Source organism: Carassius auratus, chromosome 3, assembly GCF_003368295.1.
Source record: "Carassius auratus strain Wakin chromosome 3, ASM336829v1, whole genome shotgun sequence".
Taxonomy (NCBI): Eukaryota; Metazoa; Chordata; class Actinopteri; order Cypriniformes; family Cyprinidae; genus Carassius; species Carassius auratus.
In genome coordinates this window covers 23,168,555-23,456,912 of record NC_039245.1, presented here as the reverse complement: position 1 = coordinate 23,456,912, position 288,358 = coordinate 23,168,555, and the positions used below count along the sequence as shown (strand labels likewise).

The 288,358-nt window shown below is 38.4% G+C and overlaps 2 protein-coding genes across 3 annotated transcripts; one reads left to right on the top strand and one right to left on the bottom strand.

Annotated features, from left to right (window-relative positions):
* Positions 1 to 50: 50 nt before the first annotated feature.
* ppap2d (phosphatidic acid phosphatase type 2D) lies at positions 51 to 17,294 on the top strand. Its single transcript, XM_026215345.1, has 6 exons — positions 51 to 2,209; positions 11,048 to 11,205; positions 12,277 to 12,572; positions 14,980 to 15,037; positions 16,657 to 16,833; positions 16,939 to 17,294. Exons 1-6 carry the CDS (start codon positions 2,032 to 2,034, stop codon positions 17,038 to 17,040), a joined length of 969 nt encoding a protein of 322 aa, XP_026071130.1. The 5' UTR covers positions 51 to 2,031; the 3' UTR covers positions 17,041 to 17,294.
* Positions 17,295 to 62,934: 45,640 nt separating this feature from the next.
* adgrl1a (adhesion G protein-coupled receptor L1a) lies at positions 62,935 to 212,010 on the bottom strand. Of its 2 annotated transcripts, XM_026215329.1 has the most exons (26): positions 211,084 to 212,010; positions 154,450 to 154,616; positions 131,267 to 131,480; positions 127,148 to 127,257; positions 117,331 to 117,345; positions 105,644 to 105,851; positions 105,058 to 105,322; positions 104,564 to 104,891; positions 102,494 to 102,796; positions 97,253 to 97,356; positions 96,393 to 96,578; positions 94,954 to 94,992; positions 93,874 to 94,054; positions 92,834 to 92,956; positions 91,924 to 92,129; positions 90,689 to 90,862; positions 90,248 to 90,457; positions 85,312 to 85,532; positions 81,487 to 81,553; positions 80,731 to 80,822; positions 80,484 to 80,652; positions 78,965 to 79,120; positions 78,782 to 78,878; positions 71,222 to 71,344; positions 69,373 to 69,390; positions 62,935 to 69,063 (listed from the first exon to the last, which is right to left on the bottom strand). In XM_026215329.1, the coding sequence occupies exons 2-26, from the start codon at positions 154,517 to 154,519 to the stop codon at positions 68,168 to 68,170; spliced, it is 4,575 nt and encodes a 1,524-aa protein (XP_026071114.1). In that variant the 5' UTR covers positions 154,520 to 154,616; positions 211,084 to 212,010; the 3' UTR covers positions 62,935 to 68,167. The 2 variants fall into 2 exon arrangements, with proteins under 2 accessions (XP_026071114.1, XP_026071121.1); XM_026215336.1 differs by lacking the exon at positions 117,331 to 117,345.
* Positions 212,011 to 288,358: the final 76,348 nt, after the last annotated feature.

Genomic DNA, 288,358 nt, shown 5'->3' with positions numbered 1-288,358 from the left:
TAAAGGTTCTGTGACATCATAAGAACTTATAAAGGCTCTGTGACATCATAGGATCATAAAAAGTTTCTGTGACATCATGGAAACATAAAAAGTTTTATGGTAGGGATGCACAACTCAGTTTCTTGAGGGCCACAGCCCTGCAGAGTTTTATTCCACCCCTACTTCAACACACATACCCTGGGATTTTCAAATAAGCCAGAAGGACTTGATGAGCTGGATCAGGTGCGTTTAATAAGAGTTAAAGCTAGGGTTGAATTCATCAGGGCTGTGGCCATCCAAGAAGTGAGTTTAGCATCTCTGTCTATGGCAACATTGGAAACTTAAAAAGGTTTCGTGGCATCATAGGAACCTAAAGAGATTCTGTGACATCGTGCGTGTGCCATTCCTGTCTTCCTCTACAGGCCTTTGCCTTTGTTCTTGGTGTGATTTGACTTTAGTGCAAGCTGATCGGGGTAGACATAACAGACCACCAGCCAACAACAGAAAGAGTAATGTCTCCCCTTGAGCTATCTCTCTCTTCAGATCAGCTCTGCCGTCTACCCAAACAGAGGCTCTTCCAGACAATATCTTAAATTAGATGTTTAGTGGATGATGGTCCTGTGATCTAAAACACAGCCTGTGCCAGAGGGTATATCATCTGTACGGCTCTGTCTCATCTGTGTGTGTTTGTCAGACTCTAACTCATGCACACCTGACCATATTTTTCCACAAAGGCTCTTTTCATCTGATTAAAAAGTCACCGAAAACAAAAGGTTCACAAAGACTGAGATTAAACAAGATTAGGCGGGTAATGACATCCCACCTCTCACTCACTTCCCATGATAAAGAGAACATGTTTTGCTTCTAGTTCCCAGAAAAAAACGTCCAGTGTTTTTTAATGCTGTGTATATGTCAGCCATATTTTTGCTTGTAGATTTGTCAGTTCACGCGGAAAAGAGACTGAGACGACCTGCTTGGGTTTCCACTGCTCTTTGTTTGTTTAGTGCGAGGTCATCTGGGGTCGCTTGCGTGTATGTGAACATCCGCGGTGCAGTCGGTTTAGTCTATGGTTGAGTGGACTTGATATCTGTGTGGTTGAATATTAACACTGAGGTTGCTGTGGTTTTTCAGAGCTGTTTGTGTATCTGCATGCTAGTGCATGCGTGTTTTATAAGCGGACCCCCGGTGTTGTGGTGATTTTAATATTGAAGTTTGTCAGCGGGGTGTTTTCTGTATCATTTGTTGAGGCATTTGTATAATGCATGTATGGCTGGCTCATGGTGATGAGGTGTTTGTGTGGAGTTTTGGGGGGAATAAATGTATGTTGTCGTAATGAGGTGTTTCTGTAGATGTGTATGTGTGTTTGTTGTTATGAAGAGGGGGGGCCCTGTTTACAAATTAGGTCTCAGCTGAGCTCCGTTCACCGACCTCACATTCCAGAACTAATCGCCTCCATCTGGCAAACTCTTGCTCTCTCTCTCTCATCTCTCACACTCACTATTCTTCTCCTCATTTCTCCATCCCCTCAAACACCGAGGTCTTTTTAGGCTGTTTAGCTAATTGTTAGTGTTCGCTAAGGCAAGCATCACTAACTTTTGCTCATATTTGGGTGTTTTTTTCAACTATGGACACTTTCAGCAAGAGTGAGTTGAACACAGAACGTCCTAGTGCCCACATACAACACACTAACAACTACCCAGAACACTAGCAACCTTATAACAATTCACAAAAACCTTCTCAAATGACTGTAGCAACAACAAAAAAAGTTGACGGAAAGTGTATAGCATTTTCTTGTTTACTATCAGTTACCGACACAAACAAGCTACAGGGAAAAACGAAATATGCCCCAGCTGTTTATTTTGCGCAATTCTTTCCTCTGTTTCTCTGCTGTTGTTCCTTCTCTTGTTGCCTCTCATTTGATTGTTTTTCTTTCACGGTGAGCTCATTCTGGGCTGTGGTTCTCAGAAGTGTAAATTAGAACCAGATCCTTTCTTTCTGAGCGAGGCACTGATTGAATATAATGTTCTGTTCCCTCGCTCTTGTGACTGAAATATGGCCCAGGCCGTGAGCACATTGTGCAATACCACGCAGCTGTTCGTGCTGTTTTTCTTTTCTGGTCTGCTTTCTCACGATCTCTATCCATCTTGTCCGTATTCTCTCCTCCGTCCAGGTGTTGGAGTTTGCTCGCAGCTGCTTGACAGATTACGTGCGGCCAACAAGTGGTTTGGAGGTTTGTTGTGAAGTTCTGTAGCTGTGGTTCAAGTGACCACACAGTACTCATTTGGACTCATGTATGCCGCTTGTATACTGTGTGTAGCGTGTTTGCTCTGGGCTTGGGTAAAGCTGGGTTGCGGCGTGTTTCTCGGTAAGGACTGAATCGCGGCTGTGTTTGTCTACGGGATGCCAGGATTTCTGGGCCATTGCTTTTTGGAAGTGATCTGCTAATGGACTTGTGTTTATACTGTATGCTAACTCCACCGGCATGCTGGCGCTTTAATGGAACAAAATGTAGAATGTACCTCAATCAATAGCATTGACTGGGTCTAGGTTATAAACGCAGAGTAAAGAGACTGGTGGAAATGGGCTATTGCATTACCGTGCGGATCCATTAGCGATGTCCTTTAGATAAGCGAGTCTGCTAAGGTGGGTCACTGATCCTGACATCGTCCCTCAGCGTTAATGGAAGTGTTTCACTGCATTTTACACAGTAGTCCAGAACAGCATAGATTTTTTTTGTACACACCAGCCCCTCTGGCCTTGTTCCTTTAATGAATTGGCTAGACGTGTCACTAATACAGGAAACTTTAATGACATCAGACACCTGATACGTGTTCAGTGACATTATCTCATTTAGCCTTGGCAATTCTGCCTGCAAAACTACTTATTTTGAGCTGTAATCGACAAGCTGTTGCTTTTATTAAAAAAGTGGTACAAAACAATTAAAACATGCAATGACTTGATTGCACTTCTTTTTATGGAACATTTTGGAATTAAAATATTGTAAAAATTTCATACAAAGGTTCATACAAGCAAAATCATTTTTTCCCCCCAGGACTTGCATACAATACCTATTATTCTTAGTTTACTATTTCTCACTTTTTCACCCAAAAAATACAATTCTGTCATCATTTACTCACCCTCCTTGGTCTGAGTTTCTTTCAGCTTCTGAACACAAAAGAAGATATTTTGAAAGATGCTGGTAACCAAACATTTGATGGTATCCTTTGACTTCAGTAGTATTTTTACATACTATGAAAGTCAATGGCTACCGTCAGCTGTTAAGTTATAAACATTCTTTAAACTATATTTTGTGTTCAGCAGAAGAAAGAAACTCATTTTTGAGGGTTAGTAAATGATGACAAAAAATGTTTTTTGGGTGAACTATCCCTTTAAGTTCATGCTTCATAGAATATAAACAGAATATAACATGAGAAAAGAATGCCAAGAACAGAATATAAAACAGGACAGAATGTATGTAAGTTAAATGTTTATATAATATGTATAAATTCCTCTTATATAAATAAATAAATACAACGTGTACATTGCCACTCTGTACTAATGTGATTAATTCTACACACACACATAATTGCTCTTAAAATAATAAACTTCTACTACTTAAGCTGAATTATCTACTTTTCAGAAAGTATTGTGTGATTAATTATTCCTCCAGAGACTGTTATTAATTGGTTGCACTGCCAGTGGCACATTACTGCGATAAATTAACAGAATTCAGTGTCCATTCCTAGTTGCTGGATTATTAAAAACTGTGCATACAATTATTCATTTATGCATTTTATCTTGTTTCATAAACTAACTGATCATGAATGTTTTTTACATACACTAACTGCACAGTAAAGCATTAAACTCGCCTGACTATGACTGGAGCATAAGCCCTGAATCATAGACCTATGATATGCTGGATTTGAATCATTCGTGTTGTGTGACTGTAATTCCAATGGGGCTGTCACATTAACTATTGTTCTGTGAATTCTTGTTTTTCAGAATTTTAATTTCAATAGTAATTTATGAAACCTGGAATTTTGCATGAGAACAACATTTTTTATTTTGCTGATTTCGCAAACAGGCCCAAGTATGTCAAGTGAATCTGCCACGTTGACCAACAGAAAGCTGCTTGGTTGTTTTTCAAATAGCCCCTTCCAGTTTACCATGCTTGCACACTGTGTGCAAGGAATAGCTTATTTATAAAGAACATGTTTTTTCTTGTTTCTCATAGATGCAAATAGCATACACAAATTCATTTTCAATTTCAAGGATTTGTATGCACTTTTTTATACAGAATTGCTTATTTTTAATACTTGAAAAATCAAAGTCATGCCAAATAAAAGTCATGTGGTGCAACCAACGAAATCATCAGAAAGTGTACCCTGCAAGTGTAAAAGTTGAGTCTTTTCAAATTTTAATTAATTAATTAATTAATTTTTTTGACAAGGCAAAGATTAGTTTAGGTTGTAAAACGTCATGTGGTTTGACGAAACGAATGATAATTATGAATCAATTATTCATAATTTATTCATAAAATTTGTTAAAAAAATAAAATTACCTTGAATTATGTATTTAAAAATAATTATATATTTCCTGTATGTTTTTAACTTGGTGATTAAGATGTGGACACTCACATGTATTCATCAAATTCAAGGTATGATGAAGACCTGATGGTTACACCTCATGACATAAGGAAGTGTTTATTAAACTAGATTTTAAAAAAAAATCTTCACATACAGCTTCATTTTCATCTTTCTGACTGACCCCAAATAAAGTGATAACCTGAAAAGTGTAAACTAAAAGTGTGCCAGTCTTTTTAGGGGGTCTTTTAAGGCCTGATTTTCAGCCCTTGACCTGTCTGCATGAGGTGCGTACATGTTTTCCAGTTTAGCATGACTGATCTAGCGAATCATTAGCTCAGCTGACAGCAGCTAGCCGCTGGCTAACATGCTGTCTTGGTGATAAGGAGCTTCCTTTGCGGGTGTGAGTTAATGGACATCTGTGTACATGGCCTTTGAGGTTGCCGTGTGTTAAGTGTGCTCAACTGAGGCTGAGTTTAAGGTGCAGTTTCTCCACTGATTTCCCAACCCACCCCAAGTGTGAGTGTGTACCAATAAGAGGATTAGCACACCTGGGAGATTATTTCTAACCTCTCCTCATTCCTCAGCACATGCAAACCAGGAAAGCATGAAGTTGTTCAGAGGTACAGTTACCATGCCCGCCAAGCAGACAGTTGCCGGCCAACTTTCGGAAAGTTGAATTGGCCAGTAGAATGTCTCGCAAAATAAAATTTAGAAGCAAGAAAATGTACAAAGATATTTATGAGATAGAGTTTCAACATTGTCAGCCTAGCCCATTTAAAGTACAGCGGCAGATTCTGGTGTAGGTGATATAATGCCTAATGGCACGGTCGTCCCCAGACACGCGGTCCACTACTCAATCGTGCATTCACAGCAGTTTCACAGGATTGCACCAGCTCTTAGCTCAGATCGCCCGCTCATCGGCTCTTCATCTAGGAGACAAATATAGTGGGGGATGAATGCTCAGTGCAGTACCATTCTTATTTAGGATTTCAATGTGACACACTCTGATCGGATAGCATTACACATCTTTATAACACAACAATTATTATTATTTTAATCAATTATTTTCTTTATATATATATATATATATATATATATATATATATATAAGCAGTTTTTGAAGACACAACAAATGGCTGTCAAACTACTGCATGCAGTTTTTTGTTCAATAATCTTTTAAAGAGGCTTGTTTTTATTATTTTTAAATTGATTATTATATATTATTTTTATTAAATGAATAAATCAAAAATGAGTTTCATTTTATTGAGTTTAATACAGCAGGCAGTAATTTGCAATAAACCCCAGGCTTTTTTCCACCACTGACTTACCTCAAGAATGGCCTGTAACCAGTAACTGTTTAAAGAATAAATTTGAAGTTGAAACGTCTATAAAATATTCTGCCTTATAGAATATGTAGGTACACTAGACCTCCGTTTAAAAGCCTGCTGAACAGGAGCTTTGTAACCAGCTCTTCATGTCTGTGTCCTGCATGGTGACCAGAGCTAATGATAGATTTCTCTATTACACACAAACACACGTGGCCAGCCCAGTGAGGGTCCTGAAGGGAAACAGTGTACAGGCCTGTCCAAAGCATGGATGAAATGTCAAGCATGCACTACAGTGAGACCGAGCCAAAGCTGGATTAGGGTCAGAGCAGGGTGTGCTGACATCAGAGCCATGCACAGACCTTTTGAGGGGTATGTGCTAAAACTGAAAACCCCCCCCCCCCCCCCCCCATGACAAATTAAATAACAAAATAATAGTATCACAATTGTAGATTTATTCACTTTTAATAACAACCATAATAATAATAATATAGACAATATATAGATCTATAGGTATATACTATACACTATTACAAAGACAAATGGCTTTTAAAGACTACTTAATTTCTAAATCTCAAAGGTTAAAAGTCAGGTCTAATAGAATTTGCCTGGAAAAAGGACATGTTATCATAGCTCCGCATTATTCAGTGGAAATAATATCTTGCCTTCTAGATGTAAAGGTTTATACAAATGGGCCTCCTGGGTAGTTGTCATAAATTGGTCACAGACTCAGAGATTTACTTTAAATTTCAATAAGCTGATTTACTCACTAAACACTCCCACAGATCATGTTCTTATTTTGACGTAACAAAGTGATTAGATCTAACTGTGCGAGTTGTTTATGCATTTTTTTTTCATTATTAGTCTTCCCATTAGTGCCATTATATTGTTCATTCAGAAAAGAGGCGGGATTTATCGCATGAACCAATCACAGCCGAACATAACAAGTCAGATCCAATCATATTGTGATGAAGGCATTGCCTCTTCTCATGTGATTTTTCCCCATTCATTATCAATAACCCCCAACCAAACCCACCACAATCTGTTAAAGGTGGGAAAAGTGATTTCTGGTAGCCAAAGTTGATATTTCAAATCACCAAAACAAAAAACGGCCCTACCCCAAAAGCGTCTGGCCCTTATTTTTGGGATCTATTATTAGCAAACAGTGCATATTAGCAGAGTAAACATGAATTAACCATGCGACCATGTAATATGATTAAATGTTAATAAATTAAGTGTATCAGCATTCATAAATTAAAGAAGAAATTTCATAGAAATATATTTTACCTAGGTGATGAGGATGACTCATTTGCTTTGTGTCAAACTCAAATGCAGTTACAGGGTTTTTGACTGACAAAAGTGCGCAAATGTGCATTTTGTCCATCATTAAAACGGCAGCATGACATTATGTTTTCATTTAATAAATAACAAGGTTTGTTTTAACTATATATTGGCACTCAGTTTTTCCTGTTGTAAAATACATTTGGCCAAAATCTAATTTTATGAAAGATGAATTGCTATGCACTGGCTATTTATGTGTAGCTATGACTGGATTGCAAATGTTAGCCATCTCTTTCTGGTCAAACATGTCTCAGACCTCAAATACATCAAATACGAGCCTTTATAGATATAGTGTTTCCTCGTAAAGAAAACGATTTAAACAACAAGATATCTATTTACCTTTTTTTTTTTTTTTTTTTTACCAAGTATTCATTCAGCTGCTGTGGAACTTTTGTTCATTCAGTGACGATAGGAGGATAGGAGGAGTTGTGAGGTTTTACTGACAGGTAGAGTGGGTCCAACTAAATTTAGTCACAAGTTCTTTTTAATACCTTTCATTGGCTAAATACTTCTAAAACAGACAGACAGATTTAAAGGGTGACCAATAGCATTGATTTATTGAGGAAAACAAAAAAAATACCACCACCAAAAAAACGGCCACTTCGGAGTGTAAGCAAAAAGGGCATGTGATCTGCACTGGATGAACCCTACGTGTGCACGTGCCTGGCTGACATGTAACTCATTGCTATCTCATCAACAGCATGTCTTCTTCACCTCTACATATTCAGCAGTGCAGGATGTTGCGTCTCACCTTATCTTTGTTTGGCCTCCAGTTATTCTGAGAAAAGCAGCTGTCAGCAATGTACACAGTACAAATTTAGTCCTAACTTCTGATTATGCATATCAGTGTTTTAAGGGGTAGTGTTCATAAGCATTCATCCTGATACGCTCCTATACGAATCCTATTCCCACTTGATACGAAATCAAGCGCAAGGTTGGGGGTTCGATTCCCCGGGAACACATGATAGGTAAAAATAGATAGCTGCTACATTCATAAATGTAATTTTATTTAATTTAAATGTAAAATTTAATTGTTCAAAAATATGTAGGAACAAATTACACATTCACATGCAAACTTCACATACCTTGGGTGGCCTTAATATCATGTTAGGATTAAATTTTATACATAGATATTTCATCTTTAAAATATTTCATCAGCAGCAGTGAAACAGTAAGATAAATACATTTCTTGCTAATACTGTAACGTTTCTTTTTTTCTGCATAATAATGCAGATATGCTATGTACAACTGACTAATATGAACTTACTGTATAATTTGCAGTGTTTGAAGTGGTTTTGAGGATGGCACACTTGGGATTTTTATAAGTCTTTACTTTTGTTACAGGAGTACCGAAAGGCTGTAAAGAAAGATAGAAAGCCCTTATTTGGAGATGGGCATGTTTAATGCAAATTAATTACATTGAGAAATAAAAAAGTTATTTTATTTTTTTTAAACTCAGAATTAATTATCATCAGAACAAGATGTATGTACGTATTGTGAACTTTGGTAAGAGGTTCTCCAGTCCGCACAAATACACAATTATTAGTGAATGTTTCTGGATGAATTATCTTGATCAGTCTACATGAACCCGCTGGAACATTTCAGCCATCGGTGACCTACTTTGCACTTTTTTTCCACTCTGGATCTGTTTTGGTCCCCCTGCAGTGTGTGAGCTTGTGCATGTGCCCTAGAAGCCGAGCGATCATGTACACTGAGAGATTCCCTGGCAGAGGCTGTGTTTGTGGCTGGGTTTGTTCCAGCTGGGTGAGGGAGTGGGGGGTTAATGATTAGTCTCATGCTCTGTGTGGATCAAGGGCATGGGACCGTATGGGCCCAGGGCCTGGGGAAAACAAGAGAAAGAGAGTGAGGGTGCACAAACCAAGAACTCAACAGCTGAATCACTCATCACTTCTATATTCATACTCAACTCCCGGTACAGATCTATATTTACACATCAGTACTGTGTACACCATATTTATTTCCAGTAATAATGAGCCTGTACTTCTCCATCCATCAAAGGTGCTGTTAGTGATTGTTTGACACATGTTCCTACTTCCTGGCAGATATCGTTGAAAAGAGGTCCTGAAAAATGGCACCTGCCTGTGTGAGAACATTAGGTTCTGTAAACAGCCAAAAAAACATGCCATTTTTTTTTTTTTTTTTGCATTAGAAAACTAGTCTTTGAGTCTTTATTTTTAATAATTGATTAAAATAATTATATATATATATATATATACACATTTTCTTTTAGACCTTTGCCGTCCTTGAACACGTACAGTTAACCTTTAAAAATGCAGGTGAATAATGTCATCTTGAATTAATCTTATAATAAAAAAATATATACATTATAATATAATGATACCTAAACTCACTTTTTAAGGGTGCATCTTCTCTCTTTCTTTGTTTAGTTAAGGTAGATTTAAACATGGCAATTAGATTGGTTTGAGATCACCTGAATGAGGAGGTCATGGCCAAAGTGAAAATAATCTCACTTGTTGTGAGAAAGCAATCCGACCCAATGGACTAAAGAATCCATTCGTAATTCATAATAGGTAATGCATTATGTGATGCTGTGGGTAAGTGCCTTACTTATCAAAATCAAAGAGCACCTGTTCATCTTAAAATGGCATTGCTCTTCTATGAAACAGGTGCATCATCCCAATGAAGGCTTGATTGAACCAATGCTTATATGCAATAATGAATGTGTGTGTTTGTGTGTGTGTGTAACAAGGAGCTAACTTGTCAACCCACGTTGATGGATAACCATAAAAAGTGGAATCCCAGAATGTAAACAGGTGCACTCTAACCAGTTTTACTCACATGTGACTCGAACATTTTAGTACTAAGGAGAAGATGCAACAAACAACAAACAAAGCAATAAATAAATAAATGTAAAATAATAATAATAATAAAAATACAGATCTATAGGTCCATAAAAAACTGCAGTAAACAAAACACTAATAATTGACATCTACTGTACAGCTTATCGGTCATAACATGAAACTAATTATCAGAATTGTAATTGTTAATAATAAACTAAACAATGTGTAGGAGCACATGCACTTACTGCCAAGCCAACTGATTTTGTTTTGGAAATTACCTACTTGATTACTGATTTATACCTTGAGATTTCATCCAACCATTTGGAGCAACCATTTGGTTTAGTTATCTGGAAAACATGTCTGTGACCTACTGTTACAATGTTAATCTGTAAATAAGTCATTGTTTAACAAGGAAATAGAATAAGTCCTACACACTGCTACTAATTCCATAAGTATTCTGCAAGCTACAGTAGACTTATTCTATTATTTATTATCTATGCTATAGTCTAGTCTGCGTCCAACACATCTGCCTGCAACCATCCAGGTGTGTAATAGATTTGTTTGCGTTTTCCTGAAAGAGAAAATCTCCTACGCACTCCAAGTGAACCATGTTACCGCATTCTCAACTCACAAGAAACTTTCCATCTTCCTTTTCATAGTCTCTGACCTCAATCCTTTATTGTTTAGGGTATTTTCTTCTCCATATGCCTCATCTATCCGTGCTGTCATTCTCTTTCAACCTCCACCCCCTCCTTCACTTTTTCTGCCAGAGGTATGCATGGAATGTCAGATCCTTAGGCTGGATCTTGATTCCCATCAGGAAGACAGTGACATTCTCAATATCTCAGCCACACTTGTGATTATAATTGCACATAAAAGAGCATTATAGATGTACCTCTGTCTGATCTTTTGGTGCCAGAGAAATTCTGACAGAAGAACATTCCTCCAGGTAGTTTCGATAGAAACATTAACCCGTCTGTCTCTCTCCTGACAGCCTCCATTCCATTCTTTGTCTGTGAGCTCAAAGCGGTGGCTGCATACAAGAGGGGCTTCTTCTGTGGGGACACCAGCATCACTTACCCATACATAGAAAGTGAGGCCATTCCTAACAGTATGCTTATAGCCGGGGGCATCATGATCACAGGACTTACGGTGAGAACACACACAAATAGCGAAATATCACTTGTTAAAAGGGTTTAAAGAGATAGCTCACCCAACAGTGTAAACTCTTTGCTTAATTTACTCAACCTCATGTCAGACTTTTACATACAAAAGATTTTTAAGAACTGTAATCAGTCTTTTCATTGAAAAGTCTTTTAAGCATCAAAATGGGTGCAAATGCAACATTACAATATGCTAAAAGTGGTCAATGCACCTCATTCCTTCAGAAGACTTCAGAATATAACATATAAGAAATCATTGTGTCAAGAATAAACCAAATTTTAAGGGATCACCAGTAAGCTGTTAACCATTGTTGGAGCCAATAGCCTTATGGTCAGAGCTTCAACATGTAGGCCCAATTGCACTTCAGGAGACCCAAGATTGAATCCCAGTTCATGGTTCTTTACCAATCAAATGTAAAAACTGTAGCTCTCCATACCACCAGGTGGCAATAGTCTGTATTCGTCATTCAAAAAGTACTAGGACTGCGGATAACATCACAAATGAGATGGACAACTTGGTGGACCATGGCCTTGTGTCAGTGTTCTGAACTCAAGAACCAGTCCAATTTGTGAATGAATCATTTACATTGTTTTTGTCTATTTCATCAACTGATCAATCAGAGTTGAATTAGAAATATAAATGTGTGTGAACTAAGTCTATGGTGTAAAGCTTTCAAGCTATCTTTCCTTTGTAATTGCATGATGAAAAGAGTGACCAGTACATTTAAATTGACCTTTGATGCTTACTGAAAGGAAGAAAGTAGTATGGATTTCAAACAACATGAGAGTGAGTGGTAACTGATGACAGATTTTTTATTTTTTAGTGACCTAGCCTTTTACGAGACTTCCTGTCCACAGTAGTATTATCCCACGGTTCTCCTGTTAATGAAGGCTATTGATTTACTCTTTTCATCTTCTTTTCGAATGGACAAGAGTTTATCTCTGTGTAAGAGAAAATGTGTGTGAAGTGCTGTGAATTATTCGAGGCTTCATTAGCTTTGTAATATTTAATTTGATGTTGTGTAGCTGTAACCTTAGCGGTGTTCCCTCTCTGTCTCAGATTGCTGTTGGAGAGTGCTGCCGGGTACGATTCATAGGTGTGCACTCACGGGCATTTGTGCGCAACCTCTATGTGTCCTGTCTGTACAAGGAGCTGGGCAGCTTCCTGTTTGGCTGCTGTGTGGGGCAATCCTTGACCAACATGGCGAAGCTAAGTGTGGGCCGACTCCGTCCCCACTTCCTGACGGTGTGCAATGTGACCTATGCTTCACTCAACTGTGTACCTGGAACCTACATCTCAGACGTTGTCTGCAAGAATGAGACTTCGTTAGATGAAAAGATAGTGGAAGAGGCCAGGTAAGTGGAGTACAAGGGGTTTTATGGGTGGCAGAGAGACGAGATGAGCTCTTTTCCAAAACCTAGACTGTGTACAAAATAAGTCGTGGCCTAGTGGTCAGAGAGTTTGAGTCCTAACCCTAAGGTTGTGGGTTTGAATCTTGGGCTGGCAATACCATGACTAAGGTGCCCTTGAGCAAGGCACTGAACCCCCAACTTCCTCCTGGGTGCCACAACAAAAATGGCTGCCCACTGTTCTGGGTGTGTGTTCACTGCTGTGTGTGTACACTTTGGATGGTTTAAATGCAGAGCACAAATTCTGAGTATGGGACACCATACTTGGCTGTATGTCACGTCACTTTTACTTCTTCACTGATCGTTAAAAAAGTATGTTCTATTTCAAAGATCTCCAGCCCTGCTCCTGTGGAGCTACCTTTCTGCAGATTTCCAACCATGCTCCAACACACCATACTGTAATTTTCATGTAACCCTGAACACCATGATTAGCTGATTCAGGTGTGTTTGAGTAGGGTTGGAACTGCTCTCTACAAGACGGTAACTCTCCAGGAGCAGGGTTTGAGACCCCATATAGCAGGGGCAGCCAATGTAGTCCTGTAGAGCCACAGTCCTGCATCAATGTAGGTGCAAGGTAGGTGGCTCTCTTGGACTGATGCTAACCACCATGGTTTGAGCTGGTTTGATGGGATAGTTAACTAAAAAATGAAAATTATAAATTGATAAATTACTCACCCTCAAGGCGTCCTAGGTTTATATGTCTTTATTCTTTCAGATTAATCCAATCAAAGTTATATTAAAAACTGTCTTTGATCTTCCAAGCTGTTTAATTGCAGTCAGCAGGTGCTGCAGTGCGTCAGTCCAAAAAAAGGGAAATGAAGCACATCCATTCATAATAAAAAGTTCCTCACACAGCTTTGGGGGGTGAACAAAGGCCTCCTGTAATAAATAAAAAAAGATATATAAATAATTATTATTACTTTAATCTAGCTTGTGCTTACAGTTGTACATGGAAGCAGTTCCAGTCAGGTGACGTATGAGGTCAGCGTTGCGCATGAGCCGCTCAGAAGTGATGAACGTGGAAGCGAAGCAGAGAGATCAAAACAAAACAATGAATTAGAAGTATAAATTGTAAAGTAAGGAATATTTGCTTCCTTTGATCCTGTAAACAAACGTTGGTGTTCACAAGACTCACCGGCACATGCGCAATGCTGACCTCATACGTCGTCAGCCCGGAACTGCTTCCGTATACAGCTGTTGGCACAAGCTAGATTAAAGTGATTATTACATTTTGAATATAGATATTTTATCAAACAAAAATCCATCAGTTCGCTACAGGATGCCTTTGTTCACCACCCCCGAAGCCGTGTGAGGCAATTTTTATTATGAATGTATGCACTTTATGTAACTTATTTTGGACTGATATACTGCAGCAACCACTGACTGTCATTACAGCTTAGAAGATCAAAGTAAAATATAACTAATATAACTATAATATAACTCTGACTGGATTCATCCAAAAGAATGAAGTCATATACACCTAGGATGCCTTGAGTAAATAATAATTGGACTAATTTACATTTTTGGGTGAACTAATCCTTAAGATGGTTCTGAGCTGGTTATGAGCTGCTTCATCTTAGGACCAGCACATGAACAGGTCATAACCAGCTCAGGACCAACTTAAACCAACTCAAACCAGCTGCCATGCTTCAAAACTTACCTAACCAGCATATGCGGGGTTTTTTTTTACAACAGGGATATAGTATAAATGTTTATAATATGAAGATAATTTGGATGTAGTATATCTGTTATGTTATCATTATCAAGTGAACTACCAGCGTCAGTTGTGTCGCTTCACTGCAATACACAACTCCACTCACATTGCCTCATTAACTGTCAGATCAGATGAGCACTTCAGACTCTTGTTGGAAGTAGTAAGTCAACCGGATATTATTTGTCTACTATGAATACTACATAGACTAATTGAGCTGTCTTGCTGTATACTACCTACATAGCAGCATTCTAACCAAATTGGATCCTCACAAATGACTTATTTGTAACATTTTATATGCATGAAACAAATAGTACTCCACACTTAGGGCACTTTAGAATGGAACACAGAATTGGGTATTTAGAACAGCCCTATCTAGTGGTACTGCCTAGGTAGGATGCTCACTAGATTTTGGAACAGAGTTATAGTGTATGATTAGCTAAGTTTACACCATGTTTATTTATTTTTTGTTTGTTTTATGGAAATATAAAGGAATTTCTTAGAATAACATGCATGCTTGTGACTGCTTAATATAACATCATGAAAACAATGTTACGACCCATAAAGCAGTTCAACAGTTTAATGATTTGCAATTTTATGACATTTGGTTGGTAATGTTTCCCTTCTGCACTTTTCAAACAGAAAGTCCTTCTTCTCGGGCCATTCATCTTTCGCCATGTACACCATGCTTTACCTGGCAGTGAGTATCACCATGTGTGGCCATATTTACCACATGCACACTCAAACACCCAAACTTAAACACATGTCAGGGTTGCCCCGAACACCTGTGCTTGCTCTGTGATGCCACTGAGGAGCTTTTTCTGTTGTCAGCTTTCAATTCCCATCCCTGCCATGTGGGAAAAGTGCCAGAAAATTCCTACTGACAAGAAACTCTCTCAAACTTCAACTCACACAAATGCACACAAATACACTCATACTGAAAGAAGAAGGCTTTGAGAATGCACAAAAAAAAACCTCCCAAAAGGCATCTTGCTTCAAGCAGAAAAGAAAGACTTGAGTAAAAGAGGGAATGTTCTCTAGAGGCCTGATGAATAGATGAGCGGAGAGAGGGAGAGCGAGTGAAAGCTAGCTGAAGACAGAGGAGGCCTTGTTTAGTTGTGGGTTGGGTCCGGGAGGAGGGAGTTGGGGGTGGGGGGGCTAGGGCTTTGGCCTGCTCAGAGATAGACAGGCTTCTTTCAGTTAAACCCATCTCTCACTCACTGTTATGGCCTGGGGAGGGGGGACAAAAAGGGGAAAAATGACAAAATGCTTGCAAACGATCATACAGCATGAAATTCAGTAGCATTCACATTTCTCTTTCACTCAACTGCCCCACAAACCTTATCAGAATTTACTCAGCCTTGTGTGCCAATCACATTTAGAATGGAGGAAAGAATATTCTCTGCTGTGTAAAAACAAGCTATTTTCTACCATTCATCTGATTCAATTCACAGACCTCTGGCTGCTCGAAGAGCGGGAGAGCTCTTGAACTCTCATTAGAGAGTGAGAGAGAGAGAACATGAACAGAGTGAGGGAAAAGCCTGTATAAAAGCAGTGACAGGCGCTTTGTCCTCTCTGCCTGTTTTTTCTTTCCTTCCCGGCCAATGGTTGCACTGTTCAGGCTCGGCCCTGCCTTGCATGCCTGACCTGCAGCCACATGATTTGGCTCTAAGCGCCAATGCTTCAGGCTTTACTGAAGGAAGCCAAACACCTGTAATGGGGCTGACGGAAGGGTTACCAGGGCCCTTAAATACTGGAATGTTTCATGGTCCCTCGTGTGACATCAATGTCCATAAAGTTCATGCAAAGCCAATACCCGCCTACCCTAATACATCTCCCTAATATTTGTTGTGTAGCTAAGCTAGCTTGGCAGGGTGGTATCATTAACACGTCAACAGCATCCTAAATGAAATGTAGCCTCAAAAGTGATGATTTGGAACACTGTGTAATAAAACTGTGTAAGGTCTCTCAAGTAAGCTAATTTAAAGGTAAAGATCGCTAACATGCATTTAGAAAATAGATTGATTAAATGTATATTTGATGCAGACTTTGTTCTTAGGCTATTTATGATAACAGAATAACACTATTGGCATCTTTGAAGTAAAATAAGCACATTATTTAGTCTTTTTTTGAGAATGCTTTATCAGATTAAGCTAACTTCCGAGTGATTTTTCAGGACATGTGTCATCAAAAGTTTAGCTAAGTCAGACACACACACACACACACACTCACTCACTCAGCAAGCTTTATTTATCAGTCTGTTCACTCTTTTATCAGCTCATATGTTAATCATTCTTCAAACTTCCTGTCCTTGTGCAGTTCTACCTGCAGGCGAGGTTGTCATGGCGAGGGGCACGGCTCCTGCGACCGTTGCTGCAGTTCATGTTGGTGATGTTAGCAGTGTACACAGGATTCTCTCGCATTTCTGACTACCACCATCACCCCACTGATGTCCTGACCGGCTTCTTGCAGGGAGGACTGACCGCATACTGGGTGGTAAGAATCACGTTGCCACATGTTCTTGATTACCGTTATTATTAAGTCGGGTGTGTAAGGTGCTTTTTGTCTGCTCACTTTAACATTTTCTTTGTGTGGTTTCAGGCCTTTTATATCTCGTCCATGTTTAAGACATCTTGTCCAGGCATGTCTCCAACAACCTTGTCTCTGGAGAGTCCCCTGTCCAGTCAGCAGACAGTCTGCTAACAAAGATATCTAAGAGACGCGAGAGAGTGAAAATGGGAGTGATCGAGAACTGGAATGGGACAAAGAACGTTAAAACATGCTCATGTCTTGACAGAGAACCATTTCCTGCGCACTCTGAGAGAAGAACAGCAATATAATAATATAAATATATATATTAGTGGTGGGCATAGATTATTTTTTTAAATCTAGATTAATCTCACTGTGATCTTGAAATTAATCTAGATTAATCTAGATTAAAATGGCTCATTCGAATTCTGCCGACGGCATTCAGAATTTGTGATACCCAAATAAAATTGACAAACAGTAAGTCTTTGAGAAGGGGTTTAGCAAGCATTAGAAAAGGGGCTCATCTCCTGTTTCCAAAATGCATCACAAAGTGCTTGAAAAAGCTGTAAACTAATTCCAGATTGCACAAGGTGCAAACAACCTTACGCCTGTTTCACACCAATGTTTAAGTTTTTTTTTCGAGTTTGTAGGTGTCAAGGTACAGAAACCAAATAATTAAATGTAAAATAGCACTGGATAGTCTTCAATGTAAAAATGAAATATACAATCAAACCTACATTTATTCAGACACCTTCAACATGTCTCACATTATTTGCTATATATATCAAAAGTTATATCTGGTGTCTGCATAATTTCGCATTAATTCGAGCATAATTTCCAAGGTGGATATTTTTATATATTTTGTATGTATTTGTAGGCACAAGAGCAAAAATAAGCAAATTCGGTGTTCAAGTGTTTTGAGACGCCTTTCTCTGCGTTAGCCCTGAACACCAGAACACCACGAGTACTGAATTTGGCTCTTTCACATCTTTTTGTTTGTTCAAACTGCGATTTGTATATGTTCGTCCAGGTGCAGGAGGGACTTCGAGGAGAAATTCGCAGAAGAGAGCTCGGTTCAGTGTCGCTGTCCGTGATACGCGGATCTCCCTCGCAGTGCGCGAGTAACCAGCTACTCTGTTCAGCTTTTCCGCGTCTTGTGTTTGAATGCTTTAATGTTTAAATCAGCAAGCGGTAAGGCGTAAAAACATGTGAAAAAGATAAGCTTTGGTGACGATGTGCAGCACCGGCCCAGTCCAGTCAGTTCTATAAATTATCAAGGTGAAAGTCATCATAGCTTGCTTAGTATAGACCCAGCTCGCAACTGAACTTTGAGAATAGATTAACGGCAATATTTTTTTTATCGCCTGATAAGAGTCTCGCGTTAACGCAGCATGTTAACGCCGATAACGGCCCACCACTAATATATATACACACACACACACGTCTAACACTTCAACCAACCCGTCCACAAAGTATCAACCCTCCATAGATAAATGATATTTTTATATAAAAAAGTTGATCCTTTATATTTTTTAAATATGTTATAGTTGAAGCTGCTAATAATTGTTGTTTTATAATTTGTCACATGTAGTCCAGGCTCAGAGATTTACACGTCACAGTGTTAAAGTGATTTGACTTCATATGGAACTCAACATGTCAAGCTTTTCGGCTCATGTTGACTGTTGGAGGCCCAGTCTAATGAATTTCTGTTGGACAAAAAACGGACCAATCGCAACAACGCTTCGGCCTCAGACCACACCCCCTTGTGTTTGCTATTGGACCTGGCTAAACCACTGTTCTGGTGTGCTGTTGCACAATAATAGCGGTCCTGATTGTAGACACCCTCTGTTTATAAAAGCATAGATTTGATGCTAATTCTATTAAGCTTGTATTGTATTAAGATGGGTTAAACTCCATGTTTGTACTAACCACTTTCGCTGCATGAGTGAGACTGAAAGGAGGTTTGAGCAAACAAACTCCTCGACCACCCCCCCTCCCCTCCGCATAATGAGGGCTTGAATCTTGCCCTAAACGCTCAGTGGACCGGGGGTCTATACCTGTGTATCCTTTAATACTCATAGCACTTGAATTACACTATGGATTCGTCTAATTACTACAGATAATATTATATATTTTGTCTTCTTTAATCAGTGTTTTACTTTCTTCCTGCGGTCAGTGCCATTTGTGTTCGTCTTAGTGTTTTTTCCCAAAATTATAATTATTCAGAATGAATGTAAATAAAATCATTTTATGAAAAGATACAGATTATCAGAAGTATTATAGCATCGTTTCTTGTTTTACATGTTTATATATGTTTTTTATCGTTTGTGTTGATCAGGTACGCAGAGTTATTGTTGTTAATTGTTAAAGAGACTAGTGACTGAGCCACAGATTGTCAGAAAGCTATTTTCTACTTATCTAGTTTCATTTAATTTGTTGGTTTCCCCTGTGAAAAGCCTGTATGGCTGAAATAACCACTGTATTAATAAACCAAACCAATAAAATGAATGTTCAAACTTTGTGTCTTTCTATCTCTTCTATAATGACAGGACAAAGCCAACATCCGCCTACACGCATTAATACACATAACCCTTATGAGTAAAGCTGCTGTTAAAAAGGTCATTAACACATCTGTGACTGTGCATCAGTTGGATTTTAAATTAACCCAGTAAACTGCTATGTTGCTCGGTAACTGTAGCAGCCTAAAGAACAATATTACATATTCACCAATAAACTATATTAGCTGGCAGCAGAATTATTATTAATTAATTCATTTGTGTAAATGTTGAATTGAATCTTGGTGACTTTTAACATGATGCTGTGTCCGTCATTGTACTGAGCACTTCTCAGCCACTCGAGTTCTGTAGTCTTGCATGAGTGCAGCATAAATACGTTCCCCAACATTTTCTAGCATTTGATTTGAATGTTCTTTGAACTGTGATGCTAATTACATCCATGGAAAAAAAATGACTCAAAGCAAGTTTACCACAAATTCATAGACATGTATAGATAGATGACTAATTTGATAGCTCCAAGCATGTAGACGTGTCCGCCATCTTGCAACAGTCAACTAGATGTCATTCACCATGATAATCAATGAATATTCGAAGATGCCACAATCCCGCACAGATTTAAATTCCTGAAGAAACGGGATAACCTTTCACAGGTGACAATGCAAGAGAGGTGTGGAACCAGATACGTAAGGATTGTGGCATCTTCAGATATTCATTGATTATTATGGTGACTGGCGTAAAGTTGATCCTTTCAATATGGTGGACAGCTTATGTACAGTGACCCATATAAACAGTCACCGATGAGGCGTCTACATGTACACATCTATGTACGATTTAGCCGGCAATAAGTTTCATGGTAAATACAGCACTTACACTTGACAAGAGTTGCCCGGCTCACAGTTCTCCACCATCTTTATGTGACCGCAAAGGTAGCAGACATAGACAAACATAAGTTTGCTGCTCAATTCTTAGAGCCAAATTACAAAAAGAAAAAAAGTAAATAAAATTGCAATTAAAAAAAAAATACTATATAAAAGATTGTTAAATTGATCAAAAGTGACAGTATATACAATTGTAACAAAATATTTCAGTTTAAAATAAGTGCTGTTATTTTGAACTTTCTATTTATCAAAAATTCCTGGAAGAAATTGACCAGTTTCTACAAAAACATTAAGTAGCAAATCAGCATATTAGAATGATTTCTGAAAGGTCATGTGACACTGAAGACTGGAGGAATTATGCTGAAAATTCAGTTTGCACCATTTTTTATTTTAAATTAAATTAAATTATTTAAAAAATAGTAAGCTGTAAATTGTAATAACATTTAACAATATTTCTGTTTGTATTATATTTTTGATCAAATAAATACAGCTTTGGTCATTATCAAAAACATCTTATCAAAAATCTTCTGAAATCTTTTTCTCTAGAATACACGGCTATATCTGAATGCCTCTCAATGGAGGAAAAAAGATTTAAGCTGCCAGATAGTGTAGCTACTACAAGCAGGGGCTTGTAGCTAACTGCTAATGCTAAAGCCAAATCTGGACCCCTTGTGTACCACAAAATAATGCAAGACAAGCAATAAAAGGCTGCCCTTATCAAACGTTTATTTTACTAAGTATACTTAAGTAAAGTTCAAGTATATTTTTAAGTATACTTTATGCAGCAAGTATACAAATATCAGTATTCTAGTAGTATACGTTTAACTGTACTGTTTTCAGTACAATACTTTCTAGTATATAAAAAGTATACTTTTAAGTATACTATAAGTATAAAAGTAGCAAACTTTGAGTACACAACTAGTTTACCTCTGTAGTTTGTACTGCAATTATACTAAAAGTAAACATATGTATACTGATAGTTTACTAATTTAATACTTTGTAAATTTTTAAGTATAGTCTCAGTAAACTACTAGTTTAGTAGTTTTAAACTGCAAGAATACTCATAAGTCGTTAAGTGAACTCTATAGCATACTTTAAGTACTACTATGTCCCTATTTAGGTTTGAATTTGTATATATTTTGTTGTATGAATATCTGAACATGCAAAACATCCAAAGAAAGAAGAGGGTATCTAATGGTAAACAAAAACATTTTATTCTAGCTTCATGCTTTTTTTAACTCTTTAATGTGGGTAAGTTTCATAAAACTAAAAATATAAGAAATAACATTTTGAATATAAAGCTGAAAAAAAAAGACTATGAATTGGATTCAGAATGATAAGCTTGACTGTATTTATTACCTCTTCATCGGTCGACATTTTATTCCATAATGTTACAGTTTTGACACTGTTTCATGTCAGATGATCGTGTAAGATTACATGTGTAAGTATCTGTTCTTTCTTTTTTCTTCTTCACTTGTGTTTTTTTTTTTTTATTATTCTGTGCAGATGTATACTAGTTCCCTCTACCGTATAATAATGAAAACACAGATTCCAGGAGCACAAGTATAGCTCAAATATATTTCACATTTTTGTAAGTATAAGTCAAGTATAAACTAAAAGCATACTTTCCTATTTTTTAGATTAAAAGAAGTATACTAATAGCACACTTGTATAAACTTCTTTTTCGTAAGGGTGACTAATCTGGAAACACTGGCCTCTGAACACTACCCACATCTGTTCTAAAATCTTAAAATCATGCACTCTCAGTCTTTCATGACTCATTGCTTTATCAGACAAAAGTTTAAGCCTTAAACTTTATCTCAATATGTTATAGTGCAGAAATAATGAATCATTTATGTCAACACAAAGAGCAGCTCTTTGAGGAAATTAGTTTAACAATAGACATCCAATTCATCTAGTTCTCTCTCAGCCCCTCATTTCCCTCCCTCTCTCTCTCTTTCTCTCTTTTTGGGTGCACTGGAGTGCATTGGCTGTTTCTGGGGTAATGCTACCATTGTGAATCCTTGCCAGATAGAAGCTGGCAAAGTACTAGAAGAAGAGGAGGAGGCTTTACTTTTCCTTCTCTTTTTTCTTCTCCAGTGTACTTCCAGGCGCAGTGAGCAGAATAAAAGGCAGCCAAGATCAGAGCGGGCAAAGAAAAGATAAAGCAATTGAGATCGAGAGAGAGAGAGAGAGAGAGAGTGTGAGAGAGGGAGCGAGCAGCAGTAAAGGCATGAGTGGAGGTGCGGAATGAGGGGGGCGGGGACTCTGCTGTTGAGGGAGGTGTCGGGGCTCGGGGTGTGGGACGCTGGGGTGGGAAGGAATGTGACTGTGGTTTGGGGGCTGTTTTGTTTCACAATGTTGTTAACAGAGAACATATTTCCAACCTGACGTGTAGTATGCACGATCCATAACGTATGGCCATGCGCTTTTACATAATGTGCTTGGCTCAGCTTACCACTATGACTTTTCCAACGGCCTTCACTCTGCCCCACAATCCTGCAGCCTGGAATCAACAGCGATAAACAGGGAAAGAGACAGAGTCCCAGCTACTTTTAAGACAACATGACACGGCATTCACAAAACACTGAAAGCAGGCATGATAATTTAGAATATCCACATAATACCAAATAATAAATGTTTAAATATTTGTTGATAACATTAAGATTATTTCATTTAAGAAAAGTTTCTTTGTAATCTTTATTCAGAATATAACTGAAACAACTTTTCTTTTCATAAATTGTCCATTCAAAGTCCAATCAATTCTCAGCAGATAAAATCAGGAAGCATCCTACATGTTTCTCACTGAATATCCTGTTTTGCTCAGAAATACTTCAGATTACAGGCATAAAATCGATTCGGAACTGTATTTCATGACATTAACTTCTGTAATATGATGTATAAAAGTATTTCGCTGGAAATTATTTAGGAAAAGATGTGGTTATATTCACAAGGAGTCTGACTGAATGGTGGAAAGTAGGCTGTAATATTAGTGGATAATATTTTTTTTTTTCCTTGCACATGTAGGCGTTTGTTCTGTCAGCAGAAAAGTGTCATTTCAGAGGTGAAGAAAGTTATTACATTCAGTAAAAGAATGTGAAAACTTTTTTCATAACGTCTTGAATTGTGCAAAATAAAACCAGTGACATTTATTCATAAAGATTGTAAATATTGCAAAATTGATGTTGAATATAATTTTTTTTTTTAAAGGTGCACTTAGAGTCTGAGTCAACAGTACAGAGTGCAGAGTTATGCTATGGATCAGCATGTGTGCGATCCATCAGACCAAACAGAATGATTATGAATGGAAAACTAAAATGTCCAAGCAAGCAGTGCCTGCTGGAGATATAAAATGAACATGATGGCCACAGCCACCACAGCAAAAAAGCTGTCTGTCCAGGAAACTGCTGTACCGTCCACAACAGGCCAATAGAATGCAACAGGCAGCCTCCCTGCACCAGTCACCATTTTTATTAAGTCCAAGAACCTCCATTTTTGAAGTGTGTAGTATGATTAATATAAATGAATCAATAAAAAGCAATACAAGCTCTGCTGGGACATGGCAGTACTTAATAAACAAAAATGTCATACAACCATACCAACAGGTGTCAGTATGAAACCCAAGACCCATGGGAAATATGTAGGTCGGTGAAATATTAAACACTTCATTCAGGAAGTGTGGAAAAACCTAGTTTTTAAATAATTAAACACTGCACATCCAAGTTGGTATTGTGGCTTTACTTGTGGTCACCATATCATTAACCTTTAACCAGAATTAAGTTCACATGGTTTTTGACAAGCAAGTGTATTGGCGATGACTAGATGGCAAAAGCTAGGCTAGGACATTCTTCTCTGCTCCTAAAGTTGGTGGCAACCGGCTTCAAATTTCATGACAACTTTAAGGCATTCTGTCATTTCATTCACTCGAGTCATTGCACTCTCTCTCTTTTTCCCCAGCAGTAGCATTTGGCTAGCCTCTGAAAAATCCAATCTGTCTGACTGGATCCTAATAGCAGCCTGTGAAATACTTTAGACCTTTCACCCCTCATTATGAAAGAAAATAAAGAATACCCAATTTGCCTTTTTGACCAACACATGGTTCAAAGGATTTGGATTGATAAGAAATTATGGGAACAAACATTCAAAAATAGCTGCCCTTATAAATAAAAGTGATGTCTAGAGATAAGAATCAAGTGTGACGGAGGATGTCTCTTGCATGTTTTCTCCCACGTAGGTTTGCCTCACTCCAGTCTGGACAGACTTGAACGCTTCATACCTGAGACAGCAATCGGATGTAGGACATACCTTCCTGGATTTGATTAGAGGCCTATCGCCTCCTTATCAAGAATTCTTGCAAACAAAAGGCCAGCAACGTTGCACCGGCATCGCTGCAGTTCCCCCACAGAAACACTAAAACTACCTCATAAATCCAAAGGCACAAAAGCTTTGCTATATAATGATTGTCATTTTTTATTTACGCTCTCAATGCAACTTATGCCGGTGGCGTTAATCTGCTCTGGGAAAAGGCTAAACCTCAGCACCGGCAAAATGAGCTGGATGAAAGCGTTGTATGGTATCACCGCTGTTCTCGCCACGCTTGATGGCTCTCGGCTTCAGCCCGGTGTGATGCCAGCTCTATTCCTAATAGAATTAGCTTGGATTAATTGGCTGTTTATATTCAGGAGTTCCAGTCTTGTTCCCTTCCTTGATATGGAGTGCATTGCTCCATTTATCCCAGTAATGAAAGTGGAGAATGCAGTGGCAGCAGTCATTACCGCTCCCCAACCAGAACAATGTGTTCTGACTGCAGCCTGTGAAAGACATTAACTAGGCCGTCTGAGAAAACTGATGACTAAATATCTCAGTCTCTGAGACTGCACCGGGGTCATTGGCACTGCAACAAGTGAAAAAACAACCCAAGCTAGTTCCAAAATAGCCCGATGCCCCTGAGGGTGGAAGTGAGGGTTGAAGATGGGAATCTGATGTGCTGTGCAGATCTCCTGTGTCTGTGTTCCCCTAAGACACGTACATCACCTGCACACCTGTCTGGCTGGAGCCTGCCAAGTCACACCCGAGAAGACAGACCCACTGAGGCATACTTACACACACCAGATTTCAACACACCTTTACATCACACATGCATATTTGCACAACAAAAGGTGGATCACTTGCTGTTTCATCATTCGGAGCATCCAGTTAGAACTATTCAAGCTATCAAGAATATTTTTTTGTAAATCCAATGTACTGTACAAAATTATTTTATATTATCTCCCCTAAAACCTCCATAATCCATTTGGAATTTTATGCATTATAACTTTCCAATTTTTTTTTCTTAATGCTCACTAAGACTGCATTTGATTAAGAAACAGTAAATACATAAATATTGTTAATTATTATTACTCACACCATTTAATTTAAGAATTTAAGAAGTTTTTCATTTTTAATCCAGCCATGACCTTACAAAAGTTTTTTTTAAATGTTGGTAAACGTTTTGAGGAAATTTTAGGGAACGAGAATCTGCTGATAGTGATGACACCTCTTAACGAACGTCCATTAACCTTTATTAATATTATTAATATTTCGAATTAGTGTTTATTATTATTTGTTATATATATATATATTTTTTAAGTTTTAGTAATTGTGCATTTTTGTTGCGTGTTCAGTTTTAGAAGTTTAAAGGGGGGGGGGGTATTTTTTTCAATTAACATCTATTTATTATGAAAACCCAGGAGTGAAATGTGACCCAGTTTGAGAAAAGTGGTCAAACTGACAGTGTTATAGTTCACTTCAGTCCCTCCTACTCATTCATCCCCTTACCTCTTTTTCAAACATTTTAAAAGCCATCCAGCATGTAAAAAAAAAAAAAAAATTCATGCATTAAGATTTATGCAAAAGTTTTGAATTAAACACCCAACAGCTGCTTCTTCATGACTAGTGAGCTTGTGCTGTTTTTATACTAATGTCCACAACAGTCATGAGGAGGGCTATATGATCTGTGATGGCGCCACACAAGGCATTAGTTTATTTTAGTGTGTCCATGTTAAACATTGTGCTCTAGGGCGGCATTCCACCTTAGAAACAAAGTCAAGGTTACCTGGGTTAACTATGTTACATCAACCTTTGGAACCACACACAGTCACACACACACACACACACACACACACGCACACACACCCACACCCACACACACACACACACAGAGAGACAGAGAGAGAGAGAGAGAGAGAGAGAGAGAAAGAGAGAGAGAGAGACCACACCTGTGCAGATAAGACTGACAGGAAAGAATTTCAAAGGAAACAACATGCTTGTCCGTCTTTAACTTAGTCACTTAAAGCTAAATGAATAAAACACCTTATCTGTGAGACAGACAAGGCCTTGTACTGAAAAAGATAGCAGGTTATGTGTTTGTATAGTGTCTGAGAGCTAAATAACAATACCTTTGCAAGTCTGTTGTGTTGCTATGTATGTTTGGGCTGGTGTACATTAATAGTTCATCCGACTGCAACATTTAAATAAAATGGAGCACATAAAAGGATCATATGATGTTGCTAAAAATAACATTATTTTGTTTATTTGGTGAAATGAAATGTGTTTATGCAGTTTAACTAAAAAAAAAAACACATTGTTTTTCAAATACTCTACTTGTTTCTTCTCTATGCCCCGCATTTCTAAAACACGTCGATTTTTACAAAGCCCATCATTCTGAAAAGTAAGGTGTATGCTGATTGGCCAGCTATCCATTGTGTTGTGATTGGCCAAATACCTCAAGCGTGTGAAGTAAATGTTATGCCCCTTTCTATACTGTGATGCACGTCCCGCACCGCAGAGACAAAAACATTAAAACCCATTATAAACAAGGTATTTATTGCATCCAGTGGTGACACAATTATGAATTATAATGACAATTCCAGTGGTTCTCAATTCCAGTCCTCATGCCCCCCAGTTCTGCATATTTTGCATGTCTCTCTTTATTAACACACCTAATTCAGATTATCAGCTTGTTAGAAGTGAGCTCCATGCATGAACTGTGCTCCGATTGACATGGTCCCTACACAGTGTTCATTGCTCCCTACTCCCTGAGCAGGGGAAAACTGTTGAAGTTTACCTCACTTCGAAACATTCATTTATGCATTTGCGCTTGCGTCATATTCACATCATATACCTCTGTAGTTAAATACAATTTAAATTCACATCTCACACACTTAAATGCACTTTATATGGAACATATACGCTTGCTTCGAACTGGAATCATGGTGGAATATCCTGTGATGTCCACTTCCGCAGGGCACTTACTTTTGAGAAGAACTGTGCAGCGCAGGATGGCGCAAGGACTGAAATTTATAACTGCTGACTTATACTGTCTTTTTAGGTGTTGCATTGCGCTGAGTTAACATAAAACCATGTCTGCATTTGTGATCAGCGGTATGACAAACAACAAGTGCTACACTACACTGCTCAAAATTCATGTTTGAATCATCAGTGGCAAATCCGTTAAATATGTAACCGTACTTACAGGCTGTGAGTCAGAAAAGCTGCCATTGTAGTCTTCTCTCCCAGGATCAGGAAACAGTCATCCATAAATTGCGGAGCACACATCTGAATATTTGGGATGAACTGTTCTGGAACAGTGTTGTAAATACAACTTAAACTTGATTTCTAGTTGTGTCCTCTTTTGGAAGACCAAACAAAGTAGTTTTTCTTTCTCAACGAAAAACACACAGCGTCTCCACAACATGGTGGCGGTGACAACAGCAAGAATAAAAGTTACACCCTCTTTCTTTGCATGAACAAAGAACATGAACCTGCGGAATAAGCAAATCTTCCCACATCATGACGTAGACATGTAGGTGTGTGTTAGAATGAGCTGTTTTAGGGGGGCGTGGTTGACTCTTAACTTTTATATAAATATCTCTTTGGATTTGAGACTTTAGTCTTTGCAACTTTACAGATCTTCTTTATGCACCAAGAGCTTGTAACATTCTAAAGAGAAAGGATAAAATTAAATAGCATCGTATGACACCTTTAGCAAATGGTGCACTGCAAAATCAAACACTGTGAGTAGAGTTGCATATAAAAGCAGACGAGAGGCCAGAGGGACATATCGATGTTCAAACAAGACACAACACAAAATAACAGCACTGTTTCTGTCCAGACTGAAAGTAAAACATCGCATGAAGCAACTGAATCAGGGTCTTTCCAAACTTCTAATGCAACAAAATGAAACTAGTGAATAAAACCCCAAAATCTGGATACTTAAAATAGATAAAAAATCAAGTCAAGTCAAGTCATCTTTATTTATATAGCGCTTTATACAACACGTGTCAAAGCAGCTTTACAGTGTTAAACAGGTAAAACGTGTGCTGATAATGCAAGAGGACAATAGAAAATCTCATCTTTTCCAGTAGTGTCTGTGCAATGAAGTCAATAATTTTGCCAGAAATTATGTCCCTCACTAAGCAAGCCAAATAATATAATTGTATATAAGGGTCAAAAATGAAGAAAGTTTACAACAGCTTTATTTTTTTCTCTGTACATTAGAATGTCTCCTGTTTATTTTTATTTATCTATTTATTTAATATAAAATGTAACACCCACTAAAATGTCATTAATTGTAAAAACATTTTATATACCAAAAAATCATTGTCATGCATGTATAGAACCAGAATCCTCAGATGACATTAGAAGACTACAGTATTTTCTGGACTATAAGTCACACTTTTTTTCATAGTTTGGTTGGTCCTGCGACTTATAGTCATGTGCGACTTATTTATCAAAATTAATTTGACATGAACCAAGAGAAATGAACCAAGAGAAAACATTACCGTCTACAGCCGCGAGAGGGCGCTCTATGCTGCTCACTGCTCCTGTAGTCTACATTGAAAACACAGAGCACCCTCTCGCGGCTGGAGACGGTAATGTTTGTTCTTGGTTCTAAATAAATGTGACTTATAGTCCAGTGTGACTTATATATGTTTTTTTCCTCGTCATGATGTATTTTTGGACTGATGCGACTTATACTCAGGTGCGACTTATAGTCCGAAAAATACGGTATTTAATTCATTGTTATTTTACATCTTTAACAATCTTTACCTCTATTCTTCAAACCACTTTATTTTACCCATTTTTCAGCAAGTCATTTTAATCATTTCAAATATAATAACATTTATTATGATATTTTTTCTTTTGTCTATTTTTAATAAGTACAGATCAGAATAAGTATTTAGTTTTATTTCTAGATTAATATATCTGTTACTCTGAATGACGATGGGACATTATTTAACCCATATTTGACTTCAGCATCAGTCCAGAGGCATTTACTTATAAATTGAGGAACGGATATCTTCTCGTCCCATTATTAAAGGCGGCTCAGAAGACATGCTGTGCTGCTGTTGTTCATTGGGGGTATTGTCGTGTTACACTAACGTCTATGTGAGAATAGCATGGAGTTTGTCTGTAGCAAGTATTTCTATGACATGTGGCTTAAAGATTGCAACTTTTCTCCACAAACAGCTGGAGCGACATTGGCTGAACTCCAGTCATTACAGCTGTTATCATCGGCCCGACAGCTCAGAAGATAGTTACTCTGTAAATTCGGTTGTGTTTTGCGTCATTAATTGAATAAAGAAAAGGTTTTAAAGTTTATGCGAGCACTTACATGCAACAGAAATCTTTTAGAGGCAGCTGTAAATGGTCGTCTTGGAAAGGTATTACACTGCTGTTCAGCTTGGCCTCTCTGAGGGAAAGCACATATTGATTTTAAATATTGATTTGTCTTGCAGAGCCAGGATTTAAACTATTGGCATATAGTCTGGCATATACTGTAGATTATTCTAGCCAAGGGCTGTGCAATAACACAGAAAAAAGCCACAGTTCACCTTTTTAAACCAATGCATTGTGTGATTATATCTGAAATCAGTCATACTACAATACACCAACATGCAACATAGTGGTACCTCAATCAAATAATAGCACAGCAGTCTACATGAAAAGTTTAGAAAATGAGTAAACAGTGTAGTAATGTAAGTAGTAGCCAAACTGTAGTCCAACAAGCGTTTTAAGGACAAAAACCTGAGGAATACAACATCTGAACAATATTTGAGGTGTGATAACTGTACTATAAGCTGAATAATTGACTCCAGTCTGTTGAATTATTAGAAAATAATGCACACCCGAGGTGTAACGGGTGTGTAATATTTTCTAATAATTCGACTGCCCGTTATCAATTATCCCTTACATAATGCAGATGACGATATTTGTGATATTTGTGAGGGTTACATACGTAACCAAGACATTCCCTTTCAGTCGGTCACGTTCGACGTTACGTCACAAGAGGGGACTTGCTGAGGGCGAGGTGGATTGAGCCTCCTTGCTCCTCTCAGGAACCTGATGATCAGATCGTGCCTTCCAAGAGACTTACCTTCAACAGGGTCATGGTGAGCCGAAATGGCAGCCACATAGACCTTGAGGGTGGAAGGAGACAGCCTTCGTTCCAACCCCTCCTGAAGAAAGGAAAGCACTGACCCAATCGGGCATTTCCAGGGGTCCTCACGCCGTGAAGAACACCAAGTGACGAAGAGGTTCCACTTCAAAGCATAGGCATGTCTGGTGGACATGGCTCTAGCTGAAGTGATGGTAGCTACCACCTGTGGTGGCAAGGTACCTAAACCTTCCGTGACCCGTCCAGAACCCACACATGTAGGTTCCACAGATCAGGACGTGGGTGCCAGAGGGTGCCCTGTCTCTGAGAAAGAAGGTCCTTCCTCAAAAGAATTGGCCAGGAAGGGGCTGTCGCGAGGAGTACAAGTTCGGGGAACCAGGTCCGGCCGGGCCAAAAAGGCGCAACCATGAGGACCTGCTCCTCGTCCTCCCTGATCTTGCACAACGTCTGTGCAAGAAGGCTCACTGGGGGAAACGCATAATTGTGCAGGCCCAGCGGCCAGCTGTGTGCCAGGGCGTCCGTGCCGAGGGTGCCCTCGGTCAGGGAGTAAAACAACTGGCAGTGGGAATTTTCTGGAGAGGCAAACAGGTCTACCTGAGCGTCTCCGAAGTGTTCCCAAATCAGCTGAACCGACTGGGGGTGGAGTCTCCATTCCCCGGGGCGAGACTGCTGTCGTGAGAGCACGTCAGCTGCACGATTGAGCCTGCCCAGAATGTGAATGGCACAAAGCGACCTCAGATGCTTGTGACTCCACAGGAGGAGATGGCGAGCAAGTTGCGACATGCGGCGGGAGCGTAGACCACCTTGATGGTTGATGTACGCTACGGTCACAGTGTTGTCCGTACGGACCAGAACGTGCTTGTCCTTCAGCAGGGCCCTGAAGTGGTGCAGAGCAAGACGTACTGCTAGCAACTCGAGGCAACTGACATGCCACTGAAGTCGGGGTCCTGTCCAGGAGCCTGACGCAGCATGCCCATTGCACATGGCACCCCAGCCCGTGGCAGAGGCATCTGTTGACACAACAACATGTCTGGACACCGGTTCTAGGGGCACGCCGGCCCGTAGAAATGAGGGGTCCAACCACGGGGTGAAGTATCGGCGGCAGGCCGGAGTGATGGTCACTCGGAGCGTGCCCTGTTGCCATGCCCATCTCGGGACTCGGTCGTGAAGCCAGTGCTGAAGCGGTCTCATATGGAGAAGCCGGAGCGGTATGACTGCCGCCGCGGACGCCATTTGCCCCAGGAGCCTCTGAAACAGTTTCAGTGGAACAGCTCTCTTGCCCTCGAATTGTCTCAGGCAATTCAGCAGTGACTGCGCGCGCTCGTTCGTAAGCTGCGCAAACATGGCGACCGAGTCTATTCCATACCAAGAAAAGAGATCCTCTGCACAGGGGAGAGTTTGCTCTTTTCCCAGTTGACCTGAAGACCCAGTCGGGCGAGGTGTCTGAGCACCAGATCCCTGTGCACGCACAACCGCTCTCGAGAGTGAGCTAGGATCAGCCAGTCGTCGAGGTGGTTGAGGATATGGACACCTTGTTCCCTGAGAGGAGCCAGGGCTCCCTCCGCGACCTTCGCGGGGAGACAGGGCCAACCCGAATGGGAGAACCTTGTACTGATATGCCTGCCCCTCGAAAGCAACCGAAGAAACGGTCTTTGTCGAGGAAGAATGGAGACATGAAAGTACGCGTCCTTCAGGTCGATCGCTGCAAACCAATCCATCGGACGAATGCATTCGAAAATGCGCTTGGGCATTAGCATCCTGAACGGGAGTCTGTGCAGAGCTCGGTTCAAGGCACGCAGTTCCAGGATTGGCCGTAACCCACCTGTCTTCTTGGGTACTATGAAGTAAGGGCTGTAAAGGGCCAGTGGCGGAACAAAAAGAAAACGAGAACAAAGGATTCTCCCCCGCCCCCCCTCCGGGGGAAGGAGTGGTCCTGCTACCATCTCCTGATGAGCTGACGTCTCCAACTCCGGGTCGTCCATCTCAGGAACGCCGCTTGGCCTGGCGTTTGGCAGGTTTAGGGGCAGAGACTGGTTGCGCCGCCCTTCTGCGGCCATCTCCTCGCTGCGGCCGGGGTGAAGGCTGCTGCTGTGGCCGAGCGGGAGTGGAGGAGGCCGCAGGGGGGCGCCCTCGGCGACGAGCAGGCTGAGGCGGTTGCGCCGGCGGCAGGTTGGAAGCAGCAGAGGGCCGCCGGGGCAGGATGTGTCTGATGGCCTCAGACTGCTTCTGGGCGGCAGAGAACTGCTGGGCAAAGCTCTCTACCGCGTCGCCGAAGAGGCCATCCTGGGAGACCGGGGAGTTGAGGAGCTGAGCCCGATCAGACTCCCTCATGTCTGCCAAGTTCAGCCATAGGTGGCGCTCCTGGACCACCAAAGTGGACATCACCTGAACCAAGGAGCGCGCAGTGACCTTCGTTTCCCGGAGAGCGAGGTCAGTTGCAGTGCGTGCCTCCTGCAAAACCCCTGGGTCAGCACTGCCCTTGTGCAGCAGCCAGAGCAGCTTGGCCTGATAGACCTGCAGTGAGGCCATGGCATGCAGGGCAGAAGCGGCCTGGCCCGCAGCTCTGTAAGCCTTGGCCACAAGCGTGGATGAGAACTTACAGGCTTTGGAGGGCAGCTTGTGACCACCACGCCAAGCGGAGGCGCTCTGTGGACACAGTTGAATCGCAACAGAACGCTCCACCGGGGGAATCCCAGCATACCCCTTGGCCGCCCCGCCATTGAGGGCAGTGAAGGCGGAGGAAGAACCAGAACGGTTTCGGGCAGTTAAAGGTGCCTTCCATGAACTAGTTACTTCCTGGTGCACTTCCGGGAAGAAAGGAACCAGAGGGGGGTGCTGGCGATCCGCATGAGCAGCCCCCAGGAACCAATCATCCAGCCTCGAGCGCTCGGGACAGGACGGAGGATTCCACTCAAGCCCGATGCATGCTCTCCGCTGCCCGGGAAATGAGCCATCCACGAACGCAGTCTCAGCATGCTGGAAGCCCAGACACGTGACACAGCGATCGTGACGAGGAGCGATATATCCACCGCACCCAGAAACGAAAGCTTTCCGAAGCGAAAGCTTGAATGCGAGTTGCTCGCATTGCTCCTTATATACCCGCTCTGCGGGGCGGAGCTCGCGATGCAAATTCCGCAGACCAAGGTACTTTGTGTACCATTGGCTCGTTTTGTACCACTCGAAGGTGATTGGGCTCTCGGGCGAGATCCCCATTCGTAACATTGAACGTGACCGACTGAAAGGGAACTAAGATATACATACATTTTATGCATTAAAAATAATTTACTATTTAAATCATTAACAATGTGTTGATTAACTAAGTATTGCAACATATAAATGAATCAAATATAACATAAACATAATCATAGTACTGAGACTGCTCTCCTTAGAGTTACAAATGATCTGCTCTTATCATCTGATCGTGGGTGTATCTCTCTATTAGTTTTATTGGATCTTAGTGATGCATTTGACACAATTGACCACAGCATTCTTTTGCATAGACTTGAACACTTTGTTGGCATCAGTGGAAGTGCATTAGCATGGTTTAAATCGTACTTATATGACCGCCATCAGTTCTTAGCAGTGAATGAAGATGTATCATATCGATCACAAATGCAGTATGGAGTACCTCAAGGCTCAGTACTAGGGCCGCTACTCTTCACGCTTTATATGTTACCCTTGGGAGATATCATCAGGAAACATGGTGTTAGCTTTCACTGTTATGCTGATGATACTCAGCTCTCTATTTCCTCGCAGCCCGGTGAAACACACCAATTTGAAAAACTAATGGAATGCATAGTCGAAATAAAAAATTGGATGACGAGTAATTTCTTACTGCTAAATTCAGAAAAAAACAGAGGTGTTAATTATAGGGCCTGTAATAACCTAGGACACTGTCTAAGACTTGATGGTTGCTCTGTCAATTCTTCGTCATCAGTTAGGAACCTAGGTGTGCTACTTGATCACAATCTTTCCTTAGAAAGCCACATTTCTAGCATTTGTAAAACTGCATTTTTCCATCTCAAAAATATATCTAAATTATGGCCTATGCTCTCAATGTCAAATGCAGAAATGTTAATCCATGCATTTATGACTTCAAGGTTAGACTATTGTAATGCTTTATTGGGTGGTTGTTCTGCACACTTAGTAAACAAACTACAGCTAGTCCAAAATGCAGCAGCAAGAGTTCTTACTAGAACCAGGAAGTATTACCATATTAGCCCGGTCCTGTCCACACTGCACTGGCTCCCTATCAAACATTGTATAGATTTTAAAATATTGCTTATTACCTATAAAGCCCTGAATGGTTTAGCACCTCAGTATTTGAATGAGCTCCTTTTACATTATACTCCTCTACGTCCGCTACGTTCTCAAAACTCAGGCAATTTGATAATACCTAGAATATCAAAATCAACTGCGGGCGGCAGATGCTTTTCCTATTTGGCGCCTAAACTCTGGAATAACCTACCTAACATTGTTCGGGAGGCAGACACACTCTTGCAGTTTAAATCTAGATTAAAGACCCATCTCTTTAACCTGGCATACACATAACATACTAATATGCTTTTAATATCCAAATCCGTTAAAGGATTTTTAGGCTGCATTAATTAGGTAAACCAGAACCGGAAACACTTCACATAACACCGTACTTGCTAAATAATTAGAAGAATGGCATCCACGCTAATATTTGTCTGTTTCTCTCTTGTTCCGAGGTCACCGTGGCCACCAGATCCAGTCTGTGTCCAGATCAGAGGGTCACTGCAGTCGCCCGGATCCAGTACGTATCCAGACCAGATGGTGGATCAGCACCTAGAAAGGACCTCTACTACCCAGAAAGACAGCGGAGACCAGGACAACTAGAGCCCCAGATACAGATCCCCTGTAAAGAACTTGTCTCAGAGGACCACCAGGACAAGACCACAAGAACCAGATAATTCTTCTGCACAATCTGACTTTGCTGCAGCCTGGAATTGAACTACTGGTTTCGTCTGGTCAGATGAATGTTGTTCAGTGCTTTGACGCAATGTATTTTGTTTAAAGCACTATATAAATAAAGGTGATTGATTGATAACGTTTTATGCTTAAAAGTCATTATTAAAATTATTAAAATTATAAAAAAAAAAAAAACACTATGCAGCAGACTCATAAAAACCTGTGCACCCTGACTCAGAAATTGAGTAAATCCAGCCAATCAGATGAGGGCTTGCACTTTTGGTCATTTTCATAAGCGTTTTGTGTTTGTCAATGTGTCGTTTCAGACTGAACGCCCATCAGGCACTGCGCTGGGACAATACTGCCCCCTGTAATTATATTTATCGTGGTTCTGTGTTTAACTAAGAAGACAGATGGATCTTTTGGAATGACAGGCTTGTTTTTCACAGGTGCGTGAAGGGAGCACAGAAGCACTCACTAAGCAGGCCTGCCCGGACACGACCCAGGATTGTGTTCCCTGCATGTGTTCACCTGCACACTTCCTGAAAATACCAGAGAATTCTCCCAAGCCACAACTATTAGAGGGATGTGAGGACGGTTAGCTAAACAAAAAGCTCTGTTTATACAGTGACATGAAGTGATCCAGTACAGATCAGCTGGGGAAAGGCAAACTCCAGATAAACAAGGGGGCGTTGAAAAGGAGGGAGAGCTGTCAGGCCTGGAGAGAAGAGGATAGTGTGATAAATCATTCCTTTCATTCACAGTTTCACTTTCTCTCTCACTCTTACTGGATAGACATTCAACATTACTCAAGATTTAATGTCACTGTCATCGCTTAATTAAATATTCCAAATTTAACTTTGAAATGAATACATTCTAGGTCATTTTCTGTCATAACAAATTGGTGTAAAGATAAAAAAGAACTATTTTGTGCTGCATTGAAGGATAATAATGTTAATAGTTGTTTTGTTGAGGTTCATTACAGTGATTAATGTTCCCATTGACTGCAAACCTGGACTTTATTTACTTTTAATGAGTAACTTTCTCCCTGCCAGTAATAGCATAAGAGAATATTGTTACACTAAGTTACATGGAGAAAATAATCTAAACTTAATTATTTAAGTATTATTTTATTTTGCAATCTGTACTATATGTTAAAATACTGTAGTAAATAATGATGTATAATCTTTTGTGGAAAGGAGATGTTTTTGTGGTGAGTAGAGTAAAAAACAATAGAAACAATTTTCACTTAGAAATTGCCTGTAAATAATTAATTGTTACTTGCAGTTTCTTGCAAAGGTTTAAATATTATATTTTGAACTAAAAAAACTGAAGTCGTATTTTCTTGTAAAATATAATCCTATGCAAACTTAAGTTTCAACATAAAACAGAAACTGTGGAAATTAAACTATAATAATCTATAAATGCATTCATGTGCCAATCACATCTTAATACAACGGATACGGTTGAATTAAATTTATAGTTTTAATGTTGCAATTTTTAGCTACCATGTAAAATCCAGAAATTAATTAGGAAATATACCAATGTATTTTTTTTCTTTCCTCAATTCAAATGTTTCAAACAAAGCAAGTTTTATTGGAATAAAAAAAAAAAAAAAAAAACTGAACATATGTAAGACAACTGTCAGTTTCTCTTTGAGGACTGGTGAACAACATGTTTTTTTCTGCATGCAAGAGGTAGCACAAATCAAAACTTTTTTTTTTGGTCTGTTTCAAAAGCTGATGAAGCTCTGTCTCAGAGGAACACCACAGAAATAACACACGCTTCCTCTGAGTTCAGTGCGGACTGGACGTACTTCACACCAGCAGTAAACCAAAAAGACAGGGCTGAACTTGTGCTGTTCTTCTGTGTGCGTTAACTCGATGATGACGTGTATAAACAACTTGAGTATGAATCATTTGTGCACAAAAAAGCAAATGGGCTGTTCATACTTTCTTGAGATGACACGTCCGTGTTTACTTTCCCTCATTTTCCCCTGACGAACACCCACCCAAACACGTCGGTTTATCAACATCTTCTGGAAAGCTGCTAAGTCGTTCTCTTGAGTTCATGAGGGATCTCAAGACTATGCTGCATCACATGGTTGCTTCCATCAAAATGGCAATATCCTGTATCACATCTGCTCTTTCTTAAAACTGAGAGGCCCTTTGGGATGAATGCCTAGAAAGTATTAGATTTAGAAACATCAGTAAATGAGAAGATGGGAGTTGGGGGGCATTTAATCTAATTCTTTATTATAAAGTTTCACAGAGATCTCAGGTTGCAGAATGTGAGTGTCAGTATGGGAGGCCTGCGAGGTACTGACTGTTAAAGGGACAGTTCGCCCTATAAATAAGCAGAAAGAGAACATTCACACAGAATGTTTTTTGCATTTAAAAGCACGAGACAAAGGGTAGTGGAATGGGGGGAAAGCAGGGTAAAGACATATGCTTTTTAAAATTTAAACTTTTGTATTGGGTGCAATGCTTTCAGAATTATGGGATGTGTGAGACACTGCATGTTTACATAGAAAAACAATGGAAATGCTGCGCAGTGTAATGTAATAACATGGTTATCATGGTTTAATGGTGACTGAGTGTTGCACAACACTGACTGAAATTTAGTGATGTCAACACACACGCACACACACACACAACATGTGCACTTCTCCATATAAGGGCTAACAATTAGTGTTACGTCTATCTTGCTGATAGCTGTTCAGTTTCAGGCAGTCATTCAGATGCTTCTGTAAATTTGAGTATTCATTGGACTGTCAAATGCGAGGAAACGCAACACCATTGTGGAAAGCCAAACATTGGCACTGATGCACTGCAATATGGCAAAGTTTGTGGGAAGTTTGTTAGTTTTCTGTGTTAGATTTTTCTTTTTTTATATTTATATACAAAAAATGTTTACTGCTAGAAAGCTGGTAAAAAAAGTAAAAATTGCATTCTCATATTCTTCACATGTACACACAGAAGGTAACTGAGCAGTAACTGAACCCCCCTCCAGATCCCCCCCCCCCACACTAATATACGATGACATGCACCAGTCACTTTGTGCAGCATTGGTCTGCTCACTACCTCATTCTCCATGGAACTGATGTCATTCCACTACCTCATCAGTCAGTTAAATAAGTTAAATAAGTTTGTTTTTGCACTAAATAATCTTTTATCTGCACTGTTGTTCACTTCATTGATTTGCACTCTATCTGCCTTTTGCCTCGCACTGCTTTATTTAACTTCATTTTTTTTATTTTATTACATGTCTTTTTTTAACATTCCCTTATTGTATAGTTGTATCTACATTTAATATTTTGATCTAGATTTTTAGGCTTTAATGTTAATGTTATCTGTGTGCACCGGGGGTCTGAGAGTAAGGCAATTTCGATTCTCTGTATGTATGTACTGTACATGTGAAAGAATTGACAATAAAGCAGACTTGAACTTGAACTTGAACTAATGACATTAACACTGATGGTCAGATTTTAAAAGGAAATATACTGTACATTAGTAAACATTAAAAATCACATTTTCTATTTTTTCTAGCTATGCGACTTTACATTAATTAATGATCTGTTAAGCATTATATAATGTTTGTTTCTTACTTATTAATGTAAGTTATTATAAAGTATCACCCATAACTATAATGATAACTAAAATATTAAACAGTCGTGATGGTGATTTGTCGTCAAACTGTAACCGATTAACCAAACTAAAGTGAGCTTGGCATTCCCCAGGTTGGGAACCACTAAAGATAATCATAATCTGAATAAAGATAATCTGAAGACAGTTTGCCCATCTGCCACAATTTCATATTCAGGTGTGTCAATCACATGACCTAATGGAATAGTCTTTAGTCAGGGAAGCGCATATTTAATTTTTGACCAGAATGAAAACAAGGCTGTGAGTTTTGACATTTCCTGAGGGTGAGTAAATGATGCAATTTTAATTTTTGCAAAAAAAAAAAAAAAATCAATTCAATTCAATTCAATGTTTCTACAATATTTAGTAGTAGCTTATAAGTGGTGACTGTCAGTTTGTGTGCATATGACAGGATTTTTCTGAAAAAATTAATGCAAGAGGTAATCAGCCAGACGATGAACATTATTAACAGCAATTATTATATGATGCAATCACACTTGTACAATATTTGTTAGTTCTGCTTGTTGTTTCAGGGTTGGCATCATCTGAGGTCCTCTGAGGGTCAGCATCATCTCTTCTCAGGTGTTCTGGATCCAGACTGGAGCTTGTGTATATTACCACGGGATGTAAACCCTGTGGCAAAACAGAGAAATAAATAGAGACATAATTTGCATAGCTGCTGTTCCAACAAACTAAAATTAATTAGTTTAACCCAAGCTAAAGAATAGGAATGCGCATTTGATCAGATGCAACTGCAGTCACAATTTAAGAGATGCATTTTTCGAATGCTTGGCGAAAGAGATGCATTTTTAATCTAGATTTAAACAGAGAGAGTGTGTCTGAACCCCGAATATTATCAAGAAGGCTATTCCAGAGTTTGGGAGCCAAATGTGAAAAAGCTCTATCTCCTTTAGTGGACTTTGCTATCCTAGGAACTACCAAATGTCGAGGGTTTTGAGACCTTAGGGAGCATGATGGATTGCAGCGTAGTATAAGGCTAGTTAGGTACGCAGGAGCTAAACCATTTAGGGCCTTATAGGTAAGTAATGATAATTTGTAACTGATACGGAACTTAATAGGTAGCCAGTGCAGAGACTGTAAAATTGGGGTAATATGATTATATTTTCTTGACCTGGTAAGGACTCTAGCTGCTGCATTTTGGACTACCTGTAGCTTGTTTATTGAAGATGCAGGACAACCACCTAGAAGTGCATTACAATAGTCCAGTCTAGAGGTCATGAATGCATGAAGTAGCTATTCTGCATCAGAAACAGGTAAAATGTTTCGTAGCTTGGCAAGACGTTTCTAAGGTTTCTAAGACGGCAGAATGCAGTTTTTTTAACATGGGAAATAGGGTTGCTGTCTAAAATAACACTCAGATTTTTGACTGTAGAGGAAGTAACAGTAAATCCGTCTAGTTGCAAATTGTAATCTACAAGATTCTGGGTACTGTTTTTGGTCCAATAATTAATATCTCTGTCTTATCAAAATTTAATAGGATAAAATTATTGGTCATCCAATCTTTTACATTTTTAACACACTCTGTTAGCTTAGATAATTTAGAAGTTTCATCTGGCCTCGTTGAGATATATAGCTGAGAATCATCAGCATAACAGTGGAAAATAATCCCATATTTTTTAATAATATTACCAAGGGGCAACATGTATATTGAAAATAGAAGGGGACCTAGGACGGATCCTTGTGGCACTCCATATTTTACTGGTGATAAATAAGATGACTCCCCATTTAAATAAACAAAATGGTGGCGATCAGACAGGTAGGATCTAAACCATCTTAGAGCCTGCCCTTGAATACCTGTATAGTTTTGTAATCTATCTATGAGTATTTCATGATCTATGGTGTCGAACGCAGCACTAATATTCTTATATGGAAATATTCTTCAAATCATGTTATTTCTCTTGAGAAGATTTTGCAATTGCTTTACTTTGGCAGTCCCCATTATGTAGTTTTTAATAAAGCCACAGTCATTTCAGTGTGTGACAGGATTCAATGTGTCTAAGTGCATAATATGATGTGTGCGTGTGTGTTTTCTGAGACTGGGGTTTTTGTGTTGTTATTGGACTGTTGTTCTCTTGGTTCTGGTTAGCTCTGAAGTTCGTGTGTGGGTATCGTTTTTCACATGTTCCACCCGAACCCTAGAGACAAGGACGCCCTTCTTCTTCTATAAGCGTTTTCCAACCATGGACCCTGGAACAGACAGAATAAAAGGAATTATGTTTCCCCCGTCCTTGAATGCTGGGAGTCTTCTTTGATTCTGCCAAGACAATAGCCTTTCACTTTCAGTTACACTTTGTAGTACAATTCAGTTCTCAAAATCTCATGAAAGTAAAGAACAAACAGGAATCAGTCTCCCTGGAGAGGACAGCTGTGTCTGAAACATTACCCCACTTAAAAAAAAATAGAAAAAAAATAGCCTTCATCTGTTGAGTTTTGGATGCTGGTTTTCACGATGAGACGGTGGTGTAAAGGATTAGTTCACATGCAAATGAAAACCCACTTTTACTTCTTCATATGAAATGAGAAATTCTGAAGAAAATTCATGCTGCTTTTTCTGTACAATGAAACTGTTTAATGATAAGATGCTGGCAAGCTCTGAAAAGGACAAAAATACCCATGAAAGTCTAAAAATGTATTTGCTATATCCTATGTGTTCTTATATGATACAGACTAAAAAAAATATTGTTTTAAACACAGATGTAACACAATTTTGTGAGGTTTGTGCTAAATAATAGGAAAGAAACAGGCAATGGGCAAGGAAAATATATATTCTATAAAAATATATAATATTCTCTTAATTTATTCTCTTATTACATCAAGCCAATCAGATTTGAAGGTACATTTTTTTGAAGGTACATACTCAAAAAAAAAAAAAAATTGAGTATGAATGGCACATGAATCCTCGTTGGTTTTCTCTTCCTGTGTAAGTGGGCGGTTAGAAAATACCAGAAAGGGGACCAGACCCTTTGCTGACTGTCAGACTTTATCCTGTGCCAGCCTAAACACTGGCAGACAGAGACATCTGTTCTCTATTCTAGCAATGTCAGTCCAAACAGATATACACCAGCATCCATCTTCCACAGCATCATTACTTTGTTCTCAAGGCATAATGGCGAATTCTCAAAGACAGGAATCTATTGCACATTCCTTTTTACTCCTGTAAATTATTAATACATTTAACAATTTATGCATTGTAAGCTATTGAGTCCAGCAGAGCAACAGTGGGATACATTTATATCAGAAGCAAAACTGCATGAGATATTAAACGATTCTGATTTGAATTTCACTAAAAAGAAGAGACTGCACAGCAATGCAGAGACCTGAAAGGAGCAGAGATACAGTAGCACAATGCTCAATTATTCCTGAAAGCCGTTTAATCAATTCAAAGTTACTGTTTTGAATCTAATTACTGTATGTACATAATTTTGCTACCCATGTAAATGTATAGTTTGAAGGATGTTCAGATACGTTCACTGCAAAACAACACAAATACTGCCGGTGCAGCGGAGGCTGGTTTTCACAGACCCCAGGCACGGGCAGATGTGTTTACTAACCTGTGTTCAGATGAGCATCAGGAGGGGTGTGTGTTTATACTACAGCCTGCGTCACTCCTGTACTGCTGTGTTTATGGCGTCTCTCTCATGGTGTTTCTTGCTCTCTGTCTGACTCAAGGACAGGAAGTGCATACCACAGTCCAGTCATTCAATATATTTATGGAAAATACATCTTATATCCACACACAACACACACTTCCTGTTCAATCCATCCCATCTCCATCTGAATATACACTCATCCTTTTATCTCTAACAATACCATAAGAATTGTTACTCTTTCAGCACCTTTAAAATGCATGCAGACAGCTGTATCCTGTGTGCCAGTCGAAGTTGTACACCTCTTAACCTAAGCCTTTTACCATTGGGCTGATGCTTTCCCATGGGATTTAAAGTTGTCTTCTTACATGGGTCGAAGAAGGATATATGCATTACATTCAAAAATAAAAATAAAACCATGACAAAAACATATTTTTTTACTAAATGTTGTTCATTTGTTTTTAACAGTCACCTCTTTTAGACCGTTAGACAATAAATTATTTGTAAACACTGGTTTAACCGAGATGAGGTGTTGCTAGCAGGCAAGTTAATATTTGCTAAGCTTTGTACAGTATATTGGCTAATTTGATAAATTTGACTAATTGGCTTTAGATATTCTAAGCTAGCAGGTAAATGGGCTTGTGATGTGCTATGTAAGTAGGTTATTGGAATGCTAAGCTTGCAGTTTAACCCTTATGAAAAAATAACCACAGTTTTATTTTAGTAAATGTGTAGTAACAATGTTTTTTTTTTTTTTTTTTTTTTTGCTATATTAATTATTATTTGTATAACCACAGTTTTACAACAAATACCATGGTTAAACGATTTGTAGCAAAACCATGATTAGTTTGTGGTTACCATGGTTTAACTATAGTAACCATGCATGAAGTTAAACAATGGTTAATTTTCACAAGGGAATTGGCAATTGCTATGCAAATCTTGTTGGCTTACAATTATTGTGATATTTCCAACTTCTGAATCCAATTGGAAAACAACATTAACCGTTGGAATCTCACACCTGCCATGTTTGTAACGTTTTATTTTATATATATATATATATATATATATATATATATATGTATATATATATATATATATATATATATATATATATATATATATATATATATAATTCTGAATGGTATTTACCTCCAAAGTGCATTGGGTTGTGGACAATATTAGCCGTTAGAATATTTCCATCAGTAGTAGACCATTTGGGTACCTTTGCGGGTATACTCATTTCAACGTATACGATTTGGGATTCCCCGATTCAAATTTAGAATACTATTTTGGGCAGATAGTATGCGAATCACAAGGGCTTGTGTGTGTGTGTGTATGTGTGTGAGTCAAAGAGAGAGAAAGACACAGACTCCTTTCAGCAGAGACCTCCATTCCTGCTACCGATCAGACAAACTTCATCTGATGGGCTGACAGACGCTTGCTCCACGCATCGGCTCCCAAAAACAACAATGTGCTATCAGCACTCATATACACACCGACATAAACACACACACACACACACACACACACACACGGTAGCCACATGTGCCATACAAAAACACTCATCTCAGCTCATTTGATAGAAGTCTAGACAAGTAGAAATAGCTGTGTGTGATTTCACAATCCTTCTTATCACTGCCGTTCAGCATGTGGGCACTGTGTCTAGCAATGTGTGCTTTGACGCCAACATTCATCAATTACTCACACACAATGTCCGTCCAAACGCAGCGCTGTGAAGTTCTGATTACGATGCACAAGTGCTAACAGATAAGTGAGCGGATGGCATGAAGAGTCTGATGGGCGTCTGGCACCGCTCACATCTTTCCCCTGAGGCCTCGGCTGCTGTGATGCAGCTCAAAGTCTCGTGACTAAGAAGTCTCCTTTTCCCACAGGAGTGAATCAACCACTTCCTCTGTGATCAAGCACATCACAATCCTGCTTATGACATCATGACAAGGTTCATTTAAGATATTGCTGTGAGTGATTTTGTTAACGCAGAATGACTCCCTAACAAAACATGCTTGCTACTGTCATTTGTACACTCGTCTGTGAAATGTGCTCAGAATGCTCATGTTATATTACATTGGCCAAAATAAAGAGAATATGGGCTCATGTAAAAACAATATAAGTTCTTGAGAACGTATTATGAGTTCTGATTGATCGTGTGAAACTGAAGACTGGAGTAATACTTTTTTTTTTAGGTTTGCATCATATGAATAAATTACATTTTAAAATCTATTCAAATAGAAAACTGTTATATTAAACTGCAATTATATTTCACAATAATACTGTTTTCCTATATTTTTTATCAAATTAATGCTGACCCCAAAGGTCTGAATAATGTATTTTCCCTCATGTCTTTTCAAATCTGTATTGCTTTCTTCAGTGCAAAACAATAGGGAATTATTATTTCTATGCACTTTTCCATATACCAAAAGTGACATTATCCAATGTCAGTGAAAGATTACTTACAGTTCATTTAAGACTTGTTTAAAACAAACAAGATCTATTATAATATTTTGAACAGTGAAGTGATAATGAAGTGGTGCAATGTCAGCTCTGAAACTGTGATCATCTGTGAGTAAATAAAAATGACAAATGATATGTGATTCTGATTAAACATAACTTGTTTTTTCACACACAAATGTCTTTTTTCATTAAGCAGTCAACTAATTTAATATTTTACAAAACACCTCAAGTGATAATTAGAAAGCAGGGCTTACTTTAGATTAATTGTACATGCTCACAATTGACAATTTGTTTTTTTTTCTTTTATTTTATTGGCTGTATCTGTTAGGGTTGCTGGGAGAAAAAGGGATCCAAGAGCAGATTCGCAGTTTGCCAAATTTATTGAACAAAAACAGGCAATAGTCCAAAACAAAGGCAATAATCCAAAACAAACGCTGACAATCAGCAACCAGGTAAGGAATCCAAAACTGGACTGTGTACGGGAACTGGGTACACCAAAAAGACAAAAAACAAGATTAAATAAACAAACAGGGCATGACAACTAGGCACAACTTGAGCACAATAGTTTTAAGGGCAGTAGTGAAACGGATGGTAGCCAAGACACACTGACAGAGAAGCACAGAAAGAGAGAAGCATAAGTATAGAAGAAAAAGACATCACACAACAGAAGGCCTGATGATCAAACCAGTGTCCTGACAGTATCATAAAAGCCTATAGAATAGTCTGCATAGCATGTATATTTTTCATTATAACTGGTACACAGATGACATTCGACTTTTGTCAAATAAATCGGTAACTGTGTTTTACTTAAGAGAAGGGGTGTTCATAGGCCAAACATGATGTGGAGTTAAAATGGTTAAGTTTATTAATACAAATAACTGAAATATAAGATTCTTCCGCCAAAATAGCACAGTTCTTTGGCTTTGCCAAGCAATGCTATTTTACAGCAGCTTGGAACGTTACTTAGACTTATACGTTAACAGAACTTAGATTTATAAATGTGGATTACACTGCTCAGCACAAAGTATGAAATACCATATCACAAAATGCAAAGCACTAAACTTCACCTTAGATTTCCAGAACTTAAAAAAATATTAGTAATGAGAATTTTAACATCTCATTCTCAGTTTATGATTTTATTGGATTGCCATTTTTAAACTAGAACTGATTTATAAGAGGTTAACCAGACATGACACAGTTTTAACATGGAGCAAAATGAACTCACGTGACAACAACTGTTGTTTCACATATCAAATAGGCAGTATACTTTGGTATGCACTAAGCAGTACACTGGTAATCCATTCACATCAGTTGTTTTTTCCCCTCCTCCCTCCACACCCTCACAGTCCCCTTTGTAGATTTCTAGATGGTCCCCTGTGGCCATCTAGTGGTCTTCAAATTAACTGCAAATCTTGTCATATTCATTTAATAACTGACTGTTTCACTTACTCACTCAATGCAAGTTCCAATAACTTGTACAGTACCCTTCAAAGGGAACTTTACAGGGTTTTCGACCAACTTGAGTGAGATTCCCCATCACAGAAAGTGAACATGTAGGCTGTTGGCATACACCAGATACAGTAGGTGAGCATTAATATTCATGACTATTATATACTGTAATAGTTAAGACACATGCATACTGCCAATTATACAATGTATATGGTTTGTTGCAAATGAATGTTGTAAATGAACTAATATCATCAACTGCTAGACATATCCCTCTGAACATTACAGTATATCACAATATTATTGTTTTACTGTATTTTTATGCAGCTTTGGTGAGCTTTCAAAAGCATGAAAAATCTTGCCAGCCCCAAACTTCTGAATAGTGTACATGCCTTAATCTCGTTCCAAAGCTGCATGACTTTATTCAGTCAAACACAACAGAACTAATTGACAACTTTTACTCATATCCAGTGCTACGTGCGAAGGAAGCCTGTGAATGCTTCAAGCTCTGTACAGTTATTACTCACTATGTGCCTTTGATTTGTTTGCCACTGAGACTCAAGATTTGTTTCACCACTCTTGCGTATTATTTGTATAATACATAGTATTATTCTTGAAAGAAATGGTGTAGAACATGTCATGATGAAAAATGCTGCTACACCCATCCAGAATGAACAGACGTGGTGAAGGTGAGCACAGTGCTCTAACACAAACCTTCCCAAGGCCAAAGACTCACTCAATGTCACACAACATTAGGACTGACATGCTGCGATTCTAATGTCCCTTGTAGAAAATTTATGAAAAGGACCGGTGTCAGTCTGGCCATGCAGAAAACATTAGCGGAATAGTTCACCCAGACATTTTTATGAAAATGTACTTTCTAATGTACATCAGTTTGTTTCTGCATTGGAACATTTGGAGAAATTGAGCATTACATCACTTGCTCACCAATGGATCCTCTGCAGTGAATGGGTGCCATCAGAATAAGAGCTCAAGCATGACTCAAATCCATCTATTAATATCATGCGAAGTGAAAAGCTCGGGAATTATAAGAAACAAATCCACTGAGACATTGTAACTTCAAACTGTTGCTTCTGGCTATAATGCCAGTCCTCTATCCATAATATTGCTTTCTTTGGTGGAAATTGTTGAATCTTGTCTGAATCAGGAAAGAAATATGCACAGATCAAGCGTCATTTACAAGCAAAAACTGTTACTTTCACTGGAGGAAACATTATTATAGACTCATTCTTTGATAATAATCTTGATGTATGTATTTCTAACAAACATGCAGCTTTTCACTTCACAAGATTTTAATTTATGTACTAGAGTCATGTGAGTTACTTGTAGATTATTGTAATGTTATTATCATCTGTTCAGTCTCTCATTCTGACGGCACCCATTCGCTGCAGAGGATCCATTTGCTAGCAAGTAATGTAATGCTAATATTTTCCAAATTTGTTTGGAAGAAGAAAAAGCTAATATACATCTTGGATGACTTTGGAACGAGTAAACTTTTAGCAATGTTTTTATATTTTTGCAAAATAAACTTGTCTGCATTCACTGCACCTAAAAACAGTCGGACACATGCAGAAACATGATGACCATCATCACATTATATAAATAATCTTTCTTCTCCCTCCTAATTGAGTGACTAATATCGGTGAATAGGTTTATATAACAAGCCCACATATTGTGAAAATGCAGTTTTCTCCTCCTCGCTCTGGCTCTGGCATGGATTAGTTTTATATTGCTCTATCCCATCAGTCTTTCTTAGTCTAATCTACAGCTTGACTCATGTACTGGACCACCAACAGCTCGCAATGGACACGGATGAGTACTGCTATAACAGATATCATGAAACGGAGCCATGCATTTAATGATTCTCATCATTTTGAACATCTTGCCTTAGTTTTATATGCACAGCATGTCTTGTGGTAAAAAAAGGAATACTTCCATCAGAATTCAGCGTGAGTCTGTACTTAAAATAGCATTTATATATTTACTACTTAAAAATGTTGCCCGTTTCTTAAAATAAAGATGTTAGTTAGATTCATGCTTAGGCTGTTTTTTTTTTTTTTTTCTGAGAAATTTATCATTACATCACTTGCTCACCAATGTATCCTCTACAGTGAATGGGTGCCATCAGAATAAGAGTCCAAAAATAACATCACACAAAATTATTATTATATAAGGTCTTTTTGTTTTTGGATTAACTACTACTCTAAAAATATATATACTTTTTTTTTTCTGCAAACAATGATTCAGATACGTACAAACCAAACAAATTTTTAGAGTCATTCCAAATGTTTGTTGAAAACGGTATGAAAGTTTTGAATGCTAAGAGGACATCATCATTAAGAGCTTGGCACAGAAAACTAGAACTATTTATACAAGAAGTTTCTTCATCCTGTTCTGCTGTATTTATTAATATGCTGACCAATTTGTGCCAAGATGTTCCTTCTTTGCAAGAGAAAGCACAGCGATATGTAAAAAGAAAAACTTAACAACTGTGTGTTCAGGGTCATACAGTATCTTGAGAAAAACTACTTTAGGCTAGGATGGTTTTCCTCTGATTAAAGCTAGAAGATGCTTCAGTACTGCTAGTCTTTTTAGTAGATGGTTTAATTTGAATCAAACACATCACTTCATCAGAGAGGGTCAGACTATTTTTCTTAAACTGTGAGTTTTCTTTCCTTTCCTGTGTTGGCATAATACTTTAGAGTTATATTTTAATGCTTTATAGTTTTTTTTTTCTTCTTTTTAGCTTTTATACATATATTTAATCAAGTGGAATTAGTGGGCGGGACATTTCAGGACTATAGAGTATTTAATTGGATAAACATTTGCAAAGTGCAAGGTGAGTCACCATTTTAAAACCAAAATGTGTCCGTGGTTAGAAGTACCGTTAAAGCTCGAACACAGTGACTAAGTCAGTGATCAAGAACTCTTGATTTCATTGTGTGCGTGATTTTAAAGCTTTGAGTTGTGGTGTGTTGCAGTGACAGATGTGAGCAGATGTGGGCAGTGTGGTGCCGGAGCAGGGCTCTTGATGCTCCATCACATTCAGCACAAATGCTTGCAAGTGCTCTGTACATTCACTGAAATCTGCCCGGGTCTGTGGATGAAGATACTGAAACATTGTCTGCTGGTAAGCTCTGTGTTAACACTGCAGCACAAATCAAACAGACAACAGCATGTGTGCTGGGCAGTGAATGAGTAATGAATGGGAGACATCAGTTTGCGGGATAAGCGTATGTATTTAGTGTATGTGTGTGTGTGTGTGTGTGTGTGCGTGTGTTAAAGTAATAGAAGTAATGATAGAGATAGTATCTCTAAAACTAATACATACAGTATATCCAAGTCAAAATCACATTTTGCATAGAAATGAAGGCTGTTAAGCATGTGTTTTGTTTGTCATGTGAGGAACAAATGCCTGAGAAGAATATATACAGAACCACAGATGTGAAGTTGCCACAAGGATATGTAAGACAGTGTGTGTGTTACAGTAACAGGAGAGAAGTGTGGGGTGAATGGTTGGTCAGAGCCTCTCAGTGGGAGTACCATGATCAGGACAGTGAAGAAGAGAACACGACTGAAGACAGACACATGTTCTGTACACACAAAAGCCCTTTAGAGCTATCTGTATGGCCCCTTTCACACTGCCATTCCGGCAAATACAGGGGTAAAGTGTTCCGGCAATTGTTCCCGGGTCGCTAGATTTTGCACTTTCACACTGCCAGTGATGACCCGGGATATGTGCGTGCTTTCACACACAACCCTTGAAGATCCCGTTACGTCATGTGACATCAGCGCGTGACGTGTAATGTACGCTAGGCACGTTATACTTTAACTGAAGCAAGCAAACGATCTCGGCGTCAGCGCGGAAAGTGAGTAACCAACTGATCTCTGCTTCATTACAGTTTGCACATATGTTTTCGTTGCGAACGTAGATCTTCCTTCAAAACAGCCGGTAAAAGAGTCACGCGATAACGCGCGTCATCACTTCGATACGGAATTAGATCTGCCTTTTGTTCACACAGCGCTCGTCCCAGGTCGAACCCCGCAATGTTACTAGGTCCCCGACCTGGGTTCAATTCGGTAATCAATCCCGGGACGTGGTTGCTTCCACACAGAAGGCGACCCGGCAATGTTCCGGAAATATTGCAGGTCCGACATGCAGTGTGAAAGGGGCTTATCTCTAACTCAGTAGGAAAACAATTACATGATAATTACATTTCCTCAATAACTGTAAGGCTTAAATGCTTGTTTTCTCTAGCAATATTATGTTGGTTTCAACCATCTACTTTAATTGATAAATTATATTTGTTACTTGGATGCATCTAAATGTCAGTATTATCAGTTTTTCTGCTGTAGCTGTTGGGAATAAAAAAAGAGAGAAAAAAAAAGTGTTACATTAAGGTAAGACTCAAGAGTCAACTATGTAACTAATGCAGATTATAACTAAAAGGTTGAATTCATAGGCAAGGAATTCATGTTTGAAAATAACGTAGCTATAAACACCTACCCTAAACCCAATCAGTATTGTTAACAAAAGCAATTGTGAGATAAAAAAGCTTGCTTCTATCAGAGTTTCATGGAACTCGTACCCGAGCTCATTGCAAGTGCAGTGCTACCAGGTGAGCTACCGAGGACGTTTACTACATGACAAAAGCCACAGCCGGTTATTCGATGCAGGTGTCAAAATATATTAGTTTACAAACCATGCACTATGGTAAATGTGTTCTGAAGTCATAACATAGTAGGCTATAGTGGACAAAAATGTTCTGTCACTGTAATCATAATTTGTTGCAATGGGAACTTGTTTTACTTCCACTAGTGTTCATTCCAGCTGGAAACTGAAATGAATTGAATACAAGTTTAAGTTTTTGGAGATTTGAAAAAATCTAGTTAGAGGCATGTTTTACCTATGAGCCTAAGATTTTTTTCCCCTCTGTGTTTATGTGATGTGATTCCCTGTCAAGGGAACTTCGAACTGCGTCCTCTGAAGGGACACTATGGGGAACACCTCGTCGTGACCCGTGTCTGAAGCATACTTTGAAAAACGCCAATGTGTTGGCCGGCGACAGCCTCTGACGTCGCTACCGGCGCGACTATAAATACGCGCCCGTAGGACCCGTCACTTATCTTCTTCGTCTTCATTGACTGTTTTGTTTGAAGCGTGCATCTGAGAAACGACCAGAATGGTAAGAGCGATCTATTATGGTTATCATGGCATCCACTAGCAAGGCGTTTAAACAGTGTGTGCATCCATGTCAGCGTTATTTGACACCTGATGACACACACAGTCTTTGCGTCTCTTGTTTGGGCAAAGAGCACGCGCGCGATGTCCTTGAGGGGGCAATCTGCGCGCACTGCGAGCGTTTTTTCTGTGGAAAAGCTCCGCTCTCGTTTGTCATCTGGATCTCGCGGCTCAGGACCCGCCGTTGCCGAGGCACGGAGGAGAATGAGCTCGTGGGGATCGCAGGTGGATCTCGCTGAGGAGTTTAGAGAGGGACTTTCCTCTCACACTCTCCGGCGGCAAACGAGAGCGAACTTCGAGAGGAAGATGCGTTGTCATTAACCCTTTCTGACACTGAAGTTAGTGCTCTGCTGGGTTCTAACCAGAAAGAGCAGGAGATATTTGAGAGTGGTGAAGAAGCTGAGGCTGAGCCGCTCATTTCTCCTGCTCTGCGTAAGGGGAGCTGTTAGAGGTTATGGATCGCGCCGCGGCAAAAAAAAAAAAATATATATATATATTTTTTTTAAATAAAAATAAAAATAAATAAACTTGCCATGGAAGTGTGCCAGAAAGGTAACGTCGCGAGGTAGACTCGATGAGTGTTATTTTTCTGACCATAGCCCGCAGCCCAGGTGAGCCTTCCATTCTTGCCTGACTTACATGCAGAAGTTGAAAAGGAATGGAAGAGGCCGTTTTCTCTTGCATCCATCGGTTTCAGCATACGAGTTATGCTGATATCGATGGCATGCACGAGGACGGCTATGAGAGGATGCCCCCTGTAGAAGAGATGCTGGCTTGCTGTCTCTCAGTGGGGGAACATCCTCTCTAAAATCTCCCTCTTTGCCATCTAAGCCCTTCCAGGATACATCCCGCTTAAATGGTAAATCATACGCAGTAGCAGAGCCCGAACAACAAAGGGGTCCTGGCCCATCTCGATCTGAGGATCGAAGACGGGCGCAGAAGGCTAGTGTCGCGGCTCGTGCTCCTCCCCCGCCTGAGGGCAGGGGCAAGAGGAATCGCGGGTCACGAAGAGGTAAGCAGGGTCTGAAGGATGTGATTCAGACGGGGCAGCATTCTCGTCTGGATCAGAGCGATACCTAGGAGTTTGTCACTTCCTTTTGGATGTTTTTAAATTCTGTTTCATTTCTCCCCTGCCTAATTCCCCTGTAGCCACCAGCGCTCCACCTGATCGTGGTTAGGTGGAAAGTTTCTCACATAACAGTCTCCTATCCTGGACCTATTATGTTTTTGGTTGGTCCTTTTTTCATAGTGACCTCCTTACTGACGGTCCGGACCAAAAGGGGACGCCCCGTAAAGCGGGACTCCAGTACAGGAGGGTGGGTGAGTATGTAACCCTTTCTGCTTATGGGTGTTATGTTGCTGGTGGTTATGTCTTCTAACAGACTCTGTGAGTTTCCTTTTACAGTGCTCAGTTCCAGCCTTGTGCTCTGGCCACGATCACACGCTTTCGGCAGGCGGCCGTGCCGCGTGGGTTCGCCCCCCCAGGGCGCGACACCCACCGCGGAGCGAGTTCCACGTGCGGGAAGCAAGCGCTCTGCGGTTGCTCGTCCCACACCCCTCCCGAGGAGCCTGGCTGATCGTCAGAACTGGCATAGCACTGCAGGGAATATCATGGATATCCGGCCAGGTCACCCTGAGGGGCCGCCTGGCCGCTTGGCGCATCCGGGGAGGTGGTAGTTACGGAGTCCTTCTGTATGTACTGCCTCAGGTGATGCTCCCCTCGCTTGAGGGTTGGAGCTCGCCTCTCCCGTGCGATCCAGCGCCTCTGCGATGCTTAGGAACCTTTCTGTACACACGCTAAGCCTGTGTACTGTCTCAAAACCACATGGTGGTCAGTGTGCACGTGAACACTTTGCGCACTGTCTCAAATCCACGTAAGTGGTAAGTGTGCACGCAAGGCTCTGCGCACTTTCTAAAATCCTGTACGGTAAGGGTTACGCGCCCCGCTTCGTTCCCTTTCTTAAGATGATTAGCCCCGAGGTTTCTTGGGCTTCATTCAACCAGTGTGTATTTGTTATACACCCCAAGCATCGCTTCCCTCAACATGAGGGGCTGTGTGGACTCCCGCATATTGTGGTCTTTTCAGATAGTAGGCTTCACCAGGCCTCTCTGATGGTGAGCTCCCACATACTGTGGTTGTCAGGTAGTAGGCCTCACCAGGCCTCCCTGGAGATTTAGCTCCCACATGCTGTGCGTTTCCACTAAAAAAAAAAAAAAAAAAACAAGCTCCCACGGTTTGTGGTTGTCAGGTAGTAGGCCTCACCAGGCCTCCCTGGGGTCGAGTTCCATATTAACTTCCACTGAGGTGGTTATCAGGTAACCGGTAGTAGGCCTCTCTAGGCCTCTCTGTTGGTGAACTCCCACATATTGTGGTTATCAGATAGTAGGCTTCACAGGTCTCTCTGAAGGTGAGCTCCCACATACAGTGGTTGTCAGGTAACTTTTTTCTGTACACACGCTAAGCCTGTGTACTTTCTCAAAACCACATGGTGGTCAGTGTGCACGTGAACACTTTGCGCACTGTCTCAAATCCACGTAAGTGGTAAGTGTGCACGCAAGGCTCTGCGCACTTTCTAAAATCCTGTACGGTAAGGGTTACGCGCTCCGCTTCGTTCCCTTTCTTAAGATGATTAGCCCCGGGGTTCCTTGGGCTTCATCCAACCAGTGTGTATTTGTTATACACCTCAAGCACCGCCCCTTAACATGGGGGGGCTGTGTGGGCAATTCTCGCGGTAGTTTAGCAGCGCTCCCCTTTTCTAAAAGGGTCGCCTATGAGCATGCTGCTCGGAGCTCGGAGTCCTCCTCTCATGGGAGACTGAATTCTCGTTTTTTCATCAGAGCGCTCCAGTACTACATACTGTTTTGAGACGCACTGTGAGAGCAGACATCCTGCTGAGGCAGGGGCTGAGGCTCGGGGAATGGCGCCTTCGCACCAAGGTGTTGAAGTAGAGTTAGAGAGATTGGCCAGACCTGGGTGGATCGGTTTTGCGGCTCAAGAGAGCGTCGCACTATCCCCTCTGGCTTCCTCTGACTCATCCAGCTCCATTGGGGCTGGACGCCATGGTACAGGCGTGGCCGAGGCTTCATCTGTATGTTCCGTCCTCCAATTGCTCTGCTCCCGGGCCATTCCATCTACGAGCTGCTCTTATCAGAGTGCCACGAGAGCCCCTCCTTTGTGACAGGCAAGACTTGGTAATAAACAGTGCTAAGTTCTTAGCCGTATCCCTTTAAAGGAATCTTTCGTGATTCCAAGCCTTCAGCTCTACCCCGGGCCGAGGCCCTTCAGGTAAGTTGGGTATGTAGCTTAGGCCTTTGGCCATAAGGGATAATGTCATGGACAGCCGTCGAACCGTCCCAGGGGCGACTCCCGGTGAAATGGTAGAGTTGGTACTTAGTGTTTGCCATGATTCTGGCCTGCACTCCCCTCAGCATGGCGGCGTGGGTATACTGTTCCCCATAGTGTCCCTTCAGAGGACGCAGTTCGAAGTTCCCTTGACAGGGAACGTCTCAGGTTACGAATGTAACCATGGTTCCCTGAGAGGGAACGAGACACTGCGTCCTCTAGCTCCCTGCCATGCTTCGGACGCAAGCTTCACGAAGAAGATAAGTGACGGGTCCTACGGGCGCGTATTTATAGTCGCGCCGGTAGCGACGTCAGAGGCTGTCGCCGGCCAACACATTGGCGTTTTTCAAAGTATGCTTCAGACACGGGTCACGACGAGGTGTTCCCCATAGTGTCCCTTCAGAGGACGCAGTGTCTCGTTCCCTCTCAGGGAACCATGGTTACATTCGTAACCTGAGACGTTTTTCATGATTTATTATCTATTGGACAAAACAGTGTTTTGACAGCTTTTCCATTTTTGCCTGTTAATGAATTTTCTGTCATAATTGTTTTACAGTGTACAGTGTTAACCATTGCTCAAAGACACAAATTATACTATTTTAGTGTTTTCGCAGTTTTTTTTGTGGTATGCCCCACAGCTCTCCGTTCATCAAAACCAAACCTTAAAAAAATAATTCACATTATACTTAATTATTCATCATTCATACATACATATATTCTGCACTAAGGGTCATCCATAGGAACTGAATATGTTAATGCTGTAACCACAAAAAAACATTTTAAATATTCACAGCCCTAGTTTGCAGCCCTAGTCTGTTTTTCGGACCATTTTTCTCAGGAAAACTGCACAAATCAATTTTGAAGGTTGTTTTGTCTGAACCGCTCTGTTTGGGTCATGCCTCAGCATTCAGTGTTCTTCAAATGCTTGAACCATTCGGCCGGTGATTTACTGCTGTGTTTGGGCTGATGTTATTCTAAATGACCCACATTTGGTGTAAGCCTACATGCATCCTGACATTCTCCTGTGAAACTCTCAGGTGTAATCCGGATTTTGCTGTCCCCTCGGTGATTGTGAGACCTGTAAATGGTAAAGCCACTACACCATGGACCAACTGCATACCGAAAATAATTACAAACCAGCATTGTGTTTCAACGCTAATGCACAACGGAAAACGTTCACAGGAAATAATTTAGTATGACATGAATGTGGGTGTCAGTGGTGAAGCACAACATGTCTATGCTTTTTATCATCTTTCTCCAAATCTCTATTTTGAAAATAAATAAATAAAATAGCAGCGTGATGTACCACGAGAATTAGATGAATACCTGCCATTCAGTCGCATTAATTTGCACACACAGTTACCGCTTCTGAAATTACTTTCAGGCCTGCAAAATCAGATTGTGGGCACAATTTAATCTATTTGCATTGCCACTGCTCTCCATTCTGCACGTGTATAAAGATACAGCCCAAATTACATATTCATTAACTCTCAAAAACTGACAATACGCACTATTTTGCACATCTAACTTAATATATACAGATCTATAGTAAATCAGGGCTTTGGTTGTAAGGCCTCTTTTTGCTCAATGTAACAGAGAAGATAAAATGACAAGACTCAGTACAGACTGGCCTCAGGACAGAACCATGAAAAAATAATGACACAACCCAAAATACTCTAAAACACAGCCTCAGATAAACTCTGACATGCTCGCTAAAACATGACGCGAAAGGCCTCATAAATGGACGTCCCCGTGTGCAGCTTTTTATCTGCAAATCGAGCCTCTCAGACAAAAGACAGCAGTGCCAAAGTGAAACCCATTAGTTTCATTAATTTACTGCACTCTCTGCTCACCTCGTGCCTCTTCATATTGTGCTACATAACAGGATCTGCAATTGCACAGTGAAGAGGAATGTTCTTTCATTCCCTGATTTTAAATATCTCCTATTTTTCTCTATCAATCCACAAAATACGTCCAAGCTTTCTTCCACAACACTTTTATACCCTCACAAATATTGGATCCTTTCGTCCAGACAAGCTGATCTAGTACATGGAACAGACCTATTTGGTGCAAATCCAAGATGGGTAGATGTGGTGGCCAGCTCCTTATGTACCTCGAGTGGGTGCTGGATGCATGCAAAAGCACTTTTCTATTTATGCATTCTCTCTTTTCGCATGAATTCAGGGTTTTCATGGAAAGGACAAAATAATTGCAATGCCTCATATCCACAGTTCAGAGGAGCATTTAAGAGTTAATAGAGGCTGCTTAGTCGGTTCATTCTCGCCTTCTGTAGGAATGCCAAGGAGGTTAAATGTATTGATTCTGTGAAATAGGACGACCCGCTGGCACTCATATGAACAAATCAACTACAGGCTTTAGCTGTTCAAGAGTTATATTTTTATATATTATTTCCACGATGCTCCTAGCAATATATATATAGTTCAATTTAAAATCCTTTAAATTGAACAGTAGTCAGAACAAAACAAGAATGAAAAATAAGTAGCTATAAAAGTATATATTAAATTATTAAATTCAAAACAATTTAGGCTATAGTGGCATTTATTACAAAGAGCATACAGACAGCAGGCTAAATTTAATTTATTTAAAGCGAAACTGGGAACCCCTCATTTGACAAGAATCCATTTTTGCCATTTTACATTTGGTTGCTAAACTATTGTTCATTATGTAAACAAGGCTATATACTTACACACTAGACGACCTTTTAAACTGAGCAGTGTAACTTTTATGTTTGGTTGACTGCATTTAAGATTGATGACTAATGCTGAAATGTCAAGTTAGCAACACTAGAACTGATATGTTGTGTGTGTGTGTGCATGTGTTGTGCTTGCACCAGTTGGATGTAATAAAATAAAGATATACAGAAGACAAATTAAATGCATTAAGAGTGTCACAAAAATGAGCATGTCGCAGTTTTTCTCTTTTGTTATTCTGTCAATTATTTAAGACAAATAGGCAAAATTTTCTATATATTACCATTTATTTAATTCATTTAAATATTTCATTTCAGTTGTTCTGTGTATTTTGTGAATGCTTGGTCTATTGTCTGCTTGTGCATATAAAGCACTCAAAAAAAAAAAAAAAAAAAAAAAAACAGCATTCTAATATTAGTAGTTATTGATTGACTATTTTGACTAATGATTGGCTAATGATTGATGAGCTTTGTTTGTTAGTCAGGAAAATAAACTAAATGAACAAAATACTGTCATTACAATTCTCCGCAGGTTTATTATGCCGCACCCAAGTTCAGGCTAACTTTTGCATATAAATGATGGTACGCCCAATTTTCTGTCCTACATTTGTATCATAAATGAGGTCCACTCTATTTTGATGGCACCCATTTGCAGCAGAAGATCATATGGTGACCATGTAATGCACTGCAATGCTAAATTTCTTCAATTCCCATGAAGAAACACATCTTAAACACATCTACAACTTGTATGGTCTGAGGGTAAATACAGATGCATCTCAATGAATTACAATGTTATGGAAAAGTTCATTTATTTCATTAATTCGACTCAAATTGTAAAACTCATGTATTAAATAAATACAGTGCATACAGACTAAAATAGTTTAAGTCTCTGGTTCTTTTAATTGAGATGATTTTGGCTCACATTTAACAAAAACATCTCAACATCTCAACAAATTAGAATACGGTGACATGCCAATCAGCTAATCAACTCAAAACACCTGCAAAGGTCTCTTGAGCCTTCAAAATGGTTTCTCCTTTTAGTTCTCTAGGCTATACAAACATGGGGAAGACTGCTGATCTTACAGTTGTCCAATCATTGACACCCTTCACAAGGAGGGTAAGCCACAAATATTAATTGCCAAAGAAGCTGGCTGTTCACAGAGTGCTGTATCCAATCATGTTAACAGAACATTGAGTCAAAGGAAAAAGTGTGGAAGAAAAAGATGCATAACCAACCGAGAGAACAGCAGCCTTATGAGGATTGTCAAGCAAAATCAATTCAAGAATTTGAGTGGACGTCACAGGGAGTGGACTGAGGCTGGGGTCAAGGCATATAGACATGTCAAGGAATTTGGCTACAGTTGTTGTATTCCTATTGTTAAGCCACTCCTGAACCTCAGACAATGACAGAGGCATCTTACTTGGGCTAAGGAGAAGAAGAACTGGACTGTTGCCCAGTGGTCCAAAGTTTTATATTTTATTAGGAAACCAAGGTCCTAGAGTCTGAAGGAAGACTCGAGAAGCTCATAGCCCAATAGTCCAGTGTTTAGTTTCCACAGTCTGTGATGATTTGGGGTGCAATGTCATCATCTGGTGTTGGTCCATTGTGTTTTTTTTTGTTGTTTTAAACCAAAGTCACTGCACCCATTTATCAATACATTTTGGAGCTCTTCATGCTTCCTTCTGCTGACCAGCTTTTTGAAGATGCTGATTTCATTTTCCAACAGGATGTGGCACCTGCTCACACTGCCAAAAGCACCAAAAATTGGTTAAATGAGCATGGTGTTGGTGTGCTTGACTGGCCAGCAAAATCTCCAGACCTGAATCCCATAAAGAATCTATGGGGTATTGTCAAGAGGAAAATGAGAAACAAGAGACCATAAAATGCAGATTAGCTGAAGGCCACTGTCAAAGAAACCTGGGCTTCCATACCACCTCAGCAGTGCCACAAACTGACCAGCTCTATGCCATGCTGAGCTGAGGCTGTAATTAAAGCAAAAGCAGCCCCTACCAATTATTGAGTATATATATAATAAATGAAAATACTTTCCAGAAGACCAACAATTCATTGAACATTTTTGCATAAGTAGTATAAAAGTAGTTTGCACAACCATAAAATAACTAAATAAAATAAATTCAGAAGAGATAATACACACCTGAATATTAACCACAGACAGGAAATGACCAATGTTCGGTTTTAATAATTTTTTATTAATATGTGCTGATACAGGGTCATACTGACCTGCAATGATGCAAAGGCTTACATAAAACCATCTCCTTTGGCCCAAACAGCTGTCAAAGTAATGATGGTGAGAAATAAAACACAAATCACTCATTAATCACATTAACTCTCCTGTTACACGGGACCCAAGCATCATAATTGAAAAAAAAGTTGTTAAATTAAAACAAGAAAAAAAAGAAAGATGCATAACGTCAATGACAGAATCATTACCCTGGCCTTTGATGACTACTTCTTTCTCCCATGTTTGATTCTCATCATATACAATGTCTAATACTGCGCAATCACACAACAGTGTCCTGTTTATGATAGTCCAACTCAAGCAGGCCTCATACATTCTAGGATGATTTTGTCCCTGCCCACTTTCTCATAGCCCAACAAACCCTGACAGGAAATGAACACAACGCTGAACTAAATCACTGGCTGTTTCTTTAAGAAACATTCTTGTATGATAAGGTGGAGATTCTTCTAGAAGACTGGTTTTCACCCACTCATCTGCCGAATTCTGGCCCACGCTGCCCCACGTGGTCAAACATAGGTAATATGCAAACGTACAGTCAAAGGCATGCATTAAAGAATCTATATATCGAACCAAAGCTTGCTTCAGATTGGTCAATCTTAAACATGTAAAACTGCCCTTCACTTCCTCATGTCTGTCAGAGTACAGATTACAAAACCCTACACAGCTCAGTCACGACTCAGATGTTATTGTTTTGTGATCAGTGTAGGAACACTGTTTTGGGAGTTTTTATTACCCAGAGCTCTGTGTTCTGGTGTAAACCCTGCCTGACCGAGCCAATGTTAAAGACTGACGGACATCTGGTTAACAGTTAATGACATGAACCTCCCCACTGGGCTCATGTCACAGCTAACATATTCTCGAAACTGTGGTACAGGTGCTGTTTCTAGCACAAAAACTCTCCAAGAGACCAAATAATACTACATTATTAGTGTGTAGATGTCGGTTTAACAGCTCTGTGCCTGTTCCCACTCAGTTTATGACATTTACCCTTTTCCACCGACAGGGTGCTGGTGTCCATTCTGACCCAATCCACACATTTCCTTTGAAAAAAATAAAAAATGAGGTTCTAGGCTCTACAACCGCCCCTTAAATCTCAAACCAAGAAATGCTAATGTAATTTTTGTCTCACTTAACAGCCTATAATAATTGTAATTTCCCTGTCAATCAGAAATGAAATGATATAAATGAAGCCGATAATTTCAGCTTTGTTGTACTATGAATACTCTTGTACTCAGATTATTTTAAGTTAAACTAAAGTATTTAGCATAAGAAATGTTTATTCTGAACTAATTATTATACATTTGTATCTTTAATCATATTGCTTTTGCTGTTATTTTCTACAATAAGCACGCAAGCCGGTGCTTTACAGTAATTTTACCACAGTTAAAGGAGTTTTAGGCATTTTGCTTCTTGTAGTGTGCAGTCTATTGTGGTTTATTGCTTTAATTTAGAAATGTGGTATGTGTGAAATAATGAAATATATGTATATATATATATATATATATATATATATATTCTGTTATAAATGTTGTTATTAATAATTAATAGATTTCACATATTTAAAATGACTTCATTTACATCATAGCCAGCTCATGATAAAGATGCTGAATTTATGAATGGCAAAATTTGCTCTCAAAATTACTAAATGTGTGGTCACATTAACAAAATTTCCACCAATTTCCTGCATATCTATGATTGTAAATGTGACTGCACCTTAAAAGATGTAGAAGCACTATTTGTTCAAAGACAGGTTACAGTATAGTAACAGGTACATTATCATTCAGCTCTCAAGTCAGTGGAAATGAAGGCCAGTTGTAAAAGACATTCACTCATCGTTTTAACACATGCACCATTTCAATGAAAAAAAAAAAAGGGTGTAAGCAAGCTCTGTCAGGATGGTCCCTCGTCCTGTGGTTGTGGTAGGGTTAAAATGCTTCCATGTTACAGGAAGGTGTTGATCGCTCAGTGACTGAGGGATATCAATATAACATGTCATTTAACTCCAGCATTTCTCTTTGCCTGTCAGACACATTGTGACCGAGCAGGTGGGGTGCTTTGCCCAAGGCTGATGCTTCATGTTGTTTTGACAGCAATGAATCTCTCTCTCTGTCGTTATTACATCTATCATACTATCTGGACATCAATTCAACATGTGGCTCTAAAAGCAAAGCTCCTGTGCTACAGAGGGGGAAGGATCGTGATCAGAGGTCATGACTCTGGCTCTCTGGTGCCAAGCCCCAGCTGAGGATTGGGTTGACAGCAAGCTGACAGACTGTCAGATCACAGGAGTGCAGGCCGGTGTGATGGCACCTATGTGGAGAGGGACAGGAGACGGTTGTCACAGGCCTGCACTTATGGAAAACTCAAGATTTCTGCAGATTTAGAACATGTCTCAATCACAAAGTTGAAGACATCTCGAGTCCCTTGAGTTCCATTATTAAAGACCCCATGACACATACATAACAATTTTGACTCCTAAACATTAAACTTTTTGAATATGTTAACATTTAAAATGTACTTTCTTTTTAAAACAACCAAATATACTGACGACTCATCTTGCATATGTGGGCATATTCACATTTTTGTCAAATCAAAGAGCAGGGAGCCCAACCATGTTCCAGGAGATCTACCTTCCTGCAGTTTCAACATCAACCCAAAGCCAACACCTAACTAAGAATTTGAGGGGCACTTGATAATTACAGAAAGGTGTGTTAGAGTGAGAATGGAAATGAAATCTACAGGTAGGTAGATCTCTAGGAGCAGGATTGGGCACCCCTAGTCTAGAATCTGAATGTTCTTCCTCCTAATTCCAACAAATAAAGAAGTAAAACAAATGCACAACTTTTGAGATGCAAGTTAAATGATCAGACTAAATGAATAAAAAATATATAGATGCGTTTATTACCAATGTTTTGGCCAAACAGACTTCCTCCTATTTCCACTTGTCAACTAATCATGGTTGATGACTAATGTAAACTAAAGGATATTGTTTATATAAAAATAAAAATGGAGGATATATATAGACTGAACTTCCCATGTAAAAGGAAATTCGAAATACCACAGCAAACCGTATTCATCAAGTGATTCCAGGGTTTCTTTTCATATTTTGGAAAATTGTGTTCAGCTACAAATAAAAGTGTATCACTCCGAGCTCAACTGAACACATTTTATTGTTTTTAAACTCATTCCGCATAAACATTGGGAAAAAGGCAGCAGATTCCATCTGGCCCAAGTCATCAACTGACTACTCATGGACTGTTTGCCTCTTCATTTGAATGTGAAGACAAGTAAACGAGGCTAATATGGAGAGCGGATCGGGGTGAATACTTTCATATCTAAAGAACAGTAAATACAAGTACTCTCAGAGAGTGAGAGTGGGGAAAAACAAAGGGAGAAACCCAGAGAGCAGGAGCATGGTGGGTTGACTCCGCTAGATTATAGCTCTTAGCATTATTATGATAATCAGGGGTTGTATGGGTATTTTGGAGGTGGTAGCAGTCCCTCGGAGCAGGCTTTAGTCTAGCAGTTTACTACAGCGCATAATCACTGTCATTATCACCATATTCAACACTGTACGATATTATCCATTCAGTCAGATGTAAACAAAGCTTTTGACTAACATAACAAATCTTCCCACATTAACGCTCAGCTAGGAAAGCCATTCAAGAACATTTTGGTGAGATAAGCGGGAAAGGAGAGAGTTTTGTGGGAAGGCGAATGTGGAAGAAGGGTAGATGGGAAATAAAAAAAAATGAGCAAGGGCAGAAAATAGAGAGATGCACAAAACATGACGCACATCAGACGTCTCCAGGGATGGAGAGAGACAAGTAAACAGCCTCTCCCATGGGCCATTGCAGCAGGGTATAAGGGGGTAAAACAGCAGTGATGTGGTGCCAGGTGGGCAGAGGGCCATGAGTCTCCTAAGCTCTAAGAGCCAGTTCACAATGGTGTGTGACAATACATTCAAATGGTCAAACCTGCTGACCAGTTGAAGCTGGTCCTACTCATCAACATGGAAAATATTTGCAAGAAAATCAAGTAAAAAAAAATAAAGTTCAGGGCATTGCTATAAATAAAAGCAGATCATACATGCTTTGGGTAAATATAGGACCGGATGTACTAACCACCTGCTGGGCAGCACACCGGAAAACATACTGACCCTGTGTCAATCAGTACAATTTACCATACATGGATTGCACACACGTCCCCTTAGAAGACTTACAGGAGTGAGAAATAGAGAGAGAGTGCAGATGGTGCTTGGATTGAATGATAGCACATTGATTCACGATGCACAATGTTCTCCACATTTGACAGTAGGTGCAGAAGACCTGTGTACTGTAGTTTTGACTTCACCTCTTCCTCTGTCATTAAACATGGATACTCACTCCTGCTCTCTCTCTTTCTTACTATGGCTATGTTTGGAGTGGCATACTAGCTTATTACTGCGTAGTATTCAGTGTATTTTCTTTTCATCTTCAACTTCATCATGTTGGATCATTCAGTGAATGATATCCAATAAACATTGGAAACAGAAGTAATTTTTGGCAAATAAAACATCTTTACTTTTGGCAGTCCAATCCGATTAAAAAAAATAAATTACAGACAATATTTTAAGTTCATCCATCACATTGGAAATAAAAGGTAAAGTGAACTGCTTTGAATTACGGGATAAAATAATCTATACTGGCTGTATTCTGTTTCTACTGTTAATATTTCTTATTATGGCAGAAATAATAAGAGTACTATGCCATTCTGAATTCAGCCTCATTTACCATTCATTCTGGTGAAATGTATTAGGCAATTCGACAGAAAATCTGCATACTGTGCAAACAACACATAGTATATACTGAAGCTATGGTAAGCGTAGTATGCTAGTATGCTCTTCGAAATATAGCACACTCTCGTCACCCTCATATGCTCTGTATACAGAATGAGAACCACATTGAATAAAAGAATATGTGCATAAATAATCAAAACAGATGAATAAATATTAATAAATAAAACATCAGACATGAAAGACTTGACGATTAAGCAGACTTCAGAGGGACAGAGCACTCATGAATACCTCTCTTTTGTTCAATAGGCTATGCAACTCTTTTGCATATAGGGATTCTAAACCACAGAGGCCGTGTCTCCTTGGTCAGATGTTCCTGTCACTCAATGAATGGTAATTCAGTTTTGTTTTTGTTTTAAACCTCAGTTTCCATTGTAAATAACTGGCAAAAAACAACATTAAAAATACCTTTAACAAAGTCTTTTAGATGGAAGCTTATACTGAGCTCTTAGATAGATATAGATTTACTCTGCTTCCTGTTCTTCTAATGCGGGTCCATCAAACCCAGTAAAAATAGCCTCTGAGATCCATACTCACACACATACGTACTCTGGTTCGCAAGCTTCCAAAAGTTCATGTTCAGACATACGCATACAAATTGTAAATCAACTGTCACACCAGGTTCAGAAACAACAGCTGATATTGGTATGTAAAAACAGTCGAATACAATCTAGGGTTTGTGACTGAATCTTTTCTGAATGTGCCCCCCAAGTTTTTTTTGTTTGTTTGTTTGTTTTTTTCACCTAAATATATTCTATTCATCTAGTCATCTGATATCTATTACAACTTCCAGATAAAATATAACCAACACTACATTATGGCTGCTGTCAATCAACCCACAATGCACCAGTGCGCCACTGAGGCACAGTGTTTTCCCCTTTCATTCACGTCAAGCACTTCCTGTCTGGGAATGTTGAAGGTCAAACATTACCAACAATAGCTATGTTTCCATCACCCTTCTTTAATGCACATTTTGGATTATCGCATAAAGAAACACTGGCTGGAAAGATGTGCAGTAATTATAAAAAATGAGCTAAAAAAAAAAAAAAAAAAAATATGCGCACAACTGAGTAAGATTAACTTTTTATCCGATAAGAAAAAATGTGCATAAACTGATGTTAACGCATTTACACAATAAATTCCACCATGCGTATTGAAAAAGTCATGTGAAACAGGATAATTATACTAACCAGAGGACTGATCTTGTTCACAGCATCGTTGTTTTGGTCGTTCTGAAATGCCTGAAAGTCTGTCATCAAAGTATTTCTGTATAATTACGGTCTTACATGAATGCTTTCCCAAACAGCAGGCATCCACCTCTAAAAACAATGACCGCATTTATTGTGTTACATCTACTCTCACTCATAAGCTAAATAATTACATATGAAATTATTATATTCAGTGGCTTCTCCTAGTTTTCTTAGAGATATTTAGTGCCAGTTTATCAGGAAGTGATGATTTTGTTCTCTTTGACTTGTTGGATGGAAACAGTGCTTTATTCCGAATGTTTAATGCGATATTCCAGTTTTGAACATAAGGTAAATTCGCATATTTAGATGGAAACATAGCTAATGTAATGGGCTATATTACATAAAAATTGTGCCAGGATTGATCTAGTTTGTATGTAAAATCCTTCTCTTTCTGTCTCTCTCTCGCTGTCTCTTGGCAGACAATTATATTTCCTGGCACTGCGGTGCTCCAGGGCTGGACTGAACGAGGGCCGGAGAGAGCGAAAGAAAGAGAGAGGGAGAGACTGGCATGGTGTTTAGGTCACAAACTTCAAAACATCTTTATTTTCGATTTCTGTTGCAGTACAAGAACGTTTTTTTTTTCATAATATTTGATACTTTTTTGTTGCTTTTGTTCTTCTATGTACAGGAGACGAGTAGATTAAGACTTGCTTTCGCTTTTGTGTGGTTCTTATGTACAGAGGTCGGACTCGAAGAATGGCTGGAGCAGTAGCAAAAAAATTATTCTAGCCACAATAACACAGGTGATACAGCAACCTCCACCTACAACATCCATCAGTGATTCGGAGAGCAGTTTCAGTCCTTAATCCACCCTCCATCTGTGGATCTGAGATGAAACCCTATAGAGTTTTATTCATGAGCGGTCCCATGGACAAGGCTCAAATGACCCAGCTGATGATGGGTTGTGTCCTAATGTCCGCCCCTTTCCCAGTCTCTGTGGTTGTTCTATACAGAAGAGTCAGTTTAGAGACAGAAATAAAGGCAACTCCACTGAGGCAGCTTCCCACTACCTGTGTCTGAACAATAGTCCTAGTTTTCCTTTTTCATGAGCATATGTCACACTCTTAATGTTCAGTAACAAGCACTTCTGTGAGTGTGTGTGTGTGTGTGTGTGTGCGTAGATTCCAGTTTGTGTCCTGGCTCAAAAAACAGTTATTTTTGGCAACACTGAAGAGCTTTCAGAGAGATTTTTGTCACTTGTAGTACAATGGCATACCCCCATTTCCTCATGTAACAGCTCTCATCAAATAATGATGGAGAAAGACAGAGAAAGGAAAGTGAAGGTAAGGAGTTACGCAAATGCAACATTTTAAAGATAAGACTTGAAATAAAACACAGAAATAGAAGCCCAGTGTGATGTTTGACAATATTTTTGGAGCAGATAGAGCTGATGGCAGAGACGTCCACTGAGAGAAGGCAGATAGTTTCTCTATGTGTGTGTGTGTGTGTGAGGAGGGAGGAGAAAATGATGCTGATGAGAGGGCAGAGTGGTAACACAGCACTTCAGAGAGCCTGCTGCCATGGAGACAAACCTCTCTGATGCTCTCCCTGTTTAGGCTTTCCTTACCTCTTACTTCAAAACTAATGAAAGAGCAAAAAGGCAACCAGACATAAGGAGGGCGTCAGAAACAGGAGAGGAGTCCAACATCGCCATCGGCACTTTGCATCAGACCCTGTGGTGCTTTTCCTCCTCCACCTCTTCCTTGTAGTCACAGGCTTGTGACCAACTGCATCTGTCCATCTCCCTCACTATGAGGGGGCTCAGGGGCGGGGTGGGCTTCAGTGCTCGGTCTCCTAGGTGGAGCCTGGTAGAAGGTCTGCATGGGGGCTCCGCGGGAGCCTATGGCTGGCCGACCTGAGCTGTAGTACAGCTCCTCCGGAGGCTGGGCCGAACGTGGAACCACCTCTAGTGGCTCTGGGCTGCTGTCGGGGTAGGGTGAATCTCGCAGGTTGGTGATGCTGGTGTAGAGGGACTCAGGCGCAGGCGAATCGGGGGCTCCGTTGTGGCCCTGACCTGCTGCACTTTGGCCGCTGTGACCACTGTGGCCCAAACTCTCAGTCAGGTCGGCTGTGTAGCTTTCAGACTCCTCTGGGTCGCTCTGGTAGAGCACCGACTGGGCACGCTGCAGAAGCAGGGGCTCCTCCAGAGCCTTGTACAGCAGTTCCACGTCTTGCGGCGTGCGCTGACGTGCTTCTCTCGAACGAAAGTCTTCATTATCCTCTATGCCTATTGCCGGCTCTGCCCCACCTCTGCCCCGCCCCATTCCCATTTGACCGTGCCCTCTGACCAGGCTACCACACGTTCTGTCACTGCCCCCAGCCCCTCCACTGCCTCTGAGATTATTGTGCACAAGTTCAGATATGATCATCTTCTCGAACGCCGCTGCGTCCGAGAGGTTTCTCCGTATGTCACCGAGAGTTTCTGAACTACGGGGATTGAGTAGGGGAGGGGGGCTATCTCCACCTCCACCTCCCAGGAAGTCACAGCTGCCCCCAGGAGCTCCTGAACCCCCGACACTACGCAGAGAATAGCTGTTGTTGAAGTTCCCATTCAGAGGAAGCGTCTCCATGCCTCCATGATCTCGGTTCTTAGACAGTGTGCTCTCTGTTGAGAAAGCAAATGAGAGGTGGTAAGCAAATGAAAAAGGTGGAGGGAGAAGTGTGCACTTCATTACCTATTTTAATCAAGATGGGGATTCACAGTAACAGAATCCGGGATTAAATCAATAATAGTGAACACACTTTCCATCACAAGATTAATAGGTTTATGGACAGAGGCAATTTATTACAAGTGATGTAAATTGTGCACATAGAAGCAAGGCTTCACTGCATATGTGAAGAGGTTATCATTCTGCAAAATTAGTCTATAAAACACTGAAAATAGCCATAAGCCTGAAAGTGAAAAGAGTCTTACTTGGGTCACGGAAAGTTCCTGTGGATCCATGGTGAGGCCATGTGAGGGCAAAGTGAGAAAAAAGAAAGACAACAAAAGTGATCAATGATATGTTTCTACGTTGGGCTTTATATTAAACTGCCTTCTTTTTCTTGAATGTTAGCATAAACAAATGTCACACTTAGGAACTCTATTGTTGAAATACTGTATTGTTAAAAAACTGTAAAGACACAACAATGGAGAGCAATCGTCTCATTCACAATAACATACTGACTTAAAAATGTAGTAAGCTATTCTATCAGCTATAATCAAAAAGTAGTTAATTACAATGAATTACTTAAAGTGACAATTCTACCATCATTAATTCACCCTCATGTTGTTTCAAACTTGTCTGTCTATATTTAAAACAAAAAGATTGGGGCAGTGTCTGATTCTGTGGACTGAGGATCAGTATCTAACTCTTTTAGTCTTGGGAGTTGGGATCTTAGGAACAGCCCCTCATTTATTTGTTTGGGGAGTATGAAAATGGAGCTTTATTGTTTGGTTTTGGCACGATCCTTATTCGGAAAGATGTTATTCACACTTTAACCTCATAAAGCCAAGACCATGTTTATTTCACACGTTTGCGTGTACTGAACACAGGAGACGCATGGGGCGGCATAGACCAAGGCATGCGGGGGTTTAAATATTAATGCCCGGTATGATTTTAATCAATGCTCCTTTGTGCAGAGAGAGAGAGAGAGAGTAATTAGACATTCTAATGAGGCCCTCCTCCTACTTCCTCTCCATAAGCATTCTAAAAATGTCCTCAGCCGAGCAGTGTGGCGCACCGTCAGCCTGACACATTACACAGAGAGGGAACGTTTAAAATATTCAACAGAGACGCTGTCTTAAATTTCAACCCACTGACATGGGAACCACAGCTAACTTTCTCTCCCGCTGCCTTTCAATCGGCACACGAAGGAGAATGGTACGGCGAGAGAGTGAAGCCTGGGCCGTATGTGTGTGCGGCACGGACACAGCCATGCCGATACTCTGTGTCAAATCTCCAGGGAACGCTCTCATTTCTCGCCCCACTGTCAGTCACTCAACTTCAGCCCTAACTTTAATCGATGCTCTGGTCTATCTTTCCAGCAGGAGGGATTAAAAGGCTGGCCAGATGGTCAGTCCCTATCCGCCCCTCTGAATCACACTGACAGACCGACAGGGTGTAAACTCACACGCAGAGGGAGACGAACAGACCTACACACACACAGCATATGCACTAGAGTGCACTGATCACAGCACAGGAATACCATCGGTGACACCCACACACACTGTGGCAACTGCATATACAATAATACAGAGGATTTTTCTATTGCACAGAGGACATTCATAGCTAAAAAGTTAAATTAAGAAGTTACGTTTCTGAACTCAAATGTGTATGTATGTACAGTATGACTTTGTGTGTGTGTTATTAAATGGATCAAAAGTGAGAGTAAAGACATTTTCAGTATGTTAATAAAGGTTTCAATTTCAAAGAAATGCTGTTGTTTCGAACTTTATATTCTTCAAAGAATCCTGAAAAAATATATCACAGTTTCCACAAAAAAATATTAAGCAGCACAGTGGTTTTCAACATTGCTAATAATAAGAAATGTTTATTGAGCAGCAAATCAGCATATCAGAATCTTTGTTTCTCCTAAGAAATTTTAAGAAAAACATTCAAGGCAAGTTAGTGTGTGCAACATAAAGGGAACTACGAAATAGCTAACTTTGATCAATAAAATACTATTTTAAGTAACATTTTGGCAAATAAATAATTAAGATACTAAAGTGAAATCATTTGTGATTTTCTTTGCAATACGAACTGAAGTTGACCCACACTTACCAGTCGAGTTGAAGACTCCAGGTGAGGGTGGGGTAAACGTCTCAGCCAGCAGCGTGTTATAAGGAGAGGTTCCTGTACGGGTTTGCAGCACGGGGTTCGTCAGAAGATGGTTCCCCATTGTAGCTAAAGCAAAAGAAGAAAATTCTTCACATCATAAAAGTCATAACATTTTTATAAAATCCTACTTTATAAACGTTATTTAAGCATCAAGGCACTGAAGGCCATGTTACAGGTATGCTGTGAATATACACACTGCTATGAGGTCATGTAAAAAACAAAAAACAAAAACAAACTTTTTTGTATTCTATCTGTTTTCTTTTCATTTATTATACAATAAACAGGAGCAAAAAAGACCTCTAACACTAGCTTGCTCAATTCTTTTTCTATTCTGTTTACTTTTTATTTAATATTTCATTTAAAAGCCCTTGCTTTGTGTACTGCATTAAACTAACTGAGACTTGTTATAACACTATATCATTGCTCTTTTGTTGATTTTGATTGCTTCCATTGTCCACATTTGTAATTCGCTTTGGATAAAACCGTCATTTTAATGGGTAAATGTAAATGTAATGTTATGCCAATGGAGACTTCTGGCAAATGTTTACATTTGTAGCAAATTTTTATTAATAGATATGTATATTTGTTCACACTTTAGTTTTAGGACCAATTCTAACTATTGCCTATAACTATGACTCAGTAAACTCCTAATTTGCTGCTTATTAATAGTTATAGTAAGGTAGTTGTTAAGTTTATGTATGGAGTAAAGGATCGAAAATACGGTCAGGCACTTGCAAAGGGGGGTGCTTTGGGGGATTAAGCCCCTGCTGGTTTTCCAATATTGCCAAAAGTGCCCCTTTCTCAAAATGCATTTGAATTATAATAATATGACAATGTGTACAACAGTAACACATTTCTCAAAACTCCCAGTGACAGTTATGTTCAGGAGAGGGGTTAGGGCGTGGAACCTATGCTTGTTTTCTAAAAATCATAATGTAAGTTTTTCACAAACCTTTTGTTCAGAAAAGTGGCATACTTCTGCTAGTCACTGACATGTACATTAAGATAAATAGTCTGGTGTATAGGGGTATAAAAAGCTAATTCACATCAAACCTGTTAATGACCATGAGCATTCAGGAAGCAGGAACTATCCGTTTTAAAGGAATAATACATAATACGATAATAGAATGGCTATTTGCACTTTACTTGAAAAAAAAAATTAATTCCCCAATGTCGCTGTGTGATGCCGTAATGGTGTTTATATGCAGTGAAGCCGAAATGTATTTGAAGAGTAGTCGTGGGGTGTAATTCTATGCCTCACTGTCAGACGGAGTCATTGGGAGGGAAATGGTAATATTTGCTATTATGCAGTTTCAAAGAGCAGCCACTGAAATGTGGGTTCATTCCATAGTGAAATGTGAACACTTGCAGTAGACAAATGTGACTCAGACAAATGGAACATTCAGTATGGCCCATAATGCAGGCACAGAGCTGCAGCCTGGGGCTTTCAGAGAGAAATGCCATGAAATTAAAAAGAGGCCAGTATGACATCGAGTGGACTGAGGCAAAGTGCAACCTTGCGCTCTCGCCCCATCATCTATCAGAGAGGACCGCCTCAAGAATTAATTTTAGATGTGCGCTTGCTCACACTCGCCATTTTTACACACATACTACATACACACATTTCTTACCTCTTGCAGGAATGTTCCAGGTTTAATAAAAGTAAAGCTGTGCGATCAGCATTTGTGGCATAAGTTGATTCACACAGAAAATAATTCCAGCTCATTCCTCATTAAAGTCAGACACAATGTAGTAAACACACTGTTAAGCATACCAACAAGACTTAAACATGAAACTAGTGTGACCTGTTCCATCTGTCAACACAGCTGAAGCCCCACAGTACCGTTTAAGCTAGGTAAAAGATGAACTAAACATGATATGACTTGAGAAAACCTGTTCAATTTTAATATGCAATTTTCCAGCACTATTTTACATGCCGCAAACTCCACCCACAGACATTATGTCAATAGCACATAACCAAATGTTCATCATCCATCCGTTCAGATCAATGCCATTAATAGTTTCTAAAAGAGTCATAATTGCGTTCTGTATTAATCAACATTATGCCACAAATGCTGTCAATAGAGATTAATTTGTACCGAACCTTTGAACATTCCTTTAATTCCTGTAAATATCTCACTGGTGTGTGTTGTGTAAAATGTGAGGGGGAATCTAAGCCAGCGGGGGAGAGGTGGAGGTATGGCAGCGGCTCTTGGAAGCACAGAAAAGACTTCACATGGTGGAAAAGTGGGAAATGAGAGTAATAGGATATGAATCTGATAAAGACAGTCGTGTCCACATGCACAGGCCCTTTCATTACCCTCCATCTCTACTTCTGGCTGCCATTCACTCTTGTAACATCCCCAAATCTTCTCCCGCAGCACAAAACCCTGCCGTTTCCTCTCCACAGAATCAATTCTTCTTTTTTTGCAGCTATATGGTTTAGATCTGCCTTTCTGTATCGTACTTTCTCTCTCTCTCGCCTTGATTAAAGTCCCCGGAAAGCAACAATCGGCGCACTGCAGTGAGGATGCTACTGTCATTCTCCTCAATTAAAGTAATTACCCCCTGTTCATTTCGCCGGCTAATCACTTCATTAAAAACAAAATGGATAGAATTAGCATAAAGAGTGGCGGTTGATTTAGCTGCGGTTTCTCTGTCGTCGTCACACCGTCGTCAAACACTGATCCCTGGGATGATCTGAATGGTGGTGACGCCACACTCAGGATTTGGTGATGGAAACAGTCTGCCTCTCGCATTTTCTCTCTATTAACTGTCAATCTCTCTATCACTAAGTCTCCTTTTACAGTTCAGTGTTTAAGTGCTGAACGTAAATGTCAGATCATGAAAAATCTAACATCTGAGATTTCACTGTATTCTGAACTGAATATATATATTTCTCACAGCGAATGTCATGGCAGATGCCCAAATCCACATAAATGGAAAAATAATACTGTTTTCCATGGAGGAATGTAGTTTTAAAGAGTTTTTTTTAGGTGAGAATGTACAGAATGTGTTAAAGGGGGGGTGAAATGCTATTTCATGCATACTGAGTTTTTTACACTGTTAAAGAGTTGGATTCCCATGCTAAACATGGACAAAGTTTCAAAAATTAAGTTTTACGTTTGAAGGAGTATTTCTGTTCCAAAAATACTCCTTCCGGTTTGTCACAAGTTTCGGAAAGTTTTTTCGAGTATGGCTCTGTGTGACGTTAGATGGAGTGGAATTTCCTTATATGGGTGCTAAGGGCACTTCTGCCGGAAGAGCACGTGCTCCCGTATAGCAGAGCACTGAGAGCACAACAGACGTTCACTGATCAGAGCGAGAGCGTCGCAAAATGTCACAAAAGGAGTGTGTTTTTGGTTGCCAGGGCAAGACAACCCTGCACAGATTACCAAAGAAAAAGATTAACATGATATTGAGTGACAACGAGCATTTCACCCCCCCTTTAATAAATAATTGTATTGAGAATGTGAGAACTTTTTTAGACTTCAAATATGCAGTTGGTTAATAGGATAATGTCTATTTGAAAATTAGCTTTGACACTTTCAGATATTTGAGCTTCAGGGCATCAGTGTCCTTTCTGCGCTCATGAACCCGCCAAGAGCAGCCTCACCTCAGCCAGATCGGCTGGAATTTGCCGCTGGCTCTGATATCTCTATAATCGTTAAACATGAGATATAATTTGTTTTGGGTAATTCTAACAGGCAGTCTTTGGTTTTATTAATCTATTATTTGTTCCAGAGCAAATAAGTTTTGGCTGAGGGCAAAATTTCATCACATTATATTTTATGTAGCTTTAAAGTGTTAGTTCATCCAAAAATGAAAATTATTTCATTAATGACTCCCCCTGAATAAATTCGTAATTTTCTTTTTCTTTTTGGACCAAAATGTATTTTCAATGCTTCAACAACTTCTTACTGACCCTCTGATGTCACATGGACTACTTTAATAATCTTTTTATTACCTTTCTGGACATGGACAGTAGACCGTACACACATTTTCAATGGAGGGACAGAAAGCTTTTGGACTAAATCTAAGATATCTTAAACTGTGTGCTGAAGACGAACAGAGATCTTGAGGGTTTGGAACGACATGAGGGTCATTAATGACATAATTTTCATTTTTGTATGAACTAACCCTTTAATGCTGTATTTCAGAGAGCTGACTTTGCACTTTTGACTGAACTGTGTAGCAACTTTTATGATGGCTGTTGTTGTTGTTTATTATTCGATAAATACTATTTTATAATCATAGTAGTATTTAGTATAGGGAAACTGTGTGTGTTCGTGATGCTGATTTTTGTGACATTGTTCAACCATTAGATGACGACAAGAGACTGTTTTACGAGTCAACCGTAAAGCATTTATTTTGAAAGAGACTGAAACGGAAGTTCTTTTTACTTTCAACAACAATTTGTTAGACGCAGTTAACAAATGCATTGAGCAGCACTATCATCAGAAATCACCCTTAACAGATGAAAGGACGGTACGACAAAGATAACCCTTTCCTCAGCAGACATTCAGACTAATGTTTTATTGTGAATATGAGATTGAGCTGAAGAATGAATGCTGTATCAGATGCAGGTAATCACCAGTGTTAGAAAGTAGCTAGCTACAAGTAGCGGCGCTACTAGCTAACTACATTTTCCAGCAAGTAGTGATGTAGCGCAACCAAACGCTACATTCTGTTTTGCGTTCTGACGAGTCACAAGCCTGTAAATGCACTGAGGCAGCGCATGCAGTGACTTCTTCTGACTAGATCACAAACTAAATTTGATCATTACCACCATCTGTTGTGCTATCACAAATCGTGCGGCTTTACAGTCTGTTCCACGACAAGAGTTTGTCTGATGATATTGCAAAGGATATACAGGAATGGACATTTCACATTAATCAAATGTAATTTATGTGAAACAAAGATTAAAATGCCTACAGCTGAATCACAGCCGTGCCGATATACATCCATATCTCACGTCTGTGATATTGCTCATAAATATATATATATATATATATATATATATATATATATATATATATATATATATATATATATATTAGGGGTGTAACGGTTCACAAAATTCACGGTTCGGTTCGATACGATACACTGATGTCACGGTTCGGTTCGGTTCGGTTCGATACGTTTTAGATACAGCAAAATGTAAAAACATCTCAACTTTTCAGAATGCCGCAAGCGCACCGCGGGTCATGTGACAAGAACTAACCAATCAGCTTCATCCTTTCCCGTAACAACGTTGAGAGCTCAGCCAAGATGAAGGATCAGCTGATCATAGTTGTATATGGATTGCAATTTTGAAATAAATTTAGTAGCAGCGCTACTGCAAGCGATTTTTAGAGCTGCAAATCCATTTATCCTTCGCTGAAATTTCCGCGTCTCATGGAGAGAGCACGTCATTGTTGCTTAGCAAAGACAGACGCCTCAGGAGCGCTTCTGCCCGAGCGCTTTGGAAAGGAGGAGAAAGACGCGCTTAGCGTTTTCCATGCGTTTTTAGGCACGATATGTGAACGGCCCCTAAGGCGCTCGCTCTCTCAGCACGCGCTGAAGGCTCGTTGCAAAATGTCGAATGCCTTTAACAGACCAGAAATATAAGATCCTAAAATAACCAACAGGTCTGGTGTTTGGGTTGGATTCCCTGTAAGCTATAGTTTCTAAATGCTGCAGGGATAGTTTGCTGCGTGCATGTTTCTCCTTTTTTTCGTCTTTTCCCAGATAGTACTGACGCATATATCCCAGATATTCCCGCTGGTGTTTTTTTTTTTTTTTTTTTTTATTCCCGCTGGTGTACCCTGTCATGTTGCAGATGCGACATACCGTTGTTTTTTTATCCACCACTCTCTTGCCATCACCATTATAGCTTAAAGGGAATCCAAAGTGCACCCAAACACCAGACCTGTTGGTTATTGGAGGATCTTCTCATTTCTAGTCTGTTAAACGCATTGGCTATTTTGCAACGAGCCTTCAGCGCGTACTGAGTGAGCGAGCGCCAGCTGAGTAGCCTAACATCCCTTACGAAAATTAACCATGGTTTTACTACAAATGAAACCAAAAAACCATGGTTACTGTAGTTAAACCATGGTAACCACAAACTAACCATGGTTTTGCTATATTAACCATAGTTTAACAATGGTATTTGTAGTAAATCTGTGGTTTTACAAATGGCAGTCAATACGCCAAAAAACCATGGGTTACTACAGTTTTACTATAATAAAACCATGGTTATTTTTCGTAAGGGATAAACATATAAGATGGTGTTTTTTTCTTCTTCGGGAGTGTCAGGGGCGTTGCCTGTTACGTTGTTTGGGTTATTGGGCTACCTTGTTGAACGCATATCATTATATTTCTCTCTCTCTCTTTTTTTTTTTTTCAAATATAATTAATTACTCCAACGAACCGTTCGGTATACATAATGCGTACCGCGTACCGAACCGAAAGCGTCGTACCGAACGGTTCAATACGAATACGCGTATCGTTACACCCCTAATATATATATATATAGACGGTTCAATCATATTATCATTAATAGAAGAAAGTGCAGAATGCAATTTGGCGGAATAAGTCCCACGCTATAAATAAAAGTGCCAATCGCCAATTGGTAAAATCACAGAAGCTTTGATTCCCATAAAGACATTATTGTCCTGAGGCCTGATATTGCATATGCACATTGGCTGGACTGAACTGAAAATATATGATTTTTAATACTATTTAAGTGTAAGAAACTACATTTATGGGACCTTTCATATCAGATTTTACTGATAACGCTACATTATGTAGTTTAAATGTGAATTTTTACCAGCAGTTTTTAAGAATTTGGCATTTTGAGTAGATAGGACTTTAAAATTTGAATCATTACCACCATCTGTTGTGCTATCACAAATCGTGCGGCTTTACAGTCTGTTCCACGACAAGAGTTTGTCTGATGATATTGCAAAGGATATACAGGAATGGACATTTCACATTAATCAAATGTAATTTATGTGAAACAAAGATTAAAATGCCTACAGCTGAATCACAGCCGTGTCGATATACAGACATATCTCACGTCTGTGATATTGCTCATAAATATATAAATATATATATATATATATATATATATATATATATATATATATATATATATATATATATATATATATATATATATATATATATATATAGAGGGTTCACTCATATTATCATTAATAGAAGAAAGTGCAGAATGCAATTTGGCGGAATAAGTCCCATGCTATAAATAAAAGTGCCAATCGCCAATTGGTAAAATCACAGAAGCTTTGGTTCCCATAAAGACATTATTGTCCTGAGGCCTGATATTGCATATGCACATTGGCTGGACTGAACTGAAAATATATGATTTTTAATACTATTTAAGTGTAAGAAACTGTCATTGTCACTGTCATCAAAAAATGTCCATTTAAGCACAGACACATATATACAGATGGGCTCTGGTGCATGATGGGAAATTTTAAGGCAGAAGGTGGGTCTCACCACGGTTGAGAGTTGGAGTGCTGTTGATGTCTCCTGCCATGAAGGATGACTCTGTCTGTTTTCGCACTGTGTCGTTCCACATACGACGAATTCGACTCTGAAACAGATGAGCGGGGTAAGTTGGTATGTGGAATATAACAGCAGTTTATAAATAGCAATGCTGTCAGTGTGCATGCATGTCACCTGTCTGTGTACCGCTGCATGACGTGCCTGGCTGCCGGTGTAGTAGCGGTTATTGGCACGAAGGGCAGAATTCTTCAGCGATCCATGAGAGCTCGTAGTGGAGGTGCGACTGCAGCAGTAAGAATGACGCAGGCACTTGCTGTACTCCTTATGCACCTAAACACAAAAACACATTTACACTTAAGCAATTACTGTAGGTAAAACAACTAATCTACATGAAAACATTATGTAATGTTTCAGACACATAACTGCATATCAACTGCAATCAAATAAAATTGCATTGTAGTTTATATGTATAGTAAATGCAATTAGCTTAATTTTAAAATGCTTTCAACCCACTTAGTAGGACTTAAGTACATCTTTATATGTAATTTTAAAATGACATTATCTTTGAAATATGAAATGAACTGCTGAATTTACAGACAAGCTTTGGATCTTTACATATAATACAAACTTTGTCATGTATTTATAAATACATGTTTACAATGATGAAGTTGCAATTTTTAATATTTGAATGCAATTTTAAGTTCATTTAAAAATATATTAACTTTGTATGTCATATAAATTATAATCAAGTACTTTATACATGCTTTAGTTTGTTAGCCAACACATCAAAATAAGTGTATTTCTTTAAAGCATGGGAAAATATTACAAATAAAAAAACATTTTCAATGTACTTTAATGCAAAATGTTTCATTTGAAATTATTAAAGCATTTTTTTAAAGTGTACTCAAGTATACTTACAAACACATTCGTGAAAGTGTCTCTCTTTAAGTACACTTAAGTGCCTTAAGTTCCCGAATACATAATAGTAAAAATTCCTGTCCTGCATTTATTGTCTGATTCGATAAGTGATATCGGTCACAATAAGGTCACAATAGGAAAATAAAATTTGGTTGCAATTTCTGATTCATTTCTTTTCCAGTATTATTAGTTGTGTTTTGTATAAATGTATTTGTTTAATGCCATCACCATAAACATGGTCTCTTACTGTGTCAGATAAAAAAAAAAAAAAGCTCTAATTGAAAAAAATAATGATTTCATTAGATTATACATTTTTGAAACACATTATACATTTAATAATGTATTACTTTGTTGTAAAGTCTCAGTGCATTTAACTACTTTTTGTTAATAGCTCAGATAGCCTGACTGCTGTTTAACTACCTTATACAGTAAGTAGCTTGGAAAGCTAGAGTTTCAAAACTACTTCCTCAACACAGGGCTCAACCAATGTCATGTGTTTGGGGCGGGGCTTTATTTAGACAAACAATGGAAGATGGAGTGCTTGAAAACCTGTTCGAAAACAATCATAAAAAACTAATCATATAAAACTAATAATATCATGGTACAGATGAATCCTAACCCAAAGCTATTCCTAAAAGATTATTTTTAACTTTTCTTAACTTGTGATGACAACCATCTTTGTCTTTTTTCCATATTTAGGTGACTTCTTAAGGAAATTTTGCAGCAAATGTTTCCCCAAAGTATTATCTGGGTATTAAACATTAATGGCACTGACCTTTTTCTGTAGAGCGCAGTGAAAGATGAATATGAACATGCCCTGGAAGGCATTAAAGGTAGTAAAAAGATATGCCATGATGACGGTGTTCTCATTGATGAAGAGGAGGCCGAAGGCCCAGGTCAGACCCAAGAGGAAGAGCAGTGCGATAGCCCCCAGAGCCCAGGACCTGAAGGAGAACATGCACACGTTCACAATAAATATACAATAAAAACAATGCATATTTTTGGCGGTGGAAGACTCTCACTTAATGTTATCCAGACGACTGGAGTCGGGTTTGAGGGCGGAAGAATTACGGATCATCTTGTGGAGTGTTATCATGAGGAACACCAGGTTTAACTAAAGGTCAAAGGTAAGAGAACAGAAAAATGGAACTTAAAGACTCCACGAAAACAAAACTTTTCCCCTTCATTCTGACACAAATGAAAGCCAATTGGCTATTTAAAAACGATAAGCCTTTTAGAAAATATCTACACAGGAAAAAGAATTAAAACACAGCTTTCTTCCTAAAAATGAGCCTCATTCATACAACATAAGCAGAATTTCCGTGTAAATAGTTAGAAGTAGAAATTGTTCTAGCTTAAATTACTGCAATAAAACTCAGCCATTTACATGTGAATGGTGATATGAACATTTATACAAAAATGCACTTGGTTCTTGTTGGATGAGAGATCCAATGCAAGGAAGAGAAAAACTTACAGAAAAACAAAAAACTTTTGTTTTTCTCACAAACTAATAAAAACAAAAACAGTGCTAAGGCATTAGTAAAATATGTTATAATTACAAAACTGTCAGCAAGTTCCCATATCTAAACCTAATCTAAGATCCACACTCATATAAAGCTTATAACAGCTAAAACATAGTCGTCAGCAGCAACAGATCCATAGGTGAACAAAAGTGCTTTGTTTGATATGACTAGCGCAGCACTTTTCAGGGAGGAAAAAAAAGAACAAATTCTGTGAGCAAAGCAGAGAGAGCACTGAATGTTTGGAGAGAACAATACCATGATTATGAAGGACACAGGGCCAATAAAACTCCAGATGAAGTAGTTATCCACCCTCAACCAGCACCTACACACAAAACACACATGCGATAACTTCATCAGTAACATTTTACTATTCAAAGAATGATCACTTCATTACAGGCAAAACTGCATATGCATTTTATGAAGTAGCACAGTGTTGATCATCGATTTCTTTTAAATAATTGAGATATCTTAAAATATTATTACTATAGAGATGACAATGCATTTTTTGGCATAAAAACAAGCTAATAAAAGAGCAATAAAAGTCTAGTTGAAGGTTAAGCTCAGTTTTTTAATCATTAGCACACTGAGTCAGCATCTAATTTTCTGCACTGTAGTCAACATTCAAAAGTCTGCAGCTGTGCTATTTTTCCACAGTCGCACACACATAAACACAGACCAACACACGCTTGCATGGACACAAACACGAGGAGCAACACACACTCACACATGCAGTAATCAGCTTAGTTAAAGGTGCTGTAAGCGATTCTCTTTCAAGCACACGTGTCATTGTCTCACTATAGGATTGGCTGGATGACATGACATTCCGTCAGGAAGTGGCTCCCTCCCCTAGGTATAAAAAGGAGCGACGCAACGTCATCATGACATTCAAAAAACTCTTCTCGCAATCCATCCCCAGCTCATTGTTAGGGTCATTAAGTACTGCAACTATGACTGTAGCAATGCAGACTACCCTAGTTAGGGAGGGAGATCTGCAGCTTTGTTGGCCTCAGCTCTAATAGTCATTCCTTTAGCGAGACTATTTATGAGAGAGTTTCAACGCTGGGTAGCCTCTCTGAGACTGGACCCATGATGGCACTCCCGGAGGAGAGTGAGAGTGAAAACAGCTGTAGTCTTGGCACTGCGTCATTGGCGTCAGCCGTGCTTTCTGGTGTAAGGTGTACCTGTGTTTGTTATCCAGGCCAGGAAGGTCAAAACAACGGATGCATCGTTGTCCAGCTGGGGGGCCATTTCACAAGGTCAGGGCAGTGAATGGGAGATGGGGTCACCATCTGAGCCACTGTCACATAAACTATTTGGAAATGCTGTCCTGTCTTTCTAAAGTTGAATCATTTTCTTCCTTTTCTGAAAGGACCTCATGTTCTCGTGAGAATGGACAACACTACAGTTGTGGCTTACATAAACAGACAGTGAGATCTCAGATCACTTCCCTTACACATTTTGGCATGCAAACTGATTTTGTGAAACGATGCTTGTCTTTTATCCCTGATGGCAATGCACATACAGGGCATCATGAGCCGGGGTGCAGATCTGCTGTCCAGGGAAAATCCATGGTGCCATGGTCCCTGCCCCTTCACAAAGATCTGCTGTCACAGGCAAGGGGGGATATTTTTCATCCTCATACAGATGGCCGGCACTGTGGGCCTAGCCGGTGAGTGGCTAAATATTAATGTGGCTGGTCTGCCACACAGTGTCCTCAGAACTATACAGAATTCTAGGACCGTGTCCACTCAGTCACTCTATGAATGTAAATGGGGTGTGTTTAAGCGTTGGTGCACGGCTCGACACATAATCACCTTTCAGTGTCCGGTGGCAGTTATTCTATATTTTCTGCAGGATTTGATAGATCAGGGTTAAGCAATTTCAACCATAAAGGTGTTTCTGGCCGTGATATCTGCCTTGTCATGTAGGTTTTGATAACAAAACTTTTGGGCAGCACCCTTTGGTATGCAGGCTTATGAAGGGTGCGCATCGTGTTTTACCAGTTTCAAAACTGATTTATTTTTCATGGGATCTGGTTCTCATGCTTAATGCACTTTCTGTGACTCCATTTGAGCCACTGGACAAGACTTAAAATTATTGTTGTTTAAGATGGCTTTTGAAACCTTATCCTGCTTTTATGCTCAAGGTGGTCAATTCTATAATACCTCTTGAGTTAAAGGGTTAGTTCAGTGTGCTTATTTTGAATTTAACGCAATGTCATGTCTCCCAGCCAATCGGTGCTGGTGTACTGGAATTGGGCTTCTTAAGAACCGGTGTTACGCCAGTAACCTATCATTTGGTTAACTTCCGTTAAATTAGACCATGCCTTCTAAAAAAAAAAAAAAATTCCACAGCCAACCCAATGTTAGCATACAGAAAGAGTACAAATTAGGATTCCCACACTTTTGACCAATGAATTTATATACCTTTTAACCATAACTTTTGTTGTTGTTGTTTATTACAATTCAATAATTAATAGTATTATTTTAGGCATTTTAAAACAAAAGATAGATAGATAGATAGATAGATAGATAGATAGATAGATAGATAGATAGATAGATAGATAGATAGATAGATAGATAGATAGATAGATAGACAGACAGACACCTTTAAATAAATAAACAAATATAATATTTTAAAAGTAAAAGTCATTACAGGAATTTCCATAACTTTTTAAGATTTTATTTATTAGATTATAAACTTCCTAAAATTGACAGGTTTTCCATGACCATGGAAACCTTACATAAGATTATTTTTCCAATATAATGTTAAAAATAGTGTGTGATGCAGCTTTAAAATGTGTTCATGTAAAGTGAATTATGACAGCAGGACCTGTCATATAAATTAGTGCTATTCCAAAAAAAAAAAAAAAAGGCTTTTGCATCATCCTTAAAGGGGGGGTGAAATGCTATTTCATGCATACTGAGTTTTTTACACTGTTAAAGAGTTGGATTCCCATGCTAAACATGGACAAAGTTTCAAAAATTAAGTTGTACGTTTGAAGGAGTATTTCTGTTCCAAAAATACTCCTTCCGGTTAGTCACAAGTTTCGGAAAGTTTTTTTCGAGTATGGCTCTGTGTGACGTTAGATGGAGCGGAATTTCCTTATATGGGTCCTGAGGACACTTCTGCCGGAAGAGCGCGCGCTCCCGTATAGCAGAGCAGAGAGAGGCTGTGCACAGACAATCACTCATCAGATTCAGAGCGAGAGCTTCGCGAAATGTCACAAAAGGAGCGTGTTTTTGGTTGACAGGACAAGACAACCTTGCACAGATTACCAAAGAAAAAACAGCATTAAGGGACCAGTGAGTGGAGTTTATTTTTACAGAGCACCAACGGAGTTGTGCAAGTGTTTGTGTTTGTTCCCTGCATTTCTAAAATGCTTGTTTTACAAACAAAGCCCAGTTTGACGACGGATTTGCGTATCGTTTATTTCTTAAGGATGATGCAATCCCAACGAAAAAGGATCACGATCGTGTGTTGGAACCGCAGGCGGTGAGTAAAACTGCTTAAAATATCTCTGCCTCCTTGTTAGTGCGTCCGCCTCCCATCGGAGACCCGGGTTCGAGCCCCGCTCGGAGCGAGTCGTTGCTGCTGCTGCTCTCGTTCAGTTTCAGCCTTCACAGCTGTCACAGCTTCCAAACGCTCTCAACGCAAAAGCCTACTGGCGCTCGTGATTCTTTAGCTCCGCCCACACGTCACGCCTCCAGGCGCTCGTGTTTTTCCGGGAAAAATCGGTACAGACTATCTTTCTCTTATGAATATAATAAAACTAAATACTTTTTGGAGTTATGAAGGACGCAGTACTACTCTATAGGTACTCAAGATTAACAGGATATTGAGTGAAAACGAGCATTTCACCCCCCCCCCCCTTTAACTGAGTTCATTTATTATTCACATGATGACCTTCGTTAGGCCAGGATAAAATGACAGCGACCAATCTCCAACTGAACTCCAAAATACATAATACCAGTATACGTTTCCTAGTGAAAGATAATACTGCACTATATGGAATTTAAACTTGTTTAAAGAGGGGATCAGAAATCAGCAGCCATTGCAAGTAGACCGCTTCACACGTACGCTTTCTTTGTCCCGTAGCTGCGGTAATCAATGGCTGCTGAGATGCCCACCACCAGGGCGGGAAAGCAGTAGCCACATAGGTAGTAGTACTTCTTTCGGGAATATTCGCTCTCAAAGACCTCCACCAGCATCAGGTACAACTGGATTCCCTCTAGACACATCCAGGAGAACGCAGCCAGGAAAAAGAAATGCAGCAGGCCCGCAAAAATTGGGCATGCAATCTATTCGGACAAAAAGATGAAAGAGGGGTTAGTGAGAAACGTATTAGAAAAAGTAAATTACATTTACTCACCTTCATGATTTTTTTTTTTTTCAAAACAGTATGACTTTTTTTCAACTGTGGAACATAAAACAACATATTTGGAAGAATGTAACTAAACATGTTGGGTGACCATTGACACCGTTTGCACAAAAAACTTAAAAAGTCAATGGTATGCTAAACTGTCTGGTTACCAACATTCTTCAAAATATGTTCAGTCATAATTTATTTTTTGGGCTTGGGGTGGACAACCCCATTAGGTCTGGTCCACTTTGCACTTTATTTTGGTCCAGAAGCACTTACTTAGACAGGAAGAGACCCTCTGACTGACATGTGAATTACAGATTGTTTTTATGTTAGTATAAAACTCTGTCCTCTAACACTTTAAAAAAACTAAATAAATGCATGATGATAACCACATATGAAAGCGTTTTATTTTACTGGGCTGCAGTGTGAAGGAAAATAAAATGTATCTGGCACATAAAAGGACTTCCTGCTGAAGTATCTTCCAATCGACTGGCTGAATGAATGCACAGCAAATCAGTACGCATATCACATAATATTATTAATATTCATGACTCAAGTCATGCTTGGCACAGTTTGTGCACTGAGCCTGACGGGGGAAGTAAATTAAGTTTAGCTGTTAAGTTTTAGGCTGAATAAAGACATTTTTATGACTTGTATATATTTTATAGTGACTGATGTTTCTGGAAAGTTTGGTTTTCAAGCTTTCAAATCATATCTTGTGTAAGTATCCATGGCAACTTGGCAACTATACTTGCAAAGAGAGGCTGATGAGATCCATAATGCAGCCCCCACACTTTACATATTGTTTCTAGGCCCCAGCAAAGCGGAAGATACAGATCTGTTTGTGGATTTATCATTTACTTGTTAAGTGCCTCATTAAAAGTCTTGTAAAATTATTTTGATTTCCAGCATTTGAACACAGCCTGAACTCAGGACGATGCATTAAATCAGCCAATCAGATGACAGAACTGCTTTCAGCGGGAAACTTTTGGTGTCAATTGACTGATGTGAAAGGCATCACAATTTGAATCATCGAGAAACGAATATGTCACAATATCCTAATCATTTTAAAACGTGTCCATGCTAATTTACATTTCGGAAGAGAGCTGTATGATATATTGATTACGCATTTAATCAGCTGCTCTTGAATCTGATAACACAGAAGAGCTGTCACTTAATAGTATAATTTTCGCTCTGAACTCAACTTAAAATCATTCACAGTGTTTAATGTTTTAATCGGTTGTTCTTCTCTTCAGAAGGGTTGTTTCACTAGGGTTTTCATGTTTGGTTGACTGACTAAAACAAACCTCATCAACATCAACTATCAAAAGATATGCTTCCAGTTGTCAATGTAAAACTTAAGTTAATGCTCAAAGAGCACCACAATGGGTAGTACTGTTTTAGTTGGCCAACCAAAAAAAAAAAAAAAGAAGAAGATGAATCCATCCCTAGCAGACTATTTTGTCAGTACTAATTTGGCCACAATTTGTCGAGACAAATTTTGAAAATCCTAAAATTCCTTTGATCCTAAGCCAAAATATGGAGTCTTAGATCACTAGTTTGACATATTCACCGACAACCGATTAAATCCTAATCTAATTTAAAACTAATCTAATTAATGTTGCTTGGTTCAAAATCAAAATTACATGCCAAAGAATCAACAGAAAAAGGAGCAGCTGGTTAAATGCGCAGAATCAACAAATAATAATTAATAAAAGTTGCACAATGTTGCCTGGAGACATTTTTTGTAGAAAGTCAGAGTGGACATGTTTTCACAAGCTCCAAAAATGTTATATTATGTGAATAACATGCTATAAAGGTAATGTTTGTTTCCTTTTCAAGAAAACCCTCGAACGGCATCCTCTAGGGGTCACTATGGGGGAGTGCTTCATCGTGACCCGTGTCTGAAGCATACATTGAAAAACACCAACAACATGTTGGCCGGCGACAGCCAATGACATCATTACCGGTGCAACTATTATTAATAGGCAACGGGAGAACACGTCATCCTCTTCTTCATCTTCACTGACTGTTCTGTTTGAAACATACATTACCCGAGTTTGTATACAGCGTTTGCACGAGTGTATTCACCTCTTGCGGGAATAGCGATGCATTCTTGGCAACAGTTTCACTTGCACTTCATTTCTGTGGTAATCTAGAGGTTGTGCAGAGCGTGTTTAGCTTCAGCGGGAGCTGAATGCATGCTGCTCGTTGTGTCGCAGTGAGAACATGGAAAGGATCTGACGGGAAATTTCTCCCTGTCAGTAATTTCCTTTTGTTTATATAGGAAATGTGTCTTTCTGCAGTTTTTTGACAGATGGTTTATATCATATCCTTCTCAGATAATCACATTATGCTGCACTCCGGCTTGAAAAAATAAATAAATCCTGCATCCACAGATTCCTGCATACTAGTTATGCCAACATCGAGGAGTTGCATGAGAATGGTGGAGGCATCTTCTCTTAAGATGTAAGGCTTGTTTGTATACATCTCGCCTTTTCAATCTTTTCGATATCTCTATCGGACAGTGGTTGAGAAGTTCAGGGAGATGAAGGTGTGCTCAGTGGCCTATGAATCCTTCATTCCACGAAGGTCCAGGTCTGAGCCGTACAAACACAGGGGTCCTGGCCCATCTGGATCTTAGGATCAGAAATTGGGACAGAAGGCTAGTGTCATGGCTCGCGCCCTTCCCCACATGCGGGTAGGGGTAGGAGGAATCACGGGTCAAAGGGAGGTAGGCAAGGTAAGAGAGATATGATCCAGACAAGGCGTCAGCGCTTTTAGAGTGATACTTGAGTATCTACTCATTTCCTTCAGGGGGTTATAACATCTGTCTTATCTTCCTCTTCCTTATTCCCTTGTAACCACCATCTCTCCACCTTACCATGGTTAAGTAGAAACTTCCTGCATTAGTTTCCTATTGTAGTGATATTAGCTTTTGGCAACTTAGGGAGGCAAAATAGTGTAGTGATGGGTACTCACATCACCAATGACGTTATGATGTTTGGATCAAATGTTACATAAAGGGATAGTTCACTCAAAAATGAAAATTATGTCATTAATGACTCACCCTCATGTCGTTCCAAACCTGTAAGACCTCCATTCATCTTCGGAACACAGTTTAAGATATTTTAGATTTAGTCTGAGAGCTTTCTGTCCCTCCATTGAAAACATATGTATGGTATACTGTCCATGTCCAGAAAGGTCATAAAAACATCATCAAAGTAGTCCATGTGACATCAGAGGGTCAGTTTGAAGCATCGAAAATACATTTTGCTCCAAAAATAGCAAAAACTATGACTTTATTCAGCATTGTCTTCTCTTCCAGGTCTGTTGTGAGTGCGTTCAAAACACTGCAGTTTAGTGATATCCGGTTCACGAATGAATCACTCGAAGTAACTGGATCTTCTTGAACCAGTTCACCAAATCGAACTGAATCGTTTGAATAGATTTGCGTCTCTAATAAGCATTAATCCACAAATTAATTAAGCTGTTAACTTTTCTAATGTGACTGACACTCCCGTAAGGGATGTCACGGATAGCCATCTAACGTCCCAGGGGCAACTCCCATGGAAATGGTAGAGATGCTACTAAGTGCTCACCATGGTTCTGACCTGCACTCCCCTTGACACAGTGGCATGGGTATACCGTTCCCCACAGCGACCCCTAGAGGACGCAGTTTGAAATTCCCTTGAAAGGGAACATCTCAGGTTAAATATGGAAGCATGGTTCCCTGAGTAGGGAACAAGACACTGCATCCTCTAGCTTTCTGCCATGCTTCAGACGCAAGCTTCAGATGAAGAAGTGGATGACGTGTTCTCCCGGCGCCTATTTATACTATAGTCATACCGGTAGTGACGAGATGGGCTATTGCCAGCCAGTGTGTTTTTATGTTTTTGAAAGAAGTCTCTTATGCTCATGAAGGCTGCATTTATTTGATAAAATAAAGTTAAAGTAGTAATATTGTAAACTATAATTACAAATTAAATTAACTTTTCTACTTCTAATATACTTTCAAATGTAATTTATAATAAAATTTTCAGTATCATTACTTCAGTTTTCAGTGTCGCATGAACCTTCAGAAATCATTCTTATATGCTAATTTGATACTCAATAAACATTTATTTTCATTAGCAATGTTAAAAACAACTGTGCTCCTTTTTCAGGATTCTTTGCTGAATAAAGCAAAAAAAAAAAAAAAACAGCAGTCTTTAAATGATAGTCTTTACTGTCACTTTTATAAATTTTTAATGGATCCTTGGTGAATAAAAGTATTCATTTTTCAAAAAAAAAAAAAAAAAAAACTTACTGACCCCAAACTTTTAAACCGTAGTGTATTTATTCTCTCTTTTATATCAGAGAGCAAGAACATGGTGAATGAAACCCTAGTGAAGTATGCCAGAATGTGATAGTCTGCTGCATCTTCCACAACTGAGCACTCAGAACAAGCACTCATCTGAACTGTGCCATGCAAATTAATGCAAATGACCTGCACTTAATGCATTTTGCATTTAATTCCTTCAGTTAATCGGATGCTTAAACAATGTAGAAAGCATGTTCTATCAGTGGGTGCACATAAACACTACAATCAGTGGGTGAAATTAATTCTCAGTTGATTTTCCCCTTAATATAGATCATGAATCTGCTCACGTGGTACTGTGTCTTGTCAATGCCGATGAGGAAGAGGAGCTCGGCGATGAAGAGGTTGATGCAGAGGTTCTTGTGGATAGTGTTGCGGTCGGTCTGCAGGCCTCGCAGGAAGCAGAAGGTAGAGATGCAGATGGCAAGACACACCAGTGAAATGACGATACCCACCCATGTGATCACAAAGAGGATCAGCTCGTGCATCCTGCCTGGATACTGAGAGAGACCGAGAGATGGATAAGTAAAATGGTATAAACGGATAGGTTGCCTGATGGAGAGTGACTTATGTAAAGTAAATGTCAAGCGTAAATTGCTGTGTGTTTGTTTGTGTATTTTGTGTGCAGTGTGCTAGCGGAAAAGTTGTTCATGTGCATGAGAGCTATATTCACATTTGTTTGTGAGCAGGTGATGAATGTAAAGAATGAATATGTGCAGGCGTTCACTTACGTCAGGTTCGTGATGTACCATGAGCACGGCAAAGTTGGTTAGATGGCTACAGGAACAAGTTGTGTGTGTGCTGTTGGTTTCCATCAGCCTGCAGCCTTGAGATGACCACTGGCCCGTCATTGAACGCTCAGAATAGTTCCAGAATGAACAGTTTGGGCTGAAATGATTCTCAAGCTGCAAAGAGAAAGCAATAGAGAGACTGAAAAATATCGGTTTCATTTAGGACTCATGTGCGATCCCTTCATGGCCAGGGGCCATCTAGCACTTACTGTACAAACTGATTTTCATTGTATGTCTGAAATAGCAGTTTCTGCACTTTAAAGGCAGCACAATTAGACTAAATTATAAACAATATATCTCTCATTGATTCCTGAGTACTGAGACGTGCTACAGAACTGACAAAAGGAATTATGTTTGGATTCATCTGTTCAACATGTTCAAAAGAATTCATGTTCATGGAGCACAAGCGATTTTCCTGCTGCTTTCATTTGCTCACAAATGTGGGTTGTTCGGTCACAGCAAATATCTGAAAAAAGGATAGTCTACCAAGAGGCCTACAGCAACTCTGAAGCAGTTACAGGAATTAATGAATTAATGAGTGGTCATTGTCTGCATGTGACAACAATATCATAAATTCTCCACAGACGTGGCTTGTATTGGAGAGTTGCAAGAAAAAAGTAACTTCTTAAAAAAGGCCACATGCAGTCATAAATGAGCTTTGCCAAAACACACCTTGAAGATTTTCTATTTGAATATACTTTTAAATGTAATTTATTGAGTGATGTAAAGCTGAACTTTCAGCATCCTTACTCCAGTCTTCAGTGTCACATGATCATTCAGAAATCATTATAATATGATGATTTGCTGCTCAATAAACTTTTTATATTAACCACTGTGTTGAAAACAGTTGTTTTGATTCTCGGATGAATAGAAAGTTCAGAAGAACAGCATTTACTTGAATTGTAAGACACTGTTTTACTATATTTAACTTAACTATATTTAACATGAAGTACTGAGTTCTGAGGACAGATGATTTAAGGGGAAGTGGGGGATAATAAAAAAATCATATTGCAAAAAATGATCATTTATACATGATTTTAAACCAAATTTGTTCATGTTTCCTGAAGCTAACCCCATGTGTGAAAGGTAATGTTTCCTTGCTTATTTTCTAAATGTAATGTAATGAAATTATAATGTAACTTCTTGCTTGTGTGTGCATGGGAAAATTTAAGTACCTGTAAATGTCTAAGTGTGAACACCACAGGCTCCGTCAGAAACACTCTACTGGACTCTTTATTGATTGACGCGGCGATGACGTGTGAATTCACTGACAGGCCCCGCCCACCAGGCCCCGCCTCCATTTCCATCTTCACGGATGCATTTTCAGTGGACAGGAATGAACCCAGATTCTTATAGAGCACAAAGACCACTTTTACCTGACCTGTACAGAGAAACACAACAGAAGAAAGAGGGAGAGAGCTATTGAGTGGCAAAAGGATCTGAATAACAACTAAGAGGAAAAAAGGGAGCGGTAGAGTGAGTTGAGTGAAGGTTAAAATGATTTGGACTGGGAGGGGTTGAGTGAGTGATCGGGGGATGAAGGAATTTTAATATTGAGGGCAACGGAACATTCATCCCTTCAGCACTCACTCAATCCGTTTCTTCTGTATGAATATTTCATGTGCGTTTGTTTCAATCATACTAATCTCACTTCCCCCGCCCAACCTGCCTCTGATGAGAAGCAGCGCACGACGATGCGGCTTCAAAAAGAGGCTAAATGCGGGAGTGGTGGAAAAAGCGAAGAGTAGGAGAGCTGATGGCGGGATAAGATGGCTAAGAGATGGAGGGGGCAGGAAGGAGAGAAGCAGGAGAAAAGAAAAGAGTGCCGAGATTGCTCTGTCAGCCTGAAAATGATAGTAATCTAGTCGCCTCTCGGGCTGTTTGATTAAGAGTGCCGTTAAGAAACCATCAGGGAAGAAATGGTCTCAGCGCTTTTGTTAATCTGATTAGGTTTATTATTATCAACCAATAACCGGGTAAACCGAAGTGGAAATTTTGCTAAGCTTCAGTGAAATTGCACAGGGCCAAGTAGTGGATTGTGAAGGTTGGGACAGGAAGAGAGCGAGCGAGTGAGCTGTGACTGACCGTTTCGGCTGTATTGTTTGAAGGTGGAAGCCGAGAGCTGGATACTGCTGTCACTGGGACCGTTCTGCGGGAACGACAAATCCTGAGACTCTGTCTCCGTGTTCAACACACGTACCTCTAGGTCTGAAGGCACACAAAAACACACTTTAAAAAGTCTGAACTGTAATAACACAGCAAAAAGAATATAAATTATGCAATACAGTTTTTAGCTAGACTGTTCCATGTGAAGCAGCACCACCTGTTTTTCAACATTGAAAATTATGAGAAATGTTACTTGAGCAGCAAATCACTGGAGTATTGATTCTGAAAATTCAGACTGGTGATCAAAAATAGAAAAATAATTATTTAAAGTAGTTGTTGTAATAGTAATAAAATCACAATTTTGTCATTTTATCAAATAAATGCAGACTTGAGCATAAGACTTTTCAAAAACATGAAAAAAAGATCTTTTTGACCCCAAACTTTTGAAAAGTGGTGTATATTTATTTAAAAATCAGAGTTTTTTTGTTTGTTTTTTTTTTTTATGGCATTGCTGTGAAAACCTTCTTTGGTACTTGGGACATCAGATAACTATTATCATCAATTTTTTTACATTTAGTTTTGGTGTGACTGCCAGCTCAGAAAAGCTAAAAAGAAAACAAGCAGCCAGTTTGTTATGGGCTGTCTGAGTCTGTAACTGTGTCGCCCAGCGAGCTATTTCAATTTGCAGACGGTTTCTACATAAATAGCTGGCTATTTGAATAAGACCACCTCCAATATATATACAGAGTCAAAGACAGCATTTCACGTGTCTCGTGGAAGTGAGGGGTGAGTGAGGAGTGGGGTGAGCAGTAGCTTATCATTATTATTTAAAGAGACATGCTCTTCACGGCTCGTGTTGTTTTACACGACCACTGAGGAATTGCAACCAAAGTATGTTAGAGAAATTTCATGAGGACCCTAAAGTATCTGGGCATCCGGAAAATGGGCATCAGATGTCCCTTATACTGTACTGTCATGAACCATCAATCATTTTTAGTTTCTCCTCAACACAAACTCACCGACATTTGCAGCATGGTCTGAGAAGTGATTATTGTACATGTTATTGGCCAACAGGAAGGCTCCTTTCTCCATGACGTCCAGTAGCATGGTGGCTGTGTGCGCCTGCTCCGTGCTGTTCATGTCCTGCCACGACTCTAAAGCCTCAGCACGCAAAAGATTATCCACAGTCTGCACAACCGCCTGCACACACATACATACATGTACACTTCATTATAATTACACTCGACATCAAAGATGATAAAATATGACTCTCTGTGAATGTTCCATCTGTGAATCTTACGTAATGGCTGAATTTGATTTCTACTAAGGAGCAACATCTTATAGGCCATTATAAATGACAAGAGCGCTAAAAGAAAGCCTTGGGCAAGATGTAAGGTATCATTATTGCTAGAAGTCTCCTTCCCTCTCTCTCTCTCTCTCTCTTACACACACACACACACACACACACACACACACACACACAACAAACCAGCTGCAGTTAAAAATCCTCTGAGGTAGGCATATGCAATAAAAAAATATGGATGGCACTTTCTAAGACGCCTGTATATTTTATGCATTATGAATGCAGTCATAATGCCACACTGTAATGCATTATATCTTTTAATTAAAAGTAACCACCAATATAATATATTATAATACTTCATGGCACTATGTTAAAAGACCTCATAAAACCAAAACGAGAGTTTAATTTTAATAGATATTTTACAATGCAATTTATTCCTGTTACACTATATATTTTATCTAATCTTTTTTTATTTTTATCAAAAGAATGATAAATAATACAACCTATAAACAATTAGAAAGCACCAAATCATGGTCTGTTGATTTTAATGTATAAAACAGAAGTATTACTCAATACTACAGTACATATTATATTTGAATTGAATCTTTGAATATTATATTTGAATTGAATCTTTATAAGGCATCTTATATACAGGCTTCCCAGAAAGTAAATAAAAAAAAAAAAGTCTGGGATAGGAATCAAGAATAGGTATGTGTGTGCAGTAACACGGAGGATAAGAAGAGATACAAGAGTTGAAGTGTGTCTGTGAACTCATAAAGATAACACTGTACAATACCTGAACATAAGCCCGGCAGGTCCTCTCTCTCTTCTGCCACTACAAGACACAATGAAACAGCTTTCATGCAGTAGAGTCTTGCAGATTCAATCCGACATTTAGTCAATTTCGAATGCAACTTACAAAATAGGGCTACTTTACTTCTACTACTACTACTAATGCATCTACTACAATTAATTTGTATGCTTAAAACATTCTCGCAGAAATCATCCAGCTCTTTTTCATCTATCAAAAATTCTTGATCATCGCTATATATATCTTGTGGCATAGATTCAACAAGGTGTTGGAAACATTTCTCAGAGGTTGAGAGGTTGGTCGAGTATTGGGTTGAGATCTGGTGACTGTGGAGGGGATTTGAGTAAACTGATCTCATTGTCATGTTCAAGAAACCGAAGATGTTTTGAGCTTTGTGACATGGTGCATTATCCTGCTGGAAGTAGCCATCAGAGGATGGGTACACTGTAGTCATAAAGAGATGGACATGATCAGCAACAATGCTCAGGTAGACTGTGGGGTCTAAACGATGCTCAATTGGTTCAAAGTGTGGCAAGAAAATATCCCCCACACCATTACACCACCACCAGCCTGAACCGTTGAGACAAGGCAGGATGGATCCATGCTTTCATTGTTTTTACGCCAAATTCTGACCCTGGCATCTGAATGTAGCTGCAGAAATCGAGACTCATCAGACCAGGCAACATTTTACAATCTTCTATTGTCCAATTTTGGTGAGTCTGTGTGAATTGTATCCTCCCTTTCCTATTCTTAGCTGACAGGAGCAGCACCCAGAGTGGTCTTCTGCTGCTGTAGCCCATCTGCTTCAGGGTTCGATGTGTTGTGTGTTCAGAGATGGCTTTCTACATACCTTGGTTGTAACGAGTGGTTATTTGAGTAACTGTTGCCTTTCTATCATCTCTAACAAGTCTGCCTATTCTCCTCTGAACTCTGACATCAACAATGCATTTTTGTCCACACAACTGCTGCTCACTGGAAATTTTCTCTTTTTCGGACCGTTCTCTCTAAACCAAAGAGATGGTTGTGCGTGAAAATCCCAGTAGATCAGCAGTTTTTGAAACACTCAGACCAGCCCGTCTGGAACCAACAACCATTCCACATTCAAAGTCACTTTAATCTCTTTTCTTCTCATTCTGATGCTCGGTTTGAACTTCAGCAAGTTGTCTTCACACATCTAGATGCCTAAATACATTGAGTTGCTGCCATGTGATTGGCTGATTATCAAATTATCAAAGCTACTAACACATTAAAAGGGTCGTGGGGATTGTTACCACTCAGAAAAACAGGTATATGCAGACCCTGCATTCATGTGATTCATGTCAAGGCTGTGAGCTTAGAGGGTATTTCTGTGCACACTGATGTGGCAGCAAACAAAACATGAAGGGTTTGTTTAAAAGGCAAATGTGTGTGTGTGCATGTGTCACCTTATTGTAGTTCCTGGCTGCCGATTCCTTATTCCCAGGTCTGAGTGCTTGCAGCTGTGCATCTAATATATCCAATAGCTGCTCGATGAGTCTGACAGAGGAACTGACATCACCAGCATGAATGTGACCCTGCGTGTGGTTCACCAGCTCCGCGGCGATGTTTGCAGCATTCTCTCCGCTTTTTATCTACACAGTGAATACACACACACACACACATACACAGTCTGGTCTCTAAAGCTCAATCCCCTGCCGTGCGCTGTGGGGTGTGAGCTGGGGGTTTCTGGGTTTAAGCTGCTAGACGCACAGACAAAATCCTTAATGACACTCTAAATCAAGCTATTACAAAAAAAAAAAAAAAAAAAACTAAAGCATGAAACATGATAAAATTACTAATTTGATTTGGAAGCAGACACATATTCCATTGTGTTTAAGGTATGCTATGGTATAACCACTCTTTGTGGTGTTCAAAAAACATGGTGTTATAATAGCATGTCAAAAACAACAACAACAAAATCTCAATACCATTGTACTCTGTAACTGAACATTTTAATTTAATGTGAATCTTTAGATTTTGTTTTAACCTTTGAATCAGGCCATTTATTTACTTAGGCCTTTTACATTTGACAGTTATCTTATGTTCTGTAAAGACAATAGTGAAAACACATTTATGTGAAATTTGCATAATGTGTATGGACCTAATAAAGAAAACACAGTTAGCGGCAGTTTCCTAAAAAGTGCAGAATGACACTGCGTGTGGTAATGTGAGCTGAGGCCGGATTGATAATAGCTGAGGTAGCAGACAGAGCAGGACAGGGAACGGGGGTCAGAGCAAGTTAAAAGCAACTTTTTAGTGGCCTCACCTTCTGGGCCACCTGGTTGACCCAAGGCGAGGTGCAGTTACTTAGATCAGGGCCGCGAGGATTCCACAGCACAGGAGAGGACAGACACTGAAAGGATGCGATGCCTGAAAACAGAAGACAAGGTTTAAGGAGGGAGAGAAAGAGAGAGAGAGAAAGACAGAAACCTTGGGTTTTAAAGTCTTTTATATTACACACACACACACACACACACACACACACACTACCAGTCAGGATAAAAACTACAAGCTTACGCTCAGAATTATCATTGGGTCTGTAAATAAAAAATGAAAAGTTTATTTATGTTACACTACTGGGTTGATAAACAAACATGAACATGATGATGAAAATAGGCAGTCTTTAATAAAGAAGCTAAATCCATACAGAGGAAAGGCTTTCAACACATGTTTCATCGAGAAGAGCCGACAACAATGAACAGAAAGAGACCAACTTAAATACACCGGCAGAGAATGCTAATTAATGACACACACCTGGAAAAAAATGACAACTAACTCAATAAAAGGAAATGGTTCAAAAGGAAAACAAAGTCCAAACTGAATGATACGCTGATAGATCACCCCCAATCCTGGAGGGCACAACCTTGCACCATATAGAGACGGATGAGGTGGCAAGGAGGATGAGGAGATGGCGAAAGGGATGGCAAAGGGTCAAATTTGTGACAGAGAGATGCAAGAGGAGGATTGGAAGCAGGATGACAAACAAAATCCAGGGAAGTACAGGTGGAGGAGATGACTAGAGAGGAGCCTTGAGCAGTATTGAGTCACCCCCAATCCTGCATAATGTGTATGGACCTAATAAAGAAAACACAGTTAGCGGTAGGTGAAGATCCAGTAGGTGAAGATCCATTCCACAGACAGGACTGCGCTCCATGGCTGCACTGCTGGGGGGAGGAGCCAAGATGTGATGGGAACACATACTACCTTGGGGATGAACAGAGGCGATGACAGCTATGGAGGTGGAGTGATGCCGAGGATCCAGGCACCTGAGATGTAGGTAAGGATACCGAGGCTAGAGAGCAAGCTGGTGCGACCGAGGTAGGAGGCGGAGCCTGAGGGAGTCCACAGCAGAGGTGTGGTAAAGCCCGACCCAGGTGGAGCCGACTGACTGAGGGACCTCAGCAAGGCCAAATGGCTGATGGTTCATGTCGGAATTGAGGGTGGGAAGAATGCCTGGATGCCTGGATGGAGAGAGACGAGGTGGAGCAGAGCCATCCGAGGCCAGAGGCGGAGGCAGGGACTCCTCTGGTGCAGGATGCGAAGTGTCCCGGCAGGCCAGAGATGGAGCTCCACCTCTGAAAGGAGGTGACATAGAGGGACTGACGGGGGATGAAGATGACTGAACAGCATAGTGGCTAAGGACTGAGGAGACTGAAGAAACTGACAAAATTCAAGCAAAGATAAAAAAGTCTCTTAAAGCAGCTTGGAGAAGAGGCGGGAGAGGGAGGCTGAGTGGGTCGGAACAGCAAGTCGGACAGATGGGTGGTGGGAAAGTGAGCGGGACTTGCATTCAGTCCAGCGTGCAGGAATGTGGACCATCCCGGAAAGTGGTCTGATTGGTGAGACCGAAGAATTCCTCAAGATGGTCCTCAAGGGAGCGGTTTACCTGCTCAAGGCAGAGCAGCAAAGTGACTAAATCAAACAAAAAACACTGACAAACTGAAAAATACACCATGTAAATCTCCTTGCTCAATTCACTTTATAAGTCGAGTATTCAGTCACACTGCTGTGTTCATAAACTCACAAGAATGTTCACATGAAGTTAGGCAGTCTTTAATAAATCCATAAAAGGAAAGTCCAAACAAAAGGAAGCCTTGCAACACATATAACATCGACAAGACCCGATAACAGTGAACAGAAAGAGATACACCAGCAGACAAGGCTAATTAACAACACATCTGGACAGAATGACACAACTGACTCAATGAACAGAAATGGTGCAAATGGTGAAAATTTAAATGGGTCTACATATATCGTTTTTTAATTCCATCAATCAATCTATGATTTTGGCAAAAATGGGTTTAAGTGGCAAGTTAAGGAAAAACAGTGAACAAATGTCCAGACTATCCCAGGATGCACCTTATTAAGGTGGCTGAGAATAACTTATGCTGTAATTAAGGCAAAGTGAGGCGACACTAAGGAAGCACATATTAAGACTGTCCTGATTAATTTCTCCTTTTTCTGTAGGCACTACATAATTTTCATGCCTCCATTTCGGTATTTAATAGTTTTCATGTTTTTTATAAAAAAATAATAAAGAAAGAGTTGACAAAACGTTTGACTGATAAAGTATAAAAAGTCAGAATCACTTAATTCTTCATTAAAATAATACAACAAAATAAAATTAAAAGTTTTATAATGTAAAGAAAAAAGGCAAATATATACTAAGCACATATATATAACACACACACACACACACACACACACACACACACACACAGACAGACAGACAGACAGATAGATAGATAGATATAGATATAACATCTCATATAAATATTGCATTATGTAATGATTTTATCTATAATATGAATAGTAAATATCCAAAAATATTCTACATTTTGCTGTTCAATATGCTCAATCGTTTTTTTTTTTTTTTTTTATTCTGTGGAGGCACTGTCTCACATCCTTGGAGAAAAGAAAATACTGATATATACATATAAACATGAGTACACAAACAAATTCATAGCAAATATACTACAAACCAACAGACTGATTTTATTCTCAACTCAGTGCTAGACGATAAGAAAGAAAGAACAGGGCTGCTCATCTCTTTTCTGTGAAAGCTTCCGCGAAGCACACTTTTTTCACGGAAGCACACTTTTTTCACAAAGCAAACTCATACTGTGGAAATGAGTTTGCTGACACATGAACGCCATCGCACACTCTTGCACACACTTGTAAGTTCACACACCTGGCCATCCCATCAGCGCCTCTGAAGGCTGACAAAACACCTCAAGGGAGTTTCTGCCACTCCTAATTTTCAGTTAAGTTGGACTGTTTAGTTAGCCGAGTTCACACAGAACAGCATGCTGGGCTAAAAAAAAAAATGTCACGCCTTATCAGCAACCACAACACAAATAGCTCCAAAGAAGAAAGGGAGAAAGAGCAAAAGAGAGAAAGGAAAAGCTATAGAGGAGTAAAGCAGTACTACAGTGAGATCAGAGCCACTTGGAGATTTCCTTCCCTCACATTCGCTCTCGCTCTCTCAGCTGCTGTCTGCTTTTCTCTCCTCTGCACTCCTTTATCCACAATAGATTGGCTTTGAAGGATCTGCCAGGATTCACCAATTAAAGCCGCTGCTAATTTAACTTCATTTCAGCAAAGGAAAAAGGTGACAGGAGAAAGACAGTGGTTTGTCTGTGGCTGGGAGAGAGAGATGTTAACAGAGGAAGGAAACGTTTTTCTACCATGAAAAGAAAGAGATATTTGATGCAGCGATTGGATGGGGGGGGGGTTGTTGGGGGGTTGTCATCTGTAAACTGTCTAGCGGCAAATTTCTTGCAGGGCTAACCCATGTTTAGTCTGAAGATCACTTCTTCATTTGCAAAGCACTGCCTTTTAACTATGACTCACAAGAGGACTTGCCAGCCGGGGAGAACATGGAGATGAGAAGGAAAAGGAAACGTGTACACATAAAGGAACCCAGTAACATATACAAAACTGGCAAACCAAACACAACAGGCAATTCTATGAAAAGCTGTCTCAACAAACATTGTGTGACCTTTATGTCAAAAACATCACACACCATGTAAAGTTGTGATTCCCTCTGCCACTACATCATGTTGTAATCAAGCGAAACAGACTAAAATGGCAAGCAGCACTGACCATTTATTTTATAATGTTTACAGCCCGGTAGATATCGGTGCAGCTTTCAGATGACAGAATTTTTGTATCAAATTTACAGCAAAAATAGCTATAATGTGATATATACTGTTACCATAATATAAAATGAGTAATACCATGAGGATTTTAATCATATTACCCATCCCTTGAGTCAAGTGATAAATTGTTTAACTGCTACAGCAGTCAGAGTTCTTTTTATACTTGCAAGTTGTGATTTTGATTTCTTAAAGGGGGGGTGAAATGCTCGTTTTCACTCAATATCCTGTTAATCTTGAGTACCTATAGAGTAGTACTGCATCCTTCATAACTCCAAAAAGTCTTTATTTTTATTATATTTATAAGAGAAAGATAGTCTGTACCTATTTTTCCCGGAAAAACACGAGCGCCTAGAGGCGTGACGTGTGGGCGGAGCTAAAGAATCACAAGCACCAGTAGGCTTTTGAGTTGAGAGCGTTTGGAAGCTGTGACACAGATCCAGAGGCTGAAATTTAACAAGAGCAGCATCAGCAAAGGCGGTATGCTATGTGGTATGTACTGAAACTGTATATATTTGCTTAGCGGTTTTGGAAAATGACTAAGTTCCACTTTATGTCGTCTTTTTTTTTTTTTTTTTTTTTAAGCTGTACATGTGGAAAGTGCAGTTTGATGACAACATCGCATGTTGTTTACTTGATGTGCTTACGCGCTGATAGCTAAGTTAACAACACAGAGATATTTGAAGCAGTTTTACTCACCGCATGCGGTTCCAACACACAATCGTGACCCTTTTCCGTTGGGACTGCATTATCCTTAAGAAATAAACGATGTGCAATCCGAAATATAGGGAACAAACAAAAACACTTGCACAACTCCGTTGATGCTCTGTAAAAATAAACTCCATCCACTGGTCCCTTAATGCTGTTTCTCTTTTGGTAATCTGTGCAGGGTTGTCTTGCCCTGGCAACCAAAAACACACTTCTTTTGTGACTTTTCGCAACGCTCTCGCTCTGATCAGGCTGTGCTCAGCCTCTCAGTGCTCTGCTATACGGGAGCGCGCGCTCTTCCGGCAGAAGAGCGCGCACTTAGGACCCATATAAGGAAATTCTGCTCCATCTAACGTCACACAGAGCCATACTCGAAAAAAACTTTCCGAAACTTGTGACAAACCGGAAGAGGTTTTTTTGGAACAGAAATACTCCTTCAAACGTACAACTTAATTTTTGAAACTTTGTCCATGTTTAGCATGGGAATCCAACTCTTTAACAGTGTAAAAAACTCAGTATGCATGAAATAGCATTTCACCCCCCCTTTAAGTCAAAATCATTACTTCAAAAATGTCTATAATAATAATCATAATTATAATAATAATCTTTTATTAAACATTCACCCCATTATCGTCACTCACCCAGTGATCCTTTAGGGCATGGTCTCTCTACAGTCTCTCCCCTCTGGGTGGCAGGCCATTGCACCGCTCGGGCTACTCTGGCTTCACACACTTGGAGCTCAGGGCCCTGTGGTGAGACTTGCAGAGGTCTGCGAGTCACCGGCACAGTGGCAGTTATAGGTCGCAGATCTGGTGCCTTGTTGATGGCCCCTATCGGGTGAGCAGTTGCGGGCAGAGGTCGCATGGTTGAGGGGATGGAGCTGGAAGTGACAGGTCTTGCTGCTGTGGTTGTGCTGCTGCTCACCTGATTGGTGACGAGTGGACCTGTGAGCAAGAGAGAAGGACATACAGGAATCCAAAGAAAATTGAGACCAAGGCTAAAAAAAGTGTAAGTGGCAGAGAAGCAGATTCAGAACACCTACAGAGTCAACAAGAATGTTGGTGGATGTTTGACGAAGAAGAAAAAAGAAGACTGGAAAATAGTAGAAAGGAAAACTCAAACGTTTCATGTGTCTTGCAATAGGAATATGATAAAGTTGGTAAGAAGATAACTAAAGCAGCAGTAGCATTTGCTAGTTTTTAACCTGTTAACCAGACCCCCCATTATGGTACTCACAGCTGAAAGTGCCCTACCTAATTTAAAATTGCAACAGTTCCTCAGTGTGTTACACACATAATTTTGGTATCTTTGGAAAGAAGACCCTTTGGGCTTAAATTTGTATCAACAAGTGTTAATAATGTTCAACAATTTTAAAAGTTACAGACACTGAAGTGCCTTGAAAAAATTGTACCACATCGAATTTTTTTTTTATTTGATATAAAAATACATGAATTCAGTCCTGGAGCAATCTAGAAAAGTAATGGGTTGAAAGTCACATGTCTCATTTTTTATTTCAAATCTGAAGAAGATACCATGAAAATTTTTATTTCTGCAACCATTTTTCTTATACTATGTCTAGTCCCCCCATCACCCCCCCCCCCCCCCAAAATATACCAACTGTATTGAAGAGTTCTACAAACTATTTTAGTAATTAAACATACTACTGCATAGTTTTATAAACGTAGAGATCATATAAGTGATTAATTTAAGCACTAAAAAAATAAAATTAAAAAAATCTGAGTAATAAAAATAAATATGAAAAATAAAAAAGATTTAACAATGTATGCCAATTACAGTACATCCTGAGATTGCTAGAAATGCAGCCATCAAAAGCCGTCACGAGAGAGCACCAGAATTCAAATAAACAATCTTCTGCCTATTTTTAACTTTTTTATAATGGATCATCTCATTCTGTTTGTGACACTGTATGCTACAAAACCATGCTGTTTTTTACTTTTAGTGCGAGTTATTCCATGATGGACAAAAACAATGCTGTTCCCGAAGAACTGAAATGTAAACAAAGGACTTATCATCCATATTACAATGTTATTTCTTCGTTGGACTAAACGTGCTTCATGAAATGTCGTTCAGTAGACCCTTACCTTTCTAACTAAACCAGGATTTACAGCTGTAGATGTGTTTATGACTCGCTATTACGATGAATCTGGTATGTACTGCATTTTCATTCTTCATGTTTTGATGTGTACTGCTTACACAAATGTAGCAAATACATTCTTTATAAGCTTCCCATTGAAAAACAGTGATCTGTCATTGATGCTTGAAGGTTTAGATATTTTTAATGATACATAGTTTGTCAAGATTAATTTTGTTCCATTTAATTTAATCTATTCGTAAACATTGACACATGCAAACAAAGAGAGTTCAGTGCGCCCACGTCCAGGTGCGGGTTAACAGGTTAATGCATGACTATATGTTCAAACAGTCCCCCTGAGAACTAGATAGAGTGAAATGCAGGAGGAGAAAGAGAGAAAGACAAACAGATAATGTTCATAGCAGGAAGATGAGAATGAATAATTGATTAGAAATCTTTTTCTGATCTGACAAAACACTAATGACCACTGCTAATTAAACCATAAAGACAATGTATTGAAGACACAGAGGGGAACACTAACAGAACGCTGACACTTAACAGATCAAACTGTCTGTTAGCCTCTGCCTCCCACTGATTTCGCTCTTTTTCTGTCACTTACCAGCAGTTGGATCCGGTGGGCCAAACTCTAGAGGGTAGCGCAGCACATTGTAGTTATTCCAGATATAAAGTTGATTGTCTCGTGGGTTGTAATCCACAGAGGACACATACTGGTAGGGGTTGGGGAAGGGGATGTGGACAGGCTCTTCCCGTGCTTGGTTGGTGTTGTACGCATACAGCACCAGATCCCCACCTGCTTCGCTATCGTCGTCTTGATAAACAGAGCGGACAGCGTATAGAACACCACACGCCATGAAAGCATTGGACGCCAGTCGCTTATCAAAGCTAGTCTCCCAGGTTCCTTCGAACCGCAGGGTGTAGGGGTTAACCTAAAATATAGCAAGAGAAAAGGGATTAGACTTTGTTTGTGTTCAAATGATACAACACAATATAACAAAGTCCTTGAAAATGGAGCTCCTTAAAATGTAATGGAAATCCGATCCGATATTAGCTGAAATCCAATAGCTTTAAATTGCACTGTTCAGTGACACTGACCTGGCTGACCACCAGTCGTCCGTTGTTGGCCTCGGTAGCATAGATGACCCATAAACCATTTTCATCCACTGCAAGGTCAATATCAGACTTGCCACCCCAGCGGTATGGTGAGGTGTCATGATAGTTGGCATTATTGACTATGGCTTCTCCACTCTTTATACGTGTGCGCAAGTCGTATTTAACAATGTTGCGTGTGCGTTCCTTGTTGTAAAAAACGGCACCATCATAAACGACAAAGCCTGTTCCATCCACACGATTTGGCAGCCTGTGGAAGAATAGTGATACTTCAGATGACCTGCCATAAATGTAACTCTCCGCTATATTTTAGACAGATTATGACCTGAAACTAAATCAGGATTCTACACTCTTATATACATGCAAAGGCACGATACCTAGATGATACCTCAGTATGCTAATTAGAACTTTTTTTAATTTAACATCTAGAAGAAACTCAAGAACCCTACCTAAGAACTCAAGAATCATATACAAAAATATGTTAAATCTAAGTTTTGAAAAATTATTTATTTTGTAGATTGTACACAGGGATGTTTACTGATTCTAGACCCGAGCTGTGGTTCTCACTCACTTGTAAGTAGTCGTGGCTCGATTCTGCTTGAAGTCTTCCCATGAAGCATACTCGTACAGCATATCCGTGCGGTACGGAGTCCAGGGCATGACGTAAAGACGGTCACCAGACTGCAGGGGATCCTTACACCATGCCCCCGACTGATGCTCCGCCTCCTGCAGCAAACTTGCTGCCTGCACACTTAATAGAGTCCCAGGACATACAAAGACTGGAGATATAGGGGACAGAAAGAAAGAGAAAGGGAGAGAGAAAGAGAAATAGAGGGAGAGATGAAATAACAAGGAGGGGACAGTAAGAATGCACAGAATGATGGTGTGATATGATTAAAAAGAGGAGAATTTGAAGGGATGATAATATAAAAGAGAATGAGGCAGCAAGAAAGAGGAAGAGAAAGGGAGAGAGAAATGGGAGAGAGGACATGAGATAAATGACCATTCTTCTAATGAAAGAGTGTTAATGTTCATTAGTCAAGTATCTGCACACTGGACTAGAGGCTGCTGAGGGGAGATGACAAAATCCTGGCTGCTGGTGCCCATATATTGCTGAGAATCATTTTTTTAAACCCTGCCCCACTTCAATTTCACTGCTGGAAAATCCCCAGAATCTGATGCTAGCTGATTTAACATTGTTTCTAAATTGAATTATTATTTATGGTCATTAACTGGTCTGAGCTGGCCTAGACGGTTTGACTAGACTTGACTAGACTTCTAGCTGGTGTACCTGGTTTCCAGCATATTGGTCAAGTTGGTTTAGAGCTGGTAGACCACTTTTGAATCGCAGCAAGCCAGTTACCCCTAATCCACATACCAGCAGAGAAACAAGGTTTTGATGCTAACTGATTTCAAATTGTTCAAGCTGGATCAAGTTGGTCAAAACAGGTCAGGGTTTTCTTGAATCAACGGCCATGTCCCAAATGGTACCTCCTTTGAGTATACACATGAACATATGGGCTGTTTGGTAATAGTCCACTGGGAAGTCCACACAAGTGAATGCAGGCTCTGCAAATGTATGCATCGAGGGCACCTAGCTACCACAAAGGGAGCACTCATGATGACATTTTTTTATTTAAAATGAACAATGGGATACCCTGTTATTTCTAGGAAACTCATGAGGACCATAATACAACAAGTCCACATTAACTGTGCCATTTGAGACAGGGTCTCTATGAAGTTGGTATATTTTTCCACCAAAAAAATCCCTGCTGTAATATGTCAATATGTGTTTTGTATGTTTAATGTTGAATAATGACGGATGTTATGATGCCAGTCATGTACGAAAACAACTGCAGTGCCCAACTTTTATCTGCTAGGTGTACTTGATCAAGAGACACACTCATGCACACACAATCTCGATCTCTGTACTCTGAAGGAGGTCGTTCACCTGGGATTGGTGTGAATTAGCTGGCTGATGCAGTTTCTCGCTCCCAAACTGAGAAGGCATGGGGACCTGAAAGAATCTATATACTGCCGGGGGGTATAGGAAAATAGAGCTGAAGGTGTCCATGAAAAGAGAAAGCAGACATCATCAGCACTATGCCGTAACAGGAGACAGCTGTGAGCATGTGTGGATGGTGAGAACATCTCATGGGGAAAAATAAGCTAGTGGGGTTTTTCCTGCCATGGGCTACGCCAATACTTACTGCTGCTTCATACACACACATATACGCCAAAATGAGTGAAGCTAAACTGAAAGGCTTTTTATATTTAGTAAATTATACACCAGCACAGAGAAACACACATCCATGAACACCATATTAGTGATAATTGTTATAAATTGGTTGATAGCTATAGAAATCCCTTCAAGTTAAGATAAAGGAGTTACGAATCTATCAAGTGCTAGATCAGTGCTTTCCAACCCTGTTCCCAAAGATGGACCGATAGCACACATTTTGGATGTCTCCCTAATCCATTTGTGAGTCTCTAAAGAGCCGATAGAGTGTGTTTGTTCTGAAAATGTGTACTGTTGGTGTGTCTCCAGGAAGAGGTTGTGAAACACTGGTTTAGATACAGTAGCTAGTCAAGATTTGGTTATTAATTAGCTGGATTGCCAGTCGGAAGGCCTGTTTTAGCTTTGGTAGACCACATTGGTCAAGATGATAAACGACCTGCAATCTTAGGTGGGCAAGCTGGTTTTTGTAGCATTGTTACTAGTTTCATCTGACTTTCACACATGTGCTGGTGATACCAAGAGCCTAGCTCAAACATTTTGGTCAATCAAATTTACCACAAACAAAATGTTCATCCAGCTTCACTAGCAAAGTTCTGCTGCTAAACAGTATTACTGTGCTTGTCCTGTCACCAGCACAAACTAGCATAACCCAGCTTACTTTGGGCCTTTAGGCAGCAAAGTTGCTTAAATTACACCGTTTTTCTACAGGCTTGTTTATGAGAGACAGTCTGACAATTTCTTAACAAGTACAGAAGCAATCCATTTGCATACTCATTTAGACTAATTATATCATTTGTCACTGAAAAATGGCAGAAGAATAAACAAATCTCCCATCATCCGATGACAAACACCATCTCTGAACTAAAGAATATTAATAGACTCATCTAAGAACAGCAAGGCAGTGCAACTCACTGTATTGACCTGTTCTATATGGGTGACCCATAAAACAAAGAACCAGCACCCTGAGTTTTAATAGAAATTGGGACAGATGCAACACACCACCAGACGCACACACTTTCCCCAAACAGCCATACGTGCGTTCACTGAACGAATAGGCTAGGACGGGACTTTCCTATTGAGCGCAAGTAATGTTTGAGCCTCGCACCCTGGGCTGAAATCTCCATTCCATGTCACAGGATTAAAGCTTTATTTATACAGTATTAATACAAGGGGCTGTTTTCTAGGTTACACTTAGAAAATCTCCCAGAAGCCCGTCCAAGTATCTGATCAACTACAATATAAGCAGCTCACCTACAAACACACACACACACACACACACAAATGCTGCACTGACCCCAGCTGCTTCGCTGTCAATGCTCAAGCGATTTCTGTCCGCAAACAGCTCAGCGTGGCCTGATTTAAGATAAAGACTATGGCTTTCTATTTCTTGATGAAACTAGGAATGTAAAGAAGGGCTTATTGCAGTGAATATGATAATTACAGAGGCTAGGAATGAGTATATGGGACATTTCAGTCCACAGAAACACACTCCCACACACACAGTGTAACCTGGGAGAATTCATTAAACCTGACCTGTGCTCTCTGGAAGATGAGTTCCCTACTGTGTATTGGGCTCTGGCTTTCTAAAACAAGAATTTTTATAACACAGTCCTACCAAACCATTGGAGAAATGGCCAACATACAGTGTACAATTATCCTTGTCAATCTACACCAGGCTGAGGTCATTTAACCACTCTCACCTCAATATCTTGTGGTGTTCACTGCAAAAACAATGTCCTGGTAAGTCACACTTACCCATGACTGAAACCAACTCCCTACTGTTTATAAACCATGAGTAAGAAGTGAATTAGCACCTCCACCTCTTTGAAACACTAAACAAACCCAACTTAGCTGGGCTTCTGTCTGCTTCCATTCATACGGCTAAGTAGTGCTCAACACTCAAATATTTACACATACGCACGACTTTCATTTGAATTATACTTGTTTTCATTTGCTATTACTGTTCCCTTTGACTATCCTCAGGATAGAAGCATCACAAAAAACATCTCTCATGTCTCACCTGTGCCTCATAGAAAGCAAATTGATTGTTTAGGGTTTCAAATTTCACTTGAACAAAAGACCTCAGAAATGTCACAATATCAAAAAATAAATAAAATAAAAAATAAATTGTTATCCACATCCTTTTTTAGCTTTATACTGATACTGTTTATGAACAATAATCTCACTTAAGTCTGTTTGTTTCTCCTAAGGAATTCTAGGAGAAACATCTAAATGAAATCGGTTCATAACTGAAACAGAATTGGACAGTTAAATATCCAAATAAAAAAAAAACTGAAACTTCTGTCATCATTTATTCACCCTCATATAATTGCAAAAAAAAAAAAAAAAAAAAATACAAATCCAAAATATCTTCTTTAATTTTACACATTAAAGTCATACAGTTTTGGAACTACCCCTATCCCAGTTTCTGTTTTGGGTAAACTAACCCTAACTCCTTAGCTATATGAAAAAGCGACCTATTAGAGATACAGCTTTCCTCTATCTGCCAGATCAGACAGAACACTCGGGTACAAACTCAGTATCAACTAAAATATTTCTCAATACTGCCATTTGCAATTTTAGTAGAAATATTTAAGACAAGTTGATATACAACTTACAGTTAAGTATCCTGAGGCATGAAAACAAAAACAACAATCTCTGAGTAAAAGTTCATTCATTGCTCAATCAGCAATTAAAAATCAGATATATGATCCCAACAAAAACTAAATAAAAATAAGTGTTTCACATTAATGTCACTGTCTCAATAGTTCTTCCTGAAACAAAGAAGAAACATCTGAGGCAATGCTACTGTCACATTACTCTGAGCGGGATGACCAGTCTCTTATAAATGAATTATTCACTCATAAATAATTATCCACAATCTTTATAGACAATACTTGAGACTTGAAAAAAGAAAAGAGGGTAAATAGTAGCTTTGACCAAGGCAGAATCTACTGTGTGTAGTCATGAGTGTGTATGTTTGTGTGAGAGTCAGGGCTCCTCCAGGCCGTCCCGCCGTGGCGTCTAACTGTCTGGCCTTACTGCTGAGAACATGCCGCTTAATTGAATCCTACACCTGTTACTGGCAGGTACAAGTGCTGCCAACAGGGGGCAGAGCTCTGTGTGGCACTGGGCATCCTCTTCAAAGCTGGATCGGTCATTGTGTGCTTATTTACGTCAGCGAGTGTGTTAAGCATGTGAATGAGCGTCAGTGTGTTTTTAAGAGAGAGAGACAGATGTAGACAGAAAGGAAGGTGTAAAATACTGCAGTTTTGTGCGTCTGAATGCGAGCGAGAAAGAGAAAGACAGGGAAAGGTTATAGGGAAGTGTTGCTGTGTGCTTGGAAGCAGAGAGAGGGATGAAAAAGGTTATTCCTGTGAAATGAGAATAAGGATTGAGTTAATCTGATAAAGACTAGAAGGGCTCCCAGTTTGTGTCCTGGACAGTAAGGGGTTAGCAGCAAGACACAAACATGTGCTATGTCTGTTCCATGTACACATTCTACAAGCAAACACACACAGATACACGCTAAAACACACACGCCTCAATAATATCCACATCCTTCAAAAACACACACTGTATTCAAATTCACAGGCTTACTGTACAAAAAGCCTACTTACAGTATATGTCAACACTCATTAATCACATATTCCGGCAAACAAATGTTGCTACTCCTATCGTAACAAGGACTTTCCATAGGTGATGTGATTTTTAAACTGAGCTAATGATATTTTCTATCCCCTAACCCTCATAGAAAACATTTAGCATTTTTATTTTGCATAAAATATAGTTTATTATGTGTATTTAGCTATCTGAATCGTTAGGACAGTTGGGATGTCCTCGTAATGTAGGCTTAGTGAATAGATGTACATCATGAGGACATTGTTGATCCACTTCAAACCAGTCCAGTGCTAAACAGTTGCTAGGTGTTTGCAGTGGCTGCTGGCACTTTACTACATGTTATTCTGGGTGGTTTCTTACTGGCTTAGTTCAACTAAAATGAATATTCTGTCATCATTCACTCGTTCTTATGCTGTTCCAAACCTGTATGACTGACTTTCTTTTGTGGAACACAAATAAGGATATTTTGAAAAATGTCACAGTGTCTTTATGGGCATTCAATGAAAGTCAATGAGGTCCTTTTTTCAAGCATATTCCTTTGTGTTCTGCAGTAGAAAGAAAATTGTGCAGGTTTAGAACAACATATGAGTGGGAGTAAATGATGACAGCGAATGGTTAGGCTTTTCTGGTCCCTACAAATAGCTTGGGTTCTTATCTAGTGTATGTGACAATTTTGCCTGATTTAATGCCCCTTTTTTATTATATATATATATTTTTACATTTATTTATATTTTTTTGTGCCAATTTTACATATCTAGTAAAAATTATTAAGTAACAAAAATATACATCTTAATTTTTTATTTTTAAAATATTTATTTAAATAAAAGCACATGTCTGTTTAGCAAGACTGTTTAGTGTGTGTATATATATATATATATATATATATATATACACACACACACACACACACAAACACAATTTATTTTGGACATTTAAAAAAAAAAAAGAAAAAAAAAAAAAAAAAGGAAATAAAATAGGTTTAATGGTATTCCAAAAAATAAATAAATAAATAAAACCCTGTCATAATTTATTCACTTTATTCACTCTACACTGTGACATTCTAATTTCTGTGGAACATTAAAGAAGAGGCTCCTGTTTTTTGTACATTAAATGGAAGTCAGTGGTGTCCTGAAGTGTTTGGTTATTAACTTATCTTTTTTGTGTACAACAGAAGAAAGTCATACAGGTTTGGAACAACTTGAGTGAGAGTAGAATGATGACAGAATCTCTTTTTTAGGGTGAACTATTCCTTTAAATGGTTGTTCAAATCACTACCTCTAAGTATTGCTTTAGCAAGCAGCACTAATAAAAACAGCCACAGACACGAGCCTGATTGCATTTGATTATGTGTGAATATGTGAGTTTGAAAATACCTTGAGTTGCATTAGGACTCACTATGCCATGCTAGTCAGCGTCATAGTGACTGTACACCTAAGAGATGTTTGCTCACACTGAAAAGGATAATGACGATGTATGGATGCATTTTTCGTTTCTGTGCTCTCTCTTGATCATGTTCTGTCCCCTGGGCCTGCTCTCCCAGCCACTCTGTCTGTCCAGAACAGTCTATCTGTGACTGAATTACATCACATTATACTCTCATTGAAATTCGTGACCACCTGCACACGATTCGGCTCTTTAGCTTTAACGATACAAACACACACACACACAAACACACACACACACACAGGCTCCTATCTCTCTGCCCAGGTCATGTGACAATGCGTGTGCATGAACTATACTTGATATGTTGCCCTTAGAAGGATAGCTCATCCAAAAATTACAGTTCTGTCATCATTTATTCACATTCATGTCAAAACAGTGTTGTTGTCTTTCACAAATAAATAAATCTGAAACAAAACAAAACCAAATATAGGTTACATGGAAAAACAAAACAAAATGTAATTAAATAAACTTATTAGAAATGTTGCATGAAAATTAAACAAATAAGTTTGGTTGCATTTTTAAAATGGATTAAATTGTCAGCTAAATGCAATAAATAAATAAAATAAAGCTAATTCAAAATATTAATAATTATTATAATAGTGTAATTACATTGACAATTACATTTGTTATAAAAGTTTGTTGCAGTATTAAACTTAATACAATTGAATAAAAATAAAGCTAAAAACAAGTATCACAAAGCTAATAAATTTGACAGCACAAAACAATTACTAAATCAGACTAAAATTAAAATGAACATTGAAAATATAAAAAAATAAAGCTAATTCAAAATATTAATTCAAACTATAATAGCAAACAAATTATGGTCTTGACAATTAAACAAATATGTTTAAGTTAAATAGAAATAAAAAAGGAATAAAACTAACAAAAGCACATAAAAATGATTAAAACAAACAAATGAAAACTGAAAATATATGTAAAAAACTATTTCAAAATATTAATAAAATAATAGTATATAAATACTACTAAAATAAAATTAATCAAAACTGATCAAAACCTCTTAAAAAAGGAAGCTGTGTAGCAGAATGTCCAAGCTGCCCCCCCCCCCCCATACAATAAAAGTGAATGGGGACCACTGGAAAGCCATGCTCACCATTCAGTTTCATTAGAAGAAGAGAAACTTGGACATTCTGCTAGATAACTCCTCTTTTTTGTTTTTTAGCTGAACTATCCCTTTAACACTTGCCCAGAGATGAAAAACAGTGTGTATATGTGTGTGTCTCAAACAAGGACAAACCCTGAGCACAACAGCATCAAGGCACTTACCGAGATTCCATAATCAGACAGTTAATCGATCCTTAAACCAACAAGTGGTAATAAACAAAGACTGCGTAGGTGAGTGGTCGGGACAATGTTGTTAATGAAAATAACTGTAAACTGTTAATGAAATAGATAGAGGATAGTGGAAATAATTAGCATCAGAGAGAGAGAGAGAGAGGACAGATAAAGCAGGGGAAGAGGGGAAGGGAGGGGGCCGGCTATCCGCTATGGCATGATTGCAGGTAAAAACACTCTGAAATGTAGGGCAGAACTCTCTCGACATTTGCCAACAGCACCATGGGGAGGAAACAAAATGGAGGACCGACATCGAAGATGTGTAAACTGATGTCAGTGTCAGATTCACACTGAGGTGCAGGTCTCAGAACAGGTTTAGTACTCATTCCCACAAAAACAGAGACAGAACAGGGACACACACACACACACACACAGACACGTGTGTTTCTGAATGGTGCAGTCAGGAAATTCACGTAAGAGTATGGGAACCAAATGACAGATTTGCTCTGTTCCAATCTCTAGGCAAGCTGCCTATCAAGACTACATTTTACGAAGCGGTTTTTGTCATGTACACTTCAAAAGAAATATCCATTGCAATGAGCTCTACGAAAATTGTCAGAGACGGTGGGTGGAATCGAAAGAAATGTCAATTGTGTCAGGGTCCTGATCATTGTGTCAGGGTTTATTATGTGGTATTGATCAGCTTACTGCACATCATTTAGCTTATTATGCAGTTACTTACCAAATACATCAATTAAGGGATGTTAAGTATTGACTGCGAAGTGCTACGAGAAACAAAAGGGAAATAGTTAGCACTAAATAGTTAGTAATAGTTAATCTAGTACAAAATGCAGCTGCTAGACTAAGTATGAGTCAGTAGCTCCTTTTTTATCACCATTTCACTGGTAACCCATCAAATTTAGAATTGACTTTTAAGTTCTTCTATTTGTGTATAAAGCCTTTAACAATTTGGCCCCTCAGTACCTGACAGACCTGCTTCATCCTTACACCCCTTCTAGAACATTGAGATCTTGTGATCTGGGTCTACTCATGGTGCCTAGATGTAGACTTAAAAAACGTGGTGATCATGCTTTTGCGACTGCAGGTCTGAAACTCTGGAATAGTCTAGCTCTTTATATCAGATTAGCCCCCTCTATTTCTGCTTTTAAGTCTGCTCTAAAGACATATTTCTTCTCTCTAGCCATCAATACCCCTTGATCTCTGGTCCAACAGTTGTTTTGTTAGTGTTGTTTTTTAAATTTGATAGTCTGTTTTTATCCATCTTATTTGAGTTTTTTATTTTATCCTGTGCAGAACTTTGGTCAACCTTGGTTGTTTTTTAATGAGCTCTTTCCTTAGGAGACTATTATTATTATCAGCAATATTTGACTTTAGAATGTCACAATGGACCAAGTATTTGGAGTTGAAAGTAAAAGTATTTTTTTAGAACTGAAAACACCAATAATAATTAAACATGCATTAACGCAGTTCTTATCATCATCATTATTATTTTGAAAGTCCATTGCTCACTGGCACTGAACACCCATACAGACAAACCATGGGTCACAGGAGGGGTGGGATATTGATCCGCACTGGTTTGGGATGGGCTTCATCATGAGTTGAGAGCATTGGGGAGGACCTGACACCGTGTCTACACTGAATGGGCTTTTTGCTCTTTTGTTCATATAGCAGTACTTTTAAAATGAAAGTGTGCAATACAGAACTTCTGAATTAATTATTGAATTTTGCACATAACAATGTGATTAATCACAATTAAAAATTGTAATCTTTGCCCAGCATTAAATAATAATAATAATCTTACTGATCCCAAACTTTTGAACATTAATGTATTCACATTTCTGGCCAATAAAATCTTATTTAAAATGAGTATATCCCCTCCTTCTGAAACCATCTTCCATGGACTTAACTGTTCATATCTGTGATGTAACGTCGAGGCCATTGGCTTTTAAAAAAACGATGAGCCCTTCAATATGCCCTGCCCTCACTTCCTGTTTCAAAATTGCACTTTTAAGCCATTTTATGGCGTCTTGAAGGCCTAGTATGACCACATTCTCATTGCAGTCTCTGTCTATGTAGAGAACAATTCAAATCTGTCACTTAGCCCCGGCTGATAGTCGCCAATGTAGACAGTATCAACGAGAGGGTTTACTAGGGTTTGGAACAGATTGTTCAAATCTTATAGCCAGCTGTAGTTGATATGAGGCTGAATTATGCCTGGTTCAAGCTCAGTTCAAGTCTTGCAAAAGTTTGAAACTGAATACTCAAGAGACTGGGAAGAGAACCAAGTACACCTGAATCTCTGTGATTGGCTGGCTGAGCTGATTCAGGCTGCGAGCTGATTGGCACCACAGAGAGAGGCCATGTGAGTGGAGCCCGCTCTGTCTAACAAGGCAGCCATCTTACAGAGACGCCAACTGCCACCGAACCCTTCCCTTTGGACACGTGCAAACACACCATGGGGAGGGAGTGACTGCTAGAGATGCCACTGAGAAGCATCCAAAAGCAGACAACAAAACAGAAGGGATTAAAAAGAAGAATGATGCCACTGGCAGAAGACAAATTAGAGAAGAGGGGCCAGAGGAAGTGTGTGGAGGGGGGAATCTGAGGTAGGCAACCTGCAGCTGCTTTTGATGAACACATGAGAATTTGGAAGAGGACAGGAATAGATGAAAATGAGAGAGAATGTGACATGGCAAAAACAAGAAAGCTTGTAAAGAGTCACAGTGAAGCACCTGGAAATGGGAGAGAGCATTTGGCAGGGGGTCAGGCAGTTACCAGCTCTACAAATCGTTACTCTAATCCAAAATAACATACAAAGAAAACACAGGGGTTAACCTGAAGGAAGGAAGACAAACAAAAAAAGGGTCTGCAAAAAAATAAGGTTTCAAACAGTATGGAGGAGTCGCTTTGGATCTGGAAGGACAGATACAAAATTAATCGCAAACAATAGAGAAATGAATAAATTATGGTTCATGATAGAGGGTGGAATTGCACAGATGGGTGCACGTGTCAGGGGAGGATATGGGTTTTGGTGGGAGAAATTACTTCCTGTCCAGCAGAAAAGCAGAGCGGAGGAGCGCTCGATGTAAAGTGCGAGTGCGTGCGAGAGAGAAAGAATAGAGCGTGTGCACGCGTGCATGTGCCACATTTAGTTGCGAGCGTGTTTCCCTTGGGGTAGAAGTGATCAGATTAAAGGATGGTTATTAATTTCTCAAATAGACTTAATTGGAACTTTTAGCAGGACAGCTGGTGGAGATCTGCTGTTTTTCCTCAAGTGAGAGTTGTGTGAGTGTGTGCATGTTCGATATGCATGCATGAGGTCTTCTGAGCACAGGGATTAGTGCGTGGATGCAGGACCGTATGTATGATGACGCTTGTCTGTGTTATCTGAAACAAGAACCAAATCTGGAAGGAGTTTCGGTAATAAGCCAGAGAAAGCAAGTGAGAAAACGTGAGAGAAAGAGAAAGAGAGAAGGAGGGATATAAACATCAAACATGAGCACTACACAAGGTGCTGGGTTAGGAGAGGGGGATGAGGGAAGGAAAGGAAACGGAAGAGGAAGTGGGGGAGGAAGAGGAGGAGGAGGAGGAGGAGGGCGGGCAGGGCGAGCTGTGGTTTTTATGTTCATTGTGGTCTTTACCTTTTTGGTCCACTTCTATTCAAGCATCGGAAAAAAGAGAGAGAAGACAGAGAGAGAGCAAAAGAAAGAGCGAAAGAGAGAGAGAGAGTGAAGATAATGAAAGAAAAAACAGGTGCAGGAAAAAAGAGAAAATTGAGATTAAATAAAAGGCTATCCTTTGTCAAATCATGTCATTCTGTCAGTGTGATGTAGGCTCTTTACAGAGAAGATGACTCGAGTGAGTAATGAGAGGGGAGAATGGCCTCAACTGCTTTCACAAAGTTTCACAAAACCCCTTCCAGTCTTCCTGTCACATGACACACATACACTTCCCCCAATCACACACACTCCGCCCCCTCTCCCCTCCGACCGTCTGTCATTCCATTATCCATGCTTCTGCATCTTTGGGCTGCTGTGAGAGAAAGAGCATGATGTATGTTCGAAACGGCATAGCACGCATACCAGTTTTGCAGCGTGTATACTGTGCGCAGTATGCCAATTTGAACCTGAAATACATGCATGGCCTGGCACATTTGCTGAAGATGTGTGCAACAGAGGGCACTGTGTGGAATAATGTATTCCATAATGCAATACACTGTACATGACTTTCTATGTTTAGGACCCAAATGTGCAAGTATGTGGATGTTAATGATTCCAGTATGCAAGTTCTGTTTCGTTTGACGTGTTGAGAAATGTGTCAGGTTGCAATTCATAATGCAACGCAAGTTCTTAGCACTGCCACAAGGCTGTATTACAACGAACATTTTTAGGCCCCAAATTGTACAATAAAGAAGAATGTGAATGCAAATGCTTCTAGTATGTATCTTATTTGTCACGCATTGCGAAATGTGGCAGGCCGCAATTCACAATGAAAACCAACGCAACTTGTTAGCATTACATGGGGATTGCATTGAACGGATATGCAAATTCTTCAAGTACGCAAGTTGTAATTCATACATTGATACATTGCGATACATTGGCCACAATTCGCAAACACACTGCAAGTTCTTAGCATCGCCACAACGTTGTTTTAGCTGACAATTTTAGGCCCAAATTGTACAATACACAAATATGTGAATGCAAATGTTTCAAATACGCAAGCACTATTTAAATTGTCACACATTGCGAAATGTGCCAGGTTGCAATTTATAATAAAAAGCAAGATCTTAGTATTTCCACAAGGTTGGCAAATATTTTTAGGCCCAAAATGTACAATACACAATTATGTGAATGCAAAATCTTTTTTTACTACACAAAATTTATTTAATGTGCAATGCTTTATGAAATGTGTCAGGCCACAATTTGTGGTGTACAAGGTTGTCAAGGCAAATATTTGTATACCGATATGTACAATGCACAAGTATGTGAATGTAAAACCTTTTAGTATGTAAATAAATGAATAAATAAATAAATAAATTGGCCTATGCAGTATATGCTGTGTGGTAAGTGCGCTAGTATGCCATTTCAAAAATATTCCCAAGTGTGCTGGAGTCTTCTGCAGCTGTGAGGAGGAAAAAAGGGTTAAAAAAGAGACAGATTGATGCAGTGATGGATATGAGAGAGAGAGAGAGAGAGAGAAGAGAGGTGATGGAAAGGCTGATTTCTCTCTGAACCTAAAGGGGCTGGTTCCGGCTCGGCTGGGATCGATGAGCAAGTTATTCTTTCTCTCTCACAGAGCTTGACCACTTATCGTTTCTACACACAGAATCCATCGAGATCCAGCTGCCAGTCACTGATTACGATATGTGGGACCGTGTGGCTTAGCTGAGGTACATTTTTGAAAACCAGAAACTCTCTGAGAGGAGGAGACAGGCCATAGTAAGAAAGAGTTGGAAAGAGAGGTAGGCAGAACCGAGGAATATTTTGTTTCCACTGTCTGTCAAGTTTGCGGTGGTCAGTCTGGTTTTGGGAACATGGTTAAGGCTGCTCCATGCTGCAGCTTATTCTAACCAGGAACCGCCCTAATGTTAGCAAATTTTCACAAAAGGTCCACTGTTTATTGTCAATAGTGTTGCGCTGTACTAATCACAGCTCACACAAAAATCACTTTTAAACCAAACGGCTTTTGTTCTTCAATGCAGCTAATCTGCATGGCCAATTTGAACCTTTTGCAAAATCTGCTTGGGGAAATTTTCCACCCTCATACAAAATTTCAGATTAAACAGCTGGATTTCTCTCAAATGTGACCACATTATCATACAGGAATTATTTGCATGCCACTGAATGCTTTCTCTCTCTCTCTGTCTGGGTTTAGTTTACTGTGTACAGTATGTGTATGTAAGAGAACAGCTTTGGCGAGTATGACAGTGAGGCAGCCAGCGTGTGACAGTGAGTGACAGCTTCTCGTTGATCTGGATGTGCTAGTAGTGTTAGCCTGTACCCATGGCGGACACAAATAAGCACTCAGGCAACAGTTAACGTGCTAGCGACATGTCTCTGCCTGTTGCCGGCAACACGAAAGCAGCATGTGAAGCTCAGCGCTTCTCTGCCCTGAGACCCAACTGTGTCTCCTAAAAGATAAACTGCAGTATCTTAAGAGGGAGATCTCCAGGGAGAGAGGGATGGAGAGATCAGCGGAGAAAAGAAAGGGAACGAGATGCTCGATTCTGAGCCTGTGCGGGTTTAAGGTTCTGAAGTTGAGGTCTTTGAAGTGGTCTCACACATACAGACACACTTACACAGTCAGTGTAAAGTCAGCGGGCAGCCGTCACTGTCTAACTCACACCATTTGAGAACTAAAGAGCAGGGGGACTAAGGATGGGAATCGGAAAGAATTTAGGTTACTTCAAAATTCCGCTTAATGATTCTGGTTCCGTATCAGTTCCATTACTGTATTCCACCTTTTAGTACTTTTGTGGAAACCCAACTAAACACCAGCTTGGTCAGGGCTAGGAGAGCACAATAAACCAGCTAAGACCAGCAAACCAACTTACACTACCAATCAAAATGTAAAATGGAATAAAATCTATTTAAAAAGAAAACAGTTGTTTTAAATTGTAATAGTATTTCACTATAGCACTGCTCTCACTGTACCTTTCTGCAGCTTTGTTGAGAGATATCTTCCAAATTTAAACATTTGAATGGCAGTGTAGGCTGGTTTAAGCAGGTATTTAAGTAGGGAAATCAGGTTGTGAATGGTTTATCTACTGTACATACAGTACACAGTACACATAATACAGTGACTGTTCTCATTTTACTTGAGTGTTTTGAGTGAATGACTCTAATGGTACATAACCAGCTAGGACAACAAACTGGAAAGAATTGTTGTCTATGGATTTTTTTTTTTTTTTTTTTTTTACTGCATTTACTCTAATTGCATTAAATTTAAACTGTGAAATCAAAACTGCATCCTTTTTTTTTTTTGTGGTGTTGTAGATTCAGTCACATAAAATATACTGACAGTGTACTTTAGCATAGTGTTTAGTCTGCATCAGCAGAACAAAACAGGGGAAAGTAAATGTCATGAAATTGATTTGATTCTAGTATTTTTCCTGTGAAACTCCAACAGAAATTTCTTCACCCTACGGGGGACATGATAACACAAATGCAAAGTGTTTCATTTTATTAAAAAACTAGCCGACAGAAACATCCCTCTATGTGTGTGATTTCATCGCTTGTTTAACAGGGTGATGCAATCTGATGAGAATATTATGCGCCGGTCTTTGCATGAAGGAACAAGCTCTCTTTCTGTACAGATGCCTCAACAATGGTGATTCATATGAGACTTCAATGAGGGACCATGGCATACTGTATGTGTGACCTGGATTTGAGTCACAACAATAGTGTTTTTCCCCTTGAGCCAGAGAGAAATACAGTGAGGAAGACAGAAACACAAAGACAGGACGATAGAATGATAGACAGAACGATAGCTGTTTAGACAGATAGACAATAGAAAGGTAGAATAATTGCTACAATGAAGGAAAGAATGACAGAACAAGTGATAGCTAGAACAACAGAATAAACAATAGACAGAACAAACAAATGAATGATAGATAGATGAAAAATTAAATCAAAGTAGGCAAAGCTTTTTGTTCACAGAAGCTGCATTGGGCGAATTTTAACGCAACGCTTCAGTTAGCGGCTATACATTCGCAGGATTCATGTAATATAATTTGTAACTGTCAATGTAAGGTGACAAGAAACGATATTAACAAAGCTGTTTTCGTCATATATTAGGCATATGATTAATAATGAATGGTCACATATTGTGAATTTATTAAACTTCATTGCATAGCTTTCCCGGTAGCCTTCAATAAAGGAGCTGGTTTAATAAAATGATTCATAAAATGAATAAATATCAGCCAATTATTTGTGCACTTTGTTTACTGACGGAGATGAAAACGAAAATACTATCAGTCAAAGCAGAGAGCTGGTATTGACAATTAATATACTACCCACTCACATAGTTTTAATTTGTTTTCCATATATTTGGCCTTCAATTATTTCCTTTTAAAATGCAAACAAAAGGGCTCTCAGAATGGCTGAAAAATGAAAGAAGAATTGTATACTTTAGTAGCCTAATATTAATAGTATTAAAGTTACATTCAAATGTAAAATAATTTTTATAATTTCAGTTACGGGTCTCCTATGGCTACAAGAGGGCGCATTGAATTTTTAATACAGTTTTTGCATTTGAATGTGGGTTTTTATTTTAAATAAGACGAATATTCAGAATTCAAATTGTAATTTGACAGCCCTAGAACACATGCAGCTCAGTAAAAAAATAAAAATAAAAATGCACTCTGTAATTTTTAAACCCTGGCTACGGCAGGAACATTTCTTCAAAAAGCTGTTATGGAAATGTGAGGAGAAAGAGAAAGATAAAGTGTTAGTTGACTCATTCATGTTTCCTCTTCCACCTGTGGAGAAAAAAAAAAGACAGACATCCACACAATCACACAAACATAAACACTCTCGCGTTACAAACACGTCAAGAGCTTGTGCATGCAGATTCAGATAGATTCTTTCAGTGGCTTCCAGATTTATTTTCCTGTCATTGGTAAGCAAGAACAGGGGCCCTTGAGCCCCTTGAGCCCCTTGAGCCCCTTCAGCCCAGCGGTCTCAGCAATGCTATCAATTACTCATATGATAATGAGGGGCGCTAATGAACATACACCTGAGGAGCACAGCTAGCAGACGCCGAGTGCTTCGCATCGCCACCAGAGCGCATATCCATGCTAAAATTTCTCATGATTTTCTCTGGCATCAGGAGGTGGAGTTGGAGACGAATCCAGCAGAAAACTGTTTGCGTATGTCACTCCATGCACATTCATGAGACTCACGAATTATGTAGGCCTAATGCATATTAATGACTCTCAGCTGCGGCGGTTTCAAAGCTCCCCGTCTCTCTCTCTCTCTCAAAGATCATATTACACCAAAACACCTAGTGCTCATACATACCCCCACTGTTTAACACTTCCTGAGGAGTTGAACTGGAATATCACTCAAATATTTTCTCTCACATTTACACCCTGACTTCCAAGTATTTATGAGGCTGAGAAAAGTAGCATGTATTTCCTAATGAGAAAGTGTATTGCTTTGTGGTTGTCAAACATTAGTGGATCATGTTCATAGTTAAACATTTTAAATAAAGGTTTCAAAATACGTGTTGGGGTCACTGTATGTTAAATAACCATTTACAATGATCCAATATATATATATATATATATATATATATATATATATATATATATATATATATATATATATATATATTAAAATTAGCCAAAATATATATTAAATAAGCCTTACCTACAACATAAAAGAGATCACTTTAGTACTTTCTATATAATTATATTTATAAATAATATATTTCAACTGTAATAGTAGTAGTAGTAGTAACAATAATAATAATAATTCAAAGATAGACATAAAGTAAATAAAAATAAAGATATTAAATATGGTTTTCTGTTAGTATAAAAGAGTTGACTGTAGTTTTTTTCTACATAATTCTGCTTTAATATCTTTAATTAATATAATATAAATTATATAATAATGCATAGTGTGCAACAACAACAACAACAACACAAAAACATTAATAATAAATCACAGATATTAAATATTGTTTACTTTTAGCATAAATGAGCTAACTAGCCATCCACTCCACACTTTGGCATGAAGTGCATTGCCATAGAAATGAATAAAGTCTGATTCTGTGGACTTGAACAGCACAGAGTAATTGTCATCTCGTATTCACTGTGATTTTGGAATGATGTTAACACGACGTTACTCTTAATGTACTGAGGTACTGGACCATTTTATTGGCTGCTGCTCCATTTGAGTGTGAGTTGTCTATTGTGAAGACTAACCTAAGACGGCATTCCTTTAAATGCATCAAATTGCCTTCTCTTGACCTGGCTAAGGATTTCAGATAAGCTAGTGCAAGTATCAAGTGTGTGCGGTCTTGTTATATAATGCAGAATGGCACCGTACACCAAGGAAACATGCCAAATGTCTGGACTAAACTGATTTGTGTCACAAGAGCAAATTAGGACATATTACAGAGGTCGTGGATGCATTAATGCTTCTTGGCCAACATGGGGTTGTGGCTAGATACAGCTCCGACCGGAAATGAACAATGGAATTAATTTTCTACCTATTAGATTGTGTTTTATTAACGTCTATACCTACCCCAACCCTAAACCTACCCTTTACAATAATGGAAAATAGTAATTATTGTTGTACAGTGTGACAAAAACGTTTTGATTTGCACATGCTCCGTAGCCAAATCTGTATCCCTTCTAACCTTAACTCCAACATGGCCTCAGGCTATATGGAATTTAACTGAGTCTCCGCTGACTAAGTCCTGCGCTGTTGCTTGTCTTCATGGGCTGCTGTTTGGAGCAGAGCTGCTTGTTTGTCATTTCCTCGGAGACACTGAGCTCTGTGGATATGAGGGCCAGAAAGTTTGACTCCTGCTGGCACCCAGCATCCAACTTTGACATGTTGGCTGCGATTGAGGTTGTGCCCGAATGAGTGCGTTTATGCGTGTGTGTTGGCGGGCAGGCATACTGACTCTGTCTTTAAGTGTGTGTGTGTGTGTGTGTGAGTGAAAGACAGTTTGGCTGAATCTGACGCCGTTCTGTCTCGTGTGGCTGTTATCATGGAGGCTGCAGCGCTCGCGCACAAACAAGAGTCTGTCGGAAGCGCTGCAAGCCAAGCTATGTCCTTAATCGCAGGAGCCCTTATTCCTCAATCCTTTCATATTAAATAAACAAACAAATGGACATATGTCAGCAGTAAACATGCCAATAACGGCGCGGAACGTGTTCTCCAGCAGCCGTGAAAGATGGGGCATTATCAGAGCAATTAGGCGCAGTAAATTCAATTAATCTCGACAAATCTCCACAGAGGCCTGAGCGATGCCACCATCCCCCGGTAATTAAAAATGGCCGAATTGGTTCGGCGTTCGAGGGGCGTGATGTCTGGATATAATTGAGGCACGTTTCTATTTATTCCGCCACACTAGCCAACAACATGTGGAGCCCGGAGAGGAGCGCGTCCATTCCGTGCCCACAGTCCCTCAGGGGAGATGCGACTGATGGAGGATTCCAATAATTGGCTCTTCTTTGTCACTTCAGACGGCGAGAACTTTTCATCACGGAGGAATCAGGACCCAATTTTCCTCACCTCTCTATTCCTCAAACACCGTAAACAAAGTTTTTAAAAATAGGAGATAAAATGCAAGTCAGCAGCTAGTTAATCACGCATCCTCTCACCTCTGCACACGGCACTATTTCAAATCAACATGCAAGAGATGGCGACTGGGGAGAAGAGAGAGAGAAAAAAGGGAAAATAACTGTGACAGGATAAATGAAGCGGTAAGCAAATTGGTGAGGTGTGCAAGCGTTTCAGCTGTGACTCACGAGCCACTCGCCAACATATGTCATGCTAACACACAGAGTTAGTAGCCGAAACCAAAATTCTGTTGATGAAACAAAACACTGAAGAGCAAAACAATGAAATGCTGCCAAAATTACGCAAAACAAATAAAAAGGTCAAAAAAGAGACAAAACAATTGTCAAAACAACCAAAGAATATTGTCAAAATTTCTATATAAAAAAATAACAAACACAAAATTTAGTATAACAACAACAACTACAGAAAATTAAAGACACAATATTAAAAGAATCGTTGAATCAACAATGAAATGTTGTCAAAATAATGAAACATAAGAACAAATGAAGTTCTGTCAACATAGACAAAACAGAATACTATTAAAATACACAATAAAGACAGTGTTTTTGAGAGAGAGGGAGAGAGACCAGCCGCTGCCTCTGAAGTAAATCTGAGTCTCGCTAAGCACCCGAAAGAGGAAAGCGAGGAATAGTATTTGTACTGTATGTTTTGATGTATTTTTGTGGAAGCGGTTTGAGGATTACGGCCGCTGAGCAAAGGTGGTCAAAGAGTGTGGGCTGAAGAGTCTCGTTCATTTTACACAAGTGTGTGTGTGTGTGTGTGTGTGTGAGAGAGAGAAAGAGTTGGAGAGCTTTAAAGATAAATGCTCAGCTCTTCTGGATGCCTCCCAAAACCTGCAAGAGAAAGAGAAAGAGACAGAAAAACAGGGGAAGTGATGGTGGAGATCGAATAAAAGCATGTCAACGGAAAAAGAAAAGAGATGAAGGCTAAAGAGTGTGCGTATGTGTGAGACAAAGAAAAGGAGAATTCAGCAGGTGAATCAAAAGAGAAACAAAGAACAAAAACACAAGTGTGTAAAAACAAAAGGACTGGATGAGAAATACAAATGTCAGAAGACTGATTGCGAATGAGAAGAGCACACGAAGAAAGCAGAACGGAGAAAGAAAAAGAGATAGGAGGATTAACAGGCAGAGCGGACCGGCGGGTTGTACTCCATCCTCTTTATTTCCTGTGGGAAGAGCAGAGAAACTGACCCCAGGATTATAGATTAGAGTTAATAACCCCCTTCCCGCTCACAGTAAAACCCATTAACATCCCCCCAACACCAAACTACCCTCCTAAAGCCCCACAGACCCACCCTCTGCTGAGTCACGGCCCCGTCTGGACCACCTGCACACATAAAGTGAGCGCTCATGATGGGGAGGAGGGGGGGGGGGTACCGTCTGATGGGAGATTTTCACATGAGCCCAGCTCCCGAACTCCCTCGAAATTCACACCCTGCCTCTCATTCGCGAGTGACGCAGAAAGCCGAGCGTTGCCATGGGAATATTAGCATGTGTGCGACTTGCGGTCGTGCGGTCTGAAATAAATTTGAGGTTTGTGTTAACATTCCCATTGTGCAACGCACGCACGCGGCTAGCCACCTTGCCGTGGCACAATTTTCATTTTGATTGTCTGTCAGAGGGGAGGTAAAGGTGTTTAATGCCAGATAAAGCACCCTCGGGGTCATGTTGGTACTGTGTGAGGCTGTGCACAAGTGTGTTTGTGTGCCTATGATCACCAATAAAGGCTGAGTCTGCATAGAGCTGGGGATACTGAATGCTTATCTGCCCCGCGTTGTGTGTTTATTTGTGTACGGAGCACCTCCCCGATGTGAAAATCTCCCTCAGCCTCTGGAACGTCGCACTGTCGATGGAAAAAAAACGATTTAAAGTGTGAAAGAGTGTGTGTGTGAGTGTTAGAAAGAGAGAGAGCATGTGTGCGTGAAGGAGAGAACGCACTCGCAAGTGTGTGTGTGTGGGACTGAGCGTGAGTGAGTCTGTATGTGTGAGTGTGTGTGAGTGTGTGTGTGTGTGCAGATGGCAGTAGCTGGTTGAAGGGTTGGGGTCTAGGTGGGGGCAGGGTGGGGAGGTGAAGGGGGCGGGGCAGGAGAGGCGAGGGGGTGGGGCTGTTGGGATGGAGTGTGTGTGTCGTTACTCACTGTATGGCACACATTCATACTGGATCTCCAGGTACTTGTAGGTTCCTGGACAGGGGTCAGGAAAAACATCAGACCCAGCCACCACCACACATTGAGTGCGATTATTACACCTACGAAGAGAGAAAGAGAGAGAGAGAGGTGTTTAATAAAAGCCTGTGTCAAAAGTCAATGATCATTCCATCAGTCAAATAAAGGATCTAGTTTTGACATTTTCTCAGATGAATAGGCTGTTATGTATGGAAGCCCATTTCTGCCACTGAATAAAAATTTAAAAGGTATATAGCAGTGGTTCCCAACCTTTTTCAACTCGCGGCCCACACAACCAAACACATATGTTTGCGCGGCCCACTGCAACAAAATTAAATAACCCCGCTATTGTTGGGTTAATAACTTAGTACTCGGAAGCTAGATTGTTAACTGTATTTATTGAATGAACTGGCAATGAACAGAAAATAACTCGGGCTGCATGGCACCGCTTGGCACAACTTCTGTTGTTCTGTAGCATATGCAGCAAAAATATCTAAGATGAATTGGCGGTTTATTCTTAAACCAAAATTGGCGGACCACCTGCAATGCCGCGGCCCACAGGTTGAAAACCACTGGTACATAGAATTAAAGTCACAATTCTGGGAAATTTAATTTCTTGCAGTAGCAAGTTTATGTCCTATTGATTCTGACTTTAGAACTAGCAATTGTGAGTTTGTTTTAGAATTTCGAGAAAAAAAATTTAATTGTGAGATGTAAACTCGCAATTATGTGAAAAAAAAGAAAGAATTGTGAAATAAAAAGTCACAATTACCTTTTTTATATAATATAATATAATATAATATAATATAATATAATATAATATAATATAATATAATATAATATAATATAATATAATATAATATAATATAGGCTAATGTAATATAATATAATATAATACAAATTGGAGACATTAAACTAGATCATAATGTGTGTCAGATCTATTCAATAATTTTGACAAACGTTTTATAGTTATTTATACATCCCTAAAACAAACACACACACAAAGGTATTCTGAGTTTGCACACTAGACCTGCGGTGGGTGTGTAGCTGTAAATGTGTCCCAGGTTTGTTACTGTACTGTGCAAAGCATCTGTTATTTCCACCAACATATCAATTCACTTTTCTTTAAACCACAATGTTTTTTTCTTCTTCTTTTTTTCATGTATTTCTGTTTGTGTTGCCTCCTACTGAGGTCTTTTGTATCGCAGCCGTTCACTATGTCTCATTTTGAAGGCTGTGCCCTCCTTAGGTCACACAGTCAGCTGCATGTATCATTAAAGCTGTCTTATTTCAGAAAAGTAACCAATGTATTACAAAGAAAGAAAGAAATGACAATAATTTTCACCTTACAAAGACTAACTGGCAATTTTATAATGGTTATTTTCAGAAACTTTTCTGAAACAGCCTAACCAGCTGAAAAATGTAACCTCCAGAGTGCACAGCCTTCAAAATGAAACACGTTTAATGTTGAAGTATTGTTGAGGACTGATTTTTCTCTATTTATGAAACCTGTTAACTGCATTCATCTGTTCTAACTCTGTAGCAGTTGATCCAAACACTGGAAACTATACTCAGAAGTATAATGTTTTGATATTTCTGATCATCAAGGAATCCTGAAAACAAATATATTAAGGTTTCCACAAAATTAAGCAGCACAATTGCTTTCTTGAGCAGCAAATCAATCTATCGGAATCATTTCTGAAGGATCATGTGACACTGAAGACTGGAGTAATGATGCTGAAAATACAGCTTTGCATCACAGGATAAGTTCATAAAAAAAAAAAAAAAACACACACACACATATATATACATATATATATATATATATATATACATACATACATACATAGACAAAAATAATTTAAAACTGAAATATTTCACAAAATTAATGCAGCCTTGGTGAGTCTAAGAGATTTAAAATCATTACATAAAAAAAAAAAAAAAAAAAAAAAAAAATCCTCCAAAACATTTGAACAAGTGTATGAAAAAAGTAATATGTATTTAACATAATATTTAGTAAAATAATACACTTTTACTTATGATTAAATAGCAACTTCACCGTGATTCTGTCCTGTAATTTTTTAAAATATAATTTAATGAAATGTAAATTAATGATATCACAATATGAATAAAAAAATAAAAAATGAATAAACTCAGAGCTGTTTTTTTTATAAATACAATTCACACTCAAGAAGATCAAATGACAGGAAGTTTACGGGGTTTGTGGAATTAAATCTTGCCATATTGCTCGACAACTACTTGATTCTGAGAGTGTTTTGTAGCATGATACTAAGTGATTGTACACTGGTGAAGTCTCTGTCTTTGTCAACAAATCTCCGAGTAATATCAAACTCTCTTCAAAAATACACACGACTTGAATTGTTATTCATGCTTGTAGCACAATTGGTGTGGACCAGACTGCATGTCGAAAATGTAACACTCAGGGTTAAGTGTTTGTCAAATTTGTCCTCCTAAGTATGAGTCTTGGCAAGCACGGTAATAATTTCTCACCCGGCGTGATCATGTGACAGATGACAGTGTCAGTCGGAGGGGTGCGGAGGCAACAGACTCTTCCACCAGCTTAAACCTACTTACAGCCATCGCCTCCGTTTAAAGCAGATAAATGTATAAATGCAGGGCTGTTATCAGTATAAAATGAAAACACAGATCTAGCATGGTAAAGATTTATTGTGCCTCAAAAAGACACAGAGCCACTTCTCTTTTCAAATCCCTCTTTCCATATATCCCCTCATCATCTCTCTACTAGTGCAGAGTCACTCCCAGTCTAATCCCTCTCCCATTCTACTCATCCCTCCCACATGCCTCCTCGGTTCCTTCTCTTTCTCTCCCTCTCTCTTTCTCTATTACAAGGCTGATGGATAGCTAGAAGAGGGAATCATTGATCTCGTCTCCGAGGAAGCAAATGCTGAGCACAGACAGGGACTGGAACTGCAGACGGGGTACACACACACACACACACACAACATTTATACACATTATTCAAACACAAACGCTAAACAGTCACTTAAGCACTCAACCGTATCAATAGACTCTGAAATACACAGTGCATGTGAAACAAAACAGTAACATGAACAGTCAGAGTTTTTTTTTTAACACCCTTTCGCTCCTACGCAGAGTTTATGTTGAAAAACCCCTCTGGAAACCATAGTGAGGACAAGACCAAAAATGTGCATCATGATGATAATCAGAAAGGTTTTAATTAAAACTTATTGTTAATGATAATACACACTTACTGTTCAAAGGTTTGGGATTATTCTGTTTTTTTTTTTTTTTATGTAATTGTCTTATGCTCACCAATTCTGCATAATACAAATGAAAACATCATTACAGTTAAATATAGTTTTTTCCTTCTGGATCATCGGAGGCAATTTGAACCTCAGTTGCCCTCAGTGAGAAAAGATGGATCTCAAAATCATAGTCATTGTTGGAAAGGGTTCAAATACGCAAAAGATACTGGAAAACCCAAGAATTTGTGGGACACGTAGGATTTTTCTGAAGAACAGCGGGCAGTTTAACTGTTCAGGACGAACAAGGGACTCGTGAACAACTATCACAAAAAATAAATAAATAAATAAATCTGCTGTGGATCATCCAAGTAACAAAACAGTATTAAGAACCTAGCATATGTAAACTTATGAATGTTGTCATTTTTATAAATTCAGCTATTATTTTCTCTTGTGGGCTATATAGCATGTAAATGTCTTAACATATTTTATGTGAAACATCTTATTCAGGTCAGTACTAAACAAAAAATAACCTGCATTTTATATGATGCCTGATATTTTGGTAAAATAATTCACATTTTGCAAATACTGCAAAGTATATGCAAATGTTTGACCACAACTGTACACATACTGACCCCAATGGTTTGTTGAATGGAAGTGTGAATATAGAATAGAATAGAATAGAAAAAAAAAATGCTTGAAAATTTGTCATCAACTTCGGCTGCCACAATTTAGAGGCAAAACTGACTCAATTAAATGAATATGAAAAACGATTGATTAAACTTAAGGGAATTGTGGTCTTCAAAAGACAAAAACTATGATTCAGATAGGAACTCTGTTCTGATACCTTTGTGACATGATCTTGAAAGCGTCTGGCAGGTAGCACTGTACGTTTTCCATCTGAAAGGGGTCGGCATCACAGATCTTGTCATCTGTGCGGCCGTAGTTGGCTGTCTCGATCATGATGACATCACTGCCAGGGCAGCGGAGCTCGATGGGGTAACCTTCGCATGCCAACTCCCTCCGCATCAGACCAAATGGCATTGCAGAGCGACTCAATGCTGCATCAAGAGAAAGATAAACACAGATTCAGCATGAACTGTTCACAACACTGTTCACGACTTCATTACGTCTATGACATAGAAGGTGGATAGAAAGTTGTGGTTTACAAAGAAAGAGAGGCAGAGCAAGACTACATAACAACCAATTATGAAAAACATTTGGGAAGTGATGAATCGAAAGTCAAATTTGACTTCATGTTAATTTTAAAATGAGCCAACCAATTGCGTGGATTATTGATGTAATTAGCAGGTCATGAAGAACCCTTCTAATTAAAAATAACTAACAGCATAGGGAGCTGTTTGTTACAGCAAAATGTTATGACCCACAGAAATCCTTTAAAGGGAAAAGAAAGAAATAATTAGATAAATCGGCAAGGGTTTTTCACAGTCAGTGATCATATGTTCAGCCTTCGTGGTCCTGAGCAGCAAACTATTTACCCTCTCGCTCAAACAAACTGTGAGAGTTACGTACACACTCTGTTAACATCCTCCCACTCCTTCACACAGCTTTCGGCCGGATGCCATCTACCACCCAAATACAAGGCTTGAGAATAGAAAATCATCTCCCATGTGTCCAAATCGCTTTGGGAGCCAATAACCAAACATCTGAACAGAACCAGCACCTAGAGGAGAGAACTGACCCTAGACCCACTACTGGCCCTATCTGCCCACACGTGGCGTCTGCCATTTACACTCAATTTAAGAGAGAGCGAGAGAGACATGTTAAGAGGGCTCTAGGGTGCCATAGGGTTAATCATTGTGCCTGGCTGAGAGGGTCCGAGAGTGGCATACTTTATCTGAACAAGAGCTTTCAAAGAGTTTGAAGATCCAGCCATGTAAAATGGCTGCCAACCGCCTCCACTCACAGAAGTCTAAACCCAGTCAGTGGAGCTCTCCATGGTGCTGACAAATAGAGAGAGGGGAACCTGTGGAGCTGTCCATTGTGCTGAGATATGAGTGGGTGGATCTGACCCACAGAGTTCCATGCAAAGGAAAAACTGATCAATGAAGTGCTATGTACTCCTGAAATTCATTCCTGCAATCAAATATAGGGAACTTTTTCACAACAAAGCCGACAATTCGAAAAACCTGCTTTAGTCAATGCATGCCTCTGTACATAAAAGTAATAGACAGACTCTGTTATATGGACAAATGGAACAAGTGCATCCATTCAGCTTCGGACACAAAATTGCCTTTTCTTTGCTCGAGACATGATGTAAAGTTCTCCGATTTTGAGTCAGCCCTTTTCACACTGAGGTCAATGTGAAAGTCAGACGTTGCTAAGAACAGGATTTAAAAGCATGCTCCTTTTGTCTGCCAATGTCAGCCATTCACCCCAGTGCACATGCTTGTGACTCTCTGATCTGGTTTCCTACTCAATGGTTCTGTAATCCTTGTCTTGTTCTCTTATAAACCCTGAGCACTTAGTTGCCGCCATGGAATGTGGACATATGTAACTGCATCATATATCACACAGTTGTGTAGCTGTCACACAGGCTCACTAAAGCAAGCAAGCAAGCATGGTGGACATCAGCGTGGGAATTGATGGTGTAATCTTGCCGTAAACATGTAGATTTGAGGGCTTAGACCTGCTCATCTGATTGGGAGATTTGCTGAGGTAAACGTGTTTCATGCAAGGCTGTTACACTGTGCATTCAAATAGACACATTCCCTTGTGCCCACATGACACACAAACACATATAAAGAGGCAAAGTGGGATTAGAGTGTGCCAGCATGGATTCTTGTTTCCACAGCATTCCAGTGGAACAAACACATAGCTCCATACTGCTGGTCACTGATTAAACCATTACTCTGCGCTCACCACTGCCTCGCCACAGGAGGCCAATCACACAGCCAACCAATCACCCACCCACATGTTCATGTAGCTTCAGCAAGCTGGTTCGTCCCATACTCCACGTTGCAATCCCACAAACTACTCCAAATACGTCTCTTTCCCTCTTATCTGCCCCTATCTCCAATTGTAACCACCCAGTTATCTACAAAACTTGACTACGGCTGCTGGCTAAATAGGCTCATTCCCTCATTTATGAGTGTTTTTTGCTCCTGCAGACATTATCTCCAATCGGAGGAAGAAACTGGACTGAGGGGAATAATCTTCGTAATCCGAATTAAAATGCTGGAACGTCTCAAGCTAAAAAAATGGAACCCATTTAATAGATAGGATAGCTGTATTTTCATTTTGTCTTTTTGATATAAGAAGGTCCACAGATGATTAGGAAAATGACCTTGGGTAAGTAAATATCTGGAAGGGAATTATCTGAAATCTTTGTTCAGGGTCAGTTCTTAGAAAGTGACTGACTCAAATTCATTCCAATTACACATTCCAGAGATGGCAGCCAGTGCACATGCACTAGAAGTACAGGTTACCAGAGTTTGAAACTCTCATTGGGTAATTCTGAGATCCCATCCCAAGGCAAGTGTATTTTTGAATCAAAGCATTATTCATTATCAGAGGGATTGACCTAATGTGTATTAAGACGTGCATGGCTACTTTATTTTAGTAGTTGACTAGTTGTCCAGGAAAAACAGTTGACTACTATCCAGTGAACCAGTGTTTACCTATTGTAAATGACACACCATGCTGTATCCAGGGTCTAGTAGCCAAATGTAAAGTGTTTCCCACACAGCTGAAGTGAAATTGAAGTTACTCACTGTTTGTCCCAACACTAATCAAACACTGATCCTCTTTCAAGTTCGCCATGCAGTTTGCTTAAAACATGATTTGTGAATTGCTAACTCTATTTTCTCCAAACAGATTTGGTCATAACAGGATGGCATTCGAAACAAATGAGAAGCAAATCAAGCGGGACACAGTTTGTGGATGGAGGAATTTTCCTCCTGCTGTTGCTAGTGCCACTGAACAAGCACATATAATCTGGGACTAGGTTGCACAAGTATGAGAGAGTTGTAGAACTAATTATCTACTCGGTACTCGGTATGTGCTTGTGGGACAAAATGGAGCAGGTACTCATAGTCTGATAAAAGATTTTATCAGATGGATCACTGGTCCTCTGGCTCTAAATCTCTGCAACCTCCTGCACAAACGATGACGTTCTCTGTATGAATTGGATGATCATTCAATTTGTTTATTCAGTGATATGTTATACACACCTGTTTTAAACAGTACTGACAGGCTCATATTTACAGATATTTTCATTTTGATTGTGCCATTTATCATTTATCTCAAAATGCTCAGATTGAAGAAATGGAAGCGGGAAATGGAAGCGAGGTAAGCCAAAGTCAAACTGGCATTGCCTCCATGAGCACTGTGCCTTATCAATGATAAAGAGTAAGTACAAGCTGCTATACAAACTTAATCTCATTTTTCACTAGTGTGAGCTATTTCCAGAGCAACAGTGTAGGGTGGCACAATGCTATATCACACATTTCTAAAGTCATATTATATTGTGTGGGTAGCTTAATAACTGAGCCAACTAAGGGATAAATAAAACGCACTCTCCTAAACAGTTTTATATTTCTTCAATTTCCGAATAATAGCACCAGCAGTTGTCTCCTTCTCACCAAGCTTCTTGCTGATGGTCTTGTAGCCCATCAAGCCTTGTGCAGATCTACAATCTTGTCTCTGACATCCTTTTCCAGCTCTTTGGTCTTGCCCGTGGTGGTGGGATAGGTTGGAATGGAAAAAAACAGGTTGTATGGATGAGCTGAGATTAGGAGTAACTTCTTAAAGTGGCAGAAGTAATCTTTGTTCCACATGGGCACATAACCAATCTGTGGGACCCAGAATTGTTGCTGGTTGGTAGTGGATCAAGGTAGTGTATTTAAAAATATATGCAATTACAGATTTGTAAAGATGATTTTTTTTATTTGATATATTTAAATTACTTTAATTGCAATATCAAAAAACACAATGCAATTAAAATTTCTCAAGCCCTTTACATGTGTTTTAATATGTTAGTTAACACATAAAAGTTAGCAGGACAAAATATTATTACAGCTTTGTGTAATCTGACTACTTTAAATGATGAGTAGCTTTTATAAAGGGCTACAGTTTCAAAAAAGCCTCCTCAACTTAGCCTGTACGCCATAGTTCTGACTTAATTACTGGAACACACCACACAATATAGAATTATCATTTCAACTTTCCACTCTTCATTTAAAATCCATCTACAGTATGCAATACCGAAATTCTGTGTGTAACCTTCTTCTTTCTATCAATAGGTAGAAATTATTCAAATTATCCAATTATCCAAATTATTTTTCCATTGCACTTTTCTTCTTGATTCCTCCCCTCATCCTCTGCCTTAAGTGAAGTGAAAGAATGAGGGGTGAGGAATGAAGGGGCAGCTAGTGTGGAGAAACTGCGGCTGGTGCTGCCATAATAAGAGCTGTATACTAATTCAGAACAGTGGAAAAGAGTGATTGGATTTGACTCATTATCCAAATGCAGTAATTAAAGCCTAGGGGAGGTTTATAGAGTGAAGTAGAGAGGTTGTGCCTTCAGCCTTGAACATGCACACACTGAAAAACACAGAAGACAAGGACACAGACCGTGGTAGACAGGACAGGCAAGACACAAATGGGGTGAGACAGTTGAAAAAGAAGGGTACACTGAATTCAGCAGGGGAAAAGATATGGAGACACTCGTATCTACTGTTGTAGATGGTAAAATACAGCATTGATTGACTCAGTAAAAGTCCACAGGGTTCCAACACTGTTCACAATTACTCAAGAGCCAATAGAAAATTAGGGGAAAAAGAGAATCACTATCAGATTGCATTTGTAGCTTGGTTGCAAAACACATAATAGTGTCTAAGATAAAGAAACAGAAAAAAGCTTATTTAAAATAAATGTACCAAGTTTTAAAGAAATATAGTGTGTTCATGTTGATTTAAAAAAAAAAAAATTAAAAAACAATCTATTTTTTATAAAATATTTGCTTTACACGGTGTAGTGAGCATACACATTTTAAACATTATTTTAAAAAATCTTTAAAATTAGAGGTATAAAATTAGACGACGACTACTACTACTACATGTATTAATTTATTTATTTATTACAATAATTAATAATTATTCAAAATAATGAAAAACAATAAATAAATAAAAATAGTGAATTCAATTATTCATTTATTTATTTGGATAAGGGCTGTTGATTTAACATGATAATTTGGTGCAATTAATTATATAAAAACTACTAAAGCACATGTACATTAAAATCATGATTTTGGAGGTAATTTTCTCAGTCAAAATCGATGTAAAATTAATTTGTAATTAATTATATGAATTAATTGGCACATTATGTAATTAAATAGTTTTACATTTTTATTGGTCTTAATTTTATTATGAAGGTGTTTTGTCATGATGTGAGAGAAGCTGCGGCCAAAAATCGCATACTGATTAAGTAGCTACTTGATTGTGACAAAAGTATGTCATAGTATGAATGCATGTTGTATGAATGAAATTCAGGTGTACTACATCTGTCATGTGACCTACAGTATCAGCTGCATCATTCACAAATCCTCTCCCATTGCCTCATGGGATAGTAAAAAGTGTCTTCTGGATACACTCTTCAGAATCTCTGCAGAAGTATAAGTCATTCGGGTAGGCCTACTTTTCATCTACTGTTTTATCAATACTATGAATTCAGACATACTGCTAGATTATACTTTTCTACTATATACTATAAAAAGTAGAAAAATCGGCATATTCATATTCTCTCTATTAAATAATTTCAATTAGCGCTCACCTACACATATCATACATTTGTCACATGTCACTTGACTTCTCTATGCTGTGCACCAAGAAAAGGAACAATTACTACTAAATAATTCATCTGGCGACAGACTGGTAAAGCTGTAAGAAAAAAAAAGTGTCAGTGGTTCAACGGATCACAAATCTCACGGTTTGGATCACATTACGGTATTTGACAACTGGATCGAATCATTTTTCGTATCAGCAAGAAAAATATTTAAATTGGACTTGCTTTCCATTTAAAGCGAAGTACTCCTTTGACACCACAGCAAATACTACTAGATTAACTAAGTTAGAACATGATTAAAGAGACAACAGAACAGCCAGTAAAAATAAGAACAAATACACAAATTACAAGCATAGATAAATACAACAGATTATCTTACAAATAAAATAAGGTTAGTATTATTCAAATAAAGAAATTTAGTAATTAGGAAAAATAAATGAGCATATTGTTCACTGTATGAATTAAAGACCGATTTATTTTTTTATTTTTTTATCACAGCTGTTTTGTTGTTTGATGATCATTAATGACAGCAGCAGTATTTATAGGCCACTGTCCCTTTAAGACCTGATGCACGGTATAATATCCGATATAATTATACACATCACATCCGATTTCTTTCTCAGCTGTTTTCATTCACTTGTGTCATAACTGACTCCATTAACCTGAATGATTTTTTATGTATGTCTGCTCAGAGGATGCAGCAGAGGATTCAGTTCGGTGTTCGTCTGAAATGTTTGTGCGTATTTCATGTATTTGTGGCTGTGCGCATAGAGAACAGCGCGCAAGTAACGAATCGAGTTCCCTTTTACCTTTTCTTTCTTGGATTGTTTTAAATTCGCTTGCTTGTGTAAAGACAAACTAATGATAAACTTATACTCTATTATGGTTACATTTTGCAATTAATCCGCGGATCACATGCGTGACGAACCGTGGGGCTTGGTCTGTACGGATCACGGATCAACCACAATCCATTTAACCACTAATCAGTTGAATTGAGCTTAAAATGCCTGATTATCAGAGCTGCCTATCAATTAAAGAAGCAATGATTGATTAAGCAATTAACAATTCTAATAGTGAGAGGCAGGTCTGTGAGGCAGGTTTTGAGGGATGAAGATACTGCGGACCAGTGAGTGTGGATGCCATCAGCTTCTTCTTCCTCTTTCAACCTATCTCCATGCACCACTTATTCGCTTTGTTGCTCATTAGCACACAGCTCAAGCTTTGGAAACCAGCACCACTAGAGCCGGCATGACTCTCACGCCAGCACTACACTGATGTGTACGGTTCAAAGAGGGGCCCACGTGTCAGCGGGTTTTGACTCTTGAAAATGTATTTCACATGACCAAATAATTCTAATTAGTCTAATTCTTGCAACTCTGTTTAAATGGCAGAATAAAATGTTTTTATACAATATTCCTTCCAGTTGAGCATTCAGTAAAAAACTACTCCAAGATTGCAGCATACTGTATATAGCAGTCATTTTGGTATTTAATATTAGGGCTGTCCATTACAAGTTTTAATCAAATTACTTGCATGATATGCTGATTAATAAATCTAAAATATGCAATCAATAACATGTACAAATGAATATAATTGTAATTGTAATTGAATGAATATAATTGAACACAAGCCTCTGTTCTACAGTCCAGAACAAATACATTTAATTTAGTTTATCATTCTAAATTGAGTTTGACTCCAGACCTCACCGCATAATCACACAGCATGTCTTTTTCTTTGACGCACATTTATTAAAGGAACACTCCACTTTTTTTTGAAAATAGGCTCATTGTCCTACTCCCCTAGAGTTAAACAGTTGAGTTTTAGCGTTTCGAATCCATTCAGACGATCTCCGGGTCTGGCAGTAGCACTTTTAGCTTAGCTTAGCATAGATCATTGAATCTGATTAGAACGTTAGCATCTTGCTCAAAATGACCAAAGAGTTTTGATATTTTTCCTATTTAAAAATTGACTACATCGTGTACTAAGAACGACAGAAAATTGAAGTTGCAATTCTCTAGGCTGATATGACTAAAAACTATAAATTATAAAACTATAAAAACTAGCTGAACAGTTCTACGTTCAAATACACGCAATAGGCTTAAGCTTGCTGCAAAGCACCAGCAAAAGTAATTACCATAAATGTGACATGGAGAAATAGTAAGGAGATATTTGAATTATTTACTAATAAACTACTGTTTTCTGAGTCAGTGTCGCTAGAAATGAAGTTGCCAATCCTGACCCGCCATCTCCTAATCAGATTTTCAATTTGTTTTATTTTTTTAAGTAGTCATTTAAAGCTTTATATATATATATATATATATATATATATATATATATATATATATATATATATATATATATATATATATACACACACACATATATATATATATATACATATATATATATATATATACACATATATATATATATATATATATATATATATATATATATATATATATATATATACACACATATATATATATATATATATATATATATATATCACTGATTCTTGAGAGTTGGGACAAAACATGTCCCATATAGAAAAGTCTAATTTATAGCAAAAATTTAAAAAATCATCATGATTGACATAATTACAAAGTTAAATCTAAAGGAATTGTATATACCCATGTAATTTTTAGAATAAACTTTTTTTATCTTTTTGGGTTTTTTTTTTTTAATGTGTGGTCTGTGGTTAGAAGGTCCATGTTATTGCACTTGTCCTCAGCAAGCGGTCACAATATTAATCATACCAAAAAACTTTAAAAAAGCTCTAAAATTGTGAAAACATATATAGCCAATAAAAAATAAGAGGTATAAATATAAAAAACAATGCATGAAGTGAACATCAAACTATATTTTCCATAAAAATCTACCTATTAAAGTTGTGTCCTCAGTTTCTGTCAACTCCGTCAGATTTTTTTAATAAAGCTATTTAAATCAGGAAATTCAGGTCAGCTATATCCCTGAGGACCCCTTTTCATCTCCCTGCCTGTGGTGAATGCAGCACTACCACACATGCTCTGGTATGTTTACATTTTTTTAATATATTAGACAAACAATGTCAATATTCCTATGGTCACAGCTGCACCATGTCAACACCATCTTTCTGTTAAGATACTTTTTATAAACCACAGTGGATTGAATTTAAGTATTTTAGTGAGGTTATTGGGACAGCTAGCAACTGAGGAAAAACTACCTAGCTGTAGTGTACAATACATGTTTTGGAGGGAAAATACATGCCCTTATGTCAACTCCGTCAGACGTCAACTCCGTCAGGTTCTATGTCTGACGGAGTTGACCTGTAAGCTGATGGAGTTGACAAATCCACCAATAACCTCTCAATGTGCGATTATAATATTGTTTGTAAATATAGTATAAGATTAAACTATTATTTCAGGGTTTTATTTACACTTAAATGCACATTTAGCTTGCATTACATTATTTAACCATACGCATCTGACTTGTAAAGAATGGGCAGGCAGTGGTCTGCTTGTTATTGTGTAACATGTTATTTATATATATATATATATATATATATATATATATATATATATATATATATATATATATATATATATATATATATATATATATACTTACATACTTTACATATATACTGTATGTGTGTGTATATATAGACACAGAGATAGAGGAATGAGAAGCCAGTGTGTAGATTTTATATGAAAACTACATACTGCACCTTGAGGATTTTACATCCATCCACTATTCAAGAAATCTGATTCTATACTCTTATTCAAGTAAATTTTTCTTTATTTCAATTTGTATTTTAGGAAAGCATGGCTAGACAGAAATTGTCAGTTGAGGATCAAAGGAGAAGAAATAGAGAGTACCAACGAAAGAGAAGAGAAAAATTAAACAGTGACCAAGAGAGCAAGCATGCTCTGCAAGAGAAGGAAAGACAAAGGTGGAAGAAGAGAGTTAAAGACAAAAAAGTAATACAAATAGACGAGATGGGAGACAGGGCAAAGAGGAATCAGAGAAAGTATTGGAGAGAGGCACAGAAAAGGTCTAATTTATAATAGTTGGAAATGGTGTATGTGCAATATCTTAATTATAGTTTGCTTTACAGTACTTTAAAAACAATGAGTAGTTTTAGTATAGTATTTGAAAAGCACATCTGTTCATTAATCAGCAATGCACACATATTTTTGTCAACACCATCAGTTTTTCGTCAACACCGTCAGATCTTCATCAACAGCGTTGGATGTATTTTTTTGTTAATCTTTTGGGGAAAAAATATTCTTCCTTCAGTTTATGTTGTTTTTGTAATAAAGGACCATCTGATCTACATTCTCTTATGTTTTATTTATTCTTTATTTATTTAAGGAAATATTAAAGTTAAAATCAATGTTTGAAAATGCTAATATTTAGAAATCTGAGTTTTCAGAATAGTGTGGAATCACAACCTAAGTGTATATATTGTATTTTTTTACATATCAGAGTAACTAAACACTATTACAATATACTTCAGAATTTTAGTTTCTTGTTGGATTGAAAGAATTAAAATTTTATACTTTTTAGTGTGTCTGATGGAGTTGACACTAAACAAGTTCTGAATGAAAACATGTTGATTTGTTGAAAATGTGTTTTTATTTAGAACCTGTTCCTTTACATGGTTAAATAGCTAGGACCTTTCTCTGCAGAAACATATAACTTTAATTGATATAGTGTGTATTTTAAAAAAAAGTTTTTTAAAACCTGTTTTGTCCCGACTCTCAAGAATCAGTGATATATATATATATATATACATATATATATATCATATCTGTGAGGCATGTATTCACTGAGTTTTGATTAAGTTTAGTATCATGCGTACCATGTTTGTTTTTGTTTTTATTTTATAAAAGCACAATGTTTTGTTGATATTGTGAGTGCACACAAATAAAAGTAGACCCTTTGCAGTTACGAATGATGTATTACTCTTACCTTTATGAGCAAAAATGATGGCGTATCCACTGAAAAAAAATCCTATTCTAAACTGTTGTTAAACTATTGACCGGTCTAACCGTCTCCACACAAACTACTGGATATAGGGCACATTTAGCTGGGTCTAATGTTTAAACATTGTTATACGCTTGAACTGTTTTATATCTATAGATTTTATTTTAGGCAAGTCGAGATGATTTGAGGCGGCTAAATTGATTAATCATAGGCTCACTGTCTGCCGCTGGCTGCTTGGTCATTACTTAAAAAAATAAAATAAAACTTATACTTAAACAAAAAAAATGCTCCAAATGTTTTTCTAAATTAACTTAATAAAAGAAAAAAAAAAAAAAAAATATAATTACTAAGCTGTTCAGGGACTGTTTGGCTGCTTTTCAAAAGTGTTTCAGAAGTGTTATATAATTTTTAAGTGAACTTAAACCACCACAATTTAATAATAACATACTGGCATGAAGAGCATGTTGGTTGATCTCCTTTTGATATTAAGAACTTGTCTGAGATTCTGAAATTCCTATTCAGCATTGTGCATATATGATCTGATCCCAGCAATTATTGAAAATAAAAATGTGACTTTAACCTACAGTAGAGTTAATTAATTTCATTCAGATTGTTGTTCATATACTGAACCCATTCCTTTTATCATTTGGTGATGATGTGAAATACTATGGTAAGTGTCCATATGTGTCCATATGTCCATATACAAATGTTTTTGTCATGAATAAAACATGTTGTCAAATTATGTTTGAAATAGGCCTGAAATGATTAGCAGACATTCTAAAAAATATAAATAAAAAAATGTCTACAAATATCTTTGTTCTTGAATAGTTGTTTGATCTCATATGACCTAATGTAATGGCCTGCAATAACCCGGTTTGACCAGCAAAACTATAATACAGCCCTCACACATGCAAACCAAAAGAAGAAAACATGCTTATGAGAAGTGCAAATTAAGCAAAATCAGTAGAGACTGTACTGTACTGTCATTTCTTAAGGCCTTGAAATACTCAGGGCAAAGTTAGATTTTTTTTGTTCTTCAGTTAGGGGTAAAAACAAGTTTGATATAAGCAAGCAGTGCTTTACGGTTGGTGAACATCTCAACAATGCTGAGATCAGCATTTAGATGAATATGTAAATATGTCCTGCATGTTTTCCTCTCAATAACAAAATAAGCACACAACAAAAAATGACTAAGAAAACAGCAGTTTTTCAATAACACAGCAGCTGAATAATAATGTATTTAATGAAGTTTTTGCTAGTACTTATTTGTATTTAAATGTCGGAAACATAAAATGAACTATATGCAGTGAAAAACACTACAATTTTGATATGTGATAAGCTTTGATTGAGTGTCTCTGTCTCTGCGCCAGTCAAAGTATGAAAGCAGATTAGAATTTTGAAGTTGATCGCGTTCTATACATCAAATGTTCAAAGATTTAAAATATTTTTTAAAGAGGAAAAGCAAGAAAGCAACTACATGAGAAACTACCTGGCAACCATCCCCGCATCTTGGAAGTGAGTTTTGCAGAGAAAAGCACTACTCACTATTTCTTCAGAAAACGTAAAAAACGAGTTTCCTGTCTATAAATTGGCAAATGCTCAAGCACATAGTGAAATAGTGAAACTGAGAGACAGAAGCTAAGAAAACAGACTTAAAAACAAAAACACCTTTACCGTTAGTGGAAAAGGCTGAAGGTCACTTTGTATATCTCTTCCCAAAGTGTCGCCTGTCTCTCTTTCTACAGCCTGTCCCCAGCTCTCTGGCTATCTCAACCACCCGCACCGAACCCAATTACAGCCCAGCACCGCATCCCACGTCTCACTCGCACACACACACCCATGTGTCCACATCACACCACACGCCTCTCCCGGTGCAACACATCACACCCCACACTCAGTGTCTCCACACCCTCCACCAGCCTCATTGCCGGGCCAAGAGAGAATGATGACTGGAACCACTTGGATTAAGATTAGGACTCGGTCAGAGTGAGAGACTTATGAGCACTGACCGGCGACACAGAGTGCCATGCACTTCCTGTTGAGGACAGGATGTGACTTTTGGAACGTGACTGACCCATCTCACTTACCTTGTGTTGAAACACATTTACCACAAACCTCGTCTCACCTTGAGACTTCCTGAGACCAGTGTGTCAGTGTTTTATCCACTCTCTCTAACCCTGTATTGTTAATTATAGCCAGGGAGAGAGAGAGAAATTCAGGGCATGCTACAGTCTCAGAGTCCTGTGATTTCATTTGCGTAGGGGTAATAAAACTACTTCATAGGGCAAAGGATGAAACCATAATGCCACCAGAGACTTTGGTTAGTCCGGCCTGTCACAAGCTAATGGCAGCCGCATTATTACAGATATAAATGGAAACTCAATACTGCTTTCCCTAATCAAAAAGAGGAGAGGGAGGAAGCAAGTAGGCCAAGAGGGGAGAGTGGAGTGCGTAAGTCAAGGAGAAAAAAAGTAAGACAGTTTCGATGGATTTGTCAGAACCTTGTCCTTAAATTGAGTGGTTTCTCCACTCTTTAAACCTGATAGCAGAAGCACAATAGCTTAAAGTCTATTTAAGGTTTCTGTTTTCATCTAGATGTCATCGTTTTTAGAGGGAAATCTGCAAGACAATTCTAAAATGTTCTCTGTATATTGTGTGAATGTCAATTCAGTTTGAGCAGTGGCTTTTAAAACTGTCTAAATTCTTGCCCTCATTTCTTTGGGGAATAATCACAATCTTCATGTAAAACCAAACTGAAGCCTTTGGCAAAGATTTGCATCAACATTCGATATACCAAATAAATGCACAGTCAGCATCAGTAAGCAGTAATTTTATTGTGGTTAGGGCCCAGACACCATTATTCCTAATTTATTTAAAGTTTCCAAAAATGAGGGAGTTACAAAGATAAATTTGGTAGCATCTGCTAGCCATGTGATCAACCCACTTTATACAATATCTTTTATAGGTTTTATAGGCCACGGATATGACTTGAGTCATCTTATGAGAGTAAATATCTCCCTCAAAAGGTGTATTCACTTCCTAAGGGATAAAAACAGTTCTAACACCTGCACCCAATGAAGTATGTATTGAAGTATAATTTAGAGCACTAGATAATCGGACCTTCACAAACAACACTGGTGTGGTACCTGGGCTCACAAAAGAGTCTCTTGTTTACACCTGTCTCAAAAAGCCATGCTTGAGGTGACAGATATTCCTGTTTTTATGTCCCCTTATTTGGACGCATTTATGTCTTTGCTTTTTTATATCCTACCCCCACATCAGTCTCTCTGTCTGTCTGCCCTTGTATACTGTTGATAATTATTAAATGGTGGTAGAAAAGAAAAAAACACACGCATACTCTCAGTGACACAAGCACATGTGTAAATGCAACATCAGTACATACCAGAACAAAGTGATGACACTCACACACTGGTGTGAAAACCAGACATCTCCATTATGCCCATCCCATAGCACACATGCACACAAACACACATTACGAATAAAGGAAAATGTGCAGACCAGACCAGACAGCAGATAATGCAGGGCTTCAGACGCTGCCTGTGTCTCTCATCAGTCGACACACACAGACAGGAGAGAGAAGCATCTTCAAAGGCCCATTTGAAAGAACACACCACCGCCACTCTCACCCGCTCCCTCTCCTCCCACACTCCCAATATATATATTCAAAGGCCATCCATTAACCTTTCACTCACACAGACCTGTCTGTGATCTACTGCTCTCAGCTCATGCTTTGAAGAACATGGCACTCTTCCACCAACAGCCACGTGGAGAGGAGAGGAGAGGAGAGGAGAGGAGAGGAGAGGAGAGGAGAGGAGAGGAGAGGAGAGGAGAGGAGAGGAGAGGAGAGGAGAGGAGAGGAGAGGAGAGGAGAGGAGAGGAGACAAATAAGAACTAGGAGAGGAGAAGAAAGATGAGACACAATGAGAAGAAACAATACCAAATAATTAAAAATGAGAAGAGTGAAACCATAACAAGAAAACAAGATGACATGAGATGACATATACATTGGAAAAGGAAACAAAACAAAAAGAGGACTGACAACACTAGACAAGATAAGAGAAACAAAAAACATGTATTTACTGTGTATATGCTAAAGAGAGACCCAAGAGTGGTGTGAATCATAGAAACGCAGCACACGAAAAATCAACATCACAGTTTCTTTTTAAGCATCACAGATTGAGAAAACAGTAAGATTCCCCTTCCAACTGCATTCATGCTCTGATTAAGCAGAATAGCTGCTGCTTTATTTATGTATTAAAATCAGCCAATACATGTATGAATTCAATCCTCGCTGCTTCAAAAGCCCATGAATGCTGCATCCATGCAGCCCAAACAAATTCCTCTCTCATTAAACATTCAGGCAGGAAAGAGCTTGGAGAAAAATACGGCAAAACAGCTGGTCCTCTAGAGCTGAATGAGAACTCGAGAAGAGGAGGAAAAAGAGAGAAAAAAATGTGTGTTCACACACTGCAGGACCGCAGGTCTTTCCACAAGAGCAACCATGAAGTGAGGACTTAAGTGTGTGTAAGATGAGGACAGATTGGAGCAGTCAGAGGGCCCTCTGCTGCAATCACACACACACAGATAAATAAACACATAAGCACTAAATGAAACTGCTATGTCAAGACTCCATCACGCACCCTTGAGTGGTCTGTATGCCACCCCATTAAAGAGCAGTAATGTTGTTTCACAGCATATCTGCACATTTACAAGCAGCGCAGGAAGCAGATATTTTGCCTGTTTGTTTACAATGGGTGTGTGTCTGCATCTGTGCCTTGAGAGTCTGGAGGCAGAATCTGAGACACGCTCCAGACGAGACATAACACAACTATTGAATACACTCTGAATAAAGTTCTGTACAGCAACGTGACAGTGAACAGCACTAACTAAGCTGAATTAGGTTATTTAAAGATGGACTGTGTAGTCTCCAACTGGAATTGCAGGAATAATAATTGTTTCCAACCAGGTTTCTCAAACACTCTGGCATCTAACAATGTTCAGAACAAGGAAGTGTATTATAACTGAAGAAAGCTATCCATTAGCATTCCCATTCATCTCAATGGACAGCTGTTTGGGTGCTGCAGGACCATATTATTTTGAAATCTGCCATCTTTGCTCAGGGGTGTTCAGTTCTGCAGCCCATTACATTAGCCAGGCATAAAAGCAATGTCACTAAAACAATGGGAGTTTAAATTTCAAAGCATTCCAGTCATTCTGCATTCTACATCTTGCGTTTCAACCAATGCCAAATGAAAACAACAAACACACTCACAACAATGCATGATTATTCTACTTTTGGCAAATTGGTGGCAATATATATCTATATATATATAATTTCATTCATACGTTTTTGTTATGTTATGATCTGTTTATGCACCAGGGTTAGGTTTAGTGGTGGACCTTGATGCACCTTTTTTTCCCCTAAAAACAACATTTTTTTTATTTTTATAAATCAAATTAAAAAATTTTTACTTCCGAACTGTACATTTTCTCATGAGATCGGTTCAAAATAACTGGTGACACATCACTTTAGTGTCATCTTGGAGAAGATGTTAAAGGTACAGGTTGTAGGACCTGCCACTAGAGGGCGCACTACCAAAACAATAACAATCATGTGGTTTGATGACGCTAAGGAGCGTGGAATGATGGAATTTGTTGTCTTCTACCCAACCGCTGACAGCCATCAATCAGACGGAAAGATAAATCATGGATTTAAGGCGAGTTCAACGATTTGCGCAAGTAGATTAAATACAAAGTCAATACAAAGACGTGATCAGACTATGGATCAGACGTGTCCTCGCGCGGGTCTAGAGACGCGATGCCCCAAGTTTGGCGTGTATGCCCCATAATATTACTCTTGTTATAATAAATAAGTTTTATGTAAAGATACGAATCAAAACAACTCACCTGTCGAGTAAAACACAAGCGAGATCGGCATCTCTTTTTAGTTGAAGTTTGTCGCGAAGCTACTTCCGCATTTGTCCACAACACTGTTGTCATGTGGTTTCTACGTCAGTAAAGGCTGTAACAAAGGGTAACTAACGTCATTGACAGATGACTGCACTGCCCCCTGTCACTGTTTAGAATGGGAATTTTCTCATGATTTAAAAAGAAGTAGAAAACATTAGAGATATTGTTAGTAATCAGCTGGACAAAATATATAAAACTAGCCTAGTGGTTTTTGGATATTTACTGCATATTATCTTACAAATTGTACCCTTAAATGATGCTTTGGAGTTTAGTAACATTTTATCTTGAGGATAAATAAATAAAGACATACATACTGGTAAAACATACTATGGGTCACTATGGATAGTACCCCCATAAGTTACAAAAGCTTGTAACTTATTTACCCCTAATTGGCATGTATTGATACATTAAAAGTACAAATTACTAACTTTTGAAAGGGCACTTTCAGTTGCAGTTTTGTGTCTTTTTTCTGAGAATGCAAAATAGATATTTGTGATTTCATATGAAGCTTGCACACATTTTACTATTTTTCCCCCCAGAATACACAGCTACTTCCAAATGGTCATCAATAGAGAAATACTAGGCCAGAATAAATATAATAAAGGCCAAAATACCAGAATGCACTGGTACTGTATGCCATGCCAACAAACCAAACCTTGACAGCCTTTCTTTGAAGAGGTAGTTCAATCCTAAATTCACGCTGTTGGACGAACCAGTTGATTTGTCTGATCTGTACAGAGTGATGTTTAAAAATGTCAGTGTTTTAGGAAGTAAATCTAGCTTTATTACAGTTGCCTCTGTACGTTAAACTGGATTTCTTCCATTTTTACATCGAACATGACACAGCAACAAGTACTTATCTGAGAAATAATTCTTTTGGACTGTGGTGTTAGAGTACCAAGTCTAATTTATGTTTCTTGAGTGAACAGTGGACAAGCTACAGAGAGTGATACTTGAACACTACTGCCAAATCAATAAATCCACTGTGACATCTATTATAGGCAGCCAGACAAAAGATACTAGGCAAAAGTTTCTGTCAGGGCTGTAGTGTAGTGTAGTCTGACAAACTGAGCTGTGGTTCACATGCAGGGATACAAATTCAAATCTGGCTTGCAACATGATTTCCCAACATGCTGCTATACATTGTGCTTTGCAATATCCATCAAATCAATTACTAAGGGATTTTCTGAGTTTTAGGCTACTTTTTTTTTCTGTTGAACATCAGATTACAGATGTAAAATGGGTTGCAACCAAACTTTCTGTCGACTTCAAACTGATTACACTGTTCAAAGGTAAAATGAAAATCCTTCCACTAAGCGAACCAATTAAACGACACGACAATCATCGGCAGTGCTGCTTACCCTACGACATTTCTAAGCGGCATGAAACCATCCATGTTCTCGGCATCAACGGTGAGTGATGTTTGACATTAATTTGTGTCACTCAACATCTCAAGGTCTCACTCAATAGAAAAGCCATAAATTAAACCTTTGAGGGAGAATATTTGACAAATGAATGAGCATTAGAGTGAAGAGTGACTGATTTCACTGCAATTCAGGAGTGTGAGATCAATGTGCGAGCGTCAGACTGAGAAGTGATTTTTTTTGCGAGTTGTGAGAGCGTTACATGGAGGCGCCAGAGTATTAGACTGAGTAAAAGTATGAGACACGCTGGAGAATGTTTGAGCGAGCTGTTAAGTGTACCAGACAATGTTGTACAAAAGAAGAAATTAGAGTCTGAAAATAAAAAGAAATAAAAAAAGAAGAATTAAGGGGATCGGAATATGAGAGTTTTGCCATATACGCACACACACAGATGCACACTCAATGTTTAAAAAGTGTAGATCTATAAGCATGCCTATGCTTATTAGTTTTGACTTATAAACTTTGGAATTTGGAATATATAAAAATGTATTTGGTTTAGATTTCAATCTAATTTGTCACAATTCCCTAAGATAAAACCTGAAACGGTCAAACAAAGTGACATATCATATATTAAGGAAGCACTAATTTCCATGCATCATCAGTCTATCAAATCAAGCTTTTAAATGTAGGGCGATTTCAGAGAGGCTAGCAATAGCAGGCTAGCTTTGAAAGCAAGATCCAAGCCTCCCTGCAAATCACTCTCCAAAACCAAGCCTCCCCCAAAACACATGAACATGCACAGCAGACCAGAGGCTAACCAGCAACACGATAAGAGACAGCGTTGGTGGACGGTTGAATGCAATGCTGTCAGACTACCTCACGTCTTATTCACTGGTGAGAAAACATTACAGTACAAAGCACATAATATTACAATAATAACACCTTCCATTCACAAGACAAATATCTCTACAAATGAGATAAAATATCACAAAGAACATTTGATAAGTGAGCCAAAAATACTACAAATTTGTTAGTATACTTTAAGGATATTTCATCTATATTTATTATATCACTTAGTTTTAGCTTTGGTTTGGTTGAAAATTTCCGAAGCAAAAAATAATGACTATCATAAATTTTTACCATGATCTACAGAAGACACCCACTAAAATGTCATTTAGAGTTTATATACCAAAAAAAAAAAAAAAAAAAAAATTCATTAGATGACACTAAGGGCCCTATTTTAACGATCTGAAACGATTGACACAAAGTGTCAAAGCGCGAAGCGCAAGTAACTTTGTGGGCGGGTCTCGGCGCTGTTGCTATTTTCCCGGCGGGATAAATGGCTCTTGCGCCCGGCGCAAATCTAAAATGGGTTGGTCTGAAGTAGCTTCATTACTCATAGGTGTGGTTTGGGCGTTACGTGAAATAAACCAATCAGAACTTCATCCAACATTCCCTTTAAAAGCAGGTGCGCAAGTTCCATTATGGATTGCTATTATTATGGCGTATTTACCAGGCGCACGCCAGGAGTGGTTCACAGCCGAGGGGACTGATGTTCTTGTAAGAGCAGTGAAAGACAGAGAAGTTGTGTTGTATGGGGATGGGAGAAACCCACCCAAAATAGCGTCGGTTAAACAGGCGTGGGAGGAAATAGCCACAATTTGTCAGATGTCCTTATATACACATATGTCTTGCCACTATTTGGCCAACAGGTCTGATCCTTAATTACTACAATTAGCCTGAATAATTTGTAAGCTAGATTTATGCCTATATTTTCCTCATCTTGGTGGCACACCACAATGATTTCCGTCATCTCACGTGTTAATATTGTTTAGTGTAACAATTTATGAATTGCAAAAATAACTGTTGCATCTGTGTAGATTACATGAGCAAAGTGTATGCGCGTTGAGCACGCTATACATTATGGTCAAGCATGCGCCCTTAAAATAGCATAATGAACAACGCGTAACGCGCCACTGACTTTAGACTAGGTTTTTTCTGGTCAGTGGCGCAATTGTTTAATGGAACAGCAAAATAGCACCAGGGATCGTTTGCGCCAGAACACGCCTCCTTTTTTGCGCTGAACCGCCCAGGGAGCGCAAGTTCATTCACTAGTTTAGCGACGTGCTTCTGTGGAGGGAAAAGCGCGCTTTGCGTGGGTGCAAAATAGGAATGACACATGCGTCGGTGTACAAAGTCAATTGCGCTGGGTGCAAGATAGGGCCCTGTGACTATGTAAGGAACACAGTGCAGACCACAAAAATAATTAAGTGTAATATTTTATTCTATATCACTCTTTGCCTCTATAAATCAAACCATTAAGTTTTACACATTTGTTAGATATATATTTTTTATAATTTAAAATATAATACAATTTTGTATTAGCAACTTTTCTTTTATATAAGTAGAGGCCATAAAAAGTATATTGTTTCTTTTTTTTACAAACATATAGCTGTTACACTGAGTGATGATGGAATACTTATTTAACTCATATTTTGACATTTAAAGTTTTTTTAAACAATTTTTGAAACACTATGCTTTACTATGCTCTTTATGTATACAAAATCACTTTTGTAAATTTAATTGGCACAGACACCAACATGAGATGTGCCGTCTCGTAAACATACTATTTGGAAACAGTAAGATTGATATATATATTATTTTATTTTAAAGATGCTCACCAAGGCAATAAATAAGTTGTAATGTATTCCTGTTATGGCAAATCTTAATTTTCAGCATCCATTACTGAAAGCTGTTTTTCAGAATTCTCTGATGAAGAGAAAGTTCATTCACTGGAGTATAAAATTGTGACAACCAGCTTCAGTCTCTTATATACACAGTATATACACCCTGAAACAAACACACACACACACACACACATACACTCACTCAAAGGCGAGCACAGCAGAAATGAGAAACAGAATTATGTGCTCTGTGTGAATGTGTGTTAGTTGTGACATGCTTTAATGGCAACACAAGACAATCAATGAACCCATAGAGGAACGAAGCCTTACTTATTTCCCCTAATAGCCTGTGCTAGCAGCAGAACCTTGATAATACTCAATTGATTATTAATGCATTATTAATCCAGAGCCAGGTCACAGAGACAGCTGGAGGCACTCATGCACACACACACACACACACTCGTGTGAGCATGCACACGTACAACACATTGATGAAGCGGCTCTGTGCCCGGGGCCAAAACGTGTCCAATGGAACACTGAGTACATCACATCAATTCACAGCAGCAGAACCAAGCAAATTAAACACAGGAAATACAGCAGCCACCAAATACACCTGGACAAGCAAACGCTGCATGCTCCCCTGCTCCTGGCGCGGGCCCCACAGAGCAGCAGATGGTGCAGTGGTGTAGGAGTGGAAGGGCACTAGCTGGACAGACCCCTGCTACATCCCCCCCCCGTCCCCAGACCTCAGGCCCATCACATCAACATCAGCTTTACAGCCACTTTCCTTCCATCCACCACACACTCTGGCTCATTTACTCATATACATCCACAATGACCCATTTATAGGGGCTGAGGAGACCAGTATATGCCAGTCTTTCAAATGGCACTTCCATTATAACTTACAGGTATTAGTATACAGTCAGTTCTATTGTTGTTTCAATAATAGTTTTGTGAGTGTGTGTGTGTGTGTGTGTGTGTGTGTGTGTGTGTGTTCTCTTCAAAAGACCAAAGTCTGGTTTCTTTGATTAGTGTGAAATTTGTTGTGAACTGGGAAGTGAACCAAAGAATCATACTCAAGTTTGGGTATTTACACAGATTTCATGAATGTATCTGATTATGATTCACAAACTCTAAAACTTTGTTTTAGTTCAGGTTTTGGTTCACTAACGATTCATCTGAATAATTATCAGGTAAAGTAAGAATCATTTTTTTCTCAGTCTCTCAATTAACAGGGAACCCTGTCAAAAATATATAAAACGTTTAGAGATACAAATATCATCACTTAAAAAAAAGAAAAAAAAAAAGTTCTAAATTACACCAAAGGCAGTTTTATATCTTTTAAATTCTATAATTATTTGTAGTCCTTAACTTATTGGATTTTTTTCTTTTTTTTTTTGGACATATTTATTTAAAATTAAATTAAGAATAAATGAGATCACTTAAAGGATAAGTAAAAATATGAATATATAATAATTACTAAATAGATTACTAATACTAATACTAAAGTATTAGTAAAACAGAAGGCGAAAACAGCATTAGGTAACAGTATTGATTTCTTAAATTACAACATCGATTAACGAAAAAGATTGATGCTGGAATTTAAGAATCAATGGTTTGTCAAAATGAAATTAAAATTGATTTATCGGTCTTATGAACCCAACCCTATATTCGAACTTATGTTAATGGAATCCTTAAGAGAACTTAAGTTTGTTAACTTTAAATTCAGGTTGTTAGGTCAGGTATCGCTGATGATTACTCACGGACTACTGCTATTGACTTATAATTTCCTAAAAACTACTAAATGAAGTGAAACAAATGGATATGCATGCAATAAAATTATCAATCGGATAATTGGGCTTGGGCTTTAAACATAGTCTTCGCAAGTGAGTGAATACTTCCAAAACTATAGTCAGTTTTCTCTTTCAAGGAGTCAGAATAAAGATAAACTTTTCAGGACTAACAGATCTGTCTTAATGGCAAAGATATTAGAAGGCTTCTCTATCACCCTTTGAGTATGGAGGTTAGTGCTACAGTAACAGAAAATGTATGCATGAAGGGAAATTCCTGATGTGTTGGCCCAGCACTTGCATCTGTGTTGGTGTACAGTACGTAGCCTTAAGTTATCGTAATATGACATTAGAAATTCCAGAAATCAACAACAAATTATGCAGCTTGCTGTGCAAAGATCTGAAGAAGAGTAGGTAGAGTACAAACCCTGGGTAGAGGGGCTGACATTGCTCAGGGCGATGGTGCAGGTAAAGAGGATCCAGAGAGAGAGAGCCATGCTGTGGACGGAGCAAGGTGTGGTGGGGGGAGTGCGGGTCAGCGGGCGCTTGGATGCGGGGCACTCCTTCCCTCACGCCCTCTCACTGACGGAGAACCTGGTAAGAAGAGAATGACAGAGACAAATGAGAAAGAAAGATCAATACTAATAGCAGGACCTAAATTCTTACTGTCGGCCTTTCCCTTCTGTGGCTCAATAAAAAAGCGGTAGTGCACTGTAATTCTGCTCAATATGTCAAAGTGAGATGCTCGCTATTGCTACAACCAGATCCATGCTTTCTGGCTCTGCACGGCCCATTTCATGTTGCGCTTATTCAACATAATTGAGAGGAGCTCTAGGCGAACACTTGGCGCCGGTCAGGTGGAGTTAGACGACTAGAGCTGAAGGGCAGCCATTTTGTTCTCGCACTAACACGGCAACAGCTGTTCCCTGTCCAACACAGCTATTCTGTGATTCTGTTTGCCAGTACTTTAGTAGATACCAAGTAAACAAAAACGAAACCTATGCTTTTATATGGAATCGAATGAATTGATCAGACTGTGGCCAGAAATATGGAAACCATTCAAACTATGTAAGTTGTTACTTTCCAAAATGTGTCCAGACTCCTAGAGTAACCAAGTCCTCTTTTAAGATATTTTTTTCTTCTTTTATGTCAACTTTTATAACACTTGAGCAAATATTTGAAGAGAATCCGTGTAAAATTAAAGATGCCTCCAGTGTTGCTCTGACAAGATCCATGTTTACCGCTTCAAACTTTACACTGCAGTTATTCAAAATAATTGAGAGAAGTCTTAGGAACAAACTGGAGAAAAATCAGGTAGATGGCTAGAGCTGAATAGCGGCCATTTTGTTCTAGCACAACCACATCAACAGCTGTTCCCTGTCCAACACAAATATTCTGTGTTGCTGTTCGGTGATAATTTAGTAGTAACCACATAAACATAGCAAAACATCTGGTGTTCAAATATGAATCTGAATTAATTGTTCAGACTGAGGCCATGTAATGTCAGCTCAATAGGTACAGTTAGTTGGCTAAAACCTGTTGAAAAATCCAGCATAAGCAAAAAATAAAGTTTTTTTTTTTATTATTATTAGTAATCAATGTCATCTGAAGTTTTGAATAAAACAAATAAAAATTCAAACCAGTGAATGGTTTCGAAAGACTTATATTCTGTTTTAAAAGATCTGTGCACAAATCAGTTTGAAAGAGCTTGTATAGAATGCAAAACTTTAACATTTATATTCAGGAAAACAAAGAAAAATCTCAAATAACAGCATAATCGTTCAATATTGGGGGTTATGAGAAGTGTTATTACTAATAAAAAGCTCTTGATAATGAAAGTTCAAAATTTAAAATTGTTATTCTAATAGAGTGCTACTCTGAGAATGTCTTGGTTACGTATACATTCCATGAAGGAGGGAACAGAGACGTCACGTCAGTGACCGACAAAATTGGGATAACGCTTCGATAGACCAATCTACTTCGAGTGTAAACTAAACGAGCCAATGCACATTGGCATGCAATTATTGCATCCAGCTACCTCACTGGGTGAGATTGGATAACACTGGGAAAACGTAACCGTTCCGCTTGGAACAGGGATGCTGCAGAGGCCCCATCTTTCCTGAAGGAGTTTTTGGGAGCAAATACACATATAGCATCCGTTAAGGTGTGTAAGGAGAAAAATGCAGTGCGGGCCACCCCAAGAAACCAATCATGTGTCTCGTCACACGGTGGAGGATTCCACTCGAGCCCTACCATCTCGGCGGCCCCGGAAAGCATAGCTGCCATCTCTGATGCCCAGACACATGAGGCAGTGATCGTGACCATCACTCGTTGCCAGGTAACGACTGCACCCAGAAACGTACAGGTGAAATGGCATCCTTATAAGGATGATCTGTCGTCTTTACAAATACGCACCATGAAGGTCTTTTAGAGAAATTTGCTCTTTAGGAAATGCTCTTTTAGTGCTGAGGCACACAGGGGAATTGGCTGCTTGCAACACGACAGGAGGTAGTGCAGCCTGAAGTGCGCAACCCACTCCACATGGAACAACCACCGCTGAAGCGCCGTCTCGCCAACACACAAAGCTTCCGAGAGTGCTGAACTCGTAGTTCACAGTAGACACCTTTGTGCAGAATGATACTACCGCTCAGCTCCGAAGCAAAAAGCTGGTATGCATTGCACCTGCTGCCTTCTTATACTCGCGCTGTGATCAGCAGCAGCTGGATGCAATAATTGCATACCAATGTGCATTGGCTCGTTTAGTTTACACTCGAAGTACTGTACATTGGTCTATCGAAGCGATATCCCAATTTCACTGGTCACCGACATGACGTTAAGAGTGACCGACTGAAAGGGAATTCATTTGTCAAAATCCAGCTGTCAGTCACTTATTTTCCAAAAAGTGTACATAGTAAAAGGTAAACTGCTTTAATTTGCAGTTGATTTCATTTTAAGGCTGTGTTGTGCTGTCTGCTTATCTGTTCTTGTTGTTCCTCTTATCTTCAGTGGTTATGCTTGTTAACTGTGTCATCACTAATGGTCAATCATCACTTGTAGACTTTTTCTACTTGAGTTTACTAACTGCCACACTTCTTCAGTGTTACTTTTACTCTGTGGATTGGGATCATATGAAAACTGAGCAGGGTTTGTTTAACACCAAGGGTTTTGCTGTAACATTAAACATGTAACCTGCATCATGTTTTTTTTTTTTTTTTTCTTAAAGTAACTTGTTAAAATGAATTGCATAATTGGTCTTTGTTTAATTATGAACACACATGATACGTAACATGTACATGAACTTTGTTGGGATCATACCAGCGCTCAAAAGATCCACCAGCACACCAGCATTCCAAGCTGGTCCCAGAATTCCAAAATTAGTCAAAACTCAGTTTTCTTTTTCAGGTAAACTAGCAACAGTCTGATGAGAATCTTGGTGCAGTAATAATAATAATAATAATAATAATAATAATAATAATAAACTGTACTGTAAATATACTTATTCTGTTGAAGCTAGATGTCCAAAGTTGCTCTGACCAGATCCATGTTTTCTGGCTTTGTACGGCCCATTTCACATCACACTTACTCAAAATAACTGAGAGGAGCTCCGGGCACACACTTGACGCCAGTCAGGTACAGTTAGAAAGCTAGCCCTGAATGGCGGCCATTTTGCATTTTGTTCTGCACTAACACGGCAACAGCTGTTCCCTGGCAAACACTTCAGTTCCAGTCATTCCAGAGCTTGATTGGATGTGACGTACTGCATATGCATGGACGTGAATGTTCGGCCCACTGCAGGACATGCAACATGCAAATGCCAAGATTGTCCATTCTGTGCACGTTTAAATGAGAAATACGACGGTATAAAGAAGCTCAGGAACTGAGAGCAAGGGAGAGAAAGTGGACAGTTTCGAGTCAGTACTGCCAGAGGGCTCACACATCTCATTTGCCTAATGAAATAAATCACAGTCTGGAAGTTTCTTTCATTTGTTCTTGGAGGCTGCTCTTCCTTCAGGGCTGAAAGGAAAAAAAAAACGACAGAAATGCATTGAATTATTAGAGCTAATGCTGCCCCTGCTGTGCATTCAGAAAGAACAGACAGACTGTTCTGTGTGTTTATTGGGACGTTAACCTGTGTGTGTGTGTGTGTGTGTGTGTGTGTGTGTGTGTGTGTCTTTAAAGGGATTCGCTTTGATCCTCATAACCCTCTGCCTACTCTTTTCATTGATCTTCCCAAGTCATAGATGTGAAAAATAGATTGGCAATAACAAAAAAAGGAAAATCCACACACACAAACATGTAAAGTCAGGTTTTGCTACTTTTTGAGGATTTATTGCACTATAATGTAGATCAAACCAGTACACTCAAAATATTGTAGCAGAAACACTGACTATGTGTGGTAAGCTGGGTTGAGCCAAATTTGCAATTTATTTAACTTTTGCAGTGTGAAAGACTTACTAAGTAAAACAGAATATTCTGTGAGAAATCATGTAAGGCGACACTTGATTTTATTCATTAGAATTTCAATGGATCATTGGAAGTAGATAAATAATATACTTTTGTTAATTACTCTCCTGTGCAGCCTTGATTATTTGAGAAAAAAAAAAAAGTGATTAAGAGGCAATTTTTTTTTTTTTTTTTTTTTTTTTACATTTGAGTAGGACATTTAAATAGTCAATAACCTTTAGTTTAGTGTTCAAACTAGTGTTCAAAGGCTGGGGTCGGTCATTTATTTATTTATTTTTTATTTTATCTATAAATCTCTTTATTTATAGAAAATATTTATTTGATAAAAAATACGGTAAAAACTGTAATATTTTGAAATATTACTACCATTTAAAATAAGTTTTCTATTTTAATATATTTTTAAATGTTATTTATTAATGTGATGCGAATCAGAACTTTCAGCATAATTACTCCGGTCTTCAGTGTCACATGATTATTCAGAAATCATTATAATATGCTGATTTGATGCTCAAGAAACATTTTTTATTATTATCAATTTTGAAAACAGTTGCAATGTTTAATATTTTTGTGAGAACCTTGACATTATTATTTTATTTTATTTTCTTTGATTAATAGAACGTTTAAAAGAAACGTATACTTTGTATGTCTTTACAGTCACTTTTAATCAATCAACACATTTTTGATGAATAAATGTATTCATTTCTAAAAAATAAAGAAAGAAAAAACTTACTGACCCCAAAAGTTTAGGTCTCAGCTGTGAACCATGACATGCTGATTGCTAATCCTATTCAAGCAGCTGGTGTGAGGGGGAAGGACATTCTCATCCAGAGCATTTAACTGGAGAAAAACTACAGATACAAGATGAATCATCAAGTTGACTTCAGGGGCTCTTTAAAAAATGATCAGTTTCAGATTTCAAGTTCTTGCAGTCACTGTCAATCGTCCAGCAGTGTACACATCCTCTGCTTCCTCCATTCACTCTTCCTACCCTCTCCTTCGTCATTCCAGCCATCACTCCATCCTCCCTCTCTTCTCCCTATGACCTTCTCTGATATTTACCCTCCTCTCCTGTGGCTCAGCAAAAAAAAATAAAAAATACAAATAAAAACACAGATCAAGAGAAGGGACTGACCAATAAAATCGGCCACAACAGAAAAACAGCCCACTTGTGTGTGGGCCAGACAAAGCATCAAAGTCTGGGAGGTACAAAAAAAAGAAAACAAACATGGAAGTATTCACAGAGTCTTTCCTCCTGCTGTCTGCATGTTACTAATGGTCAGAAAATGCTCCTCTCCTGGGAGGCACCTCTGTCTCTATTTTTTCCTCTTGCTTTTGTAGCTGTTAATAAGTAAAAAAAAATGTCTTTCAACCTCTTTCTTTTGATCTTGCACAATGGCTCTCCTGCATTTCCAGCTAGGATGGATGGGAACGAGAGAGAGAGAGAGAGAGAGAGAAGTAAAAAGCAAAAGAAAGAGGTGCAGCAGGCGGTCTTGTGAGCCCGTGCTGGTTGAGAGGGGAGCAGTGCAGCGTGGGTATTCACTATGAACTTGCCTTAGGGCAGTGACTGGCCTTTTGCTCTGATCTGATCTGCCATTATCATCAGTGTTGCTGTTCCAGTGAAAAGTATTGGACAGGCAGAGGGATAGGTGGATATGCTCTTGCTCTTATCCAGAGGATCCCAAAAGGAGATCACTTACTGTATGTAATCTATTTAATGTCTCAACTGTTTCTCCTAGTCAGCAATGAGATTAAAGGGATAATAAACGGAAGTTTCTTCTTAAAGTTGTGATGAGACAAAAGTAGTGACAGATTTTTCTTCCATAATGGGACATACAGTAAAACCAAGTGAAATGAATTATTGAGAAAGGCTAACATGTAGAGATGGGCTTGGTTCAATCCATTGGTTGTTTGGATGGAGCTTAAAGCTGGCTGTGAGAAACTAAATCACTGGAGAAGATATTTTAATTAAAAATGATGCGGTCAAAAAATATTTGAAGCTTGGGGAAAAACTAATAATAGATTAAGCAATAGGATCAAAAACATAAATGAATTTTAATTTAATATCTTTAAGGCTAAAAGTGACTAAACTCAAACTAAAAGTGCAATAAAATTAATCAAAACATATAAAACAACTAAATCTTCTAAAAATGACACGGCAAAGTTAAAATGGAAAATATAAAAGCAAAAACAGATTCAAAATTTTAATAAAAACTACAATGTATTTACTACAAAAAAAAAGAAGAAGAAAAGATTAGCACGTGTAATGGTTAAAAAATGTAATGGCATTTCAGAAATAATAATTATAATTTAACTAACTGTAAAAAATGCCATCGTTGTAAAAATATATATTTAAAAACTTCTTTTTAAAATTGATATAGCTGTAAAAAAGACAGTTAACATCAATCAATATGTCTTCTTCTATGTTCTTTAAGACTCCTGAGCTATACAAGAACAAACTCTTAACTATAAATGGACCAAGAGAGAGAGAGAGAGAGAAAAAAAAAACCTAAGATAGGAAGATGAATGAATTATGTGCATTTGAACATCTATTTATCTGGAGACAGCCTTGTTCCAAGGCAAATAACCTAATTATCCAGTTACATTAGATCATTACTATAATCACCACGATCATTATTATCTATTTGCTTAGCAGACACACTCATCTAGCACGACGCGCCATACATCTATTTTACACATGCCGCAGGTTGCTCAGAACCACTCACTGCCTCGTTCGATAATGTATGTTCATTTATTTTGAGGCAAGAGGCAATTGCCCACTACAAAGCAAGCTTATGTTAGAGAAAGATAAAGTGGAAAATGATGCCGGATAAGATCAGCACAAAAACAGTATCTAGTTTTGGCAAAATCTACAAAAAATTTGTATACTGAATTTTTGCAATGCAATGCAATGGAAAATGCAACATAAACAATAAAGTGAATCTTATGGCTTAAAGAGTTTTTTATTTATTTATATCAATTGGATAGTTGCACTATTTACGCTTTATATTTATACTGCCCTTTGCAAAGTATAGCTATTTCCTGTGAATATATATATTCTGATCTTCCAATATTTAGTTCGATAGTCCAACTTCTGAACTTCAAATTCGTTAGCAGTTATACGTAAATGACTAGACAAATAACTAAGTACAGTAAATGGTAAAATTATGTGTGCAATAAACCTATTAAACTATTAAATAATAATTTGCAATATTAAGCAGCAAAACAAACTGGAAATCAGCCGACAGCTGAAAAAAAAAAATAATAGTAAAAAACAGCTATTACGTTAAAAATATTGTGGATATGTGTAAATTACATCACTGTCATTATTTTCAGCTCGAACATACATCCTTCACAACCTTGCACTCAAAAGTCAGAAAATGCGTTCTTAGCAAATTAGCATAGTTCATGTAACGCAGTAAATAGGATGCTAACGCAAACAGAGGACACAAATAAACACTGCTATCAGCACTAGCAATTAATTCTTAGTGAATTTCCTCGAATGGGTTTTTCCCTCTCTCGTTTACCTCTGAATAATGTTGTGGTTCCCTGTTTGTGGTTATCAGCAGCTACATTAGCGTTACGTAAACTTAGCTAATGCTTATCTCGTAAGTGGCGGTAAGGCATTTTGTGGTTATTCGGCTTTCAGGCGAGCACAATGCAAGAATAATGACAGCAGCTTCATCTTTTAGAGAGCGGAGAGAGCCGGATCATTCACTCGGACCGGTCAGGAACGCTAGATTAAATTCCTACAATTAGTCGTCCGAGACATAAGCGCATGACTGGGAACTGAGCTTCCAGAGATGTAATTCATTTATTAGCCTCTTGACCCCTTTAAAGTAATCGCCTCTCAAATGGAGATAATCGCCACATTCTTCCTTTTTAAAATCTGAAGACATGCCATGAAATATCATTACCGCTGTCTCCCGCACACCTCCATCCCTGTAAGTCTCCATATCGTTCTATGCCCTGTACCATCAAACTCCTGTTTTACCAGACAAAATTATGACAGTCACCGGTAAATTCAATTTAATGAGATGCAAATTTGGTAAAAGGACAATTTGGGCTGCTCAGGTTGATGTCGTTATGCATGTCAAAAAATCCCTCATTAGCTGACGCCTATGAATCGGATTACTGAATAATGAGGGTGTGTTAGCCTCAATCTTTCCACCAAATTTGACAGAGGGCTTTATCTGTGTCCAATGTATTCATCCTGTCTAATGCGTAAGGTGATTCAGTGAAAGCTCAGCAGACTGGTATGGTGGACTGGTGCGTTGCCCCAAATTAGCTCCTGATCTCCATAATTGATCTATAAATCTACTCTGACACTGTGGTTCGTCCTACGCCCGTTTACATCAACAGTAATAAAGCATATGCTCCATGGTGCATCTTACAGACAGGAAGTGGAACACCGGCATCTATACATGTATAAAATTACTCCCTTTCCCTGTTTCCTACGCTCAGCCTGACACAAAGCTTCTAGAGACGTATTACTCTAATTTTCCCCATAAGCAAGCATCATGGTCCCCAGCCCTGTTTTGGAGGTGCAATTTACATTGGCACTCCAGCCGACAGTGTCTCATTTGTCACTAAGCTCGCGTTTATGGAGTGGGGCTCAATAATTCCTCTGCATAATCCACAATAAACTGCACTCCTGAAAGCATCAGACTGCTCCCTGGGGAATAGCAAAGGTTTTACACTATTTTCACCAAAACCTAACCTACTTTAGACCAGTAAGAGATTCCTTACCTTTCAAAATATATATTTTGTGTGTGTGTGTGTGTGTGTGTGTGTATATATATATATACATGATTGACATATGATACTGGCAAAACATTTAATTTGGCTTTATGATGAAATAAAATTGAAAACATCATAGTAATGTGCACGTCTAAACATTTCGAGCAATGTATAATTTATCATTTTAATGTATATATAAGTTTATATATATATATATATATATATATATATATATATATATATATATATATATATATATATATATATTTTTTTTTTTTTTTTTTTTTTTTTTTTTTTTTAGAAAAAAATAATAATATACATAATTTATGAAAAGCAAAAGTTCTGTTATGTCTTGACAAGACTACATTGTCAGAACTAAAAGAAACACCAGTTTGCCTGAAGCAGATCCACAAATGAATAAAACCTCCAACATTTACATTATTTACCATAGCTAAAGTCTATTTCCTTTTCCCTTATGAGGTACTAAATGTGCAATACAATGTGCTGCTCAATTTTGCCAGATTTAATTAAAAAAGAAGGAAAATGTTATTTGAATTAGCAGTTTTCAGATGAAACTTGTATAGGATATTTAACAAGGAAAAAAAATAATATCTATTAGTAATCTGTTTTAATTGTTAAAACAGAATCTGAATCAACATCTTAAATCAATTAAGGTTGAATTTCAATTGTAACTAAACTGAGATGTTATATGTAATATGTATATGTAATACATTACACATTTGTTTTATTTATTTCAAAGTTTCTATGACCATCTTTTATTTATTATGAATCCTGGTTTGTAGTTTTGAAACAAAGAGTAAGCGCAACTAACAAATACACGTGGGAGATTGAGCTTGGAGTTTCTTAAATCTGAAATCCATTGATTTCAGAAAGAGTCACTTCTGCAGTTTGGCATCAATAAATGAAACCAGTTTACTGGGGAGAGAGATCTGAAAGCTAGAGCAATGTTTCACAAGACCAAGGAAAATGTTGAAAAACATATGATATGACTGCTTTAAAATCATTGACGAATGCATCAGGACGCAAAGCATAAAGCTACAGTGTTATGAACCTTTCCTTAATATTACACTGTTTAAGTGAAAAAATTTTAAACCACTGCCTTGCAGGTTTACTCTTAAGTGGCTCTTGCTGCCCACTGATCTGTGCATTTCATTAATCACTGAAGCTATTTTTCTCTTTGCAACCATTTAGCAAGAGAATGTGACAGCTAGCTAGCCTAGCTGTTACAGATAATGGCTAGGTCTAAAGTTAAGTTAAAAAACGTAAGGTTTAAATTTAACAATGATCTCCATATAATCTCAAAATCAGAGGTTTGTGAATTTTAGTTCATGTTTGTAGATTTGAAATCATGTACAGTATATTATTGAGTAGTTCTAAAGAACTATTTTTAGGAAAAAAGAAAGAAAGATAAATACGTATCCAGGAAGTACTTACCAAAAACTACTGATGACTTGCATTACACTGACTTGTTTATCTCAATGTTCACCTAATAAAATACTGCCTAGAATGAGCACATCTACTCCAAATACTTAATAATTGCCTCACACTTAGCATTAGCAAGTTGCAATTGAAGAGGCCTTCACCCGCACTTCTATTCAATTCAATTCAAGTTTATTTGTATAGCACTTTTTACGATACAAATCATTACAAAGCAACTTTTCAGAAAATTACGTTTCTACGTTATTTAGTAGTAGCTTGTAAGTGGTGACTGTCAGATTATGTGCATATGACAGGAACCAGACGATGAACATTATTAACAGCAAGTATTATATGATGCAATCACACTTGTAGCAATATTTGTTAGTTCTGTTTGTTGATTCAGGGTTAGCATCATCTGGGGTCTTAGCATCACTTCTGGTTTTAAAATTAAATACAAATAACAGGACAGAAATCTTCCCCTATGAAAATTAGTCATGGTTTTATTGTAGTAAAATTTTAGAATTTTTTTTAATTGTTTGAATTTTTTTCTTTGGCATATTGATTACCATTTGTATAACTGCAGCTTAACTACAAATTCCATGGTTAAACTTTGGTTAGTGTAGCAAAGCCATGGTTAATTTGCAGTTAAGTATAGTAACCATGGCTTTCTGGTTTTATTTGTACTCATTTTAACTCATTTGTTTATGGTTAATTAGCTCAATCAGGAAGAATAAAACATTTTCCGCATGCTTCATTTTACATTCTCCCTGTGTTTTCTTTTTCTTTGATTCTGAGGTGACAGAAAAACTTCAATTCACAACACTGATAGAACATCGCACATCCAGCACAAGCAAACCGCTCATCATACATTCTTCCTCAGCCAAATTAACAAATCTGAATCTTCAAACAAACAAAATTACAAAACATTTCTATATAACAAGCAGTAATGCATCGAGTTTTCTCATGTTTCATTCACTACGCTAACTATGCTAACAGTGTAGCTCATACTGACACAAATGTATGCTGGTCGGCTAAGATGGGCACGGGTTTATTTTCAATGCCAACAATCCTTGCACATCCTTCATTCGGTGTGCTGACTGTGTTAAGCAATGTGTGCGGCTACAGTAGCACAGCTAGTTTTTCGCCATCATAATGACACCATTGTGCGAGCGGTGGGCAAATGGAACATGAGAGTGGTTGTAATGGGCCATGTATCAGGCAGAATGCGTTTGATTACTGGCTCTGACAGAGAGGTGCAGCTGAGAGCGAACGCGACCTCATCTCAAACTGTGCAGAAGAGACAGGAGGGGGGAAGAAAGACATTAGAACAAGCAGAGAAAAGGAGCAGGAATATGTATATATATATATATATATATATATATATATATATATATATATATATATATATATATATATATATATATATAAAAGAAGAGAGTGCTTAAAGAGAAGGCAAATGAGTGTCTGAGAAGAATCAAGACAGAATCGGTAAATCTCGCAAAACCAAGTTAATATCACTGTTTTCTCAAGTACACTGCAGTTTCATGGAGATACTATGGCATGTAAAGTATTTAATACCATCAGATCATAATTGTACCATTGCACCACCCTGCTTATGTATATTGGACATAATGCAGAAGGACATTTGACAGCAAATATTATGTAACTTAATCTAATGTGGGTGAATTAAGCAAAATATGTCACAAAAATGTTCAGAATATATTTCCACCAAACCAGAAGAAATTACACTGAAACCATTTTCATGACAAATAAGCACATTCCTTCTCTGCAATTCTCACTGTACTGCAAAATCTCATTTTCATTAATGTAATGTGAACAATAAAACGACATACACTGTAATAAAAATAAAAATAAACTGAAAAGGTACTGGGGATTCTCTGCCAGCACATTACTATTTGTTAAGTTTATTGACATTTTCTTCAACCCTAAGAAAAAAAAAATACAATCTAATGTGTAATTCAAAAAAGGGATAAAACATCAATTTGGAAAATGTGTTCATATTAACACATTGGGTCCTCTTCTTATGGACCTTAAAATGTGTTGTTTTTATTAAACTGTACACAATTTATAAAGTATGGTAATAATTATTCCTGATTTTAAATCTTTAAAAAGGTTAAAATATATATATTTTAATAAAAGAAGTAAAGAAAATTACAATATATTACAGGAATGAGATCTAAATTTAAATGTGTATAGGGGGAATAAAAATGAAAAATAAAATGCAATACAGTGATGGGAATGGGATTTTTGCATTATAGCTGGGACAATCAAACACCTTCACTCACTCTTATTACCTCTATGCAAAAACATCTAAATATTGTCACATTACAACAATTAAGTAAAGCATTACACCAATTTGCCTAATTGTAATAAATAAATAAATAAGACCTGCACATGTTTTCTCTTGTTTATGGAGGTAAATCGCGGTGGAGTGGATTATTCTATATCCTCTGTGGTCACCATTCATTCCCTTGAGAACCACACCTAGTCATAAACACACTCATTCACCTGTGCTAGCGTTGAGGGAGGAGGTCTGTCATCGAGCTTCACTGTGTTAATTGTGAAGTCTTTCCAATGAGTATGATCCCTAGTGTCCTTTCCTCACTAGTGCATCTCGATTTTCTCACCAGGCTCAAGCAAATAAGGAGTCACACGGGGAGTCTAAACGCTAGCAGGAAATTACATGCGATTTTGAATTGAGCCCAATTTATGTGTGTGTGTGTGCCTGTGTGAGTGATGGGGGTGTGTGGTAATTTATCGTATGAGGGAAGCGAGCTTGTCTCTGCTTATTTCACTGATGTAACAGGGTCACGGCACCAGCCGTCACTGGCGGCCCAAAGTGCACGAGTGCCAGTCACCTTACCTCTCCCTCTTGTCTCGTCTCGCTAACATGCAGATCTGTTTGCGTTCTGCCACTTCCCTCACTCATGCAATTCATCTATGATTCTGCACTATTAGAACGTAGTATGCATAGCGAGATATTTCCATAGCACATACTTCAGCAGTAATCTGAGAAGATTTTCTTGGAAAAGGTTATGAGCACATTAAAATTAGATTAAAGCAACACTAATTACTACACCGACAGTTATGAAAATACAGTGGGATGATGGTTATTAACTAATACATGTGTGAAACAAAATGACAGAACCAAGGTAACTTTATGAGGAACAAAAATAGCAAATAGAGTCGTAGAAAAGAAGAAAGGTCTCAGTTGTTTCTTCTAGACAGTGAATGAAATAGTGAGTAAATGGTCAGGAGCAGTCATAATGGATATGCCTTTAATATCGCAACTGCCTCTCTTCAACTCTTAAAACAAAGTTTCTTTATTGAAAGTGAAAGTTACATGTGGCTAAGAATGGTGTCCCATACTCGGAATTTGTGTTCTGCATCACTGGGAAAACCACATTTTGCAACCTTTATTTTTAAAAGTGAAGTAAGCGATGAGATAAAGTGGTGAGCAAAAGGAGTCATTCCATCATTTCTGTACAGTAGGAAAGGGGGAAAAAATTACTTCTAGACAGCAATGAGACCACGTGAACATGAGCAACCATACTCGCTGTTCTGCAATTCACTGATTCAGTGATCTAGTCATAAAAGCAGCGCAGCTTGAATATGTGTGTGACATTTATTTTAGCAACTTCTAAGTAATAATAATTTCCTCTGGGTATATTCAATAACTTGAGTGCTAAAGCATGTACTGTAACCCATACTGTAACATCATGCTTATATAACAGCTTTTAACTTCTTTTTTTTCTGAGCTACTTCCTGTTCTTGCAGTGTATATTTGTACATTTCTTATCTGTCATTTGTTTAAACTGGGTAAAAGACTTTAGCCTCAGAAAATGTCTCCAGTTGCAGGAAATTCTTCACAGTTCACCTCTCAGCTGTCACCGCCTCAACCTTACCTGTCATACAGTGACCACAAACTTTTTTTGTCCTGATAACCTGGTTGTGTTTGTGTCTGCCCCTTTTCAATGGCTAGCTTGTGGTCAGTGACCCTGCGCTCGAATCTGTCTCAATTCGGTAGCTCAGACAACCCAAGTTGTCTAGTAGCTCTAGATCTTTTCCTTTTAGACTCTTATAACATACTAATGTATTTGCACTTCAGTTATCCACACACTTATCTTCATTGCAATGGTATTTTCAACATTTATTAACAACAATTTTTGCCACCTTTAAAAAAAAAAGTTTTTGCTGCAAACAAATCTTTAAAAGCAAATAGAATATTAAGAAACTTATAGAAACATAATAAATTATAAAAAACGTATTTTATTCAGAATATTTTTTTTGTCAATGTTGAACAGTAACCTGGAGGAAAATTGTATTATTAAAGATCAAGGTCTCAGTTGTGTTTTATTTAACATTAGCATGAATTGCTGCTTGTATTAACAAGTGAAACAGAAGTGGGGTTCGACAATAAGAAACATTTTAGAAATGAATCACAAAGGAAAAACAAAGGTGAGCAAGTTAGTAAATTTTACATTTACATTTAATCATTTAGCAGACGCTTTTATCCGAAGCGACTTACAAATGAGAACAATAGAAGCAATCAGACCAATGAGAGAACAACAACATTATACAAGTTTCATGACAAGTCTCAGTTAGTCTAGGACAGAAACCGTAGCTGTTTTTTTGTTGTTTGTTTTTTTCTACTCATTGGTCCAGGGTAAAAGAAGGCTCACCAATAAACTTTTTGTCTCATCGTCCCCCGTGAATTGTAGCGATGGCCCTGCTGGTATCCCCACTGGAGGCTGAGAGTAAATTTACTGCTTTCTGATTCAGGAAACCGTCTCTTCTCCCCAGCTTTGTCACTGTCATTCTCTCTCTGTCTCACTTCTTTTGCTTGACACTCACTTCATTCAAATTAGAGATGTTTTGCAAACATCTATGCTAGAGCACATCACGGCAGCATCTTAATTTACCGCGTATAAATAAGCTGTGCAATAGTCACCCTGACATTAATCTTATGTGCCAGAAACAATGGATGGGGAAGATATAATAATGAAATGAATCGCGGGGTCTCCGTTGCGTGGGACCTGCACTTTAACGGGAGACACGGGATGGCCCAGACTGGCAGACTGCCACATCGCGTGGCCTGACCGAGCCAGACCTTGACAGATTCATCTTCATTATGTGTACATCAAGACTGCATTGGCTTGTGTAGACTTGCCCGCTCGTAAACAATGCTTGTTTGTGCATGTAGTGAAGATGTAATGCGTCTGAGACTAACGGAAATATTGATGTGAAGGTTATAGATGCCAGATAAACATAAAAAAAGTTTACATCAAAGAGAACATAGAATCAGACAAAACCCTGATTAATGTCTTAATAAATGTCCCTGGTTTAATTATGTATGATGCATCAGAGCATAATATTCTAAAGGACAAATAGTTTGAATGAGGCAGATGTTTCTCTGCATCTGACATGACTTTTCTTTTTTGCTGACTTGTGTGGGTGAAAAAAAAAAGTTTGCATTGCAATAAAAAGTGTCGGCCTAAGTTTTTACCTTGGTGTTTGGAATATTTGGCTTCACATGGAAATTGTCATATTACACATATTAAAATCTGTAGTGTATTCAGTTTCATGTCTATTCTTTTAATTGTCATTTTTTCTGATTACACTGAATCTTTTTATAGTAGAGACAAATTATGTTTCTGAGAATGCATTTTACTCTTCATTTTAAGCTTCAGCAAAAGTCAAAATGCATATACATTTTTTCATTTAATTAAAGCATTTAATTGTTTTAGTTTTATATACACACTAGTTTTGTCTCAGTAAGGTTAATATTTTTATTCAGCAAAGGATGCATTATATTTATCAAAAGTGACAGCAAATAAATTTCTAATGGCACAAAATATATTCTGTCAAATAAATGCTGTTCTGTACATCAAACTATCATAAAAAAAAAAAAAAAACTATATCTTGGTTTCCACAAAAATATTAAGCAGCACAATGGTTTTCAACACTGATAACAAGAAACATTCATTATTAAATCAGCATATTAGAATGATTTCTGTAGGATCATGTGACTGGAGTAATGACTGCTGAAAAAAACAAATTAGCATCACAGGAATAAAATACATATTTTAAAATATATTTAAATGAAATCCTTTTATTTTAAACTGTAAAACTGTTAATAATACAATAAAAAAAACATAACCTTATTTGAACTTCTTTAGAATCTTACTGATCCCAAACTTATGAATGGCATATTAGCAGTAATTCTGTAAGTAATTAATCTAATAAATATCAAGTCTTTGAATATAAATCAGAGCCACTCTTACATCAAAACCAATCTAAATAGAGAATCATGAACCGTTATGAATGTGACTGTAGGAATAGTTCACTTAAAAATGTCAATTCTGTTATCACTACAATCACTTATAAAATTCAAACACAGCAGACATTTTCACTTCAAAAAGTTTGCACAGTATATGCCAAACCAAGGCACCATGTGAGCCAGTAACAGTGGCAATAAAAAAAAATAAATAGATGCACAGCATTCATGACTTCTCGATTAAACTGGCCTGCTGCGACCCGCATCTGATTTGTTCCACAAAGCGAAAGCCGAGACGCCCGAACACAACATTATAGACCTATGTGTTCCCGTAAATGTACGTGAGGAGCACGTGCATGCATGTGATGTATCGAGTTTGATGGCGGCGACCCCATTCTGCCGTCTGCAGTTACCCAGCGACGAGATGGGCCGAGTCTCGAAGGGTCTCCAAATCTCCAGGCTTGAACTCCCACACGCCTGTTACTCACCCAGCCTCTCTCACACACACGAAAACATCCCCGAGCGCATTGGCCAATGATCAGACGAGCTAACACAGAGAAGGGCAGTGATGTCACAACGGCCATAATCTCCATTCAGCATCTCCCTCCCCACTCCTGTGTTACTGCAAGCTGACAGTTTCACAGACATGCTGACTCGCACGGCCGACTGCAGGATTTCATCTGACGGTATGCACAGAGGGGAGATTTCATTTTGGCAAAAACAACACTACAGAGTTTAAAAAGATCTAATAAATCTTATGTTTAGTTCATGTCTCATCCGAAGGCACCATGTGAGCCAGTAACAGTGCCACTTTAAAAGCAAATAGATGCACAGCATTCATGACTTCTCCATTAAACTGGCCTGCTGCGACCCGCATCTGATTTGTTCCACAAAGCGAAAGCCGAGGCGACCAAACACATCATTATAGACCTATGTGTTCCCGTAAATGTACGTGAGGAGATTTTCTTGGCGAAAACAACTCTACAGAGTTTAAAAAGTAATATTATGTTGCTGAGGCTTGTTTTTGCTTTGAAGTCTTTTAAATATATTGTGTATACCAGCTGAATTTGTATAGAAGTCATAGTTATTCTTCGAACATCTTATTTTTCAATAAGTTGACAAAGGTATGAATACTAATAAAAATTGGCTCCACTGGTTCAGCCGACAGAAATTAGGAATGCACATAATAACTGCTGAAATATGCATAACAGAAAACGTTTCTCAGGTCAGTCAGAGCACGTACAGCCATACAGCTACAGGCATCAATGCTGACTCGCGGTTTCACCACTGAAAGAAGATAAAGATTAGAATAATGCAGCATCATTATGTCAATAACAATATGGCATATTGTTACAGAGATACAAATCCATATCCCTGATCTACGGCGCGGTAAGATGGATTAAAACAAAGCCTGCCGTAAAGGGACAGCGAGCGATCCATCTCTTTACATGCATGCAACCTGCCGTTTTAAGCTTGAACCTGAAGGATGAACATTAGCCACCTCATAAAACTACAGCAGCGCACAAATCACGGACACACGCAATTACTTTACAACCATACCGCCCCAGAGCACAGACAGGATATTTTCTACACCGCACATTACTCTTCCTGCACTAACACACTCTCCCACAAACACTCTCTCCCCGGAGGAGGATATCATGACGATACAGCCCTTATAAAGTAGCCGTGTGTTTGTGTGTGTGTGTGTGTGCAGGAGCGTGTGAAAAAGCCCCTGGCTCAAACCTGCAGTCAAACCTTAGCAGGTGCTGCTTTCCACTCACTGCATCTGTTAATTAGGAACAGTCTGCTACAGGAAGACTCGGGCTTAGCGTGGCCGCTGCCTTGTGACTGGTCATTAGAGCATAGAGTGAATCCAGAGGGTCTGTTAGGCTACTTACAATAGGAAAAAACACACACACATATGCCGTTACACTCCACTCGCTCTGTCTATTTCTCATTTTCCCTCTATCTCCCACCCGTCCCCCCCAGGGGAGTAGAGCGCATTGCTTCATCCATGCGAGCTTTTTGGCCAGCAGACTTCAGGTGACCTTTTCCTTGTGGACTTTCAGAGCGAGCGTGCGGACGACACTTCCCTGTCGCTTTTATCACCGTATAACTAAAAGAATGGGGGAAAAGGATGGTAGTAGATAGAGAATGAATTTGCTCTTATTCCTCCTGAGGGCCTGACAGTGGACATTGTATGTGGTTCACCCTTTACTTGCTGGTAAAATGGCATATAACGGATGTGAGAGAGTAGAAATGCATCAACAGGTGGCTAACATAACATTTATATTGAATATACATCGACTGGGTCAGAGTGATCTGGTGCAGCTCGTATGATAATGCTTTTATACAACAAGACGTTAATATTGAGTAACTCACATTTTAGACACTTTTAGTTTCACCACCACAAAGCCGTAGCAGAATCAACAGCTGCATCTCACAAATACACACAGGTGTGTGTGAATGAATCAATGTTTTGAATGAATAAACACTTACTCATAAAGACAATCGCTTGTCAGTCACTTGTCAATATTATCTCAATTACAATATTTAAACTGTAATAATATTTCACACATATATTATGTTGCTGAGGCTTTGCTTTAAAGTCTTATAAATACAGTGTGAAGCAACTGAATTTGTATAGAAGTCATAGTTATTCTTTGAACATCAAATTTTTCAATATGTTGACAAAGGTCTGAATAAAACAGAAATACATGAGATTAAGTCATTACTTCTTTCTTTAGTGTTAGTCGTTAACTGTGCTGTTTATTCAGCCCTGGATTCAGATCTTAATATCCTGCGTTGCCATAAACTTGCAAAATGAAATTACATGTTTTAATGGCAAATGTGAAAATACTAAAGTGGGTTTAATTAATCGACCCAATTAATTAATGAACTGGTGATTAAACTGGACAAGTATTATTAATAGTTTTAATAGATGACATCACTCATACGCATATTTATTGCACAACGTGGAGGCCTCTGCAGAGTGCGCTTCAATCAGATTCAGAGATGAAATACTGCAGTGAGACCAGATTTATTTGAATGAATTATAGCATTTTTTTGAATTATCGATCGATTGACAGAAAAAGAGAGCGAGAGAGTGTGAAAGAGAGATGACAGTTGTCTGTGAATTACCTGTGTCGCTGTCTTTCTCTCTCTCTCTTTGTGTTTGTGTGCATCAATTAAAGCAGCACATTAATAAAGAACGGTGATTAAACTGTAACTACCTGTGAATTAAACCGTTTTAATGCATACCTGCCAGGTATGACAGACCTGAATTTTATTTTTGGCTCAAGAAAATTCAATATGATTTTCAACACTCTTTCATCATTATTGTTGTTCTGCTGCATCTTTGTAAGTGTCACTCAGGAAGTGCGTCCTGCCATACAAAATACTTTTTGTCTCTCTAAACACTCCTTTTAAATGCTAAGATAAAAATCATGCGGGTTGCGCTTGATTTATTTTATCTCTTACTTTGAAAAATTGTTATCAATGTTCGGACAGTTTCATCAATGGACTTAACAAAACAACATCTTTGGAGAGCTCCTCAAACAGTCCCTGCTAGACAGAGGCAACACATTATCACAAATAACTCATGAATTCAACATTCGATTAGCTCCAATTTAAGCATCAAATCACAGAAGCCAACATGTTTGAAACAAATGCATGTTCCCCCTAAAATAAAGCAACAAGTATAAAGGTTTATTATATATATATATAGAATAGAATAGAAAATACACCATTTATTTGAAATATAAATAAATCGTTTGTAAATTATATATGTATTTTACTGTCACGTTTGATCAATTTCATGAATCCTTGCTGAATAAAAGTGTTCTACAAAAAATAAATCAATAAATACAAAACTTACTGACTCCAGACTTTTGAACAGTAGTGTATATACAGTTTACATTAGCTTGAGATACAATTATTTATACAGTGACACGAGATTTTGGTCATAACGCCCACCCCGCTGCATCCTGACAGCTTCATCTAATCCTTTCTCCTAATATCCTCACTCAACCTCTTCACTTCTTCATTTATATAAATAATGAAGGCTGTGCGGACAAAGCTGGAAGGAATATATTGCCAGCAAGCATGAGTAGAGCTCACACGTGGGCATGAATGCTGCAAAGCCAATCAGGGTGGAGAGAGGGACAACCGAGATGATCAAAAGGCTGGCCTGCTCTGATCTCTGTTAAAAGTGGGATGAATAATTTAGACGACATGCTTCAACTGCAAAACTGCACCCTGGCCACGCCTCCTTTTGAGGATTGGGAACTGAGGAAGTCCAGTCGGGATCTAGTAAATAGAACTTAAATATTAACGAGGGCAGCTTGGCTACGATGCAGCCGTCGTGTAACTTCTGTTGTGAGTGAACAAATCCAAATCAGTTTGTTCAATGAACAAATATGTCTGCTAATTATTTATGGCCCGTGTTTATGTACAAATTAAGACTACGGTCATATACGTGATTCATCGACTTTGCAGTGCTGATATATTAAAGCATTATGAAAAATACTCCAGCTAGATGCTGTGTTCAAAAATCTGCAACTGCTGAAAGCTTCAGCTAATTGTGTGGGAGAGGATTCGACTGACGCCGAGAGCTCGGGACTAATGCAATATTCTCCTTTATTTAATATTGTTGCCTCATACACAGCAGCCAGACTCTGTCAAAAGCTGGAGGGGTTTAACCTAGAATAAATTTCTATTGCATCTCTCAGTTTCCCTATCTCAAGATGCTCTCACTGTCCCCCTCCCTCTCTTGCGCTAGCGTTCCCCTTTCTAACCTGTTATTCTTACTCCTCGACAAATATAGAATGGGTCGATTGAGCCGCCTTCAACAAGACTTTGAGGCTACCCCATGAAACCTGTTCTGCATGCGTGTGTGCACGCATGTAGGTGAACAGCATGCGAACATACGTGTTAGCCTCGGGTGTGTGCAGAAAAGGGAAGTCTTTGCTTTCGGGGCTTTATTTGGCAGCGCTCTGTCCTAGTGTCTGCCAGATCTAGTCTATCACCTCGGGGCCCAGGAGTCACAGCAGTGAGAAAACAGATTGATTTCTCTCCTCCTACCTACAAACAATTAACTACAAGGCGCTCAATTAGAAACACGTTGTAGACGCCTTCAGACGCGTCTTTTCCTTGACCTGTGCTCTTTACCTCTCTCTATGAATTATTCTAGTGTTCTCGCTCTGAATCGCCCTCCTCTGTCGTCTTTACCAGGTCCCAGACAGCTCGGGGTTGTCTGCAAACAGCACATCTCATCTTGCGGTCATTAAATGTGCATCATTGAAATGTCGAGGCAATATGGGTCAATGGATGTTTAACGCTGGTACAGATTGAACTGTGTAAACATTATCTTTAAAGCAATGTGTGATTAAATCCTACAAAGATCAATGGAATTGAAAAAAATTCATGGATTTGAAGAACATGGTGCAGAACTTCAGTTCAAATGTAAGGAAGCCGAATTTGTATTATTCGTTTACTCATATTAATTAGCCATATATAGAAATTTGTTTTATATAACGTGCATACAAATAAACAAAAAACTAATCTGAAATGTATTTTAACATCTTAAAGAATATAATAAAAGTGTATAAAAATGTATTTACAAATTATTAAATACAATAATGCAAACATTACTATATAATTTACAATACATAAAACAGGTTGAGGAACCCAAATTAAATTTGAATGTAAAAAGAATTTGTATTATTCATTTTCTCATAACTAGCCATACAGTATATAGAAATTATTAACGAAATAACATACAGAAAGAATATAACACACACTATTTAAAATCTTATGTATGTATATATATATATATATATATATATATATATATATATATATATATATATATATATATATATATATATATATGATATTTGTATATATAATCTCTCTATGCAATATAAGGAATTGGCTAAATTAACTAGCCATATATTTGTGTTATATAATGTAAAGGATTATTTTTGTATTATATAATGTATAATGTAATAAAGAAGATCAACATACAGTATTTAAAATGATGAATAACACACACTCACACACATGCATCATAATTATATCATTTATAATAAGGATGCAGATCTGCAATTACATTCAAATGTAAGGAATTAGAATGAAAATGAAAAAATCATATTATTCATGCATATTAACTAACCAGCAATTTATATGTGTGTATGTTTGTATGCATGTGTATATATACAAGCTTTTAAAATAATACACATAAATATTATTACATTATATATTATTAAATTGTAAAATTGTGTTCTCCCACCTATACAGTATATACCAGGCTCTGGGAGAACACAATATTTCCATAATGGATTAGCGGTGTTGAATTTCATTGAATTGCAATGCAGTAAAACAACTTAAGCACTTTCTGGACAAAATCAAGCACATCTACTTGAGAATTCCAGACACCGTTCAGACTGAGGATGAGCTAGGTTTGCCACCTCATCTGGCCGTCGTTAAATGCATATCACACCAATACTGAGGCTAAAACGGGTCAATGGATGATTGACAGTGGGCCAGTTTCACCTGGGTAAACATCACCTTTAAAGCAATGTTGGGGTAGATCTTTACTAAAGATCAACTATACAGTTGCTGTGACTCAATGTGCTACTAAAGCGATAAGAATTCAATTTACAAAGGGCCAGAATCCATAAAAACAAATAAAAGCTTTCAATTCAATTACACCTTTTTCCACATTGAGTTTTTCCCCAACTGTAGCTTATCTAGTACATTACCCGGTCACACAAAACATGCTTTTCAGCTGTGCCAGTCAGAGGCATGTACCTGAGGGATAAATATTATGGTGTGACATTAATCATAAGGATTTGGTGCCCTCTCTCAGAGTGTGTGTGGACCGCTGCGACCAATCCGATTCCACTCCACTCAAAGCTCAAATGAGATTTGCTTTCTTCTCTCCAGACATTAGCACAGAAGCTATGATGACTGGAATCGAGACGTCGACAATCTCAGACATAACCGGCGTAAGCACACCTAAAAATCTACAACAATATAACAAATGCAACTCACAAATCCCAAATCGAATGGGATTTGTTCGCTCTTAACACCAACTAAGGACTCTAGACAGGTTCTCCAGGAAAGACGTGCGCCAGCGATGCATGAAGGGAACGCATTTCTACTCTTCCACCTTGGGGACCCACGCCTGTGTAAAAACACATGCTGATGAGCCGTCGAGAGACAAACAAGGCTCCTGTCCCTCTGTCAAGTCTCTGACACACTCCATCCGAGCTCAGGTCGCAGACGCGGTATTTCCCTCCGCCTGGATTTCAACAAGCACGAAAAAACATTCACATTCAATATGTAACCATCTGGCAATGGTCGGGTTCATGCTGTTTTGTCAGTCAAAAAAATGCAGCAATGTCTTAACACATTCAGGTCACTCTACAAAACAGGTGTCATTTCAGTCTCTCATATACACACAGTATATGTAAAAAATGTTTTTAGAACAAACGGCAGATTTCAACTTTCCCTATATCCCAGACAGCAACATAGTGTTGGCCCAGATCCGGCCCACATCTGGCCCGCGTGAAATCCATGCGGGCCAGAGGTGGGCTGGATCTGGGCCGAAACTGCTTGCTGTCAGGGATGTCAATGTATAAATGTTTCTTTGTTTTTTGTCCTTCAGTGTTTTATTCTGTTCAAGTGGAAAATATGCATAATGTATAATGCATGTCAGCAGCAAAGGCTATATTCATTACATAAACAATTCAGCTGCATCACTCAGTCAATTCAGTCAAAAACCTTTCAATATAATGTTTACAATAATTTAACTATTCTGTCTTAAAAATTCTGATTTAAAAAATATATATCCAAATAAAAGATAAGATATTTCTAAATAGCATGTAAAACGTTATACTACTGTTCAAAAGTTTGTAAATATTTTAAAGAAATGTATACTTGTATTCATCAACCATACATTAAATTGATCAAAGGTGACAGTAAAAACGTTTATGTTTGAATGCTAATAAAGATTTCTATTTCAAATAAATACTGTTCTTTTAAATTTGCTGCAGAAAATTCAGCATTATGTCACAGAAATAAATGACATTTCAAATTGTTATATTTCACATTATTACTATTTTCACTGTATTTTTATCAAATAAATGCAGCATTGGATAGCATTAGATAAATCTTTCAAAAACAAAGAAATCTTAACAACCCAAACTTTGAATTGTATTGTATGGAACCCCGCACATGACAAGCAGGAAAAAATATAAAGCTAAATCGTGAATTCGTTCCCTCAATGTACTACAATGTGCACACGATTACTATAGCGTTCCCTCGATTTATAAATTGTGCGCTTGATTTACTAATTTGTTCCCCTGATTTGCTAAATCGTGCACACGATTTAGCAAATCAAGCGAACGCAATAGTAAAACGAGCGAACGCAATACTCATCGTGTGCACGTTTTAGTAAATTGAGGGAACGAATTAGTAAATCACGATTTACTATTTATTTACTATCACAATTTATTTACTTTTTCTTGCATGTCATGTGCGGGGATCTGTAGTATTGTATATTACTGTAGGGTTAGCATTATTTAATTAAGCATAATGCAGTGTTTGTGAGTAGAGGCCGATCTTTAAATGTCAAACCATATTTTTGTTTTAGTAAACAGATGGACATTTTTAAGAGTATAATCGAAATATTAACATCACATCACAACTGATAAACTGTACATAACACTGATTAAAATGTACTCATTAAAATAGTGCCATGCAGTTCTTAAAACACATTAATTGTCTGCTAGAATCTTTAAAAATCACCAAAACAAATCGAAAAATGACAAAAAACAAATACAATTAATAAATAAATAATAATACAATAAAATGTAAATGACACAGAATTCAGTAAAGGTTTAAAACACAAAGAATGCAAAATAAATAATTAAAAACCCTCATGGTCTCATTCAGAAGCCCCCATCTTTAAATGTTACAATTTAGGATCACATTTGGATTAGTGTATTAACAATGATTCTCTTGTACATTTACAGCTCTAAACAATTCCACATACTACAATATGCATTGTTTTCAGGATTGAATGAAGAATAAATTAGACTAATGAACAGATGGGTGGGTAAATGGTGGGTGGGATTTAAACAATGTCTTTTGCAGAATGAGGGGGGGCAAACGATTGAATCTCAGTCTTTGCTGCAGCGTGCAGGCCTTGACCTTTTGTGCCGCCAATGTTTCTTATTCATACTGTTGTGCTGCACGTTTGGTTTGTTCAACAAGCGTCCCACTGCTCTCTGACTGCCACTGAAGCTCTTCAGGGACTCACTCACACACAAATACACAGCGATGAGTTAACTTCCTTTATTACCGCTATGTCATGCACAGAAGATGAACCGCAGGATCACACACACATATCCTCACAAACAGAAACACCCACTGGGTGCACAGAGGCACAAACACGTGTGCGGCATCAGGGAGGTGAGGCCACGGCGCAAGGCCGTTTCTCTGGCACTGTGGGCAGAATACAGATCACGTGCAGCACCAGTCATAGGAAAGACATTTTACTGATGAGTTCTCAATTGCTTCTCTGAACAAAATGGTGAGGAAATGGAGATAGAATGTTTAATCATACTGAATAAAACAACTTAAACCTGTGTTAATTTCCACATGTATTATGGTTTGTCTTCTCCTAAGAAAAAACAACCTCACATGTCTCCTCTAGAATAAAAAAAAAGATAAGTAATAACATTTTCTTGTATTATTATTAATATTATGATATATATAATTTGAAATTATTTTATTATATATTTTATAACAATAATTATTATTATTAAACATCATTATATATATATATATATTGATGTTTAATAATAATAATTATTGTTATAAAATATATAATAAAATAATTACAAATTATATATATATATATTATTAAGAATAAAATTTAATGCGTTAAACCATGGTCAGATTTGCTAAGATACAGAGAGACCCTGAGTTAAGAGAAAGGGGGGTTTAAGAGAAAACCAAGTTGATACCAAAACAATAAAACAGCAATCATCTGTTCATGTGAGCAGAAAACCGGTCTTTAGGAAATCTAACCTAGCTGACTTCTCACAGGCTGCTCTGCTCTGCATTTCGCATTGTGCAGACATGCATGCATAAAAGTACAGCTGGAGGGTAGAGCGTTGAAGATAGCTGCAGAATATCTTCAACGTGAAACATGCAGGTTGTGCGTTTTTCTCCTCAGGTCTAGTCAGACTCCCCTTACTGCCGTGCACATTCAAGCATCTGCCACCACACTAGATTCATCCAGGCATGGAAAATCCAGTCTATTTTCATGGTGGCGAAGGACCAGCTTAAAACTTCACTATTCTTGATTCTACAGACAAAAAAGAAATAAATAAAAAAGGCACCAGCCTTCTGTGCCGTATCTGAACGGCCCACAAACCGCAGGTGGTGTAGGAGTTTGGTGGATTTTCATTACCGCCAGCCTCCCAGCAGGCCTGAGCGCTGTGACTCACCCAGATCAGAAGGGTTATGGGGCAGCAGTTTGGAGACTTTGAGAGTCTGTCTAAGACTGTTTTAGATTACAGTGGCATTTGCTGGAGAGATCTTGCTGAAATATTAATCAGGTCAGAGTTAACAGAGCTGTCAGTCTCTGCCCTGTGCTGAATTTTAATTCTATTACTGGTCTTTGTTGACCTTTGTTGTGTTTTGCATGTGTTGCAAGTTGTTGCGGAAGGATGCCAAGATTGAATTCTACAGCTGTCACTTTGGTCTGTGCAGAAATGTGATTCCAAATATCCGATTGTACTGACGCACGAGTGACCTATGGCAAATTTTGCTTGAGGATTGGCTTGCAAAATTAAAAATTCTGATTCTCGCCATGGCACGGTCTAAGCAAGTCAGAGCATTTGGTCCTTCCCAGCATCCACTGCCCGAGGAACCCTCAGATGCTTTGACATCACAGTAAGGGCTCTGATTGGTCACCAGATGGCTGTCCCGATTGGAGTCCATCCCAAACACTGATGGTGAATCAATGTGTCACTGACATTCTGCGTGTGGATCCAAACCCACCACCCCATTACTTTAAACACACATACACAATCACAAACCGCTGCACATTGTGCATGCCAAATCTCATATTGCCATGAAGGGGTGAATCATGCAACAGGTTGAGGTCACATTTTAGCCTAAAATTTTAAAGAACAAATCCAATAAATTATATTGTACATAAACAAAATCAGGCATATTTTTTATAGTATGCATAAGTCTTAATGTTATTTTCTACATTCTATGTTACCTTTTAAAAATTAAAAGCTGTATTTGTTAAAATTAGTTAATGCACTGTGAACTTACATATTTATTCTTTATTATTTTTATCAGCTTAAACTGAAAAAGATTTTTAAAGTTGTAAAAGTATATTTCAAACTGTTCATTTAGTTAATAAATTAACTGTTAACAAATGAGACCTTACTGTAAGTTGCTGTAAGTCTTACAGTCCAAAACTATTTCTTTGAATGTGGTACATTAAATGCCACCATGATTTATAAAACATACAATTCAAATTATAATATAGATACGACAACACTAGATATAGATAAACTGCACTAGACCCACAGCTGACTCTTGGACCTACAAATATAATCTAAATTCTTAACCAGATTTTGCTCAGCTTTACTAGCAGCGCCATGCTAAGCTCTGTTAGGTGTCTTCTCCCTTCATAATCAGCCTAAATGCTGCAGTCTTCCTGTAAGGCAGCCAAAAGAGGCTTAGATGCCTGGGTGAAATGCCAAGCCTAGGCTGGAAAAGAGGGATAGAGGGGAAGGTAGGGAGCCAGAGGAAGCAGGAGGGCTCTTCAGCCTGTCTAAATGATTGCATGTGTTTCAGTTGTGTATCTCTTTTCACTTATGATGCATTTTTGCTGTTTGCTGTCATAGCACAGGAGCCAATAAGGAGCCCTTAAGTGCCTGCATTCTTTTTAAATAAACCCCAAATGGAGCTTTGGCCGTACTTGAACCTGAAGAGGCACTATCCCTCTTATTCCTGAGAGGGACATGAAACAAGAACACACCTCTACATCTTACCATCACCCTCTTCCCACACTCCATCCGTTTTTCTGCCCAACGTTCTTTCCACAAACTGCCTTGTTCAACATGGGCCAGCAGTGGTATGCATGGTTTTCATTCTTATATGGTTGCCTGACGGTAGACAAGAGTTATTATTATTTATTTATTTATTTATTTATTTGACCTCATCGCTCTTCCTGGTTACTCTACACCGTTCTCAATATGTTCCCTTTTCAAAACCCCCAAACCCCATTCTGAGTGTAACTTATTCTAGTTAGATCTTATTGGATATACCCTTTAAAGGCCCATCCACAAAACTAGGCACAGACCTTCAGGCTGTTCTGACTGTGTCCTTTGTATTTGATCTGGCTTATGGTTTTCCCATAGCGGACAATCAAAAAGTCTATATTCTTCCAAATTCTCCTAGATTGTAATGCCTCCTAGAGATTTCACACTGCATTTACTAAACTTGAGATCTTGAGCATCACTGAGTATGCTTTACTTTTACTAAACAATCTGACCTATACTTTTTACTGCAGTAGACAATCCCCAAAGTCATAAACTGGCTGAAAGTTCTCATTGTGCCGAAATGTTTGTGGATTATAACTTTAACTTTTAAACAGATCTAAACACATTTGTACTTTGTATGCTTTTGTACTGAAACAGAAAACCTTAGCAACACCACAACCATGCCATAGAAACCACCAAGAACACCCCAATAACTAATTACAGTAGCTTTACTCTCCAACCATGCAGGATACCCTCACAACCACATAGCACTGCCCTAGTAACAACTCAGAACACTATAATAAGTGCCTCACTCATGAATCACATAGAACACCCTAACAACTGCCTAGCAACATCACAGTCATCACTGAAGGACAACCTAACATCCAGCTAGAAACTCAGAACACCCTAATAACCACCTAGCACTGCCCTAGCAACTACTCAGAACACCCTAGCAACCACAGAGCAGTACCCTAGCAACTACTCAGAAAAACCCTAACAACTTCCTAGAAATACCCTAAAAAAAACCTTAGCAACATCATAACAACCACTTATAAAACCCTGCTAAGAACTGTCTCACTCTTGAACCACATAGAACACCGTAACAACTGCCTAGCAACATCATAGTCACCACTGATGAACAACCTAACAACCAGCTCGAAATTCAGAACACCCTAATAACCACCTAGCACTGCCCTAGCAACTAACCAGAACACCCAAGCAACCACCAAGCACTGTCTTAGCAACTACTGAGAACACACTAGCAAATTACCTAGCAACATCATAACAATCATACAGAACTCTTTAACAACCATTTAGTACTGTCATGGTAACAACTCAGTACACCTTAAAACTTCCTAGTAACATCACAGCACCCTATCATCTGCCTGACTTTGCTCCTTAACCACTCAGAACACCCTAACAACTTTCTAGCACTACTTAGCAACCTTTCACCACAGCCTAAAAACTGACTTTTAGAAAAAATTGAGATCACTTCACATCATAGCAACCACTCAGAACAGCCTAATAATTGCCCAGCAACTATTTTCTTGGTAACCTTCAAATGTATTTTTATATCTAATCTTTCTGGATCTTTGTCTGTATATAACCTATACAATTCAAGATTTGATTATTTATAAACATTTGCCTTTGTCAAGCCAACATTCAAAGTCTATCATTAAGAACATTCCTTTTCTATTGTATGCCATTTTCATCTGTGGAGTTCACAAAGCAAAGCTGGTGCTGTATGTCATGAGCAGCAGATTCTCTCTGGCCTTTGGAGGAGTGACAGCCTCTGTTGTCAGCAAAAAAGGGGGCAGATAGAATTTGGCAACAAGCAGACCCCGTTGCACCTGTGCGCCTCTGCCTGGATCACTATTTAGCAGGGCCAGAATAAAGCCCTGCAGGTGAAGAGGGAGGGGAGGACAGCGTTTTTGGACCACAGGTTTTGGAATCTTGTCCTCGATGTCATGTGCCAGCGTTGGAGGTCGAAGTACGCTTGTGTCCTCTCTCTGGCACCGCTTTCAGATGTCTAACGCAGAGGGCCCAGACGAGCAGCTCTCTCACATTCACTTCCCAATGTAAGAAATGATCAAAGGTAGCCAGAAACTAAGTGCCGATAGCCTCGTGGGCAGCGTGCTGACCTGTAGCTCCATTACGCTTCTGGTGTACTGCGTTTGACCTTTCCTAAACTCGCGGACCTTTCCTGATCCTGCCTCCCTCTCTCTCCCACTTCGCTTCAGTAATAATAAAGGCACAAACAAATCTTAAAAAAATTATGGCCAGACAGTCTCTCTCTAGTCCAGCCTCTGATGGAGCGGTCATTTCTTGGCACCTGCTCCTCCCCAGCATCTTCCGGCGCCAAGACAACCAGCCGCACAATCGGCACAAGCTGCTTGGCGCCTGTGACGCCACATCTCCATGACAACAGCACTCCGCTCTTCCCGAAGCTCTCCTGAAAAAACGGAGCCCCAAATGTGGCTCAAACATCCCGACAGATCTTCGCAATTTCGATAAGAGAGCAAAGAGACCGCCACTTGATGTTCAATCAAGGCAAAGCTATTCAGAAAGCACTCCAGACAGATGGAGGTTACAGCCTTCCCAGAGCCCTGTCTGGAATATTCCATATAGGCTCCTCTGCTTTGCTATTGTTAGCAGTGACATAACAATTCAAATGCGGTCCGGAAAAAAAGCGCTCGATACTCACATTTCGAGCTTGTTATACATCAATGCGGATTTAATTCATTAATCCATCCTCTCATTGACTGTGGGGTGGGTTTGGCTAATTATGCACAAAAGACACATCTATCAGAGTCTCCTTTGTTTGTCGGAGCCCTTTATCCCGCGGGGAGGCGAATAACAGAAATCTCCGACATACATGTCTCCCGAGGGAGCCGTGTGTCCCGCTGAGGCGACTCCTTGGTGACGGACTAGCCTGTTAATCAATAAAGGAGGGTCTTGATCGCTAACAGATTAATCAATTAATCACCCCAGGCCGTATCTTAACTGCAACAAGAGAGTGAAGTTAATCATTTTAAGAACACATGACCCGAGGTTAACGAATAACAAAAAGAACATACTAGGCTTTTAAGTGCCAGAGTACTGGCCAGATAAACACACACAATAGGCTGGTTTGTGTGCATCTGAATATGTGAACAGAGATCTTACCCACCGCATGGGGTGTATGTGGGTGAGGAATACACACTGAGACGGAGATAGAGGGAGGGCAGCAAAATGAGCTTAGATCCCTCAGGCACTCCTCCACCACTAGAGAGGCAGGCCGTCCACTCTGGGTTTGAGGAGGCAGATCTACAAAGCCCTGGCGCTCAGAGGGATGCTCGCAGAGCCAGGGCTGGTCAGAATCCTGGGGCGCTGGCACTGTGTGGAGCAGCCCTCCCGCAAAGGAAAAAAAAATTTGTGTCAGGGGAAAAAAGAGGTGGGAACTGCTGTAATAAAGACATGAGGAAGACGGCGATTTGGAACAGTTTGAAATGGTTCGGGTTGAGGGGGTGTTTGCAAGGAAATGAGACTATTGAAGGAGCGGCTAAGGACAGGTGGGAGAAGTGGCAAATATTGGAGAGGAGAAAAGCAGTCTCTGGGAAAATTTTCTAGGAACAAAAAAGATAGAAATTAGAAATTGTAATGCTCAGATGTTCTTTTTTTAGGAGAATGAATGGAGATCTAAGTTGTCTAATTTAATGATCAGCTTCATCTCAGATGCTACTGCTTATAATCTTTATAAGAAATACAATGTGGATACAAATGATGCACAGAGCTTTCTCATTCATTCTTCAGGGGAACTCAGTTATGATCCATTTATGCAAGAATTTTGTCTCAGATGTTTTTTTTCCAACGATTGCTTTGAAGAAATAACAGTAGACTCAAATGTAATTGTTGACATGCAATTCTAGAGATCTATACAATTATTACAGCCCCGATAACAGATCTGGAAACTTGTTGAGAATAGTTTGAGTTCAAGGTGAGATCTCTCTTTGATTACAGACATTGAAATATTAGATATCTTGGGAATCTGACCGTCAAATTGAGAAATTTCATCAGAAACACATTTGTGAGAAATTTTGGAGAATACTGAGGTCTCACAGAGGGGAAAAATCTGAGTCTCTATTTGCTCTACTCTTGCTCCTGTCTACGAGAAAACAACTGAGATATTAAAGAGATCACATTCTTATTTACCATTCCTATGGCACTAATAAACCATAACAGGAACATGGGGGAAAGGAAAGGATGGAACAAAAAGGATGTGAGAAGGAAAAGTTAGAAGCAGGGAGGGGTGAGCACAGGTTGGTCTTTAATTAAAATGTTTTTCAATTAATTTTACAATTAAAGCTGCTCGTTCGCTTTGGCGCAGTAAAGAGATGACATTGTTTATGCGGTCATTAAAACAATGATGACAGATTGTTTGACAGTCCTATGGGACTATCACAGACAAGCGACATCACCTGACCTGACATATCACACTTGACATGCGTAGCGTTAGCCTATATAGCTAGCTAATTTGCATCAGGATATTTTTCAGCGATGTGATATTTACAATTAATAAACCTTGGAAATTGCAAAGATTATTATTATTAAATCACAGAACTGATGAATATGTTTTGAATCAACAGTCTGAACTGATTTGCAGATGAAATAAACATATCAATCCAATGATTCTTTACCTACTGAGACTGAAATGAAAGACAGTTAAAAACTTTTCAATTCAATTTATTTATTTCAATGGAACAGTGCATATTCATGAACGTACAATCAAAATTGAACGTAAATACGCCGGATTTAGCACAATGCTAATTTCCATCCGTAGTCCCAAACATAAACAAATACAAACCAAAAAACAAACAGACAATATACATATCAACAAATATACATATATAACTAAATAAACAATAAAATTTCCTATACCTTATTTTACTTATTGTAATATTAATTTAAAATGCATAAATGCCTGTACATATACATCCCAAAATGCTTATTATAAATATATAAATAAAACTACCTATCAAATTTTACCTGCATAATTAATGATTACATTTTTGATTATTATTCAGCCATCTTTTAAGATGTTTCTTAAATGAAACAAAAGTGGGGCTCTCTCTAATTATGGTTGGTATACTATTCCAATCTGTGCAGCCTTTAATAGAGAGGACATTTTGTGCAAATGAAGATTTTCTAAATAGTACTTCACAAAATAAAATAGTAACAAGTCAGTCTTAACACTTTCATACTCAACGAAAGATCATGAAACGAACCTAATGACACGGTTAGGAAACTTCATGGCCAAATAAAAGAGTTGCATGATTTGACCTTCCCAGCAGAATCATTTCTAATATTTGTGAATATTTAATATATCTCTTGTAATGACTTTCTTCAGCGCCTGTAAATCCTTCATTCCCACATAGATCTTTTGTCACATCAACAATGGTGTCCACTATTTTATTTTGGAGAACAAGGACACAGGAAATCTCACCCTTGCATGTACACACACTTACCGAGTAGCACATAAAATCAGCCTGACTGATACATTGTTGTCATGGCAACTCCATTAAGTAAGGACACTGCAACAACAGTGAAATCACCCCCCCCCCCATAACCTTCCTTTTAGTGCGACTATCTGAAAGCTTTTCTTTTTATCCTTGATTCTCTTCTCGCGTTCTTTTTGTCGCCATCGCTCAAGTGAACTCTACTCTTCCATTAAAACTCCATATGATCGTTTATTCACCACCCCTCTGTAAATACATCTGAAATAGCATCATTTATCTTCCCATCTCACCCATCCGCTGCCCTTGACTGTAACGTTTTTTTGTCGCTCCCTACCCACATGTACCACAATTGCTTAAAAAAATTCATAAATAAATAAAAAGGGAGAGATTCATTACCACAATTGATTACTTTGGAAATGAATAGGGCCAAGTACATACACTAAATGAATAAATGCAAAGCTTAATATTTCATAAAAGCACTTACATTTAATTAATTCTTCTGTTAAAACCTGTGCATTATATTTCATTTTAGGTTTTAGGTGTTGTTTTTTTGGTCACTTTAGGGTTTTAGGTGTTGCACGCTCATGGCAATAAAGTTGCAAATCATCAAATAACTATACATAGAAAAGGTTTGTAAGCATTTTTTGGACAATAAAATAATGTTAACGCATACTATTTACATGTTGTAGAAAAACTTTTGAAAAAGTGAGTATTTTAATGTTAACATTTTGCACCCCATTTGTATGCATGTATGTTAATCATCTCTCTATGATTATATTTATATGCAGAAACTATATATGTCAACAATATACATTTTATTTATATATGCAAATTTATGAAAACAACACACATAGATAATAATATTTGCATTTGCAAAGTGCCTCACTATAATCCATATTTTCTCTTTGTCTAATGAAAAAAAGACAAGTCTAAAGAAACTTCAACACTGTCACAAGTGCTTTTATTTTAGCTTAACTTTTGCAGAGTCTGGAACATTCTCCAGTTACAACTGAATGTTACTGTAAGTAAAGACAGATGGTTTCTATGTAGACTATCTAAACTTGTGTTGAAGTGCACCATCAGATCCTTTCAATGTAGACGTGGTGTTACTAAATTAAAAATATTTTTTTAAAGCAACTTGAAGTGAATTCAATGCATACATTTTACCTCTGATCTGGTGTTGTTAACACTTAATAGTTGACTTGCATGCTAATAGCTAATTTCCTGTATATAGACCTGCTTGGGCAAGCTAATGACCATACATCAACAGCTCAAAGTACCTAGAAAAAATGAAAAAACCAACAGAACCTGGATTTAGCTAGATCTTCCAGCATGGATTAAACAAGAAAATAACAGGAAACAGACAGCTGTGAGAGATGGACTGTAGCTATGCTGTAGAGCAGTAATAGTGTATGCATTCATGACACAAAGTGCTGTGATGGTCCTGAGGGGATGCGAGTTTGAATCTTGTTTCCTGTCAACCTTCACTTTCTTTTGAAACAAACGCATTAAAAGACTCAAAATAAGTTAAAAAGGGAATTTCTGCACCACTAGAATCTCCTAACGCAATTGTGGAGAAATGCAATTTTAACCAGTTTTCCCCAACTCTCTTCCAGTCTTCCATTAACAGCTAGTCCCACCTCGAATGCGTCCAATTAGTTAAGCCAATTTTGCTGTGTCTGGCTAGTCAGGATGCTAAAACAAACACAAGCTGCATCCAAAATCGCACACTATCTATTAGGTACTATATTTGATTAATAACTTACTTTGGGATTGTTATTAAAGTGCATTCTATATAGTATGAATAAGGGCAGTATGAATGAAATTCCGATGTATGTTGTCACTGTGACCTACCAGCATCAGTTGCATCAAAGCAAGCTAAATAGCTGCGCCTGCTTTTATGTTCAGAATAAGGCAGATACAGTATTTGTCTCTGCGTATCATCACAAATAAATAAATGAACAAAAAATACAGTATGAAGACAAAGTAATTTACTCTAGCTGTTTTATTTTGTCAGGACTTGCACCTGACTTCCTCTAACTGCTAACTCCTGCTCGGGCCTGCATGCTAACGGTAAGCCTGGCCCTGTGAGATAACGCACTGAGAGGGAAGGGTGGGGAGAAGGACGTGGGAGAGAAATTGAGGCCCTGGGCTAATATACGGCCTACATGTGGAGAAAGGAGTGACAGAAAGGGAACCAAGGGAGAATGAGAGAGAAAATAGAATAGGGGGGAGATACATAGGAAGTGTTGGTAAAACAGAGGGGAGGAAGAGGAGGAGAGGGCACTGGAGAGAGACCTAGGCATCTGCTCTCTTTCTTTATGGATGTGAATAAAGCCGATGGCATACAGACAGAAATGCATATTAGAACTGCTCTGCCTGCAAGCCAATTCTCATTTCCCACTCGGGGCTTTGGTGCACTATTAGTGTGTGTGTGTGTGTGTGTGTGTGTGTGCGTGCTCACATGAAAAGATGGGGGTATCTGCCTGCCAGAGGTTTTGTGTGAGCACCACAACAGAGAGTGCGTTTGTACCAGCTAGCACACTCTCATTTCCTGTCACTGATTTTAGTGCGTGCATCAGCGTGTCCCTATTAGCGAGATGATAGAACAAGACTCAATGGGACTACAGAGAGAGGGAACTGAGAGTGAGCGTTTATATTTAGCCGCGTTTCAGTGAGAAATTAAACATCGCCCATATTCAGACAGGCTGCATTGTGGGTATTTTGAGCGTGCAAGTACACAGATTAACCTGCTGCTCATTTTTAATTGCTGGTCAAGGTAAATAGGTTTTTAACACAATTAAGGCCATTCACCACAAAGAATGATTACTATATTAGCAACAACGCATGCTAGCCTTCTGGGTATTATAAGCACAAGCCGCAGTTATGTCGTCAACAAATGCTCTAGTTCTTTAAAGCAGGATGGATTCTGATTGGGAGTCAATGTTGGGAGTCAATTATGATAACGTTCCTCTGTGCCATTATTATTATTGTGATGTGAACTCTGTTATTCTTTTGAATTTAAAATGATTTTTAAAGCTATATCTTTATCATTAATGTTATCTTCCTTGGTATGAAAGGGCCTTTACACTTCATCTTCCATGTTCATGAGTGTCACACTGTATGAGTACTGTACGCTAGAGCATCATCTCTCTAATGATTGATTGAAACAATGACTGAAACAATTGTTACTGCCCTGAACATAATGGAGGAAAAGTAAAGGAATAAGGCCTGTGTATGTGGATATGAATATTTGAGAGTGGCGTGTGGTGGACAGTGGCAGGAAGTGATGAAACACAAGAGAGTGAGATGAAAGGGTGGGAAAGGATGGCGGCAATTCATCCCGAATGGACGCGGGGTGGGTGAGGTGATGTGTGGGTGGAGAGGCGGGACTCTCCTGCAGCGGGGACAGATGCCACTCTGGTTAGACTTCATTTCCCACCGCCAAACGACACAGAGCATTGCCAATCTCAAGTGTGTGTGCACGTGAGAGTGTGTGAACATCACAACCTGTCAACCTGCATCAGACGAGATGTGCAGTCACACTTTCCTGATGAGACCCACCCTGCCTCCTTTGCCGCTTTGCTTTCTTTCACTGCAGCAGGGCTCATTCCCCACTGCAGCAAAATGATGAAAAGTCATGTGAGAAAGCGAGAGAAAGGGAGAATAAGAGCGAGACATGTGAGATGAAGAAAGAGCAGCGTGACATTTGGCTCCGTGTTGCATTATTGGCTGTGGCTGATGTGATCAGAAGAGATTACAGAAATACAATACTCGCACAAATCACCTCTCTGCGTCTTTGTCTTACAACTGTCTCTTTCTCAGCCTCACGTGTGGGACACCCTGCCGTTATCGCCGCCACAGGGACACTGAGGGACTTTAGTATGCTGTATTCTTTGAATCATCTGTATTTTAGTCATTCATTATCTAGTGTTATGTAACCAAACATTCCACATGAAGTCTGGTCCACTTTCCAACTTATTCTGCTCAAAATGTGCCCACAGATAGTTGACTGAACTACTACTCACCCTTTCAGACCCACTGCTACACTGCTACTGAAAATTCACTGAACATCATTATTCTTCGCCCACTGGACATGTATTTTTGAGCCATGCAAAAAAGTTTGGTTTTCAGTGATGCATGCTAAATTGTTGTTGCAAAGTCTTCTATTATTTTGTTTTTGGAAACTGTGATACATTTTCAGGATGCTTTGATGAATAAAAATAACATTTTATTTTCTAAAATATAAATATTTGCTATCACTTCTTATCAATTTAACACATCCTTGCTGAATAAAAACAAAGAATACAAATTTACTGACTGCAAACTTTTGAACAGTAGTGTGCATTGTTAGAAAATATTTCTATTTTAAATAAATGCTCTTCTTTTTAACTTTTTATTCATCAAAGATTCCTATAACGGGTTCCAAAAAAATATATAAAAATAAAAATAATAATAATAATATTAAGCAGCACAGGAATAAATGTAATTTTAACGAATATTAAAATAGAAAAGTGTTATTTTACATAATAAAAATGTTTATTAAATAATATTTATATTCCATTTTTTTCCCTGTATTTTTAATCAAATAAATGCACCCTTCATACATATATGAAACTCCTTTAAAAAACATTAAAATCATTCTGATCCCAAGCTTCTGAATGGTATTTATATATGCAGTATATATATATATATATATATATATATATATATATATATATATATATATATATATATATATATATATACAAACACACACACACACACACACACACACACATTCAGCTAATGTTTCTTGAAGTAGGTCCATTGTATCAATCCTGGTACACAGTAAAAACAACTTTCCAGATGAACGGGTGCACCCACTGACTCATGAAAGTTGAATGATGCCAGTCAGTTACAACTAGAACCAGCAATTTCTTGCCGTTCTTGCCATCTCTGTGTGCAATATCCAAACTGACACACCTGTGTCCTATCTTGCACTTCTGTTTGTCCTGCTTGTCCTAAACTACTCAAACCCCCCACCCCCCACCTGCAATAAAAACAGGGCTCCAGACCCCGTCTTCAGCAAAGAGTCCTCTTTCCGTCTACCCAGTCACCCCTACCTATTGACTAATAATTACCATAATTAATTTGGCTGCTCATAAAACAAAAAAACAAGAACAAGAGAGAGAGAGAGAATGAGAGAGAGAGAGAGAGAGAGAGAGAGAGAGAGAGAGAGAGAAAGGGGAATTTTAAAAGCTGAATGTGTTCCAATTTGGCACTGTAATTTATTCATTATTAATGAACGCTCTTATTTCCTGGTTTCTGTGTACTCTGTTGCACTTGGTCTGGCTGCAGAGGAATGGGGGAAGGGGGCTTTACTGGCTGCCGAGGCCAGTACCACATGCACTGCCTTGTCCCTTGAACATTAATTCACTTATTGATCACATTTGGGGAGGAAAGTGAAGAAAAAAAGCAGGGTAAAAGGGGCCCACCGCATTTCACAATGCAGATGGATGGTGAGCGCAATAGCTGGGTGTGCAAAACGGCTATTCAGGCAACTTCCAGTGTGCCCATTTCATCTAGATCCATGCTAACACACACATATTCTCTCAAAAAGAATCCATACAGCTCAAGACATCTCTGAAAAGCAGCGTCACTCCTCGTTCATTTTATCCGCAGCCCAGCAGGACCCAGGAACTGGATCCATATGCATTGATTCACACTTCGACAACAGTTATTCACTTATCTGTTTACTCATTCATTCACTTATCCATTTCATCTGACTGCCAGGCCAGCAGCCCAGCTCAAAGTTTACCCATCGATCCCTTCTATTTGGCTGCTTTGCACATCTCTGATACAAATGGGTGCAGACAAACTTCACCACTGCAAAGACCGTCTGTTCACTGGCCTAGGTTTGGACAATATTCCGTTTTAAATTAAATTTGTCAACCCATATACATTTTTCATGACTTTACTGTTTTTGCTGTGGACAATGTTTTTCTGCTAGACTGCTGCTGATCCTGAGTTTACAGTCTTAACTGAATGTGATGAGGTAAAAAGGACTATTTACTACAAAATAATGCCAAGATAAAAAGTGAAATACGATTACACTGTGTGAATAACCTTGGGAATTACTAGGTAATACCTGGATTAAACGTGCTTTTATATTGAGTAACTATATTTAATTGTCAGAAAGGCTTTTATTTATTTATTTATTTATTTAATTTCAGGACCACGGAAAATAACTGTTCATGCTCTACTAAAAATAGAAATATAAACATTAATTAAAGGGATACTCCAACCCATAATGAAAATGTTGTCATTAATCACTTACCGCCATGTCGTTCCAAACCCGTAAAAGCTTTGTTCGTCTTAGGAACACAATTTAAGATATTTTGGATGAAATCCAGGAGGCTTGTGACTGTCACATCAAGGTCCAGAAAAGTATCTTTCTGCATCATCATAGCTCCATTTTGGCGAATCTGAGCTGTACACAGATAGCTTACACTCTTCTTTATCAGCAGCGCCACAAGAATATGTTTTCTACATCTATTTATGCTTTGATTTGAAAGAAAACAATGCATCCTTGTAGCTTGGTTGACACAGAAGAGCATAAGCTGCCGGTGTACAGCTCAGATTAGCTTGTTATTTTATGTTTTATTCGCATACAAAAAGTATTCTTGTCACTTCATAACTTTACAGTTGAATGACTAATGGCAGATGGACTATTCTAACGATGCTTTTCATACTTTTCTGGACCTTGACAGTGTAATTTATTTGGCAGTCAATGGGACAGTAACAGGCCTCCCGGTTTTCATCCAAAATATCTTAAATTGTGTTCCAAAGAGAAACGATGCTTCGGGGTAAGTGATTAAAGTTTTACGGGTTTGGGGGTAAGTGATTAAAGGGGTTATATGATGTTTTTTTTTAAAAGATCATTATTTTGTGCATGCTTTTATATTTAAAAAACACATTATTTTTCAAATACTGTAAATTATTGTTGGTCCTCTATGCACTGCCTCTCTCAAATGTGTTGTTCCCTACAGAGTCCCTCCTTCCAACAAGTGCAGTATGCTCCGATTGGCCCACTGGCCCAGTGCATTGTGATTGGCCAAACAACACAAGCACTCTTCGGAAATGTAACACCCCTTTCCATGATCACGAGTTTCATCTTTCAAAATATATGTAAAGACAGTTAATAATGTCCTCAGTTTTACCATCAGTTCAAGCCTGAAAGGGGAACAGAGTCATGTGACAGACACAGTGATGAAGCTCATATGTGTTTGTAGTACACAAGCCACAGACGGTTAAGACCGCTGACTCTACTGTGTGACTGTCTTCTTCTCTCTCACACACATGCGCACACACACGCATGCATGCAACGCACAAAACTCCGCATTTGAACATTCAATAGGAAATACTTAAACTAATAACAAATCATACTTCCAGTAGCTGATTCAGAAGTGCCAGATTCATAGCAAAACATAAATTACCTAGGTCCCTAGGTTCACGAAATGTTCATCCATAAAATGCGTTGCTGTTCTGTTGTAAGTAATCTTAAAGTTTCCTAAATGCATCTCCTTTCTGAAGGCCAAATAAAGTGCTTTTTAATTCACCTAGATACACACAGCATCTCACTGACATGGCTGCTTCAACACTAACTGCGGTTACTGAAAACATATCTTCTTTCTTTGTGTGAAGATTTGAACTGCATTAAGGAAATATTTACACATAGACATAGACGTGGGGGTGTGTTTATGAGCCGTTTTGTGGCAAAGTCTTAACTTTGATAAAGAATATCTCTTTGGTTTTGAGACTCTTGTTGTAACTTTACAGAACCTCTTTATGCGCCAAGAGCTTGTAACACTCTAAAGAGGAACAACTGAAATCGCATCATATGACCTCTTCAATGATTTTATTTTTAGTCTTGGGGTGGAGTTTCCCTTTAAACGGAATTTCAGTTAATCATAGAATCCTTACCATACCAACCCCATACTTTTGAACAGTAGCGTTCATAATGACATAATTTATGTCAAAGAGATTTTAAGCTGTGTCATGAAGTTTAGAAGTAATTTAACTTTGAAAATCCCATCTCATGAGCCCTGTGTTCTGTTCCATTCTATTGCGCTCCATCTAGCTGCTTTTGAATGAAATGGGTGAGTTTGGCAGGCTGCTGCTTAATAGAATGACCTGAAAAAAATATCACAAAAAATGACCAATCAGAATACGGCGAATGCATGTTGACACAATGCGAGATGAGCAAATAGAGCAGGGGACAAATGAAGGAGCTACACACCTGCATCACATTACAGGAGCCCTGCCAAATAAACCGCCGTGTGCGAAGAAAAATGGCAAACAAAAACAATCAGAATTAGGGTCCCTGTAGAAATTACTAATCAGACACACACCGGCACTGCTTTGCTCACACATACACATGCAAACGCAGACACACATGCGCAAGCTGCGGCGTGTAAAGCGTCATGGTGTCTGGGTGGTAGACAGGCTTTGGAGACAGCAACGGTGAAAATTAAATTCCATTTAAGCCTAATCCCATTTACAAACTCTACCGAATCCCACTGCTATTGTGACAGTCAGGCAAATCTGTCTCAATTGTTACATTGCGGGAATCAATGGAGAAACCGGATAGCATGTAAATAATGGAGCACGGAGCCTGGGAGGGCAGAAGGAGCCGTAGGGTCAGACGAGAATGCTTTAGCAAGAGCGGTGGAGAGGATAAATGAGACGAGACGGAGAGAAGAAGGGTTGGGAATCAGTTTCATTTGAATAAGAATACTAGAACCAGATTATTTTTGACGTTCGGCTCCATTAATGGTTCTGAGTGCTTGTAATCTTCAATAAAAAAATAGATGCTTGCATGCAGAAATAAACACCATTGTGTTATGAACGAACTAAAGATTCATATGAGCCGATTCTCAATGAGGAATGTCAAAACAACTCACAAATTATTCTTAATGGTTTAAACTGTAACGAACAATTAAATATACACATTTGTTACAGATTTTGTTGTGAGAAATCCTAACAATTTTAATAATAATAATAAAAAAATCCATTAATTACAAGTTTACATATATATGTATAATATACATATCATATCAAAAGATAGCATTTATCTTTTGCCTATTTCCCCTATTCTTTTGTCCTAAATGGGCTCCTGATGGCTTACCTCCCACTCTCCCTACTTGAGGCAGATTTTTGCAAATGTTTATATTTTAATTTTTTACAGCAGTGCACATTATAAACAATCACACATGATTTCTTGAGTTTATGAATGCAATGACCAATCAGAGGCATTCAGATGAGACGTCGCTGATATGCCAAAGATTTGCTCAGTGCGCACGCTCGTTGACTTACTTCTGATTTTTCGCAAATTCTCTCAACATAAACAACAAAGTGCAGATATACATACAATGTAAGTGTATACATTTTGAACAATGTTTAAAAATATCTGGTACTTGCCTAAAAAGATGGGTCTGTGATGTGCGTAGTTGTTCGACTAAACATTAGGCTAAATTTGCCACTGCCTTATGTATATATATATTTAATACAAAACATAATGCAGAAATGCAATAAGGAAGCAGATTTAAAATCATTTATATCTACTGTGTATTACTTACTGTTTTCTTTAAAGTTGCTATTAATTAGAATATGTATATGGACTGGCCATCTGACCAGGGTGTTTCTCTGCCCAAAATGCTTGGACATACAGTAGGACAAGCAGTCTGAAGAATGGATGGATGGATGGATGGATGGATGGATGGATGGATGGATAGAATAGTTTAGGAACTACAATTGTTAAGTGTATCTAAAAATTCCCATCCTTAGAGAGAAGGATGACTGGGGAAACCAGAAATCCCTCCAATCTGCCCTAGTCATGTGGGAACCACTGTTAATACTTGAACTTCAGGTCTAAAAGGAGAGAAAGTGATGATGGAGATGTGGCGCAAGCACCAGGGAAGGCTACAGAAGGTTGTCCATGTCATCCATGCTCAGTGCAGGCGTTCATTGCCCCATGGGGGCTGGGCAGTGGGGAACAGAATGAACCGTCTTCCCCCTCCATAGTAACAGCTTCTCTTTAATAGAGGACTGGCAGAGACTGAGTCTTTTCCCCACTGAGAATAAATACTCAATCTGCTTCAAAAAGGGTCCCACTTAGGGCGCGCTGTAAGTATTCTGATCAAAATATTAACATTTGGATTTTTTTTAGGAGTTTAATATGCACCTTAATTTTGCACCAAGCCTTCCACTGTATTTTCTCTTACACTTTTTCCCATTTTATCTAACAAGGGGTGAATCTTATGAAACATTTTGTATTTAAGTCATGACACTTTCTCACAACTCATGAGTAAAACATACTCAGAAAACAGTGTCACAGTGACACAAATAGTGCCTAATTTTAAAGCAATCAATATCTATACATCATTGTCTGTGCCTTCATAAGGCATCCTTAAAAGCAGATGGGGTTGCAAAGGACAAAAAAAAGACATTCTGCAAAACATCCCACTCTTTTGGTCCCCTGATTTCCATTCCCTTCACATCTTACTTCGAATTCATGTCTCATTTCACATGCACTTCACGTTTGGCCTCACACTCAAATTCACCCAATTTTGCATGCGCAGGCCTTCGCCGGGTCATTGTGGTTAGGGCTGACACTCCCTGTCAACACTCCCATCACTAACCTCCATTACTCGCCCACTTGCTCTCCCTTTGCTTTCCCGCTCGCTCATTCATTTGTCTCCCTCTGTCCTTCCCTCGTTCGCTCGTACTCTTTAAAACGGGCATTCTCTGTCCCGCCATCTCGTTAATCGACACAATCATTCACCTTACTGCCTCGCTACTGCTCCGTAACCCCACACCGAAGCTCTGCATGTGTGCGGCTCTCTCCAATCTAATGAAAGATTTACGAGGACCTTTAAGTGTTAATCAGGTTGTCATTCATTCAGCCAAAATCAGAGGGCAGATAAATAAAAGCTAAAAGCTTGTTGGCCGGTTTGGTGTGTGTGCTTGTTGGGTGACACGGTAGTGGGTTCTAAGCAAACGGAGATCGATTGTGGCACCTCTGGGGTCCCCTGCAACTGAGGAAGTGAGAGAAAGCTTATCGCTCAATATCATTCTGGAGACAGCTTCCTCTTGCCTTTAACCCTTGCACAGCTCTTTCCTGTCCACTGCCGCTGTGCTTCCTACATCCGACATGCATGTCCAATACTGACATCATTCCCTGTGGCCTCACCTGCGCTCCAACTACTGACTTCCTCTAAAAACCTGGAGAAAGATCTGCGTTAACATTTTTATTCATCTCAAATTTATCAGTGGATTTCAAAATCAGGTCCAGGATCTCCAGAGGAGTTGAGGTGACTTTAGCTAGATTTAGGCAAAATTTAGTTGGCAAATAAAGGTCTAATGTCAGTAGTATAGTGGTCATGCAGAATTCATTTTCAAACCAAGTAACTTTCTGTTGGTCAACAGGCTAATTCACACGATCAAATTGTGGCCACTGTGAAATATGTGGGGGAACTCTTTCGCCCTCATATGACATTCTAAACCATGTGGATTCCTATTGAAACATCTGGATTAAGCCCAAGAAAATTTTCAGCACCTTGATAGTGTGTTGGAGTTTGCTGAAAAATAAAATGAATAAATATTTTGTAACAATATTATTGATATTGATAAAAACCTGTGTCAATTGGCGTTCAACCAACATGACTTAAAATCCATCCCAAACCACTGACTTGTGGATATGCTGAGCTCTGAAGTTAACATCTACAAACAAGGGCTAGCCTGACCATACTAACTAGTCAAATCTTGACTCTCTGGTTCCCAATAGATACAGTCCACATTTAACTGCAGTAAATGCACAACTGAGGGTTGAAAGTCAACAGCATTTGACCCCCGGTGGTCTGCGCATTTGCCTCCACCCAAAGACATGAACTCATGGTCCATCAAACACATCGAACACCTCCACCTCCAAGTCTCCCACTCTTCCTCTGTCTCTCATATCCACTTCTCACCTCTTTCCACTGTCTGTTATCTGTCCGAGCTGCATTCGACTACAAAGATCCACCTTGCCATCGCCACTCCTTCCCTTGCCTTTGATTTTCTGTCCATCAAAGGGTCGTGGATTAGTGCTCTCTTGTTTATCTGTTCGTCTGTTTTATCTATCTATCAGCAAGCCCTCTGTTGGGTGGCCGTGGCCACATTAATCCCGTATCAGCCCGGCGCCCATCCATCAGCCTGCTGTCGATCATGTCAGATCCATCATCCGCCCATCTGTCTCCCACTGCACACGTGAAACACCGGATGAAGGGATAGAGTGAGAAAAGTACAGGACAGAGATGAAACAAAGGAGAATAGAGAATGCAAAAGGGGTGGAGATAGGTTCAGCTATGCCAGCGGGCCTTCTTCCACCCTCCCCCATCTGCCCGAGCATGAACAGCGAGCTTTGCATGTCCCGACATGCTTATTACCTCCTAGGTTTGTTCCACTGTAATCTGTTTGTTTTTCCTTTCCCTTGCTTGTTAATTCTAGCCAATGGGAAATGTGCCAGTGGAGGGAAAAGCTCAGGATGGGTCATAAATCCCATCAAGCCCTGGTGCAGCTGGAATCTGCCTCCGCTATACCCTCCTCCTCCTCCCCCTTCCCCGCCAGCGAGGGATTCAGCACAAAAGCTTACTTCCCTGAAAAAGGCTCGATATCTGGGTGCATGAGGGTCAGGTTTATTGCTATTTATACACAAGGACGTTTAAGTGCAGAGGAAGAAGAATCTAAGAACACATGCTGGGTGGGTCTATGCACCGCTGCATTGATGTTGCACAATGCAGCACAGGTGCAAAGACAGGCACTTGCACCTTCACATGCAGGTGTGCATGTGGCCGAAAGGAAAGGTGACTGCGAGTGGATTGGGTTAGGAGTGTGAGAATGAATCGTAAAGAACAGACATGCCCCCAAACTGCTGACCTTGTCGAATGGCCTGCACATCACCGGGGACCCAACCGAAGCGTTAATTCAGAATTCCATACACAGTGGCCCAGACTCTGTAAAAGGACTCTCACTGTGTTCTAAGCAGCGAAAGAGAAAACAAGCATCTCCAAACAAATGTGTCTCTTCCACAAATGAATGAGAGCAGACAGCTGTCAGGAGCAATCCATATCCATCCTCAGTTAAGCAAAGCTAATTAGTTCCACAACTGGGTTTCCTGTCCCACTCAGAGACGTGGCAGTCTGACAGAGCTCCCTATACGGGACTAGCATCAGTGACTCATGTGTCAGTCCATTTTACAGCAAAATTTCTGAGCATGAGTGACTGTGTGAGAGAAATCATGCCTTTTGACTTGTGCCCGAGCATATGCACGTATGTGTGTTTGCAGTTTAGTGGAGGGTGATTATACAAGTGTGATGGTGCCTTTTTTCTAAATTGGTTGCCTCTAAAATAGAAAAGATTGCAGTGTTTAACAGATGCAATCACCAATCAAGGCTGGCACAAACACACACCTACACACTCATTTACATGCGCACACCCACCTACACACGAGAACGCTCAAAGAATCAATCCCTTCTCAGACAAATAACAAAATAAAGAGTGTCGATACCCCAATCAATATTGTACCTTCTAAGCATTAGAGTTCATCACCACGTCGAGCTCTGCATAGCCGCATGACCCTCTGTTTAAGCTGAAACTACATTCATTCAGTCGATCAACATAAGCAATCTTCGGAAGAAATCAAGCCAGTGCAAAAACAAGAATCCATGGTAAAAGAAGGATTATTCATTTCATTAAAAAATTCAGAGGTACTTAAATGCCAAGGTTTTTATATGCACCTGAGTGCCAGCCGAGACCATGACTGGGCATGAGAATGATTAAAAGCCACAGAAAACTGTATATATATTATTTTTAATAGGAAGACCATGTCATTCGTTGATTTGTTTGCATGTAATCAGAATTTTAAGGTCCTCTAACAACTGCCATTAATTGCATAATTTGCCAGCGCCCCCTATCAACCCAACACCACTAGTTCGATGAAAAAAACAACAACTGTAATTATAAATATATATAAAAATAAATATAAAATTGTAAATTAAATAATTATTGTAAAATATAATTTAATACTTCAAAACATATATATATATATATATATATATATATATATATATATATATATATATATATATATATATATATATATAATCTATCAAAATAGTTGTTTTAATTTATTTGTAATAGTAGTATAAAGCAAATAATTAGAAAGCTAGAACTTCAAAAAAATTGCATATACACACACGTCCTTTAGCTAGGAGACAACATTCATATGCGCAATAACACACTATCCATGGCTCCTACAATGGGCCATAAAAGTCTCATCTCTGCCAGGTCATTAAATACAGTGGTTTGCACTGGTTATAATGAGGTCAACAGCATCTATAATGTCTAATAGCACATCAGCCGGGAGTCAAAGAACAGATACAGAGTTGACATTGGATTGCAACAGCATGTAAACTGCATTAATATTAGTCATGTGCATGCACTGGAGGGCACAGTTATGGTCATGTGGATTTTGCCTAGGTCAGCAGGTACTTTGCTGAAGGGGCCGCACTGCGCATTGATTGGACGGCACACTCATTATGGGATGTTCTGCCATCAGGACATGCTATCTTGGTCTGTTTAGAATGTTTGCTGCTATTGTATGAACACCAAAGAAGGAAGAGCATCAGTGGGAATCTGTAGAAATGGTGGTATGGTTCAAACAGTTTCCATACTTCTGTTGCATTGCTAAGGAACATTTTATTAAAGAAATAGTTCACTCAAACAATCTGCTTAAAATTGTTTCACCCTCAGGCCATCCAAGATCATCCGTTTGGACTCTCATTCTGATGGCACCCATTCACTCCAGAGGATCCTCAATTACCCCAAATCTGTTTCAATGAAGAAACAAACTCAGATACATCTTGGATGGGCTAAGATTGGGTACATTTTCAGCTAATGTGCATAAAAATAGTTACTTATTGCTGAAGAAATTGAATGATCCTTTTAGAGTAAACATCTTTAATCATTCACCCCCCCCCCCCCCCCCCCAAAAAAGTGTGTTTTTATAAATACACCACCTTGTTTGTTCCAAATATGCTTCTGTTAAATGTAATGCTAGTATCATAGGTTGCGATTAATAAGATAGCATGTCTTGATGGCAGAACATCCCATAATGAGTGCGCTGTCCAATCAATGCACAGAGTGGCCCCTTCAGCAAAGTACCTGCTGACCCATTCAAAATCCACATGACCATAACAGTGCCCTCCAGTGCACGCACAGGACTAATATTCATGCAGTTTACATGCTGTTGCAATCCAATGTCAACACTTTATCACACAAATTTCACTGCTGGTTATATATGCTCTATATAATCGTGTACGTGATGAATCTTGAATCAACTCAGTGAATCACATGATCTGCTGCCATTAGCTGCCCAGATGTTTCAACCATTGCATGTGCATTTCTACTGTCGCTCGACTGTGCACTGAACATTTTTTGCTCTATTTATGATGAGTATACAGTACTAGACAGATGTGACAGAAGTGCAGGCACATTTGTTTTATTGTAAAGTGATGTGCTCTAGTGGGGATGTTACCGAGTTTTCAATCACATTCGGTTCAGTGTTGTGTTTAGCTTAGATGCTCTTAGCAGTCCCATACCGGCTCTGAAATAGTGTGACTAACTGATGGAAATGTCACATACTGGATAATCTATTAGAGGACGGAGTGAGGAGATCTGCATCATTTGTAATGAAACAATTGCAGCTGCACTTATAGCTTTTAGAAATGTTTCCAGGCAACCGTTTTCTAGCAAATACTGCAGTTTGTTTCATAGAAATCATAGTTAGAATGACTAAATAATCCAAGTTGTGATTACTTTTGGGTTTTACTTCAAATACCACCATTAAACGGTGGCACGGAAAGTTTCTGTGTTAAGTTGTAATTTTAGAGCAACAAGTACAGTTAAAATATATAATAACAATTTATTTTTATTTTTTTTATAAGAAATGTGAAAATGAAGTTTACATTTAGTGATCTAATAATAATACATGAGACTGAAAATCCAAATGCATATTTGTTTATATTTAATAATCAATTATAATTACACCAATAATCAACATATGATGAGTCTCTACAATTGAGGGGAAAATGGCACACTTTGAAAGAAGGAAGCTCTTGTAGAGATGTCTATGGCTGTGTCGTTATTCGCATTGTTATGTGTCCATTTGAACAAAGTCCAAAAAGTATTATTTTGCCTAATTTCTAGTATATTTTGAGTAACTTAGTTATTCTGTTTATATCTGCAGCTTCACTCGTAGGCCAAACCTCCTTGTTTTCCCTAGAAGCATCTCTCTGACTTCAGTATGCTCATGACTATTAGCGTCTGATTCTCTCTGTGCTGTCGGAATTAAGAATGTTCAATAAAGACTTTGAATCATCTTTGTGCCGTCAGACTGTGAATTATGACTGACGGCCCAAAGGGGCTGTTCACCCAGAACATGTTCATTGGTTCCATATGTGCTCTTTTTTTAATTTTTAGTGTTTGTAAACAAGCACCAGATGGATATCTCACTGTATTTCCAGCATCTTGCAACATTAATGTTATAGCTATGTCAAGTAAAAAAAAAATAGAGAGAATGTCAGTAATTAAACAATGAACCCATCATTTACAACGAAAGGTTGTTTAAAAATTATGAGAAGCCTAAAATGACCACATACTGTACTGTAAATGTAAAATTTCTGCAACATTGATTATGCAGGCAACATTGGTTATGATTAATCAACGAAAACCAAGTTCCATTTACATATTGATGCATCACTGAGCTGGTATCGCACCGAAGCCAATGATGGTACAGAGTCAGTCTTACCCTAATGAGTCCATCTTAAGAGTGCGTGTCCGTGAAAGACAGATCACATTTTGCTCTTTCTCTCCAACTTTTGGATGTGAATTATTCTTCCTCTGCTCTCTTTTTTTTCTCCCTGCTGTGTTTTGACAGAGCCTCTTGTTTTCTTTTTCTTTTTTTCCACACTGCCCTTCCACTTCTCTTTCCAAGGGCTCCCTCCTGCCCCCCTTCTTCCCTCTTTCTGCAAACAGGCAAACAAACAGCTGCCTTTAGTCCCTGGCTGGTTAGCTGTGGTGCCTCCTCCCTCGGCTCAGAAAACTCCCTGACAATCACACACACGCAAACCAATACACACGACCCCCAACATACCTAAATTCTGCTGGGAGAACATGCTAACAAATGACCATGTATAACAAAATACCACACTTATCATTCCTATTGATCCGCACTGATCAGGCCAGTTCTATCACTGCATGATGGCGAAACTTGTTTGAGTGAAATATGCGGTATGTGCAAGATATTTTTATATGCAGAATAAGGAAAACGTCACCTTAGAAACCAACAAATTTCACCCAAAAAAAATTTTTCTCAGCTGACCACAAATCTTTTCAGGACATACCAGTGACCAGCTAGCTGAGAGCCTTGACAGTCTACTTAGCCAAGTAAGTCAAGATTTTGCTGACTTCTATAGACAGATTTAGCAATTTCTCCCAAAATATAGCAGGTTAGAAGCACACACGGCATAAATATTCAGAAGGAAGACGACTATTAAGTATATCTTAGAGCTCTGTTGAATGTCTGTGAGCTATTATCATTATTAAGGTCTGTAAGCTATTATATTCGACACTCTTTCCTGCTCCCTCCATCACCTGCACAACTCCTTTCAGCTTGACTTCCCTCTCCCGGCTGGCGCTCACGCAGGGAGCTGACTGACGGGATGTGAACAGAATGATGCATGACTGACATTTCATATCCCGCCGAGCGAGTTCTTCCATTTCGCTTTCAAATGAACGTTTTCAAGGAATTTCACTCAAACCAAATCACCGTGGAATTTCACACACAAATTTGTATGAGGACGAGGCAGAAGTGGATTAGTATAGCTCTGTACTGCTCGCACGCGCATTATACACAGTGCCGTTTCATAACTTCCCACACAGAATGCACAATTATGAGCTATAGTTGGTTGTTCAGCCGGCGGCAGATGGCAACACCCTTTTTTATGTGACGATCAGTGAAATGATTCTGGCTTTCCCTTTAGCTGCTAAATTGGCATCAAACGGCATCCTAACTGGGAAAAAAGTACCACTGCAGGAGCATCCTTGTTGTCTTGTTAAATATGTTGGATAACCAGAGCAGTTTTGGACTGCTCCTCAGAAGTGGCAAAAGACACTTTTAATTGGGGAATGTCTTGGCCTGGATGGATTGTGAAATTAAGCAATCAAACAGTGTTATTGTGTTGGCGACAGACGTGGGTGTGAAGCCATTTTGAAAAGCATTAGCTGGCAGAGCCACTTTTGACAGCAGAACCCCAAGTAAATTGCACCCATATCTCAGCGCTTCATTGATTGGGCTTTATCTTAGCCTTTCACAGCTGTAAACTGACGCAACCCGTCCCCCTCTTCGAGTCGATAGACATGATCCAAAGACAGCAGCCAAACAATCCGCTATCTGTCCAGACGGACCCATTCGGGCTAATTTAACATGCACTCAATTTATGAAAAAGAGCTTTCATTGATTTTTCTATTCATATGCACTTGTTGATCAAGACATTCCATTGTGCTCCATGATCACTCCGACGGTTCCTGATCTGTGGCGTACGGAGGGGACGCTGCGCACACTCCTCCTTCCCTGGTTCCAGATGTAGTTTTTTTTTTTTTTTTTTTGACCGTGCTCTCTGAGACTCGCACAAAAGCCTTGATGCCTGGTGCCTGCAGTTACAGGCTGCTGCATTCATCCACACATCCAGAACAGCACTTCGAGACACAAAGGCCGCGACTCAGGCACAGCCTCAAAAGGGACGTCCAGTTCCTGCTGCTTTTGTGCCTTCTCACAACAACTGAGACAGTTGCGACAGCATCAAAACACACACACCCCGTTCTATATTGCGCTCTGTCTCCCACAGTGAGTTGCAAAAAGCCCATTTATTCAGTAATGAGCAGTCTCATAATGCAATGACTGTCAGCACATAATGAACTAACAGAAGAAAGGCTGTTATGACTAAACAGACATATAAAATATTTGCAAACAATCTTTTGCACCAAAACTATTTTGATGCTGGATTTGGGGCTCAATTAAATAGGTATACCTTAATAAATTGTTTTCGCTTCAAACAACTACAAAAATCCCCCAAAATATAAAAAAAAAAACACCATTGCATAGATTTCTGCTATACAAAGCTTACCAACATGTGCTCACATTGTATTTTAAAGGTTATGTTGTTACAGTGTAATTACACAAATATACAACGAGTATTATTAATGAATTTCATGTACTTTATATTATATATGGTAACGGTTAAAGGGTTAAGCTTTGGTATAGTTTAGTTATTCGTAATTATAGAAAATGTATTGTTATTACTGTAGTAAGTAGATATAAATTATATAACTGTCATATTCAAATAAACTGTTACCAAACTGTTTTTTTTTTTCCTTTTTTGTTACTAATAAAAAAAACTGTTGCATTTCATTGAAATATTTTAAATATATAAAATTGTTGTAAAATTTACAAGAGTAAATAGTTTACTATATTAGTTTACTATATTACTATAAAAGTAGTATTTTGCATAATTCTGTTTATAATATATATATATATATATATATATATATATATATATGTGTGTGTGTTTGTGTGTGTGTGTGTGTGTATATATATGTGTGTGTGTGTGTGTGTGTGTGTGTGTGTGCGTGTGCGTGTGTGTGTGTGTGTGTGTGTGTGTGTGTGTGTGTAGTCTATGTAAATTTTATAAACATATAAATACTTTATCCATAGGTAAAGGTGATTACAATTTTTTTTATGGTGTCCTTGTTTCGGTGTAATTATACATTTAAGTACTGAGTAATAACGTACTTAACAAGGTTAGTGTTAGGATAAGCATTTGGTTTAGGTTTACTGCATGTAATCATGCATGATTTACTATAGTAAGAACATGTAATATAACAAAGACTCTGTAAAAAAAGTGTTATTTTAAAACTTTAGCAAAAGTACAAATATAAATATACAATGGTAAAAATATTTTGCATTAAAATCATGATTTATTCATGTTTGCTTTAGCTACTTTTTCAAATCAAAGCCTAGGATGCTGCAGTGTCTATGTGGACCTCAGAGAACACTCCCTCTGAATGGGCTTTACAGGAAGCTACAAGCTGAAAAATCTTACACTACTGGATGATTGACAGCATAACAATACCATAACCCAGTGGGGGCCCGGACAGCGAGAGATACAGAGAAACAGACAGAGAGAAAGGAAGAGAACAGAAGGAGACATGGGTCTGAATATGTTCTGAAAAGGAGAAAAAAAAACAGTAACAGAAAAAGCAAAGGCCTTGTGTACCCATGAGACTCTGGAGCACTGAACAAGAGAAAATGAAAATTATATGTCCTTTCAGCAGCTGGTCTGGACCATCTGCACACACCTTTGCTTAATGCAGCTAAGTGCACTTGAGGAGGATAGAAAACTAAGAGACGGTGGGATTCAAAGGAGAGTTAAATGCTGTGAACAAGCTCTCTCCATAACTTTTTAACCAGAAGGTCAAACTAGGACAATGTCCTACCAGTTCTCACCATTTTTTCTTTGTTCAAAGATATACCAAAGACAATACAGGGAAATGTCAAACTGTTTTTAGTGGAAAGCACCCAGAACAAGCTTCGCCACTGAATAAAAATAATTTGAACCTTGCTGTTGTTGTCTTTGTTTGTTGCCCAAACATGCTGTAATGCACACTTCCACAAAACAGACAAATTCATTATTTACCAAAAATAAACAAATAAATAAATAAAATGTTATTGCTATTAATCAGCAAATGTTTTTGAAATAATTTTACAGTGATTGCACTATAATATATATAGAAATATAAATATTATAAATATAATAAAAAAATATAAATATATCACTACAAAATTTGACCCCCCCCCCCCTCCTGCCATAAACAATTTACTGTGTCCTTTCCTTCCTGTTCTCTTCTTTTAGACTGTGCGGGAAATAAACTCATCGTTGGAAGCTTGACCATCACAGACGTTGTTTCAAGGCACGGTAAAATGGTCTAACAAATCATGCATCTGACAATAATGTTGCTCTGACTGAATCACTATGTGGATCCATATGTCAAGTCCAGACCATTGCCGTGAAAGCTCTGGCAAAATAAAGATGACACAGATGCGGCCAATCTATCAAATCCTTTTCATCATACACAGGAAATGCTGAGCACTGGCCACTTTGGCAAAAGCAAAGGAGAAGTGACTCAAATAAATTTCTCCAATGATTACTGCCACAATATAAAAATGGGAGCTATCATTAATACTGTGCTAATGCTTGACTATAATTCATCTGCTCGGAGCTTAGAATAATTGTTCTGACACTCGGACAGAGACGCATAAATCCTTCGTTCTGTTCGGAGAGAGTGTTTGGCATTGAACCAGTCCTGAAGCGGAGCACTGGCATTTCAGACCTAAACCAACATCAAGAGGCTTCTGCTCGCACCGAGGCGTGACGTTTAAAATGGACCCCGCTGCTTTGAGGAGATTCAACTTTGGTCCAGTCATGTCCATTTACCTAAATGTCACCCAGCCATTCACTTTTCCTCTCAGCAGGAAGCAATGTGCTCTTCTGCAAAGACTAGACTCTTTAATATTTTAGTGTCTTAGAGATGCTTATGATTTACCTTAATGTGTGTGAATAAAGTGACATTAATGCTTATATTACTGCTCACATATAGGCCTGTGCATTCAAGACATGCAAAGGTCGAGCACTAGATGATTTTATATCCCATGTAACACTAGAGTGCTCTTATTCAATTTTTCTTACAGGTCTTTAACATACAATGAGATATTAATAGTAAAACGTGCAGTTGTTTTGTTTTAAGAGAGAAATGTGATATAGATGGTAGATATGATAGAGGTTTCAGAAGCAGTGCTCTTTCTGATTCTCTGTTGATATCTCATTACGTCCATTTAAATAAGGGTTAGCTCAAATAAAACTGCATAACTTATTTTGTCAGCGTTTATTAGGTTGGTAAAATGTGCATTATTACTCTTAAGTGTCCTGCTCCGATATTTTAACCAGATTTCTTACTACAAACAAAACACAATAACGTCAATCATCTCAAAATGTTGGCTAATTCACAAATATACATATGTATAGATACTTAACAAAGTGTTTGCTCCGTTTGCAAGCATGTGGGTTATTAATTAACTCTAAAGGTTAATATATGGTTGAATCAAAGTGTCAGATTTGACAGTTTGTGGGATATAAATGACCCGCGCGCATCTATCATTACGCGCGAGCGAGTATTTGTGTCTGACGCATCAGGAGCGCGCGTGGTACATGTCCATAAGCATAAAATATCAATAAAACAATAATAAATAAGCCTCGTTACATGCCAGATGTGAAAGAGAAGTCCGTACTGATTCCTCCTGCAGCATTTCCAAACCATCATAAAAAATAAAAATAAAACCCTCGGCTCCATACCTTACTGCGTTTCCTCCTGTTCTTCAGTGAATCTCGTTCATTCTTCAGTCCTTCTGTCGTTTATCTGTCGGTTCCTCCTTCTTCGTCCGGATGCATGCAGATCAAAAACAAATAGCCCGAATGGAGCAGTCCATAGAATTAACGGAGGGAGAAAATTCGTGATAAAGACGTGCAAAACGCCGAAAAACAATCCGACATGTTAAGTTAATATTCAAATGACCGCACTCGCAAAATCATAACAAAACAACTTGCATTGTCGTGCGATGTTTGACAAGCCACTCACTGGTGATAATACTAATAAGTCCACACGAGACGCCGATGAGCGAATAAAATATCGTCCGCAGTCCTTTTTTCAGCACTGAACATAACGCGAAACGTCTCCCCAAATCCAAGGAAAACACAGAAGCGCAGACATGTCAGGAGTGGACGCAGGACAGCCAGTAAGTGTTCGGATTCCTTGTCGTATTTAACACACACATTGGAACAAAAATGAAAGGTTGTAGTGTCGACCCATGTGTGTCCTCCCGCCTCGAAACCAGCAGTAGCTCTGTCTCCCTCCGTCTGGAGAAGCGTAACGTCGTTGTGTTGTATCTCTCTCACACCGCACACCGACTGACTTCTTAGCTGAACCCAATCTAAATTAAAATGACTATACCATATCCAGGTTTATTCATTTGCACCTTGCCTGACCGTGCGCCAAATAACCATATATTATTCTCAATGTCTGATTCATTGATTGATTCAACCTCGGATCTGGTAAATAAATAAGGACTTGCTTATATGCAGATAAAAAAGGCTGCTATAATTAAATCAATAATGAATGTAGCTGTTATGAATATGAAGGTCTTCTGACTCTTCCGACAAATGCCTTGATGTCCGCTGTCCAGAATGTGTGGTGGGGTGAAATCGTGTGATTATTCAGACGGCTCCGTGTGGGATGCCTCTCAGTTGGGCTTTCACGGTTTAGGGGTGTATTAAAGGGGCGTGGTATGCGCGGGGGCGGGGTTATGACACATTGAGCGTATATTAGATGGGCGGTGCATGTCTCGGGGGAGTGGTTTATTACAGGTGATAATTATAATCCTCAAGTCTAGACAGATAGACTAACATCTACCAAATTATTATAATAATGGTAATTATTATTGGACTTTTTTTCCCCTCACAAAATGTATATTTGTGACTTTTAGCTGACGCTTAACTATAACTGTTAAACTGCTATGACCTGTGCATGTGGGTCGATATTTATTAACACAAACTTTAAAATAGGGATCACAATGCAATAATTAGGTCTACTACACATTAGTATTGATGTAATTAATTATGCATGTAGCACGGAGTCTGTAAAGTGCTACATTATCTTTTTGAAATCAATTTTAATCAAGAGTCACTAGTCTACTCATTACTGAGAGATGTACAGTAATGTGGTCAATAAAGACTTATGATTAAATCTATTTTTAAAATTTAATTCCCACAAAGGTATTAGTTATATATATATATATATATATATATATATATATATATATATATATATAGGCTGCATACCAATTACAGTTGGCCTATGCCAGTGTCCTCTGTGACAGGCTGTTTCGTTAAGATTCAGTGTTGACCTTAAGGGATTTGGTTAGTGCTCTATTTGAAGGGCAGTCATGATCACATTAACTGTCAAATCAGAGAAAACTGGCTCAAAGTCAACAGGATAGCCTACATTTTCCTTTTATTACCACATACATAGCAATGAACCATTTCCCCTGACAAGAGAGCATCAATATGTGCTCAGACTTTTGATTTTCTCAGATAATCTATGAGGATCGAATGTCCTCTGCTTCCTATTACAACTTGCCATCCCAATTTCCTATAGGGACACACTCATATGTATTTTTAGTTTATGTATTCAACTAATGTCCCACAAACAAGACTGGTGTTGTTTAGATTATCAATATAGTATCACTACAGGTAATCACAGCCCTGCTGATATTTTTGTAAAAACAGTTCAGTATGTTACAGTAATACTGTATATTGTATAATATTGTATATTTTAGTCAACATATCACCAGTTACTTTATATGTTTTTGTTCCACCAGCAAATATGGTTACAAACTAAGTCAGAACTTTAATGTACATGGTGTGTGTAATCATCTATCACTAGGAATATGGAGATAGAGAGAGAGAAGGTAGGAGATATTATAGGGAAGTAGAAACATCCTATAGTATTCTTTAGATAAAAACATAACATCTATATTATGCTCACATTTTTTGCAATCTAAAACTGAACTCTCAGCTGCATCGTCCAGTCATGTTTATATGTCTGTGACCTTGCCACCCTGCTGTTCCTGAAGAGTAGGCTCCAAAATCTGTTGAAAAACAGTTTTCTAACCAATAGACTAAGTGAATTTACTGAAATTGGTTAAAACGTCAAATGCTGTGATTCGCCCAGTCATAGCCTCCAGATTTCAACTGTGAAAAGTGCAACCTAAATGGGTATGTTTACCAGATAAAAATACAAACCACAAACCTGACAGAGGTAAAATGCTGAATGATCAGAGTTTGGTGGTCATCTCTACACACAACCATAAATATCTTCCTCAACATAAAAAACTAGTCATAGAAAATGTAGAAATTAGAAATATAATTTCTATATAAAAATGTATTTATCTTAAATAGTACTATGTGAACATGATGATGGAAATGATAATATAATATATATATATATATATATATATATATATATATATATATATATATATATATATATATATATATATATATATATATATATATATATATATATATAATTAGCCCTTAACTTTTTATTAAGTTTACAGTATTTTATCTTGAGCGCTGTGTTTTTAGAATGTTGTCATGTATGACACCCTGCAAAAGTTGCGAGCACAACAAACACATTTATAACGCATTTAAAAAAAGAATAACAATGGAAAAGTAACATAGTGCAACATACAGTACATACTAATTCTGTACTGTCTAAATTCTCTTGTAGCACTAACAGTTTTTATTTTAGTGTATTTAATTCACCATTTAAAAATAAATGTTTTTACTCTTTTATTTGTTAGCCCATTATTACAAATTTACTTTTTAAAGAAGTGTCATGAATGCATTTACACAGCAATTACAACTGTATACTTTGGGGCTGAGGTGGGTGACAGCAGGCAACATTTAGTCTGGCCTTTATGCGGCATTACATCTTTACATTAAATTTTGCAGACACAAAGCATCCTTAACTTGGCTTTGAAAATATGCCTTAATATAGAATTCCAATATCGGCCATTTATCATCAGCCATACCGTGCAAAGAAGGATCAGCTTGTCTGTCATATCTGTGCATCTGAGGTATCATTCATATCCATAGCAAGATGTGTTTAATACTCATGCCCAATACAAAAAGTTTAATACTTTGTATAAGGGATTTGAAAAAGATCTAACCACCACTTGCAAATGACAAATTCACACATGCATTTCTCTTTACTCAGCAAACTAGAACAAAAATCTCAAACTACAAAGGTCATTGAAAAACCTGAAGAGATTCCAAGCTTCAACTTTTCTTTTTTTTTCTTCTTCTTTTTTGTGCGCCATAGTAAAAGAACACAGCGATGACTGCCAAACTAAGAGAAGAGCTCTCTACATGTCATGTTTTTCTCCACTTTAATGCAAAGACTTCATTAGATTCGGTATGCTGATTCAGACGAGCTACATCCTCCTCATGGTGAGAGCTCATTTCAGGGACAAATGTGACTGCTTGAGAAAAGGAAGACCCAAGAAAAGAAACAATCATCCGATGGCTTTCTTACGCTCCACTATGCCACTTCAAGACCTCATCTTCCATCAGCGATCATCAATGCCCTTCATCTGACAGGTGGATCTTCATAAATAGTAGCACCACAAAACCTAGCTCGCGCTGCTCACTCACTCTCGGTCTCTTGATCTGTTTCTCTTTCTCTTTTGCAATATGAAATAGTCCATTATCTGCTCTCAGGGCTAATTGGTGTATTAACGCCATGCTGTGGGTGACAGAGGGAGCAAGGGAGACGCTGGATGAATATGGATGAGAGAGAGTCAGAACGTTTGTGTGCACATGAGAGAGAAAGACTGGGGGAGGGAGTTGTGCAGAGTGAAAATTGGAGGCCAAGGTAAATCTTTTCAGCAACACAAGTGTTTGAGAGGTAGATGGTGAAATTGCTAGTGGTGGTGGGGAGATGGAAAAAAAATGTCCAGTAATGGCTGAGTTTTTTTTTTTTTTTTCAGGCGGCCTTCTCTCTATCCTTCTCTACTCCTCTCTCACCGACATTGCCCATCAGCCCAATTATCCACTTTCCGTGGCGCCAGTGCCAGCATATGGAAATGCAAATTGCACAGAGAAATGTTTTCCTTTTTTCAAAAGCAGTAGAAGGTAAGTAGCTCTCGAGGACGGGAGGAGACAGAGGAAGCACGTGCACGCTTGTGTGTGTGTGTTGGTGGGAAGTACAATTCTGGATGCTGCGCATCACCTCTCCACGTATTCCCAAGCGTTTTCAAGTTGCTTAAAGGAAAAGTTCATCCAAAAAATGAATATTTGCTGGAAATGTACTCACCCTCAGGCCATCCAAGATGTAGATGAGGTTGTTTCCTTATCAGAACAGATTTGGAGAAATTTTGCATGTCATCATTTGCTCACCAGTGGATCCTCTGCAGTGAATGGGTGCTGTCAGAATGGCAGCTGATAAATACATAATAATAATAATCCAGAAGTAATTGACACATCTCCAGTCCATCAGTTAATATCTAATAAAGCAAAAAGCTTTAAAGCTCCATCATTAAGAGGTTTTTAACTTCAAACTGTTGCTTCCGACTAAATACACATCCTCTATCAATAATATTGCTTTCTCCAGTGAAAAACTCATCTAGTCTGAATCAGGAGAGAAATATGTACTGATCAAACACTGTTTTGACTGAAAAGCAGTCAAAAACAGTTCTGGACAATAAGGTGTTGGTTTATTTTGATCTGAGAGGACAATGGACTTTTTCACAGGAGGAAGCATTATTGTGGATCACTGGTATTTTGACCAGAAAATGCTTGAATGATGGATTTGTTGCAGACAAACACACAGCTGTTCACAAGACGTTAAGTGATGGACTGGAGTCACGTGCATTACTTATGGATTATTGTGATATTTTTATCAACTGTTTGGACTCTTATTCTGAAAGCACTCATTTACTGCAGAGGATCCATTGGTGTACAAGAGATGTAATGTTAGATTCCTCCAATTCTCTTCTGATGAAGAAACTAATCCATCTACATCTTGGACTACATGAGGGTGTGTACAGGCACTTTTCTCCGCATCTTCTTCGTATTCCTGCATCTCTCCTATGCAAAAGCCCTCAGGCTGCCAAGTTAGCATGCAGCTTCCAGCACTTTAGGTTTACACATCAAAGGTCCATTTCTGTTCCCTCTTGCACAACATGGAGACATTCATGATTATTCCGATAAGCTGCTGATATCCTCCAGGGTGGAAAGGATCAAATCAGAGGCTTTGTTGTGTTCATTATGCACACTCTTTCCAGTCACCTATCCTCACGGCTCCTCCGGAGAGCCACAAAGGCGACACCTCGAATCTGCCACATGCTCAATTATTTTCAATTATACCCATTGGCCTCCCTTGTATCTTTTCCCGTAACTTAATTGTGATCCGAAATGACTTGTTGATTGACAGCAGAAGGCAATTGGAGGCGTGAGAGATGGTGGCCCCTCTGGTAATTATCACAGATTGGTGTCAAGCACACATATTCCGCAACTCCCTCTCTATCTGACAACAGCCTTCTGCATCAGTGCAATCCCTCAGATGGGACCGAGGATGTCACAGTCGGCGATATTGTAGTCATTTTAAAACTAGCGTATGGTGTGTTAACTGCAGTGGTTTTGTAGTAATGCAAGACATAATGCCTGGTAGGGCCTTTCCCGGCAATTTCATGCTGAACTATCTTTGATGTCTAGATGATATTGGTTGTTACAAGTCTTTGTGAATTACATAAAGAGCAGCAAAGAAGAGCTCCATAAAGACATTTAATCCAGGGTCATCGGGGTGTCTCATTTCTAAGGTGATGTACTATGCTTACTCATCATTCTCTGCATTATATACTAAAGAGCAGCAATCAGAGGCATGTCTTGATTGTTTTGCTATATTAGATCGTTATAAAGACAGAGTGGTATTGTAAATGACACGACTGACAGAGCTGCCATGGACTTGTTTCAGGACCACGGATAGCTCAGACATTCCACTATGTTATTTCAGCACCATGGACAGCACACTGACAGTACATTCAGTTTTCAATTGCATTCACATATAGCTTTATTTTTTTAAGCAATCCAAAAATACTTAAAATAAATAATAATAAAAAAGAAAGATATGCAGTCTCATTTGATTATTTTATATTGTTTATTTATTTAGTACAAAAAGCATCACATTAGTTTAAACACTTAAACATGGTGCCCTAACCAGACACAACACAGCATGATATGATGTCACGACACACGGCACAAGGTGTGTTGTCCATGTGAATAAGAGTTTTTATCCCTAACCAGCCATGACTGCAATATATGATGAGCAATGGGGTATGCTATTTTTATAATAGCTTCCATTTCCATTATGCCACAGCTTGTAACAAGAACATACAAACTATATGTCCAAATGCAATGTTATTTTAGTATCACTGAGATATTATTATCGTTTTTATTAATATTTTGGATTCATTTTTTATTTTAGTAAAACTACTAAATAAACTAAAAATAGTAAAGCACTTTGAATTACCATTGTGTATACAATTTGCCATATTAATAAACTTGCCTTGCCTTTTATATTTTCTGTTCTTATTTCGATTTTAGTTTTTTGTGTTTCTGTCATTTTTGTTATTTTTTATTATTAGTTGTATATTGAAGTTATTTTAGTTTTATAAATGTTGCCTTTGCAATTCGCTGAAATAAAATAGGTTAATTTTTTATTATTTTTTTTATTTTATTTCAGTTTACTTCAAGTAAAAAGCATGTTTTTTTATCGTTTTAGTTTCAGCTCTAACTATAATAGTTTTAACTATGATAATCCTGATCCAATGACAATGATAATCTCAGATACTGATCATGTGCTTTATTATTATTATTATTATTATTATTTAAAGGGGTTAGTACAAACATCAATGTAAGGGACTTTAATAAGCATAATGAAAGTGATAATGAGATGTTCACCTCAGCTCTTCAAACTTAAAAGGAAAACAAGAATGTTTAAACTGTAAACAAACAATAATGTTCTAGGATAAAGATTGCACCAGTCCCTTTGTTTATTAAAATAAATAATATTAAAATTATTATATATTCTAGTAATTTGATTATGTACCTCCATTTCCATTTCATTGAGAGTGCAAGACAGCACTTGCAGAGAAACAGCCCACCCACATGCTATTCTGATTGGCTCTGGTTTGTGTTTGATTTTGTTGCATCTTGTAACTGCGTCGCGTCTGGTGTAGACAAATTGTTTCTCGCTGTAATTCTATAGTGTCATGTAGGAAATCATAATGTTACAAACTTAAGATCCAAAACTGTACTTGCCGAGCAAAATCATAACAAAATTTTACTTCATGACATGCCTAAAAACATGGTCATCCTCTTTTCTTCTGAATATATAGTATATACCATAGTATAACAAAATCTCTACAGGACGACATATTTCTACCATTGCACAGTATAGACCAACCAGCCCATGTTCTCAAAACACAGCAAAAATCAATAATGTTTGTGTTCGTTTTGCACAAATATCAGTCTATAATATTTTGATCATAGACATCAAACTGATTGTTGAGGATACAGTTTTTTTGCAAAAAGATTTATAAACAACAAAAAATAAAAATCTTTAGAGAGACTGCCCCTTTAAGGGCAAACAAAGAACGAACTGGACTTAATTTCAGTATAAAAATCAGGCCAACAACTTGTTTGGAGTTGTTTATAAATTGTAAGATAAAAACTCGCAATTACCTTATTATTATTATACTGTGGTGGAAACAAGCTTCCATACAAATGTATTTTTACCCCTAAGCAAACAGCGAAAAGAACTTTGCTGTGAGTATATCAGGCCCTTTGCAATCCAACCTTTCAAAAGTCTCATTTAGAACCATGGACAGCACCCAAAAATGCTCTCGACCACACATGGCGCCATTCTTTGACTTGTCGTCATGTACACCATGACCTCATGAATGAGTGAGAGCTGCAATGTAATTGTCCCATATTATGAAAATTAGACACAGAGGCCAGACAAAGAATATTGAGCAAACAGAGATGACGATGTGGGTGGTCTCGACGGGGTAAAGAAGCAGGAAAGCGTGTAAAATATAATATAAAGAGGGAAGTTTCTAGAGGAGAGAGAACTCACAGTCCAGCTGGCTCCATGTCTCCACTACCACACATCCAATTATAAAGTCTAGAAGCAGCTTAACTGGCTGCCACAGGCTGGTGAGGAGCCAGTGTTGTATGCAATCATCAGCCCATAGGGTCACTCCGACTCGCCTGACAACACCCACACCCTGCCACTGAGCTGCCTAAATGAGCAGCGCCAACAGAAAACTCCTCTAATGTCATTAAGGGCCTAATAAGTTTTAATTGGGAGGAGATCTTAACTTGGAGCCCTAATTGCATCTGATTAAAGACAATATTAGTTTTTCTGCTGGTAAATTGGTTGGGGAGTAGAACCGAGACGGTTTTAGTGGGATCAATGTGGCCCTACTGGAGATATTGTTGAAAGATAAGAACTAAAGCGGACATTGAGGCCAGATAGTGGGATGAGAAATGAAGGCAGCGTGAATAAGCTTGGAATCTCTCACCAGTTCAAGGCTGCTCTTTTACACTGGACATAGAATGAAAATATAATGCTACCACATTCATGTCTCACCAAGCCTGTTTAACTAAGTAATATTTCACATATTTTCTTTCCATGCATATTGTAATGACAACAACGCGTTGCCGTTTCTGTAGTACAATCGCTTTGAATGAATGGGGTCAAATGGTAGGAACTCCTTTCAAATAGAGAAGTTTCACTACAAGTCTGTTTCATTCTGATCAATGGCATCAAAGAAAAGCAATACATAAGTGATGGCCTTAAATGCATCCCCACTCTAATATCCATTCAGCCCAACAATGGCCTACTATGCCTCATCATGTCAAACACTCCAGCTATTAACTCTGCCTGCTAGAGAAGCGACCTGTGGAAAGGATGGAACATGATGGGGATAATCACAGACCGGATTTAGCACTGTCTCTCAAACATTTGTCCGCTATCAGGGTCAAGTACAACAAAGCAGATTCCAATCTGCTCCGTACCCGAGCGACACATCCAGACTTCATAACTCACCTTGTGACAGCTGTGCTTGAGATTAGCCAACACTTCAAAGCATGAGCGCCGACAGATCCTCATAATCCCCATGCATTCCTTGGGCTCGAGCACATTTGTGGCGAACTGAGGCGGATCAGTGATAATTGAATGCAAGACATCGGAGACCGAGGTAAATTACGCCAACAACAGACAATATTTCCTATGATGTAAAAGATGATGCACTTTCTTAATTACCATCCTCATCTGACCAACTGCAAGTGTTCTTTTATTTTTCCAAACAACCTCTTCTGGACGGAATATGAGGGTCTAATGAGCTCCGGGTGTCCCTTGAAGCCTTCAGAAGCACCTTGCTACATGTTTCACTAATACACCAATTAGTCATGAGCTACAATTAGTGAAGAAGTGAGACCCCCAAAGCACATGTCCATAAGCAGTAAATGCTCTAATCTCTCAGCTCTATGGCCATCATCACTTCTTTACTTCACTCATCCTCCTCTGCGCACTCCCACCTGCATGGTGCATATTAGGGGAGCTCAGCAGGCTTCTGCTAGCATGTGCATGTATGAGTGTAAGAATGTGTCTACGTTTGCAGGTCGGTGTCTGTATTTAACTGGGCTGGGACTGGCTGATCGGGCCAGATGAGTAGTGTGTATCAAGAGACATGGAAAGTCAGGGAAGCAGAAATGAGTTTTAAAATTACAAACTAAAATACACTCAAAGTGCAAATCTAGCATGACCGCCGTATCTGATTTCCCCACAACTGCCTCACTTCTTTTGCTACCAAAGGAAAACCAGTGAACCTCATAAATGGGGTCCGGCATCAGTCTAATTGATGGCGAAGAAGTGGTGTTGTTCACAATGTTTTTGGGCTGCAATATTTTTGCCATGCAAATATGTGAATTATCAAACTGAACCCACAGTGTTGTGGTATGATTGTGTGTGAGAGCACTTTCATGAATATTCAAAGCCATTACATCAGCACAAGTGGTTCTCGGCTAGTTTTGCTTCAGGACTCAGATTTCACAACAACAACAAACAAAAAATCAAATACTTGTTAAATGTATAAATATTACATAGCAGCAAGTGTAGACAAAAGTGTTTTATTGAAAAATTAGAGTGCCAAGATAAAAAAAGATATCTTTTTAAATATGTGCTTCACCACAAAAAAAAAAAAAAAAAAAAATAATAATAATAATAATTTTTTGACACTGATAACAATAAGGAAATAAGCATATTAGAATGTTTTCTGAATGAAGGGTGGAGTAATGATTTCTGAAAATTGAGCTGTCATCACAACAGTAAATTACATTTTAAAATATATTAAAAAAGAAATGGTTGTAGTATCATTGTATTGTTGTAATAATACTTTAAAATATTACAGGTTTTTTATGGTGGCTGAGAGAGCTCAACGCGTTGCAATTTAAGAAAACACATGCAAATTGGAAAAACACCAGCAAAAAAAAAAAAAAAACATCTTCATCAGTTTGACAACAAAAGACTTGGAAATTGACATGATTAAAACATGATTAAATGTAAAACGTTACTTAAGATGGCTAACTTTAATATCCTCAACTAAATATAATTTCAAGGTTAATGAAAATAAATTTGCAACGCTTAATTAATTGTTTCTGAATGTGCATGTGTTGTGAGGATTTGCAGCTTATTTCGTTAATGCATGTGTTGTGAGGATTTGCAGCACGTTTCATTATATACATGTGTTGTGATGGGTTTGCAGTGCATTTCGTTATATGCATGTGTTGTGATGGGTTTGCAGTGCATTTCGTTATATGCATGTGTTGTGATGATTTGCAGCGCGTTTCGTTATATGCATGTGTTGTGATGATTTGCAGCGCGTTTCGTTATATGCATGTGTTGTGATGATTTGCAGCGCGTTTCGTTATATGCATGTGTTGTGATGATTTGCAGCGCGTTTCGTTATATGCATGTGTTGTGATGATTTGCAGCGCGTTTCGTTATATGCATGTGTTGTGATGATTTGCAGCGCGTTTCGTTATATGCATGTGTTGTGAGGATTTGCAGCACGTTTCGTTATATGCATGTGTTGTGATGATTTGCAGCGCGTTTCGTTATATGCATGTGTTGTGATGATTTGCAGCGCGTTTCGTTATATGCATGTGTTGTGATGATTTGCAGCGTGTTTCGTTATATGCATGTGTTGTAATGATTTGAAACACTTGTGTTAAACTGTGTCAAACTGATGAAGATGTTTTCTTCATTTGCTGATGTTTTTTCAATTTGCATGTGTTTTATTAAGTTGCAGCGTGTTGAGCTCTCTCGGCCAACGTAGTTTTTACTGTATTTTTGAGAATAAGAGCCATCTTAGTTGATTAATACTTACCTACCCCAAACTTGATGGTTTGGGGTAGGTAAACAAAACAAAACAAAATGGTAGTTTGTATAAGAAATAATAATTAAAGATTATTTCGAACTACTTGTGGTTTCCTTTTCAGTAATTTCACTTTATCATGCTTGTGTCCAACTTATGATATCAGGACCATTGTATCACCCTGAAATTTCAATGTTTTCATGTTATCAATAATTCGTAGCACAAAACGAACCAATGCAAATGTTTATCCTTGTTTCAAGTAAATTCATATTTAATAAAGTGTGGGCTCCATTTTCTCTTACACTGTTTAGATTTGTCCACGGTTTTTAAGGATGAGGGAATGTAACACTGCCTGTTCATGTTTGCATCTAATAGCCTCTACGAACTGACAGATGAAAATATTGCATAGTTAACAAGAGCACATCCTTTGACATCAACAACAAAAACATTAAAAGTATTCCTGCTCCCTTTTAAAACCTGATAAGCTAGTTTATTTTTTGCTAACTATGCATGCTTATTAAGTTGCTTGCACTCTATTTTTTCTTTTAACTGTTCACCTTCTGTCCATAACCCTATATCAGAACAGACCTGTGAACATTTTTGGGAGGATGTGACCCATTAGTTGAGAACCACTGCAATAGCATGTTGGTTTCCTGTTTAATGAACACTGTCTCACCTTTGTGGATTCCTAAAAACAGCTGCGTGAAGAGAAGTTCTTCTCACCTTCTTCATCAGCTGCTGAGTATCTTGAACCTGAGGTTAACTGCAACTAATTAAGTAAAATATTACAGTCATTTGAGCAGTGTGAGAGACAAAGTGAAAGAAGCATCTCTATGCTTGGGTATCACACTCTTCAAAAATGTCCCTCTGCCCATTAATTTATACATACTCAGTGTATCTTTCTTGCGCTCGTTCTCCCTCTCTTTTCTGTTCTGGTTTTATCCCTCCCCTGCTAATGGACACCCCCCATGTCTGGCTAATCAAAAATCAATTAAAAACACCTCGACGCCAAGTCTCGAGAGCTACCCCGGCTGAGGGAAGGTTAGAAGCGCTTCCCGCACGCTCTCTCTCTCTTTCTCTCGAGCACACACACATACACTCTCTCTCTCCCCTCCTCTCGTGATCTTTCTCTCGTCTCCATCCTCTCCCAGGCTCCGCCCTCCTGTCTACTGGAAGTTGGGAACATGATTTACGAGAAGCGAGGACGTCATTTATATATTTTTTTTCCTCGTGCATCCTCTCATTTATTTATTAGATTTCTCTTCCTGTCTCTGGTGGAGAGGAGGATGGGATTAGTGGAGAGTGGTTGAGGGGCCAGACCAGCTGACTGGCGGGCTTGCAGACATGGAGCAGATCTGTCCCTGGCTTAATATCATTAGCACTACTGCTGCTGTCCCCGGGTAGACGCAAAGCACATACACGCAGACAGATGAAAACATTAAAACTATTAAAACTGTCTGCTCGTGAATATAAATCTGCTGAACTTTGGGTATGTGAGTGCATGCACATGGATGAAAATCATTTTTCTCTGGGTGTGGCAAAGATCAAGAGCAATTGCAATTTGCAAAGTGCCACCTAATTATATAAATTAATTACTAATTACATGGCTTAGAGGGTTATTTAATTACTTAAAAGCAATTTGTATGCATAGCAAAACAACTATTATTGGTTTGGTTACAGTACAGCAATGCAGGTACATTATGTCCTGTGCATCCTCTAAATGCTTTTTGAATGTGAACACTTGAATGTAAAATGTAAAAATCAGTGTCTAACAAAAAGACAAATTATATCAGAGTTTGTGATTATCAATGGCTTGATGCGGATGCGAATTTCTAGAAAGCAGGGCGGCTGAAAACAACAGTGGAAAACTTGCTGTGCAAAAAAAAAAAATATTTTTGCAATTTTACCCAATATCAATTTAAAAATCCACTAAATATATGGAAATTGACCATGTTGGGAGTAGACAATAGGGATGATCAGGAGGAAATATCACTTCTTCTGCCTGGTCAGCAAGGAAAATTCATGCATTAATGCTGATAATCTCAAAATGTGTATTGTATTGATATACAGTACATCAGTCTATTGCTAATCTGCACATAAAAATCTAACAAGACATACTGATAGTAGGTATCTTTCAGAAATAAAAATAAAACAATAATTATTGCATTATACATTTAAAAATAAATATTTCTTCAGTATTTCTGCTTCAAAAATTCATGTTTCATTCAACGTGCTACTTGCGGTTTCTTAATTATTCATAATTTTACCAGTAATTTTACAACTTGTTTCTAGAATTTTTGTTTTGTTTTTCAGGACAGGAAAAAAAACACTTAAATCATGACAACAAAGATAGAAAATAACATTTCCAGATAAGAGAGCAGTTATTAAAAACGATGATACTGATCAGACTTTTTAAATAACTGCCCTCTTATCTGGATATTTTGATACCAACATAATATGTCTTTGTTTGGATTAGCTTGAATTTATTTTTATTTTTTTATTTTTTTTATAAAAAAAAAAAATGCTGGACTGGTTAATTAAGCAAGCTAATCAAACAGATGACATTATCTTTTTATAAAATGCAAAATACAGACTCATAAAAGAGCCCTGACTCTAAAATCTGATTATATGTGCTACATTCGAAGCTGTTTCTGACACCTGTGACTGTGTTTGTGACATATAAGGTAAAGACGATGATTATCTGTCATGTAGGGCACTAACATGACACATACACACACTTATCTGCTTCAGAAAACAAGGACAACAACACACATGAACACATGTGAACTGATGCAGAAAACAAGCTTTGGTTCAGGTGTGAATAGCGTCGACTCCAGCAGGAGAGAGAGAGAGAGAATAGGGCTTCATCTTTGTCATCTATCTTTCAGGATAAATCTGAAGTACTGTTCCCCATCTCTCTGCGCTCATTTGCACTTCCTCTCTATCAAACAAGGTGTTACTGATCCATGCGGCCAGAGCGACTAGGACAGCATGTAACCTCTCAATACATCGCCCCATCCTTCTATCAACATTGAGCAGAGATTGCCCAGCATGCTCAAATTACACAGCCCTACCAGCCTGCACCGGGAACGAGGGAGAAATAGAAATCGGAGAAAAACAGAGGACAGGACAGAGAAGGGGATGAAGATAGTGAAACAAGAGGTCAGCTGAGGTGTTTCTAGCTTTTCAGTACTGGAGCACAGGGTCCCCGTTAAAAGAATAGTTCACCCAAACCTGAATATTTGCTAAAAAATCAACCTAGCCAAGATGTAGATGAGTTTATTTCTTTATCGGAACAGATTTTGGTGAAATGTCATCTTTTGTCACCATTTGCTCACCAATGAATTCTCTGCAGTGAATGGGTGCCGTTAGAAAGAGAGTCCAAACAGCTGATAAAAAAAAAATCACAATAATCCATTAGCAATCCACACCACTTTAGACATCAAGTAATCCATCAATAAGACATTTTTAATCTCAAACCATTATTTCTGGTCATGATATATTATTTCTGCAGTCCTCTATCCATAATAGTGCTTTCTCCAGGAGAAAAAGTCATCTAGTCTGAATCAAGGGAGAAATATGCACAGCTCAAGCACCGTTTACAAGTAAAAACAGTCCATAACAGTTCTAAACAAATAAATTGGTAAATTTGGATGAGAAATTATGGATTTTTGTGATGTTTTTATCAGATGGACTATCATTCTGACGGCACCCATTCACTGCAGATGATCCAATGGTGAGCAATAAAACTCATCTATATCTTGAATCTATTTTCAGCAAGTTTTTGGGTGAAACATTCATTTGAGAAAAATATGTGCACTTCTCAAAAGATTCTCGTCTTGACAAAAAATCTAACTTAAAAATATGACTTTTTTTGTCATCATCACATAAAGAGTAAGAAGTCACATTTTTACTGGGTCATTGAATTTGACATATTCAAATGATTTCTGAAGGATCATGTGACAGTAAAGACTAGAATAATGGCTGCTGAAAACGTATCTTTGCATCACATGAATAAATGACATTTTAAAATATATTCAAATAGAAAACAGTTACTTGAAATTGTAATAATATATCACAATATTACTGTTTTTACATTATTCTTTATTTTCAGACACATACTAATGCAGCCTTGGTGAGAATAACACACACACACACACACACACACACAAACACAATATATATATATATCCCATGGGGATCAGCAATGACAGGAAATGGACAGAAAAAAACTAAGTAAAGACAAAGAGCAGCAGGTTTTTTAAATCATGCACATATATCGCAAATGCAGGGAGGCTGAAACAGTTGAGGAAGTGAGTCGCCAATGAGAAAGGACTTTGATGGACAGAAGGAGACAACGCAGACTGGCTTTTGATGGATGGAGACACTGCTAGTAAATACACCCGGACCCAACCCCTCCCCTTCGTCCCTGCTGCCTCAGCACCAGCCAAACCGCGTGCCTCCTCTCCCCCACATAAGAAAGGTTAAGTCATGACAATATTGCTCCAGATCATGAAAATATTACCAATACTTCTTTCCCTGCCAGCCCATGGCAAACCCATCCATCTTCCCACTGGAGACGGCAGAAAAAGGAAAGGAGCTTAAGGAGCGGAGGAGAGACGTGCTAGACTACTTTTCAGAGAGATCTGTTTGTATAAATCCAAGAAATCTCTGTCCTGTGGAGATTGCAAGAGACAGCAGAAGAGGATTGAGAGGAACTCCGCTGTGGAAGCAGTACCGTTAAGGTCGGGTGGCACATTACACATGGAGGAACTGTTGGCCTGCTGTGTCCATTTTCCATAACTGTACTTGACGGAGGCAAAAACTGCGCTCACTTGAAGTAAATCCAACGCAATCCACATTCAATTACATTAGTCTAAAACACTCATTTTCCAAAACAGCATGCACTAAACCTATTACAATTTGTCCCACCAGAAACAAGTGTTCCCAAAGTCGAGGCCGCTAAAATAAAATCTCTTCTCAGATGCATGGTCATACAATTATATAAAATTTCCTTCTTTTCCAGTGTAAACTCTACATCAAATAATGTGAAGAATACGAGAGTTCATGATAAAGAAGGTGATCTAGAAACTTTGTTTGGGGGGGGGGGGTTACATTAATTATTTATTTGTATATATATTACACCAATCTACTTTAAAAGGGTTTTTTTTACACTTTATTTTTCTAATTATGGTCACATGTATCATCCTGGCATTTTAAACTTACTGTAAATCAGAAAAGTGCTCAAGGCTAACATCTACACATCCTCTTCACATTTTCTGTACATGTCCTCCATCCTAATAGATGAGATCGGCATCAGTTACATAAACGTCCTTAAAGCTCAGAGTTGAACATTGCTGGCACAAAAATGACTTAAAGCAATGTCATTATCAAAAACTAAATTAAAAACAAATGAAACTACTCGAAAGTTAGATAATGATAAATGTTTGCAGGACATCGAACGGTTCGTTTTAATTAGATTTGGCTGAATATGGTGCTAGACGAGGACTTCAAAAACCAGTCAAGGCTTTCTAAAGGTAAAACATCCTTGTTTCATAATCTTTGGATGACTTTGCCTCAAGAAACGACTTCTGTCACAAATCTACTGCCCTAATCGCAATCCATCGGCCACTATTTTAAATCACTGTGTTTTCAAATAAATCATTTTCCCGAAAGGAGTCCGCTGCAAGGTGAGTTGGGCTTTTAAAATCAGTCAACGTGCACTCCTCGCTGATCATTTCCCTCCTTTCCTAAAATGAAATAAGCAAAATCGCACTACCCATCAATTCATCAAGAAATACTTTTCCATCATGAGCGTGTCCTTGTCCTTCCTCACTTATTTTGTGCCCTAGTTGTAGAAGAGTCGGTTTCTCTCTCCGTACCTTGTCTAATCGCTCAAGCCACAAAATAAACCTCTGAAAATATGAGTTTCTGCCACAACGAACAAAGGCATGTAGTGTTTACCTGGAATTATTATTAGTATTTTTTTATATTATTAGTACTTTTGTATTCAAGAACAGAATGCTGTTAGGAAACATTTTAGATTTCCCTCCCATCTAAAGGTCGGCGTCTCTTTGCTGAACAATGTATTTAAATGTGTCTATGGGAGTCTGAAAAATCTTTATTATCCACTCATATTTGTTCCTCCCAAAGGTGATGCCATTCTCTGCTTTTGTGCCATGAGAAGAATAAGATGATATGCAGCATAATAAAGTCAAATACAGTGAATGAAAAGAATACGATTATATGCAGCTAGTCAAATCCAATTAAATAACATTTGGATGCAGATGGCAGGAAGAAAAAAAATTATTAAGCTTAACGAAGCCATAATAAACTAGTAAACGAAGGTTGAGCTTGTACTGAAGAGGACCACAGGAAGAGGTCTCAGCCCCCCAAATAATATGCTTTTAAAGGTACATTTTTATTATTTATTTATTTACTATTGCAATGCACTTGTTTAACTGCAAGACTTTTGAATGCTAGAATCTGATTGGTTGATGAATTTTCTATGAATGAGACGCATGGCTAGTAGTTCAAGTCTGGTTCTGACTTTAATATATGTCCATATCAGTGTTGAGTACTCGAGACTCGGACTCGGTCTTGGACTCGGTCTCGAGACCGTATTTTAATGGTCTCGGTCTTGTCATGGACTCGTGTGCATTTTGACTCGGTATTGACTCGGACTCGAACATATTAGGAATCGGACTTATGCCCGAGTCCACTCGAGTCCCAATCAAAATATTTCATGATTATTACTGTATGTTAATGTTTATTTAGATTGATGTATGTTTGAAACATCCAATGACTGGTGATTTTCTTTTGACGTGCGACGTTAGGTCAGCGACACACTGGATGTGTGGCGCAAGCGTCTTAGCTGCGTGGCGTGTCTGTTTTTAATTCGGCTCCCATGTTAACCGGTTAGATATTGCAGACTGCCTGCGTGAGACGCGCGTAAAACCAGTACATGCTAGAAATAGAACCGACGCCTATTTTTCACGCGACACGCGTGCATGTTGGAAGCGTTTCCAGGCAAAATATACTAGGAAAATATGTTTATATATAATTTTGTACACAAATACATATTAATTCATGACATTTTGATATTTGAAAGTCTATAGGTTGGCATAAAATCAGATATAAATGTAATTTAAAAAATAAATTAATAATGAACGATTTTCAAATATTGCACCTGTCAAACATACTCTATTGTGCCATCAATACTGTTGACGGTGTCCTATCAGTAGGTGTGTAAAAAAAAAAAAAAAGGAGAGGTCTCCCTCTATGTCACCTACAGCAGCAGCAGCGCGCCAAGCGCCGCGTGCAGGCACGCTTCTGGTGTGTAAAGACAGAAAACGCGAAGCAGCCACCACGCTTCTAGCACGCAGCAGAGACGCCACGCAGCCAGTGTGTCACCGGCCTTAAGTTACCCTCCTGCCATCCGCCTGTAGTGATCCCGCTTTCCAGAAAGCCACGTTGCTACATTATTTCTCTCAACTGTGTTATTTTTACAAAGTAGGACAAAATGGTCACAAAAAATATTGTTTAATTAAATTATATAATGAATACAGACACAGACTGACTGTCTCAACACTAAACATCTCCCCCAAAAACATGTCTGACAGAATCCATTGAACTAATATGGCATTTCATCCAGCTTTCTTCCCCTGGCACATACACACTTTTGCATGAAATTTTCCTGGACAGTCAGTCGGCTCTTGTGTGTATGCCCTCCGTAACTAAAAAAAAACTTGGACTAGTGTGTATTTTACCCTGCATTAAAACGCACCATCCAGGGAAATTAGCATTAGATTATCAGTTGCTGTTACAGAAAGTGATAAAATGGTAACTGTTGTCAGTCCCCGCTTCCTCTGCACCAGTAGAGAGTGTTTTTAGTTGGGGTGGATTGATCATGAGACCACATCGTGCTTGGTTGGGTAGCTGGATGGTCTCCTCACTTATTTTTTTGAAAAGTAATTATGCCCATCTGTAATCTTCACAACATCTAAAGTGCAGACATTGTAAGGATATTAGCAGTCATTAGTTAAGCTTCAATGTTAAAAGTTATGTAAAAGCTGTTACAGTTGAACATTTACAGGTATAGTGGTACAGTAATGTTACTTGTACTAGAAAGGTTATATGGATGTGTATAGTGGTACAACGATGTTATGTGAAAATGAGCACTTAATATTGACAAGTTACAATTCATAATACTAATAAAATTACCTTTACACCACATACTATGTGGCCCTTTTACCCTTTATTGTTTCCACCAAACATTTTACATACTCTTGAAGATTTCTTTAGGTCTTGTCAAAGACCCAATCTCTCTGGTCTCGGTCTTGACTCGGACTCGACCCTTTCTGAACTCGGTCTTGACTCGGACTCGACCCTTTCTGAACTCGGTCTTGACTCGGACTCGACCCTCTCTGGACTCGATCTGGACTCGGACTCGAATGAGCTGGTCTCGACTACAACACTGGTCCATATCTCTCCACCAAAAGATTTTGTTTATTTTAAAGGTCTTTACAGCCTACAACAGACAAAAAAATAATAATAATAATAATAATAATTTGCATTTACCAAGCCAATAAATAGAAACAAACAAGGTAATAAAAATGACAAACCATTTCCATGTTTTCCTCATAATGTTATGTTTTATTATTGACAGAAAGTACACTCTCTCTCACACACACACACATCTACACACACATACAATACAGACAAAAACACAGAGACATACACGCACACAGAAACCTGTTGTTATCACTGCCCCGTGACAGTTTCACGGCTGGAAAACGACATGACATTTCAACGTACTGAGGTAGTAATGTCACTGTTCTTGAACGATATGACTCTTCACACATGCTTCATACAGCAACGATTAATCTCTCTCTTTCTCTCTCACTGTCTGTAATAATTGCTTTATCAATGTCTCAATCCACATACTCCTACTAGCTCTAAAATGACTTTTTGAAATGAGATGTGTAAAAAAAAATTGCTATACAAAATGTCATGAAATGCATCATCTGAACAATATCTTGAGGTTTGCTAACCAAAGCATAAAAGGCAAAATAATTGACATTTGAATTATTAGACAATTAATGCACACCCGAGGTGTTCATTATTAACTGTGAGATTTGATGTATTTACAATACAGGTAAAATGTTTGGAATAATAACCATTATTATTTTTTTATTATTTTTTTGGAAAGATATCTCTTATGCTCACGAAGGCTGCATTTATTTGATCAAAAGTACCATAAATACCATAAAAAGACTCATTACTAAAACAACTAAATCTTCATTGGTCCAAATCATTTTTAATTCCAAAATAAAATGATGTGGCATCAGTGCAAGTAATAACGCGATCTAAGAATGGACTAATGAGAATTTACCAAGATGAACAAATAAATAAAATACATCCATAAATAAATACTCATTAGCCTGATTTATAATACCTAATATAGAATATAATACATGTAAGACCCCCCACCACAGACTATATTCAGCCTGAACAATTAAAACATTCATAACTATACACTCCCCATAATAATAAACACATTTATACATAGCATCTGAAAACTGTACATTTGTAAACTACATTTACATTTACATTAAACAATTATTAGTTTTTTCCCTATATTTCTACTTCTGTATATAGTGCATTATTTAATTTTCTGTTCTTATATTAGTGTACAAGTGCAAATTCCTTGTGTGTGTGTGTGTGTGTGTGTGTGTGTAAACATAATTGGTAATAAAGCTCTTTCCCCCTTCTGGAGGGTTGCAAGAGACTTATGGTGTTGCTGGTTAGTTGATAGGATGTTCTGGTTGTCAAAATTTCAAATATTTTATCAAAATATAGATTTATAGCAATATATCTAAACAAATGCAAAATACATACATTATACAATGTATATAACATTGTCAATTGGTTGTCACATAAAATGGCAATTTCAACCATACACAACCACAAATGAAAATTTTAAAGTATGGTAGAATGGAAAATTACCAGTAAACTTCCATTTTGTTATGTTCCTTACACAAAGTTATAATACGACTTTAGAAGGTACCTCTAAGGACATTTTGGTCTTTTTTTTGTTGTTGTTTGGAAGTATAAATCCTAAGCAGAAACCCAGTAATTCTGTCTAACATCTCACTATGTGTATCACAAAATAAAATAAAAAAATTATAACAAAAAATACAGGTTGTGAACTTGCAAGATTTTCATTTTGGAGTGAACTAACGAATACTAACCTCAAAGCATGCTGCATCGGAGATTGCTATCCAAAGCCTCCGAGTTAATGAAAAATGCAGCAATTGACAGTAAAGTTTGATTACAGTATTGTAAGGGTTCTTGGCACAAGTAGCGTTTTGCTGATTGTGATGCTGATACAAATGTACAGCTTTCAATGAAATGTTTCTTAGCGCACCAAATGTATCAAAGCATTAAAAGCAGTGGGAAATAGAGGGAGAAAAAGATCTAGATAGCTTTGTCCTGTGCAGGCAGGAATATAGCGTTTTTATTCCTGCATAGAATACAATGAAAACCGTCTACTCTTTTATTAGCATAGCACATTTGTTAGCCACTACAAAAGCAGTTGTGAAAGAAACTTATTAGAGACTGGGAATATTTTATATGAGCAGTGTGACCGCTAGCATACCTATACTCTCACTTTATACTCTAAAGTCATTGGTGCATTCAGTGCAGACCTATACACACATACTGTACAGACAAATTCATCTCTCAGCAGTTCCTCTTGCCCTTCATCTAGAGGGTGCTGCTGCAGACATTGATCAAAATGACTTGTAGCATGTAAAGTTCAAAATCTGCCGACAACCTGCCTCATCTACTCACCCAGGACAAAGAAAGAGCTCTCACTGTAGTTCAGTAACAACTAAATGAACCATGTATACACATATTCCCAAATTGAGTTAAAATCTTAAAAGGTATATTATCAACAACTGCACTTTCAGATAAGACAAACATAATATATAGAAAATTCAAATGTATACCACAATGCTATTGTAAACATAGCATGTTAGTTTAACATAGCATGCTTAATAATAGTAAAAATACCTCTAGCAATGATAAGTTATTTAAAACAGTAGCATAGATTAAAATGTACTTATTTATTATTTCAATTCACCCTGAGGAAGTCATAAAAAATACTTTAAATCATAACAGGCAAGCAGGTTTACTTAAAATGCAGGTGTTTATTTAATAAATAACTAATAAATACTGTAAAAAAAAATACATTTAGTTTTGTAGATAAACGATTATTCTGTCTATTATATCTATTCATTATTCTTCCTCTGCTTTGACCATAATTCATAGACAACAGAAGTAATTATGAAATGACAAATAAAGTCATACTCAAGTACTATTTGAGCACTCAAAGTAGTTCTGCTAATTACATTTAATACATTTAATTACTATAATTTTAAATATAATACATTTCTATTTTAATTGCAATTATGCAATTAAGTATCAAAAGAAATTTCATTCAGTTTGCACTTAAGTATATTATTTTAAAATACAGTATTTCAGTAATAAGTACTATTTAAATATATATACAAGTACGTAATAAGTACTATTTAAATATTCTATATATATAAAGTCTATTTCTGATTTGTGTTCACTCAATCTTTACCACACTTGCAGAAAATATACTTTTCCCTTTAAGCCCGCATTTTCTTGAACAAAAGGGGGAGTAAGAAAACAAAACCTCAATTTTTAATACCTAGAAAAGTCAGGGAAAACACAGGAGTGATAATTACAACGTATTGAAAAGGACATCAAGCAAACAAGGTCAGTAATGCAATAATTACAGTTGTAACGGCACACATACGAGTGAAGGTGCTCCTGTGGCTGACAGGAGACAGAAATAATTGCTTGTCAGGTTCTAAGTTCAAGCATTGTGTTTACGTGAGTGCTGATATTACCTCAACTGTGGCTAATGAGAGAAAGGTTGACTTGTTCTTTCATTCAAGGTCAGACGGACTACTGCTAAGGTGTGAGCACACAATAAAGGGGAACACAGCTTGATTAACCAGCAAAAGAGATGTAGTACAGTCCATCAAGAAGAAATCATCTTTTGTTTGAGTTGTTTTGCATATTCAGCCTCCATCCAGCCCACATAGATGTTAATGTACGCCCACACAAACACATTTGTGCTAACAGGGCATGCTTATTTTCCTGCACCCTCTTATTCTCTATGGATTTCTCACTTCCTAAAACCCACACACTTCAAACACACACTGGCTCACACACACTTCACACACATACCGTGGCTTTGTAGGCAAAGAAGCTATCAGTGCAACATCAGCTGAAATCGAATCCAGAGGCCAGATCTAGTTGTATCTCTCACAGACATATGCCCTGATCCCAGTTCTGCAGAGTGTTCTTCTCTGGCCCGGTCCGAAGCTTTAGGGGAAAAATCCTACCAGCCTGCATTTTGTCTAATGGAGGGTAAAAGGGCCCTGGCCAAAGCAGCGTATCACTGAACTGCTGACTTCAGTTGGCCTCAGAGAACTCTGAGAAATGTAATGGGCATGTACATGATTCCAGAATTTGCCATCAAAGACATCTATTTTTGTGTGTGTACATCTTGCTTTTCTCACCTCACGAGATTTCGGAACTGATTTCTCAACCTGATCTCATTCATATTCATAGATATTCCTACATTAAGTATTTTTTTTATGTTTGGATAGACACTGATCGGGGCGGTTCAAGGGTCAGTGGATATTCAGGGCTTAGCCCATACATCTGTGCAGTCCATTACAATAAGCTCTTATAAGAACAAAAAAAAAAAAGAAAGAAAAAGAAAAGAAAGAAACCTTGCTGGATTTGAAAAAAAATTGCAAGGTTCATGGCACGCACGGTCTCTTAAAGAAAAAGTGTCCTGCCTTACAAGAAGATTTTGAAACTGTATATTCTGTGTTTTTGTGAAAGAAAGTGAAATATGTTTAATTATATGAAATGTGCACTTTTAATGTACTTCAAATCTTAAAGCAAATAAAAAAGTTGTACTTGCAGGTAATATAATATTAATTAATAAATAAAAAAATGACACCCAAGTGTACTTAAAGAGAGTACACTTTAATAAATATGTTTCTTGACACACTTTAAAAAGTGTCCTTTTTAATAAAGGCAAATTCATTTTTACTTCAGAACATTTTAAATCTTTTTTTGTTTGTCATGCGATAAACAAGAACACGTATTTTGATGTAAGAATATGTCAAGAGCTTGATTATCATTGTAACTGTTGATATTACATTTAATATATTTAAAAATATTACTTACAAATATAGTTAAATACATGACATACAAGTTTCAGTAGAAATGACATTTCATATATATGACAGCTGCCCAAACACATTACATTCAGTTTTTATAAAGTATATCATTTCTACAATGTACTCATTTTTATGGATGGCTGGAAAAGTTCACCAAAAAAAAAAAAAAAAAAATCAACAAACAGAAGTCTGTAACCATTTAAATAGGCTCCACTTTGTAGTAAAATTTTACTACAATGTGCTTTAGATAATGTCAATGCATTAATATTGTATGTGCCAGACATATAAAAATATATGTGCATACTTTATGGACAAATATCTATGAATGTGAATGATTTGGAACTCCAGGCCCAGGTGGAATCTGTGTACTTTTTGGTGCAATAGATTTTAAAAGGTCCTTTGAGTAGTTTTTAAGTGTACTTGAAGTACTGATGGCACAATGGTGTTAGACACTACACTGCCATCTATCAGCGTGGACCAGCATGATTTTATCTGCATTTAATGTAAGTTAAACTGACAATAGTGAGTTTTAGATAATGATGTACACAATAATTGATTACCTATCAAATAATTTTTATAAATTCTAATTTTCACCCTTTGCATTAGCAAACAACACTATGCTAGTAGCGCACTGGCGGCAGTGAGGATTCTCTTTGAAGTTTAGTGAAACACAGTGGGTCATGTCATTTCAAAATGTTGTACACTGAGGGGGGTCTTGTTTTTTTGAGGTTGTAAATAAAACAGAATTTTAAAGTGTGTTTTACAAGAAAAAGTCTTTCTACATCAAAATGTAATGTTTAATTCATTATGTTTCTTTGTAATTATAAAATTTACTTGCAATTTCTAAATGAAACTTTTCAGTACATTCAACAGCTTTTTTTTTCTGAGTACACAATTAAAACACTTTTATAGAAAGCCCCGAGTACAGTCTTCGTCCTGTGTGAGTGTACAGCATTCAGATCATTTTTCACAAAAAACACAATTTATTTTTATTTGTGCGAACGTTTTTAAATTAGCACCAAACTGAAGGCAAAAAATGTGTTAAAACTGCTGAAACCATAAGCAGTTAAGCCAGAATATTTCAGAATATGCCAAGGGTGGGCTATGAGATCCCATGTGGGTTTACTGAACACCCATCCTGTCTCTCAATGTTCTTCCACTTTCCCTCAGTTAATACTGTAGATGTCCTGCTCATTAAATTTAGATTCCCGTGACTAATTATCTGCTCTTCCTGCATCTTCCAATGTTTTCCTCTTTCTTCTTCTCCTTTTGATGAAGTGTAAATATGGAATTATTGGCAAATTGATCGCAGTCTTCTGCCCTGTCCACTGTGGTCTCCTCCCATTAATCAAAGATGACTGCAGAAGGACCTAAAATCCATCACTTGCCTGCCAGAAGACAATTGCATGAAGGGCCCAGTTCATCCCAACTCACTTATAATCAATGGAGTATATATACACAGAAGGGCTTATTTAGACAGAAGGATATAAAAAAAGAAGCAATAGGTACAGAGAGAAAGAGAAACAAACAAATAGACAGGAGGAAATGTAAAAATAAGCTGACGGATTTATCTTAATCTAATACTGTCTTTAAGAATAAAATCACTTCTCCCCAAACTGTATGAAATCAAAATGGAGTTTGTTTACTTATAAATTGTGTGTATGGTTGGTTGAGTGAAAAAAAATGTATATAAATAAACAAAACAAAAAAATCATGGGCCCTATTTTAATGATCTAAGCTAATGGTCTAAAGTGTCCGAATCCCCTTTTGCTAGTTGGTCAGCCTGCTCGGGCGCACATATTACTAATGCGTTCTTTAAATAACAAAGAAAAAATATTGCGCCAGACTTTAGAACAGGCTAGAGTTAGTCTATGGCACAATTTATTTTCAGTTCCTCAACACGCTAACAAATGCACTTGAACACACCTCTTTTTTAGACCAGCATGCCCATGGACACACAAATGGATGCAAATGCATTTGCTATTTTAAAAAACAACGCGACAAGATGAAAAAATTGGAACTGCATCTGGCTGAAACTAGCAAAAAAAAATTTGCACGTGTGTATTATAAGGTCCCATGTCTTCAAATCAGGGCTATTATTATTTACTGTACTAAAAGTAAAACTATTAAAATAATTATTTTAATTAAAATAAAGCTGAAATTGCACATTCTTACTAAGTTTCTGGGCCTTGGACATGGTAGTTCTGTCGCTGTCAATGCAGGGTCAAAAAGCTCTCGGATTTCATCAAAAATACATTAATTTGTGAAAATGTAACTAAAATGTAATTAAAATATTAATAAAAAATATAATAGTATATAAATAATACTAAAATAACACTGCTTTAAATTATGATTGTCTTTCAGTTCTTATTGCATTTCTAACTAAATGAACACTGTATATTTTTAATATTAACTGAATTATCTTTCAAGCTTACTTCGATTTGTTCTAGATCATTAAAGTTGAAATTGAGGTGCCTTAGAAGCCAGTTTGAAACTACGTTCCTTAGTGGGAAATTATCTCCATACTTTCCATTGCACTGACTGAAAAAGACAGCAGTCTTGCCATCATTGGTCAGATTGCTGCTGATTCATCATCAACTAAGCAAATTATATCAAGTTAGATAATAACTGAGCTTGCATCAGTGTACACCAAACTAAATACTGAAAATATTGCATGAAGAAAATCTAGCATAGTGTAATTATCAGTGGTAAGATATGGTTCCCTGCCTCCCTGACGGACATAGAATTAAAGAGCCTTTTAAAGACATAGAACGTTGTTCCCTGCTTCTACAAAATAAATAAATAAAGACGTACAAACTGTCTGCGAAATGGTAATCCTGCAGCAAAATAACACGGTTTATTACTAAAAGAAACAAGATTGCTCAAAAAATGTTTGAGTCTAATGATAAATTCAAACAGTCAAACTAACACTCGTTGAACCTGAACAGTCACGATAGGTTAATTTGTTTTTCGACTTTAAAGGCCCCGGAAGTTTTAATTGGGTCCAGTGGAGATGTGAGAATTTGATAAAGAAACAAAACGGACAGAGAGAACTGGAAACTGAAAAGACTGGGGATCTGTGAAATACTGATTGTTGAGGCACCTACGTTCAACTCTGAAGCATCAAAGAGATTTAAAGAGAGAGAAACAAGAGACTTGAGGGACCAGATACCCACATGAGATTGAGTTTGAGATACAATATAGAAACCAACAATGAAGAATATAAGGTGAGGAGAGAAACCAGGAGAGAGAAACAGTGGAATTGGGGACATTGTTCTGGCATATGATGGAAAGCATGTGAAGCAGACGTTTCAGCATGGCACATGTTCACTTTTTTTTTTTTCACGTTTTGACCATGTTTTCTTTTTTAGTTGTAGCCTTGATGAAGATGTCCTCTATTAAGTCATTATTTGATCATGTCATTCTGCCGACACTCAATACCCATCCAAGGAGGCCTGTGTATAAGACTTGGAGAAACTTTTCCATTGATCTCAATGGCAGTTTCTTGGCTGGCGCAGACCCCTGGAGGAATGTGACCTAGAGGTCTTCGCTTCTTTGGCACCGGAAAAGATGCTTTCTGAGCCCCAAGGAAGCCACTGCCCCTCACTGACATACCAGGAGAGGGTCAGCACACTGGGACATGCCAACATTTCGAAATGTGTGCTTCTGGAGGATGTTGTTTTTCCCCAAAGCATCTTCCATTATATTGATGGTATATAGTTTATCAGTTCATCCATTCCTCGGGAATCAAACTCATGACCTCGAAGTTGCTAGCACCATGCTCCACTGTTTGAGCTACAGGAATAAAAAATTTAAAAAAACAGGTCCTAAAATATGCTAAAGTACTTGCTACTTTCTATGAGTTACTGTGTGACTGCTTTGTGGCCATGATGTTCAAAATGTCATTTTCACCAGAATATTATATTGAAATTTGAGATGTAGTAGAAATTTTATTTTAAACATTTTTGAATAGAATAACAACAACAACAGTACATACTTTGAGATGTGGTGGAAATGGAATTCCACGACCTAAAAAAATTAAGAATAATTTGCCAGTTATGCAAGTCCACTGTTGGACAAATTAAACTAACTAGTGAAAATGTAATTTATTAGTGTTTATAGCTTAAAAGCCAACATGAACAAAAGTGCCCATAGTTATGTTTTGGTTCAAGCTAATTCATCTCATACATATACAATCAATTTTAGTTTAAGCAGATTAAATATATGCACTTTTAACAAATTCTTTTATATGCACTATTAACAAATTGTTATTTCTCCCAGACATATTATCAATATTTTAATTAAAACCGTTTAACTATTATCATGACACGACTTGTTTGTCTCATCAAAACATTTTTGTCAGTTATTTTATTGACAATATTCACACTGGCTTAACAGAAAACAGATGCACAAAGATGCTGAGAAAGAACAGACAGCGTTCATACTGTATGTGCAATGAGCGGAACAGAAACAAAGACCTACGAGTGGATGTTGAGATTTGACAGACAGAGGTTCCGCTATACAAGTAGAGGAAATAAAGATGGTGAAATGCAGCAGTGGAAAGATACAGACTGGAAGAGATGACACCAAGAAATTGGGGGATGGGTGACCGAACGATACGATGCATTGATTAGATTTACTGATACGGGAGGCTGTGCAGCAGTTAGGGTTAGAGGCAGAATACTATCTGGAAGGCCGTGCTGCAGGACAGATGTGGCAGAGTGAGATTAGGAGGCAAGTGTAAGAGAGGAGTGTGTGAGAAAGTAAATGAGCATGTGAAGAAAACTAGCGGCATTGACAGCTTTAAGAGAGAAGGTGGAGATACAATGGGAATGAGATGAAGACGTGACAGTTTCCATCATCAGCCAATGAAAGTCATTTGAAGGCATTCTGAACAACAGGAGCAGATGGAAACAAAAGAGAGTGAGAAGAGCAGAGCATGTGATGAAGAGATGCTTGTGAGGCAGGGAGGAAGCCAGCGAGTAAAGCTGGAAATGTGAGCAGAGTCTAAGATGTACTCCGTGTAACAGAAATCAAGGAGTGAGGGAGTAAGTTAGAAAGGGACTAAGGCAAAGAAGCCAGGAAGTAAGGCATGAAATGAGACTGGGAGTGAAAAAGAAAGGAAACAGGGGCTGCGTTCCACTTTGAAAACACGTTAAAACAGCCCAAGCATACCTATATATATATAAAGAATCCTGCATCAAACAAAGTTGTAAGGGGGGAAAAAATTAAATAATCAACTCTATAGCGGATTCCAAGTCATAGTAGGACATATCAATTCAGCCCATTTCAAGGGTTCTGCCAGTATGGGCACTTGTGCAATGTAATCAGTGACATACATCAAAGAGATGGAGCGAAGTAAGTGAAAGAAGGGCATAAAAACTGAGTTTAACACAGCCTGGGGAAGTGTGGAAGGAGGCAGGAAGTAAGGCAAGAAAGAGGCTTTGTTTCAGGTTAATTAAGTGCGTACTTTGGTATTTGAAGTGCAATTTTTTTGTTTCTGTAATTTTCATGGTGAACACAAAGTCAAAAGAATGGTATGCACAAATTGGGATGAACCTATTTGAGTGAGACAGAGTTTGACATGGACAAAGGCAGGCAAATTGTGAGGTATGAAGTGAGGTAGCAAGAGGGCAGCAAGTGGAGCAAAGTATACAGCAGGAGTTGTGTCTCAAATGACATATTATACAATATGCTTTATGCACTCTACCATCTAATGCAGGGATGGGCAACTCCAGTTCAGGACCAGGACCTGATTTAGCGTATTAATTTAATGAAGATATTTTGTCTTTCAGCATCAGAGTAAGACAGCTACATAAGGAAAGCTGTGACAGTTGAGTGCATGAAGTGACCAACATTGCACACTTCATTTTTTTATTTTTACTTTTAGGTTAAATAGGTACGACATCTGGTTATTTAAAGTGCACTTTTTACTTTTTGGAATTTTTGGTGCACACATACTACTCACACTATTTATCTCATAAAATGGCACAGAATAACGCATAAGTATGTGAACTGGGAAAGATGTGAAGTAAAATGTGTGACAGGAAGTAGGCAGGGAGTAAGCCAGTGTAAAACGGAGACAGAGTACACAGGCAGTGTGGAGGGTGGGTGACAACAAGAGGACGAGGTGTGAGGTTGGTGTGATCGAGGGACATTCCTGCATCTCTGAATGTGTCGCAGAGTGTGTGTGTTATGTGTGAAGGCCGTGGAGATGCCAAATAGAGACAGCGTTAGATGGAGTGAACAGGGGTGAGACTGAGTTATTGGCCACGATTGATACAGGGGGTCGCTGTCAAATGGGGAGTGTAATGATGGGTAATGATATGAGTCTAGAGAGATAGAAATGCATTCTGTGTGTGTGTGTGTGTGTGTTGAGCCTGATGCTTATATAGCGCCTGCACTTTCATTAATAGAATCATTCATCACACATCACGAAGATAGCTTAATACGCCCCCATAACATATAAATATATATATGCTACAATCACCCTTTTTTCTGTCTCTGTCCAACTACATCCCTCTCACATTCTCCCACTCTTTTTTTTCCTGCTGCCTCCCTATCGCTATCGCTCTCACTATTACTTTTCATCACCTGCTGTGCATCCCTGTGTTTGTCTGCTCATCTGTTTTTCAAATTAACCCGTCAAAAGACATCGCTCTGGGCTAGGCAAAGTCTTGAATTGGTAAAACAAACGCAAGATCACATAAACACACAAACGCACACTTGCTCCCACAATTTGCACACACGCTCACACAGAATACGTCGTCAACGTGCCCACCGCCGATCTACTGACTCGTAAATAGTTACCACAGCAACATGAAGAGGACAGGAATAATGCATTATGCAGCACTGCTGTGTGATTTACATATGCCTTTTCTTTCCTGCGCCGGTGAAACAGCCTCTCCATGCTCGGCTCGCACACGTACACCATTTGATAATCAAATGCTTGCTGTACTCTGACCTCCATGGAGAAATAATGATAGCTACAGCCGTACACTGTCAACACACTGTGAGTCAACCGTGCTGGAGCTGAAAGAGTCGTGGATAGATTTAGTGCTGGGAAAACTGCTTGCGAGAATGGGATCGTTAGTCAATAATGGGCAAGGAGGTCTGCAGTTAAAGCCAGTGGGCTGCCAATCAAATCGGAGGCCAATCACGACAGGCTCAGTTACAAACGGGGTGAAAATCTCGGGTGGAGCTCGTTATGCAGCTCATTATGCATGGTCATTTAAATCACTTTCGACGCCGTACCTTATTATGAATAAATATGCAAACACTCATTCGTGTTTGATGTAAGCCAGTTTGTTTATGTAGCCCTGTACAAAATTTCTATAAATTAGAGTTTAAAAGATCATTAACAGTGTAATTCACACACACATAAAGAAACAAAAGAAAAGTTTATAAATGGAGTTCATAAATAGTTAAAATTGGGTAAAAGGGGTGCTGGTTAAAAGTATAAATATAATATTTATAGTTTAATAAATAAGACTATTTACAGATAAAGTTAAATTCATTATAAAAATGTTTTTTATGTTTCATTTGAGAGAAAAAGTAGAGAAGAAGAAACTGTGTTTATCTGTGTAACCTAATCTGTTACCTGTCACCTGTCAATCATTTAATTCCCGTTTTGCTTTTGGTTGTGTTAGTACTTGAGCCAATAAGAGTAACATCATTGTGTAAGGGGCGGGACTATTGGGACAGGTTTGTGTGAGGAGTAGTGAGCACGTATGAAAACGGAGAACAGACGCTATAATGAGAGCGCTAATGAAGGAGGCATCGTGGTGTGGGAAGCATTAATGTTTTATGAAGGTCGACTACTCGTGGTCCTTACAACAAAAAACTTTGGTGTGACCTGCAAGAGGTGAATATGATTGTGTATGCCTGTATTTTTGTGCTATATCGAACTGTTATAGTTAAGAGACTGGATGTATAATGTAATTAGTGACATGCTAATTAGCGGTAGCATTCTGTGCCACTGTGCTCATATGTTTTAGTAATAGTTTTAGCATTGTGATATCGCTAAAGCAAAGCTAACGCTAATTCAATAAGAAATAGTGTTTGATAATGTGGCTAAATACAGATAATATGCTCTAAGGAGACGGACGTTGGTGAGCGAGAGACTGGTTTTCCAACCGAAGGCCCTGCTGTTTCTGCTTTGCTGTTTCTGTGTGCCCTGCCGTGATCATCTGTGCTGTGCTTCTTCCTTTGCCTTTGCCATTACCATCGCTATTGCCATTACCATCGCTGTACTAACTTAACCTGGATTCGTGAGTACTAACATTCACCTGCACGTGCTTTTTTGTTTATGCTCAGTTTCTGAGTGAAGCGGCCATTCCAGTTTTTAGGCCTCACCGCACACAAAGTGTCATCGAACAGGCCTGCAACGGGGTTGGACATTTTTTCAGAGGGAATGAATGATTGTTTAATTTCAATATAACCACAGAAAGGTTTTTTTTTCCTTTTGGGAAAGTGAAGTTTTCTTTATTGTTTTAGTTTTTTTATTTCATATCTTTTCATGCTTATGTGATTTGTTTTATTTTATTCTAAGATACATTTATCTTTTATTTAATGTTGTAAATAAATACTTGTTAATATTTTTGTAATCAAAATACAGTTGTGGTGGTCTTTATAAGAATTACAAATATACATTTATTAAGTAACATATAAAACAAGTTGTATTTTCCTACAACGAGCCCAGGCCCAGTCTCATTGTATTAACCACTCTAGCTTTATTTTCTAACTACATGAGACCTGGGTTACATAAAATGGAGGCACCGCTGGGATTTATTTAACATAAACAGGAATTTATAAAAAGAGTACAAGCCATTAGACCCCACAACTTTAGAGCAGTAGTATAGAGCATTTGTATAAAAATAACGTGCTAACAGTAACTAAAAGCAATTTAAGTAAAGTACAGCATGGCAAGCCAAACAAGTAGTTCATCACAACGTGAGCTAATTAACTGGTGCAAAGGAGAATCATTAGATTTAAAGCATGCCCTCCTTTTACATGGAGTGCCAGAAGGTGTTTCAAGAGAAGAGATTGAAGAAACAGCAGGGACTATCAAAGCATTGGGAAAAGTTAGAGTGAGAGGCAAAATGTTTCACCCTCAACAACAATCAGTAATGGTGTTATGTGAGTGTCGTGAAGAGATTGACCCTTCCAAAATCCCACCTGAGATAATGCCTATAAGTGAAGGAAGTGGTTGGAAAACTGTCTATTATACAGAGCCTCAGCTTGATAACTTTGAAGAGAAGTTACTTTCCTTTTTGCAGAGCGAAGGGAGAACCTTAGATGACTTGCCAGGTTTATGTTCACTCACCAAAGAGGGTAACCGTAACCCTGAAGACATCATCCGTGCGGTTGGTGATGTTATGAGCAGAACAAATCAACAACATGACAGTCACCCATACAGACGTCTGCGGACATTCTCCGGGGTCAGTCCCACCCCAACTGGAGAAGAGACCTTAGATAACTGGCTGGAACAAGCAACACTCTTAGTAGAGGAAGGTGAGTGCTCCGACAAAGAAAAACGGCGTCGGATACTGGAGAGTCTTAAAGGGCCCGCCTTTGAAATCATTCAAGCTGTGCGCCTGACTCAACCTGATGCTAGCCCAAGTGAGTACATAAAGGCTATAGAGAGCATTTTTGGTACAGTAGAGTCCGCAGAAGAACTATACTTGTCGTTTAGAGCCCTCCACCAACAGTCTGGTGAGCGTTTGTCTGAGTTCCTACGAAGAGTAGAAAAATCTCTTGTCAAAGTAATACAGTTGTGGTGGTCTTTATAAGAATTACAAATATACATTTATTAAGTAACATATAAAACAAGTTGTATTTTCCTACAACGAGCCCAGGCCCAGTCTCATTGTATTAACCACTCTAGCTTTATTTTCTAACTACATGAGACCTGGGTTACATTTATAACAGCGATCATTAATTCATTTGGTAAACACACTTAATAATGTCATAATCCTCTATTACTCTAGAGTTTATGCTGCGTGAAGACTTGCATTGATAAGAAAAAAGAAAAAGATATTTTATTCATTCCATAGTTCCATTTCCAACACCTCTGTGCCGCTGAAACCCGTTCGCCGAGCACGTCGAAGTCTCAGAGCTGACATATATTTTCCAAAGCATAAATAGTTTCAAGTCTCTGGATTTCACAGGCAGTGTTTTAAAATGTCTCCGTGTGGACAGCCAAGCAACAGAGGCCCCAGGAAAGAAATGAGAGGGCGAGTTTGCTTAATGGGAAGAACAATTTTTACAGCTTTGATGTTCTCTGTACACATAGGTGCACAGCTTATACAAAAACAAATTATAAAAGATGACCGCTTCACACAAACATTTAAAACTAACATGTAAGATAACTGTTCAGGGTAGGGAGGATGAGAGCCATTAAGATTGTGCTGCTCCATTCCCAAATGCATAAGAATACAGCATACAGTTTTATATGTTTAGAGGTCTGTATTCATGTATAACAATATTGCATGTATTGTATTTTGAAACGATCGATAAATAAAAGTACTAACACTCAAATGCAGCGTGTGTGCAGTGCAGAGATTTGTACGAGTTGTTTCTCTTTGAAATATGTGGTGATCTCAATTTGTGGTGTATGCTCCACAGGTAGCCCATATCATAAAATGGGGGAAAGAAGAAGGTAAAGGAAAATAAATGGGTAAGAGATATCTTTAGAGAGGAACCATAATCTGTTTGAATTGAGGACTGGATTGCTTTCGCTGCGCGCGGCCAAATAACTCTGTAATTCAAAATAGAGATGTGCACAACACAACCGCTGGGAAAACTATCCTTGATCATCTCCTAGTTCCCAAACGATGGATGTGTTTTCCCCGCTATATCTCAGACTGCAATCTCTACAAACTGGACAAAAAAAAAAGATCCATTTGTTTCTTGCTGTTGCAGTTTACGTAGCCCATGAATAATAGTACAACTTTCTTTGTACCAACAGTACTTACAAAAGATCCACCCAGTTCACAGTTCTCCAGCCTTTTTATTGTTTCCACTTTTTCTACTTCGGCGGCTTCTCAGTTCCTGTAAACTTATGAGATGGCAAAGAGAATGCAAAATACAAATTTGAAGTACTGAGATATGTGTTCTGTGTAACAGGGAAGTACCGGCGCATGTGTCAAGGTCAGTACATTTCTTATGTAGTCATATTCATGAGTCAAAACATTAATAGGTAGATTAAAAAATCGAAATGTTAATTAAACAATGCATAGGATAATGAAACACTTCAGTGGCTCCGGTGTGTGGTGGAGGTGGATAATGGCTTCATTATTGCTCAGGGAAAGTCTGAGAATTTAAGTGTCAACACTATAGGTGCTGGTCATACAACTAAATAGAGACTTCTTAAAGTCCCCATGAAACGGTTTTGATGAGTACAGTTTTCTTTCCTGTGTTGGTGAATAAAGACATATATACAGTATAACATATATATACAAGTATATAACATTTGATTACCCTGAGGTTGTCATTTTAATGGCGAGTGCATTTAAAAACATGGTTTGAGTTTGTTTGTTTGGTTTTTTTTTTTATAAGATTTTATTTGTATCAAAAAATTTTGCATACTGTAGTGTAACTTGAAATAGTCTATAAAATTAATAAATCACAAACATGAACCACTTGCTAGTTGATTTCAGGTAATCGTGGATAGGACTGTGAGAGCAAGCTGAGCCATCAATAATTGATAAAAATATAAAAAATCTGCACAGAATCGATAACCACAATATGCATGCCAGTTACAAATGTGTCAGAGTGTCATCTGACTTGTTCTGATGTAATAAAACTCGTCACAGTCAAGCGCTTGACCTCCCCCGACAGCGCTCACTAAAAGTATGATTGAAAACGACTTTCTGACGACAGCTTAATGCTCATTCGTTTAAACAACTGTGATGTATTGTACCTTCACTCAATGATTTACATTTCTAATTAACATTTTTAATTAGTCTAAATATTAAATCACTTATAACTAATAAAGCAAGTGAAATCTGTAAAAAAAACAGTGTGAAAAATTTATCAAACTGCACTTTTGATACAGAAGTGAGCAAGGGTGAATTCGGGTGAAATATGGGAACAAAATGGACGAGTAAAAGACAAACAGGGGAAAAGGAGAACCAGAGGGGATATTTAGTTGGCAGGAAAAAAAGTGCTGAAATCATAGCTAGCAAAATGACTGTAGTCACTCCGGACTGACCTCACACCAAAGTCACACCGATTTGGATTTCACTGCTGGGTTATGGATATATATTTATATACACAGTGCAGGAGCACACATCAAAGACAACCAGCAGTAAGCACTTACAAATGCACAGGTTTGCCAGACACACAGAGTCTCTTTCCATTGCGATATTAAATTCTATTGTATATATTTACCAGCACAAGATCACAGCACTAATGTATTTATGCGCACCTGGCCACGCGCATATACACACACACACACAAACACAAAGCACAACTGGGTTTAATCTGTTCCAGTATTTATTCCCCACTTTCTTCCAGGATGGAATAGATTGTGACATTACACACACTGACTGCCGTAGCATTGTGCCTGCCTGCAGATTCATTGGGTGGGTGGGGGCAGCAAGGTTGCAGGCAGCAATATTAAACCATCAATCACCTCCCCAAATTAGGGCTTTTACGTCAAAGCAACATTAACAACACACCCACCCACAGGTACAAGCTGGGTGTAAGGACAAAAACTCATATCATCACAACTCTGCTAAACTGCGGCCCTCGAACACGCACACGAGCGTATCGCGCTCGCCACAGAAGCACAAATAACAGTAATCAGCAGCTAAATTAATCATCATAAATCATTAGAGGTACAACAGTTGTTTTCGACTTCCACCGAAAAGACAGGCACTAAATATAATAAATCGGTTTTGACACAGGGTTATTGCAGGAGGAACTTTACAATGCCAACATTATAGCGGGCAATAAATAGCAAGCAATTGCATATCGTTTGTCCTCTCCAGTATGTACAGAGACAAGCCGCGAGTGTATTAAATGTTTTCTGCAAACATTACCCACGCCAAACTAACAGAGAGGAGCGCGAGTCAGGAATGTGTCCATTTTGCTATTTTTCATGTTTCATCATAAAAACATCTGGGCCATCAATGAGCTGACAGGCGTATTAAGAAGCCTGCAGCAGAAGAAATGAAATGGGATAGGAAAGCAGAGAGAAGGAATGAGTTGCATAGGGAGGGGGACAAACAAGCCATTGAAACACATTCATCCTAATTAGCAACAGCAGGGGTACAAGCGGGAGAGTTGCGTCCACATCATCCTCCATTAACACTGTTTACTTACTTACAGGCTCATTACGTGCAGAGGAGTAAAACCAACTACAGAAATGATGCACTACACACTCGTAAATGCTTAAGCACGAGCTAAGCTAGAGAGCAAGCATATAGCAACCCAACATATACTTAAAGTTGAAGTGTATGTTATCTGTGCCATTAGCGTCACACAATGGAGATGCAAAAAGTTATTGTTGTCGAACAGGTTTCCCATACATTCTCTCCATCTGCCATTGGTCAAAACAGAACTGCCCAAAAACTCACGCGATTGGTTGAGTCAGTGTTGCTGGGGCAGGCTGGTTGGGATTCGCAAGCAAACAAAGCTATGTTTTGATAACACCACATAGACAGTGTTTACACTTTTCAGGGGAATCAGACTTCAAAAGGGCTCACATTAAAAACTGATGATAACCATGATAAAAAAAAAAAAAATGAAACATTTCTAGTGTGTTAATACTACATATATGATAATATTATAAATAAAAGAAGCCAAGGAAAATGACAATATGCTGTGTGGATATTCTCATATATTATTTTGCCCATAATCATGCAAATGAAAATCTTATATCATGATAATAATATAAATCTAATTTAAATAATACAAAAACTGGCGAGGCTCTTTTGGTGTTTTATTATAATCACAGTAACCTGATAACCTAGATTCACTACTCATTTGAATTAGATTGCACTATAAACGGTTCATCACCCGAAATCTCCAACTCTCGTTGAAAAAGAATGGATTCCAGTCACTTTATCAGTGCAAATCATAGTCAGTGTGAAAGTACTAGCAGCAAGAAGGCAAATCGCATCAACTTAACAGTCTAAACTCATCTCAACTTTGTTGTATCACCAATAGTCGCTCATGTAACCTCAAAACCCTTACTGCTGCCACACATGGCTGTCAGTGTGAACGCCCCTTTAATCAATAAAGCTGTCTACGTTGCACACTTGCAATGCAGACATTTTTGTTGATTATAACATTTCAGTCTTGTTGCGTCCTGTCACTTGCTTGCAGTGTAGACAGGGGGATGTATTTGCTGTCCCTGTCTTTCATTCTGACAAAAGCCCTGTTCAAGGATTCAGACGTATATGAGCTTCTATCTCATTCTTTTCTTCCTTTATTTTACTTTGGTACATATACATACCCCCTACCTGCCGGTGAAATTGGTATTCTGCTTTCTTTCCTCACAGTGTGCGAGACTAACACAAAGAGGAATGAAAAGCATATTTTATGTCCCCTATTCAAGAAAGTCTCCTCCATCCTCTCCTCTCTGGTCTCGCTCTGTTCTGGGCCTGTGATAATGAAAGTTAATTAGGCTTCCATGTCTTGCTGCAGAGCACATAGTTGCCAGAAGAAATGTGGAACAGACAGACAGAATCCGAGTGCCAGGATCCGATCAGATATATTCCACCAGATTTAACGGTAAACACAACTTCAGCCAAGCATTTCTGGGCAGATTCCCCTTCAGCACAAGCTAATCAAGACAAAACCCACATCATAGGCGGAATAATCCTCCAACATTATGGAATTATTTCAGTATGGCTCTGTGAGAACATTGCGATCTTCTTCTTACTTGTTAGAAAGATAATTGCTCTGTTTTAATCTCTTTTATGCAATATTGTGGTGCAGACAGTGAAAAATTAGGTTTGCAGAAAGCTAAGTGTATGTGTGTGTGTGTGTGTGTGTGTGTGTGTGTGTGTGTGTGTGTGTGTGTGTGTGTTTTAATATTGCCATACTCCTAAGTATATTATTTGGTGATACTAGCTCCATTTTGGTTACATAACGTCTCAGTGAAATGAGAGAGATTGAATGTGGAGTTATAATCGAAGTCTGAAACCACTAAAACACATTTAAGGACCCCAAGCAAGTTTGGAAAACACAATTTTGTTTTCTGTGTAAATACATTTCACATTAAAACAGGAAGCTGTGACATAACCAAGGGCTTTTATTAAGGTGCTATTTACACACAGACGGTATCATAGACTTTCTGCATTTTGTCTAGTACAATATACTAAATTAAGACACTTATAATGTATGCTAATAATTGTAAAGCACATTATTAACTTTTTTTTCTTTTAAATTTCATAATCGATTAAATAGAGGGTACAAGTGAGAAGTATGGAGCCCTGAAGGGACATGGTGATGGAAAGAATATGAAATGGGAGAAAACAATTCAATTTGCTGTTAAAACTTTTGAATATTTCTTCCCTCAAGAAACTTTGGATTTGCTTGAAAAAGCATTGAAACATTGTTTTTCCTCCAACCTATTATATTATATTCATCCCAAAAGTTTTACAAGTGAACACAAATGTTTTACAATATAATACAAGCATTGACATAATTTTTCTTGTCAGCTCTTGAGTGGCTCCATAGGAAAGGAATGCAAAATGGGCTGAAAATCAAAGTTTAAAATAAAATAAAAAATCTCCTGAAATTGATCAAACTCAACCTAATTGATTACCCAAATAAGTGCATATACATAGATATATTATACAGTTATGCCTTGCTTAGCTGGTCATGAAACTCTGTTATAGATAAATGTTATTAATGATGCCACAGCTGAAGCAATGTTTTTCCACTTTCCAAATGTAACTCATTATGAGCTTATTTACCATACTTCAAAAATCATTACAGGAGGTAAACTTGTCTGGTTCTGCTGAATGGAGAGATCATACTTGTGGGCTAGCCAAAGAAAACATCTCTGCTAGTTCTCACAACTGATCCGATAAGGTCTCAAAGAACAACACAAAAAGCAGCATTTTCTTAGACACTGAGCTAACTGACTGAGCATACAGTACTGTAAATGAGGAGACCTTGCTCCCCCGTGACCTGTCTCAGGCCCACCAGTCTGAAGAGTGACACCTAGTGGAAGCAGACAGAACTTCAGCCTTAACTATCTTATGACAAAGACTGCTAGAAAACACAGCTATCAGGTTATTTTAGGAAATTTTTATGGAAAGTGATTTAAGCTCCATGATTTATTTGTCATCCTGCTCAACATGTGAGAGGCAGACGATCTTCTACTCCAAAACAAGGCAATCATTTTCCACAAACCACTCGAAAGAATGAAACTAACAAAGCTCTCGCACATTAAAATTCCTGAGATTTCAGCTCTGGTTACAAGCGAACACGGTGGTGAGACGATGTTGCACAGATGAAGGGTTGCATATATAACCTCAGACTCTTATCCAGGTATGTGATTGTGACTAGTGCTTTCTCCGTATCTGCAAAATTGTGTTTGGCTTGTCAGCTGCCTCTTTCTGAGATGTAAAGAGTTTCTGTTGCATTTGTTTCCAAGAAGAAATGTATATATTTTTCTATATAAAAATATGCCGTGTCACAGTTTGATGGATTCCCTTGTTATAGCTGTTTCCGGCCCCAGCTTTATGAGACAGTTAGCTCCCGCTACACAACAGACGGCTCGGAGATGGGTGTCATTTGGAATCCAAGCACAACTGAGCCTTTCCACACACACATACACACACACACACACACACACTCCCTTTCCAAATATCCTGCTGCCCTGTCTTCAAGCTGGCTCTGTTTTATTAATTAAAAGCAAATCACTCCTTCGAATGACTTTTTCCTTCATTTTTTCCCTTATGAGCAGATGATGAGGTGGTATTACATGGCCGAATCCCAATCAGAGAGAGACGATCCAATCAATCACTCCGTTATCTGTGCTCTGCTCTTCTATTACTCGCGTGGAGAGCTGCTAAGTCCTAGCTTTGAGCGCGCACATGTGAGCGCGAGTGGCAGTTGCCGTGCCGATAGAGGAGCTGTCATTCGGGTGCCATAGATTAATGGCGGCCCGTCGTGGTGTTTAATGTGTTTAATATGGGCTGCCAATGAGGCCGTTACACAGATGCCTCCTCCTGTCAACTACACTCTCCGAGTGATGGGTGATTGGGTGCTGAGTGCAAAGCTATCACTGGAGTATCAAAGCTAAAATGATCCAAAAGCCAAATGGTGCATATTAGTTCTTTAAAAGTACATATTAAGAAAAACCTAAATGTATGTAGCTTTAAACTTTAAGCAAGATCTATTCATTATCTTAGTCATGATTCATGTCATTACATTTCTGTGAAAATTTATGTATTATCTTCACAAGTGATGGTGATAGTTTTCGAGTTTTGAAATAGTGTACACGTTTTCAGAAAAACCATTGCAAATGCATGATGTGAATATCATTTACATATTTAAATAAATATAGTTACTATTACTATTATTTCATGATTTATGTATGTAATTCAGTGATAATTTAATTTAGAGCATCAACAACAATAAGTAACACTAAAATCCCCACCTTTTCAACATTTAAAAGCTACTACTGAATCAGTAAAGGTACAGTTAGTGCTATATAATGCAACACATTACTTTAAGAAAGGAAGAGCTTGGCTGGCCTGGACAAAGTCCACACCTGAACACCTCATGAAATGCAACGGTGAGCCAGACCCCATCACCCAACATCATGCTGTTGCCCTGTTGATGCTCTTGCGTTTGGACAGAAGCAGATCCTGCATCCATGTTCCAACATCTAGCTGAAATTCATCCCAAAAGAGTGCATTCTCTTAGGGAGGACCTCCCCCATATTATAAAAGCACAAATGATGGTACTTTTGGCCATATAGCTAAAAGACTCCAGCAGCAGAGGGGAGGAAGTGTATGAGATGGCGGTGGTTACGAAGAATGAATGTCTATATGTGTTCTGTCACCCCTGTTACTAGCTACAAGCTTCCCCGCATTGATTCGCCGCTCAGCTAGACGAACAAATATGGCACCACTCAAAGCGTACACACAAACACACACATCTACACACCCACCGCCCACTCCCTGAGTAAAATTCTGTTTCAGCGATGACCTGTAAGGCGGACATTTTGACCTCTCTCCAGGAAAGCGTTTGAGTCAAGGTGTCAGAGAAAATGGGAGCGATCACGGAGCCGTGGCAGTCTGTAGCGCAGGCAGCAGCTGCTGAAGGTGTGATGGGTGTATTTCTGTATCTGGAGAGCTGTAATGGGAGACACTCGCACCTTTCAGTCGTCTCTCCACAACAGCGCCTGGATAATGAACGTGTCAACTGTTAACATTCCTGCAATGTGACTCCTCTCCTCTGTCTGCATCTCTCATATTCTGCCTACCTCCTTATCCTATTGGCTTTCTCTCTTGCTCCCACTTGCTAATTTTCACTTCTCCGTCTCGGTCTCTCTCCGCCAACCTCTCACTTCCTCCCAGCATATTTCGCTCTCCCTCTCCTCGTCCCATCTATCACCTCCCCCTACAATGTTCTCATTTAATCTTTCCCTCCAGAAATGGGTTCAGCTCCAATCATCTCAGATCACCTCGAATGACTTAGTGCTGTTGTCGCCGCTATTAAAGCTGATATTACCTGTACTTTCTCAAAATTGCTGATAAGTATGTTAGAAACCTCTCTCGTCTCCATGTCAGGACCTCTTCACCTGAAGAGACCGCTTAAGGCTCAACAAAGCCAGGGCTACGGCTCATTTCTCTTTGTTTGCGTCCCCATGTTGAGACATTGCACCTGCCATGTGGAGCATATCTGTGTGGACGAATCTGTCCCTATGTCACTGCTTACCTGTTTTCATTTCACCAGTTGGTTTTGGAAATAAAAAGAATCGCTTTAATAGAATTTGGTTTCATGTTCTTGTAATCTTTAATTAAAAAACATTAACTTTGGCTGATGATGTGCACACTGGTGCAAAGAATGGTCAATAATCAATTCCTTCCTTTAACGTCAGATCGCAGCATAAGTACATGACAATGATCCAACCGATTCTCAGTGGACACAATGGGGAAGGAAAGACGCAACTTCTATTTAATGCCAATTTTTAGTCAGCAAAACATTATGTGAAAGACTTGTTTTCATTTTCTGTTGATCATGGAAGTAATTCGTCAAATGATGGAGAGCAGCGTCATACAAGAAGGATAATTGTGCAATGAAAATGTCATTTTATGACAGCTGTGGCACAGTTATGATTTGCAAAATTGCTTTAGTAATGGAAAACTAAAACAATGCAGACAATGTATGCAAATAAACCATGCTTTTAGAGGGTGCTGTTCAATTCTAACTGAATCCCCCCACCCAAACTCTGTAGCATATATGCAATTGTCATATAAACCTGTCAGAAAACTGATGTGATGATCTGACAAATTAGCTTTTTAAACTTTGCTTTCAAAAGAATTGCAAGAGTAAGCTAGACTAAACTGTAGAAGATGTTAAAATGCAGAAAAGTAGAGAATTTAAAGTATATTTAACAATTGCTTATGATTATGACTGTGCAAGTAGAAGTGGAAGGTGCATCTTCAGGCATTTCTTGAAAGTTGTGATGGTCTCGACAGATTTGGAGGAACTTGGAAAGCACAAAAGAGAACAGAGATAGTGAAGGTTTAGGAAATCAACTTTGCAGAATTAATCTGATTCACCAAACAATGGAAATTATTCATTAAAAATAACCAAAATGTGATTTGTGAACTCGATATCACATTGTGGTCAACTAATCAATTATGTTTGTGTAGTTATTATACTCAACTAATACATGGACCTACTGTAACACTGTGGTGCTCAGTCTTTCAGACTTTTCAACTATTCAAAAGTAAAAAAGACGAGGTTGGGTGGACAGATGTTCTTTGGGCTGAAGGGTGACAGTTAATATTACATGTTCTCAGAGTCGACATGAACCCCCATAGAGCAGGCGCTAAGTGCGTGTTGAGTCACCAGTTCCTTGTGCGGGTTGGTGAAAATGCCATTTACCTGAGCCAATCACGAAGAGCCTACTCGCCTTCTCCCGGTGGGCACTCCAGACTCATTTAACAGCTGTTCTCCCTTTGTCTATCTCAGGCTCTCAGGAGAATCCAGCTTTTCCACACGAGACCCATCACTGACCAGGCACTTGCAGAGGCCATGGGTTAAGTTTGCATTACAGCGAATCCCCATGATTCCAGCTCACTGAACTCAATCTTGTTTAATATATAAAGATGTGCTTTTTAATTATCTTCATGTCATGTTACATTTCCGCCGCAGCACCTGGGAGAGAAATGCGATGCGTCGCTGCACTTCCTCATCTCCTTTGTTCTCTCTTTCCCATTTTGCACTCTTTCCTTGATTTTCCATCTTTTTCTTGATTTGACTGTCTCTCCACTTGCAGCCCCCCTCCCAGTCTTCTTTTGTCATGTCCGATCTTTCCCATCTGTGCCGCAATTCACGCAACACTTATTCAGACCCGGCCTGTTAATGCTAGTGATAATGAAACAAGTGCAGCCTGGCATACAACCCTAAAAACCATGCGAAATATTTCTATCCTAACACCTCGCATCTCGCTCGCAATCTCACATGCTCGTTTCCTGGACATGGGGCGAGAGTATTTGTCTTCCTCATGTGTTGATCGCTCTCTCATAGGAACTGTATCATAACACTAATCACTGTCAGATTTGGAAAGACCGTTCCCCACTGTCAAAGGGAATACCTGGCTAATTACTCTCTCGTAAGCCTGGACCTGCTGAGGGTCTAATGAGCTTACACGAGTCTACCGTTGAGATCTGATTTCAGAATAAGAAGTGTCAAGTTAGCTGGAGAGGGCCAGAGGAGGTGAACTTGTCTCCCTTGATGTGCACTTAATTGACAGGAAGCCAACGTGCGGGAAGAAATCCCCAAGAGCAATTATTAATAACGGTAGAAGATAAATATTTATACACATTGAAAAACCTGATCTAGCGGCTTTCTGTTCGCTAATTCGCCTGCCTCCATCCAGTTAGATTTCTCTGCATTAACTGGTGCACATCACCGTGCCATGTAGAAACATGTCGTTTAATGTGAAAAACACGCCAGTGCCATCCGTCCCTGGCGGAAAATAGAGTTCTTTGCGGGAGAGAGCGCATGGTGGAACTGTAGGGCACATGCGAGACAGCTGGGGTAGTCGGCCAGCAAAAGCCGTTTAACCTCGAGACACCTGAAATGGACCTGATACTCTTGTGTAATTTCACCTGGAAAACGGTTCAGAAATTCTTTCAGATATTCTTTCGCATAAGGAGTCCAAAGCTCTGAACATTTCATGCCATTTTTTGCATTCCCAACAAGCAGTCAGGGAGGAAATAGCTTGATTTCTCTATCAGCTTATGGGTGGTGAGAAAAGAAGGCAGAGCGCTGCGACTGTAACAGATGTTACACTGCATTTTGGTTTCCATTTGCTGCTGAGGCCTTAATACCAAATTACAGTTTACTCTAATGGAAGATTGGCTCAATTTTCTGGCCATTGAATGGGCCAGCTGGAACAGATGTTGAACGCTTGAGATGCTAAGATTGTTTGTGGATTGCTTATGTTTGTTTGCTGCCTTGTTATGAGCATCTTTCCTCTTGTTAACAGGTTTATGGTTGGTGGGTGTTGTGGCGCACTGTGTCCATGCAGGATTTGGAATGTCGTTTCATGGTGTTTGGCCATAACAAGGTATGAAAAACGGAATCTTATGAGAGGTAACATTGGTGTGTCTGGAAATGTGATTTGTACAAAGAAGCTGAAATCTCAGCTTAGCCCACACACTGAATATTCTAGGACAACAGAGGTGGGAGTTAGAATAGTTTTCCCCAGCAGATGAGGCTTTTAGTTGGCGGTACAACACCTGCCTGCCAGTCTACCTGTCTGTCTGCCTGTCTTTTTAACTGCTACTTCATTTTGTTGCTCTGTCTTCAACATTAATATTTGAGTTTTGAGGATTCAAAGTCCGACTCTCCATATGTTTTTGCTAGTGAATGCAGATGTTTGCTGGCTAACAAGCCTTGGCTTGAAAGTGATGTGTTACGCAGTGTATGGAAATCCACGTTTGATGTGAATGACAGCATGATGTGGCTTTGCGGAAGAAAATAGGAAACATTTTATGAAGGGAACTTTTCACTTAGTGATCTCCTTAGGGAACACTTTACAACAACATATTATCTCCCCAACTCTTCTTTTCCTCTCTCCCTCCATCTTCTCTTGCTCTCCCTTTTCTAGGGGAAGCTATCTAATTCTGTGTATTAAAAAGTGCCTGCGGTTCTTAGCTGTTGAATATTTCATGCCTTTTAATTTTTTTTCTTGCTTCTAAGAGTAACTTTAACAGTCATCCTCTTTCTCTTCCACCTTCCCCCCATTCCTCAAACCCACCGTGAAATCACATTTAGATTCATACATACATTTCATAGTGCTGGTAATCTGTAAAACAAACCCAACCCTGTATGGTGGAAATGAACAATATATCACAGAGACATCTGCTTCTAAACTCTGCTAACATGTACAATCACTTCATAATTAACACTACGTGATATTTAGAGTGATGTTAACAACAAAAATCAAGCCGTACAGAAATGGCTAATGGCACTTTCATCTATAACCTTGTGACGTGTTGTAAAAAGATAAATCCATATTTGTTTTACTGAAAACAATAGTGTTATCTAATGTAAGATTAATACAAGAAGAAATGGGTAGTGTAAACATACATAAAATAATAGTTTGCTCTCTTAAATTGTGGATTTTGGTTTCAGTGGCATTTTAATTAAAGTATAACATGTTTAAATGCTTAATTAATTTGAATTAGCAAAAAGCTGTGTCCCTAAAGCTGTAACATTTAATTATTTAAATACAATTCATTTTAACTTAGATTTTGATTAATATATATATATATATATATATATATATATATATATATATATATATATATATATATATATATACTGTATATATATATATATATATATATATATATATATATATATATATATATATATATATATATATATATATATATATATGTAGTACATTATAAATATGTACAAATATTTATAATATAACTGCATGATATAATAATAGCACGGGGACAGCAGAATAAGTATTCAAATGTATTATAATCAATAGAGTTTAAATACGTAATTAATAGCCAGCAATTTTATTCCAATAACATTTTTAAATGAATACACAATGGTCTGATCTCAACTTAACATCCTAAACAAAGAAAAATAATTGTTTGAGACTCCAAGTTGCATATGAAGCTCAGGAATCAAACAAATAAAATGCAGTCGCAATAGTCCTTCTGGCTTTTTGGTTTGTGTATGCCAAAAAAAAATCCTCAAATGTCACTGGGCCTCATTCATGAAACACGAGCAGAACAATTTTTTGTGTAAATTGTTCATAAAGCTGTTCTGACGTAAATTTTCAGATTCATGAAAGTGTTCGTATTTTGAAAATGTTAGTTGGTACGAAAGAGATGTACACCTGTTCCCTACCATGTTGTAAATGGTGAGTAAACGTTCTTTTTGTAGCTGAGACTTGATAAACCGTTTCGCGTTGGGTAAAGTGCAGAGCTTGTCACTTTTTATCAAGTTGTCAAATCAATAGAGGAGGGGTGGGACAAATAGCCTACTACACAGGCAAATCATCCTAGTTAGAAGAACTGAACAACAACAGAGAAGTTAATATTGCTGGTTACTGCATTCTTATATTCAGTATATTTTTCAAAATGAGATACTAGTAATACAATACTGCCGTGATTACAGCAACCAAAGTGTCTCAGCTGGAAAAACGCAGTGCTACCAAAGCGTTTTCTCAAGTTGGACGTTTTTAGAAGAGCACCTGACATTTTTTTGCTAGCTAAATACACTTAGGTTGACACGCGATATTGAATATTTAGTGTTAGTCTTTTTTTGTATTTGTGCAATATACTGGAGCCAAACCTGACAAAGGAGTCCAGAATATTCCGCTGCGTTCCTGGACAAGCAATTTACAAATACGTAAATATCAAGTGTACAGGAACATTCAAAGCTTTTTTTAATCGCCATTGTGATTAAAATGAATGCCAAGTTATGTCTGGCATATTAATGCAACATGAGTGCAACGCCAAAGTGTGCGCCCGAGTCTCAGCGGTCCACCCCCTCCTCATGAATGGAGGGATACACGCCAATCAATTAAAAGATGGGGTTGAAAATCGAATTTAAGTACAGCAAAGCCTACAATTATTTAAATCACCTTTCTCCTCAATGTATTTGATGGGACACGTACACCCCTTTGTTCAACCTGGTAGTATGCAAAGTCCTAAATACTTCTGAATGCTACAGTATTTTCCTCAGTTCAAGTAAACACTGCATCCTAGATTTCATCTTGCTAGCAATGAATTGAGTATATGAGAGAAAATTGGAGAATGGCCATATGATAGCAGGAGCCCACCATGTCCTTTCCTATGAAAGGCTTGATTGGATCTTGAACGGGATGTGGCCCGCATGAGCAGCAGCCAGTCTTTAGCTGTGCTTTCGGTCTCATTACAGGCTGATTGATTACCTGAGCTGCCAGCATCAGTTCTCCGCTACAGTATATAATTACACTGTAAAAATAATATTCACTGAGGCAAACACACAGACCCCAGGCGACACAAAGACTCAGTGGGCATTCGGAGATTAAATAACTGAATACTGGAAGAAAGGAGATTTCATGTAACAAACTTAAACAAAGTAAACTCAGTAACAGTTTGGTTGATAATCACATACATGGCTTGATGCAGTAGTTTGCTTGAAAGATGCTATTTTGCAGTCTGTTTCATCAGAATTATAAAACACATATGATATTCAAAGGATCAAACCCTAGGAATCATCAAGGGAACAACATTGCTAAAACACACAAGTACTTCTCTTTTGCAGCACAGACAGACTTCAGGGGTTAAAGCTCAAATGTTGTTTTTAATTTATTTATCAACTTGTGTTTATGCATGATCATTTTTGTCAGTAATAAAATAATTCAAATCTACAATTCCGCTCTATAAATCAGATATAGTCTCACAAGCCAGACTTTCGACTACTGGCATTGTGTTTAGTGCATATTGATGTTTATTCTGCAACAAAGTGAAAGCTTATCTAAATGATGCTGCAGCTTTTTGTTCTGCAGTGAACACCAGAGAAATTACAGGAAACTGCTTGTTGACGTTTCTTTGGACTAGAGTCTCCTTGCATCCAAATGTAAGCACAGAAACTTTCAGAGACATCACTCATAATGTGGCATACACAAATCGCACTCAAAGCATTTGAATTAAACTTTTATGTTTGCAGAAACTTGCGTTGTGTGCAATTTTTTTTAAAGTGACAATGGCAACCTTGAAAACTTTATCAAAAGCAGCTCAATATACAGAATATCATTCTGCATTTTTGGGTTCAAGAAGTCAATACTTTTATTAAGCAAGCATATGTTAAATTAATCAAGAGTGACAATAATGATAAATGTTTTTTTATTTTTTTTATTTTTTTTACAATCTATTCATCAAAGGATCCTGGAAAAAATGGTTTCAACAAAATATTAAGCAGCACAACTTTTTTCAACAAGATATGTTTTCTGAGCAACAATTCAGCCCATCAGAATGATTTGTGAAGAATCTTGTGACATTGAAGACTGGTGTAATGATGCAGAAAATTCAGCTTTGCATCACAGAAATACAGGTGCACCTCAATGAATTAGAATGTCATGGAAAAGTTCATTTATTTTAGTAATTCAACTCAAATTGTGAAACTTGTGTATTAAATCAATTCAATGCACACAGACTGAAGTTTAAGTCTCTGGTTCTTTTAATTGTGATGATTATGGCTTACATTGAACAAAAACCCACCAATTCAATCTCAACAAATTAGAATACTTCATAAGAACAATAAAAAAAAACATTTTCAGTAAATTGTTGGCCTTCTGGAAAGTATGTTCATTTATTATACATGTACTCAATACTTGGTACGGGGTCCTTTTTTTCAATTTGGCATGGCATGGAGGTGATCAGTTTGTGGCGCTGCTGAGGTGGTGTGGAAGCCCAGATTTTCTTTGACAGGCCTTCAGCTCATCTGCAATTTTTGATCTCTTGTTTCTCATTTTCCTCTTGACAATACCCAATAGTTTGCTGGCCAGTCCATCACACCAACTTTTGGCAGCTTTTGGCAGTGTGGGCAGGTGCCAAATCCTGCTGGAAAATGAAATCAGCATCTTCAAAAAGCTTGTCAGCAGAAGGAAGCATGAAGAGCTCTAAAATGTATTGGTAAATGGGTGCAGTGACAAAAAAACCCCACAATGGACCAACACCAGCAGATGACATTGCACCCCAAATCATCACAGACTGTGGAAACTTAACACTGGACTTCAAGCCACTTGGGCTATGAGCTTCTCCACCCTTCCTCCAGACTCTAGGACCTTGTTTTCCAAATAAAATACAAAACTTGCTCTCATCTGTAAAGAGAACTTTGGACCACTGGGCAACAGTCCAGTTCTTCTTCTCCTTAGCCCAGGTAAGACGCCTCTGACGTTGTCTGTGGTTCAGGAGTGGATTAACAATAGGAATACGACAACTGTAACCAGTTGTGTGGTGGCTCCTGATGCCTTGACCTCAGCCTAAGTCCATTCCTTATGAAGTTCACTCAAATTCTTGAATTAATTTTGCTTGACAATCCTCATAATGCTGTGGTTCTCTTGGTTGGTTGTGTGTCTTGTGCATTGAATTTATTTAATCCACAAGTTCAACAATTTGAGTTGAATTATTGAAATACACTTTTCCACAACATTCTAATTCAATGAGATACACTGAACAAAATTATAAATGCAACACTTTTGTTTTTGGTCCCATTTTTCATGAGCTGAACTAAAAGATGAGCACTTCTCCTTTGCCGAGATAATCCATCCACCTCACAGGTGTGGCATATCAAGATGCTTATTAGACAGTATGATTATTGCCCAGGTGTGCCTTAGGCTTGCCACAATAAAAGGCCACTCTAAAATCTGCAGTTTTACTGTATTGGGGGGTCCAAAAAAGAGTCAGTATCTGGTGTGACCATCATTTGCCTCACGCAGTGCAACACATCTCTTATTGTCAGGAACTGGAACATACTGCTGAATACGCCGATCCAGAGCATCCCAAACATGCTCAATGGGTGACATGTCCGGTGAGTATGCTGGCCATGCAAGAATTGGGATTCATCAGTGAAGAGAACACCTCTCCAAAGTGCCAGATGCCACCGAATGTGAGAATTTGCCCAGCCCTCTCAAGTCAGATACGACGATGAACAATGATTAGAGGGCCCCCTGAAACATCCTGTGAATTTCATTTTGCAGATTCAACACGTATTATAAAGTGTACTGTATTCCAATTTCTATCAAAAGATGCCCCCCACTCGGAGGACTAGGCTAAGTCCTGAATATCCTGTTAACCTAAAACCACCCATGGCAAACTGTTCTATTGTTCCTTAATTGGAATGCAACATACTGTGTTATATTAGTCAATCAACAGTGCACCACTAATTGTGGGTTTGGTACACCATCAGTATTCATAAACACAATCCATACTGCCAAATGGATGTTACAACAAGAATGAGATTTATTTCCCATTTCTTATTTTCTTGTGGAAAGAAGTAATTATTAGTAGAATTATTTTAAAAAGTGCCTTCTGTTGTTCCTTTGGCATTTGTATTCAACCTCCATGCAATATAATATGGCAGCAAATAACCTCATCATTAAGTCCATATCAGCCATGAACATACTTCATTGTTTAGAGACACTTTTGGGTTTTTCTCCACCTCAAAATAATGGAACTTTTGGAAGCTAATGTGTCTGTTTGAAGAAAAGACCAGGGAGTGTCAAGCTGAATGTAATGATTTCATAAATGTAAATTCAAGCAAGATTATACTTCCCCACAACACTTACCAGGGTTTGGCCCTTAGTTACAAAATTAGTTATTCATGAGGGAAACCTTTAGAAAAGGTGACAGAAATGAATTATTAACAGCCTATAGGTCCAGACCAGGACAATATATCTCCTGCTTCCCCTTTGTCACATTATTAATTAGTCATTTAAGTGTCATAAATAAGCAATATGAATGGAGTGTGTGGGAGTTGCATGATTACATACTAATTACCCAATCAGACGGGTGCTAATTAATTTCTCCACTTACGTGCGTATGGATTGGTGTACAGTAAATCATGATCAGATTGAACAGTGCACATTTGTAACATTTAGCAAGACATTTGACTATCAACACAAAGTCTGATCCACATTGCAGCTTAATCCGGCCTATTAGCGACCAGAGTTTTTTTTTTATTGTCATATTTAAAGATGACAATAAAACAGTTTAACAATTTAAAGACTTATCCAATAAAAAGACTTATCCAAACTGAAAAATAGACAACAACTGCTTCAGCATAAGCAAATATCTCCTATACTGTGTCTTAAATGCTTGAATATCTTTCAAAAAGTCCCTGGTACCTTATACAGCTTTATTTATTAAAATAAAATAACAACCTGCTCACTTTAAATACAGAATATATTTTGACTCCTGCTGGATGTCTGAAAGCATAGACAGAAAATATTACAAATTAAAGCAAATAAGCCTATAACATTTGGAGAAAACTATCAGTTATTATTCCAATCAATCTTAATGTTAGTTGTTCAACAAACTACCATTTTTGCCTATGAGCACTTAGTTCTGCAGCCATTTTGTTGGGCCATAAAAGTCATGTGACTGCTCAGTCTAGAGCCACAGGAAAATGACACCATGATAACACTGATTGGTTCTGATTGAAAGACTATTCTGAGCTGTGATGTCACAAAACACTACTCATATCATATTTTCAAGAACTTACATTCGATTCTAAATATAGTGGAGGCTTGAGACAAAGCAGATGAGATGAAATAAGGAAAGGATCTGCTCTTAGTCTAACACTCCAATGCTTACTCGAGTTTCTCTGATCCACACACTCTAATTAAAGGTTAAGCCAATTTCACCACAACGAGGCAGAGAATGTACCATTTATAAAATATAAAAATAATAAAAAACCCGGTCATTAATGCTGCTCACTCTGCAATCATACAAGAAGAGGTTGAAAGCACAAAAGACTAAATATATGCTCAAATGAAAACTAAACCAATTTTTCTTTCTCCTCTTCTGACACTTACCTTTCACAAACAGCCAAATTTGTCCACACCTCACTTCCTTTGAACCAGAAAAACTATAATTATTTCTGTAAAGGGTAACGCTTTTAAAAATAAGTTTAATTAAATGTATAGCTGAAATAGGAAGTACCTGTTTTTGTGTTGGTAGTAAAAGGTTTGTTTGACTCTTAAGGTATTTTATAAGAGGTCAGTAATCCCTCCATATGCTGCTAGCAGTAAAACACACAGCCCCGGCTCATGCTCTATGAAACACAGTATTGGTGCAGAGCTTAAGCTGCCAGCCGCCGAGAAAAAGCTCCAGAGTTTGTTTTTTTTCCCCCCATCCAGGCAGGTTTTTTTCTCCTGCTCTTCAGTCGTGCTGTTGGACGCCTGTATTTTGGGGATTAGTAGCTTAATCGACCTTGTAATGGGGAGATCAGAGCAGCATGGAGCCATGGAGAGGAGTTCTCACACACATATACACACACTTGTTCTCGTGCAAACACACACATATACACAATCAACCCCCAACCTGCTGCGTCGCTACTTTTTATATGTACTAGTGATTTATTTTGCTCCTAAAATAAATGAACATTTAAGCAAACTTGCATTTGGGACACAGTCACAACCTCAGAGGGGGAATTTTAGATATGTTCACCTTGCAATGTCAGTAATTGGCTATTTTACACATAAAGCCTTTTCTTTAAGCTTAACTTTACTTAAGTTGTGTTTTTGCAACCAATGCACCATTGTTGAAGTGTCTGCAACAAAGTGCTTACAAAGTTTTATCATCGCCAGAAAAGTTTGTATCTATGCTTTGCGTGATCAAAGCTGTAACATTAACAATTTGGGAATCTATGATGTTAAGACATTATGATGTTCTAAGTCTCCTTTCAGGGAATTACAAAGTTCTGTTGTCCTTTGATGTGGGAGTCAAAACTGTGATTGTATATGTTGTGGATTGAAGAGACATTATACTGCACAGATGCTAAAAGGAAAGTGTGTCTCCATTCAAATGAATAAAGGTGGTTTTCCACTTGCTGACAGTTAATATAGCCCAAAATCAGAAGTAAATCGATGCTCGTTCCTAAGAGTGTGCATTTTTAAAGAAGCTTCTGAGGGTTGCGTGATGTGTCACAGATGCCCTAGAGATATTTAGCAGGTTAAATATCTAGACCTGTCTGTGACTTTAAGTCCTGCAGAGTGAAATGTGTTTTGAATGGAAATCACATTAGCAATGTAAAATTGTAAAAAAAAAAAAAATTGTGGTACGATAATTTTGAAGGTCGTATAGTGTTTGTGTGCAGCATTAGAGATGACAATCTTCACTGGAGAGCAAGGTAAACAAAGTCGAAAAGACAATGCAGTTACAATGGTATTTTGGCATAAACGTGAATGGTAGCAAGTCACAAATAAGTAGAATCCAATTGCATATGACAATAGCAGAAAAGGTAATCTATAAATATCACTGCAAATGGTTAATTATGTGAATGTTGCCTTTGTTCTGGTGAACAAGACTTTTTTTTTTTCGATGCTGGTTTCCAGCAATAGATAATGCTGTTTGTGTTCCCACCAGGCTTTTTAAATAGCTAAACCAGCATGACTTATTTACTTAAACTGTATATAGCTATATTGGTAGATAGAACAGCACCAAACCAGCACTAACCAGAATTAATTAATTTTTATCAAACTGTTATTTTTATCAGGGTGGTCTGGTTTTGTTGAGGGCCTGGTGAGGGGTCACAGCAATGCATCTCTCACTGGTGGGGATTTGGCTAATGCCTGTCAGGGAAACATGGGAATGCATTGTACAGTCATCCTTCTCTCTCTGGGGCGTTAATCCTGTGTTATCTCATATCAGAGATGGTGTAGGGATCGGGTGCATGAGGGATGATAAGATGAACAAACACTGCGGCTCATTAGAGCGAAGACATTGTGTAATCACTGCTCTAATCTCCCATAATCCCAGCATCTACAACCAGCCACACTCTCACAGTGGGTTAGCTTCACCACCTCCCCTGCCCTCTCATTCCTGACATAAAGGTCAGCTTTGGCAGCCTGAAGCAGGTGAGATCCTGTATTATAGGGGCGTCCAGTCCTTGAGGGCCATTGTCCAGCAGAGTTTAGCGCCAACCCCAATTAAACACACCTGAACAAAGCTAATCAAGATCTTCGAGATGACTGGAAACTTCCATACAGATGTGTTGAGGCAAGTAAGAGCAGAACCAGGGGTAGCCAATCCTCCAGAGTTTAGCTCCAAACCTAACCAAACAAACCTGAACTAGTAAATCAAGGGGTTCAGGATCACTAGAACATCTGCTCATTTGGCAAGGATTTCATTAATTCATCTCACTGTGTCAGATAAGAGAGACATAAAAAATGTGCAGAGCGATGGGTCCCCAGGATTGAAAACCGCCGCATAACAGGCAGGTGTGTTGGAGCAAGGTTGGAACTAAAGTCTGCAGAAAGGTAGCTCTTACGCAATCTGACCAAGGAGGTCCACAATAACCTGTTAGCATTTCCATTCATCTCACCGGCCAACTTAGAGCCAGTCACCAGAGTAAATGGCACATGACTGATTGCTCTGAAGTCACAGGAAAAATTTGCCAAGACAACACTGTCTGGATGATGAACACACACAGTACCAGATCTTTTACTGGTGACTATCCTGAGCAGTGATGTCAAAGGCAGCAGAAAGGGAATCAATTTCTATCTTTTTAAAGCCATCCAATTAAAAAAAAGAATGTAAATTACTAACTCTTGCCTCCTGACCTGTACATATGGTAAGGGAAATAAAATATTAAAAAGGGACCAAGTGCCCAAGGGAAATAGGGGTAAGAACTGAAAGGAGAGTGCTTTCTTTGAGCTTAGAGGGGGCTCGGTCTAGGTATGGGGCTTGACCTGGCAGTTCTGACATCCTTCCTGGGTTCAGGGTGTTGAGGTCAGTGGCTCAATCTCTCTAGTGGCATAATTACAATATGGGACAGTAGTTGCCCAACATCCTGGCACAGTGGCTGTGACGCAGACCTGCAAAGACCTGGATCTCTCTCTGCTCTCTCATGTGCAAGCTTCAGTCAGGAGCTTGTGTGCATGGCGGCAGATGAAGGGATGGTGTGGTCGCTTTGTGACAGCATTCTGATCAAAAACAGAAGGAAATGTTAAAAACTGCAGCTGATATTACTTAATTCATCACACTGGAAATGGAAAGTCAAGTCCAGCACACTGCATTGTGGATCAAATTATTCCATATGCTCTGGATGTACATTGCACATTTTTGCTAATGTACTGTAGCAGGTCTCCAAGTATTTTGAATACTGAGCAGCCCGTGTGTACTGTATTTTTCACGTCTCTCCAAGTCTTTCTGCTGCCTGTCAAATTTTTTCCACTCTCTTCTTTTGCTTTTCTCATCCTCCACTCTTTCTCTCTGTCTATCTTTCTCTCTTTCGTGTATATGCCGTTTTCTTTCTTTTTTCCCTTTTCTAAACTAATAACAGAAAGGGTGCTCGTGGGCAACCCAGTGGAAAAAAAATCAATACTCTCTCATACAAAATCAAGATTTCTTTTATCCTGCCACTTTTGTTGCTTTTCTTTCTCTCTCTTTCTCTTGCTGCCACTGCTCTGTGCTCTCCTACGCTGGTCTTCAGAGTGCCGTGGAACACTGTCGTGGATTTTACGAGGTGTTTTATCACTGGTTTTTGATCGATTGAAAATAATCAGACATTTTCCCTTGATGCATCTCATCGGAGCACTTGTCTGACCTCTCGGCGCTTCAAGTAGTTTTTCAGGGCCGGTCAAACACAAATGTTGGCGGGGGTCTCGGGCAGGTTGGCCTTCTCCGCAAGCAGCCCCATCATACACACTCAAGCCTATTACTCTAACCCAGGGTCAGAGTTAATAGAGAGGCAGGTCAGGTTCTAGCCTCGCACACTTTCAAAGAAAAAGACAGACAGAGACAATAATGACAGGTTGAGCAGGGGGTGTTTTAGGCAGTTGTTTTTGGTGGACTTTTTAAATGAGAAGGCAAAGACCCCTCTGTGCACTATAAATTCATATTCAAGTTCCATTTGATGCTTACATGGTTTGTAGTTTAAAGACTTTGGAACAGCATTTACCTTACACTATTAACGGTCAAGATGAGAAACAAAAAATGGTTACGTTGTTAAAAACAACAACAACAAATGACTTCTGGTGAATCGTGAAGTGTTTAAAATTAACCTGTGTTCTGTTGTGCTTACTATGGCTGTCAAAGTTGCTCAAAAATGATGTTTGAATATTCCATCTAAAAAATACACGAATATTCGAACTATTTGAACATCTGGTTGCGCATGTTGTCAATGATGCGCATTACATCTATATCAGGCCGAAATAATACAAAGAGACATAACTACTTGTATATATAGTCTATTTAAGTTGAAACATGTATGACAACGTATTACCTACACACAAAAAAGGAAATCAACTAATGGCCAAGACTGCAGACCTCACACTCTCTCACCCTCACGTTCTCTGCACGTGATGGTTTAAATGAACAAACAAATTTTTGTGCAAGCTATTTAAGGTCGCAACTGTTGTCCCAAATATAGCAGGCTTCATTCAGTGATTGAAACAAATATTATTAATATTAATTGAAGTTTTACAGCATATAGAACTGACATTGAATGCTCCGAGCGAGCTGTGCTGTGGTTAACATGGAACTTCTCCTTGACATGAAACGATAAATAATCAAACTTCGGATCCATTGCTTGACAGAACTCTCCGAAGCGTGCCCCATCCGCCATAGGCTACTGATCGGTCTCATGTCCTTACAAATGAACAAAATTATTTTATCCGTTATGGCCTTATGTCGTGTTGCAGACAAAGAGCTTGCGGCGGGCGATGTAAAGTAACGTTAAGTGTCAAGACGTGACTGTTTAGCTGGAGTTCCACACATTATGCCATGCTCATTTGGGTGCACATTTCTGAGATGTGACCTCATGTTGCTAGTGGTCGAAATTAAATGGTATGCTATGCTATCTTAAATAGCTTGCATACAACTTTATCTCGCGGGTCAACAATTTTACCTCACTTTCTCTGCTGCGGTCGAGTAGGGCTTTGCACTTGCTGGGATCTTCCATGAAGACACGTCAAATTTCAGCAGTGATGCTGTGCCAGACAGTGCGACTCCTGTGAGGCTGTGACCTGTCCCTGAACCCTCAGGCGCGCTAGCGCACCCACTCGCAAAGCACGCCTCCACTACCGCGGGCCTTTTTTTCCACATTTTTTTTTATTTGAATATTAATTTTCACATTCTAAATTAGTTTTTTTTTTTTACTATTCGAATTCATATTCGAATTTAGAATATTCGTTGACAGCCCTAGTGCTAACAGGGATACTCCACCCCAAAATGAAAATTTTGTCATTAATAACTTACCCCATGTCATTCAAAACCTGTAAAAGCTTTGTTCGCCTTCAGAACACAATGTAACATATTTTGGAGTAAAAAAGAAATGGGAGGCTTGTGACTATCCCATAATTACACTGTCAAGGTCCAGAAAAGTATGAAAAGCATCGTTAGAATAATCCATCTGCCATCAGTGGTTCAACCCATAACGTTATGAAGTGACAAGAATACTTTTTGTAATCAAATAAAACAAAAATATGACTTTATGTCCCCGTTTTCATCTAAAATATCTTAAATTGTGTTCCGAAGATGGACAAAGCTTTTAAGCGTTTGGAACGACATGGGGGTAAGTGATTAAAGACAAAATTTTGGGGGGTGGAGTATCCCTTTAAGAGCTGTGAGACTCAAATCAGTTTAGTTACTGTTGATATGACAAATAAAAAAACAATACCCATCATATGTCTTGTTGTAATCATACATATTTAATTAAAAAATATAAATATAAATATAAATATATATATATATATATATATATACTTAATACAGCTGATTGTACTGAATTTATGCTGCCTCCATGCTACATTTAATTTATTTTGTTCAATCTGAAATTATCATTTGGCAAAAGACTGCTGAACTGCATTTCATTTCCAAATATTTTCCTCCAAAAGTACTAAAATAATTGTTGGTAGGCAGCAAGAAACATTTTATTATTATTCATGTCTCTTGTATCACTCCACTCCAGCTGCATTAACAGGCACCTTCTTTTCAGACCATTAGACAAAAAAATCCTCAGTAAACACCACAATTTTGCTGTTCCTGATGGGTAAGGTTTTGGATGGTTTAACCCATCAAATTGCATTGTGTAACTACACTCTCTGGTTCTAAAAGCATTGATGATCATTCCAAAAACGTGATTTTGTGTTGGGTTATCAGTCAGTCAACATTATCAAGGGTTTATGTCAAGACTCCAGAGTGACTAGTCATGTGACATTTATATTTATTTTTGCAGTGTATTTGCTGATCCTAATTGTTTTGAGGAGGCACTATCTCTCCTGCTTCATCTGAGAAAATGCCATTGGTTTTAGGGTGCAGTTTGGCAGTTTGTGTAGGTCTAATGGGACACACTGCTCCAGTATTACTGTCAGATGGCGCAGATGGACAACAGAGGGAGAAAAGGCTCTAGTAGAAGACAGTGAAAATGGGAAAAGAAAGAGGAAAGGGGGAGCATGTTCTCTCACTTGCCTATGTGATAACTCTCTGGCAGAACAGGGGTGAGGATATAATTATCATTTTTTTTTGTCTGTTTTTAAAAGCACTGGTGATTCCACAATGCCAATAATGCCCCTCTGAAATAGAATGAATTAACAGAGGCAGGCAATGAGACAGAGGGAAGGGGATGGCCGAGACAGAGACCGAGAGAGAGAGAGAGAGAGAGAGAGAGAGAGAGAGAGAAATGAAAAGCTCATTATAAGCAAGACTCTTTTTTTCATACATCGCTCATTTTGTCTCAGCAGTTTGTTTTATTTATTTGAAGTTAGTAGCTTAATGAGATCCCAGAGGCCCAGAGCTGAGACGGAGAGAGAGAGAAGGAAGGAAAAAGAATGGGAAGACTGGGAAAAGGACAAAATCTGTATATTTTAAAAAAGAAGGATAGGAAAAAGATTTGGAAATGAGAGGGGAATAAGTGGGGTGTAGATAAGTAATTTGCATAATACCTGCCAAGAATATGTTTGGGTCAAACTCAAAATACAAAAATAAGAAATTATATTTTGCTTAGAAAAATAATAAAGGCCAGAAAATTCAGTCTATTTTTAGATATCTGTATCTATATCATCTATCTATTTTTATTTCTCTAACCATCTATCCATCCATCCATCCATCTCACATTACATCATTGCAAAAATACATCATAGCAGTACCTGTTGTGTTGCCTTTAACTTATACAAATGTAATAAACTGCTGTATGACATGTAATGGGAATCTAAAGTGAATCACCACTGAAAATAATGGATTTTTAAGAAAGCATTACAGTAATGTTAATTTGGGAAGAAATTGTTTTTCATTTTGTTATATATAGTAATATTTTAATTTTGTTAAATTTTGGGTATGAAATATGACCTGGGCAAGTTTTCTTTAGATCCCTCAGAAAGAGGAGAAGCATCAACTATCAACTTCCTCTCAAGCACAACCACATCTCACCCAAACATACTCATAAACACATTAGTAGGGATGGACTGAAATTAACATTCTGGGCCGAAACCGAAAATTCTGGATGCACCTGGTCCGAAACCCGAAAACAAATCTACTTTGTAATAATTATTTATTATTTTATTAAATAATATAAAGTAATTTTGAATGACTTTTTAATTTAACTCCATAATTGTAATGGTTCTGAATGTAAAAAAAAAATGCAAGCCAATAAAATAACCGCACATTTATTGAAAGTAACACAATAAAATACAGAAAATGTATTAATATTAAATATCAGTATATTATTTTTATTGAGTTTAGACTTTTTTTTGGGGGGGGGGGGCAACTATCTCCAATTCTACTGGTCTCCAGTCTCTCCCGGACATCAGAGATTTTTACCTTTCTCTCAGGGTTAGCCCCAACACCCCATTGTGTTTTAATGCATTTATTTTTTCAATATTAAATACATTTAAAATAATAATTTACACTCTTCATAAACAGGTCTAGGTTTTAACCACAGTTGATCAAAATGGCAAGCTAACAATGCGAAGCCTTAAAAGGATAATTCACCCAAAAATGTTATCATCACTTACCCTCATGTTTCTTCCTGCTGAATACAAAAGAAGATATTTTCAATAATGTAGGTAAAAGCTGCTGGTAGCCACTGACTTATATAGTATGGAGAGAAAAAACTACTTCAAAAGAACCATGGGGGGGGGTTAAAGAACTTGGGGGTGAGTAAATGATGACAGGATTTTCATTTTAGTGTAATAAATTAACTAAATATTTAATGAGTATTAAAAACATAACTATTGGTTGTCTGCTATGTTGTGATCTGGAATACTTGATTCTCGTGCAAATTATAGGTCAAATATTGTTAGCTACTGATTAACTGCTTAACACTGTTGGTTTGGGCAACTAATTTCTTACATGCCTCCACAAGATTCATGTCATTCTTCATAAATAACAATTGATACATTTGAGGCACATTTAAACACACACCCGGAGCCCACTGATCCGGGTGTGTGTTCACTGCTCTCTGTGTGTGTGCACTTTGGATGGGTTAAATGCAGAGCACGAATTCTGAGTATGGGTCACATCACGTCACTAAAAATACACCACACACAATTACTGGGTAACATAGTCTGTTATCATTGTATTTGGTATTAATGTATTTACAACCAACTCTCACTTGGTTCACCTTCTTGGATCGCATTTTAGGATTGCGTACTCTTTGATGTAAAGGAGGTGTTTTCATACGTTTGCCATATTTGAATGCATGTTATTTTCTCTGTTTCTTTCCATTTCCTTTTGTCTCTCCATCTCTCTCTCTCACTGGCCGTTCTTCTCCAAATTTGACAGATATACACCAGTGCCAGAGACAAGGGGGGCTCACTGTGCATCGTGTGTGTGTTTAATGAAGCCCGGAGCGCTTCTACACCCATGCAGGGAGGCTTTTGGCTGTGGCTCTGAGACCTCCAGCCAGTGCTTCATGTAGGCAAAAACAAATCGAAAAAGGACGCCACATAAAACACGCAGACGGGAGTCGTGTTTATTCATTCATTTGATCTATTTGCTCTCTTTAAACAATGCTGTTTTATGGCACAGTCAAATGGGCCCAAGGGTTGTGTGTATGCCGTGGGGGATGTGTGTGGTGTGTCTATTTTTAAAAGCACTGGTGAGAGAGATACATATATAAGGTACAACCTAAAATACCCTCTCACCACACAGACGTTCACTGTCAAACATCCCCATTCCCATCCAAGAATGCTTTTACCATTATGTAATACACTCACTTGCAAAATTGCCAGCCAAGATCAATTTAGCTCACTCCATCCTGGTGTAGCCCACAATAGCACTAACATAACCAGGGCTCATCTTGCGAGGGAAGCTGGCACCAACAGAGTGCTGATATTACCCCCACTGAGCCTCTCTGTCTCTGTTTCCGTCTCTATATCTATCAGTGTGGACGGCTGAATCGTTGTAAGAAGCTGTACTTGTGCGGCTCTTTTAGCGTGAGTCACTGGAACATTCTCCACTTGTCTCAAGCAGAGAATGTTCACGTGGAAGCCACGCTGGCTTGTTTTTGGGTGAAACGGCCTATCTGCCTGGGTGCAGACCCCCCTTCTGGCTCTGGTTCATATCCTGATCTTCCTATTTTTACTCTAACACCAATCTCCCATAATGGAGAGGAGCAATTTTCTCCCATAATTGCACTTGATTAAGTGAGCCGCTGTCTTGGGCTCTTCGTGAGAGTCACTGAGGCTGGTCTCTGGTCGTTCTGAGCTCAACCTAATTGACCCTTGCTAAGTTCTGCCCCATTGAATTTTTTTTTTTTTTTTTTTTTACATGTCTCAAAGTGGAAAGAAATAATAGGTTTTTATTCTAACATGGGCTGAGATGAATTGCAGGATTGCAAAGCATTTTTATCAGTCGTTTTTCTTTAAAGAAATTGTTAAATTATGCACTAACGTGATTAAAAACTGCAGTGACTGCAAATCGAGGCAGGCACTTCTCACCGAAAAGAGAAATGCCTCTTTTGACAGTGATTACAAATGATAACATTAGTGTTAGTGAACAGAACTTTTCCTTCTGTAGTAACCAGGACCTCGACTGTAGTCTGGGTAGATATGTAAATTATTCAGTTAACTAAGTAATTAAGTTATTAACATTCATTTAATTTGAGGGAATAAATTATTGTGATTTATTATTGCAAGAATAATGCAATAAACATTAGAGCAATTTCTCATGTATTATGAGCTACATGTTTCCATCGCTTTTGGTCAAAACACATTGGCAACCTCAAAGTCAAGCATGTGCTGCGATTACCATTCCACAATTCAATATATGACACTTCATGTCACAGTTGGCAACACGTTTACACTTACGTCAAGCATCAACTTGTTTTTAGAGTATCAACATTTGGGTATATTTGGATTATTTCTCTAAAAATCTTTCTTTTTATTCATCTGTAGAACATCTAGGGACAGCATATGGATGAGTAATTGATTAAAAAGAATTTATTCTGGGTCAAATAACCCTTTTAAAAATGTAGCACTCCTAGCATTAGATGTTGATAAACAGCTGGACTTTTATTTATTTTTTTTGTGAAATATTATATTATATTATATTATATTATATTATATTATATTATATTATATTATATTATATTATATTATATTATATTATATTATATTATATTATATTATATTATATTATATTATATTATCATGCAATTAATCTGATTAATGCATAGTTCACCCAAAAATGAAAATTTGATGTTTTGATGATATCTGCTTACCTCCAGGGCATCCAAGATGTAGATGACTTTGTTTCTTCTTGCTAGGTGTACTGTGTTTAAGCTAACTGAGACTTGTTTTAGCACTTATATATCATTGCTCTTTAGTTGTTTTTGATTGCTTCCAATGGCCTCATTTGTAAGTTGCTTCGGATAAAAGCGTCTGCTAAATGACTAAACGTAAAATGGACCATTGGCACTCCTAACTGAGATTGTACTGTAGAAAGAGTGTCAATGGTCCACTTAAGAGATAGGTGGTGGTAATGCATTTCTAAGTCTGCGATCCGCCATAAAATAAGAAGACGACGACGCCTCATGGTCTGCTGCTGAGAATGCGCATAGGAGGACGTGCTCAGGAGAGTTCTAACAGTTCGGACATTGCATGAATCAGAGGTTAATAATATTATATAAACACTGTTCAGTTTGATGTACAGCCAAATTGTTTTGTGTCTTTACACTTCAATGTATCGTCCCGAGCCGCAGGGTTTAATTTAATTTAATTTTTTGTATGTTTTAACCGTGATTCCCATCCACTTACATTATAAGAGTGATAGACTGCAACGATTTGAGCAAAAAATCTTGGTTTGTGTTCAACTGAAGTAACATAGTCACCTACATCTTGGATGCCTTGGGGGTAAGCAGATAAACATCAAATTTTCATTTTTTGGGTGAACTATCCCTTTAAGATGTTAATAGAGAATCTTAAATAAAAAAATATCGAATAGGCAAAATAAATACTGTGTGTATGCTCTGTCAGGACAGTTTACAGTATTCTTGCATAATTTTACCAAAAATAATAGATTTAAAACCATCCAAACTCATAATAAAATTGAAAAAGTTGGCCTGATAATATAGCAGAAATAAATTTGTTACAGTGGTAGATAACTGAAGTAGGCATAAGTTCTAAAGCAACACTATGTACATTTTGGCACTCTGCATCCGGCATCCATTTATGCATCCTGCGGAAGAACATTCTAACCGGAGCTTCTTCTCCAAGTTTATGTCTACAGTGATTCACGCAGGTATTACTCCACAGCGGTGACAATACGAACAGGCTTCAATAGTCAAAGAAATAATTACTTATTATAAATGTAATGTAGTGATTTGGGATAAGACAAAAAGGCGGTTTGGTAGATTAATTTGAGATGTACTCACTCATTATATAAATTTTGCAAATTCTGAACTAAGAAAAAATTACACAGGGTTGCTTTAAGGTGGGGCTTAAAAAATTCTGCCTTGAGCACTGCCTCAGATCCTCTTGTAGAAGATCATAGGAAAATATAGTTGCTTTTAAGGGCAGAAACAGCCTGTTCAGCACATATGCATACACGCTGCAGCAGTGGCGAACTCTCGCACGCAGACTCACACTCATACACACGAGCACAGATGCCTGTCCTTAGATTAGGGGTGTAAATGTGTGTTAGAGGCTGTTATGTCATGTGGACTATCATCCATATCTTGGTGTCATACAGGGATGAGTGTGGCCCTGGAACAGTGTGTCCGTGTTGTGCTGTGAGACTATTACATGGTCTAACAGAGCCTAACTAATAACCTGGACCAGATCACCCAATTCCCTCCACCTCTCCACATTAGCATGTGGCACAGGAACAGGCCCTTCTTGCTCTCCACGTTGACTTCCTTCATTCTTTTACCAACTTTGTCTTCACCTCATTTTACTCCCTCTCATTTAACCACATGCCTTCTGAACTGATAAATATGTGAACCTTGAATACAAATTAAATCACTTTCGATAAAAGCATCTGTCAAATGCATACAATGTAACCGTAACTTACTTCCTACATTGGCCATAACATAAGCATAAGTTTAGCATTATACTCGTTGTGTTGTTGAAAATATAGATTTTTTATGAAACATACGGATTCAAAATATATTTAAATGGTTATTGTCATAGGGGTGGCCAAGCAGTCTTGGGTGATACAGAAATCTTCATTATTTCAACATAAAAAATAGAGTTTGACTATAAAGAACTGGACTATTTTAGTGCCTAGAGCACAAATGAATACAATTAATTTGTATTTAATTGTAATCGAGATGGTGGTTGAACAGTTCAAGCACAACTGAGTGAATTTGACCATTTATGACTAATTATTCTCCACCTCCAGGCATATTAATTGAAAAGAAGCTCACGCTGCAGCAAAAGTTCAACTTGCTCAGTTAGCTTGGTTCTTGTTCTCAACACCCCGTAAGCTTCTTCTCCATCATTGCATCCTCATGCGAGAGACACGCAGATAACTTAATAGTTACAAAGAGGGAAGGGGGCGGGGGTCTCTTTTGAATCTCTTTGTGCAGTAATGTGAATATGGCAAGAACCCGGCAGTATTCATACATGCCAGAATGTAAATTAGTTATTTTATGCACATTGACAGATTTCCATTTATACTTTACAAACTAATGCAAAATGGGTGCCTACTTTAAGTTCTCACATTTATTTGTGTACTAAATTGCAAATTAAATTTACATAACAATTTGTGCCATAATACATATTACTGACATACCAGAACATTTTAGTCCATACATTTAGAGACATATTCTTAAATGTGATGCATATAACCTATACGTTTTGATGCTAATTTAAATCACATCCACATTTGCTATTTACTGTTGAGCTACTGAAACTTCTTGGGCAACTGTACCTTTTCCTGCTCGTTTGACATGCGCCTGGCACTGAGGTGAAGTTGGAGTGCAGGCCTGAAATGCCTCATAAAGTGGGTTTTACATCTAAACAAAGCAATTATTGTGAAAAAAAAAGAAAGAAAAAAGAGACAGAAACAATGACTGTGAGCCAAGCTTAGGTCAATGGTTTCAATGAGTTCACATTAAATGCAGCACACTCAATCTTTACATGTGTGAGTTTAACTTGCTTTTTGGATTGCAACAATCACAGCATTTCACAAACCTATAATCACAAACATTAGTGTGTGTGTGTGCGTGTGTGTGCGTGTGTGTGTGTGTGTGTGTTTACTACTCACTGTTGTGTGTGTGTTTACTTGGATGGGTTAAATGCAGAGCACAAATTCTGAGTTTGGGACATGCTTGGCTACATGTCACAACACTGTCAATAATAATAGTAGCAATAATGTGATTATTAGAAGTATTATTAGTCCAACTGAGAACTATCAAATCTGAGGAATCTCAGAGTACACAACAACAATGTACTAAAAACGGTTTGTTTGTCAGGTCTTGTGATTTAATGGATGTTTCAATGGCATTGTCAGTTTTGTTACTTCTGTAAACATGGTTTCCTAGTTTATATATCTAAAAAGTAATATTAATATTGAAGTTATCTGTAGTTGAACTGCTTTATGTCCTCTTTTCTGAGTTTGAGTCAAAAAATAGTCAACATTTTTTAAGTTATTGTATTGATGTTAGAAATGTTGGTATTGCTATTGATTTTATAGCATTATATGGCATTATTGATAAAAGGCAGTTAAGTTTTTTTTTCTTAAGTACCAAAAACAGTCATAAATTCCACCCTTTCTCTGACCCTTCTGAGTTAAACGGGCCACTTAAATGACTTTAAGATCTCAATGTAAATGACTTCTTTAAGAACTGCCCGTCTGGTCAAAGGGTCAAAGTTTGCAAAGCCTATATGACACTTTAAATTCTCATGCATTCATACCCCCCTCAAAATATGGATATTGGTCAATAAGCTGCCCGTATTTGTTCTAGAGTACGGTCCCTCTGGATGTGTTTGAGCAATTTTTATGTTCCTGTTAATCTGTTTGCAGTGTTTTGAGGGCTTTCCAAAAGCACTTGCCTCCAAATTCTGCTGTTGGTGGCTGAGCACACATCTGTTTCTCAAGCAAACGCCATTCACGCTGAAACTACAGAATTACTGCAGGCGCACCCCCAATACATAATGGACTTGTATGCTCATACAGCCATTTTTATGATACGTGAACATGGTGCACTTGTGTTCTTTGAATTGTGTCTGTGCTATATTTGAGTTGACTGGATCAATGCTATTGGAATATCTATGCAATGAAGAGAACTTATGTAAGAAAGTCACTCTATGGTGTCATTGACTGTAATAGGCCCTTTCACATGACTTCAACACAAGCTCTTGGCCTTTATATGAAAAGCAATGCAGAGAGGCCGTTTTACAGGGTTGCTAGGTAGCAAGGATATAGGAAATTTAAAAAAGAAAAACCAGGGATTGGAAACTTTAAGTAATCATTAAGTAACACGAGAGCAATGATATGCAAGTGCAATAAAAAGTCTCAGTTAGCTTAATGCAGATGTAGCTTAATGTTGTTGTTTTCAATTATATAATAAATAAAAAGAAAAGAGATAGAACAGAAAAAGAATAGAGCAAAAAAAAGGCAAAAAAAAGCTTTTTTAAAGAAAAACAGTAAACGAAGAGTGCAAGTTTTATTAAAAACTTGATAAAAACTTTATGAAAAAATTAAATCTAAATAATAAATGTAATATGTATCTATATTAATTTCATAATTTAAAAAATGTAATTATCATAAACTATTCATAATTTTAATAATTAAAGTGGGGGGGGGGTCTATTTTCATGCATTCTGACTTATTTACATTATTAAAAAGATGGATTCTCGTGCTAAACGTGGCCAAAGTTTCAAAAAACTATTTGGACATATGGCAGAGTATTTATTTGCCAAATACACTCTTTCAAGGTTTGAATAAGTTTCAGAAAGCTTCTTTTGAGCATGTCCCTTCATGACATCATGGAATTCCTTATATGGGCACTTCTACAGGAAGAGAACGTGCAAACAGCAAATAGAGCGAGGTTATGGAAGTCATTGGCAGCGCTGCGTAGGACTTTGAATGTCTTCAAAGAAGTGTGTTTTTAGATGTGAGGGGAAAATAACCTTGTTCAGCTTCTCTAAGATCCCAGCTTTACGTAAACAGTGAATGCAGTTTGTTTGTAAAACTGCATCAAATTTCTGTGTTTTGTTGGCAATCGGCATGTAAGTGCTCACTACTCTTTAGCTCCACCCACTGCATGCCTCCAGGCGCTCGGCTGTATCTTTCTTTTATAAATCTGATCAAAATAAAAACTCTCCGGAGAGATGAAGGATGTAATGCTACTGTATAGGTAATCATAAGATTGGCACTTATTATTGTCTGACATGTCCCCTTTAAAAATTGAATCAAATACAAGATAGCATCACCCCAAAAACATGTCAAAAAAACGATTGGGATTCTCAGACAAATAAACGGGTGGGGGGGTGGGGATGACTTGATCCCACAGTCACCGAATCCTAAATCATTCTGCCAAAGTTTTGTTTGGTTATATTTGTTACTCTATTTGTTTTAGAAATGAAGCGGAGGGCTGTTTGCTGTGAAGAAGATGAATTCTCACATGGTCAGTCTGCAGTGAGGTTTGCAGCTGATGACTCAGAGTCTCACAACAACTATTCTGGAATCCCCACTGTCTTCAATACACTTATTTTTGGGCTAAGCACGTTCTTTCTTTAGGGATATGATTGAGTTACGCTGGGGAAATCTCTTACTAGCACTCTACGGTTTGGGCGAGGTGCATTAAACGCCTGTTGTGTTCTCACCAGACTGAGCCATTTTACACCGCTCTCACACCCACAGGCAACAGATCTGTGTTTTTGTGTGTGTCTGTCTGTCTCACACACACACAAACACAGAACACTCGCTCTCTTTCCCCCGTCAGTCCCTAGCCTCAACCCTCCACTTTTTCCCTCCATCACTTTAGTGACGTTTAACTTTACAGAAAAAAACAGAGGGCAAGTCGACAACGGAGGTAAGACAGACATGAGAGAGATGAAGTGGGGTGGGAGGGTTTCTGTGAAGCAAGAACAAAAGAGGTGTGAAACAGTAATTGAGTAGCAGTGTTATTGATATATGACCAACTACAATTTAGAAAAGGCTGTTACTTACACTATAAGATAAATCCTAATGTATAACATTTATTTCTTCATCTCTCAATCATAAATGCATTATATTTTTTGCCTCCCAACAACTAGGTTTTTTATTTTCATAGAACTATTTAAATATCATCTTACTTTTGATATCATTGAGCGACATTATGACAGCTAATATGTATATGCATTTTATACAAGTAGTCTGCAAATGGTTGTAAAAACAGTTACAAGCTAACTGAATTTTATCTATCTTTTTGGCCATAAATATCACACAACCGCACCAAATTGCTTATTTCTGAGTCATTTAATGCTTGAGTATGAGTCACATTCTCACTATACTTTTTTTTTTGTCCTTTATATTTTGTCTAAAGGTTCAATAAACTGTTCCAATTAGACTTATTTCATACATAAGACTTTTTTCAAGGTTACAAAAGCTATCTAAATTAAAGCTATATTTATTTAATTGCCATTTAAATTTTACTTATGGTTTAATTTACATTTACTAATTGTTTATTTGCTTTTTGCCTTTAGAGCAGTATTTGTCTAACAGAAAAACAATGGCATTTAAGGGCATTAAACATAATTTGAAGACATTGCTTTACACCAACAACCAAAAATAAAAGCTAGGAAACTAAAGGATACTCATAAACGGATTGTATTCTGTAAAGAAACGTATTACAGGCTGTTTTGTATATAAAAGAAAAACTTCTGTGAGGGCGGTCAAACGAATCAATAAAAAAAAAATTAACCGATTTATTTAAATGAACCATCTGAACAAATCAATCCACTTGTTAAGTCATGATGTATCAAATACTGCTGGTTGATCCAAGTCTTTACTTTATTTTAACTGTGACTCTCTAACAACGTATGCTAGTTTACAGACTCACATTTTCTTGAACAACAATATTTGGACCCGGAAACGATGATGTATGATGTCAGATATTCTAAATAAACCAAAATCAATGAGCCTTCCCAGTCCTCTATATGAGACAGAAAGAAGACATGACAGGTGAGCTTGTGTGATTATGTTGCATGCTGTCCCAATATACTGCTGCTCACAAAAAAAAAAAAAAAAAAACCTTGTTACAAGAAAAGCTACAGTTTTAAAACCAACTCAGCTATTTTCACGCTACTGAAAATGTGGCTAAGGTAGTAGCATTGCTGCTTTCAGTTAAACAGTTAGTTAATCCCCAGCACTAATGAAATGACTGTGTGCCAAAAACAGAAACAAGGTATGTGTACACTCTGTGTGTGTGTGTGTAAGGAGTGTGATGTGAATGATGACCTGTTTGTCAGGAGGCGACGTTGGGAGTGTTGGTGCTTGAGGTGAAAGAGCAGTGAAGCAGATGAGATGGCCTACCTCTGATGAGAGACGGATTCCCTCAGAAAGAATGACAGAGCTTAATAATTCAGAGAGTGATGCAATGGAGGAGTGGAAACGAGAGATGTAGAGAGCCATACAAAGAGAGGAGGACAGTAGGTGATGGCCTGGGGTGCAATAGTGTGAAATCACCAGTGTTTTGTTTTTAGGGCAATAAAAGTATTCCTCGCAGACCGTCTACACTGTGGGTGAGCGGCAGAACATGATGCAACTTAACTAGACTGCACCTATTATAATCAAGCTCATTGTTAATACTGGGATTAATTACATTTTTTTGTATTTACCATAGTATTCAGGGGTCTATGTCTGGCTAGTTATTAATAATAATAATTTAATTAAATTAAATAATAATTTGTAAGCGCTTTTCTAAGTACTCAAAGACACTTTACAGAAAATTGTAAAAAAAAATGTAGCAACATAGAAAAATTGTAAAGAAGAAGTAACAGAATAGAAAATAAAACACACGATAAAATTAAACATTAAAAGCAATTTTAAAAAGATGAGTTTTTGTCAAGATTTTGAATTTTGGCAAGTCAGTGCAGTCACGGATTTTTTGGGGTAGAGAGTTTCTATTTTATTAGTTGGCCGCTGCTGGTAGACTCTGTAACTACACTAATATATGGGCAATCACATTTAAGGTGACCTATTATGCCCCTTTACAAGATGTAAAATAAGTCTCTGATGACCCCAGAGTGTGTATGTGAAGTTTTAGCTCAAAATAACCCACAGATATTTTTTATAGCTTGTAGAAGTTTTAGGGAATGAAACCACAGACTGTATAAAAACTATGGACGTAGTGTCCGTGATGTCAGCTATAGGTTTCCGATGAGTGGTTTTGAAGCCAAAAGTAGGCGGAGCGGGCCGTCACCATCTTGGCAGTGTGTCACCACACGTCACTCCTGGATGATCAAAAATGGGCAAAAGGGCGGGAGCTGGTTGCTTAAACCATGCCCACTTAGCGCGACAGCGCTGTAACATCGGCTATCAACCCGTCACTCAAGTGGCCACGCCCTTAATCATGCAGAACTTTAAGTCTTAAATAATGTAAACAGATGAGTTATAAAAAAAAAAAAATTCACCCCCCTCACAGTTGTCATAAAGGGCAAAAATAGACCAAACTAATTTTTTGAACCAGGCTTTAAATGTTTTCTTCTGCTGTAAAGTTGGGTATTTTAGCATGGGGAGTCTATGGGATTGATTGCCTTTTGCAGCCAGCCTCAAGCGGCCAGTCGATGAATTGCAGTTTTAGTCACTTCCTTGTTGACTTCACGAGAGAGAGCGGGAGGTTGCCGCTTGTATGAAACACAACATGCTGTTTTTGTTTTTGTCCTTTTAAATGCCAATGAGCTGGTGCTCTCACCTCCCTTTTCAGAAGATGAAGATCTAACTGTACTGTGAAGTAAATGCCCGTGTATGAATTAAACAGATGGGGAGCACAGTACAAAAAAAATAACGACAAAGCTGGTCACATGGTGCCTTTGCGTGCTATCACATTAAGAGCTCAACAAAATCAAGCGGTCTTTTATGAGAATGAATTAGTCTTTTATGGGAAGTGTGAATGGCTCATAATCTGAAAACCTAAGCATGATGTGGAACAAAATATTGGAGTCAGTTTTTTACTTTATTCTAGTAGTGGTTATTTTGTTATTTTGTTATACCTTTATATTTTATGTAGTGTCATGATTTACTTTTGATTTTTGATTGATAATTTGGCATTTCATTTATTGTAGGCTAAACCCTTTAAATTCACTTACTGAAAGAACAGCAGCAGCAGCAGAATGGTGTAACATTTATTTGAAACATGTATTTGGTACTTGCTACCTTATATCTTTACTCGTTCCTTTCATTCTTTTCATGGCTTTGGAAAACTTTGCTCTGATTTCTCTTCATCACTTTTTGCATAACTCCAGGTCGCCGAAACCAAGCTTCGTTGAAATTTCTTTCAAGGAATTAAATGCTTTCTCTGAATCTTTAAAGTCTCTCTTATTGTATGTTTAGGAGCCAAATGAAGTCCCCCAGAAAGTTCCCTTTGGTCAGCTGTTTCGAACTGCCGAAACAAACTCAAAACAAACTTCATTTCGTTGTTCATTCACTCCCTCCCATCTACAACTCCTGTCAGCACTGAGACTCGAACTTCAGGTAACTCTCCAGCTCTCTAACCATTAGGCCACAGCTTCCCCAGCATTTTACTGACATGTCTCTTTGACTAGTGCATCTTTGAGCCTGTGTTTAATATACTGTAAGTAAAATACTTACTGTAAGTACTGTTAAAATCAGATACTGTAAGACTTTTACTCGAGTTGTTTTGGAATTGTTGACTTGTACCTAACTTGTAATGGAGTCATTTTCATCTGTTAGGTATTTGTACTTTTACTCAAGTGTGTGTTTTTTTTTTTTCTTTATACCTCTTTCGTGTTGCCAGAAATTGGAAATTTTGGCACTGCAAATCGCTGTCCATGCGAATAGTTCTTTTATATAATCACACCCAGGCTGGCCCAGCTAACTAAAAGGAGACACACAGCCTGCTCCAACATTTCTCTCATTTTACTAGCCCCTCATTGTGTTTAATAGCAAAGCTCTCAATATACCATAATACCCAAAAGTCAAATTCCTTTCAAATAAATAGCAGCATTGCCATTTCGACTTTTACAAGTTTTCTATAAACTCATTAATTTCATGCATGGGGCCTAATTAGGAAGGTCTTGCCGAAGCATATACACTGCTAAAATGCAGCCAGTGAATTAGTAGCATCATGTTTGTTTGTCATATACCACTGAATAGCAACAGAGAGTTATTGCTCAACTTGTACATTGAAGTGTAATAAACAGAAGTTATTCCCTTGTGTTTGGAAGCACATCATGTTTATTTCAGTCCAGTTGTTACAGGCTAATGCTGAGTGGATGGAGACACAGCAGCACCCAGTGGTAACTTATGTTCTAACAACAGACCCTTTTATTGTCTTCACATCTTTGTTGCAACTACATGATTTTAATCAAATTCAATTTAAATAAGAATAAAGTTTCTTACAACATTATAACAAATATATAAACACACGTATAAGTTCTTTCAACGAAAACGTTATCTAGCAGCATCGAAAACAGGATTGTCCAATACAATATGTCAGAGATATTGAAGGCCTACAGACTCCTATAATTTGTTGTGAACACATTTGCCCCATTCAGACAAAACTAATAAATTATTTAAATAAAAACCAACACATAACAATTAGGGTTGCAATGATATGTTGGGATACCAACTGAACCTATTTATTTATTTATTTATTTATTTATTTAACTGGAAGGTCAATTTGGTACCACCATGGCAGCTGTAATGTTAAATACTTTATAGATACAGTTTTGAAAACGTTTTTACCTGGAGCACTGAGTCTTTCATGTGCAGCTGTGGCAACTTCTTCCACGTTAACAGGATGCATTTGTAGGGTCGATTTCAATGGATTGAACGAAAACATTCACTTCTTCCCGCGCTCTTTTTGTTTACTGCGTGCTCGATCCTGTACTGTTTGAAGGAGAGCAATCGATTCCAACGATTCACTGCGGGAGTGAAATGATCTGTTAAAACTACAGTGAATTGATCGCAAATCTATGACCCGTATGCCTGAACCGACTCAAAAGAATGATTCATTAACTGAACGGACATCGATTCGCTACTTCTCAGAAACAGTCAGAAAATACGGGACATTATATATTTAGTCTATTCTGATTTATTTACAGCGATATCGTTGACTTTGATTGCAAATGATTGCAGAGACACTATTTAAATTGAACTGAGATGACATCACTGAATTTAATGATGATCTGCCTTTTGCATTATTGTCAGGTTTTCCTAGTGAATGTTGTTCAGTTGCTTTGAAGCAAAGTATTTTGTTTAAAGCGCTATATAAATAAAAGTGACTTGACTTGATCAAATGCTTTAAATAGAACTGTTATTTATCGTGCCATCAATCATTAGAATATTTGCCCGTTGAATATAGTAAAGTGAATGGCAACGACTTTTTTAGGTAGCTATACCATCTAATGCGCTATTTAAATTTGTGAATAAGGAAAGGATTTTATGAATGTAATACTGTAATCATTTATTCGGACTAATTTATGATGATATGTAGCCTATTGATGTAATGTTATAGCCCTATACTGTTTTTATATTAACATTGTGTAATTTCTTTTTGTTGTGGACCCCAGCTCGTTCACTTTGGTGACAGCTAATAAGGATCCTTTTTACAATAAACAATACACTTGACTTGATTTAGCTCAGTTCTTCACAATTCAGTTCATTCTTTGGTCAGATATTTCTTAATATTTATAATGACTCATTTAACAATGGACAAACGCAGCTAACGCCATATATTGCCTTCCCTGTTGTTGATTATAATGAATAATTTTGAATGACTTCAGTTTGAATATTATTTTTACTGTTGTTGTGGTGTTCGTCCATTAGTCCGATTGTTTGTGTATGAGAATCAGAACGTTTCGAATCTCCGAGTCAACTGCGTCGCGAATGATTCACTCATTCGAAGCACTCGGAACTATGCACGCGGGCAACTCCTGCTGGTCAAGATGTAAATACAATGAGAGCACAAGCACAAACATGTAAAATGACAATTCATTTACAAACACATTGCAAATTATTTCATTAAAGACTGCGGATGGCATAGAGCTTTGCTGAAATCACCTTGGCCACGCTTCCAGTAAAAGTTTTGTAAAGTTCAAAAAAAGCATTTATTTTCTTGGTGGAAACTTAAAGCTAATATGAAGATCAGATTAAGTCATTTGTATACAACTTGTTTTTAATGTAATAATTTAAATTGAATTTAATATACATTTTTATCTAAATTTAATAAAAACTCAAATCAATATAACATTGTCATTTCATATAATTGTGC

Excerpts from the sequence above, each read along its gene's own strand:
- ppap2d (XM_026215345.1), top strand. The coding sequence starts at position 2,032 with ATGGCCCAGGCCGTGAGCACATTGTGCAATACCACGCAGCTGTTCGTG. Across the intron at positions 2,210-11,047 it reads GGCCAACAAGTGGTTTGGAG|CCTCCATTCCATTCTTTGTC; the intron begins GTTTGTTGTGAA and ends CTCTCCTGACAG. Across the intron at positions 15,038-16,656 it reads ACACCATGCTTTACCTGGCA|TTCTACCTGCAGGCGAGGTT; the intron begins GTGAGTATCACC and ends GTCCTTGTGCAG.
- adgrl1a (XM_026215329.1), bottom strand. The coding sequence starts at position 154,519 with ATGGCTCTCTCTCTCTGGATCCTCTTTACCTGCACCATCGCCCTGAGC. Across the intron at positions 97,357-102,493 it reads ATGCCCTAAAGGATCACTGG|GCATCGCATCCTTTCAGTGT; the intron begins GTGAGTGACGAT and ends TTCTGTTTTCAG. Across the intron at positions 94,055-94,953 it reads CCTGCCGGGCTTATGTTCAG|GCGGTTGTGCAGACTGTGGA; the intron begins GTATTGTACAGT and ends ATGTGTGTGCAG.